This window comes from Cimex lectularius, unplaced genomic scaffold (genome assembly GCF_000648675.2).
Source record: "Cimex lectularius strain Harlan isolate CLEC.00 unplaced genomic scaffold, Clec_2.1 scaffold2, whole genome shotgun sequence".
Classification (NCBI taxonomy): domain Eukaryota; kingdom Metazoa; phylum Arthropoda; class Insecta; order Hemiptera; family Cimicidae; genus Cimex; species Cimex lectularius.
The window spans coordinates 2,308,284-2,563,455 of record NW_019394219.1 but is presented as its reverse complement, the minus strand read 5'-3'; the positions used below and the strand labels follow the sequence as shown (position 1 = coordinate 2,563,455).

General features: G+C 34.7%; 9 protein-coding genes and 1 long non-coding RNA gene across 18 annotated transcripts; 4 read left to right on the top strand and 6 right to left on the bottom strand.

Annotated features, from left to right (window-relative positions):
* Nucleotides 1–32,514: 32,514 nt before the first annotated feature.
* LOC106663441 (probable chitinase 10) lies at nucleotides 32,515–106,401 on the top strand. 2 transcript variants are annotated; one of them, XM_014388266.2, is made up of 18 exons: nucleotides 32,515–32,614; nucleotides 94,523–94,607; nucleotides 98,857–99,047; nucleotides 99,115–99,352; nucleotides 99,407–99,586; nucleotides 99,739–99,862; nucleotides 99,918–100,227; nucleotides 100,284–100,355; nucleotides 100,419–100,585; nucleotides 102,492–102,682; nucleotides 102,741–102,955; nucleotides 103,035–103,189; nucleotides 103,248–103,388; nucleotides 103,446–103,593; nucleotides 104,681–104,866; nucleotides 104,933–105,055; nucleotides 105,227–105,428; nucleotides 105,490–106,401. In XM_014388266.2, the coding sequence occupies exons 1-18, from the start codon at nucleotides 32,612–32,614 to the stop codon at nucleotides 105,705–105,707; spliced, it is 2,949 nt and encodes a 982-aa protein (XP_014243752.1). In that variant the 5' UTR covers nucleotides 32,515–32,611; the 3' UTR covers nucleotides 105,708–106,401. The 2 variants fall into 2 exon arrangements, with proteins under 2 accessions (XP_014243752.1, XP_014243751.1); XM_014388265.2 differs by lacking the exon at nucleotides 32,515–32,614 and adding an exon at nucleotides 72,149–72,204.
* Nucleotides 106,402–106,638: 237 nt separating this feature from the next.
* Nucleotides 106,639–115,712, bottom strand: LOC106663444 (aspartate--tRNA ligase, cytoplasmic). The gene is made up of 12 exons (XM_014388272.2): nucleotides 115,576–115,712; nucleotides 111,924–112,008; nucleotides 111,672–111,858; nucleotides 111,506–111,608; nucleotides 111,250–111,430; nucleotides 111,036–111,173; nucleotides 107,720–107,891; nucleotides 107,501–107,648; nucleotides 107,248–107,437; nucleotides 107,095–107,175; nucleotides 106,912–107,023; nucleotides 106,639–106,845 (listed from the first exon to the last, which is right to left on the bottom strand). Exons 1-12 carry the CDS (start codon nucleotides 115,608–115,610, stop codon nucleotides 106,682–106,684), a joined length of 1,596 nt encoding a protein of 531 aa, XP_014243758.1. The 5' UTR covers nucleotides 115,611–115,712; the 3' UTR covers nucleotides 106,639–106,681.
* Nucleotides 115,713–115,791: 79 nt separating this feature from the next.
* Nucleotides 115,792–136,302, top strand: LOC106663443 (glutamate receptor-like). Of its 4 annotated transcripts, none has more exons than XM_024230277.1 (11): nucleotides 115,792–115,812; nucleotides 129,577–129,773; nucleotides 129,833–129,988; nucleotides 132,572–132,739; nucleotides 132,792–133,058; nucleotides 133,128–133,338; nucleotides 133,393–133,528; nucleotides 133,601–133,676; nucleotides 135,766–135,870; nucleotides 135,946–136,051; nucleotides 136,112–136,302. In XM_024230277.1, the coding sequence occupies exons 2-11, from the start codon at nucleotides 129,617–129,619 to the stop codon at nucleotides 136,281–136,283; spliced, it is 1,554 nt and encodes a 517-aa protein (XP_024086045.1). In that variant the 5' UTR covers nucleotides 115,792–115,812; nucleotides 129,577–129,616; the 3' UTR covers nucleotides 136,284–136,302. The 4 variants fall into 4 exon arrangements, with proteins under 4 accessions (XP_024086045.1, XP_014243755.1, XP_014243756.1 ...); XM_014388269.2 differs by lacking the exon at nucleotides 115,792–115,812 and adding an exon at nucleotides 122,851–123,065; XM_014388270.2 differs by lacking the exon at nucleotides 115,792–115,812 and adding an exon at nucleotides 125,319–126,417.
* Nucleotides 118,097–127,467, bottom strand: LOC106663445 (leucine-rich repeat-containing protein 59). 4 transcript variants are annotated; one of them, XM_014388273.2, is made up of 6 exons: nucleotides 127,015–127,467; nucleotides 122,601–122,660; nucleotides 122,189–122,534; nucleotides 121,745–121,786; nucleotides 118,676–118,870; nucleotides 118,097–118,600 (listed from the first exon to the last, which is right to left on the bottom strand). In XM_014388273.2, the coding sequence occupies exons 1-6, from the start codon at nucleotides 127,108–127,110 to the stop codon at nucleotides 118,188–118,190; spliced, it is 1,152 nt and encodes a 383-aa protein (XP_014243759.1). In that variant the 5' UTR covers nucleotides 127,111–127,467; the 3' UTR covers nucleotides 118,097–118,187. The 4 variants fall into 4 exon arrangements, with proteins under 4 accessions (XP_014243759.1, XP_014243760.1, XP_014243761.1 ...); XM_014388274.2 differs by having other exon boundaries at nucleotides 118,676–118,867; XM_014388275.2 differs by lacking the exon at nucleotides 121,745–121,786.
* On the bottom strand, nucleotides 136,273–140,316 carry LOC106663442 (rho-associated protein kinase 2-like). Its single transcript, XM_014388268.2, has 10 exons — nucleotides 140,086–140,316; nucleotides 139,781–139,980; nucleotides 139,618–139,722; nucleotides 139,398–139,559; nucleotides 139,062–139,310; nucleotides 138,857–139,002; nucleotides 138,651–138,797; nucleotides 136,858–137,183; nucleotides 136,560–136,796; nucleotides 136,273–136,449 (listed from the first exon to the last, which is right to left on the bottom strand). The coding sequence occupies exons 1-10, from the start codon at nucleotides 140,198–140,200 to the stop codon at nucleotides 136,304–136,306; spliced, it is 1,833 nt and encodes a 610-aa protein (XP_014243754.1). The 5' UTR covers nucleotides 140,201–140,316; the 3' UTR covers nucleotides 136,273–136,303.
* Nucleotides 140,317–141,095: 779 nt separating this feature from the next.
* LOC106663415 (protein SREK1IP1-like) lies at nucleotides 141,096–142,116 on the bottom strand. The gene is made up of 2 exons (XM_014388235.2): nucleotides 142,004–142,116; nucleotides 141,096–141,657 (listed from the first exon to the last, which is right to left on the bottom strand). Exon 2 carries the CDS (start codon nucleotides 141,655–141,657, stop codon nucleotides 141,211–141,213), a length of 447 nt encoding a protein of 148 aa, XP_014243721.1. The 5' UTR covers nucleotides 142,004–142,116; the 3' UTR covers nucleotides 141,096–141,210.
* Nucleotides 142,117–145,423: 3,307 nt separating this feature from the next.
* LOC106663546 (neural/ectodermal development factor IMP-L2) lies at nucleotides 145,424–165,228 on the bottom strand. The gene is made up of 7 exons (XM_014388444.2): nucleotides 165,151–165,228; nucleotides 164,972–165,082; nucleotides 146,866–146,887; nucleotides 146,458–146,799; nucleotides 146,202–146,386; nucleotides 146,010–146,132; nucleotides 145,424–145,947 (listed from the first exon to the last, which is right to left on the bottom strand). The coding sequence occupies exons 2-7, from the start codon at nucleotides 165,080–165,082 to the stop codon at nucleotides 145,933–145,935; spliced, it is 798 nt and encodes a 265-aa protein (XP_014243930.1). The 5' UTR covers nucleotides 165,151–165,228; the 3' UTR covers nucleotides 145,424–145,932.
* A 63,956-nt stretch (nucleotides 165,229–229,184) lies between these two features.
* LOC106663513 lies at nucleotides 229,185–230,847 on the top strand. The gene is made up of 4 exons (XM_014388394.1): nucleotides 229,185–229,424; nucleotides 230,092–230,179; nucleotides 230,295–230,445; nucleotides 230,504–230,847. Exons 1-4 carry the CDS (start codon nucleotides 229,277–229,279, stop codon nucleotides 230,711–230,713), a joined length of 597 nt encoding a protein of 198 aa, XP_014243880.1. The 5' UTR covers nucleotides 229,185–229,276; the 3' UTR covers nucleotides 230,714–230,847.
* Nucleotides 230,848–230,936: 89 nt separating this feature from the next.
* Nucleotides 230,937–245,528, top strand: LOC106663514. Of its 2 annotated transcripts, XM_024230272.1 has the most exons (5): nucleotides 230,937–231,164; nucleotides 232,190–232,283; nucleotides 232,344–232,509; nucleotides 238,401–238,429; nucleotides 245,453–245,528. In XM_024230272.1, the coding sequence occupies exons 1-5, from the start codon at nucleotides 231,017–231,019 to the stop codon at nucleotides 245,481–245,483; spliced, it is 468 nt and encodes a 155-aa protein (XP_024086040.1). In that variant the 5' UTR covers nucleotides 230,937–231,016; the 3' UTR covers nucleotides 245,484–245,528. The 2 variants fall into 2 exon arrangements, with proteins under 2 accessions (XP_024086040.1, XP_024086039.1); XM_024230271.1 differs by lacking the exons at nucleotides 238,401–238,429; nucleotides 245,453–245,528 and adding an exon at nucleotides 235,212–235,502.
* On the bottom strand, nucleotides 236,898–237,849 carry LOC106663515. Its single transcript, XR_001340040.2, has 3 exons — nucleotides 237,612–237,849; nucleotides 237,244–237,480; nucleotides 236,898–237,166 (listed from the first exon to the last, which is right to left on the bottom strand). It is a non-coding gene; the product is annotated as an uncharacterized LOC106663515 (long non-coding RNA).
* Nucleotides 245,529–255,172: the final 9,644 nt, after the last annotated feature.

Genomic DNA, 255,172 nt, shown 5'->3' with positions numbered 1-255,172 from the left:
TTTAATATAAATTTTCTGATCATGACTCCGTCGTTCGCGCCTTAAATGATCGCGATACAGTTTTGCCGAACCTGGCTGTGTTGCTGGTTTAGTATGTACGAGCGCCGTTTTCGCCTGCAATTGCAATAATAAAAAGGTTTTGTCCAAACTTCTCTGGTATTTTTTTCTGACTCTTTTTTCCTTTTAATTTTTAAATTGGTGAACGTGTACTAACACTAAATATTAATTTGTATTTCAATTAATTTTTTAAATCTAAGGACGGTTGAGTGTCACGAGCGGGATCCAGATTATAGCTTAATTGAAATAATTATGGTAAATTATGATCACTAAACACATACGGATTAATTAAAGTGTATTAACAAATAAAAATTACATTTTCATAGAAGGATCCACATAAATGTAACTCCTTTACTTACACGTAGTTATAAAGTATTTACAGTCCATTTATAATGAATAAACTTGTGAATAATTTTTTCCTTGGTAAACCAAAGCAATTTCAAATATTTTTTCGGAGCATTTCATCTTGACGACATCGCCATCTCTGATGAAAATCATACATACATACTCTTCACATACATACACATATACATACTACATACATATACATCATACATACTCTTTGGAATTCTTTCATGCAAATAGTATATGTTTTCAGCAATGTACTAAATGAATTTTTTAAATTTAATCTATTTTTTAATGTTTGCTTATTTTTTATGTAAGGCTTTTATTTCGTCTGCTAACAGCTCTGTGCTGTAAGCCATAATTTTTTACGAGCTTCAGTGCTACTCAGCTAGATTAGAGATTTGTATACAACAACTAATGGAATATTAATAACAACAAACATTTTGCACAAAAAATAAAAGGATTTTTATTAAGGAAGAATGAAGGCACTAAAGTGGTTTCCAGTGATAAAACAAAGCAAATCGGTTTTTTAACCGTAAAAAGACTACATAAAAAAAATGTATTCTCTACTCGATCAAAAGGTACATACGTAATTATACATTTACAAAGAAGTACAAAAAGAACCAACTAACTCTCTACAAATTACTAACAATAACATAATTAGTAAATTATACAAAAACGTGCACGAATATCTGTGTGGCAGACCGTCGTCAAAACCTGCTTGGCATTTGATAAGTTAATGGGAAATTATACAAATAAAATGGGAGAAATAACTGAAGGAATTTTAAAAATGAAATAAATAAAATGACAAACGTTTAAAAAACCTGGGCAATATGTCATAATTTAAAATTTTCACATTTCCGTCAAAATAATTTAAAGCGATTTTATATAAATTTTCTGATCATGACTCCGTCGTTCGCGCCTTAAATAATTGCGATACAGTTTTGCCGAACCTGGCTGTGTTGCAGGTTTAGTATGTCCGAGCGCCGTTTTCGCTCGCAATTACAATAATAAAAAGGTTTTGTCCAAACTTCTCTGGTACTTTTTTCAGACTCTTTTTTCCTTTTAATTTTTAAATTGGTGAACGTGTATTACACTAAACATTAATTTGTATTTCAATTAATTTTTTAAATCTAAGGACTTGGTTGAGATGAAAAAGCTAGTGTCACGAGCGGGATCCCGATTACTGCTTAATTTAAATAATAATTATGATAACTAAACTCATAAGGATTAATTAAAGTGTATTAACAAATAAAATTTAGAATTTCATAGAACGTTCTCAGAATTGTAACTCTTTAATTGACACAACTTTATAATCTATTTTATAGTCCATTTATAATGAATAAACTTGTAAATAATTTTTTCTTCGGTAAACCAAAGCAATTTCAATTATTTTCTCGGAGCATTTCATCTTGACGTCATTGCCATTTCTGATGAAGATCATACATACATACTCTTTACATACATACATATATACATTCTATACATCTTACATACTCTTTGGGATTCTTATTGGAAATAGTATAAGTTTTCATGCAATGTACCAAGTGAATTGGTTTAAATTAATCTGATTTTTAATGTTTGCTTATTTTTTTATGTAAGACTTTCATTTCGACTGCTAACAGCGTAAGCCATAATTGTGTATGAGCTTCAGTGCTACTCAGCTAGATTAGAGATTTGTATACAACAACTAATGGAATATTAACAACAACAAACATTTTGCACAAAAAATAAAAGGATTTTTTTAGGAAGAATAAAAGCACTATAGTGGTTTCCAGTGATAAAACAAAGCAAATCGCTTTGTTTAACCGTAAAAAGACTATAGAAAAAATGTATTCTCTACTCGATCAAAAGGTACATACATAATTATACATTTACAAAGAAGTACAAAAGAACCAACTAACTCTCTACAAATTACTAACAATAACATAATTAGTAAATTATACAAAAACGTGCACGAATATCTTTGTGGTAGACCGTCATCAAAACTTGCTTGGCATTTGATAAGTTAATGGGAAATTACACAAATAAAATGGGAGAAATAACAACTGAAGGAATTGTAAAAGCAAAATTCATAAAATGACAAAAGTTTAAAAAACCCGGGAATATGTCATCATTTAAAATGTTTACATATCCGTCAAAATAATTTAAGGTGATTTTAATATAAATTTTCTGATCACGACTCGTCCCTCGCGCCTTAGATAATTGCGATACAGTTTTGCCAAACCTGACTGTATTGCAGGTTTAGTATGTCCGAGCGCCGTTTTCTTAACGGATAACAAATTTGCCCATAATTACTGTAATAAAATTGTTTTGTCCAAATTAAACATTTCTGGTCCTTCTATTCTCGCTCTGTTTTCAATTTAGTTTTTAAACTACTGAAGGTATATTTCAATAAACATTAAAATGTATTAACATTAAAATTACATTTTCATAGAACAATCCTCAGAATTGTAACTCTTTAATTTACATGTCGTTATAATCTATTTTACAGCCCATTTATAATGAATAAAATTGTAAATAATTTTTGACAGTAAATTTAAATATTTCCTCTGGGCATTTCATCTTGACGACATCGCTATCTGTGATGAAGAGGTCCAACCAAACGGATCGTCAATAGATGACGCCTCAAGTACTTTTCACCGCCAGTCTTCCATATCTGATGAGCGAAAATTGCAATATTTAGTAAAAATAAACAAACAAACCAATATAACTAAAACAATATAACCTAAACAATATAACTATTATGAACATCAATTAATTTTGAAAAAAAAGTACTGTATTGGTATCGACCCAATCACTCTAGTTTTTCCGATGTCCGGACTACGGTCAACCGTTTTGTTTTCAAACTTAACTAAATTGTTTCTGCCCCTTTTACGTACACAATTACAAACTTCATAGAGATCTTCACATCCCAACAGTTTGTTTTATATCCATCAAAACATATTACAGACGTTTTCATAGAAAAGTACAAAATCACACTAACACACATGTACGATTACTCCATTCCTAATAATTACCACATAAGGGACTGAAAAGAATATGAATAAGAGACTTCTTGAATGATTAATATCATCTTATAAATCCAGAGGAGCTGCCAATGGGTAGTTTTTTTTTTTATGCCGGCCGTGCTGCCATCATCATTTGTCGTCCTCTTTTTTGGTTGTTTTTTGTACTTGTTGTGTTGTTAAAGATAAAAATAAATGAAGTTAAAAATCATAGCCATTTCTTTGTAGGAAATATGTAGGAAACAATTGTTCCGCTGCAATATAAAATTGAATTTTTGTAAAATCATGTGGATTATTAGGACAGAGATATGCTACTAATTTCGCTATGGGTCTTAGAAACAACTTTTGCGACAAAATGTAACGCTTATTATAGCGTCAATTTAGAACATGGCTTGAAAGAAGATATCTATCTAGAAAAAGTATGAAATTGGTATTATAATTTAGTTTCTGTTTATTTTTAACCTAGTGAAAAATAAAAACCCACCAAGTTGTACGAGTAATTTAACTTTTGTTGTCTAGGTGTAAATGTAATCCTTACAAATATATTATCCAACAATTTATTAAATTCATGAATACGGTATATTGTTGTAGGTATACTGTTGGATATTCATTATTAATTGTTGAATATACTGTTGTTTATTTGTTGAAGAATCGATCGCTAGAAGAAGAAATAATTTTTTTATATATAAATATTCTTAAATGGCAGACTTCTTAGTTTGAGGTTTATGACTAAATATGCAATAAATTGGCTTCTTGGTTTTAAAATTTAACGAAGTGTAAAAACTTTCAAGCTCAGTGAATATGACTAAGTGAAGAAGGTCTAATCGAGCTCTATTTTCTACATTCCAAGCAAATATAGTTTAAAAATGAAGACCCGATTGCTAGAATAACCTCAATAGGTGACTTCCAAGTTAATACAGTTGTTTCGAAACATTTAGGAAGTTTAGAGGAGTGCCGGGCCGGACAAACGCCGCCGTTTCGGGAGACGCTGATGGTAAATTGTTCGGGTGTGGTCACCGAACAAAAGAACAACGGCGAATAATGAAAAGACAGAACAACGGCCGTTCCGAATTTCCTAGTCGTCCAATTAGGGTTAATTTATTTTTCCTAAACGCCTAAAGTAGCGACACACGACGACAGTTTCTAGTCATAATGGAGCAGAAAACAAATGACGAACAGCTTTAAATGGAAAATTGATGACTCCTGCCTGTAAAACCTCGAGTAAACATTTGGATAATACTTACTACCAAATAATGTCAACTTGCAAACTAATAAATATGTTATTTTTTGTGTGCTATCTTTCTACGGTATGTGGTATGATAAATCTATTGTTTGATAGATAACTATCAGCCTGGTCTGCCTATCCTCGCTGATTTTTGTTACTTAAGACGGGTTAAAGACCTTTTTAATTTTTGATTCATCCTCACACGCAGACCTAAGTCATAAGGACTGTATTTCTGAGCGGTTAATTCCAGCTGACAAAACTGAAGTGTGTTCTCATTAGTAGGACTTAAATTCATAAGACCTCAGGCGCAATTGTATCTACATTATAACTTCATCATCAAACAAGACGATACTCTAAAACTAGGCTAATTCACTTTTGCTTCTTAGTTTTTTTTTATTTTGTTGCACGATTAAAAATTATCGTGCAGTTCCAATAAATTTGGACTTTCTATTTTTTTCTTTTCTTTCTATTTAAAATTTATAATTAAGTTTGTTAGCAGGGTCATCGTTCCTGTTTTTTAGAATGGTTTAATAAATAGAGATTGTCTAGAAAACCAAATTATAGCAAATTACTTTAACCAATCTACAACTCTTTTCTTCTAGCAACCAGTGTCGTCCATCGACAAGACTTATTTGGTTCTCTTCACTCGACCCAAAAGAAGAGAACTAAATAAATATACGATGTAAACCAAAACCTGACAACAGATCGAAATTTTCACTACAAAATAACCTCAACTGTACATCAGTACAACCAGTCTGGACTTAAACTGCTATGAAGTTCGGCCAAGCATTCAAATTTGCGAAGAATTCAGTTCTTCCAGTCCAAAATCCTTCGAACCGTTGCCCAACCTGCCTGCTTAGTATCCAAACATACTATCCGCTCAGACCTTCAAATCCCATTTGTCCTTGAAACAGACGCCTCCGTAAAAGCCTGGAACTTCATCCCAATCCCCTAGTCAAACACTGGAATTGTGTCTACTGGTTTATTCACCCTTTCAGCCTCCATGCCGATACTGAGTCACCAACTCTGGTCAAATAACTCGGTAATGTGGGCTAGGAAAAAGACAGCAAGTTCATATATAAATGTAGATGTCGATATGGTTCCATGGTGTAGTATTCTGCGCCCTTTGAGAGCTATTGTTTCCCCCGTGCTCTGCCTAAAGCTATTTCATCAAGAAATTTGATTAGTAGGCCCGGTTTCAATGGTTGAAGCTCTTCTATGGTCACATTGTATCCCAAAACATTTCCTCCTGCGGGCTAGTGTGGCTCCGCAGTTTGTTAGTGTTGGTGTCTCTTCAGAGGAGGGTTTCAGGTCCTATCAGGGTGTAGCAGCCCCTTTTCTTGCAAGGGTATCCACTTTCTCACTGCCTTTTACTCCCATGTGTCCTGGGACCCAGCAGAGGTGACTTTATTCTGCGTACCAGAAGTCACCAACCTACTATGTTTAGTTTGGTTTTGCAGTTCAGCACCATCCTTGAACTAATGATATTTGAGCTTAGTGCTTTGATGGCTGCTTGGCTATCTGACATGATAGCTGTATTCTTGTTTTTGTACCCTTTACTTATGTTGAGTTGGGTTTTCGAATGCGTGAATCTCAGCTTGGAAGATACTGGTGTGTTTTCCCATGGGTTCTGAGTATTTGGTTCCAGGTCCAAATATTCCTGCCCCTGTACCTTCTTGTGTTCTAGATCCATCTGTGTACCAGTGGATAGTGCCATTTTTAAAAGAGTTGTTTCCTTCTCTCTCCCATTCTTTTTTGGTACCCAGGTTTATTCGGAAGTTTTGGTTAAATTCAAACATTCTGTTCACGTCGTCTCTTGGAGCCCTGAGTATTGGATGGTCTTTCCATAGTTTATTGCTATCTCTCCATTTTAGTTTTATTTTCATATATAGATAATATTGTTGTTATTGTTTTATTCTGTAGGTTTTTATTAACATTAATTTTTTACTCTATTCCACAGAATTAGACATTCAAAAACATTATATAAAAAGTATCCTTTATTTCTTTTAAAAACAAGTATCGCCCGCTCCCCTTTTCAGTGAGTATTCATGAAACTGGGCATTCATAACAGCTAATGAGGGAAGCGGGCAGCACCCCGAAATCGATCTTAAAATTTTTTTTATGATAGCGAGTCAGTATATAAACCAGATGGTATATACCAGATAAAACAGATCTGTACTAACCAGGACAAAACCTTCTATTTACCTGTCAGTATTCAGGCGAGTCGTATGCTGGCGTACCACGCGTCCCCATGTTTTGCTAAGTACTGCATCTCGCCAATATTTACCAGGGTTAAAAGGAAATGATATAGCATTATTATATATATAGCAATAACGGTTAAAAACAACCAGAGACAAAATTTCACCAATTGCTTCTATCGCCAGTGCAATCATCAGGTCTCGTAGGTCAGGTGGCCAAACAAGAAATTTTACCGTTCTCAGGCAGGTTTTATTCCATTAAATATATCCTGAAAATATGATTCCAGGCGAGATTTTATTGAATACATCCTTGCTAATAGATAAAACCTAATGTAGAAGACTGAAATTTAAGGGTGGATGTATAACATCAAAAGTGCGTTCTTATTCTTTTCTTAAGGAGCTAAAACAATGTATTAAAATTTCATTGAATTAGCCCCATCAAATGAAGCAAGGTTTCAATGTTGTTGTTCCGGTTATTTAATAGTTTTGCTGTCTTCAAATTTCCCGAGAGGGGCGGAAATATTTTCCTCTTTCCGTTCCGGTATTTTACATACAGCGCTATTTTTTTCACAGTTTGATTTTTAACGAGCGACGTTATTACAATTTCTAGGACAGGATCATCATTCGGAATTGGAAATCCGACTACTTGCTTGTGACGACAGGAATGCTTCCAGGTGGCATTTAGCTCGCCTGTGGGTACAGTTCGTGCGGAACATTTCCGTATTCACTCTTCCTAATTCATGTAAGTGGCGTCTTTTTCTTCCACTACTGATGGTCGCAATGAACCCTTGTTCCTTTTCAAGAAGCCGGAAAATACACGGTATATAAGCGAAGAAAACGAGAAAATCCAAACTGGAAATGTAATATTAACTGTTTATGTTCGTCAAAAAATAAGGCCTAAGATTTAAAGATTGATTATTCGAAGCTTTCAAAAATTTATCAATCATTTATAAAGTTAATTTATTTTTAGAATTGTCTATATTATTACATTTTTCAATAAAAAAATTAATTTTTCTGTATCCTATACATTTAGTATACATTACTACTAACACTAATGCCAGCGCAGCATCTGGAGGACAAATGTTGGCACTCGGTGTGAGGGATTAAGGGGCAAGGAGGTCTCGAGGGATGGGAATGTGTAGAGAGGGCTCGAGCAGTAGAGCTAGGATGGATCGAGAGGTGTGAAACTTATTGAATCGTCGTTGTGGATGAGGTTAGTGACGTAATAAGGAGTTTTGCCGATTTATCTAAGTAATATTGATTGGAAGGATTGGATACTATGGATGTTGACGGTTTGTCAGATCCCCACCGTTCCATTCCGTATGTCCAAAGTGGTCACAGTAAAATCTCTTATATAGTTAGTTGTGTTGACGGTTAAGATTTCGGTTCTAGAAATCTACTTAGTTGTCCAAGTCTTTTGTTAAGGTGTTGTCTCTTATGTCTTGTCTGGGGATTCCACGGCAGTCTTACTGTCTAGGTATAGTCATAAATATTTGACTTGGAAATCGGTATTGCTTTGTTGTTGATGCACAGTAGGTGGACCGTCTGTTTGTTCAATATGAACTTACACGAGTACATTTTTTCTTCGTTTAGTCTTGTCCTTTCTTTTTTCCATCACGTTTGATATGCTCGTCTTGGCTAAGATTCGAGTTAGAGGATAAAACTACGGTTTCGTCTGCATAGGTGGTGATGTAATTAGGGTGTAGATAGGTCATCAGTGTAAATGGTAAAAGGATGGGAACAAGAATGTTCCCTTGTAGCTCTCCGGCTTGTATCTGCCTAACTTCCGAGAATTCGTTGTCACAGCTCACTTTGAAGCTGTAGTTAGATAGGATTTGAGAATAAGGTAATAAGGAAAATCTTCAATTTTAAATGATCTCTTTGATGAATACCTTATCTTGGAATCCACTGAAATCTGTAAATATTTTTTTTAACCACGCTGTATCGAATTTTAATAAAAGCCTGTTTAATGGTGCGATGATCTCCTGTACTATTTACCGTAAGCTCGGATGCTTGCGTGTTTTCCGGTCTTCACGGTGTTCATTGATTTAGGAGAAAAAAGCATATCCAGTTACTCCAGTGGCCCCTCTCCAGATAAAAAATACGATCCCTAAAATATGTCCGTTATCAACAATCGGGAAAATAGGCAGGATTTTATATCATAAACATTGACATTGTTTTATGCTCGGAACTCAAGCAGGATGGAAAATCTTTAATGATTTTGAGGCGTTTATTACATGATAAACATTCTCCTCTTGTTTTGGAATTAATTATCAGACAAAACACCGATCCTATGGTATTTGAAGTAAATTCGGAACGGCGATCGTCGATCGCTCCGTGTAAAACATAAAAACCTTTTTTTACTTCGACTTCACGGCAGCGTTGTGCAACTTCCGTATAAAAGAAAAGAGAGAGATCGAACGCGAAGATACAAATAAATATACAAATTACAAAATAAACTGCTCCTTTGACCGAAGCCCAGTGACATCTTGTTCATGGCGTAAATCATTTGGTGGAAGAATCCGTGAAAGTCGAGACGATATCGGGTTATGCAAAACAAGTAGCCTTCTCTTTCTTCAACATCTGTCCATTCTGTCGCTTTCAATTATTTTCGATACGATCCTGCTCAAGCTGAAGCGGCTTAGGGTCACTTATTGGGTTCATCAACACTCGCATTTGTTTATTTACTCAAACGCGTTTCAGCATTGCGCCGTCTTCAGTGAGGAACTGTCAAGCTGCCGTTTGATTTATACACAATTTGTGCCAAATCGCTTTCAATAGGCCAAGGGAATTTTATAGAACAAAAATTCATCATTGAATTGAAGAAAAATAATAAAAACCTTGGGGATGTGATAAATCAATATAATCTCCCGAAAAAACAATTTTTCGCCTTTCGAATTTGGCATGATTCGCTGTCCATCGTACACACCATTAAAAATATAACAAAAATGTAACCTAAAACGTGTTAATACAAGTGAGATTTTACGTTTTAATAAATCACAAAATATTTGTGGATAAACCCTGAATTTTATGTGGATATATAGCCAACGCAACATTATAAAGAAGGATAAAGCCGATAAGGCGGCCAAAATCGCCATAGTTGGAGGATTCAAGTTTAATGAAGTATTATGGATAGCATGGATACAATGCCAGAGAGAATGGTGTAGTACAAGAAACAACAAACTAGGTGAAATAAAATCTTATGCTACTGGAAGGACCTCTTCTCCCGAAAGTCAAGAAAATAGGAAACTGGCGGTCTGTGGTTGAGAATAGGTAGAAGTCGACTCACTTATGGGTATCTTATGAGCCGTGAACCTCCACCGAACTGTACAACAGGTTGCGTCCTAGCAATTTAAAGCACACGCTCACAGAATATAGAAAGTATAATTAAGAGATAAGCATAAGCTGACGAACGATATTTATTACACTTTTAATGGCGGCTGTAACATATCTTTTCAGGTTTCTAAGGAATCCAGTCTAACGATCAAAATATCCACAAATAGACAACTTCTGCGACATGAAAATTTGATTTCATAAAATTTAAATAAACACATTGGTTTGCGCTTGTGCTATCTCGAGATTGGGGAGACTAGAGGCGGACGTAAGCGCCTCGGAGATGGGCAAAATTGATGTCCTAGACCTGTGACCTGAGGAAGTGGTGGCACAATGTCCGCATATCCCTCGGTAGGTCTTAAAAGTAAGTAATAAAATAGAGAGAGAGAGAGAGAGAGAGAGAGAGAGAGAGAGAGAGNTAAAAATCTTAGTAGGTGTCCAGTTTTGTTGTTATCTCTTGAGTCTTGTGTGGGGATTCCACGTCAGCCCGCTGTCTAGAGATATAGTCCTAAATTATCTCCTTGCTGATGTACAGTAGAGAGCAAGACTGTTCGTTCAACGTAAATATATACTGGGTACATTTTCCTCATTCAGTTTTGGCCGCACTTTAAGTACCAGTAAACTCAAGGTGTTCTTGGATGTTTTTGAGGTTCCTTGTCTTTTTTTTTGGATTCATTCTGAAATTGTTGATTCTATGTTTTTTTTAATCCTAAGAATAGTTCCCTATGAACTTTGTAGATCCTCATCAGGTCAGCGAGTGCTGCCTTTTCCTTAGTCAAAATTCCCTTGAGTACTGGTACCGAAGATATCATCAGGTTGTTGTTTTCCCCCAGGTTTTGGATACATTCACTGAATTATTTCGATTTGAAGTTATAACATGCTAATGCTTTCATAGCCTAGGCGGACGATTTTTGTCAGTGAAACCTCTTTTTAAGATTTTCTAAGACACAAGCGTTGACGATATTCAGCTCGAAAGACCGAAGTTTACTTTCATAATGATTTGATTGCTTAAGTTTTGGACTTGAACAGAAAATGCTTGATCCGGTCCCTTTGTTTGTTTTAGATCTGTATACTCATTCTATCTGATTACCTCCTAAATTCGCTAAAGCAGAGTAGGGGCAGACTTAAAAATTGAAAATGTTAGAACAACTCAGATGAATTAAACTTATATACACCTTTACATTTTATTTTAGGGTGAAAGCAAATCCAATTCACTACCTAAGTAAGCATGATTTGACAGGTCACAGCTCGCTAAATTACCATTTACAGAACATTTGCAAGCTACGCCAGTGTAATGAAGCAAATCCTTTGCTCATGCGAGTTTTGGGCCATTTTCACCAAGACGTAACATTTTGGGCGTTTTAAACAGAACTTTCTATAAGTCACGACAGTATTATGTACAGTAGGGTCAGAATACCATAATTTCGATGTGTATCAAAAACCGGAAGATAAAATAATAAAGTTCTACAAATAGTCAATGAATACAAGAGACCAAGATTTTATACTTTTTTTCCCAAAAGACAAACATTATCATCGTTAATCATCGTAAATTCGAAAATGGGGAACTAAGCAGAGTTCCGTTTAATTAATCCAGGACTTCCTTTACCTTTTAATAGGGGAACCCATCCAGATACGATGGCCGATTATAATCACAATGATAAAAGCAACGATTTCCTGATAGGAGATTTCACTTTTCCCCCAATCTCTTGAAGACCTCAAGTGAAAATTGATCCAAGGATTTTGTTTTAGGGATAAAAGTAAAACAACCGACTGATCGGTAAATTCTTTTTAATATTTGTTAAAAGAAAATTTACCCACCGATATTAAAACGGAATTACACTAATGAACATGATTCGAATAAATTATTTTGAAAAAGTTGTCATCTAACTACATGATATATATACATAATTTACAAAAATACTATATAATCTTCGTAGTATAATTAAAAACTGTAGTTAAAATACGAATATGGCTCACTTTTATTTTGGAAAGGTAAGTAAGAGGGTTTATCAATAAATCGTTGAAGAGTGGTCTCTCTTAGGTCAAATTAAACCTACCCCTGGATATGAGAATATACCCCCTTGTGTGCTTAGATGCGCAGTTAATTCCCTGGAAAACAAGCTTTATTAAACTTTTTTCTCATTTATTTATTTTCATTTGGTTGAACTTAAGTAAATTTGAAAACGTTCTTAGAGCATAAAACAAAATAACACGCAAATGTGCATAAAACAACATAATCACTGTTACTTGGGAGGTCGTGAAGCCTTTCATCGTTTCAACGTTCATCCATCGGGGAGGATTATTTGGAAGGGTGCGGGATGAAAGGTTTCTGTCATGAGGGTTTGTGTAATTTTTGTAATTTGTAATATGTAATATAATGATAATTGTTTTTGATTGCAGTGGTTTTTCGCACCTTCAAGGACAGATTGGATTGCAAGGTCATTTTGAATGGTAAGACTGGACACATTAAAAGGACCATTGACGACGGTTCTAAGATTTTTGATTGCAGGGTTTGGATGCGTTGGAGGAACGTTTTGTTGAACCTCAAAGTTCGATGACTTATGTCCAAATAAATCTCAAAATAGTTATATAAATGAGTCGTTTATTTTGTATTTGGTTCCGTGTAAGTTGTTTGTCAATTTTATAGCCCAAAATAGCGGATCTCATTGTTGGCGGAAGAGGTATTCTAGAGCAAAAAATAAATCTTAGTTCTAATTGAATAACCTTTGAAACTTGATTCTATCAACAAATATAACTCTGTTGATGCTACATTATTATTTTTCTCTTTAAATTTAATAGCATTGGTGGAAATCATTTGACGTAGTTTTCCTCTTATTTAAATAACATGTGTCAAACAATGTGTGTTAAAATTACAATTAAACAGTGTCAGGTTCTCAAATTTCATGCTTTTTCAGGTGTACTTTAAGGCTCTCACCTTGGTCCATTAAATCAAGATTTGATTAAGACATGCTTCAGGATAACCTCTCTGCACACATTGTGCTCGTTGAATGGTTTTTCTCTTAATATCTCAGTCATATTTGCTTTCTTTAAATTTACCTTTAGATATTCTGTCTTAAACTTCATCTACTCTATGAAACTCAACTAAAATTTATATAGCCAAAGATTTAGGAATTCACTTGGACTATCATTCTTCAATTATCAAATACCTAAAGGTGTAAAAAATACTTGGGGTTTTAATTCGTTATTCAAAATCTTTTAAAAATATATAAATATATAAACTACTCATTACTTCGTACTTACATCGAAATGGTCCGATACCGCTTTCTTAGGTACTGAAACTGGTTTTTGAACCACAATTTTAATTGCAACTATCATCTCATGTTTGTTCTGAACGTTGATATTCTACAGGCAAGAAGAATTAAGTTTGACTATTTTTCTTTACAAATTATTACATTAATTGATCTGAAGTCCCTAACCACTTTCGTATATAAGGATCAACGTCCCTAAACACAAAACACTTAAATTAGCATTATTCAATGTCCCTCACTGCTCCACTAACTACCGTTCCACTCTCCCACTAATAGGATTCAGCGAACAGAAAATATATTAAATACAGATTTATTTAATGCTAGTTTCGCATATTTAATAAAAACTAAAAAATTAGTTAAAAAGTTTAAACTTCTTGTCATCGGCAAATTTTATATCCCAACTTTAATTTAATAAAAAATCACAAAAAGAAAGAAAAATTTAACAAAACACTTAAAAACGAGAAACAAACAGCGAATAACCAAAGGAGAAAAATTAGACAAAATAGGTACACTAAATAGAAAAATAGGAATAGTTATAAAATCCAACTTTAAATTAATTACAATTAATTAAGGTTTTTAGTTGAGATGAAAAAAAGTTAATGGCACGAGAGGGATTCGAACCCACGACCTTCGGCTAGATACGTCGCTGCTCTACCACCTGAGCTATCGTGACCTCGATCCACTCGGACATCAACTCCCCATCTCAACCCCATCTTATGAGTTTTCCCTCCTTTAAATTAATTTAGAACTCCCTGGACTTTAAATTAATAAAAAATACAAAAAATAAAAATAAAAAATCAAACAAAACACATAAAAGCGAGTCAATAAACATAATGAACAACCAAAGTAGATAAATTACTTTGAATTTTTTGTGTCTTTTTTTATTAAATGAAATTTAGGTTTTGTAACTTCTGTATTATTTTTTTGTTTTGTCTGTGTTTAATGTAGATATTTTGCCCATTTTTTCTGCTTTGGTTGTTCTCTTGGTGTCACTTTTTAATTTTTATTTTTCTTTCTTATTGTACTTTCTTGTTAAGTTAAAGTTGTAAAAAAATTTTGTCCATGACAAAAAGTGCCCTTTTTTCACTTCGTCACCACTTTTTTCCATTTATTGTAACATAAAATTTCTGAATTTTGGGATCGATGCGATTAAATAAAAGGTTATAACGCTATAAAGCGATAAAGTTGACGTAGAACGGAAAAGTTGTTATAAATTAGCCAAGCTCTACCGTGAATTTTTCAAAGGAACTTGCAAATTTTAACTTTATCGGTTTTGTTTTTCCTCAAAAATAAATAGTTCAAAAGCTATGAGTTATGAAGAAAATCGTAGATAGTTGAAAAACACATAAAAAGTTGAATATCTACCAAAGGGCTGAAAATCAGACCATGGTTCATGAACCAGTTTGTTATATTTGGGGCGTAGAAACATCTGACTAACTTTGCCGTTCGAGTAGTGAACCACCCTGTATATTTTATCAATATGTTATGTATTTTAGGAAATTAGGATATTTGTATTTTGTATATGTAATTAAGGAGTTTGTATATGTAATTAAATAACACTCTGAGTACCAGCTTGGTTGACTTCTCATAAGAGTGTAATGGCCGTACTGGTGTTTTATCCGGTATTTTATAATATTAAGAACAATTTTTAATGTGTATAATTCATGTACAGGGTACAAATAAATATTTTCAAAAACTTTGGTTAAAGTTTTTAAAATATTAATTAAGGTTTTCAGTTGAGATAAAAAAGTTAGTGGCACGAGCGGGATTCGAACCCACGATCTTCGGCTTGATATGCCGCTGCTCTACCACTTGAGCTATCGTGACCTCAAGTGATAGCTCAAGTGGTAGAGCAGCGGCGTATCAAGCCGAAGATCGCGGGTTCGAATCCCACTCGTGCCACTGACTTTTTTAATCTCAACTGAAAACCTTAATTAATTGTAAGATGTTGATTGGTCAAGCGGACCACGAAACTAGTGAATTTATAAAATATATTCAATTATAAATTATTTTCAAAGTTATGAGAGCAAGAACAACATGAAAATTGGTCTTTTTGTGGACTTAAGTAATCACATAGTGAAAGAATATGATCCTATGATCTTTAATGAAGATAAGAAAATGCAAACTCCCGAGGGACTTAAACTCATAAGTGAACTGATACTATATGGTAAAAAACTTTATAGTTTTCATCGCAAGAGTTTTATGTAAGTGTTACTGCTTTACTCTGGTATTTCTTTAAGACGGTGACGAAACGATTTTTTTCCTGTACGTTCTGTGTAAATACGCCCCGCCAATTTATTGCAAACTGGTGTCTACGAATGCTATATTAAGATATACGGGTAAGTAGAAAGTTAGAGGACACCTCAGTGTTTTAAGAACACGAGGAAAAACCTTGTTTTCAGAACCTGTTTTCAATATTTGAATATTAGTTGCCAATTAGACATTTGGGTCATTGTGATTCCGGGGTTTAACTAAAACCTGACACGATTATTTATATGTTAGTGTTTATGATTGTGTGCATTGGTTTGTAAAGTATTGAAATTTCGCTTGTTCCTTAGTTTTTTTTTTCACTGGTTGTTCGTTTTCATATACAATCCGAAATATAATACCTACTTCATGTATTCACTTCGAAGGATTGACCTATGATATTAATCATCGTTGTATAAAGGCTTGTAGAAAGATGAAGTCATGCATGCTTGTCATTTAGGTTATCGTAAAAACGTTTGAGAATCTTTTTACTTTGGCCGTTCGAAACCTTTTGTTGCCCTTTGGCACGAAGAAAACCAAGTCCGAACACGATCGCGTGACGAAGATGCGGACTATTTGAACAATTATCATATTAATCATTAAATTGAAGGTTTTTCTTCAAGCTCACGTCCAGATCGTTGCTTTTTGCCGTATAAAAGTGAAATTATTGGGTTTACCAACTGCGGTCGAGGGGCGTTTTGTTTTGGCTTTGCCGTAGAAAGTTATTTGAACGGTCTAGAAAGCGTTCAATTGTATTTGCCCTTTCACATAATTTAAATGAGTTTTCCACACGTCAACGTCAAAGGAGGTCTTTCTCACTGGAAAAGTGTTGAACGGGGGTTTTCGATTATTTTCCCTTTATTAAATGTTTCGGAAACAGTGACCTAACGAAGCGCGACGGAAGTAATGTGCGGATTTGTTACATAGTTAAAAAAATGGGTTTGAATAGGTGGTTCATTAATTCATGCAGGTGCATTACACGGATGGATTACGGATTAGGACGATTTGTCCGGAATGTACTTCCTTGTACTTTCCACATCCCGGTCATGGAAATGTGCTACTTTGAAGATGTGTAACAGAATTAATTGAATATCTTGGTAATTATTAAATGGACTGTACGCCTTTAACCAGATGCACCTTGAATCTTATTTGGCGAGACGTACTCTATCAAAATCAATGATTTTTCGTGACAGTTTTGATGGTTGGCTATCAGCGATGAGGAGAAAATGAAAAAATTTCAATTGTAAGATGGAGATCAATTAAAGTTCAACCATTTTGAAGGTAATAACGCACATCCATACCACGTCCTTCCTGTTGATCTTATAAGTTAAATCCTTATGGGTCAAACTCCTGCCACCAAAGGTGCTGATTTCAGCATTCAAATTTAACTGAAATTCGACTTACACACTGATTCATAATTCATACAGATTATACTCTCATTGATTTGAAATTATTATATAAAAATTCAAAATTCTCCATTTCTAAACTCTTTGGAACGCAGTGGTGTTTGTGTTGTGAAGTGTTCTTCATTGCAGATGTGCCGTGCCAATGCTTCATTACACCAATGACATTCTTTTATCACATTAATTTGTTGAGATAACTTATTACTGTGCGATTTCTCCGTGTGGTCTGTAATAAACTTGTAATTTCTCGAAACGGGGACTGACTACATGATCCCGAAAACTTTCTTTACAAACAAATGAAGGAACCGGATCAGGCATTTTCTGTACACGCCCATAATATGATCACTCGAACTCATTAGGGAAAGTACACCTCGGTCTTTCAACCTGAAATACATGTCATCAATGCTTGTCACTTAGAAAATCTTAAAAGAGGTTGACCAAAAAATCTTCAAAAAGAACAGATAGTCAAACAGGTATTAAAGCATTAACATTAAAAAAGGCACTTAAAAATAGTCCATGTTTCCAAAATCTCTAAAATTTGGGTAAACGCATCAACCTGATGATATCTTTGGTACTAGAACATAAGTCAATTTTTGAACACAAGAAAACTGGCAAAAGGAGGATCGATTATATATAGGCGACACCATATATAGACCCTGAACCTGGGACACAAAAACAAAAAATCTTCCATCTTAGAATGGATCCAAAAAACGGACATATATATGTGATAGACCCAGCAAGCTTACTTTAAAAACTGGCAAACTCATTCCTACAGTTAGACAGATGAAACTCATAGAAGTGATAGGACTCGGTCAGTGGCATCTTAGAAAACATCTGCACAACATGGGTATACTCAATATTGACCACAATTGTAGGTTATGCAATGAGAAAGAGGAAATGCATGTCATCTTCGAATACGAAGCAACCGCCCAATGGTGACAAACTGGGACACACAAAAAAAAAAACAGGGAAAAGAATTGTGGAACGAAAGTCAATGACCTAATAAGGAAGGATTGAGTCAATTGAACTAATAACTATGAAAATCAAATCCCCACTTACTGGATTTCCATTTTCACATGTCCTTCCGTTAAATAACACTTATTCTCCTTAACAAGACTTTTTTTAAATTGAAATTAGTGCTAAATAATCTAATTGAGGGTCGGTACGGTATTCAATATTCTTTCATCAGCCATTTTACACTATATATTCATGCAAATAAATACTTTCACTTTCAATACAGGCTAGGTACACAAAACTTTCAGTAGGTACTATATACAATATTCAACTATTTCCTTCAAAACTCGAAATAGAAGACCCAGAAGATCCTAGATGCTCTAGCACGATTGTCATATCGGAAGGCATTCCTACATGCTCTCTATAAGGAACCAAGGAATTGTACCTTTAAATTAAGTTGAGAAAACTTTCTCTACAAGCTGTTTAATAAATAAACAATTATTATTGCGTAGAGTTCAATGCATTAATTGAAGTGGTTTTCAGTCACTACACACATACGCGGGCTTTGGCCCAAATGTAGTCAACCTCGCATGGCCTATCATTAATCGGGTAAGGACAATTCTTATTCTACCTGTCAGATCCTCCGAGGGCCTCCTATCGACATTGTTCTTGATACGCCAAAGCTTCTCTGTCAACCTGGCCCACCGACGCTGCCACTTTTTCAATCATTCTTTTTATTGCATTTTTAGCGTCATCGCGGTCGTTAATTCGGGATTTCGGGACGTCCTGGCCTTACCCGCCTCCAGATCTATGTGTATGGATACCAGAAAACAACCAACGCTTTGCTGAGATTATCTTAATTTTGTAACAAACAAATCGAAATGAACGTGAAGGATGCGATGGACTTTGGAACTCGTGGGAGACAAGAGTGCAGAAAGGCTGAAAGGCGGAGGACAGGATTCATTCTATTGGGAGACTGCGAACAAACCACCTCGAACTTGGCTGCTTCAACTTTGCTTGTGAAGAATCATCTCATCAGAAAACACCAGGAAAACAGCATTCATCGTGTGAGTTTTTCCCATTCCATATTTCCTTAATTTTATTCCTTTGGGATTGCGCGTATATAAATTTTAATTTATTTTTAACAATAGTTTAAATACTTGTTTATTATATTTTAAGTTTTTTTGTTTCAAGAAGAGTAGATTTTATTTTTTTGTAAAATTTAAGTTCAAAGATTACAATTTAAAAGAATGAAGGGTGTAAATATAATTTTAAAAAGAAATAATTGGATCGAATAAATTCTGTTTCCCTTACAGTGCCTTTTATTTATAATTATTCCTTTTATTAAAATAATAATAATAGTAATAAAAAATTATAATTATTATTGTTATTACTAAAATTGTACTTTATTTTTTCATAAAAAATAGCCTAAAGGTCTAACCAGTTAAAATATAAAATAAAAGTCATTATAATTAGATCGGATTTTTTTTATTTATTAATATATTTGCACTAATCTCTCTATTTTTTTTTTAGTTTCATCCTAGTTTAGTTGGCCATTGTTGTGCAGATCCTTCTTCTCTTTATAGTAGTGGATGTTATGCCATATTAACAAAATAATAAGTAACTAATTGAATAAATAACTAATAGTAATTGAAAAATGGCAAAAAGGAGGGAAAATTCGAAAGGTAGGTTGAGATGGGAAGTTGGTGTCCGAGTGGATCGAAGTCACGATAGCTCAAGTGGTAGAGCAGCGACGTATTTAGCCGAAGGTCGTGGGTTCGAATCCCGCTCGTGACACTAACTTTTTCATTTCGACCAATACTTTACATGAAGATTAATTCATTGAAAGAAATAATAAATAACATTAACTTTACATAACATTAGCATAATTAACAAAATTATAAATCTTTCCTCGGTAAAAAAGAAATGAAATCAAGTTAGATTTTCTTTACTTCTCGTCAATTACGAAAGATGTATATTAGGCACATGATAATAATAAATTTTTGGATTGAAATTGTATCTAAAGGTCACTTCATCAGTACCGATTTGGATTCTCAGATCCATTATACGTTGCATAATGGTCAAGAATGGTGAATGGTGAAAATGCACATTAATAATTTTGTCTCCAGGACGAGGCAAATTGTAAAACGCGTTTCCCAAATTTATATTACACTGGCAATCTTAAAGGCACGAATCAATCAATCATTTGATTTGTAATTGACTTTTGAAACGGTTTCATTTCCGGAGGGCAGTTGCAGCGGTTACACACTATTACGGCATGTACGGGTAGTGTGACCAAGAGGAAGAAATGCGGACGGTATGACTTTTTGCCGGTCTGCCTTTTGGCCAACATGCGGTCCCATTTGTCAAAACAATGGTATCGTTAAGTACCTCCTCGGTATTCATTTGCGACCGCAAATACACGCCGCGTCACGAGTTAAAAAGCCGATCCCAGAGATTGCGTTATCAAAGGCCGAAACAAGAGAGAAAGGGGATAAGAGTGTGAGGTAAAAAAAGTTTAATATATCCAGAGCAGGAATTCCAAACGTCGAACTTTCTAATATTACAGTTGAGCTACAAAATATTGGATTATCACTGAAGAAAATAAGCTCTTTTTTTAGGGCTTAAACCTTAGTATAAATAGAAAAAGTTCAGCTAGTTGTAAAACAAATTAAAACAAGAAAGACGCAAACCAACATCAATGATATAAATAAAAATGACATTCAGGATATTTGTACAACAATGTATGGAAGTGTATAAAACTGCAGTTATATTACTTATTGTATTATTCAATCTTTCCTCTTACATCGAGAAAGTAAATTGAAGCTTTCTTTATTTAATCCCGATGCAACGATTCGTCCACTTCCTGCCTAAATTATTCAACTTCATTATGTTTGCACTGACAACCACAAATTGTTATTATAACATACGACTTCCTGCGTGGTGTATATCATTTTTTTTAATATCATTACTTTCAAATATTCACCAAGGCAAATTGCTGAAACAATCGTGGAACCACAATGAATGAAAGTATTCAATTATTGAGCTTACAGATAAATTTGATTGATGATCTTATTTGTTTTTTTTTTGCACTCCGTGGGAAATTTTATAAAGCCGAAAAATTTAATAAAATAAAACAGTAGGTGATGTGGTCTTAGTATTTAGAGTTTGCATTTTTTTTGACATTTGAGGGTTTGAATTTGTAAAAATCCTTTTCTCCACTGCATCCTCTATAGTTCTTTTGTGGAACCCATATAAATTATAACCCATACCTTGGAAAGTGCACTTCTTCCTATATAACTAAGCACTTTCCTCGATGCCTCTTCGTCGATGTTTTGGTGTGAGAATTACCTTATCGAAGTTGCTGTACCGTAACCGAACTTCAGATTCACAAAGGACATGTGCCTAAGTGTTTGGTTCTTACTGACAAAGTCGGGATATTTTTGCCTCTGCTTTGTCCATCTTCTTTAAGGTGGTAGTTAAGAACGCCGGTATAAAGGCATTTTTCTCAAATTCTGCCTTCTGGGAGAGAAGAGTTCCTTCGCCTTCTTTTTTTGAGAAACCTATAAATCCCTTAGCTCGCCTCAAACCTGGTGCTTTTGTCCAGTGCTTGTGTGTTTCTTTCTCAAGCCATTTTTACAGTTCAACTTAAGCACACACAACAGTACCTAATTGTTGTCCTAGTTCCATGGGTGAAACTTTTTTTGTCTCGTTGGTGATGCTCATTTTTTTCTATACATACATTCATGTACCGGAACCCACTTTAAGGTAATCCTGTCGTGTTTTTTTAGAGCTAATAGGCAATTTAGGCACTCCCATCCAAGTTTGACGTTGAAAGCATACGTATTTGGGCGTTTATAGCTGCTTTTTGTTCACAAAAATATGTAAGGGTGGAAGGCGGAGTGCTGTTTACATTAATGTAATGGGAAACTGCTGTATTAACATACGCCAGTTTTTGTAAACTCCGTGGTTTGTTCTGTCTCCTTGTTCAGTGCTTTTGGCAGAGCTTCTTATGTGACCAGGGGTCTGTCAGTTTTGGTGTATAAACAATACCCCAGTGTTTACTGCATAATCTCTGACCAATGCTTAGTAAATCCTTGGATTTATGTAGTGCTGCTTATGTGTTTTCGCCATTTAAGCCTTTGGTCAGGGGTTATAACGAGTACTTTGTTTCTTTGTAGGAAGTTATGGTTTCATATTTTATAGCGGGCGCTTTTAATATAAATTTATCTTCCTTCTTCTTGTGAAAAGGTATGAAATATATTTTCTTAGTTTATACCCACATCTCCTATAATATTTAGGGCGTTTTTCATCTGATTTGACAGAGTATCATGATCATCCTTTTATGACTGTCGCCAGGTCATCTCAGTAATATTAGTATAAATGATTATTTATTATATTGTCATTCCCTAATAATACATGATGTACTTGTTTAGTAAGAGACTGTAGAAAACCTCTTAGAATGCGAATAATTCAAGGTCTCAACTCACAGCAGAAAATCGGTAAATACTAGCTTCGTGCTGAGAACGAAAAATCGTCGATCATTGATTTATATAGGAACGTGGACAAAAATTAAAAAGAAACGCTTACGCTTGACTTTCTTGAATGTTAATCATCTCGACGGAGCATATCGTGACTCATTCTTCTCAGTGGTTTCACTCGTTGCATCCGAACTGCGGCGATTTTTGATGGATTAGTCACAGATACGACGTCCTGTCTTGGCCAAAAAAAGTTGGCGATTGTATGAAGAACGTTGTTCAGCGACTTCACGAAGATGTGGTATTTCTAGAAATAATCTTCCTTGGATGAAATTGAACAATAAGGAGGAGATGGCTATTTCGTGATAGGCTGTTCATAAAAATTAATGAATTAAGAAAATAGTGAAAGACACTTTTTTGATCATTTATTAGCCGATTGTTCAGACCAAGGCGTTTATTCTTTTTTTCGATATCCCTTGCTCTTATATCCATGACCATGTGTACTGTATTTTGTTTTATAGTTTCTCATTTAACATAAACCATATTACATTTGGTGTAATATATTTTTTGAAACTTTCTTTATTATGTTCACCCAACGTAATCAGTTCCAAATCCATTCACACTCTCACTCATTCTTAAATACATTCTTTCCTATTTACAGACCATTGACTCAATTAGGGTGGTGGAGTACTTGATATTCCTTCATCATCCTTTACACATATTATATAAAAAACGTAATTGATCGTTGGAGAACTCAATTTTCTGCCATCAGCCCTCTTCCACTACACATTCATGCCCTTAGAACATTACTCTCTACACACGCTAGGTACACAAAATTATCACTATTTTTTTGAGGAGGGGTCGGCGAAGTTATCACTATTATCTACAATAAAACAACTCCGTTTCCTACAAAAATCGGAACAGGGAATGCAGATACTGTCTGCCTGCTCAAGTACAATTCTCATATCGGGTGGCATTCCATCACGCTTTCTATATGGATCCGAGTGGTCCAATAAGGTAGGACACTTCGAGCAACCATTCGCCACATTCCGGACATATGTGCGGGCTTTCTCCGTGTTAGGATCACCCTTCTTCTACGAGTCAGATCCACCGAGGGCCACCTCTTGACGCCTTCTTTTAATAGTTTTTTTACTGCATTTTTATCGTCAGAGGGCCGGATCGCGGTGGTTAAATCCGGAGTTTGGAATGGCCGACATCCTCCAGAACTACGTGCAACAACGACAACCACCGTTTTCCAGGATCCTACAGTTCGTGATATTTATTTTATATACTTTTTTTAAATTTTGGGATTAATTTAATTTGCATTTCATTATGCATCTATATTTTCTTTCGTTTGTTCTTAAATATTATCTTAATGATTCCTGATCATTCTGACCCCTTCATTCAAAATAAATAACTTAGTTCAAATACCCTCTTATATTAAAACATTAATAGAAAAGATAAATGGTGGAGTGAGTGTGTTGTTCTATCTTTTTAAAAAGATAGTTCCTACTCAGAGTAAGTTGTTTTAACGATCGGGGATTTCAAGCCTACAGCTCATCATCAGGTTGAAGGAGCTCTACAACCACGTCGTACCAATTCATGTCGATAGATGTAGCTGTGTAGGTTCGAAATCCGGATCGTTGAAAACAAGTTACTGTGAGTAGGAATTATTTTTTTAAAAAGATTAAAACATTCACGCTAATATATTTATTCCCCACAAATATCTACTTAAAATGTTTAGAATCGGTTAACTAAGTATTATGGAAGTTAGGAAGGCTTGGGTAATGAGCCATTTTTTTCTTGACCTCTGCGGGATGATAAACGTGATTAGTTTGGCCGTTTCCAATCTGTCAGCTATTTTGGCAGTCGTGCCTTTTTATGTGGATATAGCGATTGTGTCGAGGACCGGTGTACTTTTTTAGTGAAACTTCAACATCAAAAACGTTATTGATATTCGATAGTTGAAAGTAGCAGTTGTTTAAATATTAGCCGGTTTATGTCACAAACTCATCTCTAAAGATGTTGGAACCCTGAAACCCGTCAGATGAACCAACGTAGTTTAGGCGAGTAGGCTAGAATAATAGGACAAGACCAAACTAATATAATTCTTTATTGACCCATAGTGGTCACACATACAACCTGAGAATAAATAATCCAATAGATTCCACAGGTCTAGACCCAACCATTGTAATACCTAATCAACAACCAGTTGATTCTTAAAACTTTATTTTGTACAAAAATGGGAGGAAAATAGTGAGGCAGAACACAACAATGCTTGTCGACATTTTGTTAGGTGGCATCACGTTAGAAAACTGTTTAGGTATGGAATTTGTAAGGTGGCATCACGTTAGAAAACTGTTTATGTATGGAATTTTATATTCCTTCAAACTCTTATCTTATTTAAATGAAAGTTAATTTTTACGCTTGATAGCTTATTCTGGACAGAAAGTCTTGAAAGTCAAGATGGAAAAGGAAGGATGTTACTGGGTTATTAAGTTTAGCTTTTTGCATCAAAACTCTTTTCTGTTGTTTTTTTAAATGCATTTATTTTATTTATTGCTATGTGTATACAATAAATATACATTGGGCAAATAGAATAGGTAAATATGTACAAATCTGATAGATCTATCAGACAAGGAGGCAGTGAGGAAGCTGCCTGTGCTGGAACTCTTTTTTTATTTAGTCGGTAGGGTTAAGATAGGAGGACACCAAGCCATAGTCTTTGGGAGAGTTTGCGCTAGTGTGTTAGGGTGGAAGGATGGTTTAATGAAGAAAGTGAGGAAGCGAGTTCGGATCAGACGGTTTACGAATAGGATTTTAAGAACTTTTTGTACCATTTGGTTGGTGACGGAGCGTTGGGGATACAGCGAGGTCTTCGGATTGAAATGATTGGATTCGTTGGATGTTGGAAGATTTGGCGGAGCCTCAAAGTTCGACTCCGAAAGTCCAAATTGGTCTGATGAGTTATGTATACTTAGTGCTGATTTTTGTCCCAGTAGGTGCCTCAGTTATCCATATTTTTTGTTAAGTTATTGTCTTTTTAATCTTCTATGAGGGTTCCATGTAAGTCTGCTATCTAATTGTAAGTAAAGCCCAAGGTTGCGGACTTGGTTGGATTGAGGCATTACCTTGATGTTTATGCGCGTTGGTGGGCAGGTCCGATGTTAGAGCATAAACTTTATTCTGACTTTTTTTGCTCGTTGAACCTGATACGCCACCTAGTGCACCCGTTGGTAATGAGGTTCAGATGTTGGTTTGCTCTGTGGCTAGAGGATTGCGGTATCACCCGCATAAGTTGTGTGTGATATGTTAGCAGTGTAAATTCTGTAGGGGATTGGACCTAGGATGCTTCCTTGTAGAACAACGACTTAGATTGTCGTGATGGGTAAAAAATCGATGCCTATTCTTGCTTTAAACAATCGATCCAATAAGTAGGACTTCAAGATGAGATAGTAGGAGGTGCCATAACGCCTTTTCTGAATTTTTTTGAATTGAATTTTGTTTTAAATGGCATTGTAACCGATCGCTGTGGGAATTAGCTGCTCACATAACTGATATAATTACATTTTGCGCAATAATAATTATGTGTTGAATATTTATCTGTTGATTGGTTGTAAACTGTGTCGACATGAAAAAAACCCGACCAGGTAAAATCACTTGTTTACAATGTGTTTTCCTACCTCGAATCTAATATTAGGCCAGTTGTTGACCAGGATTACGAAATAAGATTTCACTATATTTTTAAATTTTTAAGTACATTTTATATCCATTAATAAATTTGTTTTTGATAAAACTTAAAGCCGCGATGTCTTTACTTTCACAGTTATTTATCAACCTTCCCTTAAGCCGGAGGATTTCCGATTTTGAGCCTCGCCAAGAGAAATCAGCAGTAACTGCCGGGCACACATCGCACCCCCACAAGTGATACAACTCAACAAAAGAAAATTATACAGGAAAGACAAATGGAAGTTTAGTTTTTTTTTACTTATGCACTATGTACACGCCATTATGGTTTTTCCAAATAAAAACTGTCATGATCCATCATTATTGCCTTTCGTTTCTCCAAGACTTAAGCGAAAACACAAAATTTAAAATCCAGCTGTACTACTCCAACAAACTACCCCTTTTTGAGTTGACACTTTTCTTTCATATATTGACCCTCAGTAATTTAAGTTAGTTTGTTTGCTCTAACTATAATGGTGGTCAATGAATGACTATAAGAATATTATTTTTTGTGATAGTAACAGACAACATATAAATCTAACAAACGAGCATAAATATCCATGTAGAAAATTTTTCTAAGATTATTTTTGACTCAAATGGGCTTTTCTCCTGGAGTGAGGGCTAATTAGTTACTTAAAATACAAAATTAATGATTGAAATAAACCTGTCACGAAAGCTCAAGTTGTAGAGCAGCGGCTTAGTTAGCCGAAGGTCGTGGGTTCGAATCCCGCTCATGGCACTAACTTTTTCATTTCAACCAAAAATCTTACATAATAAGATTAATTAATTGATTGAAATAAAGGTTTTATTGGTTATTAAAAATAATGTAATTAAAACATTTAAAAAATCGTTGAAACTATAAAATAATGTAAAAGTTAAAAGACAACATGGATAAACAATATTATAAATAAGAATGTTATTAAAATAAAAGAAATGAAACTAAAAAATTCACGAAAAGTAGATTTTGAAGATATCTTGAAGAATCTTGAAGAAAAAAGCAAATTCAATTCTTACTGCCTAGCTTTCGACCTATTTTAAGGTCATCATCAGGGCTTATATATTAATTTCACATTACAAAAAATTGTTTTTCATAACGTGAAAATGTGATTCAGGTGCAGCATAAAATCCTTGACTAAACAAGAGAAACTGACGTAACTCGAAATGTGGCACTTTTTCTGATAAATACACCTATGCTTTAAAGCTGGACACAGAACTACGAAAGGTGACGTTCCCGCCGATTCAAAGGTGACACATAGTGCTGTCTAAAAGCTAAGAGTCCACCTACAGTTGTGTAAATTTTCCTGTAGCATCACAAATCCGAATACTTAAAAAAAATCCGGTTTTTATAATTTTTCGACTTGTGTCACTTTTCTTGTGGATGCGCGACATGTCTTCATTGTTAAAGTTGTAAATTATGCCGGGCGGACTGACGCCCAGTAAAAAAACACTCTTTTTAAAGATTAATAAGTACATGATTTAATACTCAAGACTGCGTAGCTGAGTAGTTAGTAAGTTAGACTCTCGGCTCTTAGACACCGCAGTCCAGGGTTCGATTCTCAACATCGCATCCTGAATTTATACCCCCCCCCCACACACACACACACACAAAAATCATTAAAAAACAATTATAAAACATATGTACACAAAATAAGTTTTGCGACCGATGAGGTACTGAAAATGTTGAAGAATTGTTTTCAATAAATTAAAGTCAATTTTTTAATGTCTAATAATATTAGATACATAATAAATGAAGGGTACTAAAATAATCTACTCTCTCTCACTCTCTCTATCTCTCCATCTCTCTCTCTCTCTCTCTCTCTCTCTCTCTCTCTCTTGTATATGTCTCTCGCCTTAGGCTAAAAGGACCATCCTATGTTCCAACGTAGATTTTAGAGCTATTTCACCAGATCGTGCCAAAATTCCACCATTGTGGACAAGTAGAAAATTTGGGAGATAAACAAACATTTATGACTTCAATAGGCGCGAACACACCACTCTCAACCAAGTACTTATGAGGTTGATGTGCCACTCCTTTAGGAAGAACAGTCGCATCTTTTGTGATTTAGGCCAAATGGATATCCTTATATAAAATTAAGTCGTAGGCTGGAGTTTTTTTTATAGTTAGTTTAATTTAGTTTTTTTTAGTGATACAAACGTACTGGTTTAACAAAGTTCAGATTTGCATTTTTTAATTTCTTGAACAGGAAGTTTACGGTTAATATTCTGAAATGTATTAGGAAGCAATAATGCGAAGTGTACAACGAAAAACAGATCTTAAAATCATCAGAGGGGTACCATATCATACAAAGCACCCACAGTCTTACCTAATATTATAAACATGTAAAAGTGAAGGAACTTAAAAATGTATCAACACTCTACCGGACGGTGTTGCAACGGAAACCGTGATGAGAACGTAACTAACAATGATTCTCTCGCATTAAGGCTTTAATTGCAAAGGACGGAAGCTTGATCCATGATTAATTGTTTATCGTCCAGCTGGAGTTAATTGAAAAGTGAGAAAGCCGCGATTGCTGATAAAGTCCTATTGTACGGGGATACTTCGTCACATGGTGAAAACGTGAATTAAACCTTTACGTTCGCATGTCTTATTCACGTAGTGTTTATGCACGTTTTTTGAAAACTACACATCCAAGTAGAGAAATAGTGCGGATGTACAAGTTACTGTAACTTCCTGAAGAATCACAATAATAAAATACGTATACATGAAAGTTAAGAAGACTGGAACCTTTAATTATAATGTCCTTGGGTGGAGTCTTCAAGGAAAAATATTTAAGGCGTGTAACTCCTTTATTTTTCTAAGGGCTGATATATCCAAAGTCTGTTGTGATCTTTAAGTGGGTGTTGAACTTATTCGGTCCGAAGCGTGGGCCAGTGGGGCTTTGCCCTCTTTCTCACTCCTTTACTCTCACCGTTTCCCCCTCACTCTAACTCGAGGGCAAACACGTTATCAGTTTTAAACAACGGTCCACAAGGTCGTCCACACCGAGTCATTATTCCGCAGGATTTCACTTTTTTGTTTCTAAATAAAAGTTCATTTCACACTTCTTATTTTCAGGCAATATTTTTCTTATTTGACGGTTATAAATAAATATGAAACCGATGGTTTTGTCACTTGCGATCAGTTTGGTCTGTCAGACGAGTTTCGGCTTTTCACTATCTCTTCGGTGATGGATTTGGTCAATCGTGACCTTTTTCTAAGTTTGTGAAAAGTGCATGCGCGAAGTCGATATGTCAACTTGATGTTACTGAAGATGTAGAAAAACCGAAACTCGCCCGATAGGCCAGTTTTCAGTCAGCAGACCAAAATTACCGGAAACGCCGAAATACAGGTTTATTACACCGCAAAGCCATGATGAAATCTTACAATATTTGAAATCGTTATGATCAAACAAGCTAAAGAGCGAAGTTTTTATGTTATGTTATTTTATAAGTTATGGCATTCTGGCTACCTTGCATTTCAAAAAGTTTTTTCTTCATTCACCTGTAGTATATACAAGTCTTGATAACCTATAAAGATTTCGAGATTCGACCCCATCTTCATCTTCTTTAATATGCTCTATATAATTCTTAAAACCCAGTTCATTTAATGACTTTCTACGAATAGAAGAAATGACGAATGTTCGTTGTTATTTTATTGCACTATCTCTTCATTTTGGTTGCGTGTTGGACATGTTGGTGTTTATGTGACATTCACCAAACAGACACAAACAAATTCTTACACCATTGACATTCACACACAAAAACAAACACATACACACATTTTATGTAAAAAACCAAACACATACAAAAGTTTACACTCAAAAAACACACTCACACAAACTATTATTTTCTCCGCCTCAACCCAGCAAATACCTCTTTCGTCAAGCGCTAAAAAATATATGCTGCAATAATTAGACAGACGCCAGTATATGATTTGGTTTTACTTTCAAAATTTGTACTCCATAATGAAGTTTTTAAAGGATAATGAAGTTTTAAAGATAATGTGATTGCCTTGAGGTAAATTAGCGGTTTTTATTTATTGTGAATCTTATTATTGAAATGTTTTAAAGTTGGCTAATGTTTCATTTTCACCATGTAGCTATATAGTCATGGACAATAGTTTTTTAATCAGCCATCGGGGCTTTCTCACTTTCTCAATACAGTCTTAATAAACATTAAATCATTTACCTTGCCAGAGTCGTTTGCAATTAAGGCCTCGTGCAAAAGAATCATTGTTTGCTAGTTCACAGCACGCCATTTTACGAAAAAGAACACCGACCGTTTGTTAGGTGAGAAACTATAAGATTTGAAATATTCCTGACGCCATTGAAAAGTTTTTCGAGGTGGCAATGATCGAACTGGTCCGCTTATTCTCGCTATTCGTCTATATTCAAATCGTTTCAAAATTATCCTTCTCCAAACCTTCTAACTGTTTAAGTTTTTCGAAACAAGTTCTTCAAGCGCTCTCATTGCAAAATGTTTTTTAATACTTACACATTATTTTGCTTTTATCATGATACTGTAATTGTTACAGATCAAACAGGCTGCAGGTGATACATAGTGCAGGGGCGAATTTGGTGTATCTATTTGTTCTGCGTGATACGACTCTGGAAATACCAACAAAGAAGACAGAGAAAACCCGTACGTGAAGGAAAATATGAAAAATGGAAATTTCATAGTTCTCAATCAACACCAGTATTTAGTACATAGTTGTTTGTTTAATCAACATTTTGGGTTGAATGTTTGGATATGAGTGAATATATTTGTAAAATGAATGGTTTAATCTAAAAGCATTTAGAACCTAGGTGATGGAGGACTCAAGACCAGGATTCGTCCAAATAAAAAAAAAATTTTTTTAGAATATACCAGCAATGAGTGAATAAGCATCAAAAATGCCAATTAAATTAATATTAAACCTTACAAACTATACACATAAATATAACCTATATACAAATTTAATTTAATCACATATTTTTTAACACTGCTGCTCAAGACTTTTCAGGTATTGGACCGTATGTCAGCAAATACTGAAACATGCTGAAAGAAGAAGAGGAAGAAGAATAAAGAAAATAAAATTTATTCTGGGCCTTAAAGCCCCCTTGAAAAACAAAACTACGTAATAGAGACGTCTCCTATACTCGTGCACAACACAAATACAAAAAGGAAACTACACCAGTTATTTTAGTGCTAACTTGCAAAGACAGGAGGGAATCAAATAAAAGGGTCTTAAAGGTGGAAAGGAAAGAGCGTGGTGAATGGAGTGAGGAAGGGAATTCTAAATGTTGGATTAACGAACGGTTGAGAAAGGAATTATGGAACTGACAGAGGTTGGAAAAGCAACGACTGGAGGATATGAGGCTCCCAAGTAAGGTCTTATCAAGTCAATCGCAAGGTTCTTGACAATGGGCAAAAAGAAATAGGGTTAATAGTAAACCTAAGGATTGGAGAAGGGTACGGGATCCAAGCACAATGGCCTAAGTCTTTTCTAAATTAAGTACAAATTATAAACGAAAAACAGACAGCAAGGGCAAAACAAGAACAAATTTCAATAAATTTTCTTTTTTTTGCTCAAATTGAAGTAATGTAGCAACTTACGTCTAAAGGAAATTTAGAAAGGATCAAAATATATTTTATAAGTAATCATTTCCGAAATCTACGGTGGTCTATTTTCAACAAGAAGAAAAAAATTACTAAACCACAATGGTCATTAAAATACGACATACAAAATGACTAGAAATGACCAAGCTACCGGACATCTCCCCTAGGAAGTCTTACAAAATATGATCTTTGATTATTAAACTAGCATTTAGAATCGAATTTCCTGTTAGTTGTTTTTGTGAATAATGTGTTTTTTGTGTATTCTTGAAATATGACATGGTGAAAAAAGAAAGAGTTTTCAAATTGGTCATATCTACTTTTGGGACCGGTTTTGGGTGTATGGCCTTTCTCCGGTGTGTTTTTTCAATTCTTCTCCGATCGACTCAAAATTTGACTCAAAGAAACAAAAGTGTAACGTCGGTTTCGTTTTTTTTATTCCCACCAAGTATTCGACCGAGAATCGTTATAATTACAGATGTCGTTGTATATGGAATATTTCCAATTTGCATGTCGCTAAATATTTTTTGGCGGAGAAGAAAAACCTATCCCCCCTCTTTGGGAAATTGATCTATTTTAGTGTTTCCGAAGAGGAAATAGGATGTCACCCTTGATCCAAGGGGTACAAACAAACCGTGGCTTCAGCTGGAGGGGAGCCCGGTGAGAGGTCCTGACTTTCGTGGTGGGAGACCCTCCTGCTCTTTTTCAGCTCCTGTCTCAGTATTGTCTTGCTAGTGTCCGTATTAGCTCATTTTGACTACACCGCCGCAGCCATGGTAAGTACTGTATAAACGACTATAAAATAGAAATACTTTATTACCAATATCAAAGCGAGGAAAGCCTCTACACTAAAATCCAGTCCTGTTTCGAAAATTTAATCGACGATGTCTCCGCCGTCTCAAGGTTCAGGTTTTCGTGTTCTTTTTAGAAAAAGTTCATCGGTTATACAAATTAAATATATAGGAGGAAAAAGCTGGCAGTGAAGACAGACTATCTGACCTACATCCGTCTGCACTTTCTATTCGACGACGACGGCTCTCGATTCGTTCGGAACGTTCGGCCGCCGAGCTGTCGCTGCATACGTTTATTACCGCCCGTTCAAATCACCGCAGAGCAGTTTTGAAATACTCCGGCCGCAGAGTGACCAATCCGTTACATAAAGTCCCGGACTAGTTTTTATCGGACTGGCGTATCCCCTTTTTTCCCCCCGATAAAATGGTCACCTCTTCAAGCTCCTTTCGCAATTTCGATCCACTTTTTAGCCTATTGAATTTCAAAATTATATATGTTGGGTAATTTTTTCATGTCGGGTGGTAAAAGAAGCTATTTCTCATTTTTGTTCACATAACCACGTTTTATTAAGTTGCAAAGGCGGACTATCTCGAATATTCTTTAGAAGAACACTGGCAGTGGGGCGAAACCATGTATGGTATGACTTGGCCAACCTTTAAATTGATTAATAAATTATTTATAATTTTGGATTTATTTATAACATATATATACAAATGTAATAATTAAGGATTTAAAAAAAAAATTATATTTTGGATTTATAAGGTTGAGAAAAAATGAGCGTGTGCGTTACAAGTTTCATATTATAATTAATTAATTTATTTCAAGAGAATATCGACATGCAGATGTAAAAAAGCAGGTATTTTATAACAGTAATATGTATATTGGGTAATTTTTTTCATACCGGGTGGTAAAAGAATCTATATATGCTTTTTGTATCACATAATCACGTTTTATTAAGTTCCAAGGGCGGATTATCTCGAATATTTTAGAACACTGACAATGGGGCAAAACCATGTATGAATTAGCCAAATAGCTGAAGTTTTATATTTTTAATTGATTAATAAATTATTTATAATTTTGGATTTATTTACATCATATATATAAATGTAACAATTAATATTTCAACCAAGACCTTACATAAAAATACTAATTAATTGAAGGAAATAATTTGGTCAATTAGACCACTAAACATAAATGGATTAATATGTAATAATTAATGATGTTAAAAATATATTTTTGTATTTATATGCAAATTATTTACACCAAAATGGAGTTGAAGCCGTAATTTACATTACTCATTTCACATACTTTAAGGTTGAGAAAAAATGAGCCTGTACGTTACGGGTTTCATACTATAATTAATTTATTTATTTCAAGGGAATATACACATACATAAGTAAAAAAGCAGTAGTCTCTAAAAATTTAGGTAGTTTAAAAAAATAAACTTCAAACTCAGAACGAAATGATACAAGTATGATTCGACCCTGTGTAATAGAATGAATCTTATTGTTAGTTTTTCAAAAAATTAAAATGGGACTATTTGCCTGCCGATTTCACCCCAGATATCAAAAAAACAGTAAACAAAAATATTTTCTGTCCCGGTCTTTCTTACGAGGGGGGGTTTTTGCTCGGAAATTTAACCCAAAAATAAATCGGGCGAGTTAACAATGCGGGCGTGACCCGTGCTGAAGATTAGCGTTATTGCGAAACGGAACGGGCAACCGCGAGAGCTTTCTAACGCGATGTGTACGATTAACTTACGAGACCTTGTAAGACGAAAAGATAAACTCATCTTTGCCGGTATCAAGTCCTATTTTTCTTTTGCGCTCATCAACTCAAAATTTTTAACTAACTGATACTTGATATTTTAAGAGTAAGGACGATCCAGAAGATAAGATCAAGTGGCATTTGTGAAAATACATTAATCAATGACACAACTTACGTCGTTCGGCTTTTCTTTATTAATGACCTTTACATAGCTGATCTCCGTTATCTTTTTGTGATTCTAGTCTAATCGACCCAAACCAGCCGACTATAATGACAAAAGAACAAAATTGTTAAATTTTACTAGTAAACTATCTTTAGCTAATCCTTGATGTTAGCATAATTCACTAGAAAGCGTTTAAGGCATTGCAATAGAAACAATTTACTTACTATTTATGCTCTTGAACTTTTGTTAACGTAATAAATAATCGATTTAAGAAAATTCATAACTGTTCTCATTATAAAGTAGAAGTAAAATTACCATTTTTAATTAATCCAAAGTGAAAGGCTTTAAAAGAGTGGAAATAGTATTTGGTACGGTATACGGCCATCTGTGTGGGACTTAAAACTCTTGAAAATGTTCCACCCACGTTTTCTTGTTTTTACTATTTCAAAAAATCTCAAAAAGAAGATTTGGCGATTTGTGAAAGTCACTTTAAAATATCACTGGATCTTCATTTCATCGATATGATCATTGTGATAAATGTAGTGTATGAAGTAAAAAGTTCACTTTCCTTTGCTGTTTTAATCACAATTATTTCTCTTTAATACAAGTATTAAGGAGCCATATTAAATAAAGACTGTAAACCGAAGGAATTCAATAAGGATAATGTTTTTACTGCGGAGAATCAAACATCCAAAGATTCATGGTTTTTAAGGCTAATGGTTTCAAACATAAAAGAAATATTGGTGTTGATTTTGAAATGATTGAAGAAAAGTGAGAACAGATCAGGAAATAGAGGAAGAAAAGGCAGGTGTATGTTTTTTATTTAGAGCTTTATACCATAAATTTATTAACTGGTAACTGCTTTCTCACACAGTTTAAATTTCGAGCATGTTGAAATAAATTCAGATGTTTTGCACATCTATGAAATTCAACATAGCACTTTAAAAGCTCAGCTTTTTAGCGACAATGGCTTTCCCGGCGGAAATGTCAAGGTATGCAGATGCGCTTCTAAACCGGACACTAGACACATCTGCATTTTCAAATAGAGTCTGATTTTTTTTGTCTCTTTTGATACAGTTGCGCAACTTTTTTTTTAAACGTGTACTAACCCATTAAGAAACTGGTTTATACATCCAAGGTCTGATCTGCTTCAGGAACGGTCGGCAGTAAAACCGAAATTCTAATCCAGAGTAAAAGTAACACTTGCATTAGCTTTCACTTCAAATATTCTCGTCACAAACCGTAAGGATCTTATCTCCTTTGAAACTCTGGTTACCTTGCCACGTCCCCTTATAAGTCGAAGCCTGGTCCTTGAGGTGGGAGAGGGACTATCGTAAGACACACTGCTATTTTTATTTACAAATTTATTTTATTATATTCAAAGACATGTATTTAAATACATTGCAATATGTTTGATTATGTAGATTTCTTTTGATACTGTCACGCTCATGATGATGCTTAAATGACATCGGTTACTTTGGTTTTGGATTCATGCCGCCTTTGAGAGTTGTTGTAAAAGGTCGTTCATTCTCTACGTAAACCTAAATTTAGTTCAGATTAAGTGGTTTGAATTTTTTCCTATTCTTGCTGCTCATTAGGCAGTTTATGTGGCACAGTGATGAATATAACTGTCGCATTAGAAATAAATGTCAAGATAGTTAAGCCGAAGAGCGAGATTAGGCGGACCAGTATCATTTCCTGGCTTTATTGTAGTGTAAATGATAAAATTAATATGTATACGACCAAGCACACCGATAGATCTAGAACAAAGGAAAGTACGGGGCCGGGAGTTTTCGGTCTCGGAGCCACATACTCAGAACCCATAGGAAATACATCAATATCTTCTTGGCAGAAGATATTGAAGAAATTGTGAGATGTATCCAATTTAATTTGAATAAACGGTACAACAACAGAATAGATAGCCAAGCAGCCATCCTTTGATTTCTGTAGAGGAAACCAACGACACTGGGCCAACTAATCAATGTGGTGAACACTAACCTCAAGCACCATTAGCTCAAAGGTAGTGCTGAATTGCAAAACTAAATAAATAGATTAGTTATCCAAAATAAAGTCCCAGGACATGTGAGTGAGAATAGAGGGAAACGAGAGAACGGACGACCTTTGCAAGGAAAGGGGCTGCCATACGGCTGATCAATTCTGATCCTCTCTGTGGCATAGGGGAATTCTTTCATCGGATATAAACAATCCGAGAACTTTCACGCAAAATTTGGCTGGAAAGAAACAACAGAAACGAAGCAAGCAAAAACGTTGCATCCTAATAGTATTCTTAACAGGACACCTCAGACAGAATGGGCATCTGAAGAAGGCCGGTTTAACCAACGGCACGTGCATATTCTGCGAAGAAGCAGTTATGACACCAACACACCTGCAAACAAATTGTAGCCCCACATTTGCCCACAGGAGGACGTGTTTTTGGATGAACAATAACCGTAAAGAATTTCAACCACTGAAACCGAACCTACTAAAAGTCCTTGATCAACTAGAACTAAACGGAATATATACATACACACTCACACACACACACAATTTGTTCCAAAATGAAGAACATATGTAAATAATTGTAGGTTTGTGTTTAACTACAACAATGATGAGAGGAAAATCATAAAATGAGAAATAAAAGCACATATTTATATAATATGACTTTGACACACACTCACAAAATCTTCGTTTGGATGTCTGTTCTCAATCATTCTGGGTGATAGGGATATATCGATTCGAGGTCAATTTGCATAAGAGGAGAGAGAGAGCACTTGTGATGATGACGTACGATGTTTACTCTTCAAATTTGGCGCTGTTATTGGCCTCATTCGTATAAACATATATAAAAGACTTTTTCCAGTTTGATGCTATTTTCGAATTCAAATGGATTATGGGAATGGTATGATTAGAAATAGATTTGAATGAAACAGGATCTTGGCTTTGGAGCTGGAGAGTTCGAACTAGGTAAAATGAACAAGTATTTGTCTTTTTTCTTTCCTGCGATAAAAAAATGAGTCTGTAGATATTTAAAGATTTGGAGTTCTTTTCCCGACCCTCGATGATGGCGATATCTCTGCAGTTCAATATTACATTATTAAATATTCCGTTACTATTTATAAAGCGTAGAAACAGTGATACAAGTGACGGTGAAAAATTGATTTTTCCTTCAAGTTTTAATATTCTTGCGTATATAATTGTGCGTTATCCCATTTCTGTTTTCAACTGGGGCAGGGGGTTGAGCAAGCGTGGTTTTAATAATATGCCCATTAACGTTTTCCACGGACTTTCATCGGAGAAGATCCTTTGAACACTTCCCGTTTTCCCTGGGGCAGCTTTCTCGGTGAACTTTGACGCTGTTCGTGCTGGTAGAAAGCAACCGAGGCCGAACCAAGGCCGCACATATGGCCGTTCATAATCTCTTGTCCTTTTTATTGTGCACCATTCTCTAATAGGCGATTTGTCTCTTAAAGGGGACAATAAGACCCTTGATACCTTTATCTCTCTGGAAGGCTTTCATATTTTTTTACTGGTAAAACTCATAAAACTGTTAAATTGTCGTTTTTCTTTTACGAAAAGTCACGATAGAGAAAGTATCTTGAGATAAGCAAGAATACTTTGGAATAATGCCAAGGCAATAATATTTTAGCAGTGCTCCTGCCTTAAATTTATCAAGACTTTATTGGTTTATTCAGTCTTTTTCTTCATCTAGCTAATCCAAAAGCGATATTTTCCAATATCGTATACTCAATTTTGTATAATCAAATGCAATTAATCAAAGTGGTTGTCGAGTCAATAAACTGCTGGTTGAATAACATGATGTTTCGCAAGTCACTAACTCAAGAAATCATTGGCAGTAGTTGCAAACATAACAATATACAGCCTCAAATATATTTTGCTGGTTATTTGACACAAAATTAATGAATCTAGAATTACTTGATTATGTGATTATGGGTACAATTAATTATGTGATCTGAACGAATTTTCAAATGCAGTAGATCGTATTGTCATCACAGATTTGTGATTTATTTATAGCAGTCGTAACAGTTTCAATGAAAATAATCGATAGAAAATAAAATTTTAGGAAATCATTTCATCAAAGGAAGATCGATGAAGGAAATGTTTACACCATGACCAGATACCTATCTTCAGATTGGTGCTTTCTACGGAAGTGTACTGAATTCACAATTAAAGTGGTTATACAGAAACTTCACGCTCTGATTGATTTCTAAAACAGCTTCCATTGAGCTATTTTAACAGTTTTCATTCGTGTTCATAAACCTCCCAACCACATATCCTTTTACAGACACATCAGCCTTCTTCCCCCAATGTTCAAAATCCTTGAAAGATTCCTATTAAAGGGCTTAATTCACATTCTTATTATATTCATAAAATCATCCTTTCTCAACAATTCGGCTTCCTTCCCTACATTCCACGGTCTAATCAGAATTTATTCTGCTCTAGAGAATAAAGAGTGTAGCTAGTTGCATTCCTAGTTGTAGCACAGGCTTCTGATAGGGTTTGGCACCCGAGCATTTATAAACTTAAACACTTGCTACCACTTTATTGCCTTATCCTGAAATCCTATGTAACCGATCGCTGCTTCAGAATGGGGTGCGGCAACGAGATTTCGGAATTCAGACAGATACAAACCGGCGTCCCACAAGGGAACATTCTTGGTCCCATCCTTTATGTATTTATACTGCTGACTTACCTAAAACACCCTAATACCATCATCACCACCTAGGCAGACTATTGCGCAATTTTGTCCTCTTACTCTAATCCTATCCAAACTACCTATAACATCCAAGAAGTCACGAGCTTATCTAAGACTGGGGTAAAAAGGGGAGGACAGTACTGAATGAAGAAAAATGTGCACGTTCACATTGAAAAAACAATCTTGCTGGACCCCTTTGGAGTGGAACTGTGGTGTTCTGCTAAGCCATCCAACATCCATCACATCCAATTCTTCAGATCAAAAGTTACCAGTCAAATCGTCAAATCTCCTTTCTACGCCACTAACAACTATCTAAAACAATCCATCTCTAGCTCTACTGCTCGAGCCCTCTCGACACATTCCCATGCGAGAACCCGCCACGTTCGCCTTAACCAACGATGGCCTCCTAGACCTTCTTGCCCTTTAACCCCTTATGATGTGTGCCAGCATCGCACATGCCCTCCGGATGAAAAAAAAACCTGGATGAATTATTCAAAAATTCTCTACTTTTGTTGCGAAGGCGTAGATTATTGTCACCTTTGACATAGCGAACGTACAATTTTATCTACTTTGTTGGACTCGTTTCTTAGGTCCTCAGGATCTCGTATTGTCTCATAAAAGCCGAGAGTTCGAATCAGATTTTTCTTTGCTTATGAAATATTCGTTATTTGCGTTCACTGTCCACGCATTTGGTAACTTGTATCCTGAAGATATGCTATGGAGGTCAAATATTTATGTAATGACTTTCCTACCAGAGAATCTATTGAGTAATTAGTAACTTTGCAAACTTTCGGTTTTTTTTTGGCACAAATAAGTAGAAAGTTTTATAGCCCACTTCGGACCTAAGTTACGAGGTGTATTTGTATTACTAATTTGTTAAACTATAGATAATATTGAAAATTTGAATGATTTTCTCACACTGATATTTTCAGTAATCCTCCGTTAAATGCTTTTCAAAAGTAGATGAAAAGAGAAAGTGAATTTGTTCCCCGAGACAATTGATCTGCTGATGGGGTATCGGTCCGAAATGATCAATTAACTGATTGCGAAATTGGACAGTTTATTCGGCGAGTCGAGAGCCGTTGAATAATGATTAGATTCAATTAAATTAATGACGAATGCGTGAAGTATTAATGAAAATTGGAGTTATTTCCTCATTGATTATTAAAACTTGCAACAGCTAATCACTTCGCGGAATGCATTTCTTAGGGCGAAAATGCACAGACGCTGGGTTGCTTAAATTATTTTTGATTATTGGCTCAATGGGAAACAGATTGATTATTTGTGGGCTACTTAAATAAAAGAGATAACGTATTATTATTTATTGGCTATTAATGGTTTTTTGTATGTAATACGATGTGCTTCATAGAATGAGATGCGGCTAAACGTCAATGTCAGTTTTGAAGGATGTACTTTGTTGGCACAGACCCAGGCCGGGTGGATTCCTCGTCGATCGCGGTACCGTTACAGCCTTTTCATTTCTACGACGCCCATCCGTTTTCACTTTTTTCGCGGTGAAAAGCCCGGTGAAAAGCCGCTTTTCCAGAAGCACGACTCGGCTTTTGGAGTTCCGGGCGCGGCTGGGTTCAGAATGCAAATCATTGGGTAGAACAATATGTTTACTGCTGACATTATGTAAACTGTAACTGCAACGTAGCCAGACCATTGTTAGACCACCTTTCACTCCGCTCCTAACTCGATCACCGAGTTTCGACACATGGCCCGACTGTTTAGTAATCGGTCATTGCTTTCTTCCAGACATCTAACAACTCGACCAGACCTTGAGACACAGGACGAACGCGTATCTTTAAAGATAAATTGCAATTCGAATAGAAGACAAATGACAAACGGCTTAGAAGAGACATTTATCTAACAAAGGAATCACCCATCAAACGATATCCTTTCATTTTGAGCGCGAAGAATATATTCTCGGTCATACGGGTGGGGATTTACTCCACTTAGGATTGTCTTATTTTGGATGGTGTCATTGATGATTGAACTTCATGATCATGACATCAGACACCAGCAAATTCATATTCCTCACTCAAGGATAACACGTTAGCAGTTATAACCGATCCTTTAATTATCAAGAATTATTTTGTTCTTCTTTATTAAAAGTGATCGAGACATTATCGCTGTATATGCATGTGCATTTAACAAAAAACGAATGCTTTGCAGAAGTATCTTAATTTTTGGGATATTAAGAGTATGCTGTTTTATTATTAAGCAATTTATTAAGTATATTTTAGCAAAGGATATGGCTATCATTGCAACAATTTTAGGTAGAGAATACAGACGCAAAATTAAGAGAAATTAAACCCCAAGTGAAATCATGGGGATCCTCCTTTCTATCTTCCAGACATGAAAAGGCCTTACTGTCTCGTCTGCGAATAGGGCATACAGGGCTCAAACATGTGTGCCATGTGGAGAGCTGGTTGCGGTAAAGCATATTTTGACATAAGACGATATATTAGCAAACCAAACGTTTTCCGGAAATTCTGTGTGATAACTATGATTGAGAACTTAATGAAATTTTTGAAATAAATCAATCAATTTCCAAAGATACAAAACAGATAATCAAACAAATTAATGCAAGTGTAATGATGATGTTAATACACTCAAAAAATGGCTAAATTGAGGATGGCATAGGCGGGGCCTGGGTGCTCTTTCGTAGGAGTAATCTTGGGCTGGATGGGGCGCTCTCCTTGGTGATCCTTGGGCCAAAAGTGGGATTAGAGATGGATGAGGATGGTGGCATTGCATGCACATCCTTCTAAACTCTCTGTATAGGTAAGGATACAATAATTGAAAAGAAAATGTATACCGTCGGACCCTGTTTTCGTTCGGCTGATGGGTTTCCTCTATCCATGCCTCGTGACACATTTACCATCTTAGTGGTTGATGACCTTAATAATAAAAAAATAGGTGTATTTTACTAAAAAACAGGCTTCCAAATTTGACTTTACGATTGAAACTATGGTAAACGACCAACTCTTTATTTGGTTTTATGAAATAGGATAAGCCTCGTCCAAGGCTTAGCTTGTAAAAAATAATAGAAAAGAACTTCTTGCAATATTGAACTCTTTAATTGATTTAATTAAATTTCTCACGACTTGATAATATTTAAAACCCATCTGTATTTTGTAAATAGCGTGGGATTTTCTTGCATAATTCTTTGTTTGCATAAATTTTTATTTGACAACGAAATACCGGTAGGCTTAGGCAATCTATGAGAAGAGAAAAAAGAAAGAAGAGTTTTGTCTTCCCGGGGCCAAGATCGTTTCTTCATCGGGCGCCTTTCCTAAATTATCGTTATTAGTAAAGCAGTTGCGACTGTAGCCTTCGGCCGCGTGTCACCCTGGCTTTCCTATCCTCCAGGGGAGAATGCCACCACCGGACGCGGAAGGTCCACGAGGAAGCCTTACCCGAAGGACAATCAGCCGAAAAAATTCTTCAGGCTAATGTCGGTTTATTTTCATACCATGACATTTAGAAATGATCTCAATTTGGCATTTATTCCATGTGAGAATAAACCTGTAAAGGAGAAAATTTTTTGCTGGGTGATTACTTATTATAAAGTTTGTAAGTATGTCCTGAGATCCTGTCCTTTGTCAATATTGGTCCCTCAAAAGGTCGTATGGCTTTAAAAGAAAAAAAATATTTAAAAGTTCATGTTTGAATTAATCGAAAGGATCTTTTTATGTCTGATAGACTCTGTCGTGTTGTAAAAGTGGTAATAAATGAAAATTTAATAGGCCTTGGTTTAGACTATTCAGAATTTGTTGCTTGGTCGTTTTTTATCATTTTGGTTTGTCCGTCATTGCTGTTTCGTTCTGGTAACGCTTTTCGGCTTTTTTCCACTTCTATAGTTTTGTGTCATAGTCTTTTTTTGCGTACGTGAAAATTGCAGGAGCTAAATTCATAAGTTGGTTTATACTTTGTGAAATACGCCAGGACTCACTATTTAACAATTTAAAAGAAGTTTAGGAATTTGGGACTTAACTTTGAAATAGAACCACCTTCCGTGTTTCAACATAGAAGATAAAAATTCTACCCTTGTTATCAAATATTATCCACTTAATTAAGCTTTGGGAGCCGTTTATAAGAGTTTGTCCAGAAGGTATTGATGTTGAGAGAAGGTATTGAATATATAAACTTTATACAATTAGAAAGTGAATCGTTCAGTTTTTCAGCTTAACACATTCAACGCGGGACCGAAATCTAAGACCATCACCCAGCTAAGGAATTATTTTTCCATCAAATTTGATAGGTTGATTGCATTTAGGCTCTAATTAATAGCAAATAACGTTTTATGACTGGTAAATGCATTTTTGTAGGGTTTTAAACCGTGATTCCAATGGAGTCAACCGTGAGCGGCGAAAGTCTGAGTGTGCAAACCCGCAACTCAACGTGCTTTGTCTTGTAATCCCCTTGGCCTGATTCACCTGTTGTCACGAATTATTTAGAATTTTCGTATTCTAAAGCGTTTCGAAAACCTATTTTGACGAATTTTTCTTCACCAATTTGTGAACGAGGAAAAATATTTCCATGCTGAACAAAAAAGAAGAAAAATCCTATATTTTTTTAAAATAAGAAATTTATTTTTTCGCTAATATTTACGGTTGTAACTATCCTTTTTTAATTTTTTTTAAAAAGAATATAAAAAATATTTTAAAAACTATTTACAACAATAAAATTATATATTTACAGTTTTTTTACTTTGAATTGTTTAAAATTAAAAAATAAATTAAAAAAAGAATATATATCACATAAAGTCATAAAATAGTTTAAAAAATAATAAACATTAACATTTTTTCTTCATTTGATAACTTTTTGTTTTCCCTCATTTATTTTCATCTACAACTGTACATGTACAGATTGGACTTCAATTCGTGATTGTGACTTTACAGACGTTATAGAGAAAGCTACCCATTGGCAGAAGCTCTGGATTAATAATATGATATTAATCATTCAACAAATTTCATAAACATATTTTTTTCAATCGCTTACGTGGTAATTGTGGGGAATTGAGTATATGTGTTCGTTAGTGTTGTATGGTAATTTACTCTGCAAACGTTCGTAAAAAAAAGTTGGCATTTGAAGATCTCTGTGAAGTGTGCTATTGTATAACATTTGCGCATTGTATATATTGCTGCATAAAAAGGAGCAGAAACAACTTAAAATTTTGGATTGAAAACTATATGGGAATATTCGGCCGATCTATAAGCTTGGCACCTCTACATCAAAACGGGTTGGATGAGTATATCGAAAGTTTTTATTTGAATGATACTTTTGATTGCCGGTTTAGTAGGTAATAAAGCGTTTTAAATCCTTTGTTAAATGTCTGTTTTCTTAATCGTGTGGATTCCAAGTTAGCATTCTATCCTAAGTAAGTCCTAAATAATTAACTTTGTGGGGTTAAATTTGATTTTGTAAAGATTGCTCCATTCTTCAATTGTCGATATGTGTTTTTGAATAATTTAAATTTTTGTGTGAAATTAAAACAAAAACATTTTTAGCCCCGGCTTGTCGCTGCACCCCATGAAATGCGGAGACCCCTTTGGGATCACTTTCATTTCATAAAATTTATTTTGCTATATTTTTAATATTTTTTTAAATAATCCATTTGGCTATCTAATCAGAGAACTTTTCTTTTAAAATGAAGACAACACAAGACCCCCAAAGATGTTCTCAATAAAGATCGAAACTTTGGCACGATAAAGAAAATGTTTTTCTAAAACCTTCGTCACACCAGACCGCATCTCACCATCTCCAAATAATAAAATTTATTATTATATTTTCAATAATTGGACAGTAGGTTTATATTTAAGGATCAAAATATTTATATTTAAGGATCAAAATATTTATATTTAAGATCCCGACCGCATCTCACGATATCTGAATAACTATCGATTAACGGTCACTAATCTCTACACACAAGTCTATTGCAGCTTTTTTTTAAATTCGTTAATAGAGCTCTTTGTAAGTTTTAGTTTTATTAGTTTAGTACATTCTTTAACAGGAATATTTGTAAATAAATTAGTAACACAAATGACACTAAAACACGGTTTCTAGGTATAAGTTTCATTGCTTTATCAAGTCTAAAGAATGGTAATAACGAATGTAGGTTTAAAATTGGCGTGGGTTTTAATTATTTTATCCATTGTTATTGCGAGTTTGTGGCATGGAGAATTATAAAAAGGACACTATTGGTCTAACAGGTTGTTTTCTTTCTGAATTTTGACCTTATAATGGTTTCGGCTTCATTGCTATTATGTTTTTAACGGCATATTGGTTATTTGAGAATAGAAATTTATAGAATAGAATTTTTTTATAGCTATTTGAACTCTAGTTTTACTTTTAATGTGGGAGGGGATTGTTTTATTTTATTTCTTTTCAGTCATTATTGTTTAGGAATTCTTCAACTTTAGAAGCGGATTTTTGGTGTTGATTGGTAACAATACCAATTCCTTTATCGACTTTTAAAATAACGTAGTTGTTACCTTTTAACTTTTTATCGATAAACATAATTGTACGTGGGATATTCAACGTTTAGATTTATCAAGTTTGGTGTAATTCCTTCACCATATTTATATTTTGTATTTGTATTTATTTTACTACAATAAACCGATATACCAAGGGATAGTAGTTTCGTTGTGTCTAGTTCTGTATTTGGGACAAATTTTTAGGCTTTATTTAATAAATTGTTTTCTTCTTTATTTATGTTTGTTAAGTTTATAAATCTTGGGTAAAATTCAATTGATGTTTATTGGTCTTGGTGATGTACCTTCTGTCTATCTTGCAATACGATTTTCAACAACATGTATTTGCATTACACACTATAAACGACCTAGAGGGATCATGTACTAATCCAGTGTGAATTTTTAATTTCACAATAGCGTTTATTACACTTACCAGGGATGAGGCGTGTAATTTCGATTTTACAACTGTATTCTGGGGCAAAATCAACTCGAATCAGTATGTAAATAGGGTAATAGGGGCTGTGAAAGAATTTTTTCCCTTACTCAGGACTGGTTTCTACTATTTTAATAGCATTCTGTTGGAATTCAAAGAACAATTCTGAACGATTTTCTTATCTGTTACCTGCCATAGTGCATTGTGACAAAGGTGTTTTCCCATCTCTCAACGAATCGAACAAATTCCAGGCTTCGTTCGGAGTCATGGGAAAACTTTAACTTTCCCCCTTAAGACCTTCCTTGAGAAGGCGCTTAAAGCAAAAATAGAACAGAAAGACAATAGGCCGTACTGACCGGTAAAATTAGAGCTTTTCCGGTTATACAACGCAACATTTATTTTTATGCGCATGATGCGTCCCACCGCTCCAGTGACAAACCTTGCCACGCAGACATACTCATAACATATGGACAGTCCAAAAAAAAAAAAAAAAAAATGTAATTTTTAAAGGAAAAGAGGGGTTTTCAATGAAATTCGCGTTGTCCAGTTTATAAAGGACGTAAACCCGCTCGGAACACGGTTTTATGCCATTGTTGTTTTGGCAGAGTTTTCAAAACAAATTTATCTTGTCAAATAATTTTTCACTCAAGGAGAAACAGATTCCTTATACAAATAAGATTTTCATATTGCGACTTTATTACTCGGGACCTTGTTGTCTCTACTAAAGTTTCATGTTGATCCCATCCCCGGGGATTTTCAATTCTCGAGAAGGTTTGTTATTGTATTTAGGACGGCTCAAGGTGGTCTGAAGCCGGTTTCCCTTGACTCGGACTCAACGTTGTGCATCGTTGATATCGAATGCTAAGCGTCCAAACATCAAATTCCCTTAGTTTAAAAAAACAGTAAACTGATATCCCCTTAATACTTTTAAGCAATTGTTGCAATCTAGCAAAATGCTTATTTACTTTAAGTACTGATTTTATATTGCAAAATTTCCACGATATGCAAGATAGCGCAAATTATAGATACGACACTTACACTTAATATGTATTTATTAAACATAACTCTAGCAGGGAAGAAATTATTTTCGTAAGACTCGAAATTACAATCTGTACTGCCCAGACAAAATATTACAGGAACAAGGCAATTGAACAGAAATTACTACCCATAATAACATTTCTACTATTGGAACTGTTTGGGAAGCAATTTGGTCCTTTAAAAATAACAAAATGGTGAAAATCGTGCGAATAAAAATTAATACAACTGGTTTGTTTGAATTTGCTGACTTGATCAGATTAACGAAGTCCTGATGTTTTTGGTCAGTAACTGCTGAACTTAAATTGTATCCTCACGAAACAGGTCTTCGCGACCTTCGGGCACTGAAATGTCAGCTGTTGTCTTCTCTGGCAGGAAATGAATTGTGATTCATCCACTTTGCTTAGGTCGTTTTTGCTTCTTGTTTTTTCTCGTTTTGCTTTTTAATCCTCCGTCTCGCCCTTTCATGATTTACGCTCTTGTCAGGATGATTTGTTAGCAGCAATTCTGTTTTTCCTATTTTGGAATAAATGAGAACTCAACATTGTAACATGTAGGGTTGAATTGACATTTTACATAATGAGTCAGCAGGCGTATCAAAGGCTATTCGGACTTTCTGTCGTTAAATTTTGCAATAAAACATCTGACATATTGAAAATGTTGAGTACTTTGGAGAAACTCCCACACAGTTGGACCTGGTGGTCAAAGGGTAGAGTACGATTACTACTCCAGAGGACTCCTTTCTTACAGTAAAAATGGTGAATAAAATAGAAATTTCAGATTTCTTCCTGTGGTCTGCCGGCTGATCAACTTGATCGATAACGATGATAGTCTGCCTAAGCTCAATGCATCTATCAGACACGTTTCGGCATGTCGCCATCTTCAGTGGGTAATTTCATTCAAGTCTCATTGGTGTGTCGGTGGCTTTAGTTGGTAATCCACACAACTTTATAAAAAAGAAGTCTACAGAGTTATCGCATAGCAGACATCATTGCTGACGCTCTTGAGCAAAAAGAGTGGTGTTCCGTGTATTCCTAGATATAAAGCAAGACTTCGATCGGTTATGGCACTCGGGACTGCTCCGGAAGGTGAAAAGAGACTTCCCTTTTACCTACTACCTGCCTAACGACAGATACTTTCAAGTTATAAGTCAGCCGTCTATCGCAAGGAAGTATCTTAGGACCCATCTTCTACAAGTATACACAGAATATTCCAACCTTTCCTGAAACGGATCACCTATGTCGATGATACTGCCATCCTTTCATCTTATGAAGATCCTGTCAGCTCAACCATAAACATACAAACCCGTGTCACATCCCTTGAGCAGTGGTTCAAGCGGTGGAAGATGACAATTCAAAAATGTGAACGTGTCAATTTCTCCCTTTGGAAAATCACCACTGCTCCCATCTACTATAATAGTATAACCCTTCTATCATCTAATGTAGTCCGCTATGTTGGGCTATTCAACGCTAAACAAAGACTTAAATAGAACCCACACACATGACTAAAATAATCGGAAAAGAGAAAACTGTAAGAAAGAAAATGACTAATACTAGAACCGTATTCAATCAACGGACAAACCTCTTAACATTGAAATAGCCAGCAGAGGCGGACCAAATGTCAACATCGTATTGCACAAACGAGCAGACATATTATTATTGCTCGGATATTTCGTTTGTAATCAGGAAAATAATAAATTAATATTTTTCAAATATTGGTGTTTCTCAAAGATCATTCCCTTTCTTGACGACCAAATAGAACTATGAATAAAAGAAATTTTGGTATATTTTTTATTCGATTTTCTTTGTTAGGGAAAAACAATCAGTTTGCTTTATATAAAAAGAAGGAGAAGGGAGAAACAGTTGGAGGTAGAAAAAAGATATCGATGGTTAAACGGATAGATAATGTAGAGTGAGGGGGTAAGAGAAGTAGACTGAAGTTAGGCGGATTTCACCCTCTACCCTTGATATCTAAGCATTTGATATATTAAACTCTAAAACTTTGCTGGATTGACATAACAGTGCGTAATGCAATTAATTTTACACCAGGAATTTTGTAAAACCTTTTCCAACTTATACAATAATCGTGTGGCGTTTGAAAAGAAACCGATACTGATATAACCCGACATCGCATACCTTATATGCACCAATTCACGTCGATTTTTGCCTATAAACATCCGTGAAGGAGCCATCGGGCCTGTGCCAAATTGTTAACATTGTTCGTTTTGGCTTTCCGTCATGATGCGCCGCGCCGGGGGAAATCGAAACGCACCACTTCAACTGCACCGAGAAAAGGCTGAATGCGTGTGTTAATAACAATTGGGAAAAAAGGCGGAACCGACGAAGCTTAAAGCTGTATAAATAAATTAATTTCACTTTCCAAAGAATAACAGAGCGTTCATGCACAGAATCTGAATGGGAACGGTTAAGCAAGGCAAAATCACATATTTTGTATGAATATTGAAATGAAGATTCCGTTCCTTCTGAAACTAATATGCAATAAAAATGAAATAATAAAAGTAATAAATTGTTTTTTGACTGTTTATACAAGTTACATCCTAACTTCCTTGTTGGATTAAAGTGAATTTTATATATTTGTTGTATGCAAATATTGTAAAAAATTTAAAAGTTTAAAAAAAATAGTTTTATTCTCCTGATACAAGTCAAAAGTTGTAAAAATTGTTATTATTTTATCAATTAATTAATTTTTATATAAAGTATTGGTTCCACTGAATACGCCGCTGCTCTACCATTTGAGCTGTGGTGACTTCGATCCACTCGGTCACCAACTTCCCATCTCAACCTTTCAAATTTTCCTCCATGCCATTTTTCAAATGACGTATAATCAGGATTCGATTCTCGACGACAAATGAAATGGTCACGGAGGACTTTAGGGAAGATATACCTCGTTTTACTTATTAAATCCATATTTCGTGGTCCGATATTCCAAATAACTTGTTTCAATTAATTAATTTTTATGTCAGGTATTAGTTGAGATAAAAAAGTCAGTGTCACGAGCGGGATTCGAACCCACGACCTTCGGCTAAATACGCTGCTGCTCGACCACTTGTGCTACGGTGACTTCGACCCATTCGGACACCAACTTCCCATCTCAACCCTCCTTTCAAATTTTACTCCTTTTTGCCATTTTTCAAATGACGTATAATAAGGATTCGATTCTCGGCGACAAATGAATAACATTGGTCAATCGGACCACGAAATATATTGGGTTATTATTTTATTTGTACCCTGTTCATATAAGTACATATTACAAAACTTTTTATTTTTTTCACACGGGCACAGCATTGCGAACGCTGCACCCGAAACATGACATAAGAAACCATCCAATGCTGGCACTCAGTACAACACGTAATACGTCAGTTCATAAAGAAAAATGATGAATTGAACACACGCAAACTTTCTGAACCACTTTTAGGCAGTACGCTCACTCTCCACTTTATCTCCGATCCAGTGCACATTTTATGAGATGATCCACCCTGGTATCAAGCTTAAAATTCATGCAATAAGCACGCACAATTTATCGGCATTGAGAGATAAAACATTTTATAATTTACATTGAACTGTTCAAGACATTTGTGAACTGAAGCAACACTTGGTATTATGTGATGTACACCTGTACAGAAATGATGATTAACGGTATTAAATCAATAACAAGTGAAAAGCTGCTCGAACTTTTCTGGTTACCTGGTATTATGAGTCAGTACAGTTAAACGTTTGCGAGCGGCTTCAGTGGCCTTCCCCAGGAAACGATACCGTAAGGTAGAGTTGATTTAGCTAGTAAATAATAGATCTTATTTAATAAACTAGATTTTAAAAAGTCCAATCTTAAGAAAAAAATTGTATAAAATAATTATTTAATTTTCCTGTAGGTTTCTTTTTCGTTTATGCTGAAGTGGACGGAAGGCGCTTCGAATATGCTCATTTTTCAAAACAAAGCAAATTTTAAACGGAGTTAATTTTCGAATTTGGTTAGGAAGTAAGTATGTGTTCGTGTTTCAATCAATAGTCAATTGTAAATGTCCAAATATATGACAGAATTTCAATAAGTAAAAAAAAAACTTATTATTCCGAAATCGTGAGATGCGGTCTGGTGTGATGTAGGTTTCAGAAAAACATTTTCTTTATCGTGCCACCGTTTCGATCTTTATTGAGATCATCTTCAGAGCCTGGGATTTACAGAAATTGTTTAAATTTAACAAATACACGTAGGATGTGGAAAAAAGTGAATTTGTACAATGCAAAAAAAATATATTTTTTATATTCACTCAAAATATTTTTTGACTTTATCGATTTTATTTACATATGGACACGAAGCAAAAAGTATTCTGAAGGACATCGCCAACAATGAGAAAAAACTCGCATCGGCTATTAATCAGAGAACCTTTTTGTTGAAATGCAGACAACACAAGGTATTTCCTATTCACATCAAAAACAATTTTAACTTACGCAGAAAACAAACACTTTGAGTGAATAGAAATACTTTGATTGAATATAAAAAATATATTTTTTTTGTATTGTATAAATTTACTTTTTTCCACATCCTACATGTATTTGTTAAATTTAAACAATGTTTGTAAATCCCAGGCCCTGAAGATGAACTCAATAAAGGTCGAAACATAGGCACGATAAAGAAAATGTTTTTCTGTAACCTACATCACACCGGACCGTATCTCACGATTTCCGAATAATCATCGACTAACGGTCACTAATCACCACAAAAAAAAAAATACTATTTTTAGAACAGAAGTTATTATCACAAGAAGTAACTTGATCTATGAAATTTGCTTTGCAAATATTTGAGAAATAAATGATTTTTTTGTTTTAATAAAAGAAGTTACTGTAATGCCACGATTTAAGATTAGTGAAATCTAAGCTATTTTAAAATAAGTTATTTATATTAGATGGCCCTCGGAGGATATGACTTGTAGGAGTAGGATCATCCTCAGCCGAATAAGAATAGTCCATGCGAGGTTGACACGCCGACAGATAATTTTGGGCCAAAGCCCGTGTATGTGTCAAGATTGCTCGACGTGTCCCACCTAGTTAAAGGGTGCGATTCCTTGGCTCTATATAGAGTGCGTGTAGGAATGTCAGCAGACATGATTATTGCGGTTTGAGAGTCGCAGCGAGTTATTGGCTCCCCTGTACCGATTCTTGGAAGAAACGGGATTGTTTTGTTGTATATAGTCCTGATAGTTTTGTGTCCATTAGCGAGTATCTATAGATAATGAATTTATTGGCGTGAATGTGTAGTATGAGAGGGCCAATGCCAAAACAGAATATTGAGTACTCATCGATCCTCAAATTAGATTAGTTATGTAATAGGTCAACTAACTAACTGAGTGAAAGGAATTTAAGAGTGAGTGAGAGAGAAATGTGTTTCGATTTAGGAAGTGAATGCGTTGGGTGCTGAAATGACCACCTAGCAGTTGATAGCCCATGTAGCCTAACCTCGGTGTTTGGACGGATAGATCCAATTCTGATTCCAGACTGCCAACAGCCAATGTGGGTAATTCTTGAGGCTTGCCGGTAATTTGTTGTAAATTATAAAAGCTAAATGTCAGTGGACTGCGAAAACTGATAGTATCAATGCTGTACACATGCATTGTGCGTAGGTGCACGTGCAGATTTGTGCTTATATAAATCAGTAATATCTATTCTTCATGTCTACATAAAAACTTAATTGATGTACACTAAAAACGTAAAGACCCAAGAACTATACCTATTTGCACACCAAATGAAAATAAATTTGAAATTAAAGGTTTCTTGTAACCTAGCTTCGAAATTGTTATTTGAATTCTGCTCTTCTGATCTAATAAGAAATATACAAAAAATAGTAAATTTGTGTATTTCGGCTTGTAGACCCCAACCGGTCGTGGGTTCGATTCCCACCGCAGTCAGAAATTTTATTGACGCTTTCTCCTCCTCCCAAAAATATTAATTATATGCTAATATTAAAAAATCAGGCCTATGGGGCCGTCGATGGCCGCAACGGTTTAGGCGTTGAAACGGCGCTCATCACTTTAAGGTGAAGGTCCCGGGTCGAATCCAGCGGCCCTGCATTCGAACCCGACATACTTATAAATGGGCTTTTTTTTCAAAAACACCGGCAACTTGAAGGTTTATATGACCTCTGCTATTGCGAACCCTCGTAAATTTTTTTTTTTTTTTAAATCAGGCTATTAAAAAACCGTAAATTTTTGCGTAGTACATACATTTATGTAAACAATACAAAACATAGACGTAAATGAATTGAATTTGAATATTACTTTTATGTTTTAACGTAGTAATACGCAAAACTATGAAATATTTACAACACTGCTTCTCTATGAATCCACAAATTGGCTCTTACCAGGAAGAAATAGAAGATTCCTGAAACATACACTATTTAGTTTTAATTCGCTCCTTAAGGATAATAATGAATAATTTCTGTGGGTTTTTAATTAAAGGACGTTTATGCAATGGCGATTCCGTTTCCTCAAATATCTTTCCCAGTGTTCTAGGTCATTCATGGGCGCGGCGGTTGACTTATGTGTATCAAGTCCAAGGATTTGCCTGTACTATCCGGAAGTATAGCGGCATTCCAGTTTAACCACGGCTATTTGAACTATTACTCGTTAAGGTTATCGATTGTCTTTCAATTCGAAATTTTAGTACCCTCCTGAAGCATGGCATTTTTCATTGGCAATTTTCTGAAATTTGGAATAGGCAGTCGAAATGTACATGGATTGTAGTTTGTCACCATCTTCCAAAAAGTGGAGTACCTCCTAAACCTCAATTATTCTAAAATAATATTTAATCTGTTAAGGTCCTGACTAATTAAAACCCTGTTCTAAATGTTAAGTTTTAAAAGTGTTTACAAGTTAAAAAAAAAAGGAGAGAGAAAAAGAATGTTGGGTTGTAATGAAAAAGTACACCGTTCAAAGAGGTTTTACACCTTTTCCAGCAATCAATATTTTATATTAGCCAAATTAAGTTCAAACTTAGGACAAATTCTTCGTTTCCCCCTACAGCCTTTTGGGACATTGTGAGTCGGTTTTCTCGTGTCTGCTGAAGGGTGAAGGAGTTTCGCGGGAGGCGCGCCGGTGAAACCCAAGGACGGCCACAATATGGAAAGTGTGGAAATCCTTTGATAAAAGTCCCATCTTCCCAGAAAACCCATTCGGATACCTTGGCCGACGGTCAGAAAGCCATTGTCCCGAGGAAAGCGACCTACTGACACCTTTTAACACCGTTTGTACAAGCTCGTTTCACGCCGTTTCCACGCTTCCATCCATTTAAAAACACCATTAAGAACCAACAGAGTTTAAAGCTGATAAACATCTATTCATTACGAAATATCCATTCTTAGATGTGGAAACCGAAGCCCTTTTACCTGTAAAGTCATTTTCTTTTACAAACTTTATTACTGCGATATATGTATAATACCTCCATATTCGACAGGGTGGTTATGTTTTATTTATGTCATTCTTGACTCTAGATTGTTTTCAAAGAGACAACATTGAATACTGAATAATAATATATGAAATATTGGAAAAGACAGGACAATGAATTTAAAAACCTTACACTTTTATAATCCTAAATATTATTTCTTCTTTGCTAATAGGCTTGAATAGGCAACAAGTCAGTTATATAGTACCTTATGTTATCAAAACTATTCAGTGGCTTCTAAAGTTCATATCGTACAAGGGTGAGTGAGAATAGCAGGTCTAAAGTATTGTCATCTTCCACAAACTAGCATAAATATATTTATTGCGCACTTTGGCATTTGATAGGGTCTGGCACGAACAAACTTTCTACTCACTAAATTCACTAATTTCGTGGTCCGCTTGACCAATTAATATATTACAATTAATTAAGGTTTTTAGTTGAGATAAAAAAGTCAATGGCACGAGCGGGATTCGAACCCACGATCTTCGGCTAGATACGCCGCTGCTCTACCACTTGAGCTATCGTGACCTCGATCCACTCGGACACTAACTTCCCATCTCAACCCCACCTTTTGAATTTTCCCTCCTTTTTGCCATTTTTCAAATGTCGTGTAATCGGATTGGATTCTCGGGGACAAATGAAATGGCCACGGAGAGCTTTAGTGAAGTATACTTCATTTGAGTACTGAGAGCAGCGGCGTATCCAGCCGAGGATCTTGGGTTCGAATCCCGCTCGTGCCATTGACTTTTTTATCTCAACTAAAAACCTTAATTATTTCTACTCACTCCTTATTACTTATCTTGAAATCCTAACTAATGGATCGCTGCTTCAAGGATTTCTCAGAAGTAAGACAATACAAACCGGCGTCCCACAAGGAAGCATTCTTAGTCCAATTCTTTATTTTATATTACCATCATTACCGCTTACGTGGACAATACCGCCATTTTGTCTTCAGATTCTAATCCTATCTAAGTTACCTCCAAAATCCAAGAATTCCTTGAGCTTACCGAAGCCTGTTACAAAAAGCGAAGGACAAGACAGAAGAAAAATATACTCTACAACAAAATATATTGACGGTAAATCACCTAGAAAAAAGTGCAAATTTGAGCTTTTTGTGGAGGCTTCAGTATGGTATGAAACGCAGTGTCGTCGTATTGTTACTTCAGCTTGACTTCCGGGATTCAGGAAGGAGGCGGACCGACGGGCTAAATGCCCCTGGAAAAATATCGTTTGGGAAAATTTCCCCTTTCGCCAGAGGCATAGCACAAAAGTCAGTCCGGTGTACTTCCGTTACACTTTCCCAAAGGAGTACAAGAAGTTAATTGGTGCCGTCGACACTCGGTGATGCTACCATTGTGGCCGTCAGCCAGCACTTTCTTGCGAAATCATGCCGATATTCACAAAAAAATCTAACGCTGTATTCTTCTGCTTGGAAAAAAGTCGATGGGCGAATGAATCAACTCGATTTTGACCCATCGAGACTGTGATAACAAACATCACGACTATGGAGAAATCTATTTTGCACATTTAAATAAATCCTATAATCAGCCTTGAAAGCGACAAGTCGCTTCCCTTGCATAACATTTTCTTACTGAAACAAAATAACTGGCAAATTCTATTGTATATTTATAACTTGAATTTGACAATAAATGAATATTGAAATGCCCGTTTAAACATAATATTACAAATTTTTTTCGACATGTAGAGTTTAAAATAATTCTTACAAGTGCAAATTGTACTTGGGAGAGTCAATTATCAGTCAAAAAGTGAAAGTCAATACAAACTAAAAAGTATATAATTGGAGTTGAAAATTTATGGTCTATTTGTTATTTATATTATCTTGTTGACAATTCGTTTTTTTTTTTGTTTCAGGTAAGCATTGCAATTATTGTATTTCAACCGTTTTGTGAGTATTAAACAAGTGGTTTTCCCTCGTATTCCCATGTAAAATATGAATAAAAGACGAATTATTCCTTGTGGATTAGTTGTACTGGAATGAATGGGATAATTAAGGGCCACTAAGAACCAGTCCTTGGCCTCGTTGCAATGGTTCATTGTGACTGCTTTTTTTTCTCTCGTTATATCCAGCTTGAATCGGACGGAAAATAACGGAGTTGAAAAGTGAAAGGACCCTGGAAGAATTCCTTCGATATACATTCCTCCTGACAAAGGCATCGCTTCGAACGTACACCGCGGGAAGGCGATCCGGGCCAAGGGTCCGAGGAGGTTTTCATAAATTGTATGTAAATGGATTTTTTTCTCTTTTCCTGATACCTGCAATTGAATGCACAAAAAAGGATTATCTAAAATCTGTGAGAATCGTAGAAACTTTTTTTGTGTAAAGCTCGGGCAATTATTAATTCGGAAGGTGGGTAATCTACGATAAAATATTTAATTATGGTAGGATTGAAAAGAAACAGATCTGAAGATATAAAGGATATCACAATAAAAACTTAATAATACAAATCTTGTCTATTAAGAAACTACTGGCTTTCAATACACAATCTTTCTCTCTCCCACCAATAAATATATATTAAACATAGTATATATTAGAGTTGTGAGAGAAAAAGAAAGAAAGCGAGAGAGACAGAGGGCAAAAGAAAGATACATATAGAGGGAAGGAGACATAAAAGGTAGTTATATAAATAGATAGAGTTATAGAAAGTTGTAGAGAGAGAGGGATAAAAGAGAGGAGACGAAAGGGAGATAGAAAATATATAGATAGAAAGAGAAAGAGTGAACAAGGAAGATGAGAAGAAAGGGATAGAAGATATAAATATAGATAGGAAGGGTGAGGGGAGGGGAGCGAGAGAGAGAGAGAGAGAGAGAGATATCCCTTTATTTACACAATCTCTCAAGATTTGGTCTCGAGGACCACTCTTACATCTAAAGAGAGAGAGAGAGAGAGAGAGAGAGAGAGAGAGAGAGAGAGAGAGAGACAGACAGACAGACAGACAGACAGACATACAGACAGACAGACAGAGCGAGAGAGACAGAGGGCGAAAGAAGGATAAAAATAGATAGGGAGACAGAGAGAATGAAAGGTAAAAATTAGTTAGATAGATAAATAGGTAGAGTAGTGGAAAGAGATAGAAAGAGGGAGACAAAGAGAGGAGAAGAAAGGGAGATAGGAAGATAGAGATATAGAGAGAGAGAAAAAGAAAGAGAGAAAAAGGGACATGAGAAGAAAGGGATAGAAGATATAAAGATAGAAGGAAGGAGGGAGAGGGGGAGAAAAAAAAAGAACGATAGAGAGTGAGTGAGAGAGAGAGTGAGTGAGAGAGAGAGAGAGAGAGAGAGAGAGAGAGAGTGAGAGAGAGAGAGAATGAGAAATAGGAAAAGAGAAAAGCTTAATAACAGTTTGAGAATTGAGCTATTTTCCAGATTTATGAGATCTTCCAAGTGTGTGTGCGCCAAAACTTTCCCCTAATACATAAATACACACATACACACCTACGAACTTCACAGGTCACATTGAGAGAGAGGGGACGTTAAAGGTTAAACTTTATAACTTTTGTGACATTACAAATGTTTTAAAAAAACTTGTCCAGTTTTCTTGACCTTCCAGGCTAATGGTTTAATTCCAGTTTTTGATATATCGTTAACTATCTCTCAATTTACCGGATTGATTATCAGAAGATTAAAAAAAAACCTTGGAAACTTCATTTTAAAGAGACCGAAATTCTTTTGAAATCCAATTGAAATAAATCGAGTATTTTATTTCAGAGTTATTTAGAGTAAATTTATTTTTAGGTTGTCGTTTTGATATTTTACAATTTTTACAGATCCTTCCATCCTTGAATAAAAAGACTCGAGGGGAGTTTTAGTCACTAGACGGACGAAATTGTTAACCTTCGATTAAGGCCGATACTTTTATTACTTTTACTGGTCACAAGTCGCGCCAGTTGGTAAATCCTGTTTAAAACAAGAAAAGTTCATCAACTAACGCGGAACGATCCGGAACGAGTCAATAATTAATTTCGTTTTCAAATTTATTTAATTAATTATTTATGAAATTACAAAATGAGTTTACTCAAAACTGTAACGAGCGGCAATGCTAAACACTTTGGGATAAAACGACAAAAAGGATTCCGACATGAATTAAAATTTTCAAAGTTAATGATGATTTTGTCCATTTTAGCAAGAGTGAATAGGATTAAAAACCATCCAGCTACTTTGGACCCGGGACAAAAGTCTTTTATACGCTTTATTTGACCATTGAAACCTTTTTTTCTTCTTTTCTCCTCCTGAACGTTGGGAAGTTGAAAACGGCTTTATAAATCCGTTATTGCCGGCACAAAGAGGCATTATCTCGAAAGTCGGTTCATTGAGGATTATAATTACCAATTCAAGCTCTACGTTACTTCTCGACGTCTCTATTGTTCCGGGCTTAATTGTTCCCCCGAGATCGGATCCTAGCGCGGACGGGAAAAACCATCGTCAAAATCGCACTTTCTAGTGTGTAATTGCATCGAGAAAAAGAGTGAATGAGTGAGAGGCGAGAGAGTGAGAGAAATAGAAAGAAAGAGAGAGAGAAAATCTTATGATCGTTCGTCAGCAATAATGGGATATTTTATTGAATACCGTCCCAACCGATCACGATCTCTCTTGCGCATCATTTTGGTAGAAACGTGAGCATCTCTACGGCGCTACCTCTTGACTCCGTGTTCGAAAATGTTATTTACTGCTATATAAATAAGGTAGAAAGAGGTTTCGTCAGCCTGTTGGCGAAACACTCTTGCGTACTGCTTTAATGCTAATAACATTGGTTAATCCTTATGACTACACTTCTGCCCTTTGCAAAACTATCGATTTGCAGAACGTAAAGAAATCAGAACGCATTTAGAATGCTGCTAGTTTGAACTTGAAGATTTGTGCCAATTGGAATAACAGTCTGGGACGTGTTTCGCATAGCTTTGTATAGTTCCAGAAAAAGATCTAATTTGCATTTACTCATTATTAAAATAACCACGCAATCATTCGTTTTATTAAATAGATTAAATCTGCAAAATGAAGTCGTCAGATGGATGTTTTAACTCCTTCAAGAAAACCTTTGCTCGTCTTTGCAAATAAACAATTTTTGAATTTTTAATAAAATCCTTGTAATTCTTTCTTATTCTTCTTTCTGGTGTAAAGTATATGAAAATGTAAAGAAAGTTGATTTTGGGACTTTCAGTGGGAAGCCTGTTTGTCTGAGTGGGGGCGCAAGTCGTACGTGATGGGACGACGAATGCAAAGCACGATTCATAACGTTCGTCCTTAAACTTAGTCACGTGTGAAAGAGCAGTGATCTCAGGCGATATCTGCCGGGACAAGGTCAGGATGATCACGATGATCATCGTGCCGCTTCCGTAAAGAAACGTAAAGAACGTTTGAACGTCCCAACTAGGAGGCTCTTTTGATAAGGATCGTCAACCGGGAAGGGTAACAAAAATTTGCCTCCGGGGTACTCGGTCCTCCGGGCAGGTGAAAGTTCTAACCATCTCTGTACCGACGATCATCCCGAGTCGTGAGCGATGGGAAAAGGCGTCTGCTTGCCATTAGATCGTATTGTGAAGAAACTTAAGAATCTTGTCTTTGTTCTTTACAGTATCCTCTTTCAACTTTCAAATTTCAACTTTTGTTGCTTAAAATATAGAATTGTTCAAGTTACGCGACAGAAACTGTTAAAAAAAAGTTTCCGCGTGGAACATAATTAAGCTTTTTACCAAACCGAAGAACAAAAGCTGGAAAGTTATTGCTATGCTTGATATCCTATTTAAACTGTTAAATGTTGTAAAACGTTGGGACACACCTTTCCGGCTCTGCGTGACTGGGGGTTGTTTGCATTAAGTAAAATCGTTCTAGCAAGTTTAAAAAAAGATCAAGACGATTAAGAAATAAATAAATGAATGCCTAAATGTTTGAAAGGAAAGAAGATAAATAAAATAGTCTCCTTTCATCTTCATGGTATCATCCCGACGAATTCCCTTCAAATCTCGCCGGGTAAGATTCGATGGCCTCCTGGTAAAACAATAACCGTTCAAAAGTTGTTAAATTTAACTTGTTTGCAAGCTGCAAGAAATATGAAATTTGGTCGTTTCCCAGAATTTTGATCTGCCTTTATCTTGAAGACCAATCCTTCATGGTTGGGGTTGTTCAGACAATCTCGCAATAAATCAAAGACCCAGAGCACACAGACAAACAACATCGCTGCTGTATGCACGTAGAAAAGAACTCAACTGACAAAATAATATGGAGAGAAACCGGTGGCAAACATGGATAATCGTCTGATGATGGAAACGGCTATACTACAGGGTTATGGTTCACCAGACCTCTAGAAGAAAGACATAACAATTAGTAGTTATGCCCTTTGTCGAACGATTTGGCGGCTTTTTCCTTTCATCCCAATCAAATCTGATCGATTGCGGTCAATCGACAGACATGTCGAGACTGATTTAGATAAAAAGCGAAAGTACGCCGGATCCATAGTAAGCAGTGGTCAAATGTGTACGCATTAATTCATGGTACAGTTAGAATTTTCTCCGTGCCTGTTCATTTGATCAAATAGAGACCTTTTCCAGACGTCGGTGAAGCGTTTGAACGGTCGTGCGGCTTTCAGGTGCAACTCGATCATAACCAGTCGGCCGTTGAAACGTTCACCTTCCCTCCATTACGGTGAAAATCCAACATGGGACGATCGTTTATTTACGCCTTTCTGTCATTATGGAAAAGCCGACGGTTGCAACTATGCGGTGGGTATAAAGAGATAGAAGAAATTCACTTTCGATTATGGTCAAAGCTCGCTTTTGTATCATTGCCAATTATTCTTCCGTTTCTCTCATTCATTGGATTTCAGACACTCTTTCGACCAGAGGGATTATATTTTATTCCCACTAACCCTTTTATTATTTGGTACAAAACTGCCTTGAAAATAACACCATTAAAACTATCAGAGACCCGATTTCTCATGATTGCCGATCGATTCATCCATTCCAAGCTGAGCTAATTTTACATTAGGAAATGAATAATTCGTCCCTTCTAAAATCCTTGATATATTCGTTAAACGAAGGACATTAAAAATTTGTTTTGCCTACAAGTTATTGAAGTCAGAATCTAGTTGGGAGACCCGCACGCTATCCCCAGCACAAGGAGCATTTTTGGTAGCAGTTGTATCCCAAACGACTTGAGCGTCTTGAGTTACGCTCTGGCAAACATCTCCTAGCCCCCACGACGACAGCTTCTACCCTTCTGTTATGCCGCTATGAGGGTCTCTTGTAATACCCCGTAATACGCCACATTCCCGTCTCCACCAGGTCTAGGGCGCCACGCGACTCATAAACCACCGTAACGTCCGTGGCCACAAAATCCGGCCTGAGCCTGGTTCCAATACTACATTGATTATATGTTATTCTGTTTTCGATATCGAGGAAACATAAAACCAGTTAAAGTGGATGCTGGCTGTTGGTCTGCCAGTTGGTGAAGTCATGCTAAACAGGCATTGGGTCACTTATCGGGTCTGTCTTCTCTCGCCTGTTTGTTGAACTACTGAAACGTATTGCACCATCTTAAGTAAGGAACTGTTTGCCACTTTATCCGAAAGGGGTTTATATATAGTTATCAATACATCTCGGAAAGGCAATGAGAAAAAGTAGTTTCAAGGTCTTGTCACATTCAAGAATATTTAAATAAGAACAATTTGGAAATTTATGTTAATACTTAATATATGATGTAAGAATATTTAGATTTCTTTCATTACAAACAAAATCCATAAGTGATAATCCGAAAAGGTTAGGTCGTAGCTGAATCCTATATGAGAGAAAAGTACGAAGTCCAGTTAATTGGGATTGGGATAACGTTTATTTTTTGCGGTTTACCAAGGCCGCTTTTTCGACTAGAAAAGCACGTATCTCAAGTTGAGCTGAACAGAATTCCGAATTGACCATCAGAATCCAGCAGAAAGTGAAACCGAGAAAGTTTGACGAAAAGGAGAATTTTTTCGGTTTTCTGAGCTTGGCTGAGGTGTTGGTATTGTAGGGGATACATTAGCAGTCTACTACACCTAATAAGTTTTAGGTTCATCATCCAGAGATGCTCCAAAATATACGTCATCAAAGGATGCTGTGAAATCTATTCCAATGACGTGCATCACTATGACAACGTCGCAATCCCGTGATACAGTTTAAATAGAAACTTTCTTATTCACATTTTCATTCTTATTCATTCATTCTTATTCTTGTTAGAATTTAGGATGTATACTGACCAAAAATATCGACATTTTATATAGCAGCCCTATCATTAAATATAACCCTACATACCGAACTTTTGAATTTATTGTAAAATAGCGATACTATTTAACTTGGAACTTGATAAACTTAAAACACAGCTGATTTTGATTTTGATTGTGTAACTAAAACTTAATCCCCGTTTCACGATTTAATATCGACTCAAATTTACGGAAACCAATAACATTATCACTTATTGAAAATATCGATATTTGAGAATATCGACTGTTAATACATGCTTTAGATAGTAATGAAGTTTGACTAGTTAGGACTATTTGACTGCATTTCACATGATCGTTCATTTCAAAGATTAGTACCGAAGATCGATTACCTGTTTATGATAAACTTCCAAACCCAAAGAAATGATTTTTTGTTAAGAAGAAAATTTACAGACTATGGTAATTTTATTTTTTTACGAGGGTTCGCAATAGCAGAAGTCATATAAACCCTCAGGGTGCAGGTGTTTTTGAAAAAAAGGTCATATGTAAGTATGTGAGGTTCGAATGCAGGGCCGCTGGATTTGAACCCGGGACCTTTACCTTACAGTGATGAGCGCCGTGTCAACGCCTTAACAGTTGCGGCCTCCGACGCCCCTTGACTATGGTTATTATTTTCATTTCTCTCTGACCTATTTTGACATATTTTTGCGCCATACTAATTCCAATTCACCATGTTTGTATAGCGGTTAGTAAAAACGACTAGAGGTTTGGTCTACGGATGGTGTGTTGAGATCAAACGGAAATGTGATGATTTTCTTCGTCTCGCTAGAACTATGAACCTCTCATTTTATACGGTTGTTTTATAAATCGTTTTGCTTTAGCCTTTTACGTCTGTTTCTCGGCTGTTAGGAAGGGAAACTCTGAAGCGTATCTAAACGGTGCTGGAACTACATAGGTTTACATCCTCGTTATCGTTCTTCACTTTCTTGGCTGTCACATCTTGTTATTCTAAGGACTTGTTGTTGTTTTTGTCCAGTAGAGAACGAAAGTGTCAAGTTTCAATTAACATTTGACATTTCCAGTCAGATTTTTATTGTAATATGCAAAACTTATAAACAATCAACATGATTATGAAAATTAAGTTGCAGGTAGTCGTAGTAATAATTTTTTTTATTGACATTTTTCATTCTGTCCAGATTCGCAGTTTTGTCATAAATTATGAGGAATTTTTCGGAAACCTTGAAAGCCTGTAATTTCGTAAACATCCTGTTGATTGAATACGTACAACTGCCCTTTAAATCTGCCCTCAGCTCTTTTTTTAAATGTTGGAGTCGATAATTTGGTCAAATATTTAGTGTTTTTTTTCACGTTCTTGTTCAATTAGGGTCCGGAACCGAAGGTCTGACATTCACGATGAAACTCGAAACTGGAAGGATTTTCTGAAAACGAAGTTCACGGATAGAAGTCTTGATTACCCATTCTGTCGGAAATTTAATTATGCAAATCCCTCATCTATCCGGGTTGTTATTATCCTTAACTGGTTGTGGGATATAGCCAGTCTCCCTGTGGCTTCTACAATTCTTGAAACTGCCAATTGGTTAAAAATGGCTCTTTCATATCTCAGACAGAAAAGACAACAAATGTAGAAGAGAGTTAGGCACACAAGAAATAAACTATGAAAAACCTGTGAAAACTAGTGCTATCAAGCTTTGAAAGGATTGGTAATGATAAAATCATGTAATTTTCCCTTCATTTACAAAGAATTTCCACTAAAAACCAGTAATAGATTTTAATTTTAAATTAGTAGGTCGTAACTTAATATGAAATTTTGAACTTCGATACGTGACTTTTGTCCAGATGTAACGTTCGATATACGGTTTCGATGAGATTCACAGAACTCAGTCAATATTTCTACCTTGCCATATAATTGACTGATTGGTATTATTAAGCAATTAAAAATAGACCAGAAGTAATCAATTAAGTACTTTAATTTAGATTAGTTAGTACACATACTTAGTTATAATTTCGACTTTCAAAGTACATCACTGACTTCAGTTTTTGTTTCTTCAATAAAAACCACTTACTGAAAATGAAATCGTTGATTAACAATGCGAAGGAGGACGTGTTGATTTTGTAATCAACTATCAAAAATAAGAAGAAACTTTTTCCGAGTCCGTTTTTCCCAGGCAAACCTCCAACCTTTCCCCCGCGTCTAATGAAGAGAAAGTGTTGCGTTTTTCTAATTGGCGAGGGATGCCATTTCAGGTCTACTCAAACTCTCAGATGGCATTTGGACCGTCTTCGCCGTTAAGATTTTTCTAAGTTCACATCCAGTTAAACGTAGAAATAATAACTGTAAGAAAAGCCAATGGTAGACTTGAAATTTCGGGTATTTAACGTTAACTGAGCAAACATGTGAACATAGATAATATTTTAGGATTCCACAAGGAACAAGGATAAAAAATTACGAAATAAACAATCAAGAATAAAAACAGAATGTACGAAGAGGCAGTAAAACGTTACATCTGCTGACAGGCTGCAGAGAAACGAATCAATAATGACAAAAGCTCCAAAAATCTAAAGATCTTTCATTTTAGCATTATAAATCTCATTTACAATAAGTAGATATGTGTTGTGTAAGCCCATGTTGGTTCAGTAATTGAAAATTCCAGGCCAGTTTTCCTTTTACATTAGATAAGACTAAACTATCAGGTGGTTTTATTTCAAATCTATAAGCTTTGTCATATTTGTTTAAAAATATTTATTTTATTACATTTAATTCCTATTTACAACTGCAATTATTTTATTAAGTAAATATTTTCATAAATGCTTTTTGTGAATGCTAAAATATGAAAATATTTTGTCATTATTGATATATAGGAAATCTTACTTACAAAATATCTAAGCTAATGTTACGAAAGTGAAGTATCAGATGACCTAAAGAATGCTGTTGAAACTATTTAATATTTAAAATTTAAATCAGTCTGAAAAACTGTCTGAAACCCCGATAGTTATGAAAATTATCTCTCAAATAAAATGTATTAGTTCATTCAAATGCAAGCCTGCATAATAGAAATATAAAAATATTTTCTAAACTTTTTTACAAATTTTTTATAATATAATGATTTTCTATGATTCAGTGATGTCAAATAGTACGGGCAAATTTACAGTTAGTGAGCTTTCACGATATAATGTTTAATATCAACCCCATTCACTTAATTTTTCAAATCTATAATCAAACCTTTCGCAATCGGAATTGCATTTAAAATAAATAATTAGATGAAAAAGACGGAGTAAATGGTTTCCAATAAAAGGTCAAACACTCAGGCAGAACTTGGAAGATTCAACTCAGGCGATAAAAAACTGATAGATTAATTAAAATGTCATGAATTTTTTTTATAGAGAGTCCTTTTTGTTTTTGAACCGTGTAAACGATTTATGTGTTTGTATATTTCAACGTTTTTGAGTATGTTGGTTTTTCGTCCTTTTGACGTTTTGAACGTCGTGTAGTTTCATTAGTTCATAGTTTCATGCTTGTCTTTTACTGTTGAGGATTCGAGATGTTTTCTGTGAGGTTGTAACAGTAAACTCAGGTAGTCTGATTTTACGTCATTGTCCCTAAAGGATCTTCTTTTTCCTTTGAATCTTTTATTTTTCTCCTCTTCGAAAATGTGCGTTTTCAAAGGAAATGCACCAGAACACCTGAACTTTAATTCACATGCGCCAAAATACCACTAGGAATGAGTGCAATAAGCTGAAAAAACTGCAGTGCTTAGGAGGAACTCTCACTTTCTAATATCCACAATTAGATTAAACAAACCAAAAAGTATTTGTAAGTAAAACAGGATAATAAAATCATGACATTAGGCAGAAAATATTCAGACATATAAAAGGTAAAGATAGAACTGGAAGATGACAATTTGCACTTTTTTTTACTTTCACATGAGTCAACATAACAATCAACGTAATACTTGCTGTCGATTTTGCTTTTACTTGCCTGCCTTACAGAAAGGATCTGTAAGTAGTTCTTCCTGCTGACTTTCATGGTTATATATCGGTTACATTCCTTTTATTGTTGTTATTTTTTAATATCCCACACTAAACGTAAGTCCATAAGGTTTCAGCTGAGATTATCGATATTTTTCTCAACTCTGCTAAGGAATGACAGAGTTGAAAGGACAATTTTTGACATTTTTCAAAAAATTGGCTTAAGACTGGAATGTGGTATAATACAATAACAATAGTCTTGATATTCGAATAGTTTTTCATCCTTCAACCACCTTTAACGGTTCAAATTAATGCATATATTCCTTTTAGTGAAATCAAGCGGAGAAGTGGGTTCCGTTTCTGGATCCACGCCGAGGCGATGGGAGCGTAATTGGGTTAATACACCCGTTGGACCGGATCGAATTGCAAACCGACGCGAATGACGACAACATATGGTTAAACAATTAGAGGTCCAATGTTACCCAACGGTTTAAACTCCCTGCAACAAATTACCTCTTTTATATACAGGGTGCCACGCCGATCGGAACGGTACCACGGATAACCTAGGTTCGCCTCGAGCGTGAAAGTCGCTAATTGCTTATGGAAAAGGCACTTCATTCGACTCCCTAAAAGGCCTCTCAAACAGCCGTTGGGAAATATTTCGTAAACTTTTATCTTTTACAAACTTTATTTTGGTTTTTAGCATAACGCTGAGCCATACTTCATAATATACTGATCAGAATGCCTTTCTTACATTATCAATTAATACGGCGCAAAACCTAAACCCATATATTAAAAAAAACACTTAAAAAATCAATTTATAAAATAAGATCTTTCATCAATTTTTTCGGCCTTGTCGAAGAACTGGCTGATTTCCCTAAATGCTCTTTCGTTTGATATATATTATTGACGAGCTTTAGCCTTGAAAATGACGAAACAAAACTGTTTTCGTTTTTGAAAACCACACCCATCGGCCGCAAGCTTCGCGAGAACAAAAGGAATCGTTAAACTGAATGAATAGTCGAAAGGTTTGCGGTGGAGTCGGTGTCGAAACGAGACTTAACCCATGAGCTTCAAATCGTTTTTTCAAATCTTTCCACTCAAGTTCAAAATGATAAACGTTAAAAACCCTTCATTCATAAACTATTTTAACGGAAGAGGAATTACCAACACACCAGTTAAACTTGCCATTCTGAAAAAGAAGAACAAAAGAGAAAAATCGAACCTATAAAAAAAATACTTATCGTTTCAAGCACTGAACGTTAACCGAGTAAGTTCTCATGAAAGAAAATTTATTCAAGCCGAACTTATTAAAGTACCTTGACACCTATTCCGCAATTGAATAACTGATGCTTAAAATATGTAAATCAAGCCCAAAGTATTACAGTGAATTTAAATTGTCTAAAATCGACATATATTTACAATAATAACAATTGCGTAATTATAATAGGTGGCAGTTATGCAAGAATAAAAACGGTCGATAACATTTTCAATTTTAGAAGGTTTGAGGTTTGTAGACAATATTTGATATATCGTCGGACCTGTGCCTCAGGGTTACATGGATTTTTAAATGTATGTAGTGCTTGTGTTGGATTTATGCTACTTTATTGGAATGAATGTAATTTATTAGCGTGAAAGGAAGGTATTGTTTAACGCCACCCCAAGGAATATCGAATAATCTGGGTTGAGTGTGTGACGTCTGGAGGGTAAAAGTAAGTTATTAGCGATAATGAAGTGGGTTCGACCACGCTCCGAGGAATATCGAGTTCTCTGGGGGAGTAAATGTGATCAGACAGATCCTTTGTTCTTTATTCTTTCAGGAAACTTCCAAAGTAGTAAAGTCTTCCATAATAGTTAACATAACATTTATATATGAGTAAGAAATGTGCATAAAATATGCCAAGTGCACATGTAAAAGTAAATCTGGTACATAACGCGATATAATACAAAATATAAACTTAATAGAAACAGCACAAATTATTTAATGCGACGAAGGACAACTTTTTCAATTTTCTTAAAGGTACCAAATTTACCAAGTCCAGAAACTCTCCAAAATCGTCAACAAAAGCGTCCAGATAAAAATACATTGCCGCAACTGTCCGTAAAGAGTTCGATGAAATTCAGGATAAAATATATTTATTTAGAGATCGTGAGATGCGGTCTGGTGTGATGTAGGTTTCAGAAAAACATTTTCTTTATCGTGCCAACGTTTCGATCTTTATTGAGATCATCTTCAGGGCTATTCACCTATTCACCAACTTCCATTAAAATGAGGCCAAGGGCCAAACTATGATTCTCAAGGGTCATGAGCCGGCACACTTGAGCACAAGCACTATTTCTTTTTCCTCCCATCTAGGCTCCATTTTAAACACCGTGTATTAGATGTAGATGTATTGGTTCGGGCATAATATACTGCGCCCTTTAAGAGCTATTTCATCAAGAAACTTGATTAGTAGCTCGGTTTCAGTGGTCGAATCTCTTCTATGGTCATATTGTACATCACTTATCCTCATGTGCGCAAGTGTAGCACCACAGTTTGTAAGTAAGGGTGTTGGTGTCTCCCCTGCCTCTTTGCAGAATCTGCGTGGCGTCTTGGATTATTCCAATCTTCTTTAAATGTCCATTTAGCTTGCAGTGTCCTGATAAGAATCCTATTAGGATACGCAGTTTATTCCTGCTTCCTTTGACATATTCTGTAACTTCTTTCCTGTCGAAATTCGTTAGGAGATTCTTGGATTGCCTGTGTCCAATGAGTGAATTCCGTTGTTCCTTCATTTTCTCTTTGTCCTTCTGTCTGAGATACTCATTGATAGTGTGGGTTCCTATGTCACAGAAGTGTTCGGGTCTTATCAACGGTGTCCTTTCCTTGCAAGGGTATCCCCTTTCTCATTGGTTTCTACTCCCATATGTCCTGGAACCCAGCAGAGGCTGATTTTGTTCTGCGTACCTAATAAGTTTAATTTGGTTTTGCAGTTCAACACTCTCTTTGAACTAATGATATTTGAGCTTAGTGCTTCGATGGCAGCTTGGATATCTGACACGATAGCTATGTTCTTGTTTTTGTTCCATTTATTCAAGTTGAACTGAGTACATCTCTCAACTGTATGGACTTCAGCTTGGAAGATACTGGTGTAATTTTCCAATGGCTTCTGAGTACTGGGTTCCAGGACCAAATATTCCTACTCCTATACCTTCTTGTGTTCTAGATACCAGAAGATGGTGCCATTTTTAAAGGAGATGTTTTCCTCTCGTTCCCATTCTTTCTTTTGGTGTTTAGGTGTAAACCGTGTATTACAAATTTTTTTACCTTTTCCAATTTGACTGAATAAGGCTGCTAATCCGAAGGAAACCAAACAGAGGAGCAATAGTCAAAAATACTCCTAACAATACCAAAAAATATAATTTTAATCGTAAAGTCTGAGGTGATCCTTTAATAAAGCCTAGATTGCGGTATGCTTTAGAAACCTTTTGTTTAATATGCTTCTTAAATGTTAGTTCAGTTAGTTCTATGTTTGCATTGGGTGGTGATGTATATATATGTATTGAATGTTTTATATCTATTCTGTAATTTACAACCCGAGATACAAAGGAGAGCGTGGCATAAATCATAATACAAATATAAGGAATTAATTCAATTTATTTAAAAATATGATAGATACTAAGATAACTTATTACACAAAAAGGTTTTGCCAATACAAACAATACTAATTATACTAACAATCTCGAAACAAAATAATTTCAATTTGATTATAAAATCCAGTAATAAAACATACCAATTACAATACTTTTGCACGTGGTTTAATTTCTCATGTATAAACTTGTTCGGAGTTTCCCCATTTCAGAAAAACAATGGCTTTTATTGCCTCAGCGCAATAAAACTTTTATTTTTAGAACCGACGCCAATTAAGTAAGGGAAGGAAATTTAACGAATTCGTGATGCCATTGTTAAAATGTTTCGTAACCGTATTAAAAAAAAAGGAAGTACACAAATAGTGAAAACCGGTTAGTTAATTTAGAGAGCGTCCTCTTTAGAGGCACAACCTACTGACATATAACGAAATGTCCGTACGCCAAACCTTCTCTCGGTCACTATTATTCTTTAAATCTCGTTTTTTTCCGAAAAACAAAATACTTACGAGCTTTCTCCCTGGTTCTGAATGTAAATTTGTACAAGCGGTGATAGTATTAAAAATATACCTCTCACTTATTAGTTAGAAATACGAGAAATTTATGTAACTTGCTGTATTGACGGAAATATAGTTTAATTCGGCCATTTAAGTTTTCCCCCTCATTTATTTCAAATAACTTTATAAAAAATTCCTTTTCCATAACTCGCAGTCTTAAAAACAGGAAGAAATTTGGATACTTGATATTTTATTCGTATAAAATATACAGAAGAAACAAGCTAGACATGGAAACGAACAGAAAAAAGACGTTTGTGTTTAAGTAATTTTTAGTAAATATTTCGTTAGCCTTCTTTTGAATATTGTAACATAGAAATCTGATTTATTGAGACACTACTAAGTAATTGAATGAAGTTCAAATTAATTTATTAAGTTATGTAGTTTAAAAATGACATTAAACTGGAAGTACTACACATAAACCAACCATTTATGACTTGCTTACTTTGGAATGATTAATGTAATTCTAGTTCACAAACCTTTCATTGAGATTACTACTTCAATGGTTGTCAACGGATTTAACAAATTTGGAGAGATTAAAGGATCAAGAAGCACTATTAAACACTAGTTAACTGGTTTTGTTTAAAGTTGTAAATTAACAGCAAAAAGCGAATACTCGATGACAGGAACAATTTTAAAATTAGCAATAAACCCACTTCAAATGTCTTTCGGAAATAACAGAATCATCTTGTAGTCGCTACATACCCAAAAGTAGGGATCATCCGGCCCGGAGGACCAAAATAAACTCTCTTTAAATATTCTTCGGAACAGTAGCGTTTTACTTAAAAACTGTATCATTCGCAATTTCCAACTTGTAAAAATTTTATTCAATAAAAAACCTGCAGTCAGTTTGTTGTATGAACACTTTATATAACCATAGAATCATAAGGTTGTAATTTATACATAAAAATAATTAAGCCCCGTAGTGTTTTATTATCATATGGTCTATTTCTGCATGGTTGAAGACGAAACCACAACTGGGCTCATGTTGTTATGAATCCTCAGCCCTGAATGAGATGAATGAATTTAAAGCCAGCACGGAATGCCACATAATCGATTTCATAACAAGGAAGTTATTTACATTATTTTCTTTTTGTTTCAGGTGAGTGGATATGAAAAATTACACTAGTGTGAATTAATTGGATAAACATGACCAAGGTAATTTTTTTCTCTTCAATTTTACCGTAGAGTACGTAGGAAAAAAGATTGAAAAGCCGACGAACAGGAACAAAAGATTAATTACTATTTACCAGTTTAACGTTTAAACTTTCAGGCTGTACATTGTCGATTTCACCTTGTAACCGTGAAGTTAATTATTAAAAATAAATTATTTGAAAACTGATGATCTTGCTTGGGTAGAAACGAGTCAAAGGTTCCACCGTTAAGAACAATGAGCGTGCTTCATTATTCTAGTTATTTCAATATATTTCAACCTTTATTTCCGAATTGTTTTCACCTATTTCACATTGTTTCAAGAATAAGCTAATTAAATTTTTTTGTTATTCTAATTTGATTAATTAGAAAGTTTGGAAAGTAGATCAGGAATCCATTTTAGTTTGTACATGTTGTATTATAAGGTTATTATTGAACCGTAAATAGAAATCGTAGCTAATAATAACCAGCCTTTGGTTGACATTATTAGAACTTGTTTTTATGGAAATGATAAAAATAAGTTATTAGAGAGAATGGAGTGGGTTAGACCACGCCCCAAGGAATATCGAGTACTCTGGAGAAAATGTAACCAGACTACTATGTTTGTATTTGGTGTTGTGTTTGTGTTAATTTATTGGAATGAATGTTATTTATTCTTATTCAGAAATCGTGAGATGCGGTCTGGTGTGATGTAGGTTTCAGAAAAACATTTTCTTTATCGTGCCAACGTTTCGATCTTTATTGAGATCATCTTCAGGGCCTGGGATTTACAAACATTGTTTAAATTTAACAAATACATGTAGGATGTGGAAAAAAGTGAATTTATACAATGCAAAATATGTTTTTTTTAATGTTCAATCAAAGTATTTCTACAGTCTTCAGGGCCTGGGACAAGTTGAGTGAGTAGAAATACTTTGATTGAATTTAAAAAATATATTTTTTGCATTGTACAAATTCACTTTTTTTCCACATCCTACATGTATTTGTTAAATTTAAAAAATGTTTGTAAATCCCAGGCCCTGAAGATGATCTCAATAAAGATCGAAACGTTGGCAGGATAAAGAAAATGTTTTTCTGAAACCTACATCACACCAGTCCGCATCTCACGATTAACGGTTTTAATCACCACACGTAATTTATTCTCTTGAAATGAATGGTTGTTTAAGCCCGCCATGAGGAACGTCGAGTACTCTGGGGGAATGGATGTGACCAGACTTCTGTGTTTATATGTTCTATGTTTATAAAATGGATATCAACTTCTATAATCCACTATTTAATTCGGAAAAGATTATCTTTAACAAAAAATGGTCTTATACCAACCCCAAGTTAATTTTAGCTATGAATCGCGTGGTCGTAAAAGATTTAACATAACTTTCTCACCAGGCTGGGACTTTGTTATTGTAAATAAGAAATCCATAATTTTATTGTACAATTCGATTCTGGAGCTTATTTTATGCCACTTTTACTGATTGGAAAAGTTTGATAGGATCGATCATTTCAGAGTTATGCCCGACGGAAGGGGGTGTGTTTTTTGAAACAAGGTAGTCCACCCCCTTTATTTTAAAAACGATTAACTAGCAAAAAATAGATTTATATCAACCCCAAGTTAATTTTGTCTAGGAATCATGTGGTGGTGAGGAAGCTATGCTAAATCTGTTAGCCAAATCCACCCTTTATTTATTGTATGTTTTGGTCTATTCTACGGTTGACAAGCTGAGTTATAGGGAGGTTAACATTTTAGGATGTTGACTTGGTTTACATATAAAAGGATGTAATCAGCAACCAGATCGAGACGCTCAAATCGCTGCTCTTTAACATAAAATACGCGTGAAAGACCAGAAAAAGAAGGAAAACCGTCAGAGGGTCGGCTATGACCTCAGCTGTTTGTATACACACATTGCATATAAAAAAATTAATTAAATGTTGAAATATAGTTTAGCTGCATATAAGTAGGAAGTAAAAAAAGTCATGAGCACTGGTCATTTCTAATTTTTTTACATACATAAGTAATCTTCACTGTTATTTACTATATGATTTTAGAAAGGGTAAATATATTGAAGGGTGTTTGTTTTTCATACAGAATGAACAATGTTAGAATAATCTGAAAAAGCTTGACGTACTTGAGATATGCGAGGTAGAAAGTAAACCATGTCTAGCCAAGATATGGCTGCATGTAAAATTATATGACATACCCCACTAGCTCTTGATGTTTATAGAGCAGCCCACGGATGATCATCGTACTTTAGGTGTAAATTACGTTTCCTACATATCTAAGCACACATAACATAAGTTGTTCTGGAAAACCCAAGGTAGTTCAGTTTATCTGGTTTCGATCTTTCGATAGTAATAATAATGATCATGTTGATTCTCAAACAAACACCAGGAAACTTACCGATACGTTCCCACATTTCTGTTAATAATTTGACGCATTGGATTAATAAGGTTTACGGTATCATCCTCCCTAACTAGAAATGGTGAAATTCTATATATTTTATTGTTTTCTCTGGTAGGAGGATGTTTTCTAGGCTATTGTGTTTCCTCGGGGAATCTAAACATATCGTGTTCATTTTCGCCAATTTTTAAGTTTCTATCAACTTCCTCTTTAACAAATCACCAAGAAACATGGATTCAGTAAAATTTACCCTTACATAAACAGTAATGGTCATCACCTTTAACTATACTATTTAATCAACCTATCTGTTATAGTAAAATATTTGGCATCTGGTGAAAACCCAGACTTAAAGGAGGAGAGTAAGAACATTGTAAATAATTATAAATCTATTTCAGAATTGTCCAATACTAAAATAATTGATGGAATTGTCTGTGATTAACACGCGGGATGAGATGTTTCATTGAGAACGATCTATATGTCTTCACCCAATGTAGATCTACAGCACGGACACTTAATTTTCGGTCAAAGCCCGCGTTTGTAGAGAAAGGTTGAGCGATGTGTTCTACCCAATTGAGAGTGCCATTCCTTGGCTCCACATAGAGAGCATGTAGGAATGCCACCCGATGTGAGAATTTTGCTAGACCACGCGATTACCTGGGTCCCAAGTTCTGAGTTAAAAGAGGACTGTTTTACTGTAAACTGTATATAAATATCTGTTCTTGTGTTTATTGGTGTGTTTTAAGATTTAATGTATTTATTAGCGTGAGAAGGTGGATCGCAGTATATGAAGGATATATATCGATCCTCAATTAGATTTGTATGAAGGGTGATGTAGGTGATGATGAAGTACTCCACTACCCTAATTATGAGGATGGGTCGTAAACAAGAAAGGTTGTATAAGAAAGTGTAGGAACGAGAGTATGAAGGGGTATGGGTTGAGACTAATTGAGTTGAGGTTGAAATTACCTAGTTGTTGGCAGCCGGAGGGGAAGACCCAGGGTGTTTGATTCTCAAAGCCTGCCGTTAATTTGTCGTAAATTATATAAAAGCAGGAATATCCTGGGTATTGGACTGCTAGAAGTGATATGTATATGCATCCGTGTGCAGAATTGGGCTCATATAAATCAGCAGTCAGTAATGTAGACCTGAAAGCAAAGGATTATTTGCGTGCACTAGGCTCTTCCTGACCATGGTAATACAGTTGGGTAAAAAGATCATGTCAGGGATAATGGTCAGACAATTAATAAGTTTCATAAAAGACCGAACTACAACAGAATTAAAGAACTACAACTCAATTTGGGAGGATATGACAACGCAATAATTCGAACTTTTCCAACAACCGGCATGTACCCTGACCACACTTTTCATTAGAACCTCATTACGGCAGTTCTGGCTAAAGATCCAAAACTCAAGATGCAAAGAAACGTCTATCGTCTCTGAAGACAGGAGAGGAAGTGTGCGCCAGTCGATCGAGCGAAGAAAACTGATGACTAAAGATTATTGCCAAAATGAGCCATATCGCCATATATCAAACTCTATTTTTGGGCCAAAGTTGCAAACAGCCAAAACTTGATATTTGTTGCATAATTCTTCTAGTTCTTCTTCTTTAAAATCAAATAAAAAAAAAGGCCCCCCCCCATTGTTCAGAAACTACTATTGTTTTTTCGCGTAAGCCGACCTGAAGCACCTATGGTGTAAATTGTGTTTGGAAAGCGTTTCCCCCGTTCACCTCTTTGACTATTCTTCCGTGGAGAGATGGTGATTGAGATCCACACGGGGCCGTGCGGTTTACAATGCCCCGTCCGTGTCCGTTATCAAGTTCGTAACACAGAAGAACGGGATGCAATTAAAAACGGACACCGGTTTCGAAGTTCGGTAAAACGATCCTGCAAACTAGTTCAAGGAGAAGCTTGCCGATTGCGGTGAAAGGACTTATTTTCGTTCCTGCTCGGCTTACAAAAAAGAAAAAAAATAGAGTACTTTTTGTATTTTACATATTTCGTTCAACCGTACCATTTGTACCTATGGGAGAAGAAACCGGAACGTTAACTCAAGGAAACGATGGATAAGATCTGGAGTTTTCTTTTTGTTTATTTATAAAAAAAAATATTTTAAAATTCCTCCTGTGCCCTTTCTCTTACTGTTCAGCGCCTGACTCAAACTTAATAAAAATTCAAAGGGTACAACGTGACGTCTCTCGGCGGTGTTGTAATTTTGTCTACAAGCAGTACCCCTTATCAAATATTTTACAAATATATTTCCTTCTGATGAATACAAGTTCCAAGATTATTCTCAGCATAACTGAAAAACATAAAATATGAAATAAAACGACATAATATTAAATCGAAAATTAAAGTTAAATAAACAAGACGTGTATAATATTTAGGTCGCTATGTCTACCTCTCCCTCTCTTCTCCCTATCTTTCCCCCATCTTTTCTTTCTCTATCTCCATCTTTCTATCTAGTTATTTATCCAGTTTCTATCTTTTCCCCCTCTCACTCTCTGTCTTTCTCTCTCTCTCTCTCTCTCCGTATCTCTCTCCCATTTCTCTTCTCTCTATCTTTCTCTTTCTCTATTATCTACTGTCTCTTTTTCTTCCCCCTTACTCTCTCTCTCCGTATCTCTCTCCCATTTCTCTTCTCTCTATCTTTCTCTTTCTCTATCTATCTTCTCTCTTTTTCTTCCCCCTTACTTTCTCTCTCTCTCTCTCCCCATCTTTCCTATCTCTATCTATTCCTTTCTCTATCTCTATCTAGTTATTTATCCATCTTCTTTCTCTTTTCCCCCTTTCTCTTTTTATCTCCTATCTTTCTCCTATCTCTCTTCTCTCTATCTTTCTCTTTCTCTATATATATCTTTCTTCTATCTTTTTTCTTCCTTCCTCTCCCATCTTTCCTATCTCTATCTATTTCTTTCTCTATATCTATTTAGTTATTTAACCATCTTATATCTCTTTTGCCTTCTCTCTCACTCTCTCTCTTTTTCTTTATCCCTATCTATCTCCTTTCTCTCTCCATCTCTTCTCTCTTTACCTCTTCTTCCCACTATCTCTCCTTTTTCTTTTCTTAATCTCTCTCATTTCTCATTTCCCTATCTCACCCTTCTTCTCCCAATATCTCTCCCATCTCTCCTCTCTCTATTTGGCTCGTTCGCTATCTCTATCTTCGATCTATTTTTCTTCGTTTCTCTCCCTCTCTCACTCTCTCTCAATCTCTTTCTCTATCTATCTCATCATCTACTACCTTAAATCTATTTTTCTTTCCCTCTCACTCCCCTCACTTTCTCTCTCACCTTCCATTCTCACTCTATCTGTTTTGTTTCTCCTCTCGTATTCTATAAATGACCAAATAAATGTAATAATTGCTTTTGAATACTTAAAGAATAAGATATAATTTAAACATGAGAATAAATCAAGGGCTGTGTTTTGAAGATCTGATTTCTGGTGAAGGTATGAAGAAAAAAGCAAATACGATTACTTGTTATGCTTTCGGCCTTTTTAAGGCCACCCAAAAAGGTCATCGTTACATTTATCATCATATGATCATTTGATTTACCGGCTGAGCTGTTCTAGGCCAAATCGTTCCACAAGGCGAGTCGGTTGAACCACATCACAACAAATTTGATTTGTATATATGAGTCCTACGCCTTATTTTTGCATAATTGCTTTTCTGTCCTTTGGCACTTGACCAAATAATCCATTCTAAAATAAGTATGCTTTTATTATCCACAATTTCACAACATTTGCGTCCAATTAGGGTCACGAACAACATACTTAACTCGCTTACAAACAAAACAAGGGAAAATCGGAATAAATAACCTTAAGGTATTGCTATTGTTCCAGTTTAACCTATGGTTTAGGTTAATTAAATAAAGGTTTATTGGTACATTTCAGATTGGACGTCTTTCTTCTATGAAGTATCTGGTACCAATTTTGTTAGAAATAAAACAATTTTATTGTAAAAGTATCTACAATCCATTCTAATCAAACATGCAGAGGAAAAGCGAGATGCCATCATACTCACTGACTCCAACCTAACTAAATTAAATATCAGTCAAATAATATGTGAATCAGAACAGCGCACAACAGTATGAACACAATTAATTAACTTCTCTACAAAAAAATGGAAAATTTATATTCTTGTGCTGCTTCGTTAGTTCGGGGAGTCAATTGCATAATAGAATGTTTCAGAACAGTGCCCCAGGGATGATAACATTGCCCTATTCTATTTTCCCTATTTTTAGATGTCCTCCTGACGCACTTAAGAGTATCGTTATAAGAGGTACAAAAATAGTGTTATAAAACTTCTATTATTGTAATTGTCAACCTTTATAATTTTGTAAATATCTCCAGCTTACTTTCACACCGCGGCTCTCTCAATGTTCAAAATAAAATTAGCAGTTTGGCCTGAATAAAATCCGGTCTAATTTCCTTATTATTCACCATTAAATGCTAAATTTCACCTTTTCAAAGGTAAACGCGTACTGTAGTAACTTTATATGGGTCGCACGTTTGAGGTTCCCAGGCATAGTAACATATAAGATTTTTTTCTCAAAAAACACTTTTTTTAATCTACTTTTACACCCACTACTTTTTGGCTATCGAAACAGGTCTAGAACGATTGGACACCTATACTCTGAAACAGCATAGTACGACCATAGGCTGCCAAAAATTATTAGAGGTAATAAGTAACATCTTATCCTGTAATCTTAACAGAGCTCTGCTTCAGAGTGATAATAGGTAACGAGTTGACGGAAATCAGACCGATACAAGCCGGCGTCCCACAAGGGTGCATTCATGGTCTCATCCTTTATATCCTCTATACAGCTGACTTACTAAAATTTTGTCCTCTAACTCAATCCTATTCAAGCTACCTTCAACAACCAAGAACATCTTGAGCTTATCAAAGAATGGTGTAAAAAGACAAGACTGATTGAAGAAAAATGTGCGTAATGCACGTTCACAAAGAAAAAACAGTCTTGCCCTCCACTGTGCATCAACAACAAAGAGATATAGATGTTCCCATCTTTACTCCTGGGCGGTGAGACCCATAAAGATCTTTAACCTCCGGACTTATCCCCAAGGGGACTTCTCAGACGCCTAGTGTTCTCGAAAGAACACCAGGAAGATTTTATGGACTTTATGATGGACTTGTCACACCCCTTGGCTAGCGAGGTGGTGCAATACTAACCAAGTTCAGAAATGCCCTAAAAAGGGCACATCCATACATGTGCCTTAAAATAGGCAGTTTTGTGGTTTCCAGCACAGCATTTTAGCCATGCCTTTCACCACCTCCGGAGAGATAGGGAAGGCACTCTATCTCCAGCTTTGGTTGGCCGGTACCCTCCAGCTAAGGTACAATTTGTTTACAAATCACGAAGCACCATGAGCCCAACCTCAATTAGTGGAGCCTCTTGGATACTCCACTCCCGCCGTCGTCGTTCAGTATTATTTTTAAGGTGGGACTGATCGCCCACCCGGGAGGTCATACGAACTCCCTACTGATGCACCCGTTGCCTGAGGGATGCGGGTTCAGAAACCCAACAAAGAGATACAAAGAAATACGGAAATACGGACCCTGAAAAGAGATCTTGTTTAAAAAAAAATTAAAAAATACACATTCCCATCTCGAGAACCTGACACGACCCCTTAATCGAAGAAGGCCTAAAAACTCTTTCTTGACCTTTAATCCTTTACACCGAGTACCAGCAGTGGCTGGTTTTTCGTGGCATGTGTCCCCCTGGATGTTGCGCTGGTATGTGTTAATGCTGTATTTGTTAAAGATAGGCTACAAATAAAAGAATAAAAAACTTAATATAAAGGCTTTTTGGTTTGAAAGGTTACTTCCTGCACGACTTTAGTCGTGTGAATTTAATCGTTTACTAGACGACCTCTCAACTATCTAAACTGCCTGATTTTGTCAGTACTGATCCACTGGAATTATATGGTTTCGTGCCTCTCTTTCTCATAGGTTCCAATTATACGGTATTATTAGGGATCATCTAGCATTGTAACTACATATTTGTCTGCCGATTTAAAATTTGATGATCTTCGATGGTTTTTAAAAATATAGGGAATTATATTTGATTGTTAGACCTTGGATTAATGAAACTATAGTGATATATATACATANATATATATATATATATAAAATAATAAAGAATGAGGCAGCATATTCATCTAACAAACAAATGTTACTCAAAAGTTGCTATGAAAAATCCTCAATAAAACCACATAAAAATGTATCGACGCGCTTGGAAGAAAGTTTCGGCAGATTTCGTGGTAGCCGCCGCAGTGAATTACAGTCCAAGGTTTCATTTGTGAATAGGGTTAGGAGCGTGAAACAATGGGCGAGGCCTTATCGGACAAGCCCGCGATTTTCTAGATGCTAAACGACCATTGTTTTGGTTAAGCCGGCGACTATTGGCAAACAGCCATTAACCCCCGAGCTTGCGACACACGGTATTTAATACTTAGATCCCGTCCTTCCTTTTTCAATTATTAATTGTCCGGAATCGGGGACGTCGGGCTCATTGTACCCACAGTCTGGTGAAGGGCCGGCGAACCCCCAATTGGCCGCAGATGATGTGACACCCTTTCTCATAATCGTTCACAGCAGGGATTTATTAGCTGTATGAAGATTTTTTCAACCTTGACCTATCAGACTACCAATATTTTAAACCAAGTCGGCAAGGTATTGTTTCTGCAAAGCAGAGATCTAATGAAGGACGACTAGGTGTCAAAGGAGTAGTTGCTATTAAAACAAACACAATTATCGTCATATTAAACAAACATAATAGAACAGCTATATTTTAAAATGTTGATAAAACTGTGAAATGGCTGTTTGACTGGTCAGGCCAATCAAGATGGATGGAATACCAAAAAGGGACCATATTTTTAAACCTGAATTTCTCCTTAATCTAATAACACATATAATAAATATATGCATACTAATATGTACACGCCCACACTTATACAGGGAAGTGTATTTTTTGAAGCGCCATAGGAGAAACAATGGATTCTGGTCTTAAATTTTCTTATCGAAACGAATTTCTTGAAAACCGCTGAAAGAATTTTTTTTCCAGATTTGCAATTTAAGTTTTTAATTAATAAATTCCCACAAAAATCATTCTGTATTTAAATAAATCTTGATATCTTAGAATGCTTGAACATAAAATATCCAAAATAAAGCGAATAGAAAGAAAGACAAACACTCGAGGTTTCGATGAATACTCAATATTTCACCATCTGCCGTTTTACATTACACATTCACGCCAGTAAATACATTCACTCTTAACACTCACAAGGGGAAGCAAAAGTGGTATATACAAATAAAACAACCCTGTTTTCTCCAAGAATCAGAACAGAGGACCCAAATACTAGTTGTGCTCAAGCACAATTATATCGGGTGACAGTCCTGTTCTCATTTGGTCCCAAAGAATGGCCCCCCCTTTAATTAAGTGGGACATGTGGAGCAACCTTTCTCTACATGCCTTTCTGTTCTTAATAAGAGCCCCTATGAGGGCTGTCGACAGTGCTCTTTAAGATGGCTAAGTCCGGAGGTTGGGACGTCCCGGACTTAGACGCCTTTTCATTAGTCGACCACCACCGTTTTGCCGAGACGCTCCAGTTCGTGGTATCTTTCCAAGAGGAGGCCACAAGAGTAGACGGAGAAGTCACATATGCACAAGTGGATTTTTATGTTTGTACAGTCGTTAGTTTGGTTATATTTATAAATGGTGTAAATCATTGGAAATAGTTTCAAAGTCCGCAAAAGCTTGATCAAGGAACTGAGTGTTTTTCTTACTTTCAGAGTCGCCATATATCAAATTTTATATAAAATAAATATTTCTTTCTTTCTTTCGTTTCGGCTCATTGGCCCATTCTCAGCAGCCCCAATGGGTCTCCAATCTGATTTTCCGTAGCACAGACGATTTGGCATGACTAAGTAGAAGTGGCTTAATAGTCCGTTTAAGCAAATGGTGCATTGCCTTTCCTTTGGTGCGTTGGACCCTTTATATATGAATAATAAAACATTAGTAAAAGAATAAACAGTGACAGGGGGGTGTTAGCTTTACATTGGAACAAACCCACTTGGTTCAAATTAAGTATTTAATCCATGTCTTGATTTACAAAAGTCGGAAATTGTTTAAATTAACCGAAACCTCCCATTAAATCACAGATCTTACGTATACTTGAACTGGAGAAAGTTTTAAACAAAAATTTGTCCTCTAACCCCTAAAAAAAGTTGAACAGTTTCCATTTCAACGTACTACGCTTTCTTCTTCTTTCAAATTACAACGAAGTCAAATATTCCCACTTATTAAAAGATAAACGCGCTGTTGTTAAAACGTACTAATTATTTATTACCTGACCTTTTAAGAGTCAATTATTCAATTTTAATTCGACGAATTATCATTATGGGAATTATACACGGCTTGTAAATTTAACCTAATGCGATATTAACCTTGCCCTTTCTTAATAATTAGTCATTTAATTAATTAATCTGCATTTGCAAGATAATTCTTATTGTCTTTAACTGATAAACAATTGTACATTTACTAAGCAAGAAAAAACCGTCAATTATTTTAATTATTGGATTTCTTAATTGAAACTTACTTTTAAAAATTCGTACGGATTTGCTCTTTCCTTAACCATTTTTTTAAGTTAGCAATATATTTTTATCTCTTATGAACTTTTATTAGTTCAAACAGCAGTAGACAATTTTACATGAAAGGTCGCGTGTGGGCATACTGAAGACAATTCCGTTTAAAGACGATTATACTTACATAAGTATAAAAATAACTAAATTCACCAATTTCGTGGTCCGCTTGATATTTTACGATTAATTAAGGTTTTTAGTTGAGAGAAAAATGGCAAAAAGGAGGGAAAATTCAAAAGGTGCGGTTGAGATGGGAAGTTGGTGTCCGAGTGGATCGAGGTCACGATAGCTCAAGTGGTAGAGCGAGGCGTATCAAGCCGAAGATCGTGGGTTCGAATCCCGCTCGTGCCATTGACGTTTTATTTTCAACTAAAAACCTTAATTAATTATAAAAATAACATTGAATGGGTTTATTCAAAAATACGCAAATTTTTACAAAAACCCAGCCATCTTAATTATTCTATACTGAATATACGGAGAAGAGGTATGATTTAAATAAAAATTCAGTATTAAAGAGGGTTTATTTAAAGACTTTGGTTTATATTAACCATTAAGGCTTAAGCCGAAGTGGTACAGCTACAGGTAAGCCCGGCTCCATCAGAGCAAAGCCTCCCCCCAAAGCCAAACCACGACGCAGTGGCGTCCCCAGGCTGGGAAAAAAACTGATCTCTCGCGATATCTTAATCTTAACATTGTGACCGAGCTTTATCGAAGAGGGGCTTTTTCTAGTCACCGTCGAAACCTCCTCCGAGCAAACTGAGAGATTCCTTGATCTTGGGGACCGGGGAAGCACCCCTCAATCCAGCCCAAGACTGACTAGGACCCCAGAACAGGCGTCGCCACAATCCATCCCTGCCACACTGCCAACATGAGCAGCAGAGGAAATAAGAATTGAGGGGAATGAAGTTACATTTTATCAATTGCTAGCAGAGGTGAATAAAGGACAATCAACTGTGATGTGGGATATAGTGATAGGAAATTGACCACAGAGGTTTAGGGTGAGTCGGGGTAGCCGATTCAAAGCCGGGTTGAAAAGGTTACTCTTTTCGAGAATGTCTAGAAGTATATTGCCATTTTCTACATCTTTTTATAATGCGAGGAACTTGTTTCTTATGCAGGCATGAAAGTCTCCCAGATGAGCTGCCTAAAGTGATAGCAGAGGTTAATGAAGGGAACCCCAATTTTGGGACTTGAGGGACTTCGATATTACAGATAATCTGTTCGGAGTATGTGGATTCTTCGTAGGAGGGAAAAACGAATGATGCACCAGTTAGGGAAGTGACGAAGAGGGCGTCCATTTGTAAAAAAGAAAAGGAGCTGATGATGTGGGGGATTGGGTTTTGGCAAAATAGAACAGATCTTACTTTATCAAACCTAGTATTTAGAAATATTATTTATATATTTTTTCTCAGTTGGCTGAACATTGAATATCGGCAGTAATTTTTGAGAAATATAAATATTTATCGCGTGAGGAAAGGTTTAAAGGAAATAACATCTAGTTGGCTTTCGTGGCTTGTCAGGTCAGCCGTCAAACCGGGTATTTTGTCTTTCGAACGTGAATTTTTTGACCGATAACATTCGTTCCCGCAATTGGAACCGAGTCGTTGTGAAATTGCCAATTGTTTTCCGAGGAACAGTGAAGGACATAGCGGAACCAAGGACGTCCTCTCTGCAGTTCTGAACCAGTTAACTTGAGAGGTATCACGTGAGCAATGTGTTACATTTAAATATTATTAAGTTTCGCAACGGATCACGTGCACGATGTTTAAACAGACCCTGACTCCAAAGGGGGTCAAAAGGTTAAACTTTTCGACTTGCTTCTCTTTTTTTTCTGCGTTCGAATCGTGTGGTTTTAGCTGTTCTGCCGATTGTGGTCTATCGTTTTCCTTCCTAACCTCCGACGAGCCTTCAAAACTTAATGGCGATTTCATGGTGTTAATTTTTTCCGGAGTGCATGTTTTATACAAGTACAAGGGAAACAAATTGTTAAAATTTACCGGCCTTCGAAGTATCCTTATTATATATGTTTAAAAAAATGATTAGAATGTGCCATTTACCTTTTCAACACCTTTTAAAATACGTAAAATTGATAACAGACAACAAATCTTCCCTAATAAATCGATAAATTATGGAAAAAAAGAAAAATATTGAAAATCCCCCCCTTCCCTACCAATAGTAATTGTTTTGACTGCCTTAACTCTTAAGGCTGTAAATCCATCTCCTACTATCCAAATTCATAGAATGCCTTTTCAGTAGGAAAGACGATATAGTTGGAGGCGGAAGAACATAAAATACTCAAAAGACATTGATAAATGCCTTAACTTTCGATTTCACCCTTGGTTCAGAATAATATTTAGTTGAAATTCTGCTGAACAATATTTCTTTTTTAGTATGATAAAATTAGATTATAATAAATCTGATTTTTCAATCTACAACCCTCTAAGAAGCCATTTCATTTGTAAATACACGCAGTTTAATTATAAAAAATATTTCGTGGTCCGATTGACCAAATAATTTCTTTCAATTAATTAATCTTTATGCAAGGTATTGGTTGAAATGAAAAAGCTTGTGCCACGCGGGATTCGAACCCACGACCTTCGGCTAAATACGCCGCTGCTCTACCACTTGAGCTATCGATCCACTCGGACATCAACTTCCTTTAATTATAAAACTATAGAGAATATATTATATTTTGATGAAAGATCAAATGAATTATTGTATTTAAGGTTGATAAGATATTTTGCGTTATCAGAGAGAGGTTGTTATATTGCTATAGTAACTGAATGGAAATATGTTTAATTTGTAACATTTAAAAATAATAATTACATGTCTGTTTAAGCTAATCATTTTCTGTTCAAATTAAATTATTTTGTTTGTTTGCTCTACTTTTTATGTATTTTTGTTTGTCAATTATTAAGCAGATCTTTTATTTCAAATTATGTTTTAAATTGTAATGAAAAGTGTTTGACATCCCGCCTTGTATATGTAATACTTAGTATAATGCAATGAATAAATTCTATTTTATATGTGTAGTATTTAATGGCCGTTAATTAATGGTTAGTTAGAGATCGTGAGATGCGGTCTGGTGTATGTAGGTTTAGAAAACATAATGAACACTTTCATTTATTTAATCTTTTTATGTAAGGTATTGGTCGAAATGAAAAAGTGTCACAAGCGGGATTCGAACCCACGACCATCGGCTCAATACGCCTCTGCTCTAACCACTTAAGCTATCGTGATCCACTCGGACACCAACTCCCCATCTCAACCAACCTTTCGAATTTTCCCTCCTTTTTGCCATTTTTCAAATCCGAAGTGCTCAAGTGGTTAGAGCAGCGGCGTATTAAGCCGAAGGACGTGGGTTCGAATCCCGCTCGTGACACTTTTTCATTTCAACCAATACCTTACATAAAAAGATTAATTAATTGAAAGAAGTTATTTGGTCAATCGGACCACGAAATATAATAGATTTAATAATGAACACCCTCAACACGACACACAATAGTAAACCATTTACACAGAAATCGCACACTTTGAACTCTGAAGATGATCTCAATAAAGATCGAAACGTTCACACGATAAAGACAATGTTTTTCTAAACCTACATCACACCAAAACGCATCTCCAGATCTGTAAATAATCTATTTTATGTATTGATAAAGTCTCAAATCTTTTGTTTGTTTTTTTACAAAGTCGTGGGTTCGATTCCAATCTTTGCCCTTGAAAGTTTCTGACCCCACGACATTTCAAGCAAATATAAAGTTGTTGTTATTCTTACGGATTGCAAAACATCGTGACATGATTTAATGTTATATTTAGTACGTATTACTCATACATATTTGTATACGTGTACATTGAGAAGAAGGGGGTTCGGACTGAGTAGTCATAACGCCTTTTTGCCTTTACAAGGACCGTTTACTTTCTAATTTTATCTTCCTAATTCTCCTCTGTTCCACAATTAGAAGATTATGCAAGATTTTAGGAACCGAGTTTTCAACCATCTTTACCCCTTGAGAACCGGCCGATGAACACCATGACAAAACCGACAATCCTCTATATATTTGATAAATATAAAAACAATTAGACAATTTTTTTTAATAAAGTACTATTACTAACTTGAAGGTCTTTTTGCATAAGCCACTATTTACATGTTATCGAAACGAAGGCAATCCAGATCAGTTCCACTTCCATTTTGGTCGAAAAACATTGAATTCATTCAAATTCACTCTATAACGTTAAATTTCTGTTAGCACTTAGCCTCTTTGTTAATTAATAATTAAAATGAACTGTAATTCGAGTCTTTTAGATGGTAACGACCGATAAATACTTGATTGTTAAGCGTTTTGAAGAAAAAAAACGATGTTCTTCAGCACACCTACTAATTACTGACACGGAAAGGTTTCGGTTGATGTTTGATAGGAAATCACCATACACAACTTGTTGGATTATTTCTTGGTACATATTAAAAAAAAACCGATTGCTTAATTCAAAAACAGCGGATTCCATGAGATTTTCCAATCGGACAGCTTGATCCTTGCTCTATATTCCACTTCCAAACGTGACTTGCCCAGTTTGAGAAATAGTTTCCAATCCGGGCCTGGTAGACGTCTAAACAACAGACTTTCTCCTAGGAAAATTGTTTCTCGTTTCTCAGCTAAGCAAAAGCTTCAGGTTTCAAGGATGAATCAAATCCAGGAACAGACTCCACCCACCCGCAAACTGATGACTTTGACATTTTCGATTTCGACGCATGCCAAACTTGGAATTGATTGCGGGCCGATCAGTCGGTACTTATCCCGAAAACCTGAATAAGACCTTGTTGTTTGTCTCATGTTTATGAAGATTTTAAGGAATTAATTAATAGTAATAGTGATATCAGGAAAATGTGTGATCTTTTCTTCTCTGTTATCTTTTTTCTTTTAATTTCTTAAGATCAAGGTTCACAGCCGTCTGTTTTCTATGTCTGATGATTCTGTTTCATTAAGCCAATAATAGAGCTGATGATTCACGACACATCACGTCAGTTAAAACACGCTTAGTTTTGAGACTCACTTTAGGATTTTATCAAATCAAAACGTGTAATTAATTCCGTTTTATATTATTCCGCATGTTATAATAATTTTCTATCGGCTTATTTTTAGGCCAGATTGTTTTCCGCCACGTCATCGCCTGATGTGAGTCGACTTAAATGATAGTCTTGCCCTCTACTGCACGTCAACAACAAAGGGCTACCGACTTCCACTCAAGTCAGCTTAAAATCTTATAATGCGGAATCCCCACACAAGTCTAAAGAGGCAAGTTCTTGACAGAAGACCTTTGAAGAACCGTCAAAAGTCAACTAACTCATGCAAGACACTACTACCATTTGGCCATAAAGACTGTGGAACAAAGCCTTATCCTTCCAGTCAAAAATCATCGAAAAAATAGTCAAACCTCGTACCTATCTGACTTATAATCTCATTGTCCAAGACGACCTCAATATTCCTTTTCTAAACGAACTTATCCAATCAAATTCCCTCAAAACTTGATTCTTGAAACTTGTTAAAACCGTAGTTTTTAAACCTTCAAGAAAGCATTAGCTAGGTAATTGGCTACTTTTTAATTTTTTTCCATATTCGCGAATTTTACATTCTCACCTCCATCCCAAGGTTCATCAGAGTGACTATATATATAAAAGAAAGTTGATGTATTTAAAAAAAAATCATGATAGGCATTTTATATGGTGTTTCTTAAAAGGCCAACAGCAGTCGGAAAGCAGATGGCCTTGCAAAAGTGATTTTCAAATCTCGTAATTTCTCGAATAAGAGGCACGTTTAAATTTTAAACGCATTCGACGGGCAAAATTCGACCCTGAGGGTAATTTTGTGTCAAAAAGGGAACAGGTGAAATCGTGTAACCTGGAAAATAAAATTGTACCTAAAATCGTGGGTTTTTTTTTCTTCGACAGGATCAATTGCAAGTATGACTTATTTGAACTTTCAAGTTCTAGCCTTGTGAAAGATGATAGTTATTTTCCAAGATTATTTACGATTATTATATAATTTAAATGCCAGGGGAATACTATTCTGTAATTTTGAAATTCTTAATCATTTTGTATGATGACGGTTTATCTTTAACCAAAACTAATGATTTTTTGTGGTTTTTTTAGTGACCGGTTGTTTAATAATTAGTTGGATTTGTGAGCGGTCAAGAATGATGCAGTTTGGAAAAACACCTTTTTCATTTTTTTGCCGGCGTTTCGACCTTTATTCGGGTCATCTTCAGGGCATAAAATGCACAAGAATAGCACCATACCTTATGAGCAAAAAAATGAAAAATGTGTTTTTCTAAACGACCTCATACTTCACCACTCCTCACGAATCCAAAAAACTAGTTTTTTTCATCTTTTTACATTTTTAACTTATTCCAAATTATCTTCAAATGTTTCTTTTATTTATTCTTTATTTTAAATTGACTAAGTTTTGCAGTAAAATCTGCTGGTAGTACTCCTGGGGCAAAATATTCTTCCGCCTGTTAGAAATGCTAGAAGCCATCTTTAAGACGTCAAAATTGGGCATGGAACGAAACAATAGTTAAATAAATATTTAAAGAAGAATCAGGGGATGCTTATCTGCGTTGCTAATAGTAGAAAATTCAAGGACTTTCCCCCTAGAGTACTTACCAGGACGGTTTTCATAACTTTCGATACTAGCGGCCTTTTTTCTTCCAAGCATTTTCTATTGAAGCAGTTATACAAGGGGAAGGGGCTACACTGAGGCGACATCCTTTCCAAAGTCCTTCACGGCTTAAATGGCACGCTTAATGGCGAAAAACGACAGTTAGGGTGAAGGAAAAGGGTTGAAAAATCGTGTCTGGAACAGTCGAAAAATAAAAATCACCATGCCCCGCTTATAAAACTGGAGCAAGTTTCTGCAGAATCGCCTGCAACCCGTGGGTGGAGCAACTGGACTAGGCGTGACAGTTGTAAAAACATAAATAACGGTTTACAATTCCATGGACAATTTGAAACAGATTATTTTCATCGAGAAACGAAAGACCAAAACAATTTTTTTCAAATTATGATTTAGAACATGAAAAATTAACAAAATGAATTCCACTTTTTGAAGGTAAAAGTTCAAGGCTGTCAAGAAACAAACAACTTTATGGGCAGTTTTTCAATCCTGAAAATTATCTCAACAAGCCAAAGGCAAAAATTTAGGATCAGTTTTTTGTTCGGTCCTGCTTCTGCAATTTCATTACAGTATATCAGTTCATCTCGACGGGTGTGTCCCAGATTTGTTGCTTTGGATTGTCACAGTTCCCTTTTATTTATTTATTTATTTTTTTGGCCTAGCAAACTAAAAAATTCTCGCTGGGTTTACTAACGACTTGATATAAATATCATTGCTGTTCGGAGTATTAATTGATGATCCATGTTATTATTATCCAGGGGAGACTTGGAAATTTGACAAATAATAATTTCTGTTATTAAACCTGACCTAAAATTACTCTAAAAAGAAAAATAAATTTTATAAAAAAACTAATGATTTTTCAACTCTTATGATCGTATGAATGAAAAACTTGGTAAACACTCATCAACGAGAATAGTCTCTCTAATAGTGAAAAAGTGAAGGTTGAAAAAATTATTTTAAAAATATCACTATGTAATATAATTAACTAAAAAAAGTAAATTAATCTCTCTAATACAAAATTGAGTGATGTATTCATACCTTCTATATAATTAAAAATTACACGTGATATACTGTTCTTGACCCTACGACCCGGAACTTCAGAAGAATTTTTAAGTTTCTCATATTTTTCAAGTTTTCATATCTTGGGCGTCCTTTTCGGAAAAATGTCTGACAAGTCCTACGGAATCAAAAGGTCCCTACACGTAATAGGAAGGCCACACCCTGTTCGGCGTCACCTTGAGCATAAGGAAGTGTGCAAAACAGCGTCCTTTGAAATGGAATAAGTGGAGCAGGACCAAAATCCACGATTAACTTGGCGCTTTCCGACGTCCTACGGTTAAAATGCCAATGATGTATTTTTGATTTAAGCAAAACAGTAGTTTATGATCTCCTTAGAGAGCATACGAAGCAAAAGTGAACGGGATAGGAAGTAACTCTGGCCTCCGAACAAGGAAATACTTCTACACAATATATTGAATTTTTTATGCTCTTTCTAGTTACTAAAGTGGCCAACTATTGCTAGAAAGTTCATATTTCTACCTTATACGTAAACGTCTTGTAAATATTAAATTCCTTAATTAACCGACTTTTTTCTAATTTAAAATTATTAATTTATAAGTAAGAAAATTAAATTGTAATTTCTTCTTGAAGTTTTAGTTTTTGCAAGAAGGATTGGGTCAGTTGTACTGAACTAAGAAAAGTACGAAAAGTAGGCTGCGGTGCCTGGGAATCATAAAACCACGTCTACGTAGTATTATATTATCATCATCACCTTCTTCTTTTTCTTGCAGTTTTCCGTTTTAAAAGAAGGACCGAGTCAATTGAACTGAATTAAGGAACTAGGGAAAACAATAATACAGGCTGCAGTGCTTGACAATATAAAACGTCCGATTCTTAGAATTCAATTTCATCATCATCATTGTCACCTTATTTTTCTTGAGGTTTTACTTTTTATGACAAGGATCGTGTCAATAGTGAACTAACGAACTTGAAAAGACCGCCTTTTCTTGGAGAATATAAAACCACCTCTTCATTGCATTCAAGTATCATCATCATCACCATCTTCTTCTTGAGGTTTTCCCTTTTAAAAGGAAGACGAGTCAATTGAACTGAATTAAGGAACTAGGAAACACCAATAATACAGGCTGCAGTGTTTGATAATATAAAACCTCCGATTCTTAGAATTCAATTAACATCATCATCATTATCACCTTCTTCTTTTTTACTTGATCAGTTTTTTGCTTTACTTTTTATGCCAAGGATCGAGTCAATAGTGGATTAACGAACTTGAAAAGATCGTCTGTTCTTGGAGAATATAAAACCACCTCTTCCTTGAATTATCATCATCATCACTTTCTTCTTCTTCTTGAGTTTTTACTTTATACGAGAAGAACCGAGTCAATTGGACTCATCTAAAAAAATACAATAAGCAAAACGGCTGTGCTTGGAAGCCCTCGCTTTTTAGTTCATCATCATCTTTTTCTTCTTTTCATTTTGCGGTCCGTGGGGTGATGAACCTATTAACTTTTCCAATCATTTTGATCTGCCTATCTTCGATGTTTTGCTCGAGTTGTTTTATGTTACATTTTTGATATTGTATTGCTACCCATGCGTTGTTATGTCAATTTTAATCCAAATGTTATTAAAGTACTACAAATTTAATAAATTTTAAATTTAAATTGTTTTATATTTGTAATATAAAAAAATAATTTTGGGAGGAAATTTGTTAAGCAATAATCATAGTGATGGAATAACCACGTTTTAAGTTCACGATGATTGTAGTAGTTTATTGATATTTATTTTTTATTTTAGTAACCTGAATTATGTAAAGAAAGTCAAGATGAAAAAGTAGTGTCAGTAGTGTCAGTAGTGTCAGTAGTGTCAGTAGTGACAGTAGTGTCACGAGCAGGACATTGCAGTAGCTCATCAGGAGAACACGGAACCGTCCGAAAGTCGTGAGTTCGAGTGTCGCTCGTGACATTAACTTTTCATCTAAACTTTCTATGCTTCATTCAATTACTCTTTTAATTTAAGTTTTATAGAATAACGACAATTTATTTTTGGGTTCTGTCTGTATACAATATTTCTCCAGGCAGAGATTTGATCTTTTCGCCTCTTATATTGAAGAAACAAGACCATTTCCTACAACGGTAGTATAATTACTTAATAGACGTTATTATTTTAAAATAAACTGGCAAATCGCTTTGTAATCAGGTGAAATACCGATCCAGGAAGTTCACACTTCATGAGCATCTCATTAAAATTGCAAATTCGCTATTCTTGATGTTCACTTCCTGACATATCTTCATCTCAACGGCCTTACTGAAAAAATTATACACCACACGGAAAGCCTTGGAATAACGAGCACAAAGAACTAAAAGATAAGAGAAAAAGACTACTCTAAAGAATGGTTGGTCAAACAAAATGAATTATGTAACAAAAAGGATCAAGGAGGTAAAGAACTGTAAAATGATGAGATGTCTAATAACATTTGTAAAAACCGAACATTCATATAAATGAAAATAAATCCTAAACAACATCATCTTCTTCTTTTTCTTGAGGTTTTACTTTTTAGAATAATGGAGTCAATTGCACTGAATTAAAGAAGTAAATGGACTACATATGCTAAACCAATTGTACCAAACTTGATATTTTCTTTGCTTGGTGATCTGTAAACTGGCTATGTTTTGTACTTAGCCTGCAAAGAAACGAACTGTACCCGTTATTTCAAAATACACCGTCCCCATCATGGGTGAAAGTAGTGAGAGCGGATCATCTTCGGACAAAGAGGCGATGAACTTCACCGATAGCACGATTCATCGGAAATTACATGCCCACTCTCAGTTGTGCAGTAGTTTAATAGCAGTGTTTCCATTAAAAATTTGATCCGACATGCAATTCAGCTTTAAAATGCCAAACGATGATCCTTTCTCACACGCCACGCGCTTTATAAAATGTTGGATTTTCAAATTAGTGAACGCTATTCAGAAAAATAGGGCCGGTCTTACATACGTTTTTTTTTAAACCAGAAAGAAATTTGCAATTCTTATTGATATTTTGCCAATCGTTAAAATTCATGAATAGTTCCCTGTTGATAAAATATCCGGTCAAATTTTAATTAGATAAAATTAAGGAAAGTTTGATTCGTTGCCTTTGAAATCTTAAAATATATTAAATATAACCAAAAATTTATCTTGCCACCTCAATGAACACGGTATGATGCATGTTTATTTGAAGATTTTTTTTATAGTTGCTATCTTCTTATAATTAAGAAAAGAAAATCAACAATAAAACAACTTTCAACCGATTTTAAATGTTTTACAAAGGTGTATGTTTCTTATTTTTATTGGTAAACATTTCCTACTTGCGAACTGGTAAAATATTGCTTTTGAGCTAAGAGTTATAGTAAACCAGGGCAATAAACCTTTAAGCTAACGGTGTAATGATCCAAGTTTTTATTAAATAACGATCCTGACATATACAATATTTTCTACTTTCTCTCAGTCAGCTTTGATTTAAGTGTAATTGCAGTCATTAGTGTCAAAAAAATATTAGCTGCTATTAACCCAAAGGATTAAGGATTTTTTTATCTTTTTTTCAGAAAAGGAGTATATCTATAAGTAGAGTATTCTGCTTGCTCCTGCTGTGTGCTCTTATCTCGCAAACATACACAGAATCATCGACACGTAAGTACACAAACTTGCCTAAATTATTAACACTTAATATACGAATTTTCCTATTACGTAATCTCTTTTTCCATCAACATCCATAGAGATTAAATTGATATTCCTCACGCCCCTTCGCACGTCTCGGACGTCATTTTAAATAGTAGGCTGACTCGGATTATGAAAGAAACGGGATAAGTCCTACTGTGTGGTCATGGTTTGAGTTATGTAGCAATACGGTTTAGTGGTCTGTAACAACTGTCGATATCATCAGGTTAATCTGCCTTGCCAATTGACCCAATCGCGTTGATTTTATTACGCCTGAACAACCGCAGGACAGTTCAGATCAGTTACCAAATTATAATTACTTACGTAATATCTGTAGTAATTTGGTATATGGCTAATGCCGAAAGGTTAGCCAAAAAAATATGTAGTAATTTATAGTTTGCATATGAATAGGTATAGAAAATTTAAAGTAGAAAAACCTCTAAATCTTAACGAGCAGAGGATTAATTTCGTTTTCACGAAGGTTGAAAAGATGAAATTAAAACTGATAGAATTTTATGTGAAATAAGAGAATGTCAAAAAACAAGCTATTTTAATAAGATAAAGATGTAAATTAAACAATTTAACTTAGCAATAGAACGACTTTCATAGATTTCACACGCTCACGAAGATAAAAATACGATTTTTACGGAAATAGGGACGATATTTATTTAAGGTTAGTCTAATGTGAAGAGTGACAAGATAATAGATAGATTGGAGAGAAAGAGGGAGAGGAGAAAGGGTTAGAAAGTTTGATAGATAGATAGATAGATAGAGATAAAGATATAGATAGATAGAGAATAGAGAGAAAATAGACAGAAAGTGAATGAGAGTGGTAGTGTTTTATTTAGCCGCACAAAATTAAGTCTCTCTCAAAAAAGGGAGACAGGAGGAGAGATATAGATAGAGAGAGGAATATGAGAGAAAGGAAGAAATAGAATGAAATAAAAAGTGAGATAGAGCAGGGAGAGATATTTACAGAGAGAGAGAGAGAGAGAGAGAGAGAGAGAGAGAGAGAAAGAGAGAGAGAGAGAGAATGGAGAGAAATGGAGATAGATAAATTGATTGATTGATTAACGATTTATTTAATAAAATACACACAAAAGGTATCTCTCTAGGACCTTTCTTACACTTAACGTGAAATTACAATCATAGTATTTGAAGAGAGATTATCTTTATATTAATATAATATAATNGAGAAGGAGAGAGAGAAATGAAGATGGAGAGAGAAAGGAGAGAGGGAGAGAGAAATGAAGATGGAGAGAGATATTTACAGAGAGAGAGAGAGAGAGAGAGAGAGAGAGAGAGAGAGGATGGAGAGATTGATAGATAGATAAATGTGGAAAGATTTGTCATTTTACATCAACTTGTAACCAACAAGCAATTTATGTAATTAAGAATAAATATTGAGTGTTACAAACATATTGGATGAGACAACAAGTTTTAATAAATTTACGATGGAAGTTTTTTTTCTATGAAAGTGACATGTTGGTATTGAATTCTTCTCGTGTAAACTAAAACATTTAGTTTTACAAAATAAATCAATTCGATAAAAAAATTAGCACTCATGTACAGATTTATATAACTTTTATTTTTTGGATAATTTTTATTATTAATTTTATTTTCAATTTTCGAGATCGTAGTCACTGTAAAAAAAGCGAAAGATTTATTCGTTATGAAGACAGACCAGAGTCGTAGTCACTGTAACTCAAAGAGTATCCATTCGAAGATCGTGGGTTCGAATCTTGTTTGTGACTCATTTCTTCCGTGGTTTGAAACTGTTTGCTTTTGTTACAGAATTCGACAAATAGTGTAAAAATTTACATATCAAGTTACATTCTAAGAGAACTGTCGAGCCATATCTCCTAGGTGGATTATGCAACGGCCGGGCTCGTTTTAAAGAGAAGAAAGTTTTTTTTTTTTTCCAATGATCAATCAAATAAAATTGTGTCCGGAAGCGAGCTCCACGTTGGGCAAGAGGCCATTTTTCTACCGGGTCCGCGAGAAAGAAAGTGAAAACATTTTCATACAGGGGACGAGCCGTCGATGCGACACGGAGCGATACTTTTTGGACGCATTGTCCGCCGGACGTCCTCGGTGAAACGTGAACTTTCTAACACGGGTTCCAAAAGCAAATCGTTTCTTTACAAAAACAGCAGATTAATTTCTTACGGCAAAATGTACCGTAGGCTCTAACAAAGATGACGAGTCCGTGGGGCGGGGTGGGCCCACCCCGTTTTTAATTCAAAAACGCTACCAACTTTCACCGGATTTGCATACAATGGTTTTACTCCCGATGCCACCTTCTGTTAAATAAAAACAAAAAAAAGAAGGACATTATTCATACCTTTATTATCCTTTGGAACCGGCAAATTTTCACCTCCTTTCTGCTAAACTTTCACCCTCCTCCCCTATTTTATAAATATTGTATAAAGGAACTGTAAACAGCAAAGTCCAAATATTATTTGATGATACCGTATTTTGAATACATAAAGTCTGTCCAGCTTACAATTTCATCATATTATTCCCTCATTACTGTTCCAAAAATTACTCCAACGCTATTTGTTCTTATTCTTCTAATCAAAGTTTTTTGTTTTGTGATTTTTACGTTGATGTTTAACGTAGATATGATTATGGGCTGGATATAAAATTTTTTGCATGACCATTTGAGCAAGCTTAAGCTTGGATTAAGTTTGATTATGTGAGAAATGGTAAAGTTATGTATGGTTTGAGTAGCTGTTTAAGATTAGGGACGGGTTAGGTTTCGTTAGAATTACGAATAGCTAGGTTAGGTAGGGTCAGGGTTAGAATGGGTTATGTTTGGTTAGATTGGGTTAGAGTTAGGAGTGGTTAGGTTAGATAGGGATGGATTTAGTTTGGTTAGGTTTGGGTAAAATAGGCTTAGGTTAGGGTTAAGTTAGATTAGGTAGGGTTGGGGTTGGGGACGAGTTAGTTTAGTTAGATTAAGTTACAGTTAGAAATGGCTAGTTGGGTTAGGTTTGGCTTGGTTAGGTTATAGTTAGCAATGGTTAGATTAGTGTTAGGGTTAGCGACGGGTTAGGTTACTTTATGATTAAATGTTTTTCCTTGAAATAGAGAAAATTTGTGAGAGCGAATATTGAATATTGAAGCTTATGACCCGCCCACCTAAAGTAGTTTTTACGTTATTTTAATATTTGTGTCTCAAATTTCTTTAATTTTTATCTTAAATCTTAAAATATCTTAAAGTAATAAATTAACGCGAGTTACATTAATTAAACTAATTTTTGTTGAACAATTTCACCATAAATATGTAAAATGGATGTTTAAACTTTATTGATTTCCAATCTTGAAGAAGAAGAAAGAAAGAAGAAGACATTCTATGTTATTTTTTGGCCAATTCAACCTTTTATGACTTTTGAGATTGATGATATAAGTACAATTTTTTGTTAAAAAGTTTTCTTGGGGTTGAATCGTTGGGTTCATCAAGTCAGTCAATTATTCAACAAAACCCACAAAAACTCATTTTTTTTAACGAGGGTTCCCAACAGTAGAGATCGTATAAATCCTCAGGTTGCCGGTGTTTAAAAAAAAGCCCATTTGTAAGTATGTCGGGTTCGAATGCAGGGCCGCTGGATTCGAACCCGGGACCTTTACCTTACAGTGATGAGCGTCAACGCTTAAACCGCTGCGGCCACCGACGCCCTCCAAAACTCATATATTTTGAATTATTTGGTTTTTAACAAGAACTCTTACAAAATATATTATCCGCTTTTAACCAAAAATTTACTGGCTTGAAAAATCACGTAGAAATTCAACAAGAGCTAGCGTTTTAACGAGCAGAACTTTGCTCTCTTTCATTGAACCGTGACAACGGACAGACACTTGTTCGTATAACGCGCTTTATTGAAAGAAAAAAAATATTATTACATAAAAGGGTTTTAAAAGGTCGAAAGTGAAAAATGAGCATTTCAAAAATGGAGTTATGCCATGTCCGAAATGGACGTAACCTTACGTAAATCTTAGAATATTCCCTGAAGAAACTTCACTATAGCTTTTCTTTTTGATGAGGTCCTTGTCGATACGCTTTTTTAAATATATCTGGACAATTTTTGCATAATAGTGAGCTACCATAAATCAACAAAGATTCGATTTAGAAAGCTAGTGTTTGTTGGAAACACTTTCAAGTTAATATGTTGTTACTGGCAAACTATTTTTAATGAGATTCTTTTGTTTTTGCTTCCAGCGACGCGCAGACGGTTACGACGGCCGAGCGGATCCAGCCGTGTTCGGGACCAGGAGACCAGCGCGAGCGTCAACAGGTTTAAAGTAAGGAACAGGATCTCTGACAAATCGACAGCCGTACTAACGAGGAAGTCCGGTACAGACACCGCCTCCACATCATCGTCATCATCAAAAAATGACGACGGATACAAGGCAAGTATGAATATTTAAAACCATTTTCTTCCAAACTATATATCACAATATTTCTTACCTATTCCAGGTCGTTTGTTATTACACTAACTGGTCTCAATACAGACCCAAAATCGGCAAGTTCCTCCCGGAGGACATCGACCCCAATCTCTGCACACACATCATCTTCGCTTTCGGATGGCTGAAGAAGGGCAAGCTATCGTCTTTCGAGTCGAACGACGAAACCAAAGACGGCAAAGTGGGTCTTTACGAAAGGATAAGGAATTTGAAGAAAGCCAACCCCAAGCTTAAAACCCTCTTGGCCATAGGTAAGCTCCCTACAATCTGAATCGAGGGGAAATCTAACGGCCCTTAAATTTCAGGCGGTTGGTCTTTCGGAACCCAGAAATTCAAGGACATGTCCTCGTCAAGGTACGCCAGACAGACCTTCATCTACAGTGCCGTTCCGTTCCTGAGGACCAGACACTTTGACGGTCTCGATATGGATTGGGAGTACCCGAAAGGAGGAGAAGACAAAAAGAATTTTGTACTCCTTCTAAAAGGTATTTTGTCGTATATAAAAATTCATGAGATCTTCATTTCAAATATTCAACATGATTCAATTTGAGTTATCTTAAGAAGTACTGCAGTAAATCCCATTATAGTTTATAAAGTGGATATTTTTTGTTAAGTTGGAACTTGTATATTTGTTCAGAATTGAGAGAAGCTTTTGAAGCGGAAGCCCAGGAAGTTAAGAAACCCCGATTACTGCTTTCCGCTGCTGTGCCCGTCGGCCCGGACAATGTCCGCGGTGGTTACGACGTCCCCGCCGTCGCCGGGTAAGCGTTTTCGTCTCCACAGTTTTGACAACTTGCTAATCCCCGGCATTTCCAGGTATCTAGATTTCATCAACTTGATGGCTTACGATTTCCACGGAAAATGGGAACGCGAAACCGGTCACAACGCTCCGCTCTACGCGCCTTCGTCTGACTCCGAATGGAGGAAACAGCTTTCCGTCTCGGCAGCTGCCGACATGTGGACCAGGCTTGGAGCCCCGAAGGAGAAGCTGATCATCGGGATGCCGACCTACGGAAGGACCTTCACCCTCTCGTCCATGCAGAGGACGTCCGTCAACTCCCCCGCCTCCGGAGGTGGCAAAGCAGGAGAATACACTAAAGAAGCCGGATACTTAGCTTACTACGAAGTAAGGATTTAAGCAACACATTATAGGTTCTTCATTCTAATAATTATTAATTCTAGGTCTGTGAGCTGCTCAGGAACGGCGCGTCGTACATCTGGGACGAAGAAATGAAAGTGCCTTACGCCATTCAGGTTGCACCTTTATTTACTAGCGATAAAAATCTCAACATAAATGCTTTATCGAGTATGTTTCAGGGTGACCAATGGATCGGGTTCGACGACGAGAAGTCCATTAGGCATAAGAGTAACTGGATCAAGGAAAACGGATACGGAGGTGCCATGGTGTGGACCGTCGACATGGACGACTTCACAGGCACTGTCTGTGGAAACGGTGTTAAATATCCACTCATCGGGGCCATAAGGTAACGCAGATTGTGACCTCAAGACCTGCACGCGTTGCGGGCTTAGCGTTTTCACTTTTTCTTTCATACTACGAATCGATTTTAAAAGAAATAGCAAGAAATTAAAACCTATATTACTGGTAGATAAATGATCTTTTTTCCGTGTGAATTAAATTAGCCTAAATTAGTAACCTGCAGAACTTTTCTTTTAGTATCTCCCAGCAAACCTAGCAATGCTAAATGAAAAAGCTACAAAGAAATAAGAAACTAGAAAAACCTTGACAATTTTTTATAATATGGCTGTTCAAAGTTAGTTTTTTTGAGGTCTGCATAATAATTTACATGTAGCTTGATCATCTCTGAGCACCCTGGTCAGCTCATTTTTGTCAACTTTGGCCTTTGTCAGACACATTTTAAAGTTTTTTTATAAACCCACCACTGATGTTGAAACAGAATGTGTCTGACAAACAAAACCAAGGATCATCAAAAACGATCCAGATTAGTGTTTTCGCCTTTCATATATATCTCACAATTCTTAGAGTTAATGCTGACCGTTCAGAAAGTTCCTCACTGAAGATGGTACAATGAACAAATGCAATTTGAGTAGTTAACCAACGCACCGCCAATAGACCTAGTCCTTAAAGAAAGGGTGGTCATCCACCAAAAAAAGAAAAATGAGGCTATTGATATAGGAGCAAGCCAGGGAGAAATAGACTGGTTCCGAAGCACAACGGTGAAGGAGGCAAAAGAGTACTTGGGAAAAATGACAAGGGCATCATGGCAAGAAAGATGGACAAATAGCAATAAAGGTCGGCTAACATCCAAATTTTTCCCAAGCGTTGAAAAAAGACAAATAGCAAAATGGCTACATCCCGACTACTGGACCACCCAAATGCTATCAGGACATGGAAACTTCGCAAGCTATCTTCATAAATATAAGAAAAGAGAAAGCCCTTTATGCTCCGTTTGCAGCACTGAAGAAGACGCCGAACATAAACTCTTCAGCTGTATCAAATTCAAGGCAGAAAGAGAACGTTTGCGAAAGACCATCACCTCAGCAGAATGGCCGCCTAATCTCCAAAAGCTAGTCTGTGATATCAAATCTTTTGGAGCACTAAAAGACTTTGCCTCAAATACGCTTAAATGAACAAGTCCCTATTTATTCTAATTATTAAGTCCTAAATATTGTTATTATTGTTAGAGTTTTATTACCGTTATTTATTTATTGCATAATTAAACATAGGTTTAGGTTTAGGGTTCCGGGCTGTTTTCCTCTTCTTAGTAAGAAAATTTTAGATAATATAAATAGATAGAAAATAAAACCAAGGAAAAGTAAATGTGCAAGGGGAAACCAGCAAGGGAAGACCTTTTGTTTTAGGTTCTAAAATGAAAATATGGTCCCTTCAAAAACCAACCAGCGGTCTCGCCTGAAGGAAAGATTGTTGGGAGGTATTTTTATCCCATTTATTTGAAATCCCTTAGATATACAAATTAGATTAAGCTAAAGCGTTTGTCTGCCGGTATGGGGTCTTCCTCAGGTACGGCGGGGTGGTGGAAAGGGTATAAAAAAATAAAAAAAGTAGTTCAACAAACTTGCGAGTGAAGGCAGACAAAAAAGTTACTGAATGCTGGTTCAGCATGAGCTCAATTCTTGTTTGCTAAAATATTTACAATACTGATTCAATAGCTCAGACTTTTATGTATAATAATAAACCATAAAAAAATAGATGGCTGGAGTTCTTGATTTTTTTTACATAGGTCCAAAAAAGTTTCTTTAGGTTATTTATATATATTTTATCTTTTATACAATTGTAAAGTATTTTAAAATAAAGTCCTTCAATCACTAAATAAAATGAATTTGTTGATTATATATAGACTGTTTCTATAAACGAAAAACAAATATAATTAAATTTTCTTTAACCAACAGGGAAGAATTGAGAGGAGTCAAGAGAGGTCCTAACGCAGTTGACGTCGACTGGACTAAAGTTGCCAAAGCCCCACCACCCACTGCAGTTAAGCCTGCTGCCATCAAGATCCCAGCTTCAGATGCCATTTCAAAACTCACTAGAGCCAAGCCGACAGTATCAAACAACATTATCCCAACTCAAGACGCTAACGGTAAGTCGCAGTTTTCATAAATCAATTCAATTCAAACCCATTTTCTTCCATCTTACAGTGAGAGAAGCACAAGTGTTCTGCTACTTGACTTCGTGGTCTGCGAAAAGGCCCGGTGCAGGCAGATTTCAACCGAATGACCTCCAGCCCAATCTTTGTACGCACATTATCTATGCCTTTGCTACACTTACTGACCACAAACTGGCTGCTGCCAGCGGAACAGAAGAGCAGTATCATAAAATAATCGCTTTAAGGGAACAAAATCCAAATTTAAAGGTTTGAGCACTGTCCAATTAACATGACAAATTGATAATGGTATGGGATCTATGATAATGGTATTTTGGTCGCTTTACAGATTTTACTCGCAATCGGAGGATGGGCTTTTGGTTCAACCCCATTTAAAGAACTCACAAACAACGTCTATAGAATGAACCAGTTTGTCTACGAAGCTATCGAGTTCTTAAGGGAGTTCAAGTTCAACGGTCTCGATGTCGACTGGGAATACCCAAGGTGAGATAAACATTGCAAAACGCCGATGGCTGTGATTTAAAATTGTTTTGAATTACAGAGGTGTGGATGACAGAGCTTCATACGTAAACCTTTTGCGCGAACTGAGGATGGCGTTCGAAGGTGAGGCCAAATCTAGCGGCCAGCCAAGGCTACTTCTCACTGCTGCCGTGCCTGCAAGTTTTGAGGCAATTGCTGCTGGGTATGTTATAAAAATCTCATGTATGAAAAAATATCTCTTATTTTTTTTTTTTTTAAGTTACGATGTACCTGAAATCGCCAAGTATCTCGACTTCATTAACGTCATGACGTATGATTTCCACGGACAATGGGAAAGACAAGTAGGACACAACTCACCGCTCTATCCGCTTGAAAGTGCTACTAGCTACCAGAAAAAGCTCACAGTTGTAAGTTCCTATAATGGAAATTTATATAATACCCAATGAAAAGGAAATAAAACATTTATTTAATAGGAAGGAAAAAAGAATCACAATATTACAATAAAGAAAAGAAATCACGAAGAAAGAGCATTTGACTTATAAAAAAATTAATGTTAGAATTTGAAAATATTCATTCGAATAATTTTTTTTATAAATTATATTTTATTTTAACATGAATCTGTTTTAGGGCCCAGTACAGAAAAAAAAATGTATAGACAAAAATTGTTTACATTCTCATAATTGTACAAATCAATCAAAAGATCATATTCCTGATTTAATATTTATCCATGAAGCCGAGAAAATGTATCAGTTCAATTTGGTTTGGCTCTCCTTAAAAGAAGAAAATACAAAAGTACAAATTTCTCCTTAACAAAGCTCTTGAATAGATTGACACCTCATATGACGGGTATGTCATGAAGTTTTAACGTAGAAAAGCACCATTGTTTTTTTTTTATGTATACCATCCCTAAATGTATACCAATGAATAAGGGAATTTTTATTTTTTTACGAGGTTATATAAACCCCCGGGTGCTGATGTTTTTGAAAAAAAACTTATTTGTGGCCACTAGATTCGAACCCTACATCCTTACAAATAAGCTTTTTTTCAAAAACATCAGCACCCGGGGGTTCATATAACCTCGTAAAAAAATAAAATAAAATAATTATGAGAGCGTAAACAATTTTTGTCTATAAATTTTTTTTGTGCTGGGCCCTAAAACAGGTTCATGTTAAAATAAAAGATAATTTATAAAAAAAATTATTCGAATGAATATTTTCATATTCTAACATTAATTTTTTTATAAGTCAAATGCTCTTTCTTCGTGATTTCTTTCCTTACCTTTAAGGGACCTTTACTTACAGTGATGAGCGCCGTGTCAACGCCTAAACCGTTGCGGCCACCGACGCCCCAAGTGAATTTTTATATGAACAATGATTTTGCATCCTTAAATATCACTTGTTAATTAATAATAATTCCTTCCTACATTATTCCTTTGAATTGTTGTTTACTTATTGATTTTATTGTATAAATCAATAATTAGAATTTTTTTAATAGGATTACAGCGCGAGGGAATGGGTAAAGCAAGGAGCTCCTAAAGAGAAGCTCATGATCGGAATGCCGACTTATGGAAGAAGTTTTACACTCGTAGACGAGGACAAGTTTGACATCGGTGCACCCGCTTCTGGAGGCGGCAAGCCAGGCAACTACACAGCTGAGAGCGGTTTCATGGCTTACTATGAAGTAACTATGACAAAATTACTAAAAATCAAGTTGTGTTTTGTACTAACAAAATAACTTAAAAATTAGGTTTGCGACTTCCTTCATGAAGATAACACAACTTTGGTATGGGATAACGAGCAACAAGTTCCATTTGCATACCGAGGCAACCAATGGGTCGGATTCGACGATGAGAGAAGTTTAAAAACCAAGGTAAAATTGTTCAAATTTAATTAGTATTGTTTCCATGCTGAACCGGCGCTAGGTCATTTATTGGGTCAGACTTCATTCATGAGAAATTTTAGTCATTTGACCCATTGCCAGTTCAGTATTTCACTGACGCTTCAACTCGTTTTGTTATAAAATGATAAAATATTGTCATAGATGACATGGCTCAAAGAAGAAGGATTCGGTGGAATAATGATCTGGTCCATTGACATGGATGACTTCAGAGGTATATGCAACAATGGAAAATTCCCGTTGGTGAATGCCATGAAACAAGAACTCGAAGACTATTCAGTCAAATTAGAATATCAGGGTCCGTACGAAGGAACAGGTTCGAGCGGCGCCTATACGACAAAAGATCGTAAGTTTTGACTAAAAAAATTAAACTGAACAAGAATAAGATATATAAATTGTTTTTATAGCGAATGCGGTAACTTGCGAAGAGGAAGATGGACACATCTCGTACCACCCGGACAAAGCGGACTGCACGATGTACTACATGTGTGAGGGTGAGAGGAAACACCACATGCCTTGTCCTTCGAACCTCGTCTTCAATCCAAATGAAAATGTCTGCGACTGGCCGGAAAATGTCGAGAGCTGCTCACAGCACACACAGGCCCCACCGGCTGCTCGGCGCTGATCTTACACGACAGTAATTCCACCATCCGAATCCTCATACAAATCCCACAATCCGCTTGCTCAAAACTTCAGGTTTGGAACAGTTTCAAGACCCCAATTTTCCAGTCTCTCTTGTTGCAATTTTGTTAGCCGAAGTATTGCCTAAAGACGATTGTGATAAAATTTCAATTTTTCTATATTCTCTTGTTGAAAGTGTTTGTTTTTTCAAATATTGTTAATGGTGTATACTGTTTTTACAAGTTTTTTTCTCACAATATATTCTGTAATTATTATTTTGTAAATACATATATATAAAAATTGTCTGGAAAATAGGTTTGTGAGGTGGAGTATTATATTTTTGGATATATAAAAAACCAAACTGCCATGTATGTATTCTGTAATTAGAATTTTTCATTGATAAAATCCTTTTGAATTTATTTTGTAATATTTATTGTATTTAATGTAAGATAGAATTTAAGATTTTTATTATTACTTCATATTTTCACACCCAGTTCTAAAATAAAGAAATTGCTTCAAAAATTTTTCTCAGATTGGATTCTATCGGTCAAAGTTAAACAGTCGGATTCTTTGGACTTGTACGGAAGTCGCCTGAGATATACAAAGTATACAAGAATATTAAATTTTCATTTGATACATTGACTGTGTATGTAAATATTATATAATACAATTTTATTAAACCTGTTTTATAAAAACTATAAAATTTTCTTTTATCTTGTTTTCTTTTATTGCATAACAAAACTCAACGGTAAAGATTAACGCACATCAACCCTAAAGGGGCAACAGTGGCGACAATGGTTTAAATGTTGACACGGTGCTCATCCCTGTACGGTAAAGTTCCCAGGATCGAATCCAGCGGTCTTGCATTCAAACCCAACATACTCACAACTGATTCTTTTTTTTTTTTTAACACCAGCATAAAAAAAGAAAACCAATAAAACAATCCCTTACTTTATTTACATTACAAAGTGCACAAACTTAAGGGGTAAGTCGTTTTGGGTCTCTGGGGAACATTGATGTTTTTCTGATGTTATCCAGCCCTAAGTAAAGCATGACAACCCTCTCGAGTCCAATGCCACCGCCGGCATGTGGTGGACATCCGTACTTGAAAGAATCAATGTATGCTTTGATTTTATCTAAATCTGAAATGGAAAACAAAAATGTATTGTGGTGGAGAAGGAATTCAGTTCAGTTTGGTCATTACTCACCGACACCGTGAAGTTTAGCCCTCTCGGTGAGCAAGTCGGGATCGTGGATCCTCTGGGCACCAGAGAGGATCTCTTCGCCTCTCATAAACATATCATAGGAATTGGAGGCTTTCTATAAAAAGTTACAATTTAAAAAAAATTGTAATAATCCTGGTTAAAATAAAATGAATTTAAAAAAATTACAGGATTGAGGGGATCAGGCATCGTATAAAAAGGCCTCACAGCAAGAGGAAATTTATCCAAAATATAGAAATCTGTATCATACTGTAAAAACAAAATATATAATTTAGTTTTCAAAAAAAAAAGTAAAATACTTAAAACTGTGCAAAATATTACTTTCGCTTTTACAAGACGACCGAGTAGTTTTTCGTCGGCTGTACTTAAATCCTCTTCTTCACCAAGAGTCACTCCAGCTTCTTTAAGCATTTGGATGGCCACAGGAAATTCAAGGATAAGTGGAGGATCCAAGAATTTAAAAGGTTCCAAGCCATATTGTGTTTTAATGGCTTCAAAATGTTCTGAATATCTAACATGCAATAAAAAAATAAATAAAATAAAAGTCATTTTAGTTACCATATTAACTTTATACCTTGTTTGTAAACCCTTAAATATTTCGGTGAACAGATTGCCAATTGTATGTACAACTTCGTGGTAATGGTATTTGAAGGACATTTCCAAATCAAGTCCGACGAATTCAGTCAAATGCCTGTGTGTGTTACTGTCTTCAGCTCGAAAAACTTAAACCATGTTTTTTTTAAATAGAACTTTAATTTTTTTAAAATAATAATAATTAATTACAAAATCATACCTGCACCAACAGTGAATACTTTTTCAAAATCACCAGCAATGGCCATTTGCTTATACAGCTGGGGACTCTGGGCAAGGTAAGCGTTTCCTTTAAAATAAGAAACTGTGAAGACATTTGCACCACCTTCACTGGCAGCACTGATCATTTTTGGAGTGTGAATTTCTACAAAACCCTGAAATATTAAATTTAAAAAATATATGTGTTGGGGGAAGACTTTCTCTTTTTTTAAGAAGAAAAAACTTTTGAGGAAAAATAAATTTTTGACCAAGATTTGTTAATTATAAATTTGTTTTATATTCAGAACTTTAGGTAAATCCACAATGTTCAATAAAGGTTCAGTTATTTAAAAACATCATAAAAGACGATTTTTTGTTAGCTAATTAGTTGTGTAACTAATTAATAATTCATAAAAAACTATATTATCTTATGTTGATAATATTGTTGCTGTTATTTTATTTTATAGGTTGTTATTAAAATTCATTTTTTATCTTAATCCATAGATGTTGACAACCAAAAACATTTTTTTAAATAAAAAATAGTCTATATTTATTATTATTTTTGTTTTTGTTTATTTATAAAAAAAAAAAAAAACAACAAGAATCTATTTTCAGGTTCTACCGGTCCCCCCCCCCTCAATAGTCGTTATGAATGATATGTTCTATTCGAGATAGTTCTTCTCCTTTATTCCTTTTGCCCATCAACTTAAATTTTTTGGTTAATTATAAATTCATATGTAAATAGTATTTAATTATAAAAATATTTTAAAAAATGGTTAATTAGATTAAGGTGTGCTGGCTTCTATTACTATAATTAATAAATGTAAAAATTTGCATTTTGCAAAATTGTGTTTCATTTTCACTGGGCATTCATAACAGCTGAAGGGGGCAGCACCACAAAATCGATACATGTTTTGTTTTTTTATAAACAAAATAAAGACTACTTTTTTTTGAAAAAGTGTTTTTGGTTGACTACATCTATGGAATAGAGTCCATGAGTGTAATAGAATCCCCCCCTCTTGTATTGTTTTGCTTGAATTTTCTTCAATCAATGTTTTGAGCTGGCCGACAGAAGGCCTACTGCAACCTTCCCTGCCTTCAAGATCTAAATTTCCAAAACGAAATCTCAGAAATCATCGCTGCACTGTGCATTCGCTAATGCTTCCCTCCCCCCGAACTGTATTGATGTTACGCACCATTTGAGCCACACTTTGCCCAAGTTTAAATTCGTACAAATAAATTTGACAAAATCAAGTTTAGACATATTTAATTTTTCAGGTCCACTCTTATAAAATTCTACATAAACTAAAATTTTTGTATAAAAGAAACTTTTTAAAATTTTTTTTATTTGTAGTACATTATAACTACCTTCAAGTAGGTAACAGGTAAAAAATGAGCAAGGTAATAATATAAAATTAAAACCAAGAGTGGAGAAAATACCCATTGGTATTATTACAGTGTTACTAAAATATTGTCTGTTTAATTGATATTTGTGTCATTGTCATTTTAACTATCATCACCATCACTTCATAGGAGATCTCACGGCCATTGTCTCTTTGGTCGGCGGAAAGGGTTCAAGGGGATTCGTCTAGATGCAAGGTTTCTGATGTGCTGATTTATGGTAGTTGGGAGGTTTTTATGAAATCTGCAGTAACGGGAACGTCTTTCATCTTGACCGAAAGGGATATGTAAGTCTGTATGTGTAGTTAGGTTCAATAGATACACTGGAACATCTAGTATTTTTGTAGTATGAAGGACTGGTCAGTTTGAATGCGGTGGATGTTGGAATGTTTGACTGAACCCCATACTTTCAGCCCATAAGTCCATACCGGCTTAACTATGGTGTTGCAAAGCAGCCTTTTATTTTTGAGAGGTAAATTAGAACGTTTGTCAGAAGTTGTGCAAGAGCTTTATATCCATATCAGGCTGTCAATGTACTGTCCAAGGTACTGCACCTTGTCTGCAGTTGGGAGGGGAATATTATTTAAGAACACAGAGGGGAGATATTTTTACAGAGAGTGAAGGTAATGTTGCTGGATTCATCTGTGTTAAATTTTATTTAACTTAACTATTTTTTAACTAGCTCTTTTCACCTCAAAGAAGCCAACGCCTTATACAAAAATGTCTTTTCTATACCGACTTCCTTCCCCGCCCCTTCAAAATCCAACGTATATAAACATAAAACAGCAAAATCTCACTGGCACTCTCAACACGACACGCAAGAATGGCACATTACACAGAAGACAAACACTTTGGATGAGCAGAAATACCTTGATTGAATATAAAAAATATATTTTGCATTGTATAAATTCACTTTTCCATATTCTAAATGTATTTGTTAAATGTAAACAATGTTTGTAAATCCCAGGCCCTGAAGATGATCTCAATAAAGATCGAAATGTTGTCACGATAAAGAAAATGTTTTTCTGAAACCTACATCACACCAGACCGCATCTCACGATTTCTGAATAATTAGTTAAATTTTATCCTTTTCTTTTTACACCAAGACTCCAGTAGTGTGATGAGGTTTCGAGTGTTAATTACAAGGTCAGAATTGCTAGAGAGAATTGCTGTATCGTCTGCAAATGTGAATGTGGTGGTTTCGGGATGTGATGGCATGTCAACTGTGAACACCTGGTATGGTGTGGGGGCCGGAATTATACCTCGAGGAACACCAGCATGGATGGGGAAATATGCAGAGTGAATGGCCTTCTATAACTTGGAAAAATCGGTCAGTGAGGTAACTGTACAGTAAGGTATTAAATCCATAAATTAGATTTCAATTTAGTTTTGTTTACATGACAAGCATCTGCAAAAATAAAACCAATTTTCAAAACCTGCATTAATTTTGCACCAACTCAATACATAGCAGTAAGTAAACCGCCATGATTCAATATTTAGACTAGATTTTGCGGCTAAGTTGAATGAAATAAAAATTGTGTTTTCCATTGTGTATAGATGTAACAGCACATGGAACATTCACGCACTCATGTAGCATGCGCATTTCATAAATGTTTAACTATAGTAGTACAACATCGTAATTCATAATTTGAGAATCCTTCTTCCCATTTAAGCCTATGCCCCTGTAAGATGTAAAATAAATTCATGTGTAAACTCAAATTAGTTCAGTTTATATTTCTTGTGCTTGTAATTATATGTTGTGAAAAAATTGTTATTCATCAATCACCTGCCATAAAGTATAAAACAGAAACAAAACAATGGTAAGATTAAGCAAGACCGTTAGTATTAGCAAGTTAAAACATGTAACAAAGCATGGCTAAATTAACATAAATAATATTAAACACAAACATAATGCTTGCCTGTTTGGTCAGTACATCTCTGAAGAGTTGACAGACCCCAGCTTCTAATCTGAATATAGCTTGATTCGCAGGTGTTCTTAGGTCAAGGATACGATTATCCAGTCTTGTGTCCTGATTAACTTTGATGTTAAGCCCATCCTAACATTGAAAATTATTTACAATTAATTTTATTACAATTTTATTTACAAATAAATAAACAGCTAAAAATAATTACATCTCCTTCTGTGATCGGCCTGGCAGCATCCTCAACCAAGAGTGGAAGTTGTGGTTTGGCAGCACTGACTGCCCAGAACTCATTTACCTTTAATTCGACTAGCTTTTGTGAACAACTGTCAATCTGCTTTGGCACAGTCACAACTTGGGCATATACATCTACTACTGATTCTTTAGATACGCTAAAAGTTATTTAAAAATATTTTTTTAAACTACGTAATAAATCAACTTTTTACAACAATAAAAAAAATACTAACTTAGATACAAATTTTACCATAGGTTTGCTTATTTTTTCAGACACGGCTAAAATTCCTTGAACAGTAAACTGCTGTTGTCGTAAAACAACAAAACACTGTTTGCCTAGAAGGAATTAACGTTAACAAATTACAACTTTTAATGACAAAATATCAAAATCGTCTTCACCTTTTGCTCTAGATGTTTGAAGTCTTGCCCTGATCCATACGTCGGTTTCAGCTAAGTCCGGTGTTAAACTCTTAATATGAGTGAATACCCTTTTCCTCCTTTCAGAGTCAGCAGGGTCAGAACTCGTTATCAGCCCGGTACTGCCGTATTTACCGACTGACACATCTTCCTCGGCTTCTTGAGGTTGCTAATAGAACAATTCCTTTATACAATTTACCGTTTTAATAACTCATACACTAATATAATACTCACAGCCTGCTCTGCGGCTTTTTCAGCCTTTTTTGAAGTCTTCAGTGCTTCCTTTGCAAGCTTTTTCTGCTGTTTTTTAGACAACGTTCTAAAAAAATAAAAATTAAAAAAATACTAAAGAATACTTAAATAAAATATATACTTAAAAAATGAAAGTATGTACTTTCAGCTTCACTATAAACAAACTAATAATAATTCTTCAGTGGACTGCAATGAGTGGTAATGGTATCCAACTTCTATTTGCCATGCTAGTGGTTCTGGGTTCAAATCCTGACACAGCCCATGGCTTTTTATAATTGAATGAAACAAGATTGTATTCTAAAGTAGTTTGACCCCTTGTATGTGACACCCAACAGCTGGTTTAGCCCTCCAGTATGATAAGAGCTGACTTTATTATAATTATTATTTATTCGAAAATGTTATTTAACATAATAAAATAAATAAAAACGTATTTTAATAAGTTAATAAGTTTCAGTTGGAGGTTGTTGATATTCGAATTAGATATGTCAAACTGTGAGAATCACAAACTCTGGTGTTGTTGGCAGTCCATGCATTTCTATATGAGGTATACCCATAAGCTAAGTTTCCACTGTGCAAAACTCATTCGCACAACTGTTTCAAGAGACTTGTAAGGATAAGGGGACTTTTTATTTGCTCTAAATTTTGGGGATGTTACAGCTAATATGGGGCAATTAATTATTTATGTTATCAAAATGTCGTTTGTTATATAATGCTAAATGTTTTCACACAAAAGTAAAATAACCACTAGTATCAAATAAATAAGCAAGCAATGCTTCTCGAAATGAGTCAAAAATTCTGTACATACTGCAGATTTTTCTTATGCAAAATGATAATTACGTACTTTGGTGGCATTTCTGGTTCTGTAGTTCTTTTCTAGGTTCAATACATTTTTGTTCAATATGGAACATTTACTGATAAAATGGACATGAACTATTGATTTGGTGTATATCTACCATTAGGCAGTGGGAAGTAATTAAAATCTCTTTTTGGAAAGTCATTTATTCAATTGGCTTTTTTAGGGTCAAGTTTCATGGATTGATTGATCGCAAGGCAGATCAATAGTGCGATACATGAAAATAAAACTGCTCCCTCTGACAATTCCCATCTATCAATATCCTGATACATCTCACACATAACTTATAAGTAGGTTTTTGTTCTAGGTATAATAAATATAAAATAATAATAATTATTCAGAAATCGTGAGATGTGGTCTGGTGTTCAGAAAAACATTTTCTTTATCATGCCAACGTTTCAATCTTGGCACTCTCAACACTACACGCAAGAATGGCACAGTTACACAGAAGACTTTGAGCCCTGAAGATGATCTCAATAAAGATCGATTAATGGTCACTAATCACACACAAATTATAATAATAATTTGCATAATAATACATGGCCAATACAGTCCTCAAAATTGTCGTTAAACATGATCCATCTGTGTCAGCAAGAACAACCCTTCAAGTTATAAACGGTATATTGCTTATAGTGAACAGATCAATCATTTTATCTGAACATTTCATCCAATTGATAGGATTCCTATTTATAGCAGAGCAGTTTTCAATATATAGGTAATTATGTAATTTATCCAAGTTTATTAGGAAGTACGTAATACATACTAACCTACCTGCTAAAGTAATTTATTTACATAAAGATTTTTAAAACATTAATATGTATATGTAAAAATGTGAATGGATTTGATTACAGTATCATTGTAGTATGTAATCTGTTATCTTATTTTGGCCAGTATTTTTTAAAAACTTTATGGCACTTATTAAATTATTTGATTATTTTGGAACGAGACGTCGACATTTCACTTGGGAGACTTCTCATACAATCTCCCAATTCGATCCGATAAATTATCACGAATTTTTTCTCAATAGAAGAGACTAAGGTCATGTTTTTATTTATTTTTATTTTGTGAGTTTTTAAAAAAGACATTTAGAGTTAAAAAGGGGGAAAATCTTTCCTAGGCAGCTAGGGTAACCTTTGCGTGCTGTCCACTATAACTGACAGTTTCCTATGGTTTTTCCTTATGACATTTCATGGGACTGGATATTTCTACGTTACAACCATTCGTTATGAACAATTTCTACTGTAATTAATTAGAAAGAACATTTCCTGGTTCAGGCATGGCCATCTCTAGCCCAAAAATATTCTTGTCCTCTTCAAAATGTTCAGGAGATTCTCTTGGCACTTTTAAAACTCCCCAATAAAATAAAAGAAGTTCATCGTGAAGAGGCTACAGATAGAGCAAAAAGTGCAGAGAGGTTTTGCTTGTATAAGGAAATTTTCATTGAGCACCCAGCCTTTCCCGAACCTTAACCTTAGAATTAAGAGGATAGTTGTTACATCTGAAATTTAAACCCTACGTTGTAAATGACCCATACAATGAAATTTGTCTTCTCTGTAACAGTAATGCACGGGAAGATGCGTATCACTTTCTGGGAATTTGCTCACTGCTTTCAGAACTGCTTGTATCATACTTGGGAAAGTCCGTTATATCCAGAGCTGAAATTCTGGAATATCTCATCAATAAAAAATCTCCCTTATCGTTAATATCTTTTGCTCGGCACACCTGGAGAGTGAGATACGAGTGGCTTTTAGATATGCAATGACTGTCGACACTATGAAATTAATTGTAAGCAGTTGTATACTGAACTATCATTTCTCAAGAAGTAACAAGTTTCCTTTAAATCTTACTTTTTTGTCATTCACACTCCTGCTTTATATAACTTTTTTATTTTTCTTCCTTCTCATTTGTTTTCTTTTGTTTGTATTATATATATAATTAAACGCTTTATTATGCATTAACTCAGCAGACGGCTCCTAGCCATGCTTATTATACTACCAATTGATGTATTTTTTCTATTTTAATAAAGTATTATTATTACTATAAGAAGGAGGTCCGATAGTTTGTATAAATCATGTTTTCTTTCATCATCAACATTATTATTATTAATTTCTACTGTATATTAAATGGATATTTGAAGAAGATATCCCAACACGGCAAGTGTAGATTCTGCAAATAAGCAGAAGAAACACCAACACACCTACAAACTGTGGTGCTATACTTACCCACAGGATGAATTGTTCCGGGACGTACAACCACAGAAGAGATTCAACCACTGAAATTGGTCCTAGCAATCAAGTTCCTTGATGAACTAAGACTCACTGGTACGCTACAAGCGCAAACTGAGGGAAATAATCAGCTCTTAAAGGGCACGATATACATATAAATCTTCACCTACATCTAAGAAAGTATTGCAGGAATGGCATCATGACTGACTGGACTGTTTTTCAGGAAATTATTTGGGAAACATTGCATCATAATGTATAACGGAATTTCTTTGGCTCCAAGTTGACTGAGATTGGATTAACATAAAAGAATGCTAATGCATAATGAATTGGGAAAGAAAATGTAAAAAATTATATAGAATGGTACTGTATGAATTAAAATAAATTTATTTTGTGCAAATACTTTTGAACGTCAATATATGTCCAAACTGTCTATTATTATACTCAATAATTTTTATAAGAAAAATAACACTAGTTTCTCAAGTATATTCAAGTTTTCCCATCTGAAAAGTATAGGGAAACGGAATAAAAGAATCCAATTGAAAAATAAACAACTTACTCTCCTTCCGCTCCTCCTTCGGTATTCGATACCATTTTTTCTTGAAAATAACAACGACAAATTCCAAAATATTGAAACAAAATTTAAATAATTCTGTAACTTGGAAGACGCACGATGTAAAATGTATGCAGGTAAATTCACTGTTATAAGAGCTTATCTATCATGCATGATGCTGATAAGAGCTCGAGTTTGAAGTTTGAGTATTCACTCTCAACACCCACCAGATAAGATAGAAAGGTAGATTATACAGAAGCCGGCCTCTTTACGACCTGTGAACCGCGACCAATATTGGTCTATTGTGCATCTCAATTTTTTTATATCTAGAGCTCCTAATTAAGCTTAATGCTGTTTACCAGACCAGACTACTAAGCTTTTTCAAGGGTTCCCATGTGTATGTTCAGGCCATGGCTTTCTCTCTACCAGGTTTAGGAAAAAGCCTGCGTTTTCTTCTTTTTCTTGGCAATATCTGCACAGGCTTGTTTCTGCCACTCCGAGTCTGTCCATATGCCTCCGGCGACTGCAGTCCAACTATTATTCTAGTCTTAGCACGTCCCAGATTTAGTAGTTGTTAGTTTCTGCGATGGTCCTTTGATAAACTTTTGCATGCTTCTGTCCCGGCTATATTCCCATTACTTATTTGGCTAATGGGTCCGTGTTTTTGGCAGTTTGGAAAGCCACAAAAGGGTTCAGGGGCAATAGGTGTCCTCATCAAACTTTCCTTGGCCAATTTGTCAGCTTCTTCATTGCCCCTCTGCCCGTTGCAGTATGCCCTGGTACCCAGAGGGTAATATTGTTATTCCCAATGCCTGACAGGACTCTTAATTCAATCCCACATGACTCTGGACTTTACCGCCGATGCGGGAATTGCCTTCGGTGCCTAGATGGCTATTCTTCAATAACCCATTGATAATCCCCAGCCTTTTATCTCCCTGGTACAGATTTCAATAGCCTCAGTTTCCGCTCAAAAAACATTGGCATATTGTCCAATTCTAGTCCTTGGTTTATTTCCGTAAATGCCAGCTCCTGATTCATATTCAGTTTTGGGGCCATCTGTAAACCAAATATGGTCAACATTAACTGGGATCCCTTTCTCCCTAATGTCTATTGGGGAATTTAAGGGTCATGGCATCAACAGGCATCCCCAGAGTTCTGTCTAGCTGAAGCTCCCATCAAAGCTTTAATTGCTCTTTGTTATGAGAGAAGGCTATTGGAGTCTATTCCTGCATTAGCCAACACTCAGGGTTCACAAGATCGTTACATTCGACTTAAGATACTTGCTGCCATACTTAGGTGGGATAATTTCTCTACATGTTGGACACAAGCGGGCTTTGAAAGGAAATGGCCTATCCTTAATCAGGTAAAGATTACGTTTCTACAAGTCAGATCCTGCAAGGGAAATCTATTAACAAACAGCATTCTTGAAACATGATTTCTTTGTCTATCCGGCCCACTGATGCTGCCACTGTCTTGTGTCAATGTTCTTTTTATTTCATTTTTAGATTAGAGGGCTACGTTGGTACATCCTGGTTTTAGCCACGACCGCCATTTTGTTACTTTCCAGTCCAGGTACCAGACAACCAGTTTTCCCAAGACGCATGTAGTTCCCCATTCAAGAGCTCACCCTGTTCTTCATATAAAAAAATATTGTTTGATATAAAGGCAAATACGACCTAAAACATTGTCAGCCACAGATAATAGTGTAGGCGAAAAATACCTACTATACCTTCTTCTGAGGTGATCATACAAACATAGGCAGTTTTGTTCAGCAGTCTATAATTCATAAAATCAACAATAAAAACATTCATATTTGTTCAGTGGTCATAATTGACCATATTAATTGTTCCAATTAATTATTCTTTTTATCTAAGGGTTTTGAAAATATGGCAAAAAGAGGGAAAATTCGGATGTTTGTAGGTTGAAATGAGGAGTTGGTGTCCGAGTGGATCGAAGTAATGATAGCTCAAGGTTCGAATCCCACTCTTGACACGAATTTTTCATCTCAACCAAAAACCTTATATAAAAATGTGTAGAGATTAGTGATCGTTAATCGATAGTTATTCAGATATCCCGACCGCATCTCATGATATCTGAATAACTTATATAAAAAGAATAATTATTTAATTGGAATAATAAAAACATTTGTAACCCAGCCAACCCAAATCCACCCTAAAATCAAAATTCATTTTAAACTTTATTCCTTTTTATTTTATCTAATACAAACAAAATAATGGATTAATTAATTTATAAGTTATTTTAATAATAATAATAATAATAATTTGTTTCATAGAAATTTTAAACAGAAGTAGTGGGTGGGAATAAAAGTGTTCTTCTGAAATCAACAAAACTGCCCACCCAAATTGACCCTAAAATCAAAATTCATTTTAAACTTATTCCTTTTTATTTATTTTATCTAATATAAGCAAAACAATAGATTAATTAATTTATATGTTATTTTAATAACAACAATTTGTTTCATAGAAATTTTAAACTGAGGTGGGGGGTGGGAATAAAAGTGTTCCTCTGAAATCAACAAAACTGCACACTTTAATAATATTGCAGATTACAAAAATTGAAACAAAATATTTAATAAATATAAAACAAGACAGATTTATTTATTTTTCAGTGTTCATGTAATCATGTAGCTTAGAATACATAACAGATAACGTATCTACAGTTTTGATATATGCAATGTGAATGTTTTCTTTAAAGATACCGACATACAACTGCACTTGTTCATCAGTTGTCAGGAAATTGTAGGTGTTGACTGTGTAGATCCCAAGGTTTAAAATGTTCTGTCGTAGCATCGCCGACACAGACTTAACAGATTCATAAAACAGTTTGTACGCCGAATTTAAGAATTGGCTCTTAGGGATACTCGGTCTCATCCTATTCGCATTCTTGATTATCGTCGACGACACTTGTTTGTATAGGCCATGATCGAAGACACTTAGCCCAAACATTGCAAGTCCAAATATCAATGAAAATATGAATATTACTTTTACAATTGAGCGAATAAAAGACCAACCTGGAAAACAAAATACAAAATTTACATTATTTTTTTAAATATTTTTTTTAAAGGAAGATTTGTTTTTAAACATACCTGTCCTAAAAATACTTAACGGTCTTTTTTCTTCTGTCAACATGTCATCTAGTCCATACATAACTTCTTTATAAAGTAAAATATCTTCATTCGTAAATAATTCTGCTGCCTGCTCAGTAGATTTTGTGTTATTTTTCTTCTTCTTTTTCTTTTTATTTTCCTTCTTTTGTGTCAATTGCTGTTGCTCTTTTTCTTCTGAAAGAAAATCAATATAATGTAAGTTGATGCTTAGAGATCCTATTTTACCGAATTGTGAATGAATTTAGATTACATAATACAGGTATAATTTTTTTCACTTTTGTCAACAATCCATTTTACATTTTAAAATTAAACATCAGACACTCAATATCAACAATACATTGGTAGGAACTTTAAATATTTAACAATTCTCACAGCATCTATTTGTGAGACTTTTCTCCTTAACCGAAAAGAATTCAATAGTTTCAAAATAAAGAAAAAAAATTGTCAAAAGATGTGAAAGCAATAATGATAGCCCAGTGGACATAAAACAAGAGATAAAAGAATTAATTGAGGTAATCGGCATTACTGGTTGACTAAAATCAAAAACGCTAAAATATTTCAAACGCACGGTGAAACCATGAGCCTTGGAGAATCTTAAAAAAAATTTGAATAGACTTGCTGCTAAGACTTGCCTGAGGATAGGCCACACCCGGTTAACCCACAGGCACATCCTTATTGACAAAAGAACAAAGCTGTCCCCAGTGATTACCCCAATTGTGAATGTATTTATAGGCACAAATGGCTAAATTTGTATGTGTGTGGTCTGTAGCAAAGTATACAGTGCCGCATAAACCTGCCGATCTAGGTAGTTAGTTCTTGTGTGTTACTTGGGACACCAAGTAATATTAAATCCACAGCGGCTACCCAACTTTTAACCTTTTATTTTTACATATGGCTTGAACAAGTCTACTCTGTAAGAATGTATTTAATAATTTAATCTGTACATATATTCAGTAGTTATAATTGACAATATTAATTATTTTAATGAATTATACTTCTAATCTAAAGTCTTAGTTGAGATGAAAAAGGATGCGTCACGAGCAGAATTTGAACCTACCCAAAAATATCGTAAAAAGAGGGAAAATTCGAAAGGTTATAGATCGAGTTGAGACGTTGGTGTCTGGGTGGATTGAAATCACAATAGCTCAAGTGGTTAGTGCAGCAGCATATTCAGCCGAAGTTCATGGGTTCAAATCTTAAGACCTTAAGCCGGGTTTCCACTGCACGAAACTCACTCACGCAATTGTTTCGCAAAAATTGTCTCGTGTTATGGAAACTTAGCCAGGATAGCGAAACTTTTGGCACAAGGATGTATCGGGGTGAGCCGACTGGCTGTCGGTTTTTTTCGCTCTTGTCTAGAATATGATAATGAACCAGGAATGCATTTGACTTATCTGAATGAATCACAGCTACCAATTTTTGTGGGATGCTAAATATAAAACTCTAACTAAATAAAATAATAAAAAATAATAATAATAAAATAATAAAGCAACTTTTTTTTACATAAAGATCGCTGTGATAGCAAATGCTGTTGCAGCAGTTTATGTTATAAACGGCATGCATGTCTCACGCAACTGATGGTTCACCTTGTTTCGCCTTGTGGAAATGTTTAACGTGAGTCAGTGTTCTGAGTGATTTTTTCGCGCGGTGGAAACCCAGCTTTAGATTAAAAGTATACTTAATTTTTAAAAAGTATTTATTAGCGAGGATGATGGGAGGACATCAAGGTTATGAACATCCTGTCAGCTTTGCAACTTTTTTAAAATTATCTTTAGAGGTTAGGCTATGACTTGTAACAGCAAGAATGTGTACATGATATTGAATTAAGAACATATAACCATGTGTAACAAGTAAAACAAACATGAGATGTAAAATGTGTCAGGAGATAGAAATAAGCTTAGCAATTAGCCAGCAAAAAATATTTAAAAAAATAAAATTGGATTAATAGAGTTGACAACAAAAATAACAGATTAATAAAAATATTTGCTATACCTAAAACTTCTCAACATAATTGATATCAGCTTTTAATTTTATATAAAAAAAATTAATTGATTTAAAAAAATATATAAAAAACAGGGATAAGGCTAATTTGAACTAAAACAATCAGTCCCATAGTCAATCTTTTGAAGAATATATCTCCTCCATCAGGACTTGGAAGCTATTATTAATAATTTACAAGGTTAACAAATATGAACATATACTTACAGTGCTGACTTATGTTTTCAAAAATAGTGAATATCCGATGGTGTAGTGGGTCAAGATCTTCAACCTGTTCATTCAATATCAAAATTGTCCTTGTGAATTGTTAATAATTTCAAAGACCTGATAAAGGGAGGATCCCTCAAAAGTTTGACGAAACAATTGTTTTTTTTTTGTTTTTTGTTTTTTCAAATCGACTTTATAACTTGTTTTTTCAATAAAAGTTAAAACACCAAATTTTCATTTGTGAAAATAAATAAAAATAAATAAATCGTGTTGAAAGAATTCCTGAAAAATCTAAAAAGAAACTAAAAAACTGAAAATGGGATGGCATTTGAAAAATTATACACAATATTGTCCGATGGTTTTAAAATTAGAATTAAATCTTGATAAGATTAGAAATAGTGTAAATATTTGAGTTTATCTTACTCATTAATAGAATGACAAATTTTTCGAGGAAAAGAAAATCTGAAAATCACATCAGTCAATTTCTACTATTTATTAACACAAAAAATTAATATATGGCATAAATGCTCAGTTTTCAACTGGAATGTGTGCAATCTTTCTCTGTAAGCTCTATTTATGATAAACATTATTTATTGCAGGTGCTTTAAACTTTAAGGTTACAATAAATAAATTAAATCAAATTTAAATAAGCAAAAATAAAGAGAAACAAAAAGTATATGTTGTATAAAATGACTGTTTCAAATTTTGTATAGCTTTTCTAGCTAAAAAGTTTCAAAATGTTGTTTTGCCCACAAAAATATATAAACAAAAAATTACTTTTTCTTTCTTCTACGTAGTGAAAAAGAATCCTGTTACGAAGAATATTACAAAAGCGCGACTTACGTTTTTCCAAATTCTTAACCATGATGTGCACTCCGAAGACACCTGTTTCAACAGTTAGTTAATACTGTTAGAGTTATTGAGCTAAATAAACTTCTGTTTTGTTCGGTTGATTTATTCAAAAGTCACACGCCTGAGCCAGTTCAAAAATTGTTTCAACACCTTTTCAGTCATTGTACATATTTAAAATTTCATTTTAGAAATTTTATAATTAGAGGACTGATATTAGTACAAAAGAAAGAAAGCATTAAAAAATTGAATAATACTTTTTCACTTTATATGAATGACATATTAGCCATTGAGTGTAATTTTGAAAAAATTGAAAATAATATTAAATCAATAAATTTCCTAACCATTTTCAAATTTTGCCAGACCGACCGACCAAATATTTTTGGCAAATAGACAGAAGAATAAAAGTAATTTGCCCAATGAATTGACAATATTTACCATGTTTCCTCTTTTGTTCCTGTTTCATTTTGTTCTCCTCTATGGCTATGTTGCGCATCTGGGTCATATGTCTGACAGCGTTCTTCGCCGCGGTTTGACAAGCCTGACTGTCTTGGCAATGGCCGACGACTTTAGCCAACGACGGAGTCAACGGGTTGTCCTTGAGATCGAGCCAACGCAGTGACCGCAGGTCTGAGAAGCTGTGAGGCAGAGCTTGCAGCCGGTTCTGATATAAATCAAGGTACTTCAAGTGAATGAGAAGGCCAAAGTTTTCGGGCAACTCGGTGATTCTGTTCTGCGACAAGTCTAGCTTAACCAGGTGGGTGAGCAATGTTGAAAAATTGTTCTGTAAAACATTTAATTTGTTCCAAATTTTTAAAATTTTATTATAGTAATCAAGGCAGACACTCACCCCTAGGGATGTTATTCTATTACTAGACAAATCCAAAAAAACTGCCTTAGGAATGGTAGCCTGGAAATATAAAAATGATTATTAGTACAAAATATTACTGATACAGAAAGAGAACAACATTTGAAAGCACTGTCTACAACATATATATTATAGAAATATATTAGAATGATCAACTAATAAACAAAAAGGAGCAAACATGTTTTATTTAAAAAAATTATGATGTATTATTATTTTATTTGTACCCAAAACATATTCCTACAAATTAATTCCTATTAATTAACAAGCCTAGGATAATATTCTGTAATGCTAATTGGTATTGTATTACATACTTTCCAGGAACTTTTTTTACTGAGCTTTATTTCAAGTCCACTTTTAATGCTTCACATTTACAAAGAGTTTGATGTCTCTGGTTTCTCCTGACAGAGACGGTTATGTTTCCATCTCAGCCTTGTCCATCTTCTTCAGGTGATAATTTGGGTATTATTTATTGATTCTTAGAAATTATTTTTTATTATTATTTGGAAATCGTGTTGTGTGGTAAAGACTGAATTTTCCGAATAATCATCAACTAATAGTCACTAATCACCACACATTATTTTTTATTAGCACCTAACGGAGATAATATGTTCCACTTTTATCAATATTATTTTTATTTATTATTCACTAGCCCAACTACAACATAGTTTTTCAATAGTGCATTTCAAATTTTTAACTGGCTCAAATAACCAATTTAATCTGACATCACATTTGACTTTACATAATTAATTATCTTTACATACGTTAATATCGCAGTACTACTAAGATTATTATCATAATGGCTTTTAATAAATAAATGGTTGAAATAAATACATGATTAATCAAAAAATAATTAACAATAAATTAGTTTTTATCATCACACAAACAACTTATGCTATCACTGTGACCACTTCAACCAATATTCAACTTATCCTGCATAGTTCATGGTGAGATGTGCTGCCATTTGTTCCCCAGATGAAAAAACTCACCAAAGGGAGTTCGGAGTGGAACTTGAGGAATCTTTCGTAAATGGTAGGTATTTCAGCTCCCGATGTAACTGAGACTTACACACATACCAGTCAGCACTGACAGCAATTTTCAATCCTGGAGTTACCTTATTTTGGAGGTAGAATACAGGTTGCCTCATAACACTTTATAAATTATAAGTCACTCAGTCCTCAGTTAAGATTTTTGGTTGTTGATCAGTGTGTAAAGCAAACCCAGTCGAACATATCCTTCATTTACATTTTTGCTTTTATATGTATTCCAAGTAAACTTCCACGACTGTGCTGTCTTTGGGATTCCAAGGATGTTTATTACTTTTTTTTCTTTTTGAGGGGGTTTCATAGTGTAAAACTCTTATTTTCATTTGCTGGGGTTAATGCGTAATCTCCAGGATGAGATGATTTCCTCCAAGGCAATCTGAACGCAAACAAAACCTATGATGTCTTTTCTAGTAGCATAGATTATAGCATCATCAGCATACACAGGCTTGCTTGCATTTCCAGGATTTGGGAAGTCCGATGAAGATATTGAATAGGATATGGGATAGAACAGATCCTTGTGGTGTGCTAGATGTTTTTTTTTTTTTTTTTTATGCAAGCTAGGAGGAATTCACAATAACCATCTGCATCTTTGTGAATTTTTATGGAGAATGCAATTTCTAATAACGAAAGTTGTTCCGTTCTTGGAGTTCATGCAATTTATTAAAGCTTTGTACAATCCGAATTCTACTGATTAACCACTTATGTGTTTACATCATCAATAAAATCAACTTTTTGGTTAATCATTGAGTGTTATTTTGCATACTTTTCCAAAAAAAAACCCCTGTGAAGAACTATTGTTCTGCCCCAAACATTAGAAAAATCGATTTTGGTGTACAATAATTATGCATAGAGAATTTCCAGCTCCTACAGTGTTTGTGAGATCTTGAAGCTTCCAAAAGCCACCTCAAACGTCAAAAAACATTATTTTTTAGTAATCTCCTCTTCGAAATTGGGGACAGTACTACCAAAAACTCTATGTGCCCAACAGTCAAAAATTTTGATGTAATTCATTCAATTAAAGGTAAAAAAACCCATAATTAATGCTGAGATGATCTATCATCTTTCGTGACTTGCAATGAACGCCCATCTCAAGACCTCCTTGCCCCTTAATCTCTGACACTGAGTGACATGGCATTAGTGTTAGTGTAGTGACCAATAACATTTAAAAATTTTGTAATTTCATTTGTAATATGTACAGATATGTATAGAGTACAAATAAAATAATTGATCGTGATGGTGATGATGCGGATACTAGGAAGTGGAGTTTGTGCTGCCCAGGCACTGCAGCGTTTGGCTTATTGTACCTTCCTAGTTCCCTAGTTCAGTGCAATCGACTCAATCCTTCTTCTTCAGGTATCAGGTCATTGACTGCTGCTGCTATAATTTCATTTCCTAGATTTTTTCTGTGAGCCATTGCTTCACATTTGAAGATGGTAGTGTAGCTGTTTCTTCCTCCTTAATACATGGGATCATCGTTATATATGCCCATGTTGTGTAGTTGTTTTCTCAGATGCCAGTGACCAGTTAATAGTCTATCACTGCTCTGAGTTTAGCCCTCTCTAATTGCAGCGGTGATTTTGCCAGTCTTGGTGAGGGCTGTGTCATCATAAGTTTACTGTGTAGCGCCACTAGAGTTTATCCATTTATCCTTTAGGTTTGTTTGGATCCATTCTGGGATGGAGAATTCTATATTTGTTTTTGTTATTCTCAAGTATAGGTTTGGGGCCTATGTTTGGTCTTGAAGATCCTCCTCTGGCCAATTTGCTTTTCCATTACTCAAGATTCCCTTATTTCCGGGTACCCAAGATACCACCAGGTTGTTGTGTTTCCTAGGTTTCACAGATTTTGGCTGCACCCAGGGAGTAATTTTTGGGGGATTTTTTTACATGCTAATGCTTTAATAGCTACTCATCTATCTAATAAGGATTTTATTGCCAGTTTAAAATCTTTCGAGATTTTCTAAGGCACAAGCATTGATGGAATTTCTGCTTGAAAACCGAAGTGTACTTTCCTAATAAGTTTGATTGACATGTTGTGCAGAAATTTTCTCAGATGTCAGTGACCAGTATATTCCTATCACTCATTTGAGTTTAGCTCTCTCTAACAGTAGCAGTGAGTTTGCAATTCGTGATGAGGGTTGTTTTACTTTAAGTTTACTATGTCTAGTGCCCTCTAAAGTTTAACCACTTCACCTTGTTTTTTGTTTTTAAATCCCCAGAATAGATTCTGGGCCTATATATTAGTCTTGCAGATCCTCCCCTGACCACTGTGACTGCTTTGTCATTACTCAAGATTCCCTTGTGTCCTGGTACCCAAGATACCACCATAGTTATGTTTCCTAGGTTCACTGTGCCTAGTGTCCCTAGAGTTTAACCAAGTCACCTTTTTCAGATCCATTTTTTTTTGTTTTTTAAATCCCAAGAATAGATTCTGGGCTTATATATTAGTCTTGCAGACCCTCTCCTGACCATTGTGACTGCTTTTTCATTACTCAAGATTCCCTCATGCCCTGATACCCAAGATACCACCAGGTTGTTGTGCTTCCTAGGTTCAGTGTGTCCAGTGCCACTAGAGTTTAAGAGTTTAACCACTTCACCTTTTTTAAATCCATTTTTTTAATCCAAGAATGTGTTCTGGGCCTTGCAGATCCTTCCCTTGCTAGTGTGTGCTTTTTCATTACTCAAGATTCCCTTATGCCCTGGTACCCAAGATACCGCCAGGTGTTTCCTAGGTTTCGGAGATTTTGGCTGCATCCGGTGAGTAATTTTTTTGTGATTTTGTTTACATGCTATTGCTCTAATAGCTGCTCGTCTATCTGATCTTATAAGTTTAACCTCTTTCGAGATTTTCTAAGGCACAAGCATCAATGTATTTCAGCTTGAAAGACCGAGCGACTCTTATTTTAGGCCTGTACAAAAAAAAAAAAAAACCCAATCCGGTTCCTTTGTTCGTTTTGGAGCCATCTGTATACCATATCATTGTATCCATTGATCTCGTGAGTTCTTCCTCTGATTTATAGTCCGTTGAGACTTTATAGGATGTTGTTAAGAATGTTTCCGGGATCATATAGACAGTCCCCATTTCTAAGTATGTCTGTTTTTATTAATTAATTATTTTTTAAAAATATTAATTTTTATGCCAAGTTATTATGGAAAATAAACAAATAGAAATGTCCGGGTTTTTTGTCTTTGGGTGTATATTACAATTTTTCTATTGACCTGGAGTTTATGACTGAACTTGGTACTTACCACTCTTAAGCATTTTGCTATAAGTAATGTATTGATTGTAAATATTATCTGTTGAGCTAATTATTTTGTTTTGTTTTTGTATTGTAAAATGTAAATAATACTCACGATTTCTTTGACTGGGACCTCTTCGAGATCGCCCAAGCTGAGGTCGATGGAGTTGTCATCGTCGAAGTACTCCTTGATGTTGATCTTTTTCTTCATTGTTGTCGTTTGGACGTCTCGCGTCTCCGGTCAGTGGTGGCTCACTACGTGGCGGTGTGTCGGTGGCAGGTGATAACGCATGCCGGCCGAGCCGCTCTCGCCTTCCCTCGGTGTCTTTCCACTTTCAAGGAGACGCCGCGCCGTCGCGACAAACCGAAGCCCGACACGTCAGGGAGTGGGAACGGGCAGTCCCGATTTTCCTTCCCTTTTTCCGCCTCGCCGCACCACTCGCTCCAAATCGGAAATTTAGACGCCAATTTTATTCAATTGTCGGTGGTTTTCATTTAAAACCGCCTCCTGCCTCGAACTGGAAATTTACGAGTTTTTTTAAATAGGGTTTTTGTTGTTGTTTTTTTTCGCGTCGCTATAAAACAGTTCTTCTCTCATTTTTTCCCCAAAAATTCTCTACACCTTACTCTACTTATTTATTTTAAATATTTTAATATTTATTTTATAATTCCTACTCTTCTTTAAAATCCTAAACACCCCATAGCATAACAACACTAATTTTACACCAGCATAATATTTGCTTTACCCAAGAAACCAACACCTATGCATTTCGTTCCATAAATCATTTGCTTTTTGGAAATTATTTTTTTTTCTCTTCTACTGCTACTAATCTCATGTCCTCCTATCTCTCTGACAAAATTCAGAGAGTTAAAGTTTCACCAGGTGTACACCAAGGCTCTATCCTTGGACCTTCACTATTTCCATGTTTCTAATCTTCCATTAAACACTGATCTTCATTCTCCCAACTAATGGTCAAGAAATAACTGCATTCTTTTAAACCCTAACAAATCCCAGTCTTTATTAATGTCCTTTAATTTTTTATAATAGTTTTATTTAATTTTTTATTATATTACATTTTTATTATATGTTTTATTAATTTCCTTTAATTTAATTCCTATCCACTCCTCATATCAACAGTTCCCCTACTAATTTTTGCCTTTAAGTTAAAAATCTCGATTTTATTTTTAACAACACACAACAATACCGTGTGAGCTCTATGGTTAAAAAAGGTTTACTGCCTCCATCCATCCCTAACCATACTCATCTTCATCAATAATTAATTTTATGATGTTATATAAAGAAAACATACAAAGTTTAATAATTTTTTCATTGTATTATTCTACAACTGCTCTTTAGAACTATTTAATGTCCACAACAATATGCCATATTTACACTCAGCATAATATTTTCTTTACCCAAGAAACCAACACCTGTGCATTTCGTTCAATTTGCTTATTTGGAAATTGATGCATTTTTTTGGTTTTTCTTCTACTGCTAATAATCTCATGTCCTCCTATCTCTCTGACAGAATTCAGAGAGTTAAAGCTTCAACTTCTATCTCAGTTTCACCAGGTGTACCCCAAGGCTCTATCCTTGGACCTTCACTATTTCCATGTTTCTAATCTTCCATTAGTCTGTGATCTTCATTCTCCCAACCAATGGTCAATAAATAATGGCATTCATTTAAACCCTAACAAATCCCAGTCCTTTTTAATGTCCTTTATTTTTTATTATATTTTTATTTAATTTTTTATTATATTATATTTTTTTTATTATATGTTTTATTACTTTAATGCCTATCCACTCCTCATGTCAATGGTTCCCCTATTAATTTTTGCCTTAAAGTTAAAAACTCGATTTTATTTTTAACAGCTTACATTACACAACAAAATCGTGAGGGCGCTATTGTTAAAAAAATTTCACTTATGCCTCCATTCTCATCTTTATCAATAATTAGCTTTATGATATCGTATGAAGAAAACTTACACAGTTCAATCATTTTTTCATTGTATTACTCTACAACTGCTCTTTTAGAACTGTTTAATGTCAAGAAAACGTTATTTGCCCTAATAATGACATCAATTTTTTTTCTCCTAAAGTATCTTTATTAGTTTACATGAAATGTCCTTTTTTTCACAGTATCTCACTTATGTAAGGAATGTAAACAGATTAATATAATTGCTTAATAATAGTCCTGGAACATGAAAGAATGATTATTGATCTGGTTAGCCATTTTGACTTGCTATAATTGTTCTTCAAACAAAAACATTTCAACAATCAACCTCACTTGGCTTATAGGAATCAAATGTCTAGTTTATCATAAAAAAATGATGTTTGCTATTTTTATCATATTTTTTTATATTTTTAATAGTAGACTGTGTATTGAATATATCAATGAAACAGATCTTTTTGATGAATTAAATGAACTAGCCTATGAAGTTGTTAAAAAGTATTTTACAGATCAAAATTGTATAGTAGTCATAAGTGATGAACACAGGCTGAGGTATTTTGGAAGAAACCTGAGTTCTAGCATCATTCATATTTCTTTCGAAAGATTTCACTATGATTCAACTGGTTTTGAATTGTTCATACAAGCATTCAGAGATAACTGTGACTTGTAAATTCCGATTTAAAAAAAAATCAAGAAACTTTTATGCAACTCAACCATATTTACAGTTACATTGTCCAACTAAATGACCCTGGTCGTGCAGTAAAAATGTGGACAGATACTCTAGAGTTGACTCTGGACAGGCAATATCCAACATTTTTCTTTATGCCCAATTCTGAAAAGAGCATAGCAGAAGAAATTTTTAACTTGAGAGACACTGAGAGAATCGCGAACATTTTAGTCGCCGAATACAACAATTCGACAGGTAAACCAACAAAAATTGCAATATTATAATAAAACATTTAATAATTTGAAACATTGTAGACTGGCCTGTTTTACTTTTCACTAATAATTTCCGACAATCTGTCGGCACGCTAGGAAGAAATGGTAAAATTTTTCTTGATAGATGGAATGCTGAAAGAAGATTTGAAAACGATGAAAATTTGTTTCCAAACAAGCTCCAAGATCTTGGTGGAAAAGGTAGACATAATTGTTTCAATTTTGTTAACAATAAATTGTACATTTTGACAATGATTTATTACTAAATGTGCACACAGAACTGTAGAGTCTGAAATTGTGAACTTTCTCATACAACGTATTAATCAAAAATTATTTAACCTTTAATATAACTTAAATATTTCCTTAACTAATTTTCTAAAGGACTTCATTCCTCTCAAAATTTTGTGAAAAAAAAAAACTTCACCTTACATATAAAGAATAGATTTTTGTACAATGTAATAGTACATTTTACAAATAGATAATTCAGAAAATCATACATCTCTCCTAATCATAATGTAAGAAGAAAATGAAACAATGAAGGATTTTTTTTTTTTTGCGATGGAGGCAAAGTGAGTGAAATATAATCAGAATGGAGGAGCCAATAGAAAGCTGGGCGACGATGGCAGAGGGTTGAACAGGCCCCCTGACCTTACACTGACTTATGGTTAAGAAGAAGAAGAAAAGAAAAATAACTTTATTCTGGGAGTGGTGTCCTCTAAGAATAATTTACAGGAACTAAATAAAGGAAGTTCCTTCTATGAAATTAAAAGTAAAATGAAATAGAAATCGTGGCACAATGTATACCAGTAAGGCAGGACAGAAAAAAAAATTACGAGAATATTAAACAAAAATAACAAATGTTAATGTGAGGTCTCTGCTTGGAGGGAGAGGAGGTGATTATACAGGTGGGATTTAAAGGAGGAAAAGGAGGCAGCTTGACAAATAGAAAGGGGAAGGGAGTTCCAGAGTTTAGGGGCTCGGATCAGAAAGGATCTATCGAAGGTATGGGTTGTATGCTGCGGAAGGATAAGATGGATTTGGGATGAGCGGGTCTTACGAGTGAGATGTGAGGAGTTGAATTGGAGGGATTGGATGATGTAAGGAGGACGACGAGTGAGGAAGGACTGGAAAAGAAAGCAACCTAGGAAATACTGTGCACGGAAGGAGGGGAATAGCCAGGAAAGTCGGGAATACAACCCCGACACCCGGGATCCCCGTGGGGTGCCATACACAAATCTTATGCAATAATTCATAATACGCTTCAATCCCGCATTCTCCCCCTCCGGGAGACCACCGTATGCCAAACAGCTATAATCGAAGAAGAGAAGTATAAGGGAAGATACAAGGAGTTTGCGGGTGGAGAAAGGTAAGAGAAGCCAGGACCGACGAAACAGGCTGAGGGAGGCAATGGAATGGCGGGAAATTTGGGAAATGTGAGAATGCCAGGAAAGGTTTTGGTCAAAGACTACTCCTAGATTTTTAACCGAAGAGCAGAAGGGGATGGGATGGTTATTTAGCATGAGAGGTGGGATGCTGGGGAGGGAATTGAGGAGTTGCCTGGACCCGATAATTATGGCGGTGGATTTGGACGGATTGAGGACTAGGGAATTTTTATGGGCCCATTCGTTGATGGAGTTTAGGTCTTTTTGGATCTTGAGAGTGGCCGAGTGAAGATCGGAAGGGTGGAAGGATATGTATATTTGGGAGTCATCGGCATATAGGTGATAGTTGCAGGACTGGATGTAGTCGAGCAGATCATTGATATAAATGGAAAAAAGGATAGGAGAGATGCTAGAGCCTTGGGGCACCCCAGATTGTACAGGGAGTTAGGAGGAGGTAAGGCCATTGGGAAGGGAAACAGCTTGGTGGCGATTGGTAAGGTAGGAGTGGAACCAACGGAAGGTGCTGGCGGAGAAGGAAAAAGATTCGAGTTTAGAGAGGAGAGAAGAGTGAGGGACAGAATCGAAGGCTTTAGAAAAATCAAGAAGGACAAGTATAGTAGCTTTCCGTTGGTCCATTGCTAAGTGGAGGTCACTGGTAATTTTCATTAGTAACCTTGGCGGAAGCCAGATTGGAGGGGGTTGAGAAGACGGGACTGTTCAAGGTGCCTGGAGACTTGTGCTTGGACTAATCTTTCTAGGGGCTTGGACAGGTTTGAGAGGATGGAAACGGGACGATAGTCCGTAGGGGAGGATGGGCTGGGGGTTTTATTGACAGGGTGGACAAGAGCTTTTTGCCAGGCTGTGGGAAAAACAGAGTTTTGGAGTGAGTAGTTATTGATGTGAAGTAGAACAGGTAGTAATATTGGGAGGCAGAGTTTAAGAAAATGGATAGGGATGCCATCATGGTTAGATAATTACTATTGCGTGTAGGTAGATTAGAGGTAGGACCTTGTACTCCACCGACTAATCAGGATGAAAGCAATGTACATAGGTGTGAATGTATTTATTTGTGCGATTGTACTCTGTGTGTAAGTTTAGGTTAGATTTTATTTTGCATGCTTCAGGGCTGAAATGACCTAGCTGTCAAAAGCCCTTGAAGCCTAACTTCGTCAGTCGGGTTGTGACTCCCCTGGAGCATTGGGAGTCCTAGAGACCCAGCTGCATAACAGGGTAAAGGAACTCCCATGAGGTATAAACCAAAGGGTCAGGGGGAAATATGACTTTCAAATTTTCCAAGTTGAATGGCATTTTACATTAGCATAAATTTTTTTTAATGTTTCTAATTTAAGATTTATTTTCAAAGCATAATAATTTTTATGTGATTCTTTCTTTTGTTTTTTAGAATTTCGAGTCATGGCCTTTACCTACCTTCCCTATGTCAACATAGATCCTCTAGACGGCATTGAGGTGAGAGTTACGATGGAATTTTGCAAAAAATTAAACTGTACATTGCAAATAGTTGATGACGGAGGGCTTTGGGGAAGCATCCAAGGAAATGGTTCAGGAGATGGTAAAAATCCCATTTGAAAAGTTATGCAAAGGTTGAATAATTTTACTTTTAGGATTGGTCGGCATGGTTTACAAAGACGAGGCGGATATCGGCGTAGGAGGGTCTTACCTATGGCTTGAAAATCACTTTTACACTGATTTTTCTAGCACATATCTTTATGCTGCGGCTACACTTTTGGTGCCTAAACCTAAGCCGCTCAGCGGCTGGAGAGTACCATTTTTGCCATTTAGTTGGCCAATGTGGTTTATAATTATTTTATCTATCTTAATGGCAGCATTACTTATGTACATTATTACAGCGCTTTTGAAAAAAATTCCAAGTGAGGGTTATGTATGACAAAAATACTTTTTCAAAATATTTTTTTAAAAATTTATTTATCAAATTAAAGGGTTTACACAAGAGGTTAAAAGAAAAAAACAGTTTGTAACATACACAGACAGTTTCTTTCGGGTACTTGGTATGGCTGTTATGCAACAACCAACCCAATCATTAGTGCAAAATTCACCTTTAAAGCACCTACTCACCGCATTTGAATTTTTCTTCTTAATCATCACTGTCTATTACAGCGCTGGCTTGTCATCATTCTTAACAGTACCTCAGTAAGTATTTTCTTAAAATAAAGTGTTCTCAATTTATAAATTTTTCATTTTTAGGCTCATGATACCAATTGACACTTTTCATCAGCTTGCAGCTAGCAATTTAAAATGGATCGCAAATCATGAAGCCTGGATCTATTCCATTCAGCATGTAGATGACCCAGAGGTGCAAACCGTTGTTAAAAACTTTAGGGTGGGTCATTTAGTTGTCTTTTTATATTAAAAGTGCCATCGTTTTATGAACTGGTTTATTTTCCTTTTGAAGATTATGACGGGGCAAACTCTCATAGAAAAGGCTCAAACAGGCAAATATGGAGTCGGGATTGAACGTTTGCCTGCAGGTAACTCAATAATTCTTTAGAGATGGTTCTTGGTTTCATCTCTGAGGTCCATATGGACGCTAAAAAAAATAAAAAATTCTTACGATGCTATTTGTTTTAATTTAAGTTATAAATTGTAGTCCTGATGAAGGCATTAAATAGACTAAAAGCTTGACTGGGATTTGTTTCCCTGGAATTTTTTGCCTTAGAAATGATAAATTGGTGGAGTGAGTATTTTTTCGGTTTTTCTTTTTGTGTTTTTTTTTAGAAGTGGTTACATTATCATGTCATACTTTAATCTTACACTTTACTCTTTGTAACTTATCTACTTAACAATTATTAATTATATAAATTATTAATTATTGAGTTAAGTTCTTTTGATGTGTTTTTTTATGAGTCTTCTGATGTCACATACGTTGTATGAATGTAGGAGAGAAGGCCAACAAAGAAATACTCAAAAAAGCCTCGTTTTATTTATCCAATTTATACTACACTAACATTGGGTTATTTCCAAACATTTTGGAAATTATATGTGATCATTACCATGATACATAAAACTTGTAAGCCATGTTACTACTGCCCCATAGAACTGTTTGTTTTCTAAAGTCTAAAAAATGTCTCTTATTGTCTGAACTGCTCACTAATCTAGAAGAGCACATTGCATTGCACATTTTGGATTCAGAGCATGGTATTCCTGTATATAACAGAATTATAGATTGTCAACACCATCTTGCATATCTACAAGGACACCATGTGCTACGGACTATTCATTGATATAGAGAAAGCTTTTGACTGGGTTTGGCATAGAGGAGTACTTTCAAAAATAAAAAAATTACTTTCCAGGCATGTAAAAGCGCATAACATATCAACACAATTGATCATTCTCTGTTAAATACAAATAATCTTTGCTTAAAAAAATGCATACAATCTGGTGTTCCTGAAGAGAGAGTGTGCGGTCCACTGTAATACTTCTTTTATACTTCAGATTACCCACATTTGCCAATACTTCTTAGGCACTTTTGCAGATGTCAATGCACTGTCAAGAGATGAATCAGACATAGCGTTACAGAGGCTGGGTCATTCACTGATGAAGTGAAACAATGGTGCGAGACCAACTGAACCCAAAAAAGTCCAAATTAGTCTGTTTCATGAAAAGTAGAGTCCAACCACAATCACTTCAAGGAGAAACACTACAAGATACAGTCAATTGCCTAGGAATGAGCTTACATACAAAACTGGTGTGTAACAAACTGTACAGCTCTTACAGTACCGAATTAGACAGTTAAACTATCTCTTGAACTTGAAGTCTAAACTAAACTTTGCGCCTTAGTGAGTAAATCATACGTATCAATATCAACACAAAGTCCTAACTAAAATATAATTTATTTGACAATAAAAAAATGTTAAGTAGAAAAGTTCTCCCAAATATGTTTTAAAATAAATGTAAAATATTTGAAAATCAAATAATGAAAAGTTTGTATTAATCAATATGACAGGGCACTTTGTCGAGTTACCGTACATCACAGAGATTATTATAGATACAAGTCAAGTTATGAAAGAAAATCTTTTTGGTTCACCTTTAACATTTATTAAATAATTTAAAAAAATAGTTAACTAAAAAAATTCTCCAAAATATTTTTAAAATAAATGGAATATATTTTAAATTCGATGAAAAGTTTGTTTTAATCAATATGACAGGGCACTTTGTGGAGTTACCATACATCACAGAAATTATTATAGATACAAGTCAAGTTATGAAAGAAAATCTTTTTGGTTCACCTTTAACATTTATTAAATAATTTAAAAAAAAGTTAACTAAAAAAATTCTCCAAAATATTTTTAAAATAAATGGAAAATATTTTAAATTCGAATAATGAAAAGTTTGTATTAATCAATATGACAGGGCACTTTGTGGTGCTGCCGTACATCACAGAGATTATTAAAGATACAAGTCATGTTATGAAAGAAAATCTATTTGGTTCACCTTTAACATTTATTAAATAAATATAAAAAAGATGTTAAGTGGAAAAGTGTGCCAAAATATTTTAAAAATAAATGTAAAACGTTTGAAAATCAAATAATGTAAAGTTTGTATTAATCAATATGACAGGGCACTTCGTGGAGCTGCCACACATCACAGAGACTATTATAGATAAAAGTCATGTTATGAAAGAAAATCTTTTTGGTTCACCTTTAACATTTATTATGAGAAAAGGTAATAAATTTCCATTATATTTAAATTTATATTTTTCTTTTTCTTAGAAAATTACCATTTTTTTAATTATTGTAGGGTCACCTTATTTAGAAAACTTTAATAAAATAGTCAATAATCTGGTCGATAGTGGAATTCTGTTGTTCTGGGAGGCAGAAGTTGCAAGAAGATTTCTCACTACAAGGTTATTTCTTGGTTAATGTTTTATGTTTTGTATGTTTTATTGATTTATTTCTGATTGAAGGAAACAAATTGCACTGAGCCTGGCTAGAAGCTCTCATTTAAAAAGTGGCCCTAAAATACTGACTCTTGGCCATATCCAAGGCGCCTTTATTGTATATGGCACCGGAATGATATTAGCGACGATAATTTTTGTAGTCGAGTTAAGAAAGGCAAAGAACAAAATGAATAAATGAAACAAGTTTAATTTCTCTATCTAGTAGCAAATGTGTTTCTTTATTTGCGCTTTTTCAGCAGTCAATGTTGGGTGGGCTTCTCTGACATCGACAATCCGCTGGCTTATGATTTTCAAGTCCAATCTTGTAGGGAGTTTCTTCCTGTAAATGAATTCTTCTTCTCTCTCTGGAAAATTAAACCAATTTTAGGCTTAAAATGTATATTCAGGAATATAGAAAATGTCAAATATATATAAAGTACAAATATGTTTAAATTGAAAATTTTAAAATTAATACCTAATTCTTCTTCTTCATCTGTATCCCCACCCAGTTCCCCGACGTAATAACCAGCTTGCATGTAATCCTCTTCTCCTTTGAGATCTTCAACCTCACTTTCACTGGCTGAACTTGTCTCAAAGGTAAAATCTTCATCTGGCAACTGAATGTTCTTTTGTTCTCTCTTTATCATCTCTTCTTTCATCTCATTCAGGATGATGTTAAGCTTGATTGTTATGATATCAATAATATGAGCAGCTAAAAAATAAAGTCAAATTGCTTTATTCCTTTTAAACTTGACTTTGAAAATTTTTCTTACCGTTCATGTCTATCTCATGGTTATCAGAAGACGAGTCACTGTCCGGTGCAAAGACACGCTCTGGGTCATCGTCATCAAACTCCTTGGGATCACAGTCATCAAATATATCATCGTCCTCATCCTCTTCACCCCTCATTGTGGCTACCAGGTTGGTAGGACCTGGGTTGCCAATTTTGACATCAGCAAATAATCGATTGAAATGGTAAATATTCTTGCGGAGCTGAAGAACGTATCTTCCAGCGACAGCCATTTTCTTTTTGTACTGCTCCACCTCTCTTCGGTATTTGTCTATCCTATCTTCTAGCTCCTTCTTCTTAATTTGGTATCTAGTTTATTGAAATTTAATAAGTTTTTTCATGAAAAATTCAAATTCAGGTTCAATGGGGTATTTGATATTTCGCCATCGATGTTGTTGTTCTACATACACATTCACACATATTAATACATTCTCCTGAAACAGTTAAAAATATCTATCTCCACAAATTATGTTAACTGTGTATTGCCAATTCTGAGTCATTTGGATGATACTTCTTTTATGGTTTAGATTCTTCAAGGGACACCTACCACTTTCTCGGATGACCTAGTCTACTGATTCATATATTGTTTATTGTTTGTTTATCGTTGATGTGTTAGATCATGATAATAAGGACTACTTCATTAATTTAAGTACATATTATAAATTTGTTTTTGAATAATATTCATTTCAAGTATTTACTCAGCATATAGAAAAAAGTTGCTCAATGTGCCTTACTTAATTGAAGAGTGTCATTCCTTGGCTCTATATAGAGAGTGTGAAGGTACGACACCTTATACGAGATTGTGCTTTGGGTCCCCTGTTCCAATTTTTGAAGGAAAATGCTATTTTATTGTACTTAACACTTGCTAGACTTTTTGTTTTGTGTATATTGAGAGAGAATGTATTTATTAGAGTGAATATGTAGCGTGTGAAGTTGGAATATTGAGTACTCCATCAAATCACAATTAGATTAGTTATGTGTGGAGTGTGATGGAGGAAAATCAAGTACTCCAACCACTCAACTTGAATTAATGCATGTATATAAGAAAGAATGTATTTAAAAAGAGTGTATTTAGGTTAAAATTGCTTGCATTGGGGGCTAAAATGATCAAGTCGTTGACATCCTCTGGAGCCTGACTTCATCGGTGATGGATAAGACCCGAGGTCTGATTCTAGATCACCAAAATACTGAAGTGGGTGATTCCCATAACATGCCATGGGGTCAATAACACTGCCTCACATTGAAGGGAGTTATTCCTTGGCTCCATAAAGGGAGCATTTTATGCCACCTGATATGAGAATTTTACAGTTGGTTTGTTGTATTTAACACTTGGCACACATTTCATTTTGTTTCTTTTGTGTGTATTAAGAGTGAATGTATGTATTAGAGTGAATATGTAGTGTGAGAAGAGCAATGTTGGAATATTGTGTACCCCATCGATTGTGAACTAAATTATAATGAGTAAAGGATGATGGAAAAAGTATTGTGTATTTATGTATGTGTATTTAAGAATGAGTGAGTTTAGGTTAAAACTGCTTGCCATGGGGGCTTAAATGACTTTTGGACAATCCCTGGAACTTAACTTTGGCGACAGGATAAATAAGACTGAGGTAAAATCTTAGACCGCCAAAATACCAAAGTGGGTGATTCTCATGGCTTGCCCTAAGAAGTCACAAGCTCAATTTTGGTTATACAGTGCGTATGTACAGAATTGAGCTTGTAGGCATGAAGCATGCTAAAAGATTATCCTAATCCTTTTTTACAAGTATACTTTACTCTCTGGTTTGAAGGATGTCGTTTTCTTGAATTGTCTCCAATGTATAATCCATATAATTTTTCCTAGTCACTTCAGTGTCTCGAACCATTTTGTTGATTTCCAGCTGTCGAAGAAGTCGGAATCGTTCTTTCATGACCGCTTCAATTCTAAAGAGTTATTGTATTTAACATTCTTTGTTACATAATTGACATACGTGTGAATTTACCTTGGGAACACTTCATGAGGAGCATTGCTGGTCGTAACATACATTAGAATTTTGAACTGCTCTTTACGCTTCTTCACCTTTTCCTGCAGATCTTTGATGAACTTCTGTTTTTCCTCATTCGATTGATAATTTATTTTGACAAAACTCTAAAAAATAAGAAAATAATTAGAAAAATGTGTATACATTATAAAAGCGCTTTACTCACTTCAGCTCTGGCCAGTGATGAATTTATTTGCTTAACTCTTGTGATCATTTGTTTGAATCGCTTTATTTCCTGCATGTGTTTCTCCTTTTCTTCCTTGGCCAGTTTCATTTCCTTCTTGTACTCGAGGATAAAGTTAGCCTTGTCTTCAACCGCTGTTTGACCCATTTCCATGGCCTTAAGAATACACTCTGCTTGAACAAGCATGTCGACTTTCAAGCCGTCTAAAATCTCGTCGATGTTCAACGATTCCTGTGAATATCATCAAGTCAATTTAAAATACGAATCGTAAAAATGAAGACTTAAGTTCTCTTGAGTTTGAGTTAAATGAAATGGAACCTTTTTTAAAATCCTTTTCAATCTATCATAAGTTTTTTCGACAAGGTTTGCTGCTTTAGTCTGTGTCTTGACATGCTCAATTTCTGCAGCCAATTCTTGTACTCGAAACTTTGCAGGTCCTATTTTTTCTTTTTCTGCTTCATTCATCATTTCTTCTTGTAACTAAAAATAAAAGTGCTTAGTGTAAAAAATAACAAACCAAATTTTAATGGTATTTTACCTTAGCATCAAAAAGCTTCTTGTTATTCAATTCAACCTCAAATTTGAGACGATCTAGCTCTCGCCTTTGAAGGAAAATCAAATGATCAAGGCACTCTATCACACCCTGTTAAGGACTTAAGTTGTAATTAATATGTTAGTCAATGTGAACTGAAGTCCATTACGTCAGGCGTCTGGTCTTTGCATATTAGCCAGGCCTCCTTGTCACGTTTTAAGATTTCTCTGATCTGTGCGCTATCACCTTGGCTGATGTCCTTCAACATCCGTCTGATCTTCTCTGTCTTTTTGTCCAGCTCCCTTCCCTCCTTCTTGTATTTCTCGACCTGTGCGCCTTTCTTTACCTTCATCCATTTTAATGTCCTCTCTACAGTTGGGAGAAAATGTTAGAACGTGTAATTTTCAGACCGAATCGGTGATCATCATCAAAACGGCGTTTTGTTTCATTTTAAAAATTAGAAAATAAATTTACCGTGTAATTCTGCTATGCCCTTGAGCTGCTTAACCTTGTCCTTGTCGGTCCATCTCGTGTCATTCTTTTTCAACGGGCGCTGCAGCTTTTGGTCACCATTAGTGGTATTCATCATGGTTTGGTCAAACAGACATACACTAAGAGTAATTTTGGTCTACTACTCGATTCTGGAGTTTTATGTTTAAATTTCACTATCTAGTTACAAAAATACTTAATAACTCATATGGATTTCAAAATTTGTTTTTATTCTTCAGCCTAGTATTTTAAAAATATTATTTAAATAGTATTTTTCACTAGTTTTTTTAGACTTTTGATATTTCCTTAGTATCATATAATGGTTAAAAAGTTATTTTTCACTAGTTTTTTTTGCATTATTTCAAATTTCACTATTTGTGTAAATATAAAAAAACCTTTTAAATTATCAGTGATGCAAATGCTCATCTAAACATTAAGTTAATTTATTAACAATTTTTACTATTACATTTTTATGTGAAATTAATTTCTACATCTCTTGTATATCCAAAAAGATATTTTAACTAGTTTGATTTTAGAAAATCAGTTTCTCCTACTAAAATATACTTTTACAAAAATCTATAATTTTTACTACAGCCCGTAAGTTCAAACTAAACTTAAAAATCCAACACAAGTTGGGGACTGAGATGCCCGAGTGGTTGCACGTCCAACTCTGCCATGTTTGCGGTTCTGGGTTCGAATCCTGTGCAGCCCAAATTTAATAGAGAATAGTACGAAATGTAAATTGGTTTGACCCCCATAATAAAATTTTACATTAAAGTATTGCAACTTGTACACAAAAATCACAAAACATGAATGAGTGAAAAATAAAGCATGATAACCGACGGATCAGTTCAGAATGACCAATCTACATTACCAACTTTAAAATAAGATGTCTGGGTTGAGTTAAATTAACACATTTGTTAAGCGTTGAACATTCATCAATTTATTAAATTAATATCGGAAGCAAAAAACAGCATAAAATTAACTGCATAATGTGACGATTATTGATCAAAAAGATAAAGGAAATAAGAAGATAAGTGAAACTTGTAATTACAATATATATAATCTTAATAAAAATACATAATTAAAAATAAATTGTAAAAATTGTATTTAATCACTTGAAGACACTGATTCTTTCTTTTTCTTTTTTTTCTTCTTCTTTTTGTGTTTATGCGAATTGCCAATTGAAGAGTCAGAGTCCGATTCGGAACTCGAAGAATTATGCTTTCTCTTTTTTGCTTTCTTTTCCTTCTTGTGCTTTTTCTTTTTTTTCTTATTTTTACTAGTCTCGCCCTCTTTACCCCTAGGCTTGTCCGGGACGGTTTTCAGTTTCTCAAGCAGCTCCTGGTCGCGCAGAGCACGGAGAGGCGTGATATAGTCCGTGTCCGACTCACTGCTCGTGCTGCTGACATCCAGCACGATATCTTTGTTCGGGTCGATCTTGATGAAATTACGACATTGGTACGTGAGGTGTCCCGAGTAGCCGCACTTCTTGCATGCGGGACGCATACTCTCCTTCCCCTGAGGCACAAGTCGGGCTAATATGTCAGATTCCATCTGAAAAGCATTAAAATAAAAAACATTTCAACAACAAAGTAAGGGTAATTCACAATAGTAGTTAAGTCACAGTGTATATGGTTTTCTTTTAACCAGGGACTCACGAATCAATAAAAATTGGTCAATTAAGTGACCTACAGATTAAGATCTGTTGGTTAGTTAGTTCCATCTTTCAAATGGATTAGCACTTGTAAATTCTCTCTAAAACCTTCTTATCTTGCTAATGGAGAATACTATAGAACTCTTATAAAAAAAAAAAAAAAGAGATACTTTTAAACGTATTTTCTGTATAACTTTTCTTATAGCCATGCTACAAATACAAAAAGGACTTTAAAATAGTATTTACCTTTTCGACTCCTATTTTATTTCACGATTCGTACTTAAAAATTATTGGCATGTTATTAAACCACGCTAATTTGTTGTTTGTTTATAAAACGGGAAGGTTTTTTTATTGTTACTATCGATATGGAAATCCAAGGAGCGCTACCTACATACCAGACTAACAATTAAGCAACTTATCAGTGTTGTTTTTTTAACTATAATTATTAATTGTTAATTATAAATGAAATTATGCAAAAATGTTGGTTATAGGCTTACATAAAAAATATTATTATGCGATTGATGAGTGATTTGGTCGTTACAGATCATTTTGGTCTGTCTATTCTCTTTGCGTTGGTCTGTCTAACGTGTTTTGTCTTCTCGCCATCTTCAGAGTGTCTACTCACTCGAATAAATTTCACAGTTTTATTATTTATTTATAGGACAGAATCACACTTGAGATCGGCGTGTTTCCCATGACTAAGCTAATCGTTGTGGTTGGCATTTTCTTTTGCAAAAAGCACAGCTTTTGTTTTTGATATTGAAATGCTAAAACCATTTAAAGTTTTCAAGCTATACGCTATAAAATAATTTTTTTTAAATTTTTGCTTATAATAATGACAGGGTAGGGTAATATGGTGTGAATAAGAACTGCGAATTTATAAAACGTCTATTGCCACAAATAGCACTTAGTGACCGGTACTTTTAGTGGCCCTGAAAAGGGATGGTGTTATGGCTCGAGTTGGTCGAAATCCGTGGTCTGATGACGATGAGCCGGATGATGATGCAGCAGTGGTCGGCAAATTCATTAGCTAGCGAAGGGACTCGTGCAGCAGGAAGCTACGTCGGCTGTTGAGAGTAGGAGAGACGATGCTGCGAGTACTTTGTTACTGTGGCTAGCGCTGACAGTTTGACATTGATTAACTAGGTATCAGTAGCTGGTCACCACATAGCTACCCCCAATTGTTGAACCTCTCCAAGCAGCAGGCCAATGATGAAGAGTGGCGTGATCTGTACTCCTCCCAGTCACTAAAATTGTTTTCAGATCTTCACATCGGAATCACACTTTGCTGCGAGTACTTTGTTGTTGTTTTTTACATCTATTGTATTTATATCTATATATTTTTGAAAATATTTTTTTTATAGACATAGTAAACCTGAATCCTTTTATATTCGTTACAGTCCCAGGATAAAGTCTAGTTTTACATTTAATTTCAAACCTCACGCTAACCATACCTAACCTAACGAAACCCATGCGCGCTCCCCAGTAATGCGAAATCGGTGACGAGAAAACGATTACTGATCACTGATTCGTATAAGGTCAAATCTGTGCATGCACGTACATACTAAACGCCGGTACAGAGCTGAGTCTATCACTTCTCGCAGTCCACCAGCTTTGGAATTTGGAATCATCAAGCGAGTCTCGAGAATCATCAACCCTGGGTGTTGGCAATACTAGGTCGACCTCGGTCTTATCCGTGTTGTAGCTGAAGTTCGGCTCCAGGGTTTATCAACTGCTAGGCCATTTTAGCACGCAATGCAATCAGTTCCTAAATCCAAACCCATTCACACTCTATACTGTGCCCTTTAAGAGGTATTGTATCATCCGTGGTTGTAGCACACGGTGAGCTCTAGTTCATCAAGGAATTCGATATTCACACTCTTACTCAATATTAAATATATTCTTTCTTATTTAACTGCCATCCACTCAGGGTGGTGGAGTATACGATATTCCTCTATCACCCTTTGCACCTATTGTCATGCTTCTAATTGCCAATAGCTTTGTCTTATGATCGTGGCGGAAGGATCTCTCTTGGCCTGTCGGCCTGTCTTTGGTGCTGTCCAGAACGATTTCGAAAAACGTAAAAATTTCTCTCTTGTCAAGGTGAATCAAGGCTTCCCCGTTTGTTACGTCGAAGTTTATTTGTTCGAAATCCGATAAATATATTTATTTCCTTTTAGTTTTTTTGAGTTTGTATATAATTTGTTAACGTTGTTTGAACGAAGAACTTTGTTTTGTTAATTTTAAATTTAGAACCTGGTGAAAGAGCCGTGTCATAAATTTGGTAAACCTTTTATGAGGATTACCGAATAGAAAGAGGGGTTACACGGTAGCAGAGAGAAACAAATAGTTGCGCTTAAATTTTGAATTTTATTTATAAACTTTTCGTTTAATATTTTTTTAATGGAGAAAGGTGTCTGGTCAATTTCAATGTTTAACTTTTGCTGAATTTGTGCAAAAAGATGAATTATGCGTTTGTACGTAAAAATAAACGAAGGGCGAAATGAAAATATGACAATTGTTCAGGTAACACAGACCCCCCCCCCGTGATAAAAGCAATTAACATTGATAAACACGAAAATGCACAATGAAGAAATCAGTCTGAGGCTTAAAAAAAAAAATGAACCAAAATTGTTAAAATTTTAAGAACGCTCGCTTTCAAAAAATCTGCTATACAGGGTACATACAAGAAAACAACGAAATCTGACACCATTTCAAAGAGAAATACTGTTCATTCCGACGGCGAAACCTATGAATTTCTGAAGTCCTTAAAGAAAAAATTCTCGGCACAGAAACGGTCGAACATAAACCGCTATTAAAATTACCCAATTAATTGGAAGACATAATTAAAGAAGTACCGAGATTGGTACCGGATAAACCGTGGTCTATTCTCAAATTTAACTGTACGAAATCAATGAACTAGAAAGTAATTATTTTCCGGAAATGTTAAAACGCATCGCAGCGCGCCAATTCAATTTAAAGAAAATCATAATAGACTGAAATAGATACAATGGTTTTCAATCAGTCTCAAACCGAATAACATCCCAATTAACCACAGTTAAAACGCCAATGTACCTGCTTTTATTCTAAATGCTCTTTATTTTAAAACCACATTCCCAGAGGAATACTGTGAAAAGAATTGAAGGTCAGTTGTGTTACGGTTCATTTTACGAGGGTTCACAACAGCAGAGATCATATCAACCCTCAGGGTGCCAGTGTTTTTGAAAAAAGGCCCTTTTTTTTTTGGGTTTGGAATGCAGGACTGCTGGATTCGAACCCGGGGCCTTACCGTGATGAGCGCCGTGTCAACGCCTAAAACTGCGGCCACCGACGCCCACTTTCCGTTATTAGAGCAATGCCTACGTAAAATCAGGCCATTGACGTTTCAGAAAATACGTAAATTATATTAAAAAAGGTAGGAGTGAGGAAAAATGTGAAAGTTGTTGACAATAATTTTTTAAAATGAAATTTCGTTTCAATAATTCGAATTTTAAATGGCTATACCTTGCCACCAGGATAGATGAGCCTATTTTTCCTGTAAAAAAACAATATAAAATATTTAGATCGAATTAGGCCTCTAGTGAAAAAAATGATCCAAAATTTTTTTTCATGAATGTTTATTTAAAAAAAGAAAAAAGACAAAGTTAATAACATTTTTATATATAAAAACAAAAAGAAAAACTTAAAATACCCAATAACCTTAACAGGTACATATTTTCAAAGTTATAGTACGAAAGGTGTACTATCAATTAAATAATTATATTGTCAATTCTTCCAATGTCATAACAGTGATTCACACTTCACTTGATCGCCTTGTTGACTTGAGGTAGTTTCAAAACATAAAATAAATTAAAAATAACAATATCATTATTAGTTAATAATCTTCTAAAAATAGGATAATTTAAAAATATCAATATTATTAGTACTACAAAGTACTTTTCAGAAATTACCAATTAATAATTAATACAAAATAAATACTTTTTTGTCATTATTTAGTGTACAAAACGTTTGGCACATTGCCAAAAGTAAATAGATTTACAATACTTTTACAAAATATACAATACTTTTAAAATAATTATAATTGCTTTTAAAAATTGAAAATACAAGGAATTAACTAAAGTAATGACTAGAGAATTTGGAATTTTCAATATTGCAGACGGATGCAAAGAAATCGATTATTTCTTTTCTTCCTGTAGAAAAAAAGATCTTTAGGATTATTATGCTCAGTTAGAAAAAAAAAATCAAACTTTACCTTTAGTGGATAAACAAATGTATCATGGGAGTCTGAACCGAACTCATTGGAAGCATGACACCTATAAACGCCCATATCTTTCCAGGACAACTTTGGAATGAAAAGGTCTCCATTTTCAAGTACCTGTAAATTAATCATGTTTTACAATTTATCTGTAATGTTTATATAAAACCAATTGTTCAATTTTAGTACCTGGAATCTTGACTCTTTGGCAGGATGTCCAATCCATGACCAAGTGATTGTTGGAGCGGGCAAACCCGTAGCCTTGCAAGGAATGACGATATCGAATCCCTGCACTTGCATCATGAATTTGACGAAGTAGGTGATCCTCGCTTTGCCTTTTGTCAGTTTGCACCCTAGAGATTTAGTTCCGGGCCCTGCAATGAAAAAAAAAAAAAAACACATTTTAATTATTTTTCTTAAATCATAGTTTTATTATCAGGCTTACTTGTCCTGTGTACGACAACGTTAGTCAGTCCGCTTTCATTCATGGCACCTCTTGAATGCCCTTTGCAGTAGTAAATGCCACTGTGCAATACCGTGGCGCACGGTACGATAAACCTTTGCACCACTCTTATAGCGCCGTATGGCACAATGGCGTTTTCTTCGCTGTCACCCTCAGTGTCATCTGCAACTCGAAGGTTTCCTTTGTACCATGCTACTTGCGGTATCCTGCTCGATACTCCGTGGCAAGACAACAGCAGAGTCTGCCCTTCTACTATGTGTATCTCTCTATTTTGGTCTATGTTCGTTACGGTGATCCAATCCCTTAGCAGAGACGATTTACGTCCTGACGAAAATACAAGAAACGTTAGCCTCAGGAAAAAGGTAAAGGTAAAATAATATTCGAACTTACCTTCAAAGGGGCGGAGTTCATTCTGCAAAGAAAAAAACGAGAATATTAGCAGAAAATCAATCAAGCTTAAAATATCTAAAATGTATTTATTAACTAAATTAAAAGCATTTATTCAGTAAAAAATGCCTTGAAGAAGCTGTAAAGTTTTACAGTTTGAAACGTTTCCTCTGCAAAGCAGCAAACAAGTGCAAAATTATAAAGCCGATTTCAATTTTTAAATGGGAACGAGATGGATTTTAGGCCATATTAGAAAACAAGTATAAATACAATTCAAAAACCACTGTGGTACAATTAAGTCTGGAAATTTGATGAAGTCTAAGTATAAATACAGTCCAAAAACTACTGAGGCAAAATAAAGTCTGACAATTTGACGAGGTAAATTTTACTGTTTAAAACGTTTTCTATGTGAAGCAGTAAACAAGTAAGAAAAATATAAAGCCGATTTTAGTTTTTAAATCAGAAAGATGGATTTTAAGCCATATTAAAAAAAATATATATAAATACAGTGCGAAAATCGCTGGGGTACAATTTAGTCTGAAAATTTGATGACGTAAAATTTACAGTTTAAAACGTTTTCTCTGCAAAGCAGCAATCAAGTGCGAACAGGATAAAGTCGATTTTAATTTTTAAACCAGAAAGAAATGTATTTTAAGCCATATTAGAAAAAAATATAAATACAGTGCAAAACCCACGGGTAAAATTTAGTCTAAATTTAACGGCGTAAAGTTTTACAGTTTAAAACGTTTCCTCTGTAAAGGAGTAAACAAATGCGAACAGCATAAAGTCAATTTTGATTTTTAAATCAGAAAGATGGATTTTAAGCCATATTAGAAAAAAAGGATAAATACAATTCAAAAACCACTGTGATACAATTAAGTCTGGAAATTTGGTAATGTATAAGTATAAATACAGTCCAAAAACTACTGGGGCAAAATATAGTCTGAAAAATTGACGACGTAAATTTTACAGTTTAAAACGTTTTCTCTGTGAAGCAGAAAACAAGTAAGAAAAATATAAAGTCGATTTTAGTTTTTAAATCAGAAAGATGGATATTAAGCCATATTAGAAAACAAGTATAAATACAATTCAAAAACCACTGTGGTACAATAAGTCTGGAAATTTGGTGAAGTATAAGTATAAATACAGTCCAAAAACTACTGGGGCAAAATATAGTCTGAAAATTTGACGACGTAAATTTTACAGTTTAAAACGTTTCCTCTGTAAAGGAGTAAACAAATGCGAACAGCATAAAGTCAATTTTGATTTTTAAATCAGAAAGATGGATTTTAAGCCATATTAGAAAAGAAGGATAAATACAATTCAAAAACCACTGTGGTACAATTAACACAATATAAAGACGTAAATTTTACAGTTTAAAACGTGTTCTCTGCAAAGCAGCAATCAAGTGCGAATAGGATAAAGTCGATTTTAATTTTTAAATCTGAATAAATGGATTTTAAGCCATATTAGAAAAAAAGTATAAATACACTATAAAAACCACTGGGGTAAAATGTAGTCTAACAATTTGACGGCGCAAATTTTATAGTTTAAAACGTTTTTTCTGTGAAGCAGTAAACAAATAAGAAAAATATAAAGAAATGGATTTTAAGCCATATTAGAAAAAAAGTATAAATATCGTGTAAAAACCCTTGGGGTAAAATTTAGTCTAACAATTTGACGACGCAAATTTTATAGTTTAAAACGTTTTTTCTGTGAAGCAGTAAACAAGTAAGAAAAATATAAAGAAATGGATTTTAAGCCATATTAGAAAAAAAGTATAAATATAGTGTAAAAACCCCTAGGGTAAAATTTAGACTGAAAATTTGATGACGTAAAATTTACAGTTTAAAACGTTTTCTCTGCAAAGCAGCAAACGAGTGCAAAACTATAAAGCCGATTTTAAGTTGTAAATCAGAAAGAGATGGATTTTAAGCTATATTAGAAAAAAATATAAATACAGTGCAACAATCACTAGGATAAAATTTAGCCTAAATTTGACGGCGTAAAGTTTCCAGTTCGATACCGTAAAGATGTTGATGAAAAAGTCTGACAGGTATAGAGGGTAAAATTTGATTTTTAACCTTGAATTTTTATTGTTCCGACGTCCGAGTCGAATCAAGCTTGTGTCTAACTGTTTAACCATTAATTGCCTGAAAAGGGCAAACGATGCCAGAACGAAGTCGATTTTCCTATTTTAAAGTTTACAAGGTAACTCCGGATAGACTAGGTCCTACTTTGTGTGTTCCAGATATGAATACCAAATTTGAAAACATCGAATCCAGAAGTGGGTAGTTTTGATCCGTCGGGTTGCAAAACCCGACTTCCCCGCTCAGCATAATATCCTTCTTTCCCCGTTCATAGATTTATAAAATAAGGAACGATGAGTGATTCCCCGAGACCTGTCTTTTCACGTTTACCTTGCCGAAATTATACAAATGTTTCCTTTTTATCGAACAAATACAAGGATCTCCACCACCTTATTTAAAACCGTCAACAACAAGAGAGGAGGGTCTGATACGACAAAAGATCGCAAAGCGTCAAATTCATACAAAGTCGCCCAACTATGCGATAATCCAATGACCCGATGATCCGACGAATTAAGATATCGCTAAAAACAATAGCTCTTTAAACAATACCGTTTTAACAGGGCGAATGATTCAAAGTTCATCAGAATTGTTACAATAGAATTGTTTCTTTTTCACATTTCCATGCTCCTTGTTTAGAAATATCGAGATGATAGGATAGAAACAACAAAAGGTCTTTATAAACACGACAAATTAATTCATTTTAAAGTAGATTAACGTAGTTCTGATAATCTCAGTTTAAAATCTCAATCGCGATATTAATTATAGAATTTTACAATTAATCTACAAGCTGCAGTATAAAACAAAGCTTGTTAATGTGCACGTACCGACAACATTTAATAATTTAAAAAAATTCTTACTCAGCTTTTCAACGCGCTTCTTTACACAAACATACCGGTATGAAATAACGCATAACAAATATAATATAATAAAAATTTGGTTTATTCGAAAATATAATTCTGGTAATCACAGAAGTTAAGATATTTGAAAAATTTTTTCAAAAAACACAATGATCAACTTAAAGAAAGGAAGGGATAAAACAATTCAGAGCAAATGGGAATGTACAAAAACCAGGGGAGGGAGAGATTGAGAGAGAGAGTGTGAGAGATCGAGGGTGAGAGTAAGTGAGATAGCTAGAGGGAGAAGGAGTGAAAAAGAACGAGGATGGTAGGGCGAAAACAAGAGAATGAAAGTGAGAGCAGGGCAGTAAAATAATAAATAAAAAGAGTGGAAAGAAAGGAGGGAAGAAATGAAAGAGAAAATATATAAAAACAAAATTTTGCCAGTCTCAACATTACTCAGCTACCTAAAATAATATCGTTATAAAAATTTGTTGATTGCACTGAAAACAATATAAAAATTAAACCAAGCATTGGTAATTCGGTCATAAAACCGAAACTTGAAAAAACAAATCGTATGTGACGTTAATTATTAAAGTAAATTATGAATGCATTCGGATTTGTTAGGTTTCATGTGAGTGATGAGACTTTCAAATATTTCTTGTATTTTTAGTATTCGTGTGCATAAGTAATGAACTTGATCTCTTGTCGATTGTGGTATTTCCTCAAGCCCTTTTTGTATCAAGTGGCCCCCACCTAAACCTTGGCCAAGCTCTTGGTATGGCCGGATCAGCGTTCGAACCGTGTGAAACCACCGTTCCCACAGCTTCAGCGAACCGGGGGCTCTCTTCGCCCGTTCCCTTCGACCCGCTGCACCATCAGCAGGTCTGATAGCATTTTTATCTTGTAGTTTACAACACATACGGTATTCCTTATTTTCCCACCCGGTCGACTTGGGCCGACTCATTAATTTTGTGGGAAAATAAAAACAAACATGTTCGCCCACTTTACAATTCTAGACCAGCGGAAACATAAACACAAGAGGGTCGTGAGAGCCACTGCGAAAACAGATAATCCGTTAACTATATATTATCTTCGCCTTTGTTACTGAGGACGATGGATGACGGTATTTGTTTTCCGCAATTGGTCAAAGAAATTTCCTTTTAAGAAATTTACGACGCCGTTTCCTCAAGAGAACTTCGTCAAAATACTTTGTCCCTCATGTTCCCTACCAAGTAATAACTGTCTAAAATAATGTGTGGTGATTAGTGACCGTTAATCGATGGTTATTCAGAAATCATGAGATGCGGTCTGGTGTGGTGTAGGTTTCAGAAAAACATTTTCTTTATCGTGCCAACGTTTCGATCTTTATTGAGATCATCTTCAGTGTTCAAAGTGTTTGTTTTCTGTGTAATTGTGCCATTCTTGCGTGCCGTGTTTGGGCACTCTCAACGAAGATGATCTCAATAAAGATCGAAACGTTGGCACGATAAAGAAAATGTTTTTCTGAAACCTACATCATACCAGACCGCATCTAACAATCTCTGAATAATGTCTAAAATAAATTTCTTTTTTTCAAAAACGAAGCCTGACGCTAATTCTTAAGAAGAAAAAAAAAGAAGTAAGAAAGAACAATAAACAGGTAAAATTTATACATGACTAGATACTTCAACAATGCTCATATATTGAACAAAGATGGTTCGTCAAGTTTTACCATACCAATATCCAACCTTGCAACCAGAATCAACAGTTCTTTCATCTATTCTCTGTTGGTCGTAGTCGGAAGTGTTTTGGCTCTTGGCCATCCAACGTTCAACGACCCGAAAACGACTGCCTTGAGATTAAGAGCGGGAATAGGCGGACCAGAGATGGCCCAAGTCGGAGAATCGGAGATTGAAAGGGCACACGGTGTAAGCAGCATCGCACAAGATATTCATACCAGTTTGCCAATTATTTCATATCCCGATGAGCAAACAGGATGAAAAATGGTACTTTAAGTTAAGGGAAAAATAATAAAAACAAAATTTCTATATTTTATCGGTCCAGATTTTAATACAATTATCAAGAATTTTTTTTCTACAGATAAGATTGGCACATTAGAAAACATTGGGAAATAATTGTAAAAATAGCCCAATATTATCAAAAAGGCAGTAAATCGCAAAATATTTGATATCGAAGAAAAATAGTCGCAATATTGTTCCCAAAACACCAGCTGTCAATAAATTGGAAAATGACAATCACGAAAGAGGAAAACTGGTTTACAATCTGATCACACAACTTGAAAAATTTCTGATTTTTTTGTCATTGGTGAAGAGTTAAAAAGGAGTCTCATTGCACAAGAATCATGACTTTTTCACAAGCTGTATTAAATACCACGGGTTATTTATGTTTCTTGTGATAAACTGCGACAATAAAGGATATTTGATATATGGGGTTCAAGGGGCTATCCATCTTTAATTATTAAAATCCAATTAAAGGCATGACAGAAAAAAAAACCTTTTTTCTGGCATTTATATATGGATCACTGTCAAATCAAATATATCTTTAAAATATAGTTTAAATAATAGGTCGTGTTTTTTTTTTTAAATTCAGTCTTGTCAAAGGAAACGGGCATGACGAAGAGTCAAAATATGCATCTGTATGTCAATTTGTTCCCATTGGATCGTTTACGACCTAGGCAAGGTTACAAATATGCCCGGTACAATTTATTATTGTTACGCCCAAGGATGGCAATAAAATTTTGAATAGAGCCAACTCTGAAAGACAACGTTCTGCCTTTATCAGACGTAATTCTATGTGCGTCTCGTGCAAATTTTGAACAGAATTATTTTTGTCTCGATGACTAGTTTTAATGACACATATCTTAGTGGGAAAAAAGAAATATGTAATATTTTGCTAGACTCCTTTAACATTTTGCTAAACTCCGTGACAAAAAATATCCTTAAAATTAAATTAATTTTCTGTCGCTATTAATATTACATTGATTGTCATACCTGTCCTTTGTCTTGAAGACATAAAAAAATAGATATTCATTTTTCAATAAAACACAAATGTTTCATTATTTAATCTGGCAGTCTTGCGCTAACCGAAATAATGAATACACCTCCCTTGAAAGGGTAAATTCCGATTCCTCAGCGTCTAGCCATTAGTTTTTAACTTTGAAATCTTTTACTAAGCGGACACTCCCAATAACGGACGAGAAAAGCTTTTTCGACTATAATCTGACTCTAAAATTCTCCAAAAAGCAGAGAGCAGCCTCCCAAAAATGAACGTTTTCTGAGGAACTGAATGTGTTAGTACGCCTTCTTATTTTTGCCGCGAGTTCGTAAATTTTGATTATGCCAATTTGCAATCATATTTATTTATGTTCTTCCTCAGTTTGAGTTCGGACTAAAAGAAAAATTAATGTAATTGAAATGATTAAATGTGAAAAACTAAGAGTGCGAGGCTTGGTCGCGAAGTTTACCATCGTAAAGACCCATTTCAAACAATGACGCTGAGGGATTCGACTTGACTATGAAACTTCAGTGGAACATCGAAAATAAAAAATTGAATTTAAAAAAATGTAAAAAAGACATTTACACAAAAGTTAATTTTGTTATACCTTCGTAAATTGAAAGTAACATTTTTTTAAACATTTTTTCTTGTTTAATAAATGCCCTTTTGCAAGTAAATATCATTTTAAATATGGATTAGGGTCCATTTTGTAATGCTAAACATTTTTTTTTTTCATTTTTCCCAAAAGCGGAAGTCTCTGTTTAGCGGACAGTATTTCTTTCCCAGCGATGGTCCTGCATACGTTTACAGTAGCCTGTGAGTTTAAAATCGAGACGACCGGTGTAAAACTCCCAAAGAAAAACTACCACCGTATAAAAAATTAAAATAATAAAATAAAAATTAAAAAATGACATGATCAAAATATGAACGTAAGTTTTCAAAATGTTTTTGGTTTATTTGAAAATCCCTGTTAATTCCTTCTTTCTTTTTCATGACATAACATTCAATGAGTACCTACAATTTCATGTATTTAAATTTTATTTAACTGGATAAATAACAATTGTACAAGACTTTTCAAACTATGTTACGGGTTTTAATATTAAATCTGTGATTATTTAAAAGGAAGGGTTGTTTAACCCCGCCCGAGGAATATCGAGTCCTTTGGGGGAGAGAATGTGACCAGATTTCTATGTATGTTTAATGTGGTGATTTATGTTTTATATCTATTTTGTAGTTAACAAACTGAGGTACAAAGCAAGCATTTTACCATACCGACTTAGTCTTCATACAAAAGCAGAGAGTCAGTAACTGATCGAGACGGTCAAATAGCTGCAGATTACAGAAAAATACGCGTTAAAGATCAGGAAACAAAAATACAAAAAAGCAGAGGGCCGGCGAATACCTATTGTAGTAATGTTTCCCACATTATTATTAAACCTGTAACTCCAGAAAAAAATGCAACCCCTGATGTGATTTGACTATGATAATAATAGAAAGATATAAATTTTCGTTTTTATTACAATACACATATTTATAAACTCACTTTAAAGAACGTCAGCGTAACTTAAACATCCACAAAGGTCTTATAATATTATTTTATTAGTCGGCTTTCTGGGTTTTTCTGGTAGCAGGTTTAAAGTAAGACTTTATTTTCAGTTTCCACCTAAAACAAAAGCGCTTTACTCTGCAGTCCCTCATTGATTTTTCCCTACGAGTGCACTCATCCTGCAGTACAATGGAGCCCGATGTGTGCATAAGAAGGCTTATAGACATCATAGAGAAGAAGAAGAATGGAGAAAAGGTAATATTGACCCTTGTGAACCAAGACAGCCGAGAATTTTTTCCTATTCCACACTTCGACCTACGAAAAAAGCGGCTTAGCATACTGAATATTTATTTTAATAAAATTCATCAAAAGTATTTCCAAAATATAACCATGTTATAATTATACGAGCAAGCTTTGCATTGTTTAATTTTAACTTTTATTATTTTTACCATGTTATTCTTAATTATATATATATACAATTAATTATATACGATTTTCTCTAATTGAAAAATGTGTGTTACAGCTGGGATTCGAACCCATGACCTTCGGCTCAATACGCCGCTGCTCCTACCATTTGAGCTACCGTGACTTCGATCGCCCATATCACAAAAAAAAAATTATTTTGAAAGTTTTCATTTCGAAAAAATCGTGTTTAATTAATTGAGTTATTTTATTGTATAACGTTTTCAAAATTGATTACTGATTTACCAAACCATTTGGTTGATTTTGTCCTATTCCTAACCGTAAAACGATCACCTGAAGTTAATTTCATTCATCGACCCAGCTTGTCTCCTCTACTTCCCAAAAGTTCACTGTTTTTGTAGATTCAAATCGAAACTGTTTCTTTTTCAAATGTTAATTATAATATAGTTTGTTAAATTTATACTTTCGATACACGCACGATATAATTTGTGAAAAATTTATGCTGGAGTAAATGTATAAAGTCTAATGACAAATATCCTTGGTCCGCCAGTTCTTGCTCTTCTTGTATGTGAACCAACCGTTTACGGGGACCGTTTATAACTCGAAACAGCTGCCGAAATAATTTTTTTTTCTTCAACCAAACAATTACGATGAAATTTTATTACGGCAGTAAACTTTGGAAGTCTTTTATGAAGTCCGCAGGATTTTAACAAAAAGAAAATCTTTAAAAACGAATAGTATGGTTAAGAAAATTGTGATAAATACTCAATTAATTATACAAATTTTTTTCGAAATGAAAAATTTGTGTCACAGGCGGGATTCGAACCCACGACTTTCGGCTAAATACGCCGCTGCTCTACCACTTGAGTTGCCGTGACTTCGATCGCCCATGCCATAGACTTCTCATTTCGACTACCCGATTTTATTCTAATTATAAGCAAATCGCGGCTTCGTATAGAAACACTTTTTTATTAACGATTATACTAGATTAGCGGGACTGTGTACGATTCACAGGTGTGATTCTAGATTAATACTAAATTTTATCAGCTTCTATTAATTATATAAATACTCAATTAATTATACACAATTTTTCATTTCGAAAAAAATTGTGTATAATTAATTGAGTATTTATATAATTAATAGAAGCTGATAAAATTGTGATATTATGCATAATATAAACTACATTTTATTTTTATTCGGCGAAATCAGTTTTTGTCAAAAATTTTTGTCTATGCACTACAATCAGGTGAGCAAGGTATTAGTGGTGATGATCCTGGGGCCGAAAACATGATGATTAACTAATAATCACTCGTAACATGATCATTATCGCACAGAACCGTATAATGCTTAAAAATTCGACAACTGCTGATATAATTTTTTTGTGTGGTAAGTTTGATGAATATTGATCACATGTGATTTCCTAGGTGTCAGGGTTGTCAAAATGGCAAACGCGTTTTTACCCTCATCCGATGAAACCTGCTGCACCGTAATCGCTCAGTTAACGATCAACGGATATTAAAATTCCAGGTAAACACTTTAAAATTTCATTCTTTCGAACAAAAGCGTTCATTTTTGATCGTATCGCAGTGAGATACGAGAAGAGTCGTACTATCGTGATAATTTTTTCCCCCAATGTAGGAAGTACCTTGGTTTGTACCTGAGGAATCGTGGGGCTGCTACATTCTACCCGTATCCTGACCACGTGAAGCGGGGTTATGTGTCATTCTGACATGTGGAAATGATGCTAAAGACTTTTGTCATTTAAAGAAAAAAAAAATCCAAAATGAATTATGATTTTTAACCCCAGTTATTATTGACAACCCTCTGTGGCAAAGGTCGAACTCGGTGAAGTCCTACAAAACATGAAACAGCATAAGCCAACAATATAATTGTACAAAATCCATTATTTTAAGCCTTATCTATTGATATATTATACTGATCTCCAGTTTGTAATGTTTTGTACTAATCTTAGGCTTGTCGTTAATGGCTCAGAAATCACATGTTCATACGCTCTCACATTGCTGCAGTATGTATTTCTTACCCCTCGATTATCCGGTTTATTTATTATCTTTTTACAAAAAAGCACTGGGATTTTATGTGAACGTTAATTATTTATGTTATGGGGCTAGGTATAGACACTTATCCTTAGATGTATAGTTAAACTTGCGATAAAATAGTCCGGATTATTTTGATTGAATCGCTTCGTGTCAAATCGTCAATTTGTCAATTTACATTCTCACGCAATGACGCGGTGCGGTTGTTTTATCGACGGGATGGTTTTTATCTCGTAACGATGACGTGCAGCATTTTTATTTTAATTTATGATCCTGGTATGCTTTCTTATTTTTTCTAAAAAAAAAAACAAATGTTAGTAAATATTTGGACTTCACGAGGAATTACATTTACACATATTTGAAATAAGATTTTACTCGACAATACATGGTGTCCTTTTTAGATGAGGCTTAATTTCTCTCGAACCAATGACGCTACCAAAAAAGCATAAAATACACGTTCAATATTTTTTAGTCTAGTTTCAAATTTTTTACTTATTTTGGAGAAAAATTATGCAGGATACCTCGGGCCCAGTTCAACTTCAAACTTTCAAATACGATCCTATACATCCTGACACATCATTTTAAAGGATTTTTTTTACACTGAAAACAACGAAACAAACTGCGTTTTTTCAACCTTTTTGCCATATCTTTATCATTTTTTTGTTCAATTTCAAATCCGATTGCACCATTGTTTCGTTGTTAATTCTAGTAATATGCTTTTTCACTAAAATAAACAAAAATCCGGAATACATCTCTAATTTATTTTTTGAAAAACCTGATACCTATCCAATATTTCAGAGAGAGGAGTTCGGATTTTCGCCTGGAATCCTGACTGTAACGAATAGGTACTATTGTAAACTTTATTTCCAGAAATTAAGATTTGCTCGCATAATGCGAGTTTGGCAAACAATGACGGAATGCAAACAATAAAGGCAATTAATGTTTACTTTAGTGAAGAAGCAAATTATTGGGATTAACAACGAAATGCGTTTTTTAAACTTTTTGCCATAACTTTTTTTGTCCAATTTAAAAATCGATTGCACCATTGTTTTCAGCGTAAAAAATCCTTTAAAATGATGTGTCAGGATGCACAGGGTCGTATTTGAAGTTTTGAAGTTGAACTGGGCCTCAGGTCCCTGTATAAATTTTCTTCAAAAAAGCTAAAAATATGAAACTAGACTAAAACATATTAAAGACGTATTTTTTTTTAAAGCGTCATTGGTACAAGAGAAATTCAGCCGGGCCATCTAAAAATGACACCCTGAAGATTACATATGTGAAATAAATAGTAAATATATAAATCTAAATATCAAAACAATCGCAATAGATAAAACCAGGAACGAAAAATCATTGGGTTTTCTGCTCTTTTATTGTGTTTTTGGGTACCTCAGACGTGGGGACAAATTTTACAATACCTTTCTTCATATTGTCCCTAATTGTAAAGCCACGGGATATGCCGGGATTCGAACCCAGAACAACTAGCAAATGGGAGTCGTACTTTTACTACGACTAACCTGGTCCCTTTATATTATTAATTCGGTTGTATAATTGTACTCCATATTTTAATGTTAAAATTATAGAAATATTTTGTTTCATGTATTTCATATTTATCTAATATATAATGTTTACGTATTTTGTTCAGGGTTGCTGTTGGGCGCTGGACTGCGAGTGGGTGAACTCACGCTGAACAGGTCCCTCATTGGGTCCGTGTTAACTCGCAGGTTTGTTGAATTACTAAAACGCTTTTCGACATCTTCAGTGAGGAACTCGAATTCACAAGGTTCAGCATGACTATTGTACAATAGAAGTTTTTAACTGTACATAACAATTTACTCAGGTTATAACTATTTTTAGCCTATAACGATTAAAATTTGTTCTCATTTGAGATTTTTAAACGCTTTGATGTCAGTTAATTTTTTTCATTTTTATAGTTTGTTTTCATTAGTTAGTAGTTGTAGTTCATTAGTAGTAGTTAGTAGTTTCATTAGTAGTTGTTTTCATTTTTTTAGTTAATTTTTTCAGACCAGCGCCCAACAGCAACCCTGAACAAAATACGTAAACATATTTAATAAGTATCAGAGAAATTTAAAATATTGGCATACATCAACGAAAATAAATAATTTTATTTATTAACAATTTATTAGTGGAGGGGCGTCGGTGGCCGCAAGGTTTAGTCTTTGATACGGCGCTCATCACTGTAAGGTGAAGGTCCCGGGTTCGAATCCAGCGGCCCTGCATTCGAATCCGACATACTTACAAATGGGCATTAAAACAAAAAAAAAAAAACAATTTATAAGTCAGTGATTGTGTAGGAAATGCCCAAAACCTATGGAAACACAAGCTGATGATGTCAGTACCAAGACATAAGGGAATTTTGGGTAACGAAAAAGCAGACACAATGGCCAGAGGAAGGTCTGCAAAACAGTATATGTGCTATGAACCTTATAGATAACATAAACACAGAATCGTCCAACACAGAATGGATCAAACAAACAAAACAAAAGAAGTGGATAAACTCTAGGGACGGTAGACATAGTAATCGTATAAATAAAACAACCCTGACCAAGCCTGGCAAACTTTTTAAAAGTTTTTTTTTTTTTTGTAGTTTTAGGGCCGGCAAACTATTAGTCATCGCCAGCCCTCTCTTCCTTAGCTTTACAATTATTTTCTTATCTTTCTCGCGTATTAATACTACTAATTTCTTTTTTTGTTTCCCCAGCTTCAGTATTTTATAGTACAACGGTAAACAACTCTCTCTCTCTTGTTTGTCTTATTGCTAGCCTCTTTGTACCTCAGGGCCTCATAAATTGTGGATAAAATGAGACAAATAACAAACACAAATACAGAGAAAGATGAAAACATGACAGTCTGGTTACCATTCACACTACCCTAGATTACTCGATATTTTTCGGGATAATTGGGGATGAACCCTACCATTCACGCTAATAAATGACATTCACTCTACCCAAGCGTAGTACCGCTAGTCAGAGTGGGAAAAACTCAGGATAGTGATACGATTATGTACCAATCACTGCTTCCTGAGAAAACTTCTTCACAACATGGGCATATTCAATGATCATTTGTAAATTGCAATGAGGAGGAAACAGCCGCCCAATTCGAATGTGAAGCAACAGCTCAATGGAAACAATCTGGGAGACAAAGGAAATCCAGGGATAGGAATTGTTTAAAGGATCCTTAAAAAAAAGGATCGAATTGACCGACTAAGGAACTTGGAAAGTACAAAAAGCCAGAAGGCTGCAGAGCGTCGACGGTACAGAAAGAAACAGAAAATATAACGCCGGCCGAAAATGGCCCTTTTTCGTCTGAATTTGTAAATTATAAAGAAGGCTGCAGTGCTTTGGGAACATAAACCGCAAATTCCTAGTCACTTTTCATCTTCATCACCACTCATTTATTAATTATGCATTGAAAAACTTTTTGTTTAAAAAAAATTTAGTTAAAAAGTTTTTGTAGTTTTCTTTTTATTCCAATAGAAATACAACCAAGACTGTACAAAAAGTTCTACTTAATAATTGTGCCTGTGATGTTTAAAAATTAATAGTTTTTAACTTAATAAAAAGTGTTATTGTTTAGACAATTTCTTTAAAATTTTAGTTGATCAATGTGATGCTTTGAACCTGCTTACGTTTTTTTTTGTGTTTATATTTTTATCTTAATTGAAAAATGTAAGTACAAATATTAAGATGGAAAAAATGATAAGAAAATGTGATAGTTTTATATATTTTTTGTTAATTTAAAAGCTTGGGAATGTTTGAGAAGAAGAGTTACAAGGTTGATTTTGTGATTTCTTTTTGTTTATTAAAAGCTCTTAAACGTTGTACAATTTGTTTATAGAAACATTTTACATTTTTTCTGAGTGGGTTGGTTTGAACATTTTCCATCACGTTTTCTTTGTTTTTCTCTTGTCAACTTTCAGTTTCCAAACATAACTTTATCAAAGGGCTTTTATATAACGATTTATATAAAAAAAAGTAAAAAATTTCTTTAAAAACTAAACTAAACAAGGGGTAAAATTAAAGGTAAAAAAAATCTGTAGCAAATTCGCAATCGGCTGTTTACTTTGTATCCCATAGCAACAAAATATTCCCTCTTATCTTCGGCAATTTATGGCAAAAAATTTCATCCGATAAGAAAATTCCAGTGACTATTCTATTGTTTAGTAGGCTAATAGAGGAGATTAAACGAGAGCTGTGACCCTTGTGTGCCGACTCCTGGGGAAATAAGGATAAAAAAAGCATTCACGTTTCCTCCGCAGGACGTCTTTTCCTTCAAACTTTACAGATACATTTTAAAATATCTCATTAATATCCATTAGCCCTTTAGTACCAAGGGCGGCACGCAAACTAGGGGCTTAATTTTTAAAAAAAATTTAATGGGCCAACTGGGTGAGACCGCAATGCCGCAGCTCTTCGACCTTTCTTCAACTACTTGCACGATTTTATCATTCAAAATTGATAAATTAACCGCGTTAGATTTTTTTTTACTGAGTTTTATATCGATTTAATTTTTACCAGCGATCCAGTAATCAGTCGTTAAATTCCTTTCTACTACGAGTGCGACGGGAATTCTGCAAGCTAATTGCCTTCATTGACGAGAGTCTCCTCAATGAAATCTCTCCCGGCTCCAAATCGTGATTAATGTCTCAATCCACAAGAGTGAGATAGAAAACGTCTCCTTCCCAGCAAGGGCATCAATGAAGACTTTTCGTTTTTAATCTGCCAATTGCCCTTTAACACCCTAACACACTTGCGAGCAATTTGAAAAACAATATATCACGAAAGACATGTATTAACATATATCTCACCCTGGCTCAAAGGGATTTTAAAACAAGGAGCAAAATTTTATACTCATATCTTGAAACTATAAAACCAGTAGCATTATTCTATTTAAAAGAAAAAGAACAACCAACTAGAGAATGAAAACACTCAGGGCAAATCTAATACATAAATCCCCTTGGGTATATTTTCTTATAGATCTTATAATATTTTCAAACTATGCACATTTTCAATAAAACATTAATTCCTTCTAAAAGAAAATTAAATTAGCCTTAATGAAAATTATGCTAGTTTATTAAAAAAATAAATATTTTAATTAAAACAGTAAAAAAAAAATTCAATCACTAGTAATTAACACCTAGATTACTATTATTAACCATATTGGTATATGGCCTATTTTTTCATTTTTACCACGATTTCTGATACGATATATATTTACTAGATAATAATTACAATATCTGCCAGAATATAGCAAGATGCAAATATTCTGCTAAAATGGATAATTAAATCAACGAATAAGAATTAAAAATCCCAACATTTTGAAAAATTTCCGAATTATACGTTTCTCATTTGTTTAATTAAAATAACAACAAAAATCTGAGTCAATTTACCAATTTTCGCAGTAAGAAAATCCGCGTGGGTATGGATTTAGAAGGGATTCAGTTTGTATTTCATCGCCTGAAGTGACATCTCCGTTTTTCCAAATATATTCTAGTGTTCTTTATTAATAATAATAATTGATTTAATTAAAAATATAAGCTTTAGTGCGTATGTGATAAATATGTGACGAGGAAAAAGATTTCCGACCGGGAAAATCCTTCATTTTTATAAACCAATTTGTAATTTTTTTTCGAATTTTTTGAAGTTACGCTGATTAAAAATCACTTCGCATGAATTATAATACTATGAGAAATATGTTGCCTTAACAAACACATTTATAATATGATGACATATAGAATTATTAAAAAATAGAACATTAAAAGATGATTTCTATGTAAAATTAATAATAACCTGGGCTATAGCCCGCGCTCGTGCCCTTATGCAGATTGCTGGATGTTTTCTTCATAATAGAAGCTTGTACCTTGGCTCCTTACAGAGAGCGTGTAAGCATGCCGCCGGATTTAAGATTCTCGGTCACGGTAGCGAGTTTCTTGGCCCCCGTACCTCTTTTCAGAAGATGTGGGTTTTTTTGCTTATACATCTGTTTTATGTGTTTTGTGGGAATGCATGTATTTATTACAGTTAACATTGAGCGGTGAAATATAGCGTTACCTATGTAGTTTAGGGTTGATCGCAGAATTTTTATAAAAATACACCATCGATACTAATTTAGATTAGATTACTGTTGTGTGTAGGTCGATAGCAACGTATGAATGTATTTATTTGTGCGTCTGTATTATGGGATTTAGTTAATATTAGGCTAGATTACAGTTTCCATGCGTTGGGGATTGAAATGACCTATCAAAAGCCGCCGCTGGAGTCTAACCCCGTTGGTTGGGAAACGACGATCTCCTGGGCATCTGGCTTAAGGGGAAAACTAGCGATCAGCCGCATAACTGGGTAGGTGAGTTGTACCCTAGGGGCAGCACATCGGGAAGTTCGGGAAGTGACAACCCTTCGGGTGAGAGTCGAATTATTAGAAATCATAAGTATGGCACATTCTATAAAAAAAGAAAGAAAAAAGTGGAGTCTAAGCGAATGAAACTGAATTTTTAAGAGGTATGAATAAAAAAAAACATAAAAAAAGTCAAAATTTAGTTAAGTTAAAAACTGATTAAAGAATAACTTCGTATAGCTCATATCACTATGAGAAATATGTGTTCGTTAGGAAATATTTTATAATGTATAATGTAATGACATATAATTGTTTAAAAAATTGAGGATGAGTTATATATAAGACAATAAAAAAAATGAAAGTTAATCTGATTAAAAAATAATTTCCTATAAATTATAACACTGAGAAATATGTTTTTTGTTTAAATTGTTTAAAAAAATTTAAAAACGTAGCTCTCGTTCTAAGAGAATGAGTTCTATATAAAATAATGAAAAGTAACCAAAAGAGATTAATGTTGGTATTGCTCGAAGACAGTTTTACATCATAATTATTAGAATTCATAAATATGGCGTATGCTTTAAAAAAATGGTGGCAAAGTTTAATAGTTGTTTAAATCTATAAGTGAATTTTTTCAGTGGCACGTACAAGTATGATTAAAAAACGTAAAACAATTAAAGTTAATATGATTAAAAAATAATTTCCTATAAATTATAACACTTTCAGAAATATGTTTTTTGTTTAAATTGTTAAAAAAAATTAAAATAGTAGCTCTCGTTCTAAGAGAATGAGTTCTATATAAAATAATAAAAAATAACCAAAAGAGATTAATGTTGCTATTGCCAAAAGACAGTTTTACAAGTTTTACATCCTAATTATTAGAAATCGTAAGTATGACATATTCTGTAAAAAAAAGAGGGCGGCAAAGTATAATACAATATATAACTACAAGAGAATTTTTAAGAAGTATGATTAAAAAAAACGTAAAAAAAAGTGCAAGTTAACCAGATTAAAAAATAATTTCCTATAAATTATAACACCATGAGAAATATAGTTTCCTAACATAACATAAAATATAATGACATAGAATTATTTAAAAAAATAGAACTCTCGTTATAAGAGGATGAGTTTTATGTGAAAATAATAAATAATAACCAAAAGAGATTTATGTTGCTAGAAGGCAGTACACATCATAATTATTAGAAATCATAAGTACGGCATAGTCGGTAAAAAAAGGGGGCGGCAAAGTTTAATACGTGTATAACTACAAGCGAATTTTTAAGAAGTATGACTCAAAAAACATAAAAAAAGTGAAAGTTAATCTGATTAAAAAATAATTTCCTATAAATTATAACACAAATTTTCCTTTATGAAAATATTAAATAATAACCAAAATAGATTTATGTTGTTATTGTATAAAAAAATGTACATACTAATAATAGAAATCATGTCAAAACATATAATCAAATGGCATGCTCCGTCATAAAAGTCGCGACAATGTTAATACTTGCTTAAAACCACAAACGAATTTTTGGATGTATCAAAAACCTCAAGAAAAGTGGAATTTATTCAGTCATTGAAAATTTTTTGGCACATTGTGGAAGGTAAAATAAATGAGGGTCAAAAATGTAACCATGAGTATGTAATAGTCACGTATGTGGTAGATCCAATTTTTACCATTATTGCATCATTAAGCCAAATTTCTGTCGAGGGAGATAGCAAGTCGGAGAAATTTGACCATTATCCAATTATCAGTCAGTCGGAATGTTTGGTCAGTATAAAATAAAAATTCAACGGAATCAAATAAAAACTTACGTCGTGTACCAAGGATGATGAGTTGATGGCCGGGTCATCGTTGGGATCGTTTTCGGCCGAAGCGAGGCCAAGGAGGAAAAGGGCGGCGACGTATGCGACAGAGGTTCTCATCTGAAATCACATTGACACATGAGTTGAAAAGCCGGCCGGCATCCAGCAGGCTGCTGAAGTTTACTTACTTCGTCGGTGGAAGTTCGCGCGAGGTCTGGATGTTGCTGGTTGATGTCTCTCTCCTTATATCCCCCCACTACCCCCGATCAGAAGCCCCCACCAGGTCCGGGTGCTCCTACTCCTTCGGTTGGAATAACATCCCTTGCGACGAAACGAAAGTTTCCAGGTCTCCTTTGGCCCTGGTCGGCCGATGAGGAGAGTCGGTCTGACCCTGGGCTTTCAACTAGTTAAAATAAAGAAGATACGATGTACTTATCCTTATAATAGGTGATAATCCTTAGAACGTTAAGTATGAAGTACAAAAAGAAAAGGAATCCAAATTAATCTCTTTGGCCGAATATCTCAGGCCATAAGAAAAAAATCATGGTTCATGACCCAAAATTTTTACGTTAATTCCATCTAGTTATAAAAAATACACCATGTCCTAAAATTAATTGAATTTATGCTTAAAGATCAAATAAAATATAAAAAATCATGCCTTATAATTCATAAGTCTAAATCGAAGGCAATTATTTTTATGTTGAAACCAGTTAGATTAGATAGAAATATTTTTTAAAAACCTTAATGATAAAAACTCATTTTGTAATAATTAAATAACAAACTGCTCCTTAAATTGATTTCAACCTATCTTATTATCAATTACCTTCTTCACATTTTTAATTTATCCCTTTCACTGGTGATATTCCCAACATATCTTAAAAGAACTCTTCCTTCTAATTTCTTTGCAAGTTTCACTGGCCAACTTATTGATGTAATTTGGTATTCACTCCGTACCGAGAACACGACATTCCTCGGAGAAATTGGGGATAGCTCTGCCATTCGCGCTAATAAGTTACCTTCACATTCATTCACACTGCACCAGATTGGTCGATATTTCTCGGGGTAAGTGGGGATAGCACTGCAATTCATGGTAATAAAATAGTTTCACATTCATTCACAATGCGCCAATGCGGTTGAAATTCCTCGGGGTAATTTAGTATAGCCCTACCATTCACGCTAATAAGTTACTTTCATACATTCGTTCACACTGCACCAGATTTCTCGAGATCGATATTTCTCGGAGTAATTGGGGTTAGCTGTACCATTCACGCTAATAAGTTACCTTGTCAAATCTCAAGGGCGCAGTGCATTACCCACCCCGTATATTACATCTACATCTACAATATTTTATACTTATAATTGTAAGTAGAACGAACTTAATCTTTTTCGTGTTATTATATCTTAAAAATTTGTTGTTCTTGTTGATCAAGATGATTGTTGATTGTTTCCGACAATTAATTGTTGTAAAGTTGAGATAATGTAAAGTTCATAAAGTTTAATTCAATTACAATGGAAACTCAATAATTAATGACAATTTATTTTTAAACATTTACAATGAAATTATCTGATAAGGAAAAAATTTTATTTTTATTAGAATGAAAAAATGATTTTTTTTCTAAACTATTATAAACCTTAAATTTTCTTAAAAAATGTTCTGTATACGTTATAAAAACATATGGGAAAAACCTGAAGTATGTTGTTTGTGCAACCCAATGCTTTAAAAGAAATTCAAAAAATAAATAAACATATAGTTTATTTATTTACAATTTTATTATGTTGTTTTGGCAGTTTCTCCTCTGATTAAAAACAGTGATAGAAACATTCTATGATAATATTTTATGTGTAAAGTTAATACGTAATACTTAAAATTGAAGAAAATTTTGTTTTGATTACCAGCAAAACTTTGTAAACCGATTTAATAGCTTAACCGAACTTATCAAACTTTATAGCATAATAGCTAATAATAGTATCGTTCGAGGCAGGTCTAATTAGTTTTCCAGAACAGTGTTCAATGTCAAATTAATCCTAGTACATACAATGTACAATGGTGACCACTAAAATTAAACCATAAAGATAATAAGTAATAAGCATGTGCTATAAATAAGTCCTAAGTATATTAAATATCCTTACATACGTATCATTCCAAAAGTTGCGTTGAAATTTTACAAATTTCAAATCTAGGTACCTAAGTTGTTGAGTGCATCCATTGAAATTTTTTAACTTGTTATAATAATAATTATGTGGCGTTCTGCGTTTTTTGGTTGCTTAGTTTCAGATCTTTCAAGCGTATTTTTCACACTACAGCCATTTAAGCTCTCTTTTTACACTTCTTTTATATAAAAACTAAGTCGACATCCTAAAATGTAGCCTCTCATTTGTTCCTCAGGTAGCCAACTACAGAATAGACATAAAACATTCAACACGTATATATACATCACCACCCTATACAAATACAGAAATCTGGTCACATTCCCGCCTTCAGAGTTAAACAACCCCTTCCTTTCTTGCTAATAAATTAATTCATGCCAATAAATTATGATAGGAACATAGAACATTCACTCCTCCAGTGTTAACGTGTTTTAATAATAACAATCTTTCATTCATGGCTTAAACCATTTTACAGAGCATACAACATACATTACAATATCGATAATAATTGAATAAATATTTTATCTTAATTAATTGCAGTATTCACAATAAAAGAGAATAAACTACGTAATGAATCATTGTAATATAATATATTTGTATGTGTTTACTATATTTGTAGGTGTTGAAAATAAATAATTAGTATCATTAACACAAATAAGTGTTTTAATTAATTTACATTTATATTTAAATAAGTTCGTTGCAATAGCTTAGGGCTCAGTTCAATAATTTGTGTAAAATGTAATATCACATAAAACTTTTCTTCATTGAACAGTTTATTTATTATTATTATATGATTAAATTATCTAAATTTAAGTGTTACTTGAAGATTATGAAAAAAAGCTAGCTACAGCAAAAAATTGCCAATAATGACCTTTCTTAATTTAGTAATTTTTTAATGGCAAGGAAAGAAGTTGAATAACTTGCAACATTTTTTAAAAATACTCGTCCCTTTGTCACTCTTTTAAAAAGCAGCAATTTAAGCACATATATTTTTCCAAATTTTAATCACGATTTCAAATTGTCCAAATACAAAAAAAAATGTAAATACAAATAAAACCTTGTGGAAGGGTTTTGAATATGGAATTTGAAAAAACATAAATTCCCATTTTAACTTCGTAGTAGAAATTTTACATAACTTCGTAACAAATTTAATTAGAAAGAAGTGTGAAAAATAGATTAAACACTCCTATCGCATCGTTACTTTCACCGGGAAACGAAATGACAAAGAAATAGGAATTTGAAAAATTCATTATCTTTCATCTTGTTTTCTGGGTAGAGAACAAAAATTCGTGTACATCCTAATTTAAAAGCAGCAATCAAAGTTTATTGTAAACATTAACATGACCGAAATTGAAAAACTAAATGGTTCATTAAAAAATAGAAAAATACCAGATTCTAAAATTGATTCTGATTTTATTCACGGTGTCTTTAATTTTAAATCTTTCTCTCTTTCTTCCGCCTTCTTTCATATTTTCTTTGTTTTTCACACATATCTCCTTCCTCACTTTGTTTTCATTTCTTTTTTCTTATTCTTTCATTTTATTATTTCACATTCTCTTCATGCTTCTTCTCTCTATCCTTATTTCTTCTTTCATTTTCTCTTTTCTATTTTGTAAATTTTATCTCTCTTTCTTATTCCACGCCTCTCTCTCTCCCCCTTTCTCTTTCTCTCTCTTTTCTATAACTCGTTCTGACCATATCTCTCTCTCCCTTCTTTTTATAACTCGCTCTCGCCATCTTTTCTCTTTTTCTATATACCTCTCTAACACTCTCTCTCTCTCTCTCTCTCTCTCTTTCTCTCTTAGTTGAGTAGAGTATTTACTACAGTACATTAGTATACCAATTTCAATGAATGAATATTTGTTATATTCTGTGTGTAGTCAATAATGATTTTATTTATACATACAAAATTATACATTAAAAGCTAGTTTTTAAAAGATGCATCTGTGTAGAACTTAAAGCTTAATTAACTCGCTCGTCAATTTCGTTTTCATATTAATAAAAAAAGCAAAAAAAAAAAACATCGACGCAAAAATCAAACAAGTCACATAATAAAGAGACAATAAATCAAAACAAACCAACAAAGAAAAACAATACGAATTTTGCAAAACCAAACCTTAACCTACTAAAAAATCACAGCGTAATTTTTCTGCTTGTTCACTACATTTATTGTTCTTTTTTTAGTATGTTTTGTTTAATTATTACGTTGAATTTTTCTTTTTGTCCTTTGAATTTTCTTTTTGTATTTTTATTTTTGTGGAAAAAGAAAAGAATTCAACATAAAATCAATCTATCTTTATCATTCTAAATAATCTATTTTTATTGCCTATCTATTTTTATGTGTTTCGTTTTAATTTTTCTTTCTTTTTGTGCTTTTTTATGAAGTTAAAGTTGAAAAATAAATTTTGCCAAGGGCGAAAAGTCGAATTAACCTCCACTTCCCCTTTTCTACACTGTCACCAGTTTTGTCCCATTTAGCATAGAATGTCTGCATTTCGGCGTAATTAAAGAAAAGTGGAATACCTCTAGAGAGCTTACTAAACGAAGAAGGTTGTTATAAAATTTGCCAAGCTGTACCTTGAATTTAGTTTTTTTAATTTTTGTGGCAAAAGTTTGTGCTTTTTAATTAATAATTAAATTTGAAGTTCGAGAAATGTGCTTTCTTAAAGCAAATTTAACGCTATTTACATTTTTTTATTTTTCTAAAAATTAATAGTTCAAGATTGAGTAGATTTATGATAAAAACAGTAGATAATTGAGGAAAACATAAAATGTTGAATATATGCGAAAGGGTTGAGAATCGGACCACGGTTCATACGAGCTTTTTTGTTGTATTTGAGAATTTTGTAGAAACATCTGACGAACTTTGTCGTGCTAGTATTGAATTACGCTGTATAGTTAATGTCAAATCAAGTCACATAATGTTAGTTTATCTTGAATAATTGATTTAATAAGAATATGTCTTTCACGATGCTTATAAATTATCTTTTGGTGAGATTATCTTTTTAATCGTCATTATGTTTCAAAACAGTCTTGGAAAGTGAACCTACATTTTTCTTCTTCACTTTTTCCAATTTTTAATGTCACGTTTAAAAAACGAGTCTTTCCGTGAACGTGGCTCAGTGCATGCACGCAGGAAGTCGGGATGTCGTTTTATGTGGCCGGTGTGGACCATGTGGGAATATTTTTTTCCCTTCTCGTCTTCTTGCGCCTAAATAGAAAACGTCAAACAGTCCCTGAACTAATCCCATGATAGTTCAACGATGCGTAAGAAATTCAATTGATTCGAATGGATAGTTGACACCCCTTTCCTATGACTTCCTACGACTCCGTGTTGCATCAGCTAACCGGATCTAGACGGTTTCCGTTTTAATCGTCCCGGATATCAAGACGGAAAAATTTCACGTTCAGCTAGAAAAATCTACGCACTGTCCCATTGTTGCGCAAAATATGCCAATCTAAGGTTTTATCACGTTCATTCATTATTTTCCTTTCATTAGATGCCATTTAGAAATTATGGTATATACAAATTAAAAATTCTATATTTTTGGGTGATGTTTAGTGACCGTTAATGATTTTTTCACATCCTACATGTATTTCTAAAATTTAAAGAATATTTATAAATCCCAGGCCCTGAAGATGATCTCAATAATGATCGAAACGTTGGCACGATAAAGAAATTTTTTTTCTAAAACCTACGTCACACCAGACCGCATCTCACGATCTCCAATCATTCTATATTTTAAAAATTCAATTATTAAAATAGGAAAGACTGTTATTGTTTACTATGTCACTTATGTTTTATTTAACCTTCAAATGCAAATCAAACTTTCAAGTTACTGCACAGTTCCAAAAACTTGGATCGAACTTGCAGGAAACAAAAATAAAGGTGTTTGTTAAAGCCGTTAAATCGTAGAAACAAAATCGTCGAAGAAAAAAAAAGATGATGTAGCAATATAGAAACAGCCCAATCATCATGGGGTTTGGAATACCTAGTCCAGGATGCCTAGTTCAACCTATGATCTATAGCCTTTTTTCACTTCTTTTGACGATTTTCATCTCTGAGGGAACATTCGAATTTCATAACGGTGGGGTTCAATAGCCCGACACTGATTGTGAAATGAGTCATGAAATTCCACCGACACATGTATCAACAAAAAAAAACCGCTCGGATTATTGTGTATAGTGTAACTTTGCCACAGATACACTATCCCACATTTAGCGTTTGAACAAACTATGTAAATAAAGTAGAAATAACTGTTTACATCGGTCGAGAAGTAAACAAAAACATTTTTCTGTACTATACTAATCAAGGTTTTAGCCTTTCATCAGTTTCTTAAAGCCAAATACAAAACATATTTTTATTATGTAATTTTAGGGTATGTATGTTTTAATTTTAACAGATCACCCGATTTAAATATGATCTGGTCACATTTACTCCCCCAAAGCAGTCGATAATTCTCGAGGCGAGGTAGAACCAACTCCTTTCTCGCTAATAAATTACTTTTCTTCTCCAGGCGTCAAACCTTCATCCTAGACTCGATATTCTTCAGGGCGGGTTAAGCAACCACGTCCTTTCACACTAATAAATTACGTTCTAATAAATTAACATAAACCAAACACAAACACAACAAACACGACATACATTTAAAAATCTCGCCCTGAGGTACCCGAACAGCGATCTATGCACTCTACGGTGCCTCAAAACCCCAAGACAGTTGATACATAAAAATATTGCTTATAAAAGCGAAACTTTCTACAATTTAAAATATGCTCGATCATTATTTTATATATACAAACATATTTAATGTGAATATAGCCCCTTCTGTGTTTAGTAGACACAAATATAAAAATTAATTATTAAATTTATTTATTAATTAATAAAAAAGCAAAATTAAATTTTTTTATGCTTTAAATTAAAATTGAACTCCTTTGAATAATTTTACTTAATAATCTTTATTTTTCTTCCTTCGCCACTATTCTTCAGAAAGGGAGAGATTATTAAAAGTAAATTTTCTTGCATTTTTTTCATGCACAATTTAGTGCGTCATATAGTCAAATCCCAAATATTGTTTACTTTATTCAATCATTGGTATCAAATCCATTACAGTTCGTGGTCCGAATGACCAATTAATATTTTTCAATTAATTAATATTTATGAAAGGGATTGATTGAGATAAAAAAGTCAGTNAGATACGCCGCTGCTCTACCACTTGAGCTATCGTGACCTCGATCCACTCGGACATCAACTTCCTATCTCAACCCCGAAGATCGTGGGTTCGAATCCCGCTCGTGCCATTAACTTTTTTTCATCTCAACTAAAAACCTTAATTAATTGTAATTATTGTCAATGTTTAATATTTCAATGTTTTTCATGTTTTAAATATTATTTGTATTTTATGAACGTATTGTAATAATATGGGCTATTGCCCGTAAATAAATAAATAATAGTAAAATAATCAGCATTGTTTAAATAAAAAATAATAATATCAGGAACTATTCACTATTAAAACCAACCCTAGGATACATCCCCCTGCCTGTGTAATTCGTTCAAAACTTGCAATATTCTATGATTAAATTAACAAAAAGGGACTCGTTCAACTAACAGTTTCATAATAGATATAAAAGGAAGGAAAATTAGGTTATACGAGATGGAAGGACTCATTAAAATATAATTAATAAAACAAAGACATTCTTTGTAATTATTTCCCCCTTATAAAACACTATAGAGAGGAGTGAATTAATGTTGCTTTTTCACTCTAAGTTTCTATTGCAAAAACTTTGATTTATACAAAGCAGTACATTTGTAAATTCTGAAGCAGTTGTTTAAATCCTTTTATTAATTTTATGACAAAAGTAGAGTTTTAACAGTCAAAACAACTGTAAAACAAAAGTGTTAAGATAATAGCTCTTATATTTTTTTCGTTTTATTGACAACTAATGTCAAATCGTGATTATTGCCGTATAATTTGTTTAATTAAAAAAATAATTATTTAAACATGACTAGACTGTCTTTTTATAAAATAATGTTTTTAATTTAATATATCAGATATTACATCTAGACTATAGTAGGTATTTAAAATTTGACCTAATATTTAATACTTAGCAGTGAATCTCGTCTTCGAGGACTGCAATTTTGGACAACTTGCTGGCTTTCACATTGGAACAGACTTTTCATAGTTTTACCACTAGTTAAAAGTACGAGTTTGTTGATGAGATGAAGAGAACGACGTTCATAAAGAATAGAGCTAAAAGATGAGAATCTTGTGGAACACATTGTACACATAATTGACCCAGATTTGATATTTTCCTATTTTGACTACTTGGAGATGATGTGGCAAATAGTTTGAAAGCCGTGATAAGAGAAGACTATTGATAACCTACTGCTTTAAGTTTTCAAAATTAGTAGTTTATGGTCAAGTATGTCGAATACCTTTGAGAAATCTGTGTAGATAATATAAACCTTTTTCCATTTTTCAATTTCCTTAGATATTATTTTAGTATTATTAGTTAGGGTGGAGGACCTTTAATGAATCTGTTGAATCCATGCTGAGATGGATGTATAATTGTTCTGAACATATATTTTGTATTATATGCTATTTAAATATTTTAGGATGGATACTGGGCTGTAGTTTTTTTTACATCATTTCTCTCTTCATATTTATACATCGGGATAATGAACAATATTTTTCATAAATCTGGAAAAACACCTTGCTCCAGGGAAAAATTAAATAGCTGTTGAAGAAAAGGGGCCAAGACAAATCTACAATGATATAGAAGTTCAGTCAGTTCCAGGTGATTTTTCAATCTTAATAGAACTTAAGTGAAAGAAAACCGCTTTTAATGAAATAATGTGTGAGTTTATAGTATGTATCGGTGAGGTAGGATGAAAATTAGGGTTATTATTAACGGTCGAACAAGGGTGCACATAGGTCTACTCAGGTCGAGGTGGAGAAGGCCTTGTGGCAGCCTCTTTTATCCCTACCCATAACGGTATCGGATTTATATACTGACTTGTTCTTTGCATAAATTGGAGGTGGAAAGCCCATAATATTAAGTTACACCACTAAGAACTATGACATTAAGTATTCCGTCGAACTTTTTTTTTTAATTTTTATTTTTTTTTTAAATTCGGGGTGCCGGTGTTTTTGAAAAAAAGAAACCCATTTGTAAGTACGTCGGGTTGAAATGCAGGGCCGCTGTATTCGAACCCGAGACCTTTACCTTGCAGCGATGAGCGCCGTGTCAATGCCTAAACCGGTGCGGCTACCGACGCCCCATTTTGGATTTTGCAGTCAGACAATTAAAAAGATATGTAATACTTAACGATAAAATTCTAATAATTTTAGCATCAACTTCAAATCCATTTTTTTAAATTTTTTAAAAGCAAAACCAACTAAAACTAGTTGGACAATAATAGATTCTGTAAAGGCTGCAGAATGGCAAATATTTTGTCCGACATATCAAGGAAAGAATAAGTAAAAACAGTGGTACCACATCCAATATAAACAATAAATAAACACTATCACTAGCTTCAACCGTACAGAGAAACTACAACCAGTAATAGTAACTACTGAATTAGGATCAGCCGAACGGTTGACCAGATGGTGCAACTCTCCCTTCTCTGAACTTGGTTCAAATAATGAACGAGTGACTGATGCAATTGGCAGTAAGTTGTCCGTAATCGTAGCCGTAGTTCCAATGTAAGAATAGCCTAAGAAAAACAAATTATGAATGGCATTCATTATATATTTTTATACTTAATTTTTGCCGAGTATGAACTTAGTAATGACTGATAATTCAAAATGCACTTATCAAAATATTGTTAAACAAAAATAGAGGATTTTGCACGATAAAACTATACAATACTTGATTTAAATTGTTTCTTAAGTTTCTTCCAAGCATGTTTTAAAACCATTAACTTTTACTAATTACTTAAACTCGTATCGACCGACTAGAGGTCTAAACACAAGGTGTTATATATATAAAATATATATATAGACATATATGTATATAAATGCAGGAGTTGTAAAACCTTACTTAGCCTAATAAAAAAAATCGACGTAAAAATCAAACAAATCACATAAAAAAGAGACACTAAACATAGAGAACAACCAAAACGGAAAAATTTGACAAAATACCTTCACTCTACAGACCGAACAAAACCAATAAAGATAAACAATACGAAAGTTGAAAAACCAAACTTTAACCTAATAAAAAATCAGAAAAAATTAACGTAATTTTTCTGCTTAGATTGTTCACTACGTTTAATTTTCTCTTTTTTATGTGTTTTGTATGATTTTTACGTAGAATTTTTCTTTTTTGTAATTTGAATTTTCTTTTTGTAGATATGTTGTCCAATTTTTCTATTTATGTTGTTTTTTATGTTTTTTATTATTAAAATCAAACAAATCACATAAAAAAGAGACAATAAACATAAAGAACAACCAAAACGGAAAATTTTGACCAAATACCTTCACTCTACAAACCAAACAAAACCAATAAAGATAAACAATACGTAAGTTGCAAAACCAAACTTAAACCTAATAAAAAATCAGAAAAAAACTCACCATAATTTTTCTGTTTTTGATGGTTCACTATGTTTATTGTCCCATAAAAAACGAGCCAATAAACATAAAGAACAACGAAAACGGAAAATTTTCACGAAATACCTTCAGTCTATAGACCAAACAAAACCAATAAAGATAAACAATACGAAAGTTGCATAACCTAATAAAAAATCAGAAAAAATGATTGTAATTTTTCTGCTTTGATGGTTCACTATGTTTATTGTCCCTTTTTTATGTGTTTTGTTTGATTTTTACGTAGAATTTTTCTTTTTTGTCATTTGAATTTTTTTTGTAGATATGTTGTCCAATTTTTCTGTTTATGTTGTTCTCTATGTTTATTTTTGTGGAATCCCATGTACGAATAAGGTCTTAATAATATAAGGTCTTGGTTAAGATAAAAAAGTCAGTGTTACGAGCGGGTTTCGAACCCACGATAACTCAAGTGGTCGAGTAGCGGTTTCGAACCCACGATAGCTCAAGTGGTAGAGAAGCGGCGTACCTAGCCGAAGATCGTGGGTTCGAATCCCGCTCGTGCCATTGACTTTTTTATCTCATCTAAAAACCTTAATTAATTGTAATCATATTTATCAATTACTTTACTAATTAATTACTACCTAATTACTTTAACTCGTACCGTACTAAGAATAATTTCATTTTTAGACTTAAGTCACGAAAAGTTAATTCTTTTAAGTTTTTGTATTAAGTTGATAACTATTCAGAAATCGTGAGATGTGGTCTGATGTGATGTAGGTTTCTGAAAAACATTTTCTTTATCGTGCCAACGCTTCGATCTTTATCGAGATCATCTTCAGGGCCTGGGATTTACAAACATTGCAATCATTGTAATTGATCCCAGGCCCTGAAGATGATCTCAATAAAGATCGAAACGTTGGCACGATAAAGAAAATGTTTTTCTGANCAACAGAACGGAAAATTTTCACAAAATACCTTCAGTCTATAGACCAAACAAAACCAATAAAGATAAACAATACGAAAGTTGCATAACCTAATAAAAAATCAGAAAAAATCATCGTAATTTTTCTGCTTTGATGGTTCACAATTTTTATTGTCCCTTTTTTATGTTATTGTAATCATTGTAATTGATCCCAGGCCCTGAAGATGATCTCAATAAAATTCGAAACGTTGGCACGATAAAGAAAATGTTTTTCTGAAACCTACATCACACCAGACCGCATCTCACGATTTCTGAATAATTATGGACTAACGGTGATGAAAATGATTTTGGTAAATTATAAAATAACTGATGCTACTCCGGCATAGGGTCACTGATTGGGTCCGTAATCAATTGCTGGTTTGTTCAATGACTCAAATTCGTTAAGGTATTTTCAATAAGGAACTAACTGAGTGGCACTATGCTTTTTCGTTCCTCATTGAAGATGACGCAATGACGTAACCCGTTTGAGTAATTCAACAAACTAGCGAGTGAAGACGGACCCAATAAGTAACCCCATTCGCTTATCAATCTAATCAACAATTTTTTATAGGTGTTTTAATTTTTTGATATTAGTTAAATTTAGATATTATTTCTTGTCTCTTTATACCATTAATAATTTATTTTTATATTGTGTTTAATATACTAATAATATATACTACGCGATTCCTGACCTCAACTTATAATGTTTCCTTCTGGAGGATGTAGTTACATAAGAGATATTGTTCGTATAGCATATTTTTATAATTGTACGGCAAATAAAATTATTATTATGACATTTATGATACCCAAAATGGCAGTGGGATGTCTTTAAGTGAGATGTTAAAGCTTGAATGGTTTGAATAAAGTTGTTTTTTCTTCTAACCAGATGCAACTGTATTTTTTGGATTGTGGAATAATCCTGGATTGAAATATAGAAAGGTGGAGAAAAGGCAGGGTCTAGGTATGTCCGGAGGCGTTAGTACCTCGAGGATGACGTCAATCGCCGAGCCCCCAATCCTTTTTCTTCCGACTGGCCGAGAAGGAAATGGAAGAGGTGGATGAGTGACGAATGAGGCAATTAGACGGTCAGGTGATCGGAGCAGTTCCCAGAAGGGGGAACGTCTCAGGGATTGCATTAGAAAACCGACCGGCTTTGATGAACGGAAAATTTCTGACGGCAGACATTTTTATGGGCAGACAATCCGGTGCCGGTGCCGACTCTCCCCTGGGGCGTTGTGTCTTTCCGTCCCACCTCTTTTTCAACAGCCGACAGCGAGTTTCCTATATTAGTCATACTGACTTATTTTAAAGATCTATCTGGTGTTTTAACCAACAAACTAACAAAAAAATAATCAAAAAATTGGTTTAGTACATAATAAAAAACATAATGAGAAAACTATACTATGTATTCGAGCAAACCTATTAAAACTAATTTTAATCAATAATTACATATCGGTTAAGTCAAAACATTTAACTCCATCCTTTCATACTTAAAAACATGAACGAAATGAATGAACAGTCAACTAAGCCTGATTTTCCATTTTTGTCCATTTCTTATATTTTGTTACAAGCTTGGTCCATCCTCCTAAAAATCACCCATTTGTCATTTTCAAACGTTGCAATTTTTTTCAATTAATCAATCTTTAATTAAGGTTTTGGTTGATATAAAAAAGTCAGTGTCACAAGCGGGATTCGATCCCACGGCCTTCGGCTAAATGCGCAGCTACTCTACCACTTGAGGTAACGTGACTTCGATCTACTTGGACATCTCAACCAAAACCTTAATTAAAGATTAATTAATTGAAAATAAGTTATTTGGTCAAGCGGACCACGAAACCTAATAAATGCAAGTTGTAATTTTTACTCAATCATTTTGGAAAATCACTGGTATAACAAGTAAAGTATTGGGCCTGGTATGCTGTTTGTTGAAGAAGAAAGCAAATGTAGTTGCCACTGCCAAAATTTCGACCTTTTTTAAGGTGACCATCAGGGCAAAACAACCTTAAAAATGTCTACAGATTGGCATATTTAAGTTTTCCTTGAAGACCGATTGTCGCAACATTCCTAAGTCCTCGTTGCATGCAACATCAAACATGCAAACCTCTCAGCAAGTTTCAAAAAGATATACTCAATGTACAAATAAAATACTGCATTTGGAAATTTGACAATTTAGCACTTAAACCATTTACGTTTTAGCGGTCAATTGACCAAGTTACTTCTTTCAATTAATTATTATTTCTATGTAAGGTCTTGGTTAAGATAAAAAAGTCAGTGTCACGAGCGGGATTCGAACCCACGACCCTCTACAACCCGAAACCCGCTCGTGACACTGACTTTTTTATCTCAACCAAGACCTTACATAGAAAGAAAAATTAATTGAAAGACGTAACTTGGTCAATTGACCACTAAAACGTAAATGGATTAATATTTAATAAGTAAAAGAAGTATCACTTCACTAAATAGTTCCCCGTGGCCACTTCAAAAGTCGCTGAGAATCGAATCCTGATTACACGACATTTGAAGATGGCAAAAAGATGGAAAATTTGAACGGTTGTAGGTTGAGATGGAGAGTTGGTACCGAGAGGATCGAAATCAGGGTAGCTCGAGGGGTAGAGTAGCGGCGTATTTAGCCGAAGGTCGTGGGTTCGAAACCCGCTCGTGATACTGACTTTTTTAGCACTTAAAATTGAATACAGGTTATCTAAAAGTAGTTTGTCCTTTACAACTGTCTAACACATTTATAAAAAATTAGTAACAATTTTGTGACAAAGCGTTGTATAAGAATAATCTAAAGTTAGAACGGAAATTCGCTTCTCTTTTGTCAGTTAAAACAGTTAAAGTTAGAGAATAATAAAAAGCTGGCAATGTTGGGTCTAAATCGGTCTTTCTATATAGAGACATTAATTCTTTGATCTGTTTATGGACCGAAGGCTCATAAACTTGTATAATATGACTTAAAAATGCCGTGACGTTTGTTACTTAACGAAGTTTCTGTTTTCAGTATGAACAGTGGCAAACCTTTTTTCTTCAGGAAGGGGCCCTCAAAATTAACAATAACCGATCAATGGGCTTAAAGAAGGTCTTATTAATTTAAAAACAGGTCTTTGATAACGAGGGGAACGCCTCAGGGACGAGGTTGCACTTTTGGTTAAGACTGACTCGGTCTTCAAGGAAATTTGAGATCGCCTGAAAAACTTTAATATGTCAATCTGTACACATATTTAAGGTTGTTTTACTCACATGATGGTCTTAAAATAGGTGGCATGGCAACGAGATTTCTTTATTCTTCAAGATCATGAGTTGATCAGGAGTGTTCGTGAGTGAAAACTGGTCGATATTTTACTAAAATGCTACCTTGTGGTCCTCCTGAAGTTATTGGTTTTAGTTCTGAATATTGGTCTTCTCGTTTGAATCTAAATTATCAGTCAGTTGGGAAGGAAAAGACATGCATACTGTTTTGATAGCACCCCTTTAAGTTTTATTAAATGAGTTCTTCATACCAGACTGTCAAAAACATGAGAGACATTAAAGATACCAAAATAAAACAGTTTTTCTTCGAGTGATTTTTCCATTACGTCCGTTACTCGGTGAATTTAGTCTATTTTTGGATGGTTTGTTCGAAATCCAAATGTACAGGGGTGATTTTTTTTTCTACAATTAATTTTAGTAATAACGTTTCGAAAAGTTTAGAGACTCGGTAGTAGCGATACCGGTCTACACCATTTGACCTCGTTCGGCGGTTTTCCCCGTTTTCCTATCATGATGACGATGGTGAATTTCCAGTGCTGAAAACATTTCAGTCCGATTCAGCATTAAACAAGTATGATAGTTTTTTTACCCACCGACCACCTCGCCGTACCACAGGGAGACCTAGGAGGACTAGGATCACAAAATCTATTAAATAATTAATGAATTTAGGAAGTTTAAATTTACTTTAACGTCTTCTCCTAGCCTTACCTTGGTGGAAGGTGTGACCAGGGGAAGGAAAGGTTTTTTTTTTAAATAATAATAATAATCTACTTACAAAGGGGGTTCCCTTTGCTGTTTCCTTCTTTACACTGTTGTTCAATGATGTTTACATATGATAAATTTTACAAGTTAGTTCAATAGAAGTAAACAGCCCAAAATGTACCATCTATTTGAGTATATACATATATTAAGACTAGGAAGATGAATAAATAATAAATAAATAAAGTAAATGTATGGTGATGTGTGGTGATTAGTGACTGTTAATCGATATTTATTTAGAAATCGTGACATGCGGTCTGGTGTGATGTAGGTTTCAGAAAAACATTTTCTTTATCGTGCCAACGTTTCGATCTTTATTGAGATCATCTTCAGGGCCTGGGATTTACAAACATTGTTTACATATCACAATTACATTTTGGGTGTGGAAAAGTGAATTTATACAATGCAAAATATATTAAAAAAATTAATTAATTTAAAAAAAGTTAGATAAATACTGTATATAAGGGAAGGGAATACATATACGAAAAGTAATCAATAAATAAGTTTTAATAGGGAGTATGCAATATTTGCAATAGAAAAAAGATTTTTTATGTCAGCAAATTATGTGCCTGTTAGTTTTGGACTTAAGATTTTAAATAATTTGAAATTTTCTTAATCACAAACTAATTTGTTTAAGTCTGGAGGCCAATTATTTTTAAAGGATGTTTTGAGCGGTTTTTTTATGCCTATTATAGAGAGGACAATGCAACAGTCTGTGTTTTGCGTTATCATCGGTCGGACAGTTTGTGCACAGTAGTTCGTCGTTTTTGTGGAATCGATAATGATAAAAATTAAAGTTTCTATTTTCCGTCATTACCTGGCTAATCCAGAAATCGGGTCAATACCAAGTCGAGCTTTTCCGGGAACTAATACTGGGGAAAATCTCGTGGGTTAATCTACCTTTGATAAACTATTGTCCCATCTTGTTTACCATGTATCCTCTACCATTATATTGGCCCAAGTATGATAGTTTAACTAACCCCGTTTCCTGCAATTTTTCTAAATATTTCTCCAATGATATGGTCACATCCTGGAGTCTTCTTAGCAGGTAATCCACAGAATATAATGTGAACATCTTTACTATAAGTATTTCAGAGCAGTACTAACTTAGAAAAGTCAACAATTGGCAACGAAAAAACCCATTAATGTTCAAACCAAAGTTTTTCTGTTGAGCCTTGGATCAAAACATTGAACATGAAGACAATTTATAACAAAATCATTTTTATACAAATTATTCATTACAGTAAAAGGCCAAGATTAAACACACAATGGTAGTCCATGAAATTTACAAATCTTCAGATCATCAATAGTATATTTGAAATATTAAGTATGCCAAGTATATTTTGAAATTTTTCAAAATCTGTGTAACACCGATTAATTACGATTGAGACAACAGACGACTTATAAGACGAATGAAAATTTATAGCGAGATTAGGCGGATCAAAGGTTATCTGGTTGGATCGAACCACGGACGTGTGAAGTTTCGAGACTCTTGAAAAATACCTTCTGGTCATATCTTCTCGATAATGACCGTTAACAAGATTCTTTTATTAGTCATACTGACTTCTTCTTGTCCTACTTGTTTTTTAAACAACGCTTTAACAATTAGTAAATTGCAAAAGTTAAGTATTTGACCTGGAACAGTGAAAAACAGTCGAATGTTGACCTATTGTCGCTTGTTTTGGGTCATATGTCAAATCTGATAGGCGTTTAACTTAAATATAAATAATATAAAGTAATAAATAGGCCAGATTTCAAATTTTAATTACATATTTGAGATCCAAAGAGGAAAAAATTGGATGTTGTTCATTTAGACCTTTGTGAACCAAGACCACTGGTCATACCAAAACAAGTTGCAAGATAAATCCAACAAACGTAAATAATCCGAAAGCTGAATGGACATTAAGATAAGCAGACTTAGTCTTATTAATCAACAAACGTTTTTGTTGATTAACCGTACCTAAAACACTAAGAGTTGCAATTTTCGCTCCTTTCGTCCTTTTCGGCCCAAGGATGATGCCACCAGATGACCCTCAGACCATAACGGAAATCGATGGAATGTTAACAAGATAAAACAACCAGATGACAGTACAAGTACAAACATGTTATTTCCGTTCCATCAGACCTTTTGAACCTGATGTACGTCTGTCTGTGATAAACCGCCCAGTTTCAAAAATCCTATTGATTGAAGCAAAATTTGAAAGCTTGGATCCGTTAAGATAAAAAGTATTTGTGAGTAAAAAGATCAAAAGTGAAAAAAGTTGTTCACATAGAAGTAAATTTGCGTTGCAATAAAAATATTACCAAAGTAAGGCCCTATCTACTTTCAAGCTAAAAGATCATTGACTGAGTGAGCTAAGTCATCGAAGAAGCCGTTTAAGCAAAAGCTTTTTCTTTTAAATCCAAACAACTGAGAATGACTTGAAAGATAAACGTGAGAAATGACAGAATGTAAGGGATCAGATTTGAACTAACTACATGTAAAAGATCTTTTATCGTGATTTTATTCTCTGTAATAGAAGGTTATAATAAAAACAATAAAATCCATTGCAGTTGGTCCGATTGACCAATTAATATTTTTCAATTAATTAATATTTATGGAAGGTATTCGTTGAGATAAAAAAGTCAATGTCAGGAGCGGGATTCGAACCCACGACGTTCGGCTAAATACGCCGCTACTCTACCACTTGAGCTATCGTGACTTCGATCCCATCTCAACCTCACCTCTCGAATTTTCCCACCTTTTTGCCATTTTTCAACAAATTTTTTGCCAATAAAAACAATGTTAATAAACTTAAAAACATTAATAACACAATAATTGAATATATAATAATATGCCCTAATATGTAGGGGTTGTCTAACCCCTCTGTGAGGAATATCGAGTACTCTGGGGTGAATGGTCGACGTCTGGAGGGTAAAAGTAATTTATTAGCGTGAATGGGGTGGGCTTAACCCCGCCCCGAGCAAGGACTTGTATGTTCGTATCGGGTAGTCATGTACGCGTTTGTATTGTATGTTTTATTTCTGTTCTGTAGTTGACAACCTGAGGTACAGTTCAGAAACATTGTACGATATCGATTTAGTTATCTTATGAGAGCAGGGAGTCAGTCATCGAGACGGTCAAACGGCTACTGAAAAATACCAGTGAAAAACCAAAAAAAGAACCAGGGCTGGCAGTAACCTCACCTGTTCGTCGGCCCGTAAACATCCCACACATAATTAATAAAATAATTAAATATACAAGTCCATCAGGTGATTTTATCAACTATCCGGGCTGTACTAAACCTTTAGTAGTGTTCTAGTAACCAGCGTAATTGCTTGCCCGAGGAGGTAGCATTGGTATCAACATACATATTTAATATTGTTATTGCTGTATTAAAGAAAAATAATTTACTATGAAATATATTAGATGTAAACTTCCTTCCAAATTAAAGCTGCATGGAAGACGATGCCGACACTGTTAACAAAAAAAGGGATTTAACAACTAAGACAAATAACCGCTCATATCAATGTTAAAGGTTACTTATATCAAACAATACGAATTACTTTCTGTATTTTATAAAAAACCATAAATATACCAAAATGGAACATCAGAAGAACCGCGTGGCTGTGTGGTTGGAGAGAGCGACTCGTATTTGCCGCCTAGCGGTCCTTGGTTCGAATCCCGCATAGCCCATGGCTTTTTAACTGTGAATAATTTGAAGAAAATATTGTAAAATTTTTTGACCCCTCGACCGCGTCACCCAATGAGTATTTTGACGTTAAGCCTTCTTGCATGGCAGGAATTACATTACTTACTTTTAATCCTCAAGTCATTAAATGATTAGTTTGGTCGTTACCGATTATTTTGGCTTACCGAACTTTTCAGACCTCCACACCTGCGATAATAGGCAGATCGAAATGATAGTGCCTAAACTATCATGAACTTATGGTTCATGATCCCGCACTAAAGTTCAAAATCATTAAATATGTGAAGTTTGGTATGATCAGCATGACATGTGTCCTGTGTCCGCAGTATGATGGAATATAACCTAAAAGTGTGCGATTGACTTCTTAGTGGCAATGAACGAATTATCATTATTCAATTAATTTTATACTATCATGAAAACCCCTAGGCTAGTTTTACTGGAATAAGGCTTGTTTTCATACTACAAATATCAGAATCAAAGACCGGCACCGACTGGTCTCAGCGGGGTCGGTCGAGATGACATCATCACATTCCTCAATCCCTAACAATTATAAGATCACAACCCCATAAATTATATCAGCAGTTAGTTTCCCATTGATTTTTTTTAAGATGGAAGGAAATTAATAAATAAAATGTTATTCTTTAATTAGTTTTAATTGACTTTGAGAAATCTTATAGCGATTTGGCCTTCAGATATAGGGTCTATTTATGTTTTCCGATGTTAGGTTTCTAAAATTTCCCGATATTTTGTAAATAAAGGTGCATTTTATAAAAATTATATATATTGATTACCAAGGGAAGTGTTTTCTTTGAATTTTAATTAAAAAGATTATTAGTTTAATAGGGAAATCACAATTTTACCGACGTTTTAAAGTTTATTCGATTTTTCAGACTTTTCGACAAGCCAAAAAGTATTAAATATTCATAAAGCAGGTTTGTTCCTTTTTTTTAATGACATAGATAAACCAATTAGGTATTGAGCTGCAATGCCGTGTAGTCAATTATCCTCTAGGATTGCAAATTTCAGATCGTTGTTATCCCCTGATTATCAAAATTTCTCTCTCAGGGCATCAAATTTTAGTTATAGATTGTAAAAATCGTCACTGTTCCCAACTTCTTTTCACCAGGACAACGAACTCGACGGGCTCTTGGTCAACACCTAAGCGGTTAACAAATTCCAAAAAATTCCATTATTATTTTTCAACACGAAGGCGAGCCTCGGAGTTCTCGTCACCTATTACTATTAACGGTATCTGATATTAGCGGAAAGTGTGCCGAATTAAGATGGAATTATCCGATCTTTTCTAAAATCTTTTCGTTGCATCGTTGTACACATGTGGTCATGATGAGTGTTATTAAATTTCTTACTTTTTGTAGAATTATAACTGTTCAATAATAAGTGAATGATTGATTTACGGTACAAAAGTTTCACTGTTAAAAACCTTCAGATCCTAGATTCTTAACCTGTAATAGCCTAATCAATTAACTAAGAAATCTCTCTCTCCCTTTCTCTATTTATCCATGTATCTGTTCCTCTCACATCGACTCTCCCAACAAGCTTAATCCTTTCTTAAATTTGTTTTATTATATTGAATTGATATTTACAGCTGCTATTACTACTACTTACTATTGAATTATTCAAATATATTCATATATTCTGAATTTGTGGGAGAAGGTGCCCAGTGACAATTCTCTTTCACATTGAAACTTCGTCAATCTTCACTCAGTGGGCCTCTTTCGCTTCAACCGTCTTGGAGAATTTTCTTTTACAGTTAGAAATGGTAATTGAGTACTAGACTATATTGTGTGGTGTTTGGTGACCGTCAATTAATGATTATTTGGAGATCGTGTGATGCGGTCTGGTGTGAAGTTTTTTCTTTATCGTGCCAACGTTTCGATCTTTATTGAGATCATCTTCAGGGCCTGAGATTTACAAACATTGTTTAAACTATACAAATGCATGTAGGATGTGAAAAAATGAATTTATACAATGATAGAAATTTTAGAGTCAATCAAAATATTTGTTGTCTGTCTTTATGCGTCATTTTTGTGTGTCATGTTGAGAGTGACAGTGAGATATTGATATCATCACATCACACAAAACATAATATAACATATAAAACAATAATTGAATTCCTTTTTCAATGAAAATGAATTTATACATCGCTAGAAATTTTAGACTCTAAGTATTTGTACTCACTCAAAGTGTTTGTTTTCTGTGTAAATGTGTCATTATTGTGTGTCGTCTTGAGAGTGTCAGATATTGATGTTTTATGTTTATAACGCATAAATGGTTCGGCCTGATCATCCTCTCAGGATTATATAGACGGGAATAATTAGGAAAAAGGAATTCAATTATTGTTTTATATGTTATATTATGTTTTGTGTGATGTGATGATATCAATATCTCACTGTCACTCTCAACATGACACACAAAAATGACACATAAAGACAGACAACAAATATTTTGATTGACTCTAAAATTTCTATCATTGTATAAATTCATTTTTTCACATCCTACATGTATTTTGATAATTTAAACAATGTTTATAAATCCCAGGCACTGAAGATGATCTCAAAAAAGATCGAAACGTTGGCACGATAAAGGAAATGTTTATCTAAAACCTACATCACACCGATCTCCAAATAATCATTATTTTGTGTGGTGATTAGTGACCGTTAATCGATATTTATTTAGAAATCGTGAGATGCGGTCTGGTGTGATGTAGGTTTCAGAAAAACATTGGGTACTCTCGACACGACACGCAAGAATGACACAATTACACAGAAGACAAACACTTTGAGCCCTGAAGATGATCTCAATAAAGATCGAAACGTTGGCACGATAAAGAAAATGTTTTTCTGAAACCTACATCTCACGATTTCTAAATAAATAATCATTATTGAGGACTTAATATTTTTATGTGAGGTTTTGGTTGAAAAATGAGAGTTAGTGTCACGAGCGGGATTCGAACCCACGATCTTCGGCTAAATACGTCGCTGATCTACCAATTGTGCTATCGTGACTTCGATCCACTCGGACACCCTCATTTTTCAAATGTGTAAGCAGGATTCCATTTTCAGCGACTTATCAAGTGGCCACGGGGAGCTGTTAGTGAACTATACTTCGTTTTACTCTTTAATTCCATTATATTTAGTGGTCTATTGAACAAATTATTTCGTTCAATTACTTAATAATTTTTATGTAAAGTTTTAAATTGAAATGAAAAAGATAGTGTCACGAGCGGATCGAAGTCACGATAGCACAAGTGGTAGAGCTGCGGAGTATTTAGCCGAAGATCTTGGGTTCGAATCTCGCTCGTGACACTAACTTTTTCATTTCATCCAAAAACTTAAATAAACAGATTAACTAATTGAAAGAAGTAATTTGGTCAATAGACCAGTAAATATAATGGATTATTGAGGACGTTCAGTTTTTGATGAGTCATGAAAAACGGATGTGTAAGTAGTGTAATATGAAACAGAAAAAGGAGCATTCAGATCTTAATACACTTTAGTTAGAAAAATTGTGATGTTTGTACTGGTGGTGATGGGATTATCAGTCGATGGTTGGTGGCATATAGAAAACGACTTTGAATCTTGGCCGACGTTCTGATTTAATTTTAAATTTTTTTGAAAAAGATTTAAAATTAAATCGAAACGTCGGCCAAGATTCGAAGTCGTTTTCCTTATGCCAACAACCATCGACCGATAATCCCATCACCACCAATACAAACATCACAATTATAATTCAACGGTCATCAAAAGTTACGTTAGAAAAATTCTTAGGCATTTTCGATATTTGTCCGGGTGCCCAGACAACCGCCACCGTTTTGCCAAGACGTTCCATTTCACTGAGCACGATGAGAGGGTGTACGGAGGGCCTGTCACGTACAATAGTAGGGCCATTATCGCCTCGAATCAACCCATACGCGTGCCAAATCGCCGTGTATACACGACAGTGCGACGGAATTAAACATCTAAATATCGTTTGTTTAGTAATGATAATACATTGATCTATTATATATGAAATATTAAAGAAAACACTCAAAACCGCAGTCACTCTATCATCGTCCCAATTTTCAATTCCATTCACGCTCACCCACTCTGTCAGTATTTATCTATCTATTTCTATCTCACAAACGCTCTTTCTCGCTCGCTTTATTTGTCTTTCTGTATCTCCCTTTCTCTCTGCCTCAATGACTCTGAACTTCTCATTCTTCTATTTTTACTCTCTTGCCATTTTATGTGTATCAGTCTATGCAATGTTCACGTCTCTACCTTTTTCACACTCACTCACTCTCTCTCTCTCTCTCTCTCTCTCTCTCTCGCTCTCTTTCTCTTTCCTTACTCTTACTCGCTTTCTCCTTCTATCTTTTTATTTATTCCTAGTGCTCTCATTCTTTCTCTCTCTATCTTTCTTTTTCTCTCTTTCATTCTCTCTCTCTCTCTCGCTCTCTTTCTCTTTCCTTACTCTTACTCGCTTTCGCCTTCTATCTTTTTATTTATTCCTAGTACTCTCATTCTTTCTCTCTCTATCTTTCTTTTTCTCTCTTTCATTCTCTCTCTCTCTCTCGCTCTCTTTCTCGTTCCTAACTGTTACTCGCTTTCTCCTTCTATCTTTTTATTTATTCCTAGTACTCTCTTTCTTTCTCTCTCTCTATCTTTTTTTTCTCTCTTTCATTCTCTCTCTCTCGCTCTCTTTCTCTTTCCTTACTGTTACTCGCTTTCTCCTTCTATCTTTTTATTTATTCCTAGTACTCTCATTCTTTCTCTCTCTATCTTTCTTTTTCTCTATTTCATTCTTTCTCTCTCTCTCTCTCTCTTTCTCTCTCTCTCTCTCTCGCTCTCTTTCTCTTTCCTTACTCTTACTCGCTTTCGCCTTCTATCTTTTTATTAATTCCTAGTACTCTCATTCTTTCTCTTTCTATCTTTCTTTCTCTCTCTCTCGCTCTCTTTCTCTTTCCTTACTCTTACCCGCTTTCGCCTTCTATCTTTTTATTTATTCTTAGTACTCTCATTCTTTTTCTCTCTATCTTTCTTTCTCTCTCTTTCACTCTCTCTCTCTCTATCTCTCCCATCATCAATAAAGCTTATTTTTACTCTCCCTCTTCCAATTTTTGATCTTATCATCTCTCCTCCTCTACTATACCTTATTTTTCTCTTTCACTCTGTTAATCTTATTTATTCTCTTACACTACTATCTCTATCTCTATATTGATTTTGTACTTGTTTGTGTGTTTGATTTTTTCCTTGGCCACAAGTTTTATCGTTATCAATTACAGATATTGTCTAGTTGAAATCTATTCTTTTTAACTAATGTTGTTTTTAATTTCTTAATTTTTATGTATGTTTGTGGTACTCTTGATTGGTCAGTTTTGGGTCAATTGACCTGGTTGAACTGTAATGAAATGAATAAATTTCATTCTGGTCACAGGATATTTACAGACATGGGATACCAATGTCCTTGAAAGATACCAACTTTTTAAAAATACCAGATTTGATTAAACATTTAATACCTATCATATTTATCCAATCCTGATGATGGCAGAGGCGCAAAAAATCATTATTTATTCCGTCATATTGCATATCCATTTTAGCCATCGCAAGATAACATCACAAAGATTCTACAAGTCTGTCTTACTGTAATCTAGTTTGTACATCCATAATTATCTTGAGTTTACCTCCTGTACCTGAAATTTGGTCATTTTGTTTTCGGTTGTAATTCGGTTTCGGCTATTCGGCACCTTCATTGATGGATCTGCGTATATGGCCAGTTGTGTTCTTTTTTAAGTAAAAGTACAGGGGCGAAGTTGGCATGGCGGTTTGATGTCACTGAAAACGGCGTTCGATTATGTTGACATTGCTTGGTGATCTCGCAGAATTTAAAGCATGAGCTCCACTATTTCGCCTATTTGATTATTTTTAAAAACAATAATTCATAGTTATTTGAAGATCGTGAGATGCGGTCTGGTGTGACGTAGGTTTCAGAAAAACATTTTCTTTATCGTGCCAACGTTTCGATCTTTATTTAGATCATCTTCAGGGCCTGGGATTTACAAACTGTGCTTGGGTTATACAAACACATCTAAGATGTAAAAATAAATTTATACGATGTACGCAATATAGAAATTTTAGGTTTATTCAAAGTATTTGAACTCACCAAAGTGTGTTCTTTTCTGTTTACACATCTCCAAATAATCATTAATTAACGGTCACGGAATACTACACTTAATAATTAGCTAGAGATTAGCTTATACTTACATCTCAATTTATTTATATTGAGTGAAAAACTACGGTTATCATATTTTATTTGTATAAATGAAAAATTATTTAAAAAAACAAGGCGAATGCTCAGTATGTGGGATTCTCAGTAATCTACTATTAGAACCATGAAATAAAAACTAGTCTAAAGCCAATGAAGCCATCTCTAGTTTTCCCTGAAACGAAGTGTGATTAATTACTATAATAATTTTTTTTCACTTTGCACATGTCAAACAGGCTAAGTGGGTCGCGAGTACAGGAGAAATGCCGTAAGAACAGCCTTGCCGCTAACCTGTTTCAGTACGTGTCTTAAATCACATCATATGTCTCGCTTTGACGTCACGGTTTAATTAATTAATTTAAAAATGTGTCGTCAATTAATTTTCAGCGTTTTTCTTTCCGTTCTTAGAAACCGCCTCTTCTCAACGGATACCACTTTTGCCCAGGAAGAACTGATGGGAAAAAAATAGTTCTCACGTTTAATCTGTAAGAATATAAAATTTAATGATTTAGATAATTTGGCCTGGAAATATAAAAAAAATGTTATGATTTAATTGGTTAATTATTTAATGTAACTGACAAAATGTTTTTGTTATTACTATGTAGCATATAATTATTATATTTATCGTTAAATTAATTTATCATAATATTTTTGTTATATGAATAATAAATTCAACAATAATTTAAATGTTTTTCTTAACATACAAATGTCGATTGGTCAAGATTCAAACATCACTGGACTGAATCTGTGTCGGTTTAATCTTAAATAAATTATTAACTTATCGTTAAAAAATAATTTTCCTATTTTGAGTATTTTCTTATAGAAATCTTTTATATATTTTTATGGTACATAGTCTTTAAAAAGCTATGTTCCTCTTCTTTAAAATGGTATGCTTGACGTTAAAATCCTTTTAGCCCGTTTTGAATTATAGTCTTTTCAACCAAATCGTCTTAAAATCGGTAAAATTTTAGGGGTCAAAAAATCGATAAACTTTAATTCAAACAAAAAGTGATATTTAGGGGTCTCTAGAGGTCCTAAGACGAAATTTCAAATCAGTTTTAAAAGAAAAAAAATTATGACCTAGTTTACTTGAAAAATTTTGGTTTTTAAAGATTTTTTGCTTATTGATATATTTTGATAGCTTTTACTATATTTTTTATATCGATCTATATAAAACATGCTGTAAAATGATATATGCACATAGTTGATTTAAGCAAGTAGAACGACGAAATAAAAAATATAAAAAATGTGATGTTGCTACGATTATTAAACTTAACTGACAAAAATTTTTATTCAAAACTATGTAGTATATAATTGTTATATTTATCGTTAAATTAAATTATCATAATATTGTTTTTAGATGGATAATAAGTTCATCAATAATTTAATCCTTTTTCCTAACATACATATGTCGATTTGTCAAGATTCAAACATTACTGGTCTGAGTCTGTATCAGTTTTAAACTTAAATAAAATATTAATTTTTCTTTGAGACAGTAGATGCATTTAAAATACAGTGATTCATTTTTAGGCAAAAATGTGTAAAATCCTTTTAGACGAATGTTGATATTTTTAGATTATCAGCAATGATTACAATTATGTAAAAAATAACGAGGATAGTGTAAATTTTAAAGAAGGAAAAACAATCAGTTCTTTTGTCTTGCTTTCGAGAAATATCTCTTCATCAGGAATTTGAAACTATTTCTAATGAATTACACGATTAACAAATGTAAACATCGATATACAATATTAAAAGTTATGGCTTCATCTGTAATGAAATTATTCGAAAAAGTATCTAAAATGAAAAGGCGAACATTAATACCAAGCCAACAGTTTGGATTTAGGGCCAAGCACTCAATTATAGATTAGGTACATAGAATCACTGATATTACAGAGAACGGTTAAGAATATATCTTTATTCCTAGACGTAACGCAAGCCTTTGGCAAGATATGGCAAGAATGTTTAACTCATAAGCTAAAAAAAATATATTTCCAAAATATTATACTGAATTTTTGACCTTTTGCCTTTAGGAAAATACCTAGTTAAACAAGAATACTCTGATTTGTTTGAAATCAAGGCGGGTGTACGACAAGGTATTATCCTAGGCCCCGTTCTGTTCATCGATGAAAAACAGAACGACGCAACATTTTCGACGACACAGTTGCCCTCTCAGTCGGAAAATGTATCCATGCATCCACGAACAGGCTGCAAATGGCAGTCAACAGCATGACTGGGCAGATGCTTGGCATAAGCGTCCAGAAATCATGTAAATTTCACAAATAGAAAATTATTTTCAATTATAATTAAACTATTTTAATTTGTACAATATAAATAACTATATTCATTCAACCAGAATATTTGGTCCCTCCTGTTTCAAAATTAATGAACTTTAATTTTGTTGAGAATGTCGTGGAGAGTGTTGCTGAAGAACGGCCTTTATAATAAATTTAGAATAATGAATTAATAAATAATCTTTTGCAGAGAAGAAATTTCATATTAAATAAATTAAGGTTTTCAGTTGAGATAAAAAGTTGTGGCACGAGCGGGATTCGAACCCACGATCTTCGGCTTGATACGCTGCTCGATCCACTCGGACACCAACTTCCCATCTCAACCACACCTTTTGAATTTCCCCTCCTTTTTTTAATCTCAACTGAAAACCTTAATTAATTGCAAGATATTAATTGGTCAAGCGATCCACGAAACTAGTGAATATATTAAATAAATTCACTAATTTCGTGGTCCGCTTGACCAATTAATATATTATAATTAATTAAGGTATTTAGTTGAGATAAAAAACCTTAATTAATTATATTAAATAAAGTTGAAATATTAACAAAAATTGTAAGTGTAAGTAAATTTAATTATATGAGCATAAATCGCATACAGATTAATAAAATATTATTTTTGGTGTAATACTTTCATTGCTGGTTAAGATAAAAGCAGAAATGTTCTACGACACAGAATATTATAATTTGGTACGATTTAAAAACCTAAATCTACAAAATACTTTTTTGTTGATTTAAAAACATAAATCAACACAATACTTTTTGTGCATATTTTAACAAACATTCTGTAAGCATAGTAGGTCAGAAAATGGTCAAAACTTGGATTTGACCTCATTGCGTGATTTTAGCGTTATAAAATCCTTAGATACCGACTTTCGCGGAAATCTGTGTAAATAAATTTTTTGGCTGATAATTTTGACAATGGCAAGGCTCTAGCATCATTTTTCTCAAAACCTAGGAAACCGATTTTCATGGTTGATAATTATATTTCAAGAAATTATGACGTGCATTTTATAACTATATCAAACATTAAAATCGGACTATTATTTCCATTAAAAAAGGTTGCTTTTTGACAAATAATTTTCTTTTTTTGAGTATTTTCTTATAGACATTTTTTATGTATTTTTATGGTACATCTTTTAAAAGCTACGTTCCTCTTCTTTAAAAGGATATGTTTGACGCTAAAATCCTTTAACCATTTTTGAGTTATAGCTTTTTCAATCAAATCTGTAAATCGGTAAAATTGGTAAAATTTTAGGAGTCCAAAAATCGACGAGATTTCATATTAGTTTTAAGAAAAAAACGAATGACTTAGTTTACTTAAACAAATTTGGTTTTTAAATTTTTTTTGCTGATTCATAAACTTTGATAGCTTTAACTGTAATTTTTAGCAATCAATATAAAACATGCTGTAAAATGATATATTCGCATAGTTGATTTAAGCAAGTAGAACGACGAAATAAAAATATTAAAAAAATGGTAATTTTCAACTTTCAATTTTTTTGGCCAAACCAGGACCTATTCACGAGAAGTAGCGAACACCTGTCCGATATTTTGGAGTGTGGAACGACCAAAAAAAGTTTGGTCAAAATCCGTGACCCACCAACCTGGTCACCCTCTTGTTAGAAGTGGTAGAGATCTACCATCGGTCCATTCTACATAATTGCCAATTCGCCCTATCCCTAATTTTTTATACAAGTAACAATCACATCAAAATTATTAGGGGCAATAGACCTAATATATTTCTTGCTGAATGATTTTTTAAATTCAAAAAATGAAAATAGGTTTGCCTGATACGCGTGGATGTGGTAGTAGAGGTAGGTAGTTGGCCGGGATATTCACGGGGACTAATTGTATCGATTTCGAAATCTCCGTATATCGAAAGATAGCGTAGATTTATGACAGACAAGTCATGTTTCCCAATAGTGGAAACCAGGGCCTAAAACTTAGCTGGCAAGCTGGTCGAAACGGCAGAAAGCTCGGAAACCGTTCGTGGTCCGCTTTCAAAGCGTCAAGATAACGATCCTTTTCCAAGAATATTTGTGACAGGGGACGAAAAGTGGACTTTTTTTCCAACAATGGAACCCAGTTCGGCGGCGATCGTGGGGCACGACCGCATGGACCCCCCTTAACGACTTGCAAGTATTCACTTCAGGAAGATCGATGTCCACAAAAGAAATCCACAATGGAAATGGAACAATTGTCAATCCGAATTTTTTAATTGTTTAAACTCCCCTTTTTCAGATAAACTACAACTAGGCGGTGTTTTCTTTTGAAAAACTTCTAGCAAAACTCACCAAATTGTTTAAAATGGTCACACTCTTTCAAAGGGCTTACGGGTATTACAATTACAATATTACTCTTACAAATAAAAGGAATCCCAAAACTACTCTACGATCCTCTATTGAACCTTATTTTCTTCTTTCACTCTCTCACTCTTCATCAATAAACCTCGTTTTTTACTCTCCCTCTCCCACTTTTTGCTATTGCTAACGCTCCTCTTGTATTCAACCTTATTTTCTTCTTTCACTCTTCATCAATAAACCTTATTTTTTACTCTCCCTCTCCCGCTTTCTGCTACTGCTAACGCTCCTCCTGTATTCAACCTTATTTTCCTTTTTACTCTGTTTTTCTTACTTATCATCTTACGCTGTTATCTGTATCTCTCTTCTATCAATCACTCTCGGTTGACTCCTTCTCCTACTTTTGCTCTTAACATCTCTCCTCCTCTATTAAGCCTTATTTTCTTCGTTCACTTTGTTCGACTTATTTGTGCTCTTACGTTCTTCTCTCTCTCACTCTCTCTCTCTCTCTCTCTCTCTATTCAATCCTTCTCTCTGCCTCTCTTCTCTCTCAATAAATCTTTTGTTGACTCTCTCTCTCTCTCTCTCTCTCTCTTTCTCTCTCTCTCTCTTTCACCTGAAATACTATGTATGTGTGTGTGAAGGTAATAAGTTTTAAAGTTTTTTGATCCCTTACGCACATTTTACTTTTACTTACGCAGTTCTTACTTATTACCTTTCGCTATTATCTGTATCCTCTCTCTCTCTCTCTCTCTCTCTCTCTCTCTCTCTCTCTCCTCTTTCTGAATGGAAGCTTTATGACTTTTTCGAAATCAAGTTCTTATTTTACATCATAATATATCGAACAACCAGAAAAAAACACAATCAACCAAAGAAATTTTTCAGGAGAGACAAAGGGAAGTTCACTTTTTTTAACTTATGCATTAAGTACACGCCATTACGTTTATAAGGTAATAAAAACTGACATGATACATTAATATTACCTTTTATTTTGCCAAGACTTAAGCAAAAACACTTTAAAAATCCAGCTGTACTACCCCTGGAAAACTACACCTTTTTGAATTGTGACACTTTTCTTGCATATATTGGCTCTCAGTTATTTATGTTGGTTCGTTAGCTCTAACGGAACGATGGTCAATGAATGACTGTAAGGTCATTAAATGTTTTGTGATAATAACAAACAACATACAAACCTAACAAACATAAATATCCATGGAGTAAGTTTTACTAAGAATATTTTTGACCCAAATGTGCTTCCCTCATGGAGTCATGTCTAATTATTTATTTAAAAAATATTATAATTAAGAATATTTGTGTGTGGTGATTAGTGGCACTCTCAACACGAAACGCAAGAATGGCACAATTACGCAGAAAACAAACACTTTGAGCCCTGAAGATGATCTCAATAAAGACCGAAACGTTGGCACGATAAAGAAAATGTTTTTCCGAAACCTACGTCACAACAGACCGCATCTCACGATTTACGAATAATCAATTAAGAATATTATTAACATGTAAGAAATTAAACTAAAATAATTCACGAACACTCTAGATCAAGGTCTTGAAGAAAAAAACAAATTCAGTTGTTACTGCCAAGCTTTCGACCTATTTTAAGGTCATCAGAGCCTATAATAATTGCCTAAATTAATATTAATTAATTAGCAATTGTTTATCAACATATGTGTAATAAGCAAATATATTCTAAATCATGAATGTATCATGGTCCAAGTTGCGATTATTGATCCCTTGAGACGCAGGAATATTATATTAAAAATATGTGCCGGTTATTATAACGACAGGAAGTTATAAACTACAGTGGCAAAACTAAAGATGTGACTCCGGAACAGCATAAAATCCCTCCCTAAACAAGAAAAAACTAATGTTTTTTCGAAATAGTCCTTTTTTCTGATAAATTCATGGATGCTTTAAAGCTCGACACAGAACTAATATATGCCACTTTGTGATTGGTGACAGTACCCTCCAATCAAAAGTGACACAGTTATGTCATGCAGCTATGAGTCCATGTCAGTTGTATCATTTTTCCAGAAGCATAACAACCCGGATACTTAAAAAAAAAACACATAATAATCCGGTTTTTATAATCTTTCGACTTGTGTTACTTGTCTTGTGGGTGTGCGATATAGAAACACCTGGTTTATAGAGTCTCGTGTGTAAACTGCGTCCCACAGAGACCTATTATAAATTGATGAAAAATATATGATTGGCTTTATTCGTTGCTGAGAAAAGACGAAAGCAATCCTTGGTTTTCACGGTAACAAAATATGTATGCCGTTTGTGTTTGTCGTCGATCGGTTCTAAGATGATTTGTCACTGACCCACAAAAAAAGAAGTACCTAGGCCGAACGCGGCCGGCCACCGGTCTGGGCCTACTACGATAACTTGGCATACGTGTGTCTGGTCACATATTTAATGTCTGTCTGGAGAATGTCCCAACGTGAAGCCTCTAGGGCGAGGGGGGACCTCGTTTACCCGGTGTCTACGTGACTCGAGTTTCCTCCTTGCGACAACCAGTTAATTAATTGTGTACGCTGAGACGTTCAAAAATGTTTAAAGGCTGTTTTGCGACTTGGACCTGAAAAATTAGATAAATCAACTCTAAAATAAAAATAAAAAAACATATAAAAACGGACCCAGTGGGGAAAGCATTTATAAAACAAATCAGTCGGCTCAATCGCAACTCTTTGTTAAGTTAATCCCACGACAAATCCTCTTACATCATTAGGATACGTACAAAAATGCTATTAAAATTTGTAATCTGTAAAACGTAGTTTTTCTTTTTCTTAAATTTATTTAATTTTTATTTAGATTTACAAAACCTCGGTCATAAAACTTATTATTTGTATTTTTCCTGGGGACAATGTAAAACAGATAATTCCAGAGGTTGTAATAATCCGTAGAGAAATTTATAAGTAATTGTGCTGTATTGGATAAAAACGCCTTTAAACCTTATTAACTACACACGTGTATTTGAGGAGAAAGAGAGAGAGAGAGAGAGAGAGAGAGAGAGAGAGAGAGAGAGAGAGAGAGAGAGAGAAAACAGTCAGACAAATAAGGTTTATTGAGATAGGATAGGAAAAAATCGAGAGCGACTGTTAAAAGAGAGATGCAGATAAGAGCGTAAGATCATAAGTAAGAAAAACAGAGTGAAGGGGAACATATGGTTTAATAGAGATAGCAATAGTAAAGGTGGGAGAGGGAGAGTAAAAATAGTTTATTGAAGAAGAGGGATTGATTGATTGATGATTAAACGATTTATTTAACCACGCAAACTTAGGTCTCATGAACCTTTCTTCCCCTTAACGTATGTACTTCATTCATTATATATACAGTTTAAGCAGACATTTTTGGACTTTACAATTTATTTTGCAAATAGAGTATATACAAGAAAAAAAGTTTAATTTTTTAAAATTAATTATTTCACTTACAATTTTTTGGTTAAAAAATATATACGATAATATGTATTTATTTACTTTTTTATTAATTATTTATTTAATGTGTATTTATTTACGTTAAAAAATTAATTACAATAAAAAACAGGTGAACAATATAAACTTTTTAGCAAAATATTTTGATAGTTATTCATAACTTTAACTTAATTAACTGATTAGTTTTAAATTTTTATTATTATTGTAGATATTTAGGGAATTCAAAAACAAATAAAACAATATGTTAAATTAATTAATATTTCCATCATTTTATTATATTGTTAATTATTTTCCATTAGATGTTTTAGATATTTTCTTTTCAAAGTACGACAACTGCTCTCAGAGGAAATAATGCGTGGAATATTATTAAACATTTTATGCTGTTAATTAAGAAAGAGTTGGAGTATGTTTTAGTTCTATGAATTTGTTTTGTTTTAAGTTTAATGTTTAATTTTTTGATTATATTTAACAAATAGTCCCACAATAGTTTAACAAATGGTAGTTCTGTAGCTCAGTATGTCCCATTTTAAACATTGTTGAACATTGTTCAAATATTCACTAATTTCGTGGTCCGCTTGACCAATTAATATATTACAATTAATTAAGGTTTTTAGTTGAGATAAAAAATTCGAAGGGTTCGAATCCCGCTCGTGCCATTGACTTTTTTATCTCAACTAAAAACCTTAAATAATTGTTCAAATAAACAACTAAAATAAACAATAAATATTGTAAATGCTGCAAAACCTGTTAGCAAAAGAGCTTTTCCAAAATTCTCCTATAAATGAAAACAAAAATTAGAAAATTTCCTCATTCCTCTTCCCATCACACACTCAAAACAGTGCTCACTTATCTACTGAAGATGGCTCCAATAGAGCCGAAATACGAGAAGTATACTATTTTAAGATAAAAAAACGATTTTTTATTTTTCTGTGACCGATTCATCAACGAGTACTAAATAAAGTTGGTTCCAACAGTACAAGTTCTATTAATTATATACACAAAATGTATGAATATATACTTACAATCACAAATGGACAAACGACAGAGAGGGAGAGAGAGAGAAAGAAAGAAAGAAAGAAAGAGAGAGAGAGAGAGAGAGAGAGAGAGAGAGAGAGAGAGAGAGAGAGAGAGAGAGTGAGAGAGAGAGAGAGAGTGTGAGTATGCAAAGTAGGAAAGTAAGGTTCAATGCGTACAGTAGTTTTATGTGATTAATATTATATCTGTTAAAATTTATTTTTAGAAAAGTAATTCCCCTTATGTGTAAGGGTTTTTATCGTGATTCCCGTAAGCCCTTATTGGAAGAGGGATGGTCCATTTTAAACATCTCTCTCCCTTTCTCCCTCTGTCTCACCCTTACTCTCTCATTCTCTCTCTCTCTCTCTCTCTCTCTCTCTCTGAAATGACGCTTAAATTTATGAAAGTAACATATCTCTCTTTATTGCCCTCTCTCTCTTACTCTCCCTTTCTCTCCCTCCTTCACTATCTCTCTCTCTCTCTCTCTCTTTTCTTTTCCCACTTTTCTTTTCCGTCTTATCAGTCTCTTTCTCTATCACACCCTTCTCTCTTCTATCACCCTCTGTCGCCTTGCTTTCTTACTAAAACTTATTTCTGCCACTTTCTCTCTCTCTCCCTTTCTAGATTGGCTAATTATCCCATTTTCCCTGCACACTTGTATTATACGTGAAACGACTGATATGTCCGATTCTGTTAAAAGCGAATTCAATCTTAGGCCTATGCGTTGTAACGGTGGGAACTCTCTTGAATGAAAAATGAGGAATTAATTAAGGTTTAATAGGTGGAGACCGGTTCCGACGTACTCCTCAATTACGCAGCATAGTTGAGCCCTGAGTTACGACCTCTATTAACTCTCACTCCGATCCGTGAATGGAATTCTTTCTAATTGGCCACCATAGGTTGATCGATATCTTCTATTGACGTCATCGAATTCTGAATAACGTGACCCAGTGTCGAAATCGCCTCTTCCAGCCGACGATGTACGTCTTTTCTTGTATTTCAGTAGATAGGAAAGGCCGGTCCTGGGCCAGCCTCCGCCTCACATCCACCTCACCACCACACACCGCTGCCACCGCACTCAGCCACCACCACATACCACCTCCACCACACTTCACCACCGCCACACATCCACCACCACATCCCCACCCCTACATGCAACGAAAAAATTAAAAACAATAAAAAAATTAAATAAATAATAAAAAGAATAATAAATTAAAATAACTAAAAAAGTTTGCTCTTACCTTGTAGAATTCGATACAAGCTGAACTGTTGAAAATGGTACGTACGGTTTATATTAAGATACATAATCTGTTTTAATCAACGTTTCTCTTGGATGATCTACCCCCCCCCCTTATACCTTTATTTTTATTTTTAACTACTATTGAATACGGTATCTCTTTTGGTGTGAAAATCTCCTCATTATGGCAAAGTGGAGAGAGGCGTAGACTTCTCGCCGTTCTATACTAAAAATGACGTCACCATTTAACGTCATTACTTCTTCAAATGCGAATCAATGGAGACATAACCTAAAAACCAGAGAATGGAATTGTAGCTGCGACAGTCAATGGCCTATTACTTCTGGGAAGAAGGATTGAGCCGATTGCACTCAACTCGGGTACTAGGAAGGTACAATAAGCCAGAGATCTGCAGTGTCTAGGGAGCACAAGCTACAAACCCGGCTTCCTACTATCCATCATCATCACAATCATCATAATATTACACTTACAATTTTAAAAGTTATAATACTTGTTTTACCCAGGCCTCTCGTGTATGGCATCATTCCTTAACCAGGTAAAACGAAAAAAACTCTTTTTAATAAAAGTTTTTTTTTTTATGCCTCCAGATCAACGTTCAATATGCATGTCACATGCCGCGCTAATAATGGGAAATTGCAAGTTGCGCCAAACAAGTTCTTAAAGTAGATAATTAATGCGCCGAGGCAGAGGCGTAACAAAAAACTAGCCGCCCCATAATTGACCATGAATCAGCGTTGCAAGCGGCTTTAATTGTTAATATGGATAAATTAATACAATACAGGAACAATTGTTTAAACTGTGCTTCGTGTTGACTAATATAAATCAATTTATATCAGTATTGATGATTGGACAAAACAGTGTAGATATGGCCGTGATGATAGATTTCGGCCGTCTTTTAAAAATGACAATAAGAATATAATTCTAAATTATAAGAAAATAAACCTTGTTAACATCTAGAATGATAAATTCTGCGATATAGGTTCAATTATTAATTAACAACACTTTATTTAAAATTATTCAGAAATCGTGAGATGCGGTCTGGTTGATGTAGGTTTCAGAAAAACATTTTCTTTATAGTGCCAACGTTTCGATCTTTATTGAGATCATCTTCAGGGCCAGGAATTTACAAACATTGTTTACATTTAACAAATACATTTAGGATGTGGAAAAGTGAATTTATACAATGCAAAATATATTTTTTTAATAGTATTTCTACTCACTCAAAGAGTTTGTCTTCTGTGTAATTGTGCCATTCTTGCGTGTCGTGTCGAGAGTGCCAGTGAGATTTTGCTGTTTTATATTTATATAAGTTGGATTTTTAGTGGTGGGGAAGGAAGTCGGTATAGAAAAGATATTTTTGTATAAGGTGAAAAGAGCCGACGAAGGGAAACAATGTGTTGGTAATGATTCGGCCAGATTATCCTTTTAGGATTATATAGAAAGGGATAAATAAGAAAAGGAAAGCTAAATTGTTGGACAATTAGACTATGAAAAATATTTGATGTATGGAATGTAATGATATATGTATGTTATCTATATTGAATTTGATTAATGATATTGGCGTAGCTGCGACTGANCCCGAGTGGATCGAACTATCGAAGACAGGATAGCTCAAGTGGTTAGCGCAGCGGCGTATTTGGCCGACTGTCGTGGATTCGAATCCCCTCGTGACACTATTTTTTCATTTCAACCAAAACCTTACAAAAAAAAAAAGATTAATGTCTTATTTATATTTACTCTAGCTTGTTACCCCCTTGATTAGAAAACAAAAGACAGACATGAGAGAAATCATCACTACATGAAAGGTTGGCAACCACATTACGATTTCTCGCTACAGGGATGAACTACAAAGAATTACTATGATTTCTGATCATTGTTAGGGTAATCAATGCAATATCAACTGGTGAGAATCGAATTTCTTCTATTTCTATCGTGCTAATATAATCATTGTCCACCACTTTCGTAAACATGGTAAACCTGCATACATTTCAATCACCTCAACAATAAAATCTCGATTGGATGTCATTATCAATAAAGAATAAACGTTTTTGACTTTTTGAGAACGTACGACGGGGATGTTTGCTCAGTGACAGAAGACTGCGCCAAAAAACGAGAGTTTTCCCAGGCCAGCGCGCCAAAATCCCCACCCTCCACGCCAAGTTTTCCCATTCACGAACGCGCCATGCCGTCGTCGCGCCGTATTTGGAGTGGCGCGATGGAGTTTGGACCGGTCGAATATTCAGCCGGGCACGCCAGTTCAGTTTTGCCATTGACGTGGTTTTTGGAACGGCGTCGCTCCGTTTGGACTGCCAGGAGCGATCGTGAATGGCACCTTAAAGTCCTTGGGTCAACCGCGTTGGCCAATTCTAAGTCGGGTTAGGAAGATCCTTCTCCTGCTGTTTTAGACTCACCGGGTCAACTGCCAAACCGTGCTCTCTCTCGCATGAGCTTCTCTCACGAACCACCAACCAGCACTGCCACTTTTTCTTTACCATATTCTTTATTATTTGTTTAGCGTCAACAGGTCAGATCGCGATATTAAGGCCTGGATTGTGAGCTGTTACTCGCTTTCCGGCTAGTTTCCAAGTACCCAGACAGCTACTGTTTTTCCGAGATACTCCATCTCAGGGCATTTTTCGAACAAAACACGACAAGGGAATCCAACTAGAATCTGTACTTTCGGGCCCACAACGCACTCAGGGAATCAAATCCTCAAAATGGATATTATCATTACTATATAAAAAGTGTAGTATTTAGTGACCGTTAATTAAGGATTATTTGGAGATTGTGAAGAACGAAGAACAACATGGGATTCTATGAATAGATTTCAGATACACATGGACAACAAGGAAAGAGGATTCTGAAGAACATCGCAACCACTGAAAAGCACTAGCATCTACAATCAGTCAAAGAAACTTTTTAAATTGATGTATTGGATCTTCTTGAGATCATTTTACTAACTTTTAAAATGACCTCAAGAAGATCCAATACATCAATTTAAACTACGGAGGTCGATCAATATCAACTAGAAAGAAACTTTTTGTTAAAATGCAGGCAATACCTCAAACCAAAAGACCTCGTCTCACGATCTCCACATAATCACTGTATACAATGTAGACATAGATGTATCATTCGGGGTGAGATGCTTACAGCACACCGGTGAGTCCTAGTTCATAAACGAACTTGATTATTACGCCCAGTTTCCGTGGTTGAATTTCTTTTACAGTTTCGTTGTACATTTCAAAATACTTCCACCTGCGGGCAAATGTAGCGCCACAGCTTGTTAGTACGTGTTACTATATAGCTTAAAACGACCAGATTGCCTCCAAGAATCGAAGAGACTTAGTACGGTAGGGAGTACTCAAGCACGATTCTCATATCAGAGGGATTCCTATGCGCTACTTCAATTAAGCCATGGAATGACACCCTTCAATTAGGTATGACACATTGAGCAAACTCTCTCTGCATGCCGATCACATCCTCGGGCTGGCCTAAATGAGCGTCCGTATGTCTACCTCGTGTGGCCCATTCTAAATCGGGTGTGGATGACCCTTCTACGAATCAGATACCCTGAGGAACACCCATCGATCTTGTTACGTAAAAGCTCCTCTGCTCATATATGTATTATAAGCTTATATTTATTATTAAAACATAAAATGTAACAGTTTATCTCGGCGGATGGAAAAATTATATATACATTTTGTGAAACATTTAAATTTCTCTTTTATATTTTGGAATAAAAATTAATGTGCATGGATGAAATGATTGAAATATTTTACTTTGTGAAAATCTAAAAATTATTTTACAAAAAATAATAATTTAAAGGATTTTTTACTATTATTTTTGAAATTGTTGCGGCGGTCTTGCCGTTTACGACGTTGATTTATCATTTGTAGGAATTGATTGCCGGGCTATTGAAATCATTTCTCGGAAAAGGCTAAACAAGGTCTACAATTGTATTAGAATCGGACTTATTTGCATGGGTCGTTGGCGAACTTATGCGAGCTTTCACAACCCGCCCGACCGACGATTCGGAGCAAATTCATTTTAATTTTTATCGCGGTACCCTTGCAGTTTTGAAAGGCGTCGGTCGAAAGGAAAAAACCGCTGTCTTAGAATTCTCGAGAGCAAGAAGAAAATTTCTCACACGGGTTGAATATCAAAGATAATAATATGTAATCGTTAACGTTAACAAGATGTCAAGTTCAAAAATAAAAATTAAAATTGGCGGCTTATGTTTTGCACGTTTTCCGTCTTCTTTGAGCCGTGGAAATCATCAATCCGATCAAAAATTGATAAAGAATGCGATATAAAATTTGGAAAGTGATAACGGCACATGTAAATGGGGTTTTTCATGTGTTAAAGATTAGTCGGTCTGCACCCAAATTATTCCGATTGTTCCAATTTCATATTCAACGCGTAACGGTGTGAATGTGAAATACTGTCTGGTCAGAATCAAGGATATAGGTAATAATATTACAACAGGCATATTTTATCACATTAGATCATAAATCACTTTTTCCTTTTTGCCTTTTTTGAGTGGGGAGTGTCAAATTAACCATTTTTCTGGCCAAGGTTATTCAGTAAAAATTATAGTTTCTAATATAAGCTAATCAAACAATAATGTGTACTACAATTTTAAATCTGTATATGTGTAAAGCACATATTCACAGAATAAGATGAAATAATGCTTTCCCGCCTGCAGATTTTAAACAATTAAGGACCAATAGTGGTTAAAATAAGGAATTGATATTAAATATCCATTTAAAACAAGCTTGTCATCCCTTGGCTCCGTATAGTAATAGTGTAAGCATGCAGCCGGATATGAGAGTGGTTCTCGAGCGAAGTAGCTGGTTTCTGAGTCCCCATTTTACTGTTAGTGGTTTTTTATTGCATCTAAATCTGTTTATGTTTGCTTTAGTGCCTGTATTTATTAGAGTGAGTTATGTGGGGCGATTGAGAAATATAGCATCAGCACTGCCTCTGCAGCAGAGTTGAGGGTCAATGGCGGAATATTTATAAAAGTACCCCATCGAACCTAATTTAGATTAGATTATTAATATTGTTTATAGTTATTTAGAAATCGTGAGATGCGGTCTGGTGTGATGTAGATTTCAGAAAAAATTTTTCTTTATCGTGCCAACGTTTCGATCTTTATTGAGATCATCTTCAGGGCCTGGGATTTACAAACATTGTTTACATATTTCAATTACATTTTGGATGTGAAAAGTGAATTTATACAATGCAAAATATATTTTTTTTATATATTCAATCAAAGTATTTCTACTCTCTCAAAGTGTTTGTCTTCTGTGTAATTGTGCCATTCTAGCGTGTCGTGTCGAGAGTGCCAGTGAGATTTTGGTTTTTGTGTTTATATACGTTGGATTTGAAGGGGTGGGGAAGGATGTCGGTATAGAAAAGACATTTTTGTATAAGGCGCCGGCTTCTTTGAGGTGAAAAGAGCCGACGAAGGGAAAAAATGTTTTTTTCAAGAATGGCACAATTACACAGAAGACAAACACTTTGAGAGAGTAGAAATACTTTGATTGAATATATAAAAAAATATATTTTGCATTGTATAAATTCACTTTTCCACATCCAAAATGTAATTGTAATATGTAAACAATGTTTGTAAATCCCAGGCCCTGAAGATGATCTCAATAAAGATCGAAACGTTGGCACGATAAAGAAAATTTTTTTCTGAAACCTACATCACACCAGACCGCATCTCACGATTTCTAAATAAATATCGATTAACGGTCACTAATCACCACACATTGTTTATAGTTCGATAGAGGAATATCGAATTCTCCACTGACTAATCAGAATAGTGCATTGTACATTGGCGTGAATGTATTTATTTGTGCGGCTGTATTATACAAATTGGTTATTTTTAGTCTAGATTATAGTCTGCGTTCGGGGCTAAAATAACCTTGCTCACGAAAGCCCTTTAGACTTTCTCCGTTAAAGATCCCCCCTCCCAGAATTTATCTAAAAGAGTGTCCTAGTGACCCAGCCGCATGAGTAGACCTAGGGACAATCAAGGAGGTATTAACAAAAAAATCAGAAATTGATTCGATACCTGAAGGAGATAAACGTACATGGTCGCGTATAGTACGTAGGTTGGAATGTTATCCTTAATTGTAGTTAATGTATTTATTAGCGTGAAAGTTAGTATACTTGTGTTGGAATATCGAGTAACCAACAAACAGACCAAAATAGTCTCAGTTAGTTTCATATATATATAACATTGTAGTAGGTGGTTAGTTACTGATGTAATATAAAAAAAAAACCTGGTGATAGCCAGTTGTATGAATGTATTTATTTGCGGGATTAATTTTGTATTGATACGGTCTGAAGGTACCCACAGCCCTGGTGAACCATTAAGGTTACCTTAGCATAATGAATACATGATTTTACTGTGTGTGAATGTATTTATTGTCGTGAAGGAAGGGAAGGCCTTTAGGTGAATATGACCTTGCAGGGTTCTAGTAGGTGGAGGCTGTACATAATTTTAGCGGTCTCAGCAGTCTAGCGAGAAGCATGGAGATCCCCCAAACTAAGGTTAGATATTCTTTTAACTAGTATGAATCTGTATTTTAATTGTCTTAGGAAATCACGTATGGAAAGATTAAACAAATTAAATTAAAAAAATGCGGGATAGGCAAAAGAGAGGAGCCGGCATAAAAATTAATAAATAAAATTTTAAAAACGAAACCCCCTAAAACCTGTAAACATCACATTGCTATTTATAAAACCAAACGTTTTAATAATTTCTAATTATATTGGCTGATCACAGTCATTTAGAAAAAAAATTGGGTAAGGTCCTGAAATTATGATAAATTATAAGGATCAGGGATATAAATACTTAATGTAATTTTATTCTTAGGTTTGCAAAACATGTTATTACCAAGGACAAACAGTAAACAGGTTGTTCTTCTTTTTAAGTTATTTTTTCTTTAAATTGGAATGTTGTTTACGATTACAGGGTGTATTAATCCTTTTTATATGTTTGAGTAAAAAATAGAAGCAATCAGTTTGATCTGACTCTAACACGTTCATTATGATTCTGTTTATTTATTTAAACAATTGTTAAATTATAAATATATCAAGCTATTGCACAAAATGATATGGTATTATATTAAGCTATCTATAAATTTAACAGAAGAACCAACAACTAAATTTTACAGTAATATTGTGGCCTACATGGTTTTTTTCGATTTCTCAAAGCATTTGATAATACAAATCATAATTTGCTCTCTGGGCAAAAATGCATTCATTGGGGATTGGTTGATTATACGTATCGTTAAAATTGTTTATTACTCGGCGAGCTTCAACCTTAATCTGAATGACTACTTATTAAAATGTAGTATTGCTATAACGAAGGGGGTCCTTCAGGGAGAATCTCTGTCGCCCTTACTTTTTTCTCAGATTATATCGGATTTCGACTGCTTCTTTGAAAATCGGAATGTGGTGGGTGTTGCCTGCTTTTTGCTGATGACGTAGTACTTCTGGCTAATTGCTGTAGGAGGTCTCAGACGATCACCAGATGACCGCTCACAAATAAATTGTCGGTAATGTTAATAAGCCTAAGTTTTGGTATTCCGAAGGTCCCCAACTGTAAGAAGTTAAGAACTTTATATTTTGAGTCGCAAACTTTGCAGTAAATTCATTCATTTACTTGGGCATACCTCTCAGCTGTACGGGTAAATTCAATTTGGCAAGAGATACTGTACTTAAAAAAAGGTATACGAACTTTTGGAATGACGAAAGAAATATTTATTAAAAGTAACTCCAAATCCCTAGGGACGAAAAAAAACATCTATTTGGCTCAGTTGTTGCCGCATCTTCTTGTTAAGCCGCTGAACTTTGGGGCTTGCTTAGTAGAAAGATTGGACAAATTGCAAACCTGGTATTATAAACAGCTGTTCCATCTGCCTCTCAACACTCCTGATCATTATACATCGAGTTTGGTCTTGAATCTCCTAGCACCCAAATTTTGTTTAGTGTCATAAACTAGCTATGTAAAATCCTAGCTGCAAATAACAGATCACTTCTGAAGAGGTCTTTTGAATTTGTTTTGTTCACATCATTATCTAAAAAATATTGCAATAGTAACTGTCTTAGTCATTTATATGATATATTAGCTCGTTTGGGTTCCGAACCTTCCCATTTTTTTAGTGATGTAAGTGTGGTGGCGTTTTCAACCCTTGGCGAAATTCCTCTCTTTATTTATGCGAAAATTATTATTCAGATGTTTCCAATAAAGAATTATAATGCAATTCAGACTATCGGGAACTAATTAGATTATTTTATACCGGCATTGCATATTCCATTGACTGCATACAATTATGCACAATCTGCAATTTGAAGGTTAATGAAAAACTTTGGCACACATAATATGGAAGTGCCCGATATATTCGTCATTAAGGAAAAAATATTTCAAAAATTGGTTAAACAACGCACCACTATTGCCCAATAGTGACGAGAAACTAAATGGGAGTTGGGATAATGGTAAAAATTGTATTTGTCCATAAAATGTAATATTTTCCATATATGATGTTTTGTAATATATCATAAATTAATTAATTAGGATAATATAATAAAATAAATAATTCATTATATTCTGTGGTCCGATTGACCAAATTATTCTTTTAATTAATTAATCTTTATGTAAGGTATTGTTTGAAATAAAAAAAGCCAGTGTCATGAGCGGGATTCGAACCCACGATCATTGGCTAAATACGCCTCTGCTCTACCAGTCGACCTATCGTGACTTCGATCCACTCGGACACCAACTTCCCATCTCGACCTACAACCTTTCGAATTTTCCTTTCTTTTGCAATAGAAACATAAATTGTTTGATATCAGATATAAAGTCATATGGATAAAGATAAACAATATATACTCGATAGATTTATTGTCATTGGAAGTACTGAAATTTATGAAAAGAAAAAACGAAATAGCAACTGGAAGAATGAAATTTAAGGAAGGCAAATGTTGATCATCTTGATAAAAACCTTGAGATTATCAAAGGCTGGTGTAAAAAGTGGAGGACAAGATAGTATGAAGAAAAATGTACACTTACATTCACATTGAAAAAACATTCTTGCCCCCTACTTTACATAAACTGCAAAGAGTTACCGATTTCCGTTCAAGTCAAATACTTAATGGGTATTCCTAGACAGCAGACTAATGTGAAATCTGCGCAGAAGTCTTAACTGAAGACATCAATCTCAGCATTTTTCCAAAACGTTTTTTTTTTTTAAAGTATTCAACAAAACGGAAAATCAATTCTGAACTTTCGGTTTAGTATTCTGGCTAGAATTCCCTCGGCAAAGCGAAGATATGGAAAGCTCAGCCAGGCATCTTTAAAAAATTTTTTTTGAATTATTTATCAAAATGGCCTTCTAGGGTCATGCACCGCAGAGACCAGTCGCAAAAATTTCAACATTTAACTTGTTTCTAACTATTCTTTTTCAAATACTTATTGAACGAATTATTAAACTCATATCAAACATCTGAAATCTCATATAAAACAATTATTGCTATAATTTTTATTTTATAAGCAGGTATAATAACAAAGTCCTAAATCGCCGAATGTAATGTACAAAAAGCTGTAAGAGCTTTTAATCAATTTTGTATTGATCAAAATAACGTTAGTGTGCATAATTACGTTTTTCTTTAGTAATTTTTAATAACTAATCAGTATTACTAGGCAAATTAATGCAATAAACTTAAAATGTTAACGCTGACATTAACAAAGAAGAATAAAACTTTAAGGACCTCAAATTTCCAAAACTATAAATTAACAATTATAAGGATCAAAAGTTTTTACTACATATCAATAATTACACAGGTAATACGAAAGAGCAATTGTTCCTCATTTCACGAACTTCCCATTTTTCTATATATTTTAATTATAAATTATCATTCAATAATCATTAATTAAATTAATTAATGTTCAACTAAACAAATAAAATAAACAATAGATTCTGTAAATGCTGCAAAATCTGTTAACAAAACAACTTTTTCAAAGTTCTCCTATAAATGAAAATAAAAATTAAAAATTTTTCTTCATTCCTCTTCCCATCACAATCTCAAAAGAGTGCTCACGGATCTACTGAAGATGGCTTCAATTTGATTTTTTATTCTTGTTTAAATATTTACTTATGATCACAAATGGACAAACGACAGAAAGATAGAGATAGAGATGATAGATAGATAGATAGATAGAGAGAGAGAGAGAAAGAGAGAGAGAGAGAGAGAGAGAGAGAGAGAGAAATAGTGACAGAGAGCGAGAGAGAGTGAGAGTGAGAGAGAAAGAGAGGAGCGAGAGAGTGAGGGTTATATATAAATATATGTANGAAATAGTGACAGAGAGCGAGAGAGAGTGAGAGTGAGAGAGAGTGAGAGAGAAAGAGAGGAGCGAGAGAGTGAGGGTTATATATAAATATATGTAGGCTGATAGAAATAGAGTGATAGATAGATACATAAATAGAAGTAGAAGTTGATAGATAGGAGAGAAAATACCTTATTCTGAGCCTAAAACCCTTAAGAATAACAAAAATATCTCAAAAATTTTTACAAATCTGGTACTTGAATTAATGAAAGTTTAAGGTTAACATCAAGTAAAAAAGTTTAATAAATCGCATAATACAAAGTATAAAATGTAGAAATAATAGAAGCATAATAAAAATTTAGGGGAAAGTAGTAATAATAAAGAATTCTTATCTTTTGCGAACTTAATCGCATACTGTAGGCTTAAATGTTGAGTAAAGGAAGGTAAGAAGTTTTCTAAAGTAGCAAACTCATCTACCTAATAATATTGTCAACTATGTTGTCTCTGTTTGAAGGGAGATGAGGTGTTGGTATAGGCGGAATTTAAAAGAGGTAAGGGTGGCCACTTTGCGGGTTGACAAAGGAAGAGAATTGCAGAGATTTGTGGCTCGAGCTGCGAAGGACCTCTCAAATGTGGAGGTTTTATGACTAAGATGATATAGGCCATTGGGAGCGGGTGTTAAGAAAGTGACGCATCTACACGGGAAACAAACACTTTGAGCCCCGAAGATGATCTTCATAAAGATCGAAACGTTGGCACGATAAAGAAAACGTTTTTCTAAAACCTACGTCACACCAGACCGCATCTCACGACCTCCAAATAATCGTCTTAGGAAATACATTTTACGGAAGAGGCGTGCTGAAAATAAATCTGACATAACAATTCATCAGTCTTTTCAGACGTTCTTCTTGTTCCTCCGAACGTCCACCATAAGCGACACAGCTGTAATCAAAGAGGGGAAAGATGAGAAAGGAGACAAGGAGTTTACGAGTGGTGAAAGGTAAAAGAAGCCAGGGCAGGCGGAATTGAGTGAGGGTTCTAATACAGCGCCGGGAAGTTTGGGAAATATGTGGTTTCCAGGTAGATTTTGGTCGAAGATAACACCGAGGTTTTTAACAGTGGAGCAGAAGGAGATAGGCTTGTTGATGGTGAATGGAGAGATGGGGGAGGGATTTAAGGAGGTGACAAGATTAGGATCTATCTTTCTATACATCCATTTTTATATATATCTATTTCTATTTCTAACTATCTATCTGTATCAAATCTATCATCTAACTCTATTTCTATCTATCGGTTTCTATACCAATATTTCTACTTATCTATATTTCAATCCATCTATTTTTCTATCTATCTATCTCTATTTCTATCTATCTACCACTCTGCCAATCAATCTATTCAACTCTAGTTCTATCCATCTATTTTCTATTTCTAACAATCTATTCATTTACGTATCTCTGTTTTTATATATATCTATCTTTATTTCTATCTATCTATCTATCACAAATCTATCAACTAATTATATTTCTATCTATCTGTTTCTATACCAATATTTCTACTTATCTATATTTCAATCCATCTATTTTTCTATCTATCTATTTCTATTTCTATCTATCTACCACTCTGCCAATCTATCTATCCAACTCTAGTTCTATCCATCTATTTTCTATTTCTAACAATCTATCCATTTACGTATCTCTGTTTTTATATATATATATATCTTTATTTCTATCTATCTATCACAAATCTATCAACTAATTATATTTCTATCTATCTGTTTCTATACCAATCTTTCTACCTATCTAAATTTCAATCCATCTATTTTGTATCTATCTATCTCTATTTCGATCTATCTACCACTCTGCAATCTATCTAACTCTAGTTCTATCCATCTATTTTCTATTTCTAACAATCTATCTATTTACGTACCTCTGTTTTTATATATATCTATTTTTATTTCTATCTATCTATCTCAAATCTATCATCTAATTCTATTTCTATACCAATCTTCTTACCTATCTATATTTCAATCCAACTATTTTTTTCATCTATCTATTTCTATCTATCTACCTCTCTGCCAATCTACCTAGCTAACTTTAGTCATATCCATCTATTTTCTATTTCTAACTATCTATCCATTTTTCTATCTCTGTTTCTATATCTATCTATCTCTATTTATAACTATCTATCTGGCTAAAATCTATCATCTAACTCTATTTCTATCTATTCATTTCTATACCCCTCTTTCTAACTATCTCTATTTCTATTCATCTATTTACATATCTATCTATCTACTCAAATAGAGATTTATAGATAGTTATAGAAATAGATATATAGTTATTGGGTTAGATAGATAGATAGAAATAGAGATATATACATAGATAGAGTGACTGCTATGTATTGAGTATGTAAACTTTTTAAATATATATGCGAACACAAATGGACTAACAAATAGACTCCATATAATATACAAAAATAAATACAACCGAAAAACCGTATAGCAGAGAAGACAGGTGTAAATGTATAGATGCATTTATCCTCATGACAGCGTAAAAACGCTTCTGCCACGCAAGATATTCGATTCCCTCCAGGTTTTATTTACAAATAGGGTTGGAGTAAATATTATTAATTCGAGCATTCGCGGAATTTCCCGTTGAAGAAAAATATCCTTCTATCAATGAGAACGGAAGTAGCTATGTAATTGGAAGCTTAGGATGTGCTTATACGGCAACAACATCATGAACTCGGACTTGAGGGGCGTTGGAATGTTTAAACAGAACACCGCCTTATAAATGCTTAGACTGGAAGTAGTGATTGTCAACGTGTCAACGATAATATTTTCTGCCTGTGCACATTTTGAGGGAAGAAGATTTGCCGAAATTCCTTCGATAATACCTTTGGCCTTCTAGTTATTCGTACTGGCGATTAGATACTGGCGTTTAAGTAACGAGTTCAATGGTTTCCACTTATGATCTCCGCTGTATTTTATCCTTGAATATCGGCCGGTATCGAGGGCCTTTGTGATTAGTTTGCATATTCGCTGTAATAAACAATGTTTTGTATAAACAGTTTTAAAAAAAATCAAATCTCAATGGAATGCCGGATTCTCTGAATTTTTTTAAAACAAAAATGCGTTATAATTATAATTTGACCGAATAAAACAGTCGCACTTTGTTGTGAACTGGTTTGTACCGAATATTTTTAACTATACAAAATCAAAATATGCAATCGAATAAACAAACACATAAAAAGCATACCGTTATCAAAAAATCCATCTGTACTTGTTCATTTTGGATGACAAAAATCATTGTTTTTAAGATCAATTAATTTACAAATAACAATTCATATTAACATAACGATAATTCTAGTAAATTACACTTTATGAGGAAGTCTGAAAAAGTTATTACATTTCATCACGGCATAGCAAAACGAGGTTGATTTGTTTATGTATTTTACTACTCACAATTTTCAATGTTTTTTCCTCTTTCGTCCAATTAATTTATTCAAGTTTAAATTATTAACTTATTGTAGGTTAACAAACACATTTACTTGTAGTTTGAAAGGAAAAAAAACTATATCAAAACCGTTTAAATATCTATCAGAGAAGAGCGAGGAAAATGGGAGGGAGAGAGAGAGAGAGAGAGAGAGAGAGAGAGATAGGGAGAGAGAGAGAGAGAGAGAGAGAGATGGGGAGAGAGAGAGAGAGAGAGAGAGAGCAGAAAGAAGAGAAGGAGAGAGGTGGTAATGATGATATGCGAAGCAAATATTTTCAACTACTGAACATAGAAAGAGTAATACAGAGGAGAATGGAAAAGTGAGGGAGAGAGGGAGAGAGAGAGAGAGAGAGAGAGAGAGAGAGAGTGAGAGAGAGAGAGAGAGAAGGAGAGAAAAAGATTTGCAAGGTAAATAGAGTTAGAAAGACGGGGAGAGAGAAAAGTAAAACCTGTCATTGCATAGAAAATAAAATATGATTTAAAAACAATACACATGCGTACCAACAAACAAGGTAGTATACCTAACACTTATAAATAAATAAACATATAATATGTAACTAACATTACAACCAAATAAATCATACAGCAGAGAAAGACGGGCTAGTACAAATAGTTTAGAAAATGAATATAAAATAGGCATAGTAATAGAGTAATTCAGATGGATTGATATATACGTTTGTATACAGAGTGGATTCGGATCAATGTGAAAAATTTTTTTGGGTGAAACTTCATCGAAAATGGAATACAATTCCGCAAGTGTCGGTGTCTTATTTCTGTTCAAAACGGGGCTATAATGACGGGTCTGTGTTTTTGACAAAACTCGGACCTTGTGCCGTTAAATCGCGTTTTCCTAACTTTTACCTAATTTATTCGCAGTTTTGACTCATTTTTCTGAAAGAGGGATACATTTCGTACGGCACTACACCTTTTTTCATTCTTGCTTTACTGTGGGTGAAAGACCACGTAGGGAATCAAGGAAACAAAAGAGCAGACAATCTACGCTATATAGAGAATTAGAAACGCAAACGTTTCGGTCTCGTATATTTAACAAAAAAAAAAAAAAAATCTGACAAAAGCATGAGAGTATATACCAACCATTTCTGCAAGATAAAGAATCGCGATAAAGCATACCGGCCAATTAGCAATAATAAGGGATATTGGACTGCACAGATTTGGGATATTGGATAATCCAAACTGACCACATAATATGGCAATGCACTTTTTGAAGCCCAACGAGCAGCTTTTATGGAAAATGTTCTGCTAAAGGGAGGAATCTGGCCACCAGCAGTAAAGAATCTGTAAAAACAATTTGGAGAGGATTCTGCGTGTACATTAATAAACTAGATTTAACTAAACTGTCATAACTGAAATCACTGAAAAATAAGTAAGTGTGATAAGCACCTACTATCTAGTTATTTATTAATTTTTCTATATTGTAATAAGTAATTGAATTCAACTTAGTAATTAATTATTTTTTATGTAAGTTTGGTTGAAATGAATAGCTAGTGTCACGAGCGGGATTCGAACCCACGACCTTCGGCTGGTGAGGGGAGGGGTTGGAATCCCGCTCGTGACACTAGGTTTTTCATTTCAACCAAAACCTAACATAAAAAAATTAATTAATTGAAAGAAGTAATTTGGTCAATGGACCATCAAATATAATGAATTTAGTAATTAAATTTATTAACTGTTTTGTAATTAAATCCAAATATGAGGCCATCTGAACAATAAAATTGATCAAAATAAAATATTAGTTAAAATATACTATTAATTATGTACTAGAAATTAACTTCTGTATGATATTATCTGTAATTATTGTAATAAAGGGAACAGATTAATTTAAAAAATTTTGCGACACGCTTAAATGTCATTTATAACAAAGGGAATGTAAAATTGATCAGAAATCTGGAATTTTCAGAGGAATTCAAAAATTTGCCTCTTTTTTTTACAAATAATCTTAGACTGTCGATTCACACAAAAAATTCTTCATTTAATATCGTTTAAACGTAGAAAGGATTTTTTCCTGAATAGATTATTGTTTTAATGCGCGTTTTTTCTGAAATGAGCATAAAAAGAAAGGGAAGGAATGCAAGCATGATAAACTACTTCCACCCCCTTCCCAATACTGAGACCAGGTTTTTTTCACTTTTGAAGCACGGTTTCTCCTCCTAAAGATGTAAGGATCACAATAATGCATATATCATTAGAAACGTTTTTAATGAAGAAATTCTTGGGTGATTCGGCAGTCTCTAAGATTATTTGCAAAAGAGAGGCAGATTTTTGAATTCCTCTGAAAATTCCGAATTTCTGAAAAATTTTACGTTTCCTTTGTTACAAAGGACATTTAAGCGTGTCGCAAAAAAGTTTTTTATTAATCTGTTTACTTTATTGATTACAGATATATCATACAGTAGTTAATTTCTATTACGTAATTAACTAATATTTTATTTTGATCAATTTTATTGTTTAGATGGCCTCATATATGAATTTAATTGCAAAATAGTTAATAAATTTAATTAATGTTCAATTCAATTAGTTATTACAATGTAGAAAAACAAATAACTAACTAGATAGTGGGTGCTTATCACACTTATTATCCCACTGATTTCAGTTATGACAGTTTAGGTAAATCTAGTTTATTAATGTACACGAAGAATTTCTCTCAAAAATTCCGTTCCAAAGAAATGAAAATGGATAGTCATACAAGAAATTTATCGCTTTTTTCGAAAAAGGAGTCAAAGCTGCACATGAGTTAGGGGAAAGTTGGGAAAACGCGATTTAACGGCATAAGGCACGTTTTTTTTTTTTTAACACAATCATAACTACTGAACAGAGATGGAACACCTCTCGTGAGGCATTCTACTCCATTTTGATGAATTTTTACCCAAAAATGTTTTTCACACTGATCTTAATTCACCCTGTAAATGAAGAGATAGACGGCAAATATGTATAGATAGAATGATGAGATTGGGGTACAGTAAAGTTGAAATAGATAGCTAGATAGTTAAATAATTTTAAATAGCTTTGAAAACAAGTATGTAGTGTTACAGCATCCTAGATTAGAAATTACAGCATGTCAAAACCAATAATTACAGTAAACTTTTGACTTTTGTTAAAAATAATTAATATTGATTGGCTATTAATAGATGTTATTGTGTCACGATGTTATAGTTCTGCCTGAACGTCCTTGACCTTTAAATTATGATAAAATTTATAATCTAAAGCACCGATGGTACGAACAACGTGACCGCCCTGGGAGTCGTGTACTTTTTTGTCCGTTTCCCATCGCGGGATAAATCTAAAAGTCGAATGTTTCAGAAACATAAGATTTGAGGTGTGCTTTTATTCTCGACGTTTATATTAAGGTAAGTGTACTTTATAAGGTGTCAAACTCGTCGGCCCTTTAAGGTTCGGACCTTGTTACAATCTACGAGGGGTTATTTTGTTAATTTCTACGATCGAAAATTCATCTCAATTTGCATGATTAACTGCTGGGAGATGGGACCTGTTTCCTTTCCTAGCATACCTGTTTACGAGCCCACCGATTCTCAGAGAGAATGGGTCACAAATTATAAAATATCTGAGGCCTGTATTTTTTTTTCTTTCGAGGATTGAAATTATATCTGCTTTGTCATTACTAGGTGAGCGTTGGCCGGTGGAAGAGCAATTTACAAATGAGTTCCAATTATCTTGTACTGTTTAGTTAATGGCGTTTGTTGATTACGTCGTAAATAGCATGGAATTAGAGTCAAAGATGGTTTTCCAAAAGTTACGCTGTTAATTTACGAGGTCACAGTCAGAACAGTTTTTTTCAAATTTTTTTTCAAATTTTCAACATTGGAACATTCGAAGAGAAGAAAGAGATATACATTAACGGCTTTTTTCGTTAATCTGTGAATGTTCGATTTTTTATTCTTATTGTACGTGATAAAATTATTGTAGAAAAATTAAGAATGAATTGTTAAAAAAAATTTCGATTACCGAAGTTTATCAGAATCTTTAAGAAAACCAAAAACTTTAAAATGCTAATCACTAACATAACAAACAAAAATAATACAAAATGGATATAATTGCATGATTTATTGGTGGAAAAGTTAACCAAAATAATTAATTAAAATAAATAAGATGTTTGTTAATAAACAACACGTGTGAAATCAGTGTGATAATCAGCAAAGTGGTACTGATTGCATTATCCCTACGCAGGGGATCATTGAAAGAAAAGAAAGTAAGTATATAATATGGACAGACTCCCCAAGAAAGGTACAAGAACTCTGGAGATCGTCTGCATTCCCAAAGATCTGGAAAATTTAAACAACTGAAAAGGATCGATGTCATTGGGGTCGCCTTGGCATGGGTTCATAACCGGGAACAAGCAGATCTAAGTTAGCCACGATGAAACCACACGACGTATATCCACTTTGTACGTTGATGATTGTTAATACAATAAAAATTTAAGAGAGAAAACACTGTAACGAAACAAACACATCCAAATTTCATAATCGTAAAAAAAGACATCGGTTGGCTGCAGTGGCAAGGACTTGACGGTAAAAGGTCAGGGCGCAAAGGCATACCAAGACTGACATCTACTAAAGGAGGTGAGACCACGTAGGAGCCAACTGTGCGCAGAACTTATCACTGTAAAGCACATAATAAAAGTCTGTAAAGAAAGAACTAATATATTCGGAAGCCTTCAGGCACGGCAGTAGGTACAGATTGATCAAATATCTCAGGGCCATAAATATTTTTTTGTATAGATCTTTATAGCTTTATGTATGTTATATGGATTATTTATTGGAACGAATGTTCCATTCGTGTGAATGGAGGGACCTTTTCTCAATTACTCCGAGGATTATCGAATTCTCTGGGATAGTGTGAATTAATTGCCCTGTGTACATGTAATTTATCAGCGTGACTGGCAGACGTTATCCTCAATTATTCCGACGAATATCGAGTACTCTGGGGTAGGTTGAATGCAATTTATAAGCATGAATGTAAGAGTTATCCCCAATTACACCGAAAAATATCGAGTACTCTAGGGTAGTGTGAATGAATGTAATTTATTAGCGTGAATGGCGATGTTATCCTCAATTATTCCGACGTATTTCGAGTACTCTGGGTAGGTTGAATACAATTTATAAGCATGAATGTAGGAGTTATCCCCAATAACCCTGCGAAATATCGAGTACTCTAGGGTACTGTGAATGTAATTTATTAGCGTGAATGTCAGAGGTTATCCTCAATTATTCCGACGTATATCGAGTACTCTGGGTAGGTTGAATACAATTTATAAGCATAAATGTAGGAGTTATCCAAAATAACACTACGAAATATCGAGTACTCTAGGTGTGTGAATGTAATTTATTAGCGTGAATGGCAGAGGTTATCCTCAATTATTCCGACGTATATCGAGTACTCTAAGTAGATTGAATACAATTTATAAGCATGAATGTAGGAGTTATCCAAAATAACACTGCGAAATATCGAGTACTCTAGGGTACTATGAATGTAATTTATTAGCGTGAATGTGAAGGTTATCCTCAATTATTCCGACGTATATCGAGTACTCTGGGTAGGTTGAATAAAGTTTATAAGCATGAATGTAGGAGTTATCCAAAATAACACTGCGAAATATCGAGTACTCTAGGGTAGTGTGAATGTAATTTATTAGTGTGAATGTCAGAGGTTATCCCCAATTATTCCGACGTATATCGAGTACTCTGGGTAGGTTGAATACAATTTATAAGCATGAATGTAGGAGTTATCCCCAATAACTCTGCGAAATATCGAGTATTCTAGGGTAGTGTGAATGTAATTTATTAGCGTCAATGGCACAGATCATCCTCAAACTATGGGGTATTGTGAATGGGATTTAATAGCGTGAATGGGGGAGCAACCCGGGGAATATTGAGTCCTATGGGACAGTGTGAAAGCTAACCAGACAACCAGATTTTTATCTTATTTCAGTATATTATTTATTATTTTATCTTATATTTATCTTTTATCTTATTTTATCCATAATTGACTAGGCCCCGGAGGTTCAGACAGACAGCAATAAGATAAAGAAAAAACTTGGTAACTCTTATATCAAACATTAATAAGTTGGTTGGGCATGCAAAGAAATTAATAGATTTAAAACGCGAGAAAGTCAATAAAAGTAAGGCTGCGATGAGCGATGTAGTTTAAATAAAAAAATAAAATTTAAATAAAGAAATAATAAGCAGAAATATAAATTACGCGTTGATTTATGGAAGGCTTTTTTTCGGCCTATTGGCTAAAAATTAAATGGGGTACCGTAAAATAATTATAAATAATTGAAATGGACCATAATAAATGTAACTGGATGTGATAAAATATNAAAGGTGGGGTTGAGATGGGAAGTTGGTGTCCGAGTGGATCGAGGTCACGATAGCTCAAGTGGTAGAGCAGCGGCGTATCTAGCCGAAGATCGTGGGTTCGAATCCCGCTCGTGCCATTGACTTTTTTATCTCAACTAAAAACCGTAATTAATTGTAATCGTATTAATTTTTACACTCTTGCAATAATATTATGATTTACATATAAGTTAATATTTTACGCAATTGATTTAAATTTTTTTTACTCTCTTACAAACAAACATTTATACGTACAAACAACTGTAACAATTTTTCTAAGTTGATTGAACAAATGTTATAAATCCTACGTGATATTTTGTGATTAACGTTTCTTGCGATGTAGGCCAACTCTCTCCCCGCAGCATTTCTTACGAGCAGCGCACATTGTGTGTTGCAAAGGCATAAAAAAATCGTTTTTCTAAAAAATGAAATTTTGGTAATCCAGTTCACTTTTCTTACAGTATTTGAGCCAGAGAATAAGCCTGTAAAAATGGATTTACGGTTACAAATTGAGTGGTGATCAGTGACTGAAGATGATCTCAATAAAGATCGATACGTTGGCACGATAAAGAAAATGTTTTTCTGAAACCTACATCACACCAGACCGCATCTCACTATTTCATCAGTTACAAATTGATCACAACCAATAATCACTGCGGAAACCTAATAATTTAAATTTTGCAAAGATATACAGCTATTTTCTGAACATTACCCATTAAACAGCGGCTCGTTGTAAAAACTCGTTCACCCTAATTTCCTTTGAGATAGAGGCAAAAATTCAACTTTGGGATGGAATCAGGTGGGTTAGTTGAGTAAAAATCAGAAAAAAGCTTCGTTGTTCTTTTCTTTGTACCGACTTCATTCACTAATATTCACAACTCAGTGGGTTTCTACTGCCTATTCTTGCTTGATTGCAGCACTGTTTTAAACAGTCCTATTTAGCCTAAAATCTCGAAAAAACAATAAATTTGGCCCCTTTGTGTTTAGTTGAAGGATTGTTCCTTAGCGGTTACTGTTCTTTTACTGTGTAGAATACGAATCAGATATCAGAAATATAGTATCATGAATCGTTTTCTTTAATAAAAAGGTATAATAGGATAGTATAAAAGATCACAAACTTTCGTTTCATTGCGAACAAATTGCAAAATATTATTGACGTGTGTAGTAGGTATATAATTATAGTTATTGTTTGTTAGTTTATAGTTATTTTATCAGTTAAGTTTTTATTTATTATGTATCTTTGGAATAACAAATTATTATAATCGATCAGTGCACCGATTCTAATTGCTTTCCATTCATACGAACACGTGAGTGCAATATCACATCATTCACAGTAGAAAGACTTTTAATGAAAACCCAAAATTCTGATAATTTCATTTAAAAAGACCACTTACTACTGTAACAGTAATAGTAAAAATCAAATAAAAAGATGACCACTGGGAAACTCTTGAGTTTAGATTTATTTTAAACGCAATTTTACATTTTTAGTGAAAAATTTATTGAGGCAAACGTGGGCTACCTTCATTTTGGTTACCTCAAAACGAGATTTTCGATTATTTACTTGTGGAAAAACCAACTTAATGCCTTTTGCGAGGTTATATTCGTGATCAGCGTTAAATTTCCTATAAGGATAAAGCTTTTCAGAATTTTTTCTTATCTTTTTTATACTTCGTTTTTCAACATTCCATGAATAATAGTTAATCAGATTCAGTTATTGTGAGTGGGTCCATCTCAGTCAATAGGCCAGATTATTTTTTCGAACGTGCATTTTGGACGGTTCGCTGTGGTTCAATCGATTCAATAACAGTTTCGTTGAAATCAGCGTATAGAAAAACATACCCATGGTGATTATTTATGACATTTATTCCGTTTTTGGATTTTGGATCACAATTTTGGGGGGTTTGTTTGGTCCAATTGATTCGAAAACAATTTCATTGAATTCAGCGTATAAAAAAACATAACCATGGTGATTATTGGTGATATTTGTTCCGTCTTTGGATTTTGGATCACAATTTTGGTCTGTTTGTTGTGGTCCAATCGATTCGAAAAAAGCTTCATTGGATTCAGCGCATCAAAAACATACAAAATTTGGGGAGCTTACCTCAAATAGCTTGGGTATTACTGATTTTTTTCCGCTTTTGTGCGTTTTGGCCCCAAAATAAAGAATGTAAAAACGTAAGAAAATTTTGAATGAACGAACTAAAAACGTTTTGAATCTTAAAACTCTTTTTTCCCTGGGGAATAATAATAAAATAATCAAAGTAACAGTCGTGTTGGTTTGTTGTCGTAAATAAACAATTGCACTATTTCAGTTTCAAACCCAAATTAAAAAACGCTTAATAAATTCATTCAAAATTTCCTTAAGATTATACATTTCTTTTTATTTAAATTTTCCACCTTACCAATCCGTCAACCAAGGTTTTTACCTTTCCTTCATCAATTTCTTCATTTTTGAAAAAAGTAATTCAAAATGCAATGGCACCACCAAAAAGGATATTAGATGGAGTATGTTTTCTGAAATTTTTTAGTCTCAAGGTTTCCAAATAGTAGAGTTAGAATCGCAATAGTAAATTTTTCAACTTTGAAAAAAAATTTTTTTTTCAAAGTTCTCGCTACTAAAACGCTTATTTCACGAACGTTTACAAGTTTAATATTGATCAAATCTTATTGGAAATTTAACCTAATTTTCAATGATATGAACGAATTTGTCAAAAATATTTTAGTTGTGGAGTTATCATTGTTTATTTCAAACAAAGTCGTGAAATCATAAAAAATCAGAAAAAGTGAAATAACTCCGAAACTGTTGAGATTCGAACCATAGTTAATTAGGACTTTTTGGTTCCTTTTTGAAAGTAGAATCTACTGGCACAGTTTGTAACACGAGTAGCCGAACACCCTGTATATAGCAAACAGCTCTTTTGGTACACCATGACGTTAATTTACATTGCTTTTTGAGTTTCACAATTTTCTCGGGTGATTTCCACAAATGCGAAACACTGTTCTCAATCCGTGTATATCTGATTTGATTCATTTAGTACTTGATGGTCCGTGGTACTTTCCGTTTTTGCTGGATGTGACCATTCTTCAGCTGGTAGTGGTAATTCCAGGTTGTAATTTGAGAAACTTTTGTGTACGCCCTTTTAAAAATCGAGCATCAGCAATTCGTGGATGACAACCCTTCTAGGTGAAATTCCAGTAAAATAAAAATCCTCTTGACAGAATTACGCCAATAATAATCCTCATCTCCCTAGATTTAATTCTTCCCTTTCTACATTCCACAATCGAATTTACGAGTAAAAGGAATTATTATATATCTCTGAATTATGTATGATATAACCTGGTATGCTTTTAAAAAGGATGGTTTTTGAGCGTAGAAAATGTATCGTTTTAAAATTATTTTAAATTTTTATAACTAGAATTATTAGAACTACGTGATAGTAGATTATAATTAATTAATTCAATTGGGACAAACATTTTATATTGAAAACCATGTTTGTACTGGTTATATACAAGAATTTTATTAACTTTCTGTTGAGAAAAATTCTGAAGATATTCACTTTGTAACAAAAAAAAAAGCGACCCAGATAGTTTGTATCAAAGACAAAGCATACCTTCAATTACGTAAAACGAGACTTTATTTTATGCAGTTGTCGTCCGGAAATATACCGTTCCACTCCTTGAAATTTAAATGTTGAATCTGTGTGAATAACCTCTGCCCGTGTCGGTCATCTTTGTTACCATCTCCCCTTTCGAGGTGCGCTCAATAAAGAGATACAAGAGGAACGGACGGTGTAGATTTAAAACCGAAAAAGAATTGTGGAAATATATCTAGCCGGCGGAAATGCTCACAATGTCATTTGGGCGAGCCTTTTCCTCGGCGTTGAGCCGCTTGAGCACCTTCATGAATATCTCGCTGCTGAATTTTTCCATGACAATACGGTAAAATTTCACAAGAGTCCTCCTATACCTGAGCTTTGGAAGTCTTAGCTTTAAGAAAAATGGGATAAAATAAAATCTAGAAAGAAGAAAGGGAAGAAATTCAAACTTTAATTCGTAAAAAGAGCAGGCAAACTTACTTGACTATAGCTAATTTTGCGTACGATATTCATGAATATCATCTAAAATGAACTAAGGATATTGCTAATTTTGAAGTATTTACTTTCTCTAGATTTTTTAAAATTTTTTATTATAAATTGCATTAAAATTTATTAGAAATTATTAGAATAGAACGATAGAAGATAGATTAGAACTATAGAAAATAAAAGGTTTTAATTCCATAATTTTGTTTCTTGTACACAATAATTTTTTAAAAACAATTAATACCTTGCATAATGTCCTCTGTTAGCTAAAACCTCTGTGCACCTATTAGGCATACTTTTAATTGTTAATAATTTCATAAGGAATTTCACTTCATAGATGTTACAACGCTGCACTTAGCTGTTGCAGGTCAACTGGCTGCGGTTGGTGATCGCAAAGCCACATGTGGTCAATGCGATTGAAGTTTAGAGAAAATGGGGGACGGAGCAGAGGGAACGTCCCAGGTTTTTAAAATATTGATGAACAACTCTGCCTCTTATGAGGTCTTGCCATCCAGAAATCGAAAATCCCTGCCAATGAGATCCCTAGTTTCAGGGATATATTGTCGATAATTTCTTGGACATAACGGACTGCGGTAAGCTTTCCTTCAACAATATGGAGTACAGTTCGTCTTCTCGTGTAAATTTCATCCCAGCCTATTACTCTCCTCCAAATTGCACTGGAGGGAGCAGGAAATGTGGCATTGTACGCAACTCCTATTTTTGGTTGACTCTTCGGCGCATGCTATCACTATACAGACAGAAACGCGACTCATCAGGAAACATAACAGCATTCCAATATGTGTACTCTTCTAGCCATTCGCTGCACCTTTTTCTTACGGACGGGGGAGGGTGCATAACTATCTGAACTGCGGGGCAGCGAAGATTTGTTTCAAGTTCAAAGGTGGGTCAGTAGCGAGACCTCTAGTGGGTACCTAGAGAAGAGGTGATGTTTCATCCGTGGCTGTGGACCAGAGTAACCTCCGACCTAATGGGGAACGAGTCTACCCAGGCATGTAACCCCTCGGGTCTTGGTCGCCTACCCTGCGAAATATATAAACCTCCGACCTTAGGGGCCGTGGTAGCCGAGTGGTTAAGGCGTCAGGCACTCTCCGCAGATCTCGCGGTCGTGGGTTCGATCCCCGCCGTCGCTTCTGGACTTTTCTTCTGACGCCTAAGGAGACCGGTGGCCGCAATTGAACAGAAATTGAAACGGCGCAATGGAAGGGGTGGGACCTGATCTCAGCGACCCTGAATTTTGTCCCAACCCCCTTCAAAAATGAGTTTCTTCGCTGGAAGAACACCGACACAGGATAAAGAACAATAAGCTGTATAGTGCTCAGGGGAACTCCTCCCGTTTCTTGTATCCGTTGTAAAAAAAACAAAAAAAACGCAAACGGCAACCTGACTGCCGAAGCGTACAGCCTACGAAGAGGCTAAGACTAGGCTGAGGGAGTCCCTCGAATGTGTGAAGAATGGTGGACGGGGGTGGATGTTTTTTGGTCGTACCCGTCTGGCTTTCCTTTACTGAAGGCATGATCTCCTCTAGGGGGTTAAAGATTTCTTAAATCGAAACCGCGGCCAGAGCCGATCAGAAGGTTTCGATGCAAGCGGAGACCCTACACTCCGGGCGATAGAGTTGTCTTTTCTATCTAGGGCGTGCGTGGGAGAGATTTGGTCGATATTTCGACCCCTTTTGGGTATCCCTTTACGCGCGGCACACGGTTGAGTGCACATTGTCCCTCCCCCCTCGAAGGGTGTAACTAGTGTCACGAGATTCGAACTCACGACCTTCGGCTCAATACGCAGCTGCTGTAACCACTTGAGCTATCGCAACTTCAATCCACTCGGACACCAACTCCCCATCTCAACCTACAACCTTTCGAATTTTCCCTCCTTTTGCAATTTTTCATTTCAACCAAAATCTTACATAAAAAGATTAATTAATTGAAAGAAGTCATTTGGTCAATCAGACCTCTAAATATAATGGGTCTTTTTTTAAAGTTGATACATGTAAACAGGTTGAGAATTACTGCAAATTGTTTCCTCCAAATAACTTCATAACTTGCTGGGTTTATATGTCAAAACTAAGCTCATCGAAGTTCCGAGTAGCAAATTGCGAGAGCACGTGTAATACTAGATATCGTTCAAGTTCGTCGTATTCGCTCCGATGATATAAAAAAAGATCGTAAAATATAACTTTCACTTATTCCAGGGTGAACTTGATACATCGATATATCTTTATTGTTTACATTGAGTCCTATTTGTCTTGAACACTTGTAATTGGCAATGATGAATTGCTTACCAATAAATAAGGCCCGCTTCCCTTTCAGGCTTGATGGAATTACACACCTCTGTAAATTAAACGCATTTTCTTTACTTTATAACCGTCCAGATAAAGACATAATCCTCATTTCAAAACTTTCTTAACTTCGAAGCCATCTTGTAAGCCGTTGCTTGTTAAACGACGTGAGCGCGTCAATTTTCGGATGCTTCGTACATTGGAAATATCAGTGTTGCTTGTTTGGCTAATATGTCAAGAGGATCTTTTTACACCACTGTGACCTTAAACCGAACACAACGCTTTCTTATTTTGTTGACTTACAATTAGTTAACAATTTTTTATTAGAATATTGAAGAACAAATAGTCCTGTTTGAAATTATTGGCAGTATATATTTGTACATATAAACAATAACGTAAAAACATGAACAGCATCTGTCCGGTGATGGAAGACGTTATTACATCGACATGATGAGCGAGATGGACTCCATCCTAGAAGATCGACATCAAGTGAGAGCCACCGACGCTTCAGTCTTCTTTGATGATCATTAAGTAAGGTTGTGGATGAAGGTTTTTTGTTGTTGTAGTGGGATGGGCTAGATGAGTATCAAGAGGAACATTTCCGTCCGTACAGATGGTGTGGCTGGAAACACAGAAAAAGGCATTAATTATTGTTCTGCGGATTTTAAATTAGAGGGATTGGGGACTCGATTAAAGTTAAAACGCCTAGCAGTCCCGTAAAGTTCAAGCCCTCATGTCCAAATAAGGGCCAGCATGAAAATGAAGTTTTATTTGTCAGTGTGAATATGTATCAACCGTACACTCTTGAGGGTTCCAAGTCAGTCGTTCATCAAAGTAGAGTTCGATTCAGGAAGATATGCAAGTGATTTTGGAGATAACTAGAAGCCGACAGGATCTTTAATAGGGAAAAAGATTGCTAAAGGATTGTCGTTTTAACATATACGTCGTATGTTACTCTCTGCGCTCTTTAGACGTGTTTTGGAGTTCCACGTCAGTCGTTTGCCCAGGTTGGGTCCGAGGTATCGTCCATGGTTTTCAACAGCGGGAACGTTGAGGTATACTGGTTAATTTTTTTTGTTTTGTATATGGATTTTGTTTTGTTAACTAATTCTCCACTGCAGGAGCCAGGATTCGAGGATGCAAGTAATTTTGCAAATTGAAGCTGTAGGCTCTTCATTAGGATAAAGGATTGAGGTATCATCGACAAAGGTAAGGGTAATACTGTTCGGTAGTTAGGTAGGTCGGAGTAAATTGGTAAAGCAGAGGAGCGAGGACGCTGCCCTGTGGGACACCTGCGAAAATAGGATGGAATGAAGGTGAGATACTTGGAAGCAACGACCTTAGGATACCAATGGTGCATGTCTCGAGCTTCCACAATAGTCGAGAGCCATGCCCGGTCAAAAGCTTGGTGTATGTAAGAACACACCAGGGCAATATTGCTTTAACTCAAGGGAGGTGGAAATGACCTCTACTACGCGATGTGCTTCTTGTATAGTCGAATGAATTTGAAATTGTCTAATAAATTGTTTCTGTTATAAGGCAGAACGTGGTATGTATTTAGTGCTAGCGTTTTACAATGTGAAACGTTTCTGCTGTAAAAAATAGATAAGGCGTTACGATGCGAATAAATTTCAAGCCGAGAAAATTATAGGCTATTTTTCGGCTTGTAGTATTTACAAGCCCATGTCGAATATATTTATTAAAATTATTTAAAAAAAACTGAATAAGTTTGTCGTCACATGCTTTTCTAGCGTTCAAATTTTTAATATAAGTATTGCATAGTTCCTTTGTATATAGCTGTTTAAATAAGAAATGTCACTTTTCGTGTTAGGACCAATCTTGTATCCGGATTGTTTCAGATTGATTTACAGCGTGAGCAGATCTGTAAAAAAGGTATTTCTGTTTTACACCATCTACCGAACTAAATCGAAGACAAAGGCTTACATTGCGTGTAAAGAGGGTAGGCAATTTGTGAGAAATGCTATAATTTAATTTTTTTACGTAACAATTTGAATACATTCCACTATGTACTGATTGTTTTTTTTTTTTTCAAATGTATTACTTAAGATTTTATGTAAGCAGCTTGAACCCGACTTGCCCAACGTTGCCGTTTAGGAAATTTGCTAAAGCTTAACTCATCCAATAATTTCAATGCCGGTGCAGTGTTTTTATATGGGAAACACTGATTTTTTTGGCGCCAATCTAAAATCTCCATCTTGGAATATTTTATTTCCAACATGGCTGTTCACTACACCACTGCATCTTTTATATTAGCTAAACAAAATTTTTCATAACCAGTTTACAATTTAACCTTTTTTATCCAAATTTGCTTCAGAGCAATGCCAATTTTTGCACTTTTGTTTAATATTCGGAGGAAATCCGTGAGTTAGGGCTGGAGCGGTGTTGTTCCTGTCTGTGTATTGGTAACACTGATTTATTTGGCGTCAATCTAAACTCCCTTTCACTTACCTTCATAATATTTCCTCTGAATTTTTCATTTACCTTTCTTACAAAATTGCTAAGGTTCGTATTGTTCTAAGACAACATTGGGCCATAAAGGGTTAATCGAAAATTGTTTGAAAATGAAGGTACTGACTTAAAAAAAAAATGTATATTTTTTCCCCTAGCTTGGAAAGAAATTCAAGTTTATTTTGATAATGCAGTAATTACTCACAACATTGCTGTCATAAAAATATGGTTCGATGAAAATGAAATGTGAGTAAATCAACTTTTCTTGCCATAACTTTACACTTGTTTTCCTTATTGTTAAGTAATCCAATATTATTTCATCCTGCTACTGTATTTTCATTTTAAAAAACTTATTGTTCAGCTTTCCCTCAAAGGACAACGATGTTGAATCAGAGTTCGACCTGCCGGTGTTCAAATTGTGGGATTCGCCGCAGAAGCTTTCAGGATACTCTTGTTCGTCTTTCGTTTTCCTCCGGGCTTATATGCGTAAATGCGGGATGGAATTTAAGCCTGTATGTTGTTCGTCGATCTTTTTTCTTTCTTTTTTTTCCAATATGCCTTCTGTTTCAGAAATTAACAGAAAGAGTGATTGGCAAAAGAAAATCGAAACAATCAGGGGCCAGTAAGAAGTCGGCTTCCCCCGAAGAGACAAATAAGTTCCTTCACTATCGATTTCCCTCGTACGACGCTTCAGTTCGCAGCGATACAGAAAGTTCGGCTTCGTTTTCGAGTCTTCAAAAATTTCTAATGTCAGACTACAGCATCGGTGTGAACGATTGATGCGTTCCATTAGAGAAGAATGAGAATATTTGAATTGTCGTATCGACTCTTCCGACGATGCTTTGACACATAAATATGAAATTAATGAACAAAGAAAATAACCTACTAAGTTATAAGTTGTGAATAAAGCGTGTTTTAGACAAACTATAGATAAAATACTGTTTTTTCTCTAGATAAGTACATTAAATACAATAAAAAATATGAAAAACAACTACAGCAGTTTTCTTCTGAAACATATGGTTTCGTTTTGATGTTATATACGATTTTAGTAGATCTTTATTCACGTTTAACCAAACAGTTAATATGACGTTATATACTTTTGGACCATTGGCCTACGCCGAATGCCTTAAAATGGTGACTAGCATAAGCAAGAGTGTGAAAAAAATTTTCATCTTTTACACTGCACAAGAGCAAAACTCACGTGGGAATATTTACAACAATTGCAAAGATGGTAAGTTTAATTTTTATTTCTCCAATACAGAAATCTTGTCTGTAACGATTCGAAACTTTATTGTCTAAAAAGCGAGTGTCTAATTAATAAATTGATACGGAGGCAAATTCAAGGACAATGCCAATTTGATTTCCTTCGTTCAGGTTAGAAGTTATGGTTAGGATTTACGGTTCTACGCATGAAGAATTCATGAGTTGAGCTTGCAGTGGACCTGTTCTACCACCTGTCCATTCTATAGTGGAATAATGTGTTGTTAATTCCATCAAAGCTAGGCACTGAGTGTATCATTTTCTTTTAGATTGGCCTTATCACTGATTTTTGATATTGCAGGGGAATATCAATTATGTCGAGGCACGTTCCCTACATCTTTGAATATATTTGATCGTTATACAGCAGTTATTTATACCAGAATCCACTTTATATTAATACGCATTGATTTTAACGAGAAAAAAAATATTTATTTTACTAATATGCTTACCAAGACCTGATGTTATCTTTAAAAATCTAAAGCGATCCAAGCTTGATAGGTGATATTTAATGTATAAGAAAGAAAGAAAAGAAGAAAGAGAAAAAGAAAGAGAAAGAGAAAGAAAGAGAGAGAGAGAGAGAGAGAGAGAGAGAGAGAGAGAGAGAAAACATTAGAATGACGGGTAGATAAATGGATGAATACGTAGAAAGAGAGACAGGTAGATAGACAGATAGATAAATAAATAGATAAATATAACTATACAGATCTAGATAAATAGCTAGAGATAGATATAGATAGATAGATAGATAGAAANATAAATAGAGAGAGAGAGAGAGAGAGAGAGAGAGGGAGGGAGAGAGAGGGAAAGCACTAGAACCCCCCCTTAGAATAAATATACCAAACAAAAATATCAGGCTATTGTAGAATTATTGTTATTTAAAAAATTGTTATATGTCAGTATGTAATTTGTAAAAGTTTGACATGTCGTGCATTTATACATTTATTTTTAAATAATTCATTAAAATAACAAAATATAACAAAATCTTTGTTTTTGCAGCCCTTTCCACAATTCAAGACTATTTCGACGGAGTATCTTTTCCTTGCAACTGCGCTTTCATCAAAGTCTGGTACGACGAACGGGATCACATAGAGTAAGACTTGGACATTTTCTTTTAAAATATAAAATCGCATTAATTTCCTTGATATTTAAGATTTCCCAATCTTACCGTTGACGTAGAGAACCCCTCGCGCCTGCCGGTCTTCAAGATGTGGTCTTCGAACCGAAAGATCGAAGGTGTCGAATGCCTGAACGCTGTCAAACTCAACACCTATTTGATAAATGAAGGCTTCCAATGCAAGCCAAAACAAGAGCCATTAGTAAGTATGAATTAACAATTAGATATCACATTTATTTTTACGGGGTTTCAGTTGGGTCCATCAGTTTACTCCCCGTCTGGAAAAACTATTGTTAAAAACGGTTATGCTCCTTATTATGTCAAACGATGGTTTGAGCTATAATCACTATGGCTTATTTGACTTGCGCCCGCAGAGATGTGCCTATGAGCTATCTTTGTATATGTATTTCTATCTACCTAGCAGAATTCGTTTCTCTTCCAATATTCAGACAAACACACTTTCCCTATCTATTTCTTTTTGCCACTTAATCTTTTTTTTCTCTCTATACCTCTGCCTCTACCTCTTTCTGTTTCTATCCCCCTCTCTGTCATTCTTGATCACCCTCCATCCCTTTATTTCTCTTTTCCTCATTTCTAACTCCTGTTGCTGTTTCTTTCTCTTCCGATCTATTTATTTCTTTTTCTCTCTCTCTCTCTCTCTCTATCTATCTATCTATCTATCAATATATATCTATCTCTAACAATCTCATCGACAAATCTCCATAATTTCCATATATATTTATCTCTTCTCTCTTTTTCTCTTTTACTATCTCTCTCTAACTCTCGCTCTCTTTATCTCTGTCAATCTCTCTGTCTCTCTAACATATCTCCTTAATTTACATAATTTTACTATTCATTATTTTTTTGTTTGTTTTATAATTTATTCCTGAAACTTTTTTTGGTTTTACCTCTATATTTATCTCTGCTGTGTTGATATATTATCTCTTTCTCTCTTTTACTCTCTCTCTCTCTTTCTCACTGACTCACTCTTTCTCTATCTCTCACTCTCTTTAGCTCCTTCTCTCTCTCACTCTTTCTCTCTCTCTCTCTCTCTTTCTCACTGACTCACTCTTTCTCTATCTCTCACTCTCTTTAGCTCCTTCTCTCTCTCACTCTTTCTCTCTCTCTCTCTCTCTTTCTCACTGACTCACTCTTTCTCTATCTCTCACTCTCTTTAGCTCCTTCTCTCTCTCACTCTTTCTCTCTCTCTCTCTCTCTCTCTCTCTGGCTCTTTCTCTCTAACAACCCCTTTACCTATCTATCTCTGTCTCTAACATTTCTCCTTAATTTACATAATTTGACTTTTTATTATTTTTTGTTTGTTTTATAATTTATTCCTGGATGTTTAGTTATTTCTTTTAACATTGGTACGTTGTTTTGGTTGTACCTCTATATTTATCTCTATGTTGATATCTTAATCTCTACTCTACTCTCTCTCCCTCTTTCTTTCTTTATCACCCAGTATATTTAACCATTCATGTACATTTACTACATTACTCAATCTAGCTACTTCACTTTACTTTACATATATTTGTATATCCTCTCTACATCTCTCTCTCCCTCTCTCTTTCCGTTCATCTCTATCTAACTTTCTAACTCTCTTTTTTCTCTGTTTTCCTATCTCTCTATTTATCAACGTATTGGCTAAATTGGCTTAAACAATATACTCATTTGTATATTTGCCTTTCTCCTCTATCCTCTCTCTCTCTTTCTTTTTATTTTCCCGTATATTTAACTCCATGTACATTTACTGTATTAGTCAATCTAGTTATTTCACTATACTTTACATATGTTTAGGGATGGTTATATATCCTCACTATATCCTCATTATATCCTCACTCTTTCCTTTTATCCCTATCTAATTATGTCGGCCATTCTACCCTTCTTTCTTTCTCTTTTTTCCTATCTCTTTCTGTTTCTATCAACGTATTTGCTAAATTGGCTTAACAACATACTCATTTGTACATTTGCCTTTCTCCTCTCTCTTTTTTTTTCTCTCTCTCTCTCTCTCTTTCAAACACAAACACACACACAAATCTATACACTTTATCTTACTTATACTCTATTTATCTTAAATTTAATTTTCTCTACTTTTGTGCCTGTCTCCTGTATGAGTTTTTGTTTGAGTTGTGAGTTACTTTCTATGGTTTCTATTTGTTAGTCCGGTTGTGTTCGCATGTACCTACCCAAGTCTATATATGTCTATCTCACTATCTCTGTCTAACGTTTTATTTTCTCTAAATTTCTCTCAACCGTTTTCTTCCTATTCTTCTTATTTACACATCCATCTATTCAATTAATTATACAGAATTTTAAATACCGTGACTTCGATCGCCCGTGCCACAAACTATTTCGGTAGAGCAGCGGTGTATTTAACCGAAAGTCGTGGGTTCGAATCCCCGCCTGTGACACAAATTTTTCATTTCGAAAACATTTTGTAAGATTAATTGAGTAATTATATAATTAAGAATAAGATGACAATAATTAAACAGTTAACAATAATTAAACATCCATCTAGATTATTGTATTACTATCTATCCGTGACTCACTCGATTGAAAAATCCTAATTTCTGTATCTACTTGTCCTTTTCTACTCACTCTGTCTTACGCGCGCACTTTTCATGCTTCTCAAGTAAATATATCCACTAATAACCTTAATCCTTTTTCTTAATTCTAGCCTTGAATAAGTAATATTTCCCCCCACTTTTCTCTAATTATCATTTAAGTTCAATCGTGATTCTCTAAAATTATCTGTATAACTAAAAATCGTACGACCATAGAAAATAAGCAAAATCCTTTTAAGACTAATCAGGGTGGATTACCTACGATAGCTGTTTACAACTGTGGCAATTGGCCTAATTGGTCTTTAATTATAAATGCAATAATAATTTTATTTGTTTTAAGGAACGTCCAAGAATGATAATGCAGTCGTTCGGTTGTAACAACTCTTCATCATCCGGGGACGATATCGGATCGGTATTTTCTTGGAATTAAAACATACTGACTTTTCGAAAGGTGTTAATATAAATTACACGGGGACAAAAATAAAACGGCAAGTACTACTGCGTCCCAAGTAATAATTTTCGAATCATTTCATCCACCTGTTTATTGTCAGTATAATATACCATGAACAGTATGTTTTCTCTTCATTACTTTAAACAGTAAGGGTCATAAATTAAAATTTTTATTACGAAATGAAGCGTTTTACTGAGTTTAACTCTGTCATGAAGTACTTTACAGTGTAATGATTTTTTTTCGGCTGGCTAGCATCTAGGACCACTATGTTTTGTTTATTCATACAAGAAAAAATCATGCATTTATTCTCCTAAGGTAGTCACCAGTTCTATGTGTACTCGATGTTCCACACAGACCGTGTCCATTCACGCAAATAAATACAATCACACAATTGTGTAGACACCAGGGCTTTATATAACGCTAGTGGATATCCTCCTATCAAACTGTTAATTCATAACACTAAAACTAAATAACCTAGACTTATTCAGTATGTTTTTGGCTACTCGATATTACAACACAAACACAACCAAGCATAACATAAAGTTTACGCTAATAAATAGTTCAGTCAAATTAAGGATTTATTTCAACCTACGTATGAAAGGACTCCCTATATGTTTATCTCCTTCAGGTATCGAAACAATTTCTTATTTATTTTTATTTTCTTATCACACCTTGAGGTGCGTACCATTGGGGTCATAGCTCACGGGGGTTCGTCTACCACGTTATGCGGCTGGGTTACTAGGACTCATTTTGAGCCAAACCAACACAGAGTACAATCGCACAAATAAATACATTCACACCTATGTACATTGCACTCATGCTGGTTTTTGGAAGAGTACTCGATACTAGATATTCCTCCAACGAACTATACACACTAGTAATAAGTTAATCCTAAGTCAGGGTAAATGGTGTACTTAAACAAAGAAGAAAAAAAAACAGAACCACGAAACAAGAACGAACTATATAAAATAAAACATATACACTTCCTCTAAAAACCGGTCTAAGAACGTAGACTACGAAGCACGGTCAAGAGCACGACCGGTAGATGGCCCTCAGCAAACCTCAGCGGGAGACGAGGGATCGTCCTCACCCGATTGAGGATTGGCCATACTCGGTTAACACACGGGCACCTGCTTTTGAGCCTAAGCCCGCTCAGCTGCCCCTTATGCAGAGAAAGGTGTCCCACATAATAAAGGCGTGTCATGCCTTGGCTCCAGACAGAGAGCATGTAAGCATGTCGCCGGATTAAGAATGGTTCTCGAACACGGTAGCGAATTTCAGGGTCCTCAGTTCCGCTTTTCAAGAGAATTGGGAATTTTTTATTGTAAATATCCGTCAAGATATGTGTTTTGTGTTTCTGAGTTTTGTATGGGTGAGTGTTTTTATTAGAGTGAATGGGGAGGGGCTGATGGTGGAATAGCATCCCTATCGCCCCTCGCGTGACTTAAGTCTAAGGCGGAATATTTATAAAAGTACCCCATCGAATGAATGTAATGTATATAGGAGGTGCGCTCGCGACTGAAATGACCAAGTCGGATGCCACTTAAAAAAAAAAAAAAAAAAAATTATACACTTCCTCTGAAAACCGGAACGTGGATCGAGAAATCCGCTACGATGCTCGAGAACCAATCTCATGCCTACACGCTTTCTATATGGAGCCATAGGCATGACAACCATCTATTATGAGGGACACGTCTAGCAACTTTTGGCTTCATATCCACAAGCGAATCAATGTAATTCTTTTGTCCTAAATGTTACTGTTCAAAAATTTCCAATTCCGCTCCGCTCAACTTGGGCAAACTTGCCTCCTTTTTTCTGAAGAGGCTTCGTGCTGGTGCTGAGTGCTAAAAAACGAGATGAATTTAGAAACAATCTTTTTCGTAATAAAATAAATAAAAACTTGTTATTGTACAATACTAACCATCAAGACATTGGGGAGTGGTGGTTTAGGCGGTGACACGGCGCTCATTATAAGGCAAAGGTCCCTGGTTCGAATCCATCGGCCCTGAACTCGAACCCAATGCTTACCAATGGGCCTTTTTCAAAAACACCGGTTATTCTTATAGCCTCGTACATGAAATACCCTCGTAAAAAAATAACTATAAAAATCCACTCTTTTTCTGATTGTCTAAGAAGCCGAGAGTGCTGACGGCTAACGCTAAAAATAAATACAAATGAAAATAACGCGGTGAAGCAAGACATTACAATTAAAAATTTTGATTTGTTTTCAATCGAAAGAAAATAATATTAGAAACATTATTTCAAGATATATTATAAAGGCAAACTTACTTTTCTTCAATGTGTGAAACTTTTTATTCCAAGAGGTTTTGGCGCTTTGTGCCTAGAAAAAGAACTCTACAGGGCGAAGACTAAGGCTACACTGGAAACTGGAAAGAAGTGCGCTTTTCGACCTGAAACTGGAACGGCACATACAAGGCAAAAAAGGCTGGAAAATTGCGACGATTTTTGACCTGCAACGTCCGAGTGGTTGGAAGCTTGGGACTGTTTGGCCTTCCTGCAGGACAGCAGCACTGGACGTGTTCACTGTATTCAACTTATCGAGGTGGTTTGTTCTATGTTATCATTATTTTTTACAAACATTATTCTGCTATATACATTGCTTTATTTTCAAACATCAATAATGAATAAATGAAATATTATTATAAACAAAGTTGTTAATTATCTAATAAATTTGCTAAAACTGTAGATCTTTTCAACATAAAACATCATGAAACTACGTACTTTCATTAACTACTTAGTGCCTTACTAAAGTCTACGTTACCATCTGGAAGTTTCTCTGGAGCAATCACAGATGGCTGGACGGGCATGGATCTCTCTTTCTTGGCAATTCTCATATCAAGCTTAATTTAAATTTTCATTATTTTATTAATTTTTCGTTTAAATAATACGAAAATTAATAATAATAATTTTACATTCTGGCTAAAGCAATTGACTATTGACAGATATGTTAATTTTTTGAAATAGTGAATAATTCTCTAATAAATATTTCCCTTTTAATGATATTTTATCCTCAATAACAAAATAAATAAATAATTGATTGTTTTTCAACTTTTTCAGGCGATGAAAAGGGATAATAGGAATAAACGGTAATAGTCATATCTTTAAAAATATATAAAAAAATTATATCGTTATGAACGGTGAATTTTAAAGATTATGAATTGCAATAGTCGATAAAAAATAAACTGAAATTAAAAAGGTAAGTAAGTAACGATAAGTTTTTCCTTTCAACTAAAATGCTTCTGCCTTGTGCTGTCGCGCCATAAATCCAAGAACCAACCAAAATTATCGTAATTATTTAACAAAATTTTTATTCCAATTTTTCAATGAGAAAATAGTTTTTTTAGGTAAATATAACCAGGCTAAACTATCAGGTAAAGAGTGGTGTATGTTTTAGATTTAATTGGAATAAAGCATTTGTGAAGTTGGAAGGTGCTATTTTGCAGCATGTTGGCTATCTAGTTAATCTCAAGTTCATAAAGTTCTATGAATAAAGTGAAACTTCTGACTTATGTTCTTCCTTTATCTTACATTACCAAGTCGATAAATTCTCGACAACATTTTATCAAAACATTATTATTTTACAACATAAAATATTCAACACTGCACGTTCAAAAAAATTTTTTTGCGAGTTTAATATAGAAAACGTGAAAACATTTTCATAATAAACTAAAATTATGTTAATTTTTCTATAAACACATTCACTATTATGCAAAAAATATAACAAAATTTCTATAATTTTTCCCCAAAAGAGGACTTAATATAGCCCTGTTGGCTCCTTATTTTACTTACGGACTCGACCTCTTTAACTAGTTATTCAGAAATCGTGAGATGAGGTCTGGTGTGTTGTTGGCTTCAGAAAACATTTTCTTTATCGTGCCAACGTTTCGACCTTTATTGAGATCATCTTCAGGGCCTGGGATTTACATGTTCACATTTAACAAATACATTTAGGATGTGGAAAAGTGAATTTATACGATGCAATATATATTTTTTATATTCAATCAAAGTATTTCTACTCACTCAAAGGGTTTGTCTTCTGTGTAATTGTGCCATTCTTGCGTGTCGTGTTGAGAGTGCCAGTGAGATTTTGCTGTTTTATGTTTAAATAAACTTTTATATAATATAAACANATTTAAACAATGTTTGTAAATCCCATGCCCTGAAGATGATCTCAATAAAGATCGAAACGTTGGCACGATAAAGAAAATGTTTTTCTGAAACCTAAATCACACCAGACCGCATCTCACGATTTCTGAATAATTATCGATTAACGGTCACTAATCACCACACATCTCTTTAGCTAGATTAAGGCCCTTCAATTTAAAGTCCGTAGAACAATATTGAAGCTTAGACACAGATGTCTTCAATTAGTTAAGTTCTCCCACAACTTTATGTTTTCAACCACACCATCCATACCGACTTATATATTCCACTTGTAACTCATTTAGCCAAATCCTATGTAATGTCCACCATCTAATTCCTTTCGTCTAAAGACGTCATTGCTGAACCAGCACTGGGTCCGTTTGAAGGTTTTGATGTTTCACAAACGCGTTTTGGAATTGTGCCATCTTCAGTGAGGAACTCTACTAACTAATAATTCTCGTAGGGAAAAGCGGTGGCGACGCGACAACGATACCGTTTGACTGCCGATTTACTAATGGCTTGCTTCACTGATAGTTGCTGTTGGATCTGCTCTTCAACATGTGGGTGGTACTTGAATACATCAGTTAGAGATTGTCGGAAAGGGTTCAACATTTTTCACTTTATTTGTGTGGGTAGTTAGGTTGGATATGAAATATGAAGCTAGGGCAATGGTTCGATTGGTTTTGGACTAGTTGACTGGATTCTTTGGAGATTTCAATACCACATTAGTTATCATAACTGTAGTGTTTTGAGCAGATTACTCGTTGTTCTGTTAAACTAGTTTGAATCAAGTAGAGGGTTTGTTCTAAGTCTTTTGCCGACCAAAAGTTTCAAATAGGGGACATCATTGGTAGCTGGGAAATCGATAGTATTGTAACAGATTAGAAGAGAGATGATACGGCGATGGTTGGAAGTTATTTGCTTGGATTTGGTTTTGTTGATCCTCCATGTCTTCAACCATTTTTCCAGATGAAGTTTTTGAAGCCCCCTGGGTCTGAAGTGTGGGCTTGCTGGAAGGAATACTACATCAGGATCGATAGGAATGCCTGTCGATAGAACTGAAAGCATGGGGCCAAGGATAAGGCCTTGGGGAACACCCGTCCGGTGGAGAGGATGGAATAGAAAGACGTTCCGATTCTACTTGAAATACATATTGGAAAAGTAGGATATTACGAGGTAATCAGTGAAGGGAAGGATTTAAAAAATATCAGTATCGTTTGTTTATCCCGAATATGTTTATATGTTTTAAATAAAATTAACAATTAATTTTCAATTGGTCATTGTCGTTTGGGATCATTCCCTAATCTCCATGTGTCTTTAATTTTCCTACCCTTTCTAGCCTAATCTCGATACCTTGTCAACCTTATCATCATTTATATCCGAATAAAATTAATATATTTATTTACAGCATACAATAATTTATCTAGCCGCAAACGTATTTCTATCTCAACATTTGGTTTCCTTAATTTCACATTCTTCTATGTTGTTATTTTTTTGTTTTGTTTTCATAAATTAAACTAAACAAAATGTAAGAGGTTAGAAAGCTATGCTGTGAGAGATCATTCCCAAGATATGGTGATGCTAAAATGAAAATAATCGTCAATTTTAAGGTCAAACCTTGACCCTGTTTTCAATGTGGGTGAAAAATGTGCATAAAAACTTTCCACGATGCAATTCGAATGCAACGATAGGATCGCAATTAAATGGCCGTTTTCCCATCGAACTACCCTGATCCCCATGTTGTTAAACCCCTTCCGCGACGGCGAATGAGAGACACGCGAAACACTCATGCTTTGCGTGTTTCCACAATTTCACTACGTCTCGAACCAAACACTATTTTTACTGTCATGACTTCATTTCCAGGAACCGTTTGCCTGAAATGACGATTAGCCTCATTTGTAGTCCCAATTTGCATACATGCAAGTGCAAACTCTGAAAATCAATTCACACCAATTGCATACTATTCACTTGTCGAATTTCAGACTGAATATAAAATAAAGCACCTACATAATTGGAACTGCGTGCGTAAGTTAAACAAACAAGTAGAGAAAAAAGGCGACAGTGAAAGAGATTAAAATTTTAATTATGGATTAAAAAATTATTAAATGTGATTGAATTCCATCAAAAATATTTTATACCAGGTTCATTTTTTATGTGTGTAACCTTACCAAATTTCATATGTTAAAGTAAACTTTCTTTAGTTTAGAGAGGGGATAGAGATATAGATAGAGATAGAGATAGAGATAGGTACATAGATAGATAGATAGATGGATGGATGGATGGAAGGAGGGATAGAAAGTTAGATAGATAGATAGAGAGAGAGGGGGTGAGAGAGAGAGAGAGAGAGAGAGAGAGAGAGAGAGAGAGAGAGAGAACAATAGATAACATACATAAGAAGAAGAAAAATAACTTTATTCTGGGACTGGTGTCCCATAAGAATAATTTACATGAACTAAATAAAGGAAGTTCCTTCTATGAAGTTAAAAGTATACCAATAAGGCAGGACAGAAGAAAAAATTACGAGAATATTAAACAAAAATAACAAATGTTAACGTTAGTTCTCTGCTTGGAAGGAGAGGAGATGATTATACAGGTGGGATTTAAAGGAGGAAAAGGAGGCAGCTTGACGAATAGAAAGGGGAAGGGAGTTCCAGAGTTTAGGGGCTCGGATCAGAAAGGATCTTTCGAAGGTATGGATTGTATGTTGCGGAAGGATAAGATCGATTGGGGATGAGCGGGTCTTACGAGTGAGATGTGAGGAGTTGAATTGGAGGGATTGGATGATGTAAGGAGGACGATGAGTGTGGATGGACAGGAAAAGAAAGCAACTTAAGAAATACTGTGCACGGAAGGAGGGGAATAGCCAAGAAAGTTGGGAATACAACCCCGACACCCGGAATCCCCATGGGGTGCCGTACACAAATCTTACGCAACAATTCATAATACGCTTCAATCGCGCGTTCTCCCCCTCCGAGTGACCACCGTATGCCAAACAGCTATAATCGAAGAAGGGAAGTATAAGGGAAGATACAAGGAGTTTGCGGGTGGAGAAAGGTAAGAGAAGCCAGGACCGACAAAACAGGCTGAGAGAGGCAATGGAATGGCGGGAAATTTGGGAAATGTGAGAATGCCAGGAAAGGTTTTGGTCAAAAACTACTCCTAGGTTTTTAACCGAAGAGCAGAAGGGGATGGGATGGTTATTTAGCATGATAGGTGGGATGCTGGGGAGGGAATTGAGGAGTTGCCTGGACCCGATAATTATGGCGGTGGATTTGGACGGATTGTGGACTAAGGAATTTTTATGGGCCCATTCGTTGATGGAGTTTAGGTCTTTTTGGACCTTGAGAGTGGCCGAGTGAAGATCGGAAGGGTGGAAGGATATGTATATTTGGGAGTCATCGGCATATAGGTGATAGTTACAGGACTGGATGGAGTCGGGCAGATAATTGATATAAATGGAAAAAAGGAAGGGGAGATGCTAGAGCCTTGGGGCACCCCAGATTTTGCAGGGAGGAAGGAGGAGGTAAGGCCATTGGGAAGGGAGACAGCTTGGTGGCGATAGGTAAGGTAGGAGTGGAACCAACGGATGGTGCTGGCGGAGAAGGAAAAAGATTCGAGTTTAGAGAGGAGAGAAGAGTGAAGGACAGAATCGAAGGCTTTAGAAAAATCAAGAAGGACAAGTATAGTAACTTTCCATTGGTCCATTGCTAAGTGGAGGTCACTGGTGGAATAACCTTGGCGGAAGCCAGATTGGAGGGGGTTGAGAAGATGGGACTGTTCAAGGTGCCTGGAGACTGGACAGGTTTGAGAGGGTGGAAATGGGACGGATGTCTGTAGGGGAGGATGGGTTGGGGGTTTTATTGACCGGGAGGACAAGAGCTTTTTGCCAGGCTGTCGGAAAAACAGAGTTTTGGAGTGAGTAGTTATATATGTGAAGTAGAACAGGTAGTAATATTGGGAGGCAGAGTTTAAGAAAATGGATAGGGATGCCATCAACTCCAATGGCATTGGAGTGGGATTTGGTTATGGCCTCGAGGACTTCGGCTGGGGTTTGATAGGAGAAATAGAAGTTAGACGAAATGAATGAGGGTCCAGAGGGAGCGGTTATGGGGACAGGCATTGATGAAAAAGAGTTAGGCGAGACAAAGTGGGTGTTTAATTCTTCAGGGGAGACAGGAAAGGAAGATGGTGAGTTGGGTGGGCGACATATGCCAATACAATGCAATTACGTACACAGAAAGAGGGAGAGATCGATAGATGGAAATAGATAGCGATAGATAAAGATAGACATAGAGCTAGATAGATAGAGATAGTTCGATAGATCAATAGATAGATAAATGGATAGATAGATAAATGGATGGATGGATGAATGGAAGGACGTATAGATAGAAAGAGAGAGAGAGAGAGAGAGAGAGAGAGAGAGAGAGAGAGAGAGAGAACAACATAAATCTTATTTCTCTCTCTCTCTCTCTCTCTCTCTCTCTCTCTCTCAATTTCTCTCTTTCTCCTTCTAAACTTAAAAAAAATAAACTTGTAAAATAAGGAAAATTAAACAAAGCGAGAGTGAGAGGGAGGTAGAATGAGTGTTTCGGAGACAAGCCAGAAAAATCAGGTGGCGTAAGACCGGGAGAACGGACGGGATTGAGTGAGAACTGCTTACTATATAAGTTTTGGCTGCCAACTTCAGTTAAAACATACTACAATTTACAGACAAGATAAATGTACACATTATAGAACATATGAAAAAGGGCTACAATTTGGCATCATCTACACTGATTTCTCAAAGGAATTCGACAGAACTGACTGTAAGATATTAAATTCAAAACTTAAAGTAGTAGCTATCAACGGTCATGTCTTATCTTGGTTTCCACACTATTTGTCACATCGTCTCCAAGTAGTAAAAATAGGAGAATATCAATCGGAGCCAATTAAGATATTGTCTGATGTTCCACAAGGTGCTCCGCACTATTATTCAATATTTTTATTAACCATCTTTCTTCTGTTATATGTCATTCCATTCCATCTCCTTTTTTCCTCGACTTAAAAATTTAATGAGATCGACGGCTTCTATATGACTTAAATTCATCTAAGGTCCATTGATAACAAGTTAATATTTTATATTGAAAAATGCTACAAAATGAGTTTCTGTACTCTTGTGTCACTTTTGGTGGTATGATATAAACAGCTCCTATTAATCCTCATCACAAATGATTTGTAACTGGAGGGCCATCTTGTTGTTACAAAAAGCATACGAGTCTTCCGTCGTGCACTCAGAAATGGTCGATCCTATCAAAATTTTCCTATCAGTAAAAGTGGCATAAAATAAGTTCTAGAATCGAATTGTACAATCAAAATATGGGATTCTCATTTAAAATAACAAAGTTAGAGTAATTTTTTAGCTAAATGAGAAAATTGTCTTAAATCTGTTACTACCACGCGATTCCTAGCCAAAATTAACTTGGGGCCTGTAAAAGACCATTTTTTGCTGAAGTTAATCGTTTTGGAAATAAAAGGGGTTGGACCATCTTGTTCCAAAAAGCAAACACCCTCACGCGTCTTCTGTTGGGCATAAATCTGAAATGGTCGATCCTATCAAAATTTTCCCATCAGTAAAATTGGCATAAAATAAGCTGTAAAATCGAATTGTACAATCAAAATATGGGATTCTCATTTAAAATAACAAAGTTAGAATAATTTTTCAGCTAAATGAGAAAATTGTCTTAAATCTGTTACCACCACTCGATTCCTAGCCAAAATTAACTTGTGGTTTGTATAAGACCATTTTTTGTTGAAATTAATCGTTTCCGAATTCTTTTAATTTGTTTAAATCTTCTATCCATATGAATAACATTATATTATTTGTAGCATTGTAATGATTATATAGTATGAATATTGTCAGCATGATGAGCTCTTTTTATGTATAATTATTATATTAATTGTAATCCATTTGCATGTTGTTGTTCAAGGTTCGAATCGGTATATAAATGTAAACTCTGAAGTCTGAGAATATCCAACGCACTTTAGGGTAATTTCAGTCAACAAAACCCTAAAACCACAACCGTCTTACTTATTGGAACAAGAATAGTTAGTAAAGTCAAGAAATTATTAACCATAACAATAATAGTTTGTATGAGTCATTGCGTTAAATTATTACAAAAATAAACCATCAAGTGAACAAGATTGTTAAAGTTCAATTAGAGTTGCAAATTTGATTAAAATCAGCTGTAGAGATTCAGTTGATTTATAGCCTTTCCGTTGCTCAGATACCCCTGTTAACAGCCCGGCACGCAACCCTTCAACGCATATCCGGTGAGATAACACTTTCCGCCTTAAAATATACGCACGGGATGTATTTTCTATTGTAAATTACTCATAAAAATCATTATTGGGCTAAGCCTCATCTGATTAAGAACAATAAAGCTCGTATTTTTATTTTATTATATATTTACAGAAGCCGAATCTTAAACTTCAGCACTTAAGAAGTTTCCACATTCGTTGCTGCTGTTAACAACGAAAAACCAAATTTTCTATCATTTAAAGATTATCTGATATAATTTGGGATTTAATCTCTTTTGCCTTATAATGCTGATCTGGTTACTTACTTTCCCTGACAAGGAAAGTTTTATAAAGATGATCCCAAAAAGCTACAAACCCACCTAATCCTATCGTTAAGCTTACCAGCCTCTTACATATCCTAAGAATCATCGGGAAGCCTTTTTTGAAAAGAATCTTTTTCATCCTGGAAGAACAAAACATACCATCTCATCAGTTTGGCTTACATAAACACAATACGCCAATTCCACCGTGTTGTAGATGCATTCTCTTCCTATCTTAAGCTGAAACATGCTCGGTTGCTTGTGGCTTTGTACTGGAAGGTTAAGAGCATCTTTCTCTTCGCCTACTCCCTCATCCTCCGATCATACCTGACTGACAGTTTCATCAGGTCCAGCCAAAAAAATAATCCCCGACTATTATGATGAGAAGGCTAGGGTTCCTCAGGGGTGTATTCTTGGTCCTATCATATTCAACATATAAATGACACCTACCAAACCAGACACACAACAGATTCCCACTTTGGCAGGTCCTTAAGGACTAGGATTATACTGTCCTATTTTATAAAACTCCTGTCTTCTCATCGCTCCCCACAGGCTTACCTTAATAACAGCCAAGGACCTTAATTAGCTGTTATTAAGCCTTAATGCCCGTACTGTACTTACATCACATATCCCTTTCTTAGGTAACCTCTTCGGCTACCCACCAGATAAAAAAAATTCTAGAAAAGAAGGAAATGACTACACATTACAAAACACTCGCAATTTCTAGAAAAACGATTGAATAATAAAAAACTTAACTAAAACTGGTTTATTTATTTTACTCACGGATTCTTTTACGATTCTGCATACTTTTATTAGAGATTTCCTCTTTGTTAAAAAAGAAGTTTAAATTTGTAAATCTTCAAGTTTGCGAATTTACCCAGCAACTCTTTCCTTTTGTTTACGAATTGCTAATGATGATCGGTCAAATTAATATCATGCACATCTTTTTCTTCATAACTGCAGCTTGCACCGATGCTTTAGTTTTAAATAATAAATAGTTAATATTGCTTTCAATGCTTTTCTGCTTTCTTGACAGTTGTTTTCATGGAATATGATCTGAATTTGACATATGTATGCTCTATTGTCTGCCACAGCTTCTCGTATAGCCCCGGTTGTCTTTCAGCGATCAGATTCGCCAACGGATGCCGGGAATCAATAGGTGCAGGCGTGCGCGCTCTCTCCCTTATATACGAGGAGCGTAAGCTTCCCCATTCATGGACTTAGACCACCGCATCCACCCTGGACTAAGTTCATAAATATTTCAGAACGTTTACAAAAAACGATTTGCCTAACACACTTTTTGAAATGTTTTGGGATCAAGCTAGTGTTCATATACAACGCGGGTCTGACAAATAAAAGAGTTTTTGGTTCTGGTTGCAACTGGAATTTCTCCAGAACTCCAGACCTACGATCATACAACACATAGGAAAGTGTGAAAAAGTTATTGTTAGACCCACCAGAATGTTCTATTTGGACAAACCTCCTGACTTGAAAATAATAAAAAAATTAACTATAATTAGACTTAACTATAAAAACAAGTAGCTTTTCCCGATGTATATAAATGTTACCTGTTAACAAGATTATTTGGAGTTCGTGAGATCTGGTCTGGTATGACGTAGGTTTTAGAAAAACATTTTCTTTATCCTGCCAACGTTTCGATCTTTATTGAGATCATCTTCAGATCTCAAAGTTTTTATTTTATGCGTTATTGTGTCATTCTTGTGTGACGTGTTGAGAGTGCCCAATATCTAGGGATATGAGAGAGTAGTGTGAGAGGATGTTAATATTATTTTGTTAATGAAGTGAAATGAATTTTTACGTTATATGTGTTATCTGTGATGTTGAGTATGTTCGCTAGGTATTTTGTCATGTTGTATGTAGGGGAACTTACAAATGAAATTATAGGTCTTAGAGGGTGTTCAGGTTTATGTGTTTTTATACATCCGTATAGTTTGAGAGGCATATGTCAATTTCTTTTTGTTTAAATGTTTCTTGAAAGATTTTGTTTGTCTGTTTGATGAGAAAAGGGGTAGGGTCTGATTTCATTGTGCTGTATGTGTCTGTGTCGTTGATAATTTTATTAATTTTTTTCTCGTACACTTTTTTTGCTGATTGCAGCTGTTTGTTTTGTTTTAGCAGCAGAAAGAATGAGTATGTAAGGATTATTTTTGAGAAATCTTTTTGTTTTGGTGTATGTTTGTTGAGATATGTTGTGTTGATTTGTACTGAGGCGTTGTAAGTGATTTTTTATTGTATTAATGCATTTTGATCGTGTTATCTTTTTCTTCTTCTGTTTTTGTTGACTTTTGGATTGCATAGTCTACATCAGTAATTAATTTAGCTGTTGGGAAATCTGTACCCACACATCCCTAAACAAGGCAGAATGGCGCAATTATTGTACATAAATTATTTATGTAATCAAATCAATAACATAATAAAAAATATAATCAATTTTCTTTGACAAATTAAATTATCAATGTTCATAAGTTTTGAGCATTATTTATAACCTTTTTTTTATTAAGTTGAGACGAAGTTCTTCCCCTAGTCTATATTTTTCTTAATGTTCTCGGAGTAAGTGCTCCTGCCAAGTATGACAGTACACGCCCCGACAACTTCTCCATTTCTCTTTAATGGAACGTCATCGTTTTGATGATGGTCTCTCAAATCTAATATTTCATAGGCTTTCATTTACTGGTCTCCCTTTCTTGAAAAAATTTATATATGCATTAAAATATGCTTACTTCTAAATAAGTTTTTCAACAGGAAAGCTAGTATATATAAAATATTTATGGAATATAATCTTTCTTACCATATTTTACTTAAGAAAGGAAGAAATTCGGATTATTAATTGATCTCCTGATGAGAAACTGCCGTGGGCAAATCTTAAGTAACTATGTAAAAGGACCTTTGTATTTTCCATCATAACTAGGTATTAATAGTTGAGTTGAAATTAAATAACTTAAATTTCATCCATTCCAGTGTCAACTTGTTGAGTGAGTTCGTTTTTTTAAGAAAGAAATTTGAAGAAAAAATTAATTTTTATTTTTTAAAAGGATTGGTTTCTTCGAGAAGATCTAGCATCGGGAGATGCTTCGACGTATCGTCCGTTTATGTAGTCCAAGACATGGGTGGGTGGACATCTACAGCGGTTCAGAGCCGCCTAAGTCGTATCGAAGGTGGTGGTCGACCTCGATGTACGACAGCTAGAGAAGATCGTTACGGAACCATAATTTAACGGCTTTCTTGATAATCAACCCCAAACCGTCCGTAATATGACAGTGAGCTTTAAAACAGTCAAGAGAAGGATTCGTGAGAATAGCTTAGTCTATAGACGTCCCGGATAGTTATTCGCAATTCGGTTTGGTTTGTGGCAATCAGATGACTAGGACCGGGTTTAGAGAAGATATGGAGGACGCTTTGCTTCATGGGCCAGGAGTCATAGCATTTTCAAAACCAGTCTATGGTATGAGGTGGAAAGTTTTATAAAGATGATTCCAAAGAGCTACAAACCCACCTCATCCTATCGTTAGGCTTATCAGCCTCTTACATATCCTAAGAATCATCGGGAAGCCATTTTTGAAAAGACTCTTTTTCATCCTGGAAGAACAAAACATACCATCTCATCAGTTTGGCTTACATAAACACAATACGCCAATTCCACCGTGTTGTAGATGCATTCCTATCTTAAGCTGAAACATGCTCGGTTGCTTGTGGCTTTGTACTGGAAGGTTAAGAGCATCTTTCTCTTCGCCTACTCCCTCATCCTCCGATCATACCTGACTGACAGTTTCATCAGGTCCAGCCAAAAAAAATAATCCCCGACTATTATGATGAGAAGGCTAGGGTTTCTCAGGGGAGTATTCTTGGCCCTATCATATTCAACATACAAATGACATCTACCAAACCGTAAACAACGTACATGCCCGTATCGAAGTGCTTATAATGTAGAATGGTTCTTTGAGTTTACTAAGGTGCATTTGTGGAAGTTCTGCTAGTTGTGGTCCCATTCGTTCCATTTATCGCGGACAACTCGCAATAATTAATGATAATGCCCGACCGCATGTAACTCGAGTTGTCAACCTTTATTTAGAGCATGTAGGAATTACCAAAATGAATAGGCCAGCACGTCGACCCAGCATGAATCCTATAGAACACTTTTTCTGCGTTTTTGTGAATTATCTTTCAAACCATTAAAATTAAAACAATTTAAACTCATAAACATTACAATAAAATAAGTATGTTGTAATGAATAGAACGATAAAAATACATATAGTTTGAAATAATCAACAAAATAAGAATGTCAGGTTTTTTGTCTTTGAGTATACATTTAACCGATAGGTATCACTATGTGGAGATATGGATCGCCCCAATGCCCTCCCCTATATAAATCAAGGGCTGACCTCATGAAATCTCCCCTTCAAAATATGATGGTGTTCCATCCAGGAAGAAAAAAAAATCTTTCCCTCCTGTAACGGCGTCCAACTGTGCACATGTACATTGCGCTAATTTTGGATATGATGCTAGAGTTGTAATAATAAACCGCCGTAAATAGAAAGTTCCACCCCCTAAATAGAAATGTTATAAAAAAAAGTTTTCAGATAATCATTTTATTTAGTAAGCTTTGGTAATTTAAGCTGAGATTTAATGTAGAAAGTTTTAATTTGGTAAATATATTCTGAATACTTATTCTATTCATAGTGGTAAATCGTTTTTACAGGTTTATAGCTTTTTTTTCATAGAATATCGTTATTTTAAAGGAATAGTTAGGTACAAGTTGCTATTGACTTCTTATCGAAGTCAGATTGCGCGACGTCAGGATATAAGCAGGGTGAATCGAAACCACTCCATTTCTGTGAGGTTTGCCTGTGCGCCACCATAGCAGGAGCGTCATCTTAATGATTTATCAATGCATTTTTCTCACAAGGCCTCGAGTGGTTTAGTACGAAGACCATAGACAAAAGCTCCTCCAAAGGTACGTTCAGACTACAAAACACCGTAATAGTTCTGTATTGAACAGTAGGCAACAAAACGGTATGAAGAGCAGTACCATTAAATACACTACAGATACAATTGACAACTAGTTTTGAAGTAATGTATTGTCAAATCGCACCCGAAGAATGCCCTGGGTCAACGCTCTCGGCCAGGGCTTAAGAAACAGCTGCTTCATCCAAGGATGAAGGTCTCGCCATCCCAGATCGCACACGTATGGTCCTATCTTATTCAACGTACACAGATAACCTAGATGTAGAGGTAGATATGGTTCCAGGGTGTAGTATACTGCGCCCTTTGAGAGCTATTGTACCCCCGTGCTCTGCCTAAAGCACATCGGTGAGTTCTATTTCATCAAGAAACTTGAGTAGTAGGCCCGGTTTCAATGGTTGAAGCTCTTCTATGGTCACATTGTACATCCCACAACATTTCCTTCTGCGGGCTAGTGTGGCTCCGCAGTTTGTGTTGGTGTCTCTTCTGCCTCCTTGCAGAATCTGCATGTGCCTTGGATTATTCCAATTTTCTTTAGTGTCCATTTAATTTGCAGTGTCCTGTTAGGAATCCTATTGGTTAGAAGATTCTTGGATTGTCTGTGTCCAATGAGTGAATCCAAAGTTCCTTCACTTTCTTTGTGTTCTTCTGTCTGAGATACTCGTTAATAGTGTGGGTTCCTATGCCACAGGAGTGTATGCGAACCTGACCGACCTTCCGACACATTTATTTACACTTTTGGAAATGATACTATTATATACTACAAGAAAAATCTCTTCCGTTAGCATCACTTCCGACAGACTTCCTTAACAACATAGAACCGTAGTTGGTTTAAAAAGTACCGAGTAAAAATAAATATTGAGAAAAGTCAAAATATAACCTTCACTTTTAGGCGTGAACCCCCTACTGTACATATAACATTGCCACTTTCTAAAGGTAACCACGCTCGCTACCTTGGGCTTTACTACGGCAAAAGTGTATCAGAATCCACATACAAGACGAAAAAGCAAAAACTGACTAGACTTAACAAAACACTCGTAACTTCTAAAAACACTGACTGAAAAACTTGTTCGCATCTAACCTTACTATCATCTATAATGACCTTTTTCTTTTTGTGAGAAATGACATAAAATCCTGGAACACAAAATTACAGCTCATTCCCTTAGTTCTAAGATTAAAAATTCGTACTGATCCCAAAAATCCTTTCAGAAGGTTAAAGCGGCAGTGTCCTTCGAGTATTCTTGGGCAGGAGACAGACTAGAAGGGTTATGGCACCCTAGTGACAGATCGTTATTTTATTTTATGTTTAAATGTGTACAAATCAAGTCTTTTACTTGTAATATGTTTGAGTAAATAATTATTAAAAATGTAATAAACAATTACCCTCATATGCCTTACTGTTAAAAAAGACGAAATTTAAAAACTAGCCAATGTAAGTGATGAAAAAGTTAAGCAGCAGAATGACACCACAGCTAGAAATCGAGTCGGAAAAAAGCCCATGTTGGTTTTTGTGTAAAATTATGGAATTTCGTATATTAGGGTAAGTCCTGAACGTAGAGTATAATGAGATTATTTGGAGTTGTACAACCAACACCGAAGTTTTACCAATCGCAACACGTCCTTGGTCCAACGCTATACCCGGCTTACAGCCCACATATCGCGCCATTAAATTCTTGCCTTTGCCCAGCCCGAAAATAACGACGCTATGAAAAATACAAATTTATAAAATAAGTTAATAAATCTAAATATTAAAACCAAAACAGCACAGAGATAGAAAAATGATAGAAATGATAAATGATGGAGTGAGTGTGGTGTTCAATCCTTTTTTACAAGATAGTTCCTACTCACAGTAAGTTGTTTTTCAACGATCCGGATTTCGAGCCTTTTAGCTCATCATCAGGTTGAAGGACTTCTACAACCACGTCTCTCGACATGAATTGCCAAAGTGAACCCGCTGATACCTCCGCCAACGCGACGTTCCAATTAGCAGCTGATCTTTTTAATGGCGCTCAATTTGAACGTGCGAAACGCGGAAATTATCACACAAATAAATATTATACTATTAAATACTTAATATTATTAAATTACTATAAAAATAATAACAATTAAAATAATTAGTTTAATTATTTGGATATTTGATATTATTTATGTACATATTTAAAATGGGAGGTAGATCAAAATCTGTTATATTATTAATGTATTTATCACCATGTTCAAATTTCTCAAACCAATCTAATTCTTTCCCTTTGTTGAAACTATGTAACACTCTTGTATTTAGATTTGGATTGAAATTATGTTTTGTTTCTTTTAGATGGTCCTTAAATTCCGAAAATTTGCTCGATTTAGGCAAGTGTTCTTTTACTCCTTTTTTATTTCTCTACCGCTTTGTCCTATATATTTAATATCACAATCATTACAATTGAGTTGGTAAACCCCGCTTTTTGCCAAGTTGTCTACTTTGTCTTTAGGTTTTGAAAGGATGTTTTTAAGTGAACCCGTACTTCTAAAAGCTATTTTAAAACCTTCTCGTTTAAAAATTTTACTAACTTTTTCCGATAATTCACCAATGTATGGCAAACAACGGAAACCTAATGATTCATTTGTGGTGGGGTGGCTGAGTCCTATAGTTGATTTGTTTAAAGTTAATTTTTTTATTCTTTTAACTAGCAACCTATCAATAAATATTTCTTGATACCCGTTTTTTTGCTAAGGTTTTAATAGTTTTTAATTATTTTTTATAGTTATCAGGTGTTAGCGGAAGTTTTAACATCCGGTCTATGAGCCAAATGAAACCAGCAGCCTTTTGGGACCATGGGTGGGAAGAATACGCTGGTATCATAGTGTCTGTAGTTGTGGGTTTTCTATTTAATTTTTAATATTTTTATAGTAATTTAATAATATTAAGTATTTAATAGTATAATATTTATTTGTGTTATAATTTCCGCGTTTCGCACGTTCAAATTGAGCGCCATTAAAAAGATCAGCTGCTAATTGGAACGTCGCGTTGGTGGAGGTATCAGCGGGTTCACTTTGGCAATTCATGTCGAGAGACATGGTTGTGGAAGTCCTTCAACCTGATGATGAGCTAAAAGGCTCGAAATCCGGATCGTTGAAAAATAACTTACTGTGAGTAGGAACTATCTTTTTAAAAAGGATAGAAAAATGATGTTTAGCAAGTTGGGAGAAACGACTAAAATGATCATTTACCGAAAGCATATTTTTACTGTCTTTTGATCTGCTCGCTGGTTCCATCCATCGCACTATTTTTTGCTAGATGTTAAATTCATTATTTGTTTGCTTGATAATCATTGTTTATTGCAATTTAATTGTTGATAAAAAAATTAAAAGCCTGTCTTTTAAAATATGTTAATGCCCTTTTCTCAAGCCTTCCTGCCTATCAATCCTGGAAAAACAAACTTGAATCAAGTTAAAACATCATTAACAATTATAAAATTATATTTCCAGAACACTAAATCATAATTTGCCGTATGAAATTCCACTATCGTGTTCAAAATGAGATCCAACGTTATTTCATTAACTTTAAATCGTTTCTGCTTACATAAATTTCTCCGAGTGTTTATTCCGCGAGTGGAGTGAATTCAGTTCATTCTGGTTTAAATTGCTAGCATAAATTAATCCCAGACCCCTCTCAGATCTCACGCTTGCCAGAGTGCAAAAGGTATAATTTAAAAACAATATTTTACATTATTTTGTCCTATCACAATCCATAATTATTTCTGATTTTAAGGCACCAACTTCTTGCATTAATTTATAAAATATAGTCATAAAATGTGACAAATTTCTCGATTTGAATCCGCCATGACGTATTTAAACCCTGATAATAGTAAAGTTTACTGAATCCGATCGACTTATTCACTTCCTAAGTAATGGTTCGTCCTGGAATTAAATAAGATAAAGTACTTCCACATCTGATGCCCAATTGGGAAATTTCCTTCCCTTTTGTCAGGGAACAACACAATCCTTTAAAAAACGGAATTTCAATGGCCCAGACTTCATTCAGTTCGAGTAAACAACAACAAAAGGGATAAACAAATGTAAATTTTTTCTAGGGGCCCTATTGCAGACCTTGAACTAAATTGAACCATTCCA

Excerpts from the sequence above, each read along its gene's own strand:
- LOC106663442 (XM_014388268.2), bottom strand. The coding sequence starts at position 140,200 with ATGATGAATACCACTAATGGTGACCAAAAGCTGCAGCGCCCGTTGAAA. Across the intron at positions 139,981-140,085 it reads GGGCATAGCAGAATTACACG|AGAGGACATTAAAATGGATG; the intron begins GTAAATTTATTT and ends TCCCAACTGTAG. Across the intron at positions 139,003-139,061 it reads CATCACTGGCCAGAGCTGAA|AGTTTTGTCAAAATAAATTA; the intron begins GTGAGTAAAGCG and ends CTTATTTTTTAG.
- LOC106663443 (XM_014388269.2), top strand. The coding sequence starts at position 123,001 with ATGTCTCTGGTTTCTCCTGACAGAGACGGTTATGTTTCCATCTCAGCC. Across the intron at positions 123,066-129,576 it reads GCCTTGTCCATCTTCTTCAG|TTACATTGTCCAACTAAATG; the intron begins GTGATAATTTGG and ends CCATATTTACAG. Across the intron at positions 136,052-136,111 it reads AGAAGATTTCTCACTACAAG|GAAACAAATTGCACTGAGCC; the intron begins GTTATTTCTTGG and ends TTCTGATTGAAG.
- LOC106663513 (XM_014388394.1), top strand. The coding sequence starts at position 229,277 with ATGTCACTTTTCGTGTTAGGACCAATCTTGTATCCGGATTGTTTCAGA. Across the intron at positions 229,425-230,091 it reads TTACATTGCGTGTAAAGAGG|CTTGGAAAGAAATTCAAGTT; the intron begins GTAGGCAATTTG and ends TTTTTCCCCTAG. Across the intron at positions 230,446-230,503 it reads GCGGGATGGAATTTAAGCCT|AAATTAACAGAAAGAGTGAT; the intron begins GTATGTTGTTCG and ends CTTCTGTTTCAG.
- LOC106663445 (XM_014388273.2), bottom strand. The coding sequence starts at position 127,110 with ATGAAGAAAAAGATCAACATCAAGGAGTACTTCGACGATGACAACTCC. Across the intron at positions 122,661-127,014 it reads AGGTCCCAGTCAAAGAAATC|GCTACCATTCCTAAGGCAGT; the intron begins GTGAGTATTATT and ends TTATATTTCCAG. Across the intron at positions 122,535-122,600 it reads ATAGAATAACATCCCTAGGG|AACAATTTTTCAACATTGCT; the intron begins GTGAGTGTCTGC and ends AATGTTTTACAG.
- LOC106663546 (XM_014388444.2), bottom strand. The coding sequence starts at position 165,082 with ATGAGAACCTCTGTCGCATACGTCGCCGCCCTTTTCCTCCTTGGCCTC. Across the intron at positions 146,800-146,865 it reads TGAACTCCGCCCCTTTGAAG|GACGTAAATCGTCTCTGCTA; the intron begins GTAAGTTCGAAT and ends TATTTTCGTCAG. Across the intron at positions 146,387-146,457 it reads CGTTGTCGTACACAGGACAA|GGCCCGGAACTAAATCTCTA; the intron begins GTAAGCCTGATA and ends TTTTCATTGCAG.
- LOC106663441 (XM_014388265.2), top strand. Across the intron at positions 99,048-99,114 it reads AAAATGACGACGGATACAAG|GTCGTTTGTTATTACACTAA; the intron begins GCAAGTATGAAT and ends TACCTATTCCAG. Across the intron at positions 105,429-105,489 it reads CGCCTATACGACAAAAGATC|CGAATGCGGTAACTTGCGAA; the intron begins GTAAGTTTTGAC and ends TTGTTTTTATAG.
- LOC106663444 (XM_014388272.2), bottom strand. The coding sequence starts at position 115,610 with ATGGTATCGAATACCGAAGGAGGAGCGGAAGGAGA. Across the intron at positions 111,431-111,505 it reads ATGGTAAAATTTGTATCTAA|CGTATCTAAAGAATCAGTAG; the intron begins GTTAGTATTTTT and ends AATAACTTTTAG. Across the intron at positions 106,846-106,911 it reads GGCTAAACTTCACGGTGTCG|ATTTAGATAAAATCAAAGCA; the intron begins GTGAGTAATGAC and ends TTTCCATTTCAG.
- LOC106663415 (XM_014388235.2), bottom strand. The coding sequence starts at position 141,657 with ATGGAATCTGACATATTAGCCCGACTTGTGCCTCAGGGGAAGGAGAGT.
- LOC106663514 (XM_024230271.1), top strand. The coding sequence starts at position 231,017 with ATGACGTTATATACTTTTGGACCATTGGCCTACGCCGAATGCCTTAAA. Across the intron at positions 231,165-232,189 it reads TTACAACAATTGCAAAGATG|CCCTTTCCACAATTCAAGAC; the intron begins GTAAGTTTAATT and ends TTGTTTTTGCAG. Across the intron at positions 232,510-235,211 it reads AGCCAAAACAAGAGCCATTA|GAACGTCCAAGAATGATAAT; the intron begins GTAAGTATGAAT and ends ATTTGTTTTAAG.